Here is a 288,358-nt window from a genome sequence, read left to right as displayed (position 1 = left end):
ATTATTTATTTATTAGTCACAAGTAGGCTTACATTAACACTACAATGAAGTTACAGTGAAAATCTCCTAGTCGTCACACTCTGGCGCTTGTACTGGCTCAGTACACACTGAGGGAGAATTTAGCATGGCCAATGCACCTAACCAGCACAATTTTCGGACTGTGGGAGGAAACTGGAGCATCTGGAGGAAACCCACACAGACACGGGGAGAATGTGCAAATTCCACACAGACAGTGACCCAAGCCGGGAATCAAACCCAGATCCCTGGCATTGTGAGGCAGCAGTGCCAACCACTGGGCTACCATGCCACCCTGTTGAAGTTCCTCATCCCTGGAACCATTCTCATGAATCTTACCCGCACTCTAGTGCCTTCACATCCTTCTTAAAGTGTGGCACCTAGAACTAAATGCAATACTTGGTGGCACAGTGGTTAGCACTGCTGCCTCACAGCACCAGGGACCCGGGTTCAATTCCCGGCTTTGGTCACTGTCTGTGCAGAGTTTGCATGTTCTCCCTGTGTCTGTGTGGGTTTCCTTTGGGTGCTCCAGTTTCCTCCCACAGTCCAAAGGACGTGCTGCTCAGATGCATTAGCTATGCTAAATTCTCTGTCAGTGTACCTTAACAGGTGTCGGAGCGTGGCGACTAGGGGATTTGCACAATAACTTCATTGCAGTGTTAATGTAAACCTACTTGTGACACAAATAAATAAACTTTAAACTTTACTTCATTTGAATCAAAATAGTGTTCCATTCAAGTTTAATATAACTTCCTTGCTTTTCTACTCTATGCCACTATGAATAAAGCCTAGGATGCTATATGTTTTATTAACCACTTTCAACCCGACACTGAAAATTAGCTATTAAGAGTGTGAAGTCTACTTCCTTCAGCTCTTAATTGTTTTGAAATTTTAAAAATCTAAAATGTTATTTTTTGAAAACTTTTCCTATCTTTTTCTCTTAATCGCCCCTCCTCCCTTGATGTACCTGATTTGACATTGAATTTCCCATTAACTTACACTTGCTTCTTATTCATGCACTCCTTGATTTGTCTATCCAAATGGTTAAGGAAATACTATTTTCCCTCTCAGATCCCAAGTTGCCCTACTTGCCTTGCTATCAAAATGTACTTTAGGAAACGTGCTGCACAAAAAAAATGTAAAAATCTAGATTTGCAAGCGCAAGTCTAATTAACAACACGGTGGCACAGTGGCTAGCACTGCTGCCTCACAGCTCCAGGGACCCGGTTCAATTCTGGCCTCGGGTCACTGTCTGTGTGAAGCTTGCACATTCTTCCTGTGTCTGCATGGGTTTCCTCGGAGTGCTCCGGTTTCCTCCCACAGTCCGAAGACGTGCGGGTTAGGTTGATTGGCCATGTTAAATTGACCCTTAGTGTCAGGGGGATTAGCAGGGTAAATATGTGAGGTTACAGGAACAGGGTCTGGGTGGGATTGCGGTCGGTGCAGACTAGATGGGCCGAATGGCTTGCTTCTGCACTGAAGGGATTCTATGATTAGCACGCAAGAAACAATATTTTGACTGTGTGACAATAATAAATCAAATCAAATGATTCTATGAACTGTGGATACTATTATATCTCCTACAACCTAATCTGTTGCAACATTTCTAAATTGTTTGTTTATCTCTAAGCAAATTCAAACCAAGTTTGGTTAAAGAACAAGTTACTTTACATGGTTGCTTTATACAGATCATTTAAGCAAACATGATTTTTGAACGTTCTTTTAAGTGACTGCTAATTAATCCAAGAGAAATCTATCTCCAACAGCTAGCAATCGTGGAAAATAAACCAATCTGCTGTCTCTCGGTGACATTGTTACACATCTGTCGTTTGACAGATTTTTCTGACAGCCTTTGTTCAATTTTAATACAACTGCAGTCTAATCATAGATGCACGTTAAGGTCCAAATTCTACTTGAATTGATAGCTTTATTGAATCTTCCAAATGTCACAAATTAGAATATTGTGGAATATGGGCAGCATCCCCAGTCAAATGTATGGGATATTGAATGGACAATAATTGCATTCTAATGGAACTGGACCTTTACTTTGCCATTTTCTTACTAATCCTGACATTGCAAAGTTAATTTTCATTAATTGTCTTCACCTGTAATTTCACAACCTGGAGGTGGCCTTAATAAGGTCACAGGGATCATCCGAACAAAGCAACTGGCATACTTCATAAATCAGTAGGTGAGGAAGATTCTTGAACATTATTATTCCTCTTTATTCACACTACCTCCCTACCTCATCGCAAAGTTCATGGACACTGCTACTTCCTTGTGTGTCATCTGCAATGATGTGAAATTCTCCAGAATGCGACCAGCAATAGTAGATAAGACCCCGAGATTTGTTTTTGCTGCCTTTATTTGTTACAGCATGCAAGAAAAAAAGAGTTTCAGCTCTTTCATGAACCTCAGAAACCTGAATAAGCAAGAAACTACAAAAGGTCGTTAATGTAGCCCAATCCAGCATGCAAACCAACCTCCCATCCATTGACTCTGTCTACACTTCCCGCTGCCTCGGTAAAGCAGCCAGCGTAATCATGCACCCTAGAAGAAGGTGGAAGAGAGAATGTCTATCAGGAAAAAGATACAAAAGTCTGAGGTCATGTATCAACCGACTCAAGAACAGCTTCTTCCCTGCTGCTGGCAGACTTTTGAATGGACGTACCTTGTGTAGATCTTTCTCTACACCCTAGCTATGACTGTAACATTACATTCTGCACTCGCTCTTTTCCTTCTCTATGAACAGTATGCTCTGTGTAGCACGCAAGAGCATGCTGTAAGCTAATACGTGTGACAATAATAAATCAAATCAAAGTTAAGAAGAAAGTTTAAGTTAGTTGTAACAGCTGTGATCGTATGGCAAACCTACCCAAGGAAAGTGCCCAGAAGACTACCTATTTCCATAATTATTTCAGGTTTTGGTGATACCTGTTATAGATATAGGAACACTGAAATCTTTCTTCAACTTCCTTGTATCATCCAAATGAGGTTATTGGCATGATCCACTTGAAGGGCTGATTCCTCTTGCTATTACATAATTCTGGCAAGTAGGCTCAGTCCCCAGGTACTGACACTTCAGATATAGAATCATAGAATCCCTACAGTGTAGAAAGAGGCCATCTGGCCCATCGAGTCTGCACCGACCACAATCCCACCCAGGCCCTACCCCCATATCCCTACACATTTACCCAGCTAATCCCTCTAACCCACGCATCTCAGGACACTAAGGGGCAATTTTAGCATGGCCAATCAACCTAACCCGCACATCTTTGGACATATATGTTGCTCAATCACTACAGCTTTTTTTTTAGAAGGATCAGAGACCTCATTCCCATCTGTACATGCATTGAAAGACTAGAGTTGCTTGGAGCACAATGACCTTGGATAAGGGCAGCTTTTCAGCCATTTTAATGTAAATACATTGGTTTACCTTTATGTTTTACACCCATGGCCAATTACGTAGGAAGAAACCCTATCTATTTGTCCAGAGAGGTGAGTGGAAAAGAAAGAGTATGGACATACTTCAGAAGAAATCACAATGGGTTCACATGTGGACCATTCAGAACTCAGTTGCCATAATGGGCCAGAATTCACATCAAGTGGAATTAGATCTGGAAGAGTTACGAGCTTAAAAAGGACAGACTTTAACCCAGGTGTGAAGCTCTGGATAGAGAGAAAATCAATTTGAATTATTATATTCTGTTGTCTATATCTAGAGAAAGGGAGCATAAAACAGGCCCAGCTTGAAAGTTAGGCATGGCTCTCATTTTCCCAGCTGCATCATCTCTTGTCTAGATCACAGAGTATAATTAAATAAAGGGAATGTAACTGATAGAACTTGGTCTCCTGGACAGCACTCCACATCCGAGGATAGTATAGCCAGAAGTAATCAAACATTCAAAAATATATATATTCCTGGGGCAGTATAGCATTCAAAGTAAAGTTAAAGTTTATTATTGTCACAAGTAAGGCTTACATTAACACTGCAATGAAGTTGCTGTGAAATTGCCCAGTGAAACTGTGAAACACTCCAGCACTCGTTCGGGTCAATGTACCTAACCAGCGCGTCTTTCGGAATGCGGGAGGAAACCAGAGCACCCGGAGGAAACCCACGCCGACACAGAAAGAATGTGCAAACTCCACACAGACAGTGACCCAAGCCGGGAATTGAACCTAGGTCCCTGGTGCTGTGAAGTAGCAGTGTTAACCACTGTGCTACCGTGCCGCCCATCACTAATTGCATAAATTGTCCTTTTTGAACAGTTGCAGTCCACATGATGAATGTATTCTCATAACACTGTAATGTTCAGAATGCAAGGAGTGATGAAGGGAAAGTAATAATCTTTTCCAGTCAAGATGGCATGTGACTTTGAAAGAAACCTGGATGGGATGGTCATCCCAGGACCTTGCCCTTCAAAGTGGTTGGATACAGCACAGAACCAAATTCAAAATGGTAAAAGTAATTCAAAAATAAAAGAACAAAGAAGAAAGAACAGTACAGCACAGGAAACAGGCCCTTCGGCCCTCCAAGCCTGTGCCGCTCCTTGGTCCAACTAGACCATTCGTTTGGATCCCTCCATTCCCAGACTGCTCATGTGACCATCCAGGTAAGTCTTAAACGATGCCAGCGTGTCTGCCTCCACCACCCTACTTGGCAGCGCATTCCAGGCCCCCATCACTCTGTGTAAAAAACGTCCCTCTGATATCTGAGTTATACCTCGCCCCTCTCACCTTGAGCCCGTGACCTCTCGTGATCGTCACCTCCAACCTGGGAAAAAGCTTCCCACTGTTCACCCTATCTATACCCTTCATAATTTTGTACACATCTATTAGGTCTCCCCTCATTCTCCGTCTTTCCAGGGAGAACAAGTCCAGTTTACCCAATCTCTCCTCATAGCTAAGACCATAAGACCATAAGACCATAAGACATAGGAGCGGAAGTAAGGCCATTCGGCCCATCGAGTCCACTCCACCATTCAATCATGGTTGATTTCAACTCCATTTACCCGCTCTCTCCCCATAGCCCTTAATTCCTCGAGAAATCAAGAATTTATCAATTTCTGTCTTGAAGACGCTCAACGTCTCGGCCTCCACAGCCCTCTGTGGCAATGAATTCCACAGACCCACCACTCTCTGGCTGAAGAAATTTCTCCTCATCTCTGTTCTAAAGTGACTCCCTTTTATTCTAAGGCTGTGCCCCCGCGTCCTAGTCTCCCCTGTTAATGGAAACAACTTCCCTACGTCCATCCTATCTAAGCCGTTCATTATCTTGTAAGACCCTCCATACCAGGCAACATCCTGGTAAACCTTCTCTGCACTCTCTCTAAAGCCTCCACGTCCTTCTGGTACTACGGCGACCAGAACTCGACGCAGTACTCCAAATGTGGCCTAACCAGCGTTCTATACAGCTGCAACATCAGACTCCAGCTTTTATACTCTATACCCCATCCAATAAAGGCAAGCATACCATATGCCTTCTTCACCACCTTCTCCACCTGTGCTGCCACCTTCAAGGATTTGTGGACTTGCACACCTAGGTCCCTCTGTGTTTCTATACTCTTGATGGCTCTGCCATTTATTGTACAACTCCCCTCTACATTAGTTCTTCCAAAATGCATTACTTCGCATTTATCTGGATTAAATTCCATCTGCCATTTCTTCGCCCAATTTTCCAGCCTATCTATATCCTGCTGTATTGTCCGACAATGTTCATCGCTATCCGCAAGTCCAGCTATCTTCGTGTCATTCGCAAACTTGCTGATAACGCCAGTTACATCTTCTTCCAAATCATTTATATATATCACAAATAGCAGAGGTCCCAGTACAGAGCCCTGCGGAACACCACTGGTCACAGACCTCCAGCCGGAAAAAGACCCTTCGACTGTTACCCTCTGTCTCCTGTGGCCAAGCCAGTTTTCTACCCATCTAGCCACCTCTCCTTGTATCCCATGAGCCTTAACCTTCTTAACCAACCTGCCATGAGGGACTTTGTCAAATGCCTTACTGAAATCCATATCGACGACATCCACGGCCCTTCCTTTGTCAACCGTTTTTGTCACTTCCTCAAAAAACTCCACCAAATTTGTAAGGCACGACCTCCCTCTTATAAAACCATGCTGTCTGTCACTAATGAGATTGTTCCGTTCTAAATGCGCATACATCCTGTCTCTAAGAATCCTCTCCAACAACTTCCCTACCACGGACGTCAAGCTCACTGACCTATAATTATCCGAGTTATCCCTGCTACCCTTCTTAAATAACGGTACCACATTCACTATCCTCCAATCCTCAGGGACCTCACCTGTATCTAATGAAGAGACAAAGATTTCCGTCAGAGGCCCAGCAATTGCATCTCTTGTCTCCCTGAGCAGTTTAGGATAGATGCCATCAAGCCCTGGGGGTTTGTCAGTTTTAATGTTACCGAAAAAACCTAACACTTCCTCCCTTGTAATGGAGATTCTCTCTAACGGGTCAACACCTCCCTCTGTGATCACTCCCAGTCAACAAGTCCCTCTCCTTTGTGAATACTGATGCAAAGTATTCATTTAGGATCTCCCCTATTCCCTTGGGTTCTAAGCATAATTCCCCTCCTTTGTCCCCGAGAGGTCCGACTTTTTCTCTGACAACTCTGTTGTTCCTAATATATGAATAAAATGCCTTAGGATTCTCCTTAATCCTATCTGCCAAGAACATTTCGTGACCTCTTTTTGCCCTTCTAACTCCCCGTTTGAGTTCTTTCCTACTCTCTCTGTATTCCTCCAGAGCTCCATCTGTTTTCAGTTGCCTGGACCTAACGTACGCCTCTCTTTTCTTTTTGATCAGATCCTCAATTTCCCTGGTTATCCACGGCTCTCGAATCCTACCTTTTCTATCCTTCCTTTTTACAGGCATGTGCTTGTTCTGCAGCCTTATCAACTGCTCCTTAAAAGACTCCCACATGCCAGACGTGGACTTACCCCCGAACAGCCTCTCCCAATCAACGGCCACCAATTCCTGCCTAATCCTCCTATAGTTAGCCTTCCCCCAATTTAGCACCCTACTCTTCGGACAACACTCATCCTTGTCCATTACTATCCTAAAGTTAACAGGGTTGTGGTCACTATTTGCCACATGTTCCCCTACCGAAACTTTGACGACCTGACCGGGCTCATTTCCCAGAACTAGATCCAGTATAGCCCCCTCTCTAGTTGGGCTATCTACATACTGTTCCAAAGAACCTTCCAGTACGCATTTTACAAATTCCTCCCCGTCCAGACCCCCAGCCCTAAGCACTTTCCAGTCTATACCAGGGAAATTGAAGTCTCCCACTACAACAACCCTATTTTTTCTGCACATATCCAGAATCTCCTGACATATCCGTTCCTCCACTTCCCGTGGGCTTTTGGTGGCCTGTAGTACACCTCCAGCTTAGTGATGGCACCTTTCATGTTTCTGAGCTCCACCCACAGCGATTCATTACATGACCCCTGTAAATTGTCCACCTTCTGCACCGCTGTAATATGCTCCCTAACTAATACTGCTACTCCCCCACCTTTTTTAGCCCCTCCTCTGTCTCGCCTAAAACACTTATACCCCGGAATATTCAGCTGCCAGTCCTGTCCTTCTTTTAACCATGTCTCCGTCACCGCAACCACATCCAAATTCCGCGTAAGCATGAAGGCCCTAAGTTCGTCTGTCTCACCCGTTACGCTCCTCGCATTGAAGTAGATGCACTCCAGACCCACTCAGGTCATCCTGCTCCAGAATGCTCTTCTTCTTAGCTAGCCTTGCCCTGGCCCCCAGCTCGACCCCAGCCTCAGTACTTACTGACCTACTGTTTTGATCCCCACCCCCCTGCCACACTAGTTTAAACCGTGCCGAAACACTCTAGCAAAACACCCAGCCAGGATATTTGTGCCCTTCCAGTTAAGGTGTAACCCATCCTCTCATGAAGACTTCCCAATGATCTGTGAATTTGAAACTCTCCCTCTTGCACCAGTCCTTTAGCCACGTGTTCAATTGTAGAATCTCCCTGTTCCTGGCCTCACTAGCACTAGGCACTGGGAGCAGTCCAGAGATTGCTACCCTAGAAGCCTTATTTTTTAGCCTAGCACCCATCTCCCTGAATTGCTCTCGTATGACCCCCCTGCTCTTTCTACCTATGTCATTTTCACCAATGTGTACAATTACATCTGTTTGATTACCTTCCCTTTTTAATATGCTTCCTACCCTCTCGGAGACATCCAGTACCCCGGCACCAGGGAGGCAGACTACTATCCTGGAGTCTCGTTTGCGCCCGCAGAACCGCCTGTCTGTGCCTCTAACCATCGCACCCCCCACCACTATTTCTCTCCTAATCCCCTTCTTTCCCTTCTGGGCCTCTGAGCCTGTCTCTGTGCAGGCGATCTGGTCTTCGTGGCTTACCCCTGGAGGGTCATCCCCCTCCACAGAATCCAAAACAATATACCTATTTTGGAGGGCAACCACAGGGGATCCCTCCACTGACTGCTCACTCCCTTCCCCTCTCCCATCTGTTGCCCAGCCCTTACTATTATGGGAGACTGCCACTGGGGTACTTTCTGGTACATCACCCTTATGACATTTACCCTTCCTACCTTGTAAATTGTGTACGTGTCTTCCTTCTGAGGCCCCGGTGTGACTACCTGCTTATAACTTCTATCTATTATTTTCTCATTTTCCCAGACTAAACTGAGGTCATCGAGCCGCAGCTCCAGCTCCCTTACACGGTCCCTCAGGAGTTGCAGTTGCATGCATCTGGCACAGATATGGACCTCTGGGAGGCAAGTCGTCTCCGGGAACTCCCACATCCCACACCGAATGCAGCAAACTGGCCTCTCACTCATACCTTCCATTTCCTTTATAGTTTTGGGAAAAAAAACAACCTTCCTTGCCTCCGCTTGTTTTCGCCGAAGCCCTGTGAGCCAAAGCCCTTATAGCTCTCACTCTGCTCCCTGCTTACTCCGCTGCCCACTACAACGCTGCCCACTCAAAAGTGCGGCCTGCTTTTAAACCCACCAAAAAACCTTCCCAGGCCTCTCCTGGGCCTACTTTCGGTTTCAGAAAAAACCTCCGATTTTAAACCCAAAAATCACTGAAAAATAAATAAATAAATCAAGTCTAGAAACAAACTCTCGTGTCAAAAACTTGACACAGGAAATAGACACAACACTATTGCTCTGTGCATGTTTATTTTAATCTTGGAAGTAGATTGGCAAGGCAGATAAGCCTGGTCACCCTTCACTTCTTCAAGTGGCCTATGCAATAGCAACCAGATTGGAGATGTATCGGCTTAGAAAGCGAATTAAGTGCAGATAAAATGATAGGTATTTCAATGTGGATATGGATTGCCAACTGCTTGAAAGACGTTTCTGTTTAAATAGTGATGTTGTGATGAATGGGGGAAGTGTACAGAACAGAGTGTTAGAGGAATCAATACACGAATATCCCTAATTAAGAGCAACAACTTCAATTCTGAAATCCAATAAATTAAATTGCTAAAGAACACCAGTTGGGATTGGGATGCAATTGAACTGGACAGCAGTAAGTTTTACAAGTGTTCAGAATAAATAGGCAGAAGAGTGGTAGATGAAATTCAAGATCAATAGTCACAAGGTGCATAGAAAGCAAAACTGAGCGCCACAAGTTTCATTTGAATGGAATGGAAATAACAAATGAAGCGAGAAATGGTAGTAGATTAGCTATTATGTCAATCACTGTGCATGAACAATGTACTTAAAATATGATTAAGGGAAGCATGGTGGCACAGTTAGCGCTGCTGCCTTGCAGCGTCAAGGACCCGGGTTCAATTCCTGGCTTGGGTCACTGGCTATGTGGAGTCTGCACATTCTCCCCGTGTCTGCTTGGGTTTCCTCTGGGTGCTCCGGTTTCCTCCCACAGTCCAAAAGACAAGCTGTTTAGATGCATTGGCTATGCTAAATTCTCTGTGTACCCAAACAGGTGCCGAAGTGTGGCGACTAAGGGATTTTCACAGTAACTTCATTGAAGGTTAATGTAAGCCTACTTGTAACAACAACAAATAAACTAAACTAAAAAAACTAAAGCAGGAAATGGGATAATACTGACATGGGGAGACGATGGCTTGTAGTATTATTGCTAGACTATTAATTCAGAAACTCAGCTAATGTTCCTGAGGCCAGGCTTCAAATTCCACCTCAGCAGCTGGCGGAATTTGAATTCAATAAAAATCTGGAATTTAGAATCTGATGACCATGAAACCATTGTCGATTGTCGGGAAAACCCATTTGGTTCACTTATGTCATTTAGGGAAGGAAATCTGCCATCCTTACCTGGTCTGACATACATGCCACTCCTGAGCCGCAGCAATGTCACAACTGCCCTCTGAAATGGCTTAGCAAGCCACTCAGTTGTTCAAGAAGGCATCTCACCATCATCTTCTCAAGGGCAACTAGGGATGAACAATAAATGCTGGCCATCCAATGACGCTCATGTCGCACAAATTAATAAAAAAACTAACATTGTGTCGTACAGTGTCCAAACAGCACCTTGGAATATTGTGCTCACTTTTGGTCAAAGTCAACATTGATGTTGCTATCAATAACTTACTTTATATGTTGCTTTCAATGCTTTGAAAGTAATTTTTATGCAGAGGTCAGCATCAAACAAAATTAGGAAGGAAATCAAGGTAAGTTGGCATTAGAGGGGCTTCTGCAGAAGGGTTGAGATATCGAAAAAGAGGGGTTCAGCGAGATTTCAGATGTAGGGAGGGAAGTAGGGTTTGAGGAGACTGCAGAGGTAGGAAGTAGGGCTGGAGGAGATTGCAGAGGAAGGAAGGGAAGTCGAACAGAAGTTTATGGGCAAGGACAAGGCTTTTGAAATCAATGAACAGAGATGGAGAGAAATTGAAGTTATTCCCTGGAACCATGTGGCACCCACACCTTACAAAATGGAGAAAATTATTCCCAAGAATTTTTGTCAATACAGCACAAGTTCAAATCAGTGAACAATATTAAATGCAACACTGGCATTATGCTACCCTGGACGTATGCGAAGGTATTAGGTGTCAGGACTTTCTAGAGTAGTATTTCTGTCTGTACCTTGAAGCCATGAGTAAAACTTCTGGTCTTAACAAGAAACATTCTGCCTTCTTCTGATTGACCAAACTACTCTGCTGTTGTGGTCGTGATTAGAATTGTTGTGCAGAATTGATTATGATCCACAAAACTCTTCAGCATTAGAGCTTGTTCCTGAGAGATTACCTGAAACTCCACAAACAAGTTCCGAAACCAAGTGTAACTAAAGAGTAAACTACCCTGATATTCAATTCTTTCCTCAGCTGACAGGACATACCAAATCATGCAGCCTGAGTGAGCAAAACTCCCTATACGTATGCGCCATATATCCTCCATTGCCATGAGAATGGTGGATAATTGATTAAGACTGTTGCTTTTCCAAATAACTCTCACTGTCGCAATTGAAGAGTGGAAGTGGTTATAGTGCAGGGGAAGGAAAGAGATTGCAGCATCGCAAGCTGTGGAACGGAATCTAATAAATCTGGTCATTTACGAACTAGTACCAGAAATAACCCCAATGTCCTTCAAGTTTCTACCTAATTATCTAATCCCTTGCCATGTGGTTAATACTCAATAGGCTTAGCACAACTGGGAATGTGCAATGCTATCATTACAATTGTTGTTCAGATCCAAGGAATTAATTTTTCAAAACTACAGAATGAAAGAAAAAGCAGGGAAAAGACAGCAGTGAAGATGTCTGGTTCACACTATAGACACCCTATAGTGGAGGGAGAACATGCAGGGACATAAACTTTGTGGTCATAAATGCATTCTAATCAAAATGTAGCAATGCTCTACTCAAGGAATTGGAGGATTATACATCGGCTGAATCTCACATCTGATCAGTTTTCAGCAACACAATACATGGGTGGCATGATGGCACAGTGGTTAGCACTACTGCCTCACAGCGCCAGAGACCCGGGTTCAATTCCAGCCTTGGGTCTGTGTGGAGTTTGCACATTCTCCCCGTGTCTGCCTGGGTTTCCTCCCACAGTAAGAAGTCTCACAACACCAGATTAAAGTCCAACAGGTTTATTTGGTAGCACAAGCTTTCGGAGCACTGCCCCTTCATTAGTTGAGTGGTTATATATAGACACAAATTCAGTTTACAAGATAATGGTTGGAATGCGAGTTTTTACAGGTAACAAGTCTTAAAGGTACAGACAATGAGTGGAGAGAGGGTTAAGCACAGGTTAAAGAGATGTGTATTGTCTCCAGCCAGGACAGTTAGTGAGATTTTGCAAGCCCAGGCAAGTCGTGGGGGTTATAGATAGTGACATGAACCCAAGAACATCTCGCCAAGGCCATCCCCACACCCCCACTTCTTGCCTTCAAACAACCGCACAACCTCAAACAGACCATTGTTAGCAGCAAACTACCCAGCCTTCAGGAGAACAGTAACGACACCACACAACCCTGCCACAGCAATCTCTGCAAGACGTGCCAGCTCATTGACACGGATGCCATCGTCTCACATGAGAACACCATCCACCAGGTACACGGTACATACTCTTGCAACTCGGCCAACGTTGTCTACCTGATACGCTGCAGGAAAGGATGTCCCAAGGCATGGTACATTGGGGAGACCATGCAGACGCTACGACAAAAGATGAATGAACACTGCTCGACAATCACCAGGCAGGAGTGTTCTCTTGCTGTTGGGGAGCACTTCAGCAGTCACGGGCATTCGGCCTCTGATCTTCGGGTAAGAGTTCTCCAAGGCGGCTTTCACGACACATGACAACACAGAATCGCTGAGCAGAAACTGATGGCCAAGTTCTGCACATGAGGACGGCCTCAACCGGGATCTTGGGTTCATGTCACACTATCTGTAACCCCCACAACTTGCCTGGGCTTGCAAAATCTCACTAACTGTCCTGGCTGGAGACAATACACATCTCTTTCACCTGTGCTTAACCCTCTCTCCACTCACATTGTCTGTACCTTTAAGACTTGTTACCTGTAAAAACTTGCATTCCAACCATTATCTTGTAAATTGTGTATGTGTCTATATATGCCCTGTTTGAGAACACAACTCCCACTCACCTGATGAGGGGGCAGTGCTCCGAAAGCTTGTGGCTTGTGCTACCAAATGAACCTGTTGGACTTTAACCTGGTGTTGAGAGACTCCTTACTGTGCTTACCCCAGTCCAATGCCGGCATCTCCACATCATTCCTCCCACAGTCCAAGGATGTGCGGGTTAGGTTGATTAACTATGCTAAATTGACCTTCGTGTCAGAGGATTAGTAGGGTAAATATGTGGAGTTACGGAATAGGGCCTGGTTGGGATTTTGGTCAGTGCACTTGATGGGTCGAATGGCCTCCTTCTGCACTGTAGAGATTCCATTCCATGGAATCGCATAATGGTTATGCGACTCGTAATCCAGAGGTTGGATTAATGAGTCACACTTGTTCAAATCCTGCCCTCTTTTTAGGTCAAACCAAATACAAATCCTGCCATGGCAGCAAGAATTTGTATTTAGCTCATCTGGAATTCACAAGTTAGTTTCGGTAACAGTGACATGGATGGCCATACAAACCCATGTGGTTAACTAATGTCCCTTAATGGAATGAAATCTGCTGCCCTTACCCGGTCTGGTGAATATTCTGACTCATAACTGCCTTCACAATGGTTTGTATTCATGTAGGTAATTCAACTTCACCTCTTATCAAAGGCAGTTAGGTATGGACAAGAAATGCTGACCTTGGTAGTGACCCCACATCCCAGTGAACGAATAAAGCAGCTATGGACAAAATCACCAACTTGTGCCATAAAGATGTACTGACTAAAGCAAGTGTTACATAGGTAACCTACATCTACAAATCTAGAAACTCAAGCTGCCCCCATCCTACAACATTTATGCAAAGCCCTTCTGCCCACTGCAATGAAGGCAAATTGATGTATAGGAGGATTTCACCCTTCATAAACAGTCTTGACACTCAATGAATGCTAATTAAGCTTGGGAAATACCTGCAATTTCAAGTTTTTGCTCACTAATTCCAAGGCTTCAATCATTTTCATACACATCCAGTGAAATCAGATGTGATGTGGCAACCTCATGGGTCGGGTTTTGGAAAAAAAATGAAGAGATTCAGTGTGCTGCCGAGAAAAATATTTCAGACGCCAGCAGTGGTAAGGTTTTGGGGGTCAGAGGAGATTGCAAAAACATATGCCAAGCTTTGCGCACTAATTTACGATAGTTGGCAGCACAGTGGCATTATGGTAATCACTGCTGCCTCCAGCACCCAGGTTCGATTCTGACCTTGGGTGACTGTTTGTGTGGAATCTGCACATTCTCCCCGTGTCTGCATGGGTTTCCTCCGCATGCTCTGGCTTCCTCCCAAGTCGTGCGGGTCAGGTTAATTGGCCATCCTAATTCCAACTCCCCCCCCCCCCCTTAGTGTCAGGGGATTAGCAGGGTAAATATATGAGGTTATGGGGATAGAGCCTGGGTGAGATTGTCGTCGGTGGGCTGAAAGGCCTCTTTCCGCACTGTAGAGATTCTACATTGACTCCAATGGCAAAAAGTAGTCCAACAGACATATTGAATAATTTAAAATCACGAGGAAATTCCAGCACACAAACAGGATCTGCAATCTAGCAACCCATTGGGTGCAACACCATGCAGAACAAGGCTTTGCTCACAAAGAAAACCATATTTTCACAACTGCAAAACAGCAAATAGGAGTTGTACTTTATTGTATGGCACAAGTCTTTTCACAAATTATTTACTGGTATTTGGGACGAAGGAATAAATCTGTTGACAAGTGTATAAAATATTTAGCCCAGGAATAATGTGCAAGTCAATAAATTACCATTTTTAAATGGGCATAGAAAATTATCAGGGTAATTTTGACTTCAATGGAAATAAACTCAATAGAGTTGTAGAACAGGCTGCCAATTCCTTATTGGCGGTTATAATATAGCAGTCAAAATTACTGCCACTCTTTAAACAGGCAGTTTTGATATCCATCCAAAGATTATGCCCAAAATGAAGCCACTTATCTATGTTTATCAAAAATCTAATTCAAACAGCATTTGTACAAGAGACAATTTGCTTAAGTTACAGATATTTCCCATCCCTCAGTGGTCCCACATCCTAGGGAGAGAGATGTGCAAGGTGACCGGCTCCCACACAGCAACCAGACTTCCCATATCTTTGAGGGAAGGCACCTGGTTTCCATGTGGTATCACCTATGGAATTCGTCCAAAAGCTGGTGGCCTAATGTTACACCATCTCCCACACTGACAGTATTCCTGAAAGCCAAGATCAGCACAATACGTAAATGTTTATTCCTCATTAAAATCATTAAACGCGATCAATTAAAAAAACTCAATGTTGTTTTCTGCATGTGGTGATGTCCTCATCCATGTTTTCAGGCCAAAATCCTGACAGTGCCTGATGACTTGATCCAGAATTTACTCCAGAAAACACTGGAGTAAATTTTAACTTTCATTGCCCATCACCCATCATCCAATTGCTGCATACATGATGGACGGGTCCATTCACTTTGCAAGTTTTCCACCTGTGACAAAGTTTAAAATCCACCCCATCAACAAATTTTCTTCTAGCCAAGGCATGTGGTTCAATGGCTCATTCATTGGCAGCACAGTGGTTAGCACTGCTTCCTCTCAGCGCCAGGGCCCCGGGTTCAACTCTCACCTTGGGTCGCTGTCTGTGTGGCGTCTGCACGTTCTCCCCGTGTCTGCGTGGGTTTCCTCCAGGTGCTGTGGTTTCCTCCCACAGTCCAAAAGACGTGCTGGTTAAGTGCATTGGCCATGCTAAATTCTCCCTCCGTGTACCCAAACAGGCGCCAGTGTGGCGCGACTAGGGGATTTCTGATTTCATTTATTGTCATGTATATTAGCATACAGTGAAAAGCATCGTTTCTTGCGCACTATGCAGACAGAGCATATCATTCATAGAGAGACTACAGAATGTAGTGTTACAGTCATAGCTAGGGTGTAGAGAAATATCAACTTAATGCAAGATAGAAAGAGTTTGAATGAAGTTTGAGAAGCATAGAACGAGAGTAAAAGATAGAATTAGAAGGTAGCTGGGCACAGTTTGCAAGAAATCGCCTTGCTCCGGCGCCACCTTGGAAGAGTTTTTCCACAGTAACTTCATTGCAGTGTTAATGTAAGCCTACTTGTGACACTAATAAAAAACTTTTAAACTCATCTACTTCAGCCCACCCCAAGAATTCACAGGTGTACTTAAAAAGAAAAGGTAAATTGCACAATTGCAACTGAACAATTTGATGGTACTTCTGCACTAAAAACAGACGTGGTGTAGTGACAGATTCCCAATCAGATGTTCATCAGTATGAAGGTCATAAAGCATGCCCCTGCAGTTGTGCATAGTGTGACAGCTTTCAAAGGTCAGCACTGATGTGCAAAGATTGTTTCAAAAATGGAAAAAATCCCCCCTCCTACATTTGAAACATTTTAATTATATAAAGTTTTGCTTGAGAAGACAATGGACAAATGCGATATCACAGCAGATCCAAACTTTTAAGAAAACTCAAAAAGAAATAATGAAACAGGAGTAGAGTAGTAAACCAAAGATTTTAAAGCATTTACTAAAGATCACTTTTGATGTACAGTGTACAGGCATAAAAACTTAATTTCACTAACCAGCTTTGAGATTTCCCAACTCATTATGATGTTAACAACTAAACCTGGCTGTATGCATTCTGCATTATATTTAACATACCCCCATCTTGACAGCTTTAAAAAATGGAAACTGCAGAATCCATTTTACTGCAAACGAAACATCGAGCACAAAAATACGTACAAACACGTTAAAAACTAGGTCAGCACTCTTGACATAATGATTAAAATTTAGCTTGGATGTATGTTCATCAATTAACTGGACCCTGTAAGGCACAGCTTGTGTTGCAGAGCCAGGCGAGGTTTCAATTCCAGCTGTATCTTCCAGAATCGGGCGGCAATGGGTAACGCCTGTCAGGGTACCCCTGAAAAATGAAATGTTGTCAAACATTAAAAGAAAATGACTGAATAGGCAAAGACAAAATAAATTAAAGCACTATCATGTAATTGAATTTGATAGATGCAAGTCTAACACAAGATTGTGCAATGTTGTCATGCATTGTGGAATTTTCACCAGTTTCCCACAGAAAGGATTTGGAAACAAGTGACATTTAAGTGTTGTAAATTAAAGCTGTTCAGAATTCTTCTGAAAGACGTATGCTGCAGCACTTAATGTCAAAACAGCGTGTTAACGAGTCAATTATCTAAATGACTGGATACAACAAGGAATTTGTTACCTCAATTCAGACTACCAGTAGGCTACTCGAGCCAGTATTCTAGGGTGTATGCACCCTGGAGCAGGATGTATGCTGAGGCTATGAGCTTGGGAAGTGGTCAGTTTGGTTGACAGGCTTACTGGAGAATGGAGAAGAATCACAGGAAAGGAAGAGAACACAACCTTTCCATTTCAAATGACCACTGAGAAAAAAGGACGGGGGATCCAGCAATATATTAGTGTGGACCACAAGAGAAAACCCTCACATCTTAAAGCCAAGGGCAGTCACAACTAAGAGGGGACTTAGAAAAAGTTCAATTAGCCCAACATGGGCAAGTGAGATGCCTTTTAGAAAAAACAACAGGTGTTTGAATGTGTGTGAAACAAGTTATTAGAATTGTCACGTTGTACATTCAAACAAATGGAAAGTAAAGTAGTTCAATGATTCATATCTGATCTCACCACCTGATTCATTTCAGTCCACCTACTGAAAGGTTAGAGGAGAACTTGTGTTTTGATATCCAGTTCACATTCCAAAAGTATGGAGTGAGGGGGGTCTAGAGAGTGTGAGGGAGGCTGTTCAAAAAACTACCTGTTTTTCAGTATGCCTAAATCTTTCCTTTTAATTTAATAAACAAGACACCATTCACATTTTAATACGGAAGCATTTAGAATCTCAATTCCTAGTATATTCATTTAAAATTGTGCACATCTTTGAAATGAAAGTGTTAAATATACTTTTAAATAAATGGACAAATGGAATGGGATCTCCTTACCTATGCAACCTCATCGCTTTTTAATTTCTTCACCTCTCATCTCCACTTCCAAAAAAACACACAATATAGCTATTTACTTTTATGTTAATTCCTAAAAAGCTATTAACAGACACTATGGCAAAGGACAGAATTTATACAGCATTCAATTGCTGAACCGTATAGCAATGAGAACGAGTATTAAAAGTTAGCTTGCTAGTCAGCTTTGCAGATAGGAAATGGGAGACATTGCAATGTAAACCTGTGGACAGACGAGCCTTTTCTAGCATAATGTGTGTTGCTGGCAAAGGCGTAAAGCAACAAGACTTGGGTGGACAGGGCACAACTTCAAAACTTGCAGATGACAAAACTTGGAAGCATTGGGACATTTGAAGAGATGGCGATAGCCTTTAAGAGGACATAGACAAGTGGCCAATTGGGCAGACAAGTGAGTGAAAGAAATTTCATGCAAAGAAGCATGAAGTGATAAAATTGATACTAAGAACTAGGAAATGTGTACAAAAGGCACATTTCTAAAGAGGGTTCAGGAGCAGAGAGACCTGGAGGTACATGCGCATAAAACATTGAAGGCGGCAAGGCAGGTTGAGTAAGTGGTAAATAAAGCATATAGGAGCTGACTCTCTAAATAGAAGCATAGAGTACAAAAACAAGGAAGTTATGATACACCTTGCTAAAACACTAGTTTAGTGTCAATAGGAGTATTGTGCCTGGTTCTGCCCATCACATTTCAGGGTGTGACAACATTAGACAGGATGCAGAAAATATTCATCAGAATAAAGTTCCTCGTCCCTTGAACCAGTTATGCAGATAGACTGGAGAAGCAGGAAAGGAGATTTCACGCAGGTATTCTAAATCATGAGGGGTCAGGGCAAAAGATATAAGGAAAAACTGTCCCCATTGGCAGAATGATCAAGAAACAGAGGACACTGATTAAAACTGACTGACAAGAGAAGCAATGGCAAAGAGGAAATCTATTTTTAAAAACGCAGTGTGGTTCGGATGCGGGAAGCACTAGCCCTGTGTGTGGTGGATGCAGATTCAATTAAGGTCTTCAAAAGAGAATTAGAATCATTTAAAGAGAAAATGTTTGAAGAGCTACAGGAAAGGCAAGGGAGTGGGACTAGGTGAGTTGCTCTTGCAGACAACCAGCATAGGCATGAGGGGCTGAACAGCCTCTGCCTGTGCTCTAAACATTCTATGAACAATTTACACAACTATTTAGATAAACTGGAAGCATTGCCTCATGGGTCTTCTATGTTGCTAGGACATTGCAACAATATTTTTTGCCCATTCTCTCATCCAGGTAGCGTGCTGTCTGTGCGAAGGGCAGAGGATGTCAGCTAAGTTGAGGAACCAATTATCCAATTTCCAATACGGATTTAAAAATAATCTATATTTGGTACATTTATCAAAGTCCTTTAGATCAGCTACTGCATGGATCAGATTTAATGTCAAGTCCAATTACTCTGTCAATCTCTTCACTTCTAAAGATGTGCTGCACAAGATGTTGCAAGTCTAGCTTGTAACAATAAATTTATGGTGCTGATGAGAATTAGTGCCTTTAAGGCCCTCCAGTGTTTTCCCTGAATGAACTAGTACCAAAATTAAGGGCAATTTTCTTCTTTTAACTTGGTTTCTAAACTGGATTAAGGAGGAACGAAAATAAATTGGGAGAATTTGAGAGAACTGAATTGAATATTAGCAAAACAATGGATGATAAATTAAAGGCAACAGAGATGTATGCGGCTGCTGAGACACACCAGGATGATTGCTTGAGCAACACGTACAACAAATGAAGTTTTGAGGAAAAGTTGGCACACGAGAAGAACTTTTGCAGATGATCAACAAGAGACAACTGCATTTCTTTAGGCACATACATGGAAGAGAAACCAGATAATCTGGCAGCGACTGGTAAAATTGAGGACATAGCAAGAGGCTGATAAAGGAGCATATATACCAACTGTTTAAGAAACAGAACAGGTATAATATTTGAGAATAATGGATACTATATCAAGGACCGTGGAAGCTGGACAGCCTTGACAATCTTAAAGAATGGCACCTGAAGAATCACACACACAAGTGTGCAGGATTTGGAAGCTGGATCTTGGACACCTCAGGTACTTTAAGTTACTCAAGTTATCCAAAATGATCAAATAGTCTTTTCAGTTACTAATACAACATTAAACAACGCAGTTAACTCAAACACAATTTGTTAATATTATCATCCATTTTTGTTACCTGACGCCCTCTACGGTCGTCTTGCCGTTGGTAATGGCTTGGCAATCCTGACCCAAGCCTGTGATGATTCTGCTGGAATATACCACTTTGAGACTGCATGATACGATTCCATGCCAACTGCTGCTCAATCCCCTGGTTTCTATGAAGTAAAAAGTCAGCTGGCTGTTATACTTCAGAATGGGCTGTATTTAATTGTCAAATACAAACTTTATGCTCTAATTAAAAAAAAAACACATTTTGTGGGTTATATAGGAATCAACTGAGAAAGTTTCATTTAGAGATCCACTGACAACTGATTAGGAACAAGTGGCAAAATATGGGAAATGCCCAAATATCCGTTATGAAAGGTAGACAAAAGGATCATATAAAAGCAAAATACTGCAGATGCTGGAAATCCAACATAAAAACAAAATGCTGGAAATGCTCAGCAGGTCAGGCAGCATCTGCGGAGAGAAAGAGTCAACATTTCAGGTCAACGACCTTTCAGACTACTGAATATTGCCAGTATTTTCTGTTTTTATTGTATAAAAAGAGTATTCTGAGACACCAACTCACTGCAATAGTCTGTTCCAGGATCTCTACCAATAAAATTCTAGCCAGCTGTTTGAAGGTTCAGAAAGTAATGGAGGGAAATCTGATAAATCTACATTCTTATCCTTCAAAGTGGGGACAGGCAAACCTGAATCTAACACTGCCACCACACACCCCACAGTGACACTGTGGCACAGTGGTTAGTACTGCTGTCTCAGTGCCAGGGACCCGGGTTTGATCCCCAGCTTGGGTCACTGTCCGTGCTGAGTCTGCACGTTCTCCCCATGTCTGCGTGGGTTTCCTCCGGGTGCTCCGGTTTCCTCTCAGTCCGAAAGACATGCTGGCTAGGTGCATTGGCCATGCTAAATTCTCCCTCTGTGTACCCGAACAGTGTCGGAGTGTGGCGATGAGGGGATTTTCACTAACTTCATTGCAGTGTTAATGTAAGCCTGTTTGTGACACTAATAAATAAACTTTCAACACAACAAGCCTATAATTCGAGTAAGCAACTTCCACCATAATCTAATTTGCTTTAGAATGTTTTTCCTGAATATCTGCAATGTACTTTGTGTCATACCATGCAGAAAAACTCTTCAACAATTTATAAGTCAAGTAGACACTACAATATGTTTCAGATTTTGCTTCTCTAAATCCTTAGTTCCAGATTTACTGACCTAGAACATCCTGGTTGAACCAGGCTTTGTAACGTCATTTTAATTAGCTATCCTTCCTGACATCGCAGATCAACAATCAACATCATGATTCATGCATACATCAATCGCGGTTCAAGAATATTCAAATATACCACACTAGAAAGCTTACAACCGTGAAAAATTAATTTTAACTCCAATGATGGAATAAGTGCAAAACATTATTGTTACAAAATCTAAATTGATGTCAAAATTCTTGTTTTTATTCAGTTTTCATAATTGTATGACAGCAGCGACTTATTCTTAAAGAAGTTTGACTTGTGGTTAAACTTTCATTTTGCCTAATAATTTGGCATCAAACCCTTGTATATTGGCATGTTAATACATTATTTATAACTGATGAACTCAAGCCCTTTGCTGATAGTTCCAAGATGGGGACAACCTGTTTTGGCCAAAAACCAAAAAAACCCGACAATCCACACGAGTAGTAAACAATCCACCAGGAGAACGCTGCTTTATTTTCTAAATAGTCAGACACTTTCATGAAGTCTATTCTTTCCAGTTAATTGCAGGTTGTAAATGGATTCTTACTGCCGAGTATTTTGAATCTAGGGTAGGGCTGTGGCTGTATTTTCCCATCCATTATGCTACTCAATATGTCAGAAGGTCTGATCGGGAAGAAACCTTTTCAAGTCCCATTGATGCAGTTTCAATTGACCGTGGTGACCTAGCAACACAAGCACTAATTGGCACAGGCTGACTGACATTTGGTGTACAGTTTATATGGGAACAAGAATCCACTTCAATTATTACTCAGCTTGTCAGCCTAGATTCCCAACAGGAAGAAACATTTAATTGTCACTATCATCCTGAAGATGTAAAAAGAGGAACAGGTATGAAAGTACTGGAAAAGTACCAAGTGCTAAACAATTAAATTGTACCAATCTACAAGGTTTAAATCAAGCATTCAATTATGTCTGCAAATGTTGCATTGCAAGTTCAAAGCTTCTGGTTTTTTAAAATACAAGCAAGCGGTTAAAACAGAATTTCCATATCCTAATTTAAGGTTATTTCAGCTTCCTTCACTCGGTTCGGAATATAAAAGTACATAAGCACAACCACTATGCACAAGTTTAATGCTTCATAAGGGGTCAGAGTTGCACCCTTCTTGACAAAGATTCCCTCGTTCAGAATAAACAGTTTCCCAGATTTCAAAAAGGTGGTGCCTCCCCCCCACCCCCCAACTTTACAGAGCTCATGCCAAGGAACCTCCCTTGTTCTCACTTCACGTACGATGATTATAATAGACGAGCACTTCCTTTGAGAGAACTTAAAAGGGTGGATAAGAACTACTTTGGATCTGCAAATATCAAAAGTTTATGGAAAAACCACCATATTGCACTGCAATAGTTAAACTGCCCACTTTTGAAAGGTGGCATGCAAAATGAAACAGCACTCATTCCGGTTCTGTAAATTCAAGTTGGCCATGTACAAAATGTTTTCAGCTCACCAGCTATTGTGGAAGCTTAAGTAGCTCCACAGAACATCACAAAAAAAGATCAATATGTGATTTGTGCATCACTCAAAAATAAATACTATTACACATGCAATACTAATAACCTTGGATTACTACAGGTAGAGTTAAGAGATATCGATTATCATCACTTTCTTTGACTCGGTCAGGACATGTCATCTATCTCTAATTTACAGAAAATTCAACGAGACAACATACAAGGTTTACTGGATCTATCTTTTCATTGAAGAAATGACAATGGAGCACAGGTTGGATCTATTTTTCAAATTACAGCACGAGGAAGAAAAGCTTGCAACCTACAATGGAACTTGGCTATTCTGCGTAGAAATATAATACTGCAGAAACATCTTGAAGCTGTTAACCTTGGTGTTATTTATATGGGCTTTTCAAAGTAGAAATATTAACATGCTGAAACTGAAGCTACAGAAGGTGCAACAACAGTCTGGAAACATTTTTGCTTAAACTTACAAAGTTGAAACAATTTCTTGTACAAAAATTTCACATTCATGCCTTACATGTACACATACACATCCCTTACAAAATCCCTTATTACAAAACCATGTCACATTCATTCTACAGCACAGTACTATTGAACTTTACAAACTCAGTAATCCTCCTTCAGGTTTCTTCTGTATTTAATTCAGTTCAATCTTAAGTAGTTAAAGAAACTGTTTTCGGTTGCCACTAATAACTACTGACCTACAGTGACACTGCTCCACAATAGGCTTGTCAGGCCTGAAAAGTTGTACCAAAGAAGCTGATTAGTACTTGAAGAGGTTTGTAGCAAGAATCAATGGTTCGTCTGTACTAATACTGTGGTTCCAGCACAAAATGATAATAGTGGAACACATTAGTTATGCCTCATTAATCTTCATGATTCTCAAAAGAAATTTGCTTAGCCTATCCAAAAATTTAATGCAGCTTTAAGCTTCCAATACTGAATTTTATAATTGTAGACACAGCATTCAATCAAGTCATAGTCACCAAACCTTAAAATAAATAGCTTTCAAAGAAAAATCAACAAATTTTGCCAAGATTAATTTAATATCATAATAGATGCATTATGTATGTAGCTTAATGAAGTAAACTAAATTGGTTAATCTTTTCTCACCAGGACACTGAATATTGGGATGGTTAAAGCAAATTCAATTTTTATTATGGAGTAGGAATTGGTTAAAAACACAAGATGCTTCTGAGCAGGAAGAATGTTCGGCAGAGGCGGTTAGCTAAGAACACCTGTGTAAAACTACATAATCACTAGAAAAATGTTTACCAGGCATTTGGGATAATTTCTTCCTTATTTTTAAAGAATAAGTTGTCTCAAATCTGTGTACTTTTTATATTTAAATTCACTTACTCATTGCTGCTTTGCATTAATAAATCCACCACAGTCACTAAAACGGATGCAAGAATGAAGATGTTTACAGCAGAGGATATTTTATTAAACTAATTTTGCACCAATGTAGTTTGCAAATGGCTAAATAGAAAAAAGATCAAAGAGAGAACAAGTCATTGTTAATTGAAGGGCCAAATTTAAATGTTAAATGATTACTGAATGCAGATTTGATCCATCTTAACCTTTAAACAACAACCATAACTATATGAACAGAATCCAGAGACAAGACATAAGAAAATATAAATTCTCTTATGCAGAATTACTTGTCTTTAAAACATAGAAACTCAGGACTTTTTGGTTCAAATAGTCAACGTATTAGAAGTAGAACTAGGCATTTTCTAATTAGGGCAAGAATTATTTTCCACATCAATAATGGCAAAAGTTAGCTGATACAAGTATTAATGGAATCCCAAAAGCTCCTGCAGAAAGGAAGGGAATAGCCTCCTTGATCCAGCCATCCAATGAGTGATTCATAATCATTCACCTGCTATCCAAGGAAGCCAGTCACGAACGCATCATTAGAGCACAAAGCTGTCAGCACCATCACATGTTGCTCTCTTTGAGCTCTCAGTTGCCCTTTGGCAAGACCTCAAAATCTGGATGCAAAGCCTAGTCTGGCACAAACACATGTCCAATTGCATGTAAAGCTCACTGGGATATTTTTGGGCTTTCCTGGTGTTTCTTTTTTTGGTATAAAGTACGTTTACAACACTGTTCACTGTGTCATAAAAGAGAATGTTTCCTTTCAGGGCAATGGATATCCCCAGTAAGGGGCAGCACGGTAGCACAGTGGTTAGCACTGCTATAGCGCCAGGGACCCGGGTTTGAATCCTGGCTTGGGTCACTGCCTGTGTGGAGTTTGCATGTTTTCCTCGGGTGCTCCGGTTTCCTCCCACATTCTGAAAGATGTGCTGGTTAGGTGCATTGACCTGAACAGGTGCCAGACTGTGACTACTAGGCAAATTTCACAGCAACTTTTAATATAAGCCTTACTTGTGACTAAATTAACTTTAATCTATTGGGCAATGGTCTTATTGCGCCTTGGGTCTAAACCCTATAATTAAAGGAGTTAAATGTTGACAGCAAATAAAGATAAGCAATCTGTTTAGTTTAGAGAGCATCTTTGAGACAGGGAGAAACTTGACTTACAGTAATTTAGCCCGAGTGGGAAACTAATGCATCCCAAAGAATGCCAACCTCATTTGGAGTTTGCCTTGAGCAAATAAATATTTCATCTAGTGTTAGCTTCTCTTCCTTATTTAGAGGGACTCAAAGGTACTGTACTTCAGCAGCTATCTGCATTTGTTAATCCCACCACATGTAAAAGCAAGGCACCCAAGGAGTTGAGTTATGAATCAAAGCTCTTTTCAAAACTACAGACAGTAGATTATCCCTACATTAATACTGATTTCAGCTACAACAAACTATTCAGTCTTGGCTCCACTAAAGTGTTTAGGACCATGGGTGATACCATCACCAAGGCAGTTTATCAAGAGCTGTTGTGGAATAAGTCAGCCTTGCTGGTTTAGAAGTCTGGAGGAGAATTAAATAATTCAAGTAATGGATCATTGTGCTCTTCACTACCAGTAGAAAGATCTTTTCTGATAATGCACAACTGTTTCAATTATCTAGAGAAGGATAGAATGATGCAAACACATTGTGGCATGAAGGGAAACAAAACAAAGGGCTCTACAAAATCCTAAAACTTACTAAGGAATGCACTTGTAAACAACTTCTAGTGTTACAACCACACTAAACGCATGGTTCATCTCATGGTTCACTGAGTCCAGCATGGGCCTTGTACAAAGCCCAAGACATACAAAAGTGATGTCCTTTTATGCACCATCTTATCTATGAAGGTTATGCACAACCCAAATGGTCAAATGGTTGAGTGCATTGCTACACCAGTTCTGAGCAAGTTTTCTGTATACACTGAAGGATTCCTTGACCTTTGCAAAGACCACACTGGACTTGAATATCGATAGCAATATTGCGGTTATGCGCTTGTTTGACATTGCTCGCTTATTCACTAGTGTGCTGCTCAAGGAAGCCATAGACACATGCACCACATCACTACACCACGGTGATCTACACGCAACCCCATTGTTTGAATCAAACTTATGAACTCAGCAACTTGTGCTGTTGAGTTCAGTTTTAATGACACCATGTATTCCTCAATAGATACGCTTGCCATGGGATCCCCTCTAGAACCTTTTATTACTCACATCTTTGTCTGTTTCCAAGTGAAATGTGTCTTCAATGGAATGACCCCATACCTCCTACCCCTTGCATATTTCCAATACATTGATTATATGTTTGCTGTATTTGAATCTGCAGCTGCATGCAAGACTTTCCTTATAGAATTTTTGCTATCTGTTTTATATTGAGCTAGTTTACTCTCATAATCCATCCTACTATTCTTTATAGATTTTTTTGAGACTTTTTGTTGACCTTTAAAGATTTCCCAATCCTCTAGTTTCCCACTAATCTTTGCCACTTTGTATGCATTTTCTTTCAATTTGATAGCCTCCTTTATTTCCTTAGATATCCATAGCTGATTCTCTCTTTTTCTACAGTCCTTCCTTATAACTGGTATATACTTGTGCTGAGCACTGTGAAAGATCGCTTTGAAAGTCCTCCACTGTTCCTCAATTGTCCCACCATAAAGTTTTTGCTCCCAGTCTACCTTGACCAACTCCTCCCTCATCCCATTGTAGGCTCCTTTGTTTAAGCACAAGACACTGGTATTGGATTTTACCTTCTCACACATCATCTGTATTTTAAATTCAACCATACTGTGATCGCTTCTTCCGAGAGGATCCCTAACTGCAAGATCATTAATTATTCCTGTCTCATTACACAGGACCAGATCTAGGATAGCTTGCTCCCTCATAGTTCCATTGCATACTGTTCAAGGGAGCGATCGCGGATACATTTTATGAACTTCTCCTGAAGACTGCTTTGACCGACCTGGTTTGACCAATTGACATGTAGATTAAAATCCCCCATGATAATTGCTGTCCCAGTTTTACTTGCATCAGTTATTTCTTTGTTTATTTCTCGCTCCACCATGATGTTATTATTTGGTGGCCTATAGACTACGCCCATCAGTGACTTCTTCTTCTTACTATTTCTAATTTCCACCCAAATGGATTCAATCTTTTTTTCCATAGAACCTATATCATCTCTCACTACTGCCCTGATGTTAAAGAACAAAGAAAATTACAGCACAGGAACAGGCCCTTAGGCCCTCCAAGCCTGCACCAACCATGCTGCCCAACTTAACTCAAAACCCCCTACCCTTCCAGAAAGAACAAAGAAAATTAGAGCACAGGAACAGGCCCTTCTTAAATATCAGAGCGACACCACCTCCCTTACCTTCCTGTCTGTCCCTCTGAACAGTCTGATACCCTGGATATTTAACTCCCAGTCGTGACCATCCTGCAACTGTGTCTCTGTAACGGCCACCAAATCATACTCATTCGCGATGATCTGTGCCGTCAATTCATTTACCTTGTTTCAAATACTACAAGCATTCAGATAGTATCCTTACGCTAGTTTTGGTACTTTCTTTTTGTATTTTAACACCCCCATTAATAACATCTCCTGAGTTCTCCTTCCTTAACTTTTTTCCTGGATTTTGATGTAGTTGGAACCTTCTCCCCACATGCTAACCTGCTGCTTTGCTTTCTATTAACCGTTATATTTCCCGTAGTTTTACTCTTTCCTTCCCCCCAACTTGCTAGTTTAAAGTCCTTGTGACCACCCCATTTATCCTTTTCGCTAGAACACTGGTCCCAGATCGTTTCAGGTGAAGACCGTCTCAATGGTACAGATCCCTCCTGTTCCAATACTGATGCCAATGCCCCATGAAATGGAACCCCTCTTTCCTACATCATTCCTTTAGCCACGTGTTAACTTTCCTAATTTGCTCAACCCTATGCCAATTTGCATGTGACTCAGGGAGTAATCCAGAGAATATAACCCTTGAGGACCTGTTCTTTAATTTAGTTCCTAGTGCTTGATAATCCCCAAACAGGTCCTCTTTCCTAGTCTTGCCTATGTTGTTTGTCCCAACGTGGACTTCAACAACTGGATCCTTCCCCCTCCCACTCCAATATCCTTTCAAGCCAGTCAGAGATGTCCCTCACCCTGGCACAAGGCAAGCAACATACCATGTGGGACTCATGATCTGGCTTAGAAAGGATGCCATCAATCCCCCTAATTATAGAATCCCCGACAACTATCACTTGTCTTTTTGCTCCCTCCTCTTGAATGGACTCTTGTACCATGGTGTAATGGTCGGCTAGCTCATCCTCCCCATAGCCCTTTTCCTCATCCACACGGTGCAAGTACACCATACCTGTTGGACACGGTCAAGAACTGAGGCTGCTCAGTTCTTGATTTCAGGATCCCTCGACCTGCCTCACTAAGAGTCACACCCTGCTGTCCATGACCACTGACCGAATTAGAGGTACTTAATCTACCGGGTGTAATCGCCTTCTGAAACAAAGTGTTCAGATAACTCTGCCCCTCCCGGATGAACCACAGCTTCTGAAGCTCTGACTCCAGCTCATCAATTCTGAAGTTCTTCGAGCAACCAACACTTGCTGCAAATGTGGTAATTGAAGCTCGCAATGGGATCTGCCAGCTCCCACATCATGCAACTACAGCACATCACTTGCCCAGGCATCTCTACTTAGTTAATTAATTAGTTTTTTAAAAAAGTTTGCAGTGTTCTTTTTCAAATTTAGCACAGATTTCCTAATAGCCAAACAGGTCACAGCGTCCTTTTTCAGGTTTGTTTTCCAGGAGTTAGATTTATACTCAGTGCTGCTGCTCCGCCCTTTCCCTGGAGGCCAGGTCACGGATCCCTGAGACCAGTTTGATTTATACTCAGTGCTGCTGCTGCTCTGCCTGGTCCCTGATGACTTTCCCTTGCTTGTGCTCCTCACCGTGACTTTTTTATTTGTTTATATCCAATTCAATTCAATCAAAGTCTCAGCAAGTGAGACATTCCAGATCCAAGCTGAATGGACAGGCTCACCACTTCCTGTCTTGGACTTGATCTACATGATCCAAGCTGATTGGAGCAGGCATTGCACCTCCTCCAAGGCTTGATCTCATTTGCATCTTAGCCAAAAGGCCGAGCTGCTACTTTAAAAAATTGCTTCAAATGAAGCCTCAGTGTAACCTCATGACTTTGGCCATGACTTTTTTTTGGTTGGGGGGGGGGGGGGGAAAGAGGGAAATACTTTAGTGTTTGGGGTTTAACTGTCCTTTACAAACAGCTCCTCCACGAACCACTTTCTGGAAGCAGTGACTGCACCTATGCAAATTTTCCCCACAACAGCCAATCAGCGTCACCGCTCCGCCATCCTTGCTGGATGCTTGCCTTCACATTAACACGTGGGGTGTCTTCTGAAGGATGTGATTGGAAGTGAGAGTCATGCTCGCAGTATGGGTCACTTGTGTGTGCTAGAAGAGTTATATATTCACACACAGGGCACCCTGTTCTTTGAAAACAGAAAATTTAATTTCTATGCATTGCACTTTTTAAAAACTAAACAACGCTTGGGGACAACAACTCTTTGGTTTGATGCTCATGGCAATGCTTTGGCCAATCAGAATCAACTTGCCCAGTTTGAATTTAAACAAAAGTCTGGAAGTTAACTTTTTTTAGTACAGTTCCCCATGGCACCACCTCTACAAATCAGTACCCACTTGCCAACTCTTCTCATGTAGTATAAATTGTTGCTCCCTTTGAGATTTGGCATTCTTGCAATTTCATCCTGATGAGCACAAGGCAAAAAGCCCCAACAGCATGTCTCTTTTGTCACGGATCTGGAATGTTACAGGACAATTTGATCAATATGTTCAATGGGAACAGAAAGGTAGGTAGGTAAGAGAGGGCAAAAAGAGTATTTCCACCAACTGGGGAATTTCAGATTGGGGCAAAGTCTAAAAACGAGAGCCAGACCTTTTAAAGCATGTAACTAGGAAATATTTACATAGTGGTAGAAGTTGACAACTCCCTTCTGCAAATGACAATTATTGCTTGATCAATTATTAATTTTAAATCATAAATGTGTTATCTACAGGGGTGGAGGTATATTAAACAAAGGCAGGATATGGAGTTAGGTCGCAGATCAATCATGACCTCACTGAATGGCGGAACAGGCTTAAGGGGCTAAATCGCAGTCCTTGACTCAATGTTCCTAATTAGGTTTGAGGTTGAATACATGTAGTTGTGTTCCAATTTTCATAATTTATGAAATTAACTGAAAACTCAGGAGATTCTGGAAATTTACATGACTTCTGTGCACACTGTTTCTTCATAGCAAAACAATAAAGTGGGATCCAGCAGGTTCTATATGTATGGTCTCATTTTCACCCCTATTCGTCAGTCAGTTCTTTGCCATAAAAATCAAACGTAACGTACATTTGTTCAGGTTATCAATATTTGATACATAAAAATCAGGAAAGCTGTATTACGCTACCCAATGTTTGGAACTAACCGATGGACTATGGAAGGTTACGAACAGTGGCAATGTAAAAACTAAAATCTGAAATCAGCAATCCTGCTGCCCAAGTTTGACAAGCATAAGCTAATAAAGTTGTTCAAATTCCTGATTAACAATGTAGAGCACATTAATATTGAAAGCTTTTTTCAATGCACAGGATCTTTAACAGCATGCTTTTGGAAACAAGCGCTTCATTCTCATTATTGTAGGCAGCTGACGAATAAATAGATAACCTGTTAGTGACTTCACTGCTTTTACGTACGCATCTATGTGGTACATCTTAAATCCGAATAACAGCTATTTTTGGCTTATATTAAGGTATCAATAAAGAAGCATTCCCATGCATTAAAGATTCCCTTTATTTTGCTTTGTGGACAGTTTTCTCATGCTTTTTTTCCCCATCCACTTGAAGATCTTTCCATGACAATGCACTTACCTGGCAGGTGAATAAAGACTGTGTACATCATCTGATACTTTCAATAAACTTCAACTAATGCCTAGTTGAAAATTAATATAAATTGTTTGGGGATTTAATTGGTTGATAGTAAACCATTTCTCTTATCATCATATGTTGCCCTCAGTGCAAGCTTAGATGAGTACCAAATTTGTTTATTCCCTCCTAACCAGCGTGTAGCGGTACATACATCCACTGCTCTCCAGCATTTCACAAAAGTGATCACTACTCACCCATGGGCCCAGAATATATCAGATTGGAGGATCAGCATCCACACAACCACATGACATGGGGTCTCAGATATCTACTGGAAGCAAGAGTTCTCCCAGTATTTTTCTCATTTCATTGTGAGAAATGCCAATGCCAATTTTAGCACTCCAATGGCCGAAATCATGAACAACATACTGATTTCATTAGGTATGCTCAAATGCCCCACTTTAATGTAAATGATTTGATAAGACCATAAAAGGAAGCATACAGCTAGCTTTCCGTGGTTAAATTTCATAACACAGCAAGCCAAACATCAGTTCTTGCAGCTACACTGCAATTTGGGAACCAACAATTCAGGATACCCTTAACAGGATCTGACTTTTCACCTGCTAAATATATCAGCAAAATAGATATGCTCTTTGAAAAAAACACGTATGCTCATTTTAATGAGACACCACATTAAAGAAAGCCCTGCTTGAACAGGTATGGTACAATTTACATACCGCAACAATTGAAAATTACAACAACAAAAAGAAAATCCCAGCTCAAGTACAAGTTTTTCCACCAGATAGACAACGCTGAACAGAATAATTTCAAATGTGGCAGATAACACGACTATCCGTACACACTCGTAATTAACTACCATAATGTATTTATCACAGGTTTACACATGCCCCATCTAAACAAGATCAAAAATTAAATAAAGACAATGCAAGATATTAGAAAACAATAAATCGAAGAAAATAAACCTGCGTTTATAAAATGACTTTCACATCTTCAGCATTTGCACTTATTGAAGTACTTAAGTACTTCAGGCCAGCACAGTAGCAAATTATACTCATCAGGATTCCATAAACAGCAATAAGAAAAATGATCAGTAATTCTCTGCTGGTGGTGTTCGTCGAGGGATGTTAGCCAAGGATATTACACAAATACATGCAAACTACATTCATTATGTTGGTCTTCCAGACAGACAAAATGAACAGCCTTAAAGTTACGTAGTTCTTACCTCTGAGGTATAAGCTGCTGAAAAAGTGGTTGTGGACCACGCCATGCATCTTGGGGTCTCAAACCTGTGGATAATACAACTGTATCAGTAGGATTACAATAAAAAATTTCTTCACAATCTTTGCATTAGAATACTTCAATATTGGGACTTGGTGAAAACAAAAAAAACCATAAATCTGTTACGTCTTTTTATATGGAGCATTACAACCAAACTTCATGTTTTCCAAAAGGTCAGTCAATGGTAAACTAAGTTTTCATGAAATCCCACAGACTGAATAGAAAATTCATGCTTGTGTACTGACTGCAATTACCTTTCCATCACCTGCAAAAACTTGTTTAAAGTGGTGTTTCTTTGATAAACTTCTAGATGTGCAAGGGCTTTAAAACATGCTGCCTTTGCTATGTGTGGTCTGATATGAAATGTTTTGGGGTAGTCTCAGTCTACTGCCCAGTGCCTAATTCAGCAACGAATGACAGTCAATCAGCCTGAAAGATATTAGAAATGCTACTCCAAACCATTTAAGTAAAAATGAAAAACATCATACTGATACGCAAGTGGATTTTAAAAGTTTTATGGGATGTGAGCATCTGAAGCTAGCCCAGCACTTGTTGTCCATCCCAAAGTGTCCTTGAAAAAGTGGTGAACTCACTTCTTGAACCGCTGCAGTTAATCAGGTGCAGACACACGCACTGTTGTTGAGGAAGTCGTCCCAGGATTTTGACCCAGCAACAGTGACTGAACGGCAATATATTTCCAAGTCAAGATAATATGTGGCTTGAAGGGGAACTTGTAGGTAGTGGTGTTCCCATGTGTCTGCTGTCCTTGTACTTCTAGGTGGCAGAGATTGTAGACTTGGAAGATGCTGTTGAAGAAGTCTTGGTAAGTTGCTGTAGTGCATCTTGTAGATAGTATGCACTGCTGCCACTGTGCATTGGTGGTGGAACAAGTGATTAAGTTGGTGGGTAGGGTGACAATTAAGTGGGCTGCAATGTCCTGGATGGTGTCAAGTTTCAAATGTTGTTAGAGCTGCACTTATCCAGGAAAGTGTGTGTGTGTGTGTGTGTGTGTGTGTGTGGTGGGGGGGGGCGGGGGGGGGGGGGGCGGGGAGGGGAGAGAGGAGAGGAGAGAGAGAGGGAATGGCGAGGCTAAGATTATTGGTCTCCAACAGCCACAAGCATCTTCCTTTGTGCTAGGTATGGTTCCAATCAGTGGAGATTTGTCCCAGCAATTCTCATTGACTTCAGTTTTCCAAGGATCCTTGAAGTCACACTCGGTCAAAAACTCGCGGTGTCAAGGTCAGTCACTCTCACCTCCCTTTTTGATTTTGGCTCTTCTTGCCCATGTTTGGACCAAGGCTATAATGAGGATGCTCTTGAAATTGGGGATGAATTATATTGTTGAAGCTCTCTTTCTCTGTTCTGCACCTATCTATGCTATCTGGCAAGTGCTTGGCATTGTCCATGGGTTTCCAAATGGCACACGTTAAACTTCTACCTTAATCTCACCTTGAGCAGAACTTTTGATGAGTTGCTTCAGTGCATCTTGCAGATGGTACACACTGCTGCCACTATACATTGGTGGTGGAGGGAGTCAAAGTTGAAGGTGGTTTATCCGAGTTTACTGTACTTTGGATTAGTTTGTGATCTTTATGGATTAGGCATGTCGAGCAGATCATTCCATTTTGTTTGACTTTGCTGACAATGAAAAGCAGTAAAAGGTTTAACTGAGTGGGATTACACCTAGTACAATTGTCTGACGTTTGTTCCGAGGTTAAGCAGTCTTGTCACTTACAAAATGCATTTACAGGAAGAAATGAGTTTATAGGGTAAACCTATATTAATTCTAAAGTAGACTAGATCATAACTATAAGTACTTTATTGAACAGCCATTAATCAGATTCTGGTTTATATCTAGCAACACCGAAGCCACCTCAGATGTACTCTTAGATACAAATGTGCTACAAAGCTTTCTTCGCCTTCACCCATTCTCTCCTGTTATCTGATCTGACATCTAATCTCGACATCAATCGTCCACTAGAAAGTATATTATGATGCTGACTAACAACTCTTCCTACCATTGTGAGATCTGCATTAGCATATCTTATTGACTTAGCATTCATCACTGTAATACTGCAGAAAGAACTCAGCAAAAAGGTATAGGGAGTGCCCACCATCCACTCTGTGCCACTGCACACTGGTACGCCAATGGCTCATCGTGTTACAAGGCATCTTTTACACAAAAGACAATCAATGCAATTAAAGGCGATGTGTTGGAGCCTTGACTATTCACTATATTTATTAATGATTTAGATGATGGAATAGAAATAAACACACCCAAATTTGATGATACAAAATCACAGCACTGTAAGTAGTGTAGCTGGAAGCAGACAACTACAAATATTAAGTGAATGGGTAAAATGGTGGCAAATGGGTTTCAATGGAGGCGTATATGAGCTTGTCCACTTTAGACCTAAGAAACGGTGGAGGCCCAGAGACTTGTATATAGATTAAAATGTTCACAAACTGGGACATAATATAACAAAAAGGTTACTGGATTACTGGCCTTTATATCTTAAAGAATAGAATATAAGGAGATAATAATAGGTGTGCTTCATTTTTACAAAGCCCTGGTTAGACCACACTTAGGATTGCTCTGTGCAATCTTGGGCACTACATCTTAGGAAATGAAACACACATTAGTTACGATTTGAAAGCTCAATTAATAGGTGTTTACTAGAATGCTCATAATGTATTTTAGTTTTGAGTTGGAAGAGAGGAGCGAGAGAGAAAAAAGGAAAGGAGGGAGGGAGACTGGTTAAGGATATGGGTGTCTTTGGCCTGCTGCAACTTACCCCTGAATGGATTGAATTGGAACAGATAGAATATTAAGGATGAAGTAATTGATACCAGAACTGGGAAAAATAAAGTGACTGTGCTGCTGGTTCAAAGGTAATGTTGATGCTGCAGGATTGGGTAGTGGAAAGCAGTAGGTGGAATTAAGAGATGAGGGATGAATAATCGAGTGAAGGGAGAGGATCTCCCCCACAACCACCACTCCAAATGCAGTCTACAGCTGCTGGCAATTCCTTTCCCTACTAGACTATCCCACAGCTGAAAGGATAAAAGAAAAAGACTGAGACATGTGGATCATGATAGAGGAAGGAACAAAACAAGGGGCAAGAAGCTCAACTGCAGGTAAAAAAAAAGTCTCTTAATGACATTATACAATAATCATATTCTCCGACTTGCCATTTGGCAAAACCGTGGGAGACCAACTAATATACAAATAAATGCGTCACAGCTGCATCTCCAGCTGGTTTTTTAATTCACTGAATTATATAAAATCATAACTAAAGAGGGGATGCATTAATGAAGAGGTGACAAATAGGAAAGAATTTTCTCAAGTTCAGAAACAGCCAACAACAGCCTCATTGAAGTAGAAGGATGAGCCTGTCGCGACCTTGGCTCCCCATTAACCCTCTGCACCTGCTCTTGGAAAAATAGTTTGCACCGGACCCAAATAGTAAAATGAAAAGAATCACCAAAGAAAGAATAGATTTACCTATTTTGGAAAGACCTGGAACCATGATATTCATGGCACACCTGCAAAATGCCTGGACCCCGGGTCGCCTACAAGCTCCCAGAGCCTCTTCTGTGAGTTGATACTAACCCTGGCAGTTGCCTACATGGCATATATCAGTTACAACTTTTATAACTTTTAACTGACAAGAACGAGCATCCATGACACAGGTGAGGAATTTAATTTCTAAACCCGCTGATCCAATGGAAAGCTGAAAGTATAGACTCTGGGGGAACAATTGACAAGTAACTGAAAGCTCTCTTTAGTTTTGCAGAAAGGCAGTACTAACTCTCAATTCTGTCCCCCTCCCGGAGATGTTTGCATTCTCGAAAAGAATTTACTTGATCACATTCAATAGGTTATTTCTAACATGTCACATGTAGGAAATTAAACTTTAAACCACGTCAAATTTCAAAGTGGAATCTTAGAAAAAAATAGTCCCAACCATATGAAGTGGATTCATTTGTGCTAAGGTAATCTTCCTGTGATAAGAGGCAGAAACTGCCTAAAGTCTTCACTTTCTAAATGTTTTCCAGTTGTTAACAGTAGTAACATCTGACCGAAGTCTCCATCTGCTATATGAACAATTAGGACAGCTAGTAATTTACAGTACAAATAACTGACTTAATCTGCTTGAAATCAGTGGAGCTTTTAACCAGACAAGTGCTATGCTGAACAAGATAACTGGCTCACTTGCTAAGTTTTAAACAGTGTCTTTGTAACTGACTCTTATGGTGATGACAAATGTTTGATAAAGATGACTGTTCGTAACAAATATGAAAGTAAGTAGTGGGGACTGTACTCTAAACTAATGCAACAACTACCTTTCTTTTGTGCTGGGAATTCAAACAATTGTGTATTTACATGGGTATTGTATATTATCCATTAAGTTTTGGGGGGAGTATTCTGATGCTTCCTATCTAGCACCATGCTTCACATGCAACCACCGATTTGTTGAGTGAAGTTACTGTCAATCTGTAATTACCTTCAGAAAGACATAAATCCATATTTAATATACAGATACACTGCACAGGAATGAGCTTGTCTCAAGCTCATAAGAACCAAGCAAATATCACTCCAGGGAAGACCATACATTGGGATCTTGTAATACAACATTACATTTCCCCCCAATACTGCAAAATGTTTCCCAGTGACTTAGTTGATATTGCATTATATTGTACTATGGCAAATGAAGGAACCCAACTACATCTGCTCCTAGTTCAAAGGCATAAAATTTTTTTTTCTGGAAAGGCATTATAACAACTGCATGGTTTAAGTATCAAGTACAGTATTTAAGTAAACATAAATGGCTTTTTGACATGTTTATACAATTTTCATACATTTTAGAAATCAAAATTTCCAAATTGAAAAGGCAGGCAATATTAGGAAATAAGTTTTGAACAGCAATTACTATCTACAGAAGCTTGCTACATGATGTTAATCATTCTGCTCATGTGCAAACTTCACTCACTTTCAAATGAGGATTTGAACTCAAATGTTTTTTCCATAACTTACGATGGAGACTGAATAGGTTTTGAGCTTGTGAAAAATCACTTTAGAAAATTCTTGGAACAATTATCCACATTTTGAGGGGATGGGGTAGAGAAATCAAGATACCAATTTGTAAAATGAAAATGCTGATTTAACTTGAGCAGCATAGGGTACATTACAGGAAAATACACTGATTCACTGAGAAGCACTATCAAGTTTTTTTAAAAAAATAGCTTTATTTTATACAATTGAGCACTAAATTGCAGAGAGAAAAGCTCATCACTTTTCAATGCTATTAGGCCATATTTTTAGACGTTTGTTAAACTTTCCACTGTGAACTGAAGTGAGAACTCTCCTAATCAGTGTGACAATCAGGAAAAGCCTTGGTGTTTACTGATTGCACTAATCAAAACCAATTTTCAAAATGTAGTTAATTGGCGAGCTTACATTGAAATGAAAGCATGTCATAAATCAGATTCAATTTTGGATTGCAAAAACCAAATATTCTATTCGCATTGAGTGCTTGCAGACTGCACTTGACTCCCACAAGTTATCAGCACTCAGACAATTCATCAGCAGCGCATAGACTGAAATATCCGAGTGAAATCAACGATTGCTGATGGAAACACCCACAACATATATTCCAGGGTGGAGGGGGAAAGAAAATAACACTGATTGACCGCACTGTCCTTCCAGTATCTATAACCAATTCTCAGCATCACTAACCCATCATATGATTTTCCAGAAGCAGTAAGTGGGGGGTGGGGGCACAGATGACAGTAGAAGAATCACTATGATTTTATTGCAGTAACTATTCCAAATTAAATGTAGAAAGCAAATGGAAATGATCTGGTTGTAATGAATATGCACTGGCAATGGGAAAAGCACATCAGTTCTGAGAACCGAACAAAACAAGTACAACAAAGGCAACAAACTTTTTTAAAAAGGGCAATGGCCACCATAGTAATGGCAGGATGTGGGTTCATGTTGTATTTACGCTACTTAACATCCTGCAAGTGCAAGCAAGATTTTCACACTAATTTCATTACAGTGTTAATGTAAGCCTACTTGTGACACTAATAAATAAATTTTAAACTTCAAGTGCTAAAATCAGTAAAACCATTCCGAGCACAGGCAAACAACCCTCCAGGTGGAAGAAAAGTATTTGAATGCCACTTTACCTGTATCACAATGTACTGTTGCTACAATATTCTATGCCGTACACAAAACCAGCACATGTAGGTTTATAAACGCAGACTATAATGTTCTTGAAAATATAGCTATCAAATTCAGAATTCAATTACTTCCTTCAATTCAAAATCAATCCACCTACTTTAAATTGACAAATAGGACTGTCGCCATGAAGAATACAAAAAACAAATCAATATCCTGTTATCTTCAAGTGGTATTGTTTTACAGGTTCAATTTTAAATACAACAGCACAACGTGGTAAATAAACTTTACTAAAAGCATGGAATAACTGGATTCTTAACTGTAGCAGTTTCAAGTAACTGTGTACACGAATCTTACCAAAAAAGGTACTTCTGACCACAAGTGGGAGAAATGCAATACAAAGTCTAGAAGTGAACAAATTTTTCTAAATTAAAAATGCTTTACTTAAATACAAGCATTTCCTTTTAAAAACAAAGAAACACTTGGTTCTTTCCATTCCTCATCCTCTTTTTAATTTTCAGCTCTCATGTCCATTTAGGCTGCACACAATTACCCCTCCCTTGTTTTTCAGCGTAGCAATTCCAAGTAGAGAAATAAACTGCAAGGTGGGGAGGACAGAAATCGTCTTGGGCAGTGAATTCCAGCCGCTTATGGTCAGTGGAGGTTTTCAAAGAACATCTTAAAAGGAGTGACCGAGGTAGAGGGGTGGCGAGACTTAGGAAGGGAACTTCTAGAGCTTAGAGCCTAGGTAACTGAAGACACTGGCACAAGTGGTATAAGTGATTAAAATTGGTGATGTTCAGGAAACTAGAACTGGAGGAGCACCAAGACCGCGGAGGGTTGCAGAGATCTAAAGAACTGAAAATGCGGGTCTCACTACTGCATAGCACCGTTAACACAGAAAAGCACCCAAAGTTACCTGTGTGGTGTTCATACAAATATACAAATGAGTAGTAGGCCACTCAGTCCTTCGCGCCTGCTCCACCATTCAATCAGGTCATGGCAGATCCAATTGTAACCTCACCTCCATATTCCCACTTACCCCCAATAACCTTTCACCCACTTGCTTATCAAGAATCTATCCAGCTCTGCTTTAAAAATATTCAAAGTCTCTGCCTTCACTGTCTTTTGAGAATATGACTACAGTGGATGCCAAGACAAAAGTGGCGGCTTTGGTCAAAGTGGCAGATTTTAACAAAGATCATGAATGAGAAGGGATTTCCAGAACTATGATTTTGACATAGTATGCTATGATTGCAAACAGTGTGGTTCAACCCAAGACAGTGGCCAGGGAGGGGGATGGAGTTAGTGAAAAGGGTGCAAAATTTGAGGTAGAGCTGGATACAATGGCTTTATTCTTCCTAAGGCTTAGCTAGAATCGATTGCTGCTCATTCAAGACTGTATGCAATCTGACAACAAAGCAGTGGTGGAAGCCAAGTGTTGGCACAAAGGGAGAGCTGGATGTCACAAGCAAATAAATGAAAGGTAATTTTATGTTTTCAAATATTGCTTCCAAGAGATTTCATGTAATGAGGAAATAGGAGACAGCTATGGACAGACCCTCAGAGGATTCAAGGTCCCATGTTGGGAACCTCAGAGGACTGTTGGGGTGGGAAGAGGAACCATTGCTCTGGCTGGAGATTGAGGGGCAGCATGCCAACAAGCAAGACCAGTTCCACTGAGCTGGATAAGGCAGGAGACTCTGTCAAAGGCTGCAAAAAGAGGAATAGTGCATCATGGTCACCACCTGAGGGGATATTATTTTCACTTTTGGTTATGACTGTGTCCAGCTAGCTCAGCTGGTAGAGCGCACGAGACTCAATCTCAGGGTCATGGGTTTGAGCCCCACGTTGGGTGACATTGTTTTGGGGCAGCAGAATTGGCATAGTGGTTAGCACCGCTGCCTCACAGCGCCAAGGACCCGGGTCCAATTCCCAGTTTGGGTCATTGTCTGTGTGGAGTCTGCGTGGGTTTCTGCCGGGTGTTCCGGTTTCCTCCCACAGTCCTAAAGACATGCTGCTTAGATGCATTGGCCATGCTAAATTCGCCCTCAGTGTACCCAAACAGGCTCTGAAGTGTGGCGACTGGGGGACTTTCACAGTAACTTCATTGCAGTGCTAATGCAAGCCTACTTGTGAAACTAACAAATAAACTTAAACTTTTAAAACTTTGACTTTAAACTTTTCCAATGCTGTTGCAGAAGTGGAAGTTTCAGGACATTGTTGTGGGGAAAATACACACAGATCTGGAAGCCAGTAACATGTACAAGTATTTTTGGGGGGGTGGGAAATTGGAAGTTAATATGCAAGGACAGCATGAACTTGAGAGGAACCATTTGCTATGTCAATTATCATGAAGGTCAGGAAGGACAGTTTAATTGGATTTTTGCAACGAATTTTCAAAATGGCCATTAATTAAATGCGCCAATAGGCCAGAGGTTTACTGTCGCTGCCAAGAGTTTTTTTTAAAACTACTCTCACAAATTTTATCTTTCATTTATAAAATAGAACCTAACTCTTGTCAGTTTTAGGCTTTGATAAGTTTACTACTTAATCTGTAAATCACAGGTTCATCAATTAACTTACTTGCCAGTGGGACAGCAAGAGATGGTGGTGCTCTCATCAGTGGGGGCCGAGAATTTTTCCCTTGTTGATAAAGAGGCGGAGGGGTGTAACTGTAAACACCACTTCCTCCTTGAGAGCGATCTTTTGACATAACATGGCTAAAATAAAATTAAAGAAACAATATGTATACTTGTGCATTTAATACAAACTAGGTTATTCTTTTTATGTTAAAACAATTTAATATAAAAATGCTATTTTCTCTGGGTGATGGGAACTGAAGCCAATAGCTTTTTCAATGATCCATATCCTGCAGCTATGCACAACGTGAAACATTGCACCCAAAACCAGATATCAACATTGGAGAGTCCAGGTTCAACATCCAACACAACACTTAATTTCACAGCAATACTTCACAATGAAATTCATCGCCATTCTTCTACTGATTTACATACAGTTGAGAACTGAACCAAAGGGTTAAAAGCCTATCAGGTAAAATCGAGAATTTGAGGATTTTTCTTCTAGGTGAAAGACTTGAAGGGTGACCTAATAGAGATCTTTCAAGATTATGAAAGAATTTGATAGGGTAGACTTGGTGAAAATATTTCCAATGACAAGGGAGATCAGAACTAGGGCCATGAACGTATGAGAGCCACTAAATCCAAGAGAACTATAGTCCAGAAGTATCAACAGTCACCAACAAGTCTAATAGAAAAATTCAGGAGAAACTTCTCTACTCAGACTAGGACTTGCTATCACAAGGGGTGGTTGAGGCAAAAATGCCTTTAATGGGAAACCACAAGGGAAAAAGGAAAAGAAGGAATTGTCAACATGTTAGAAGGGCAAAAAGAGGCTCATGTAGAGCACGACCACTGGCATGGACTGACTGAGCTACATGGTCTGTTTCTATGCTGTAAATACTGTGTAATCCAACACTATAGAACTTTTCGGTCTTGCTGTTCCCATAAAAGGTACTGGCACATAGCTTGCACGTCACAAAATGTTAAAGTTGCACAGGAGCCTGCAAGTTGCATGTGCAAAGAAAAAAAATGACTTGCATCCCAAACAGCAGGAGCTCTGTCTCAGGATCGACTAAAATCTGTATCAGTACCTGGCTGACTGTAAAGATTTTATACGCTCTGCTCCCTTGTCCAATATCGCAATAAGGCTGATTTGTATCCAATGCTGGAGAAGATTATTTGGGAATAGCTTCACCCTAAAGTCTTTGCAGGTTCAATTTTGCACAAGATCCTACTCGTGTGTTGGGAGCATCAAATCCCAGATCCCCATGCACTGGTACAAAATCATTAAAAACACAAACTGAAACCATTGTTTTCACTCAACAATTCAGCTTAATCACATCAAGCTCTGCGACAGGTTTCAACGCTTGAAATGTTGTGATATGGAAGTGATGGCATCAACAGTGATCGGATTGATGTTGATTGGAGTAGGTTGTGATATGAATAGGCTACAGAGCACTCCACTCTACAGGGAATATTTTTTTTCAAATAACTTTCTAATTGTGGAATTAGATCAATTCTTAACTACGTGCAAGTTAAACAAATAGTGGGGGGTTGGCAGGGGAGTAGTCATTAGTACATGCAATGACAGCATTGAGACATGTAATTCCTGCTTTTAGTTTCTATCCCAAGTTAACCAGGGGGCAAACTCAAAGCTGGAGAGTGTGTGTGACATATGCTGAAATATTCTTGCTGATCATAGCCTAATTAATTGAACTTTTCCATTTGATGGCTTGGAATGTCACTTACCCCAGTGTTCTAAATGCTGACTGGTCCAAGTGTACCTGTTGTCGATTTGGGTTGAAGCCAAGTCGAGGCCTCCATGGCTGCTTTGAGTTAGACTGTTCCCAATCACCTGGTTTCAATACTTTAGGAGGCTTCCTGAAAAGGTAAAGATGAAACCAAACAATTTAATGGTCATAATCATTGTATCTTACAGCACAACACTGAAGGCGTTACTCAGCCAGTCGTGCTTTTGCTGGTCCTTTGAAGCAGCTCTCCAAATTTAGTTCCGCCTTCCCTCTTAGCCTTGCAAATTACTTCTCTTAAAATACATGTCCAATTGACTTTTAATGTTTCTTATGAAATCTAATTCCACCACCCTTTCAAGCAGTACATTCCAGAATTTAACAACCTGCATGAAGAAATTTCTCATGTCTCAGTGATACCTTTGCCAATTATTTCAAATCTATGATCTTTGCTTATCAACACACTTGTAGGGAGAAATAATTTCCTCCAGCATGTTGCAATAAAACTGCTCATGATCTTGCAAATTCTCGAGTAGGGGAGCTCCCCTTAACCAAATAGCGCTCATCATCTCGGGAAACCTCCGTACCCTTCCGAGGCCTTGACATCCTATCTAAAATGTGGTTCCGAAAATTGCACACAATACTCCAGCTGAGGCCTAACCTGAGATTGGTCAAGTTGGCAAAGTACTAAGTCAGTATTGTCCTCTGCCTCCAGAGAATTTCCCTAACCAGTCCCATTTATTTAGCTAACCCATTGTATGATAAGAGATTTCATGGATCCTCTATGTTACCCCACTAATCTTTTGTCATATCCTCTTTTCTCTTCTACATCATTTTCTTTTTTCCCTTGCACATTCTGTATTCTGCTGTTAATGAATCATTTACAACCAAGGTGGTGGTTAAATTTTTAAGCATCTACCTTGCAGATACATACCACATATTAACTTCTACTCATACTCCTTCCCACAAAACTACTCATGCTCCTTTCTTAGATTACGCAGTTAATATTGGAGTATTGCTGCAGAGGCTCTGATGAAAGGTCATCTAGGATTGAAACGTTGGCTCTACTCTCTCTCTACAGATGCTGTCAGACCTGCTGAGATTTTCCAGCATTTTTCTGTTTTTGTTTCAGATTCCAGCATCTGCCGTGTTTTGCGAATATCTTTCTAAGCCGAGCCAGGACAACATTGCCTGGTTACGTGACTGTGGGAACTGTGGCATCCATGTGTGTCCCACACAATATTTCAATGTTCAAACAGCTATGCTTTTAGCAAGCATCGGTGGGCACTGACCAAAGAAAGAACCCGATTTTCTCCTCGCTAGCCAAGTCGACAGGAGAACTCAAATTCGCTAACTTAATGTAGACCTGACAAACAAACCAATTTCTGAATGATTTTGTGATTTCTCACAAGCAAACAAGTCTTGAGATGTTAAGTTTTCTTAACATCAAAGAAATAAGCATTGTTGGTGAGGTTGTGTTCATGATTCAAAGTTGTTACCTTGAATGTTAAGCCTTTACAACAAAGTTCAAACCGTAAGAAAGACTGTTTAAAGAAATGTAACTTACACTGCTGAAGGTAAGAAGCAAGCTTTGAATATGTAGTTATCTTCAAACTGAGGATCCTTGAAAAGTATACTGCAATGAAGGAGGAAAAATTGTGTATTCAGCAGATTGCTTTTATTATACACAAGTAATAAACAAAAACAGACTAATTCTGTGACCTGAAACAAGTGCAAGTAGAGTTAATAAATTTTGCACTCACCTGCATGCATTATTCTGAACAATATCTTCCAATGCTGGTATAGGAGAAGGGACAACTCTAAAAATAAATAAATTAAAAAATTCATACAAATGCCAAAGGAGTGCCTTGCTATGTCAGTCTGTCTTTTTAAAATTGATTTCTTCTCCTTGCACTCACATTCAGGAAAAACTGGAGCTGGTGACCTGTCAATAAGCAGAAGGTAGGTGCACAAGTGGATACATTCTTTCTCCTTACCTCCAGAAACACTTTCCTCCCAATAAGACATTGAGCCAAACACACACCCAAGAGCAGATATAAAGTTGTTCAAGCAATTGCTAATACTGGACCCCAATATTCTAGTCCAAAATGAAACACTGTAAATACTCAGGATGCTTTTAAAATTGAAAAGGCTTTTCATTTTTTGAATCAGATAGATCCTTCTACAAGCTATCTTGCAGCAAATTAGTCTTTTATGTATTAAGTGAACCTTAAAAAAATCTGAAGACAAATTTCTTTTCACCATTTTAAACTCACATTTAAGTCAATACGTGCGTCCCAGTAATTGTTGAAGTATGCAGTAAAACCTTGTGTATAAATTCACTTCATTACACAAAAACTATGATTGACAAAAATGTGCACTTACTTTCCTGGTTTTATTACATCACTCTGCAACGTTAGAAGACCTTTTATACCATGGCAAAGCTCAGGAGTCATCTCTACACCCTATAACCACAAGTTTCATTTTCTAAGTACACTTATTTTTCAAAAGCCAGCAAGTAGCAATGAAATTACACAACTGCATACTTACCTCAGCATCACTATTTTGCAACTCGACAATGAAGTCAAACAACTTGTGATCTTTTCCAACAAACAGCACATCGCTTCCAAGACTATTCCTTCGCTCTACAATTAAGATGTTAAGTTCAGTTTTATCCAACTATTTCCAGCATCTTTTGTTCAGGATTCAATCATATCATGTACGCTTGATTATAGATATGGTAACTGGAGGTAAGATTCTCAAATAAAGAGGCTTAAAAGCAACACCAAATTTTTTTCATAAAAGCTGCAGCAATTTTCAAAAAAGATTATCTTACACCTTATACAAAGTACCATACATCAAATCAAACATGGGTACAGTGAATGTGCTGAATCAAAAATTGATCTATTATTGGCATTTTGAGACTTAGTAATGCAAGTACAAATAATAAACCTAGTGATTACCCGGTCAACTCAATGCAGTTAGCGTAATGCTTACTTTCATCAGGAGAGAGATCAGGATAAACCGCTTCCAGAGCTGCTCTAAGCCGTCGCTCATCAACAAATGGCAGAAGTGCAACACCTAAAGACAGATAAGCAGTCAATTAATGCTGGAAATAACTAGACCTCAGTCATTGACTGCGCTTGCATAAGCAGTTGAATTTCTAGTCTACCTTTCAATCTATAAATGCAGATTCAATCAAAGCTGGATACAAGTGCTGCCAAAATTTTGCCCCTTAGCACCAGGGCTTTTCATGCTGTAGGTACCATTTTGCTTCCAAAATGGCATCTGTATATGTGCAGAAGGGCATCTGCCAGAAGCATGTAGAATAGGCAGATTGGAACATGATTATACTGCTGATTTGGCGTCAGCACTGTAACTTTGGAGCTCAATATTCAAGGCAATGCTGTCTATTAAACAACTAAACACGTTCAACAGCAGAATGAACAACCCACCAGTGGTATATAGAGGGACCATTTAGTTGCTGAATGATTTATATGCTGCAATCACAGAAGTGTGTGGTGGTTTCTAGAGTTGATTAAAGTTGAAGTCTACAGGGAAGTGGTCTGACACATTCTGAAGGCCTCGGTCCTGACTTCAAGGATTTTGCAAATGACTCTTACACTCAAACATGCAAGCAGTAGTTTGCATTCTCATTGGCCTACAGCATGACAAGGAAAATTAGCAGAGGTGACACTGACATGTCCATATTACTGGGGAGGTCATCACTGAAATCTGCCAAATTGCAGCCACAGAGTAGGACAAGAATGCCATTGCCAGTGGCTGCGCAGGCAACCACTTCCACAAACCATCAACTTCTCAGCCACAGCTGGGGATATTTGCAACATCTGTCTGTAAGCTGTTCACCGATTCATAAAAAGGAGATCACTGAGGCTGTATTCCCAGAAAGCTGAATACTGTTCATTCTCTCTTGCTATAAGTAAACATGCAACTCGAGGACCCTGTGATGGAGGGTGACATTTATTGCACACATATTGCTTTGGTCATGTCAGTTCTTAAGATATACCATTTCGTCCAGCTCCTGTGCCATTAGAACAGAGCCCATCATGTTGGTATCCTTGCAGCAGTCATGGTGCCTCCACCGTTGCATTTAAGCCATCTCAATAAATAAGGAACTGGCTACTTGGCAAAAAAGGACATTCCTTGATAGCGTAGCCTAAAACTCTAGGGTGCAACACTTACACGTGTGGGCAGAATGCAGAAAACAAAAGCCATACTGCCACAGGAAATGTGACAGGGCAGATCATTAGAACACAAAAACAGTACATCTGTCCAGATTGTTTTGCAGGAACACTGGAATATTTGGCAGTCGGTGTCAAGATTTATGGTAGCAGGCTAGAACCTCAACATCATGAGGGCACAACCTCAGCCACCAGCTATGGCGAAAGCATCTGCAGAAGGGAGGAAGAAACCAACGCAATCCTTTTCTGGCCAAGTTGTCTGTGAACCACTGATCCAACTGCAATACTTATATATGTAATCCCATTGCCCATTACTAACAGTTTGCACACCTTTACCGTTCCTCTATTACTGACCATCGCAGCATCTGCTTGGTCAAAAATAAAAAAATATTCCAAATCAAACTTGTAAACCAAACAATGCCAGGTTGTATACAAACTACTCACCACTGTGCACTCCTTTAAATGCCCACCTTTTGCGGCCTTATTCTGGCCTAGTGCTCCACTTAGTGCTATCCCAATGTTTGCAAGATCTCTGGTGGGAGAGACTGCAGATGACCTTACAGAACGACCGAGTAGCTCTGGGTCTATAAGTCCTAGCTTCAGACTGCACCACCAGCTCAGCATGGGTGGCAGCGGTCAGGGTTGGCAGGCAAAAACAAGTGCATTGGTGGAATGGCAGAGGACAAATCTGTAACTTTGAGAGAGGACAGCAGGTTCATGCTCCACAGTGCCACACTTTCGGCAACAGCTCAGCAATCCTAACAATGAGCTGGAGGACAGATTGCTTTGACACCCTGCATGTGTGTTTGAACACTGGCGTATACAGCTATGGTGGCATAGGAACAGGAGTGCGCCATTCAGCCCACCGAGCCCATTCCATCATTCAATAAGATCATGGCTGATCTGTGGCCTAACTCTATATACCTGCCTTAGGCCCATATCCAATACCTTTGCTTAACAAGAAATCTCAGATTTAATGATAGCAACTGATCTAGCATCAATTGTTGTTTGTGGAAGAGTGTTCCAAACCTCTACCAATCTAAGACAGCATGGCAGCATTTTGGGCTTGCATGAATTTAGGGTGAACTTCTACCACCATTCGGACACTAAGGTGGCATATGAAATACTCGTGTTTATTAGCTGAGGCAAAGAATTCAAGAGCAGGGAGGTAATGATGGAGCTGAATAAAACAGCTGGAGTACTATGTGCAGTTCTGGTGCACTCACATCCTTCCTACAGTGTGGCAACTAGAAAGGGTGATGATGTGGAGATGCCGGCGTTGGACTGGGGTAAACACAGTAAGAAGTTTAACAACACCAGGTTAAAATCCAACAGGTTAACTAGAAAGGGTGCACAGGAGATTCACCAAGATGCTCCCTGGACTGGAGCAACTCAGTTATGAAAGAAAGGAAGGAAAACTTTTCCCCTTTATAGGTGAGTCAATAATAAGGGTGCATAAGATTTAAGGGGGCAACAGATTTAGAGGGGATTTGAGGAAAATTTTGTTTAAACAGAGGGTGGTTGGAATCTGGAACTCTATGCCTGAACGGGTGGTAGAGGCGGGAAGCCACACAATATTTAAGAAGAATTTAGGTGAGCACTTAAAATGCCATAGCATGCAAGACTACGGACCAAATGCTGGAAAATGGGATTAGAATGGATAGGTGAACAGCTGGCGCAAACACAATGGGCCTCTTTTTGTGCTGTAAAACTCTGACTCTACGTAGCTGCTGTTTGCACTGAACTGAAGTTGAGACATCAGCCACCACATTTGGCACCATGGGTAGATCCACAAGTCTTAAGAAGTTGGCCACCACTTTCATACTAGAGATGATGGGCTCTAAGCTTGTGTAAAGCCCTGAACATGGATGTAAAATGATCCCTGACTACCCATATGAGTCTAACCTCATGGATACTAGATCTGTGGACTGGGAATCAATAGACATTGCTGAGATAGGAAGAGAGCACTGAACAAAAAAAAAGTTAATTTTTAGAATTGTTTTCGGATTACTAGATGTTTAGGCAATGCCAAGTCGTGGGCAAAATCTTAACAGCTTGTATAGTCCTGTTTAAGCTTTCTTACTGGAAACTGCAAATACTGAAGTGCAGTGATAACTAAATTAAACTTGCTTGGCCTGTTTCAGTTTGCATGAGATCTGCAGAACTAAGTAGGGCAAGTATTTCAAGCATCCTTAAGAAATCAGAGCAGCATAAAAACACAGACATATGAGAGGAAGCTTCCAAAGCAAAAGCTGAGCACAGGCTGTCACCCCAGACAATAGGGCAAGATTTTCAATTAACTATCATAATGGTAGCTCATTCCAACATACCATGGAGAAGAAATACTGCTGTCCAAACTGGCAGTGGTTTCCAACTGGAAATTAACTAAAGACAACTAGATTTTGAGAAACCATTTTAATTTTTCAAAACGTGTCTATTGCACAAATTTCTTTTGATATGCTTAAATTGAATGCACTTATTGCAAAGTCCATACAGCGCAGAAACAGGACTCAGTTCAACAGGTCCGTGCCAATGTTTATGTTCACATGAGCCTTCTTCCATTCTCTGAACTAACCCCATCATATATCCTTCGAGTCCACTCTTCCTTATCTAGCTTATTTATTAGTGTCACAAGTAGACTTACAGTAACACTGCAATGGAGTTACTGTGAAAATCCCTTAATCGCCACTCCAGCGCCTATTCAGATACACTGAGGGAGAATTGAACATGACCAATGCACCTAACCAGCATGTCTTTCAGACTGTGGAAGGAAACCTGCGCAGACACAGGGAGAACACGCAGACTCCACAGACAGTCACACAAGCCGGGAACCGAACCTGGGTCCCTGGTGCTGCGAGGCAGCAGTGCTAACCACTGTACTACTTCTTGAATGGATCTAAGCTATTCACCTTAACTATTCCTTGTCGTAGTGAGCTACACATGCACACAGACTGGATAAATTGGTTCTCTTGGACTCCTTGTTAGATTCATCGGTGACTATCTTTATTTATGGCCCCTCTTTCTGGCCTCGCCCACAAGTGGAAACATCTTCCCTATCTACATATCATAACCTTGAAGACCTCAATCAGGTCACCCCCCTCAGTCTTGACTTTTCTGGAGATGAGAACTCCAGCCTGGTTAACCTTTCTTCTTGGGTACAAGGTCTCACTTCTACTATTATTCTGGCAATTCCTTTTTGCATCTTCTTCCAGTTATTTGACATCCTTTCTTATAATATGGAAACCAGAACTATTCCCTGTACGTCTCCATACTGCAAAATTCTGTCAAGTCTAAAGATTATAAATAAATAAATCTGCACCTAGGAGTTTAATATTTATTTCTGAACTTGTGGCTGAATATCTAGACGGAGAAGATAAAAGTATTTTAAAATCCAATTATGATATCACTGCCAAGTAAGGAACAGAAACAGAATTAATCCATTTCATTCTTATTCATCTGTCAATAATGACAGCCAAAATCACCCACTCATTGTTGATCCTGGTTCAGCTCCTGAATCAGAACAGCCAAATTACGTCCAGTAGTAGACACCTTTTCTCAAAGCTATTTCTGCTTTTAATTTGATCACTGGGTCTTGCATATCTTACTGCTTTCCCTATAAACACCTGCAAAACACAGCTGTCTTCAATCCACATTAAAACCACAATATTCAGGGAAGTACATTAAGATAATAGACCATATACTGAAATCCAAAATCCTACCTTGCCACGCATATTTCTTTCCATTTAAATCGAGAGCAAAATCATCAGGATAGAAATCAATGATTGAAGAGTCCTGTTTTAAAAAAAAATAAATGCTTCATCTGCTGCCTGCCCAATCTCAAATTATACAAACATACTCATCTACTTCGTCCTCCAAGAAAAGTCATTTCAAGCTGGATCAGTATTTTATGCAGCTTATTACAATCAAATTCACAGCATATACATATTGTTTGTGATGAATCGTACAATATATTCTTGTCAATTTTCAGTCCAGTTGTCAAGCAATTAACAGCAATGTGCATTTAAAATGGCTATTTATACCAATCTTTGTTCTCATTAAGAGGCATTAGCATTTGCTCCAGAAGATGTTTTAATTTCCTATGAAAATCAAATGACCAAAAATTGCAAATGATCATTAAAATTAAAACCAAGTTCCATGTTTTATCAGCAGTTCAATCCAATGGTAGCTAGAATGGGAAAAATCTTAGTTCCAAATACATTACAGATTGCACTCACAGAAGTGTCCTTGAGGCTTGTCAAACAAGACTCTCTATTAATTGTCCTAGTTAGGTAATTTTGAGATTAAGGATGGAATACGACAAGTCATACAGCTAAGGAAGCTAAAACAAATGATACACAATTTTTATTCAGTGCATGGTCTGGGTTTTCTTACAGTTGCTTTCATTATTGTCCATTTTAAATTTTACTTTAATTAAGTTCAATTCAACAGCATTTTATGTTTGATGAAACGCATGTTAGTGAAAACCAAGTCACATAACCCATCTTAGAAAAGTACAATAAATGTATCAAAATTTGTATTCTCTAAACCTCTCGCCTTACAATTCACTGCAGACTGTTAATTAAATTAACAGATTAATAGAACATTTACTACACAAAAAGCAGCCACTCGGCCCATCCTGTTTATGCGTGCCAAAAAACTTGCCACCCAGCCTTGTATCACACTTCCCAGCATTCTGTCTGTAACCCTGCCAGGTTACTTCAGGTGCCTATCTTACTTAGTCAACCTTTTAAATGAATTGAAAGTTTGCTATGCTATGCTATTTCTATTTGATTGAGCGCATCGTATACTTAACCTAAATGTGGAAGGGGAATGAAAATCTTCATTTGGATGGAAAGATCAAGTAATGAGAACAGATGCATTTTAAAGTGTTTGCTGTAAGATCACCAAGTTCCATTTTTTCATTACCAATTGTTCAATTTTTAAATCTAGTTGAAAATTTGAAGTATTAATTTCCATCAACGTCTTAGAATCCCTACAGTACAGAAGGAGGCCATTTGACCCATTCAGTCTCTACTGACCACAATCCCACCCAGGCCCTATTCCCGTAACCCCACACATTTACTCTGCGAATGCCCCTGACAGTAGGGTCAATTTAGCATGGCCAATCAACCTAACCCGCACATCTTTGGACTGTGGGGAAAAAACAGGAGCACCTGGAGGAAATCCACGCAGACACAGGGAGAAAGTGCAAACTCAGACAGTGACAGAGGCCGAAATTGAACCTGGGTCACTGGCGCTGTGAGGCAGCAGTGCTAACCACCGTGCACCATACATGTATGCATTTACATAGGCAGATCATGCAGAATACTCATTTTGAATAGCAATCATGCCAAATTTTAAGAACAAAACCCACCGGATTCACCATCAGTTCTCGCCAAGTCTGAGGGAGGAAGTTGCCGCTTGCTGCAGGAAACACCCCCATCAACTGTTCCAGTGGTTTGAACTGCAAACAGAGATTCAAATATGTTTACATGTAAGCATTCAGAAACAACACATTTCACACCCACATGACAAAATGTTCTGCTTAACCAGAACATTCAACATTTTGTAAAGGAAGAGAACGACCAGGGACAAAAGACAGGCAAACAATGGGTAAAAGGAGTAGAGAACAGTGTGAGAGAAGGCAAGTAAGTGCTTAAATCTGGCTCAGTTGTGGGGGTTGGAGATGCAAGGAGTGTGAAAATGGTGGTCCAGGAAGTTAATGAAGAAAGGAAAAGCTTAAATTAGGACCAAAGATTTTGTGACGGTTAACTGCAAATGTCTGTATCAAAACCAAACACCCCAAAGAAGCTTATTCAGCAAACAATGTGAAAATGGGCAATTCATTTGCAGTGTAGTTAAATATCATCAGCCTCGTCTTATCATTATTAACCTGACAGTTTGAACATAAAGGATAGTTCCAGAGCATCCCTCCTTAGATCAGGGCGCTGAAAGTCAAGCTAGCCTGTTGAAGGTGCCCAAGGAGAAGGCGGCACTCAGGGCAGAGATTAGGGGGAGGCCAAGGCGTGGTCAAAAGGACAGTGGGGCGGGGTTCAATTTTTTAGTGCTATATTAGCATTTAAAAATTCATACTTGTAGGATCCTCAACAATTTCACAGGTACCACCTGGAAGGGGGGCTATGATGAAAGCAAAGACCAGAGTTTAAGAGATGAAAGGAAAATGGCATTTCATTTTAAATTTTGCAAAGAGTGGGGAAGGGAGAGAGAGAGATGAGGGTTCAGGTCTCTACAAAAGCAGGTGTTAACATTTAAAATAGAGTGCAGAAAAAAATGAAAAATTAATCTAACATGAAAGGAAGGCAAGATGGCCCCTTTATTCAGAAAGGAAAGGTTCAAGCTATCCAGTGGTGGGATTGTTGTGCTGTAATCGCACAAAGTTGCAGGGAGAAAATCCACCATCCCAGTATTTGCTGGAGCGGGTATCTCAAAACTAGCCCCATTAACAAGACAGATTTTTTTCTTCCAGGTCGGTCCCCAATGTTTTTGTGCGGAAATGGTATGGGAGCAACAAGCGATCTGAAATGTTGGAGAACAAAGGGACTAAGTACATTTCCTTAATCAATGAGATTTAAGGATTGAGAAATAAACAAAGGGATGACAAAGAAGGTGAATTAGAGTCAAATCAGGCACATGGAGAAATAAAGTGAAGGAAAGAAAGATAGAAAAAAAACAAAGGAAAACAATTACTGATTATAGGAACGCCATACCAGTTTAAATTGTTTTCTTTCTGTGCCAGAGAGGTTGAGTGGAATTACAGGAACATAAATCTCAATTACAGCCATAACTTTCTGGGACAACTTCAACTGGAAATTAATGTAATCTTTTGCAACTTGCCATTTTTGTGAGACCAACAGCAGGATGGTGCAAAGCACCAACAACATGAGTCAATTTTACATTCACATGGTATTTCTTCTGCATCCCAAGTTGCATGTTAATAACAGCACATGCATTAAACAAACTTTGACAGCAAATTCTGGTCAATAATAAGTGACAGTGCAGGAACTTATAATGGGAAAAGTTATCAGCAACACAGGAATTTAACTGTGTAGTCAGGAAACCTGTACAGAGCCATGATGTAGCCACATATATGGAATATATCCACATATGTGTAAGCACACCCAAATACACCCAAGCAAGCTCCAATCAGAGAATTGCATTCCGATTAATGTCTTTAAAACATAATACCAACCATTATAACTCAGCAACATATGCAAGTTTGCATATCAACACCATAGCCAACAAGTGCTCAACATACAACATAGGAGACACAAGAACGTGAAACCTGCACTGAGTTATACATCAGGTGTAATGTGACCTAAAAATCACCATGATACATGCCAATACTAAGAATTCCTTCAAATCAGACATGGTGACCTACATAAATCTCATAGATGTTACCCATGGTGATTGCAGTTTGCTAATTTGCAACTCAAGGCTACAAGCTTCTAGGAATCATTTTACCATTTTAGAATACTTTCAACAGAAAGCATGCACTTATTGCTGAGGTCCGAAAAAATCCAGTCAAAAGCTTACCGGTTTTGTTCCCGTTTCAAATGTGGAAGGCATATCTTTAATGTCTGTGAAGTCGGAAGCGAATGGTGCATAGTGAAATGGGTAGAACCACTTCCATGAAGCACACCCCTGTGAACAGAATTTAGTTTTTAAAAACAAAACTTGTCAAAGTAGAGAGAACATAGCACTTCATTTCTAACACCTACTGCCGAGGCCCTCAAAACGATCACTCTCCATCTTTGACTGTTCCAAGGATTGCTCCAAGAGCATATATTCCAGAGCATTCATTGGATAAGCTCCTTTGCAAATGCAAACCGCAGCTGCCACAAATTCCAAATATTCCAAGGGGAGAGGGAGAGAGAGAAAGGGGAGCAAAAGGGGGGGGGGGGGGGGCAGAGAGAAAGGGAGGGGGGGAGAGAGAAAGGGAGGGGGGGGGAGAGAAAGGGAGGGGGGGGGAGAAAGGGAGGGGGGGAGAGAAAGGGAGGGGGGGAGAGAAAGGGAGGGGGGGAGAGAAAGGGAGGGGGGGAGAGAAAGGGAGGGGGGGAGAGAAAGGGAGGGGGGGAGAGAAAGGGAGGGGGGGAGAGAAAGGGTGGGGGGGAGAGAAAGGGAGGGGGGGAGAGAAAGGGAGGGGGGGAGAGAAAGGGAGGGGGGGAGAGAAAGGGAGGGGGGGAGAGAAAGGGAGGGGGGGAGAGAAAGGGAGGGGGGGAGAGAAAGGGAGGGGGGGAGAGAAAGGGAGGGGGGGAGAGAAAGGGAGGGGGGGAGAGAAAGGGAGGGGGGGAGAGAAAGGGAGGGGGGGAGAGAAAGGGAGGGGGGGAGAGAAAGGGAGGGGGGGAGAGAAAGGGAGGGGGGAGAGAAAGGGAGGGGGGGAGAGAAAGGGAGGGGGGGAGAGAAAGGGAGGGGGGGGAGAGAAAGGGAGGGGGGGGAGAGAAAGGGAGGGGGGGAGAGAAAGGGAGGGGGGGAGAGAAAGGGAGGGGGGGAGAGAAAGGGAGGGGGGGAGAGAAAGGGAGGGGGGGAGAGAAAGGGAGGGGGGGAGAGGAAGGGGAGGGAGGGGGGAGAGGAAGGGGAGGGAGGGGGGAGAGGAAGGGGAGGGAGGGGGGAGAGGAAGGGGGGGGGGGGGAGAGGAAGGGGGGGGGGGGAGAGAGGGGAGGAGAGAGCAGTTGACAGTGCCTGACTTTACCTCGATTTTTTTTAAAAATTGCTTCTGGTGGGAGTTATTTTGTTCCATAAAAAGCGAAAAACTCAAATATATTCCTGCCCACAATTCCTTTCCTTTAAATCTTTCTAAGAGCTCTCAATTTGGAATGCACTATGCACTCCAATACAACTCCAACAAAAGAAGTGAAGAACAAAAAGCTTACGTACCTGGTAATAGTACTGAAGGACCCAACACAAACCTTCAACATATGATTCGACAACTTTTCTGCGGAACCTTTCATCAGAAGCATCAACATCAAACTTGTTTTTATAATAACGTTGTTTCCAGCCGTCTTCCCAAAGCCTGTATCATAAAAACAAAATGTATTACTGTGAAGAAAAATAAAATAAAATCACACCAACCTTGCAGCACAGCAACTCAGGTCAAATGCTTCAAGAACCTATCTGGTTGTGATTCAGTTTCCCTTATTCTTTTAATGCAGTTTATCCTCAGTGAGAGTTAAGGCAGTAGGTGTCGAACCTGCATCCTTTGGCAATCGAGCCTCTGAACCCGAGGCAACTTGATCCTCCAGTATTTTCACTCATTTCTTATTCGCTGACCTGTCTTGAGACAATTGCTGGGTGTGGAGTTAAAAGCACCCCAATTAACGCAATCACCTCACCGGTAAATAAGTCATAAGCAGAACACGAATTGCTAGCATCAACAAGTCTATATACCTGAAAACGTCCAACTCTTGTAGCCACCGAGGGGAATGAACTTTACAATAAGACCATAAGCTATAGCAGCAGAATTAGGCCATTTGGCCTCTCAGGTCTGCTCCGCCATTTAATCATGGTTGATATGATTCTCACCCCCACTCTCCTGCCTTCTCCCCGTAACCCTTGATCCCCTTATTGATCAAGAACCTATCTATCCCGGTCTTAAAGACACTCAATGACCTGGCCTCTCATTTCAGTTTTAAAGGAGTATCCCGTCAGTGAAGCCAATCTCTCCAGAACGACTGAATTTTAAGCCACATTTTAGAGATTATTTCAAAATGCCACAGCATCACAATATGCACAGGCAGGCACATATTCCACACACCTTGTAATATGCAAAAGCTCTCGAATGTTGGATGCAGCCAGAGCATTAAAGCATTAAAACCGGTCAAGGTTTTAGAGGTGAAATTCATGAACACCAGAGTATCGGCAGCATCAGAAACCCTCCCCGTCAGGTCAGAGACCATGTAGTGTTGCTAATAAAGTGGGTGTCCACACATACAATGTAAATATACTTAAAACCAGTCAAGATTTTAAGAGGTAAAATTCATGAATGGCCTTTGAGCATTGGCAACATCAGCCCTGTTTCAGGAGATAGGCTTCTCACTTGAATCACAAGATTGTGGGTTAAAATCTCACTCCAGAACACAAAAATCACGGCTGACACTCCAGCATAGTACTGGGGGAGTGCTGCACTGTAAAAAAGGTGCACTTCTATTTTCAGAAGTGACGTTAACTTTGGCCTCCTCTGCTCACAGGCAAGTGTAAAAGATCCCAAGGCAGTATTTCAAACAGCACCAGGGGAGTTCCTGCTGGTACCATGGCCAGGTGCCACATAAATGCAAGTCCCTTTTCTGTACTCTCCTTATATGACTGAACATTTGCAGCTGTCTTAAAGTTGAAAGTTTATTTATTAGTCACAAGTAAGTCTTACATTAACACTGCAATGAAGTTACTGTGAAAATCCCTTAGTCTTGATATTGTCTTGTGGCATCAAATTATGCCCAGAATTGTCTGGAATACAGAACCTATGAAAGGTCACCCCTTGACTGGTATTGGTAGGAATTTCCATCAATTTAGAGAAACCCCAGACAGTTCGGCTCCTTCAAGAGATGCAATTTGAGCATTGTAGCACTGGGGGGGCCAGATATTAGGGTGGAATCACGTGTCAGGTCCCCTGTTCTTGGTCATTGCTTCATTAAGTTGCAAAGACAGGGGTTGCAGGGGAAGCAGAAGTACCTACCCTGCCTGCCCGCCTCCCTCTATCCAGCAAGTCTCACCAGTTGTGCCAACAAGAAGCAGGCCTTCTGTAGACCATATTAAGAAAGTTCCGATCTGCAATCAGGGTCAAAGTGCCATGAGAAAAAGCATATGAAAGAGAAACACCCAAAGTGGAGAATCCACAATCACACTCGCCCTGCCGTACCTCTGGCAGAACAGCAAGAAGCATCTCAGAAACCCTTCCCGTCAGGTAGGAGGCCATACAGTGCTGCTAATAAAGTGGGTGTCTACACCTATTATGCAAATATAATTAATCCCAGGATTTGTGCCAGTTCTGGCAGCTCAAAAGCTCTCGAAGGATATTATAGCAATTCTCAGAAAACACTCTGAGGAGCCAATCACTGATCTAAACACTGGCATGAAAGAAAGCCAGTCACTAGAAACAGCACTTTATACACACTCCAAACACTTACTTCAGGTTGAACTGGTGATCTTTGCGTTGACAATGTACTCAGTGGTTCGATTTGGTTTCGTGTTCCCCCCCCACCCCGTGCTAAAATAAACATGCTCAAAGTCTGCAACTGCTACTGTGGCAGAATATCATTGACTTGAACATTTTCTTCAGGAGAGAGGGAGAACACACAACAATAACAGAACACAGGTCAGTCAACGTGAGAAGAGAATGTGAGAAATAGAAAAATTAATAAAGGAGACAGAGAAAGAGCATGGACTTGCAATTATTTGCATCTTTCACACCCCCCGGAAGTCCCGAGAGTTGACATTAATCATATAGGAAAATGCATTAGCCAATATGCACGATAATCAAACAGATGGCCATATAACCTATTTTTGATGGTGCTGATTGAGGGATATTTGCAGAGCTAGACAAAAGCAAAACACAGCTATTCGAATTGCACCATGGCGTATTTTTCAAACCAACTTAAACAGGTGCTGATTTAATGACTCATCTGACAGAGTGCATACTCTACTGCACTGAACTGTCAGCCCAGATTACGTGCCCCAGTCTACAGTGAGGCTTGAGCTCACAACCTTCTGACTCAGAGACAAGTTAGATACTGGTGAACCAATCTGACATACAAGTAGTAACTTGCTTCGGCCTATAAGCTTCAGAGTGGCTGGAACCCATTCTTCGTTTTAGAACAAAGCCATTTTCTAGGTTGAAATTAATTTATCTCTATGCCCCAAATCTGTACTTCAAGAGCCAAAACATTCAACACATTTTGGTTGTCTAAGGATAAAACAAATGGATAAAAGAATCACTTTGAACTGGACAATCTTCTTTGACCTATTATTAGTAACTGTCTCCATGTGCCCACCCCCCACTCAATATGTTGATTTGTTAGGACAAGGGAGACAGTGCCACTCAGGGGCAATATCCCTCCAGCCTCACCCCACTCAGTTTCTCCATTTACACAAGGGAAGCCCTTAAGGTTCTTCAACTGTTCTCATTTTTTTTAAATCATCCTCACGTGTGGGCATTACTAGGAAGGCCCAAGTTACCTCAAGAAGGTGGTAGTAGGTCTTCTTCCTGAATCAATCTCAATAGCTTACTAGGTCACTTCAGAGATAGTTAACCACATTGGCGTGGGATGGGAGTCACATTTGATTCAAACCATTAGGGAAAGCAGGCTTTCTAGTCATTTTTACAACAATTTGAAAGCTTCTTGATCAGCACTGCATATGGTTCTATTTAAAGTTTCTTTCATAAATAAATTGAATTCAATTTTAAACTGCCATGGAGTTTAAACATGCGTTTGATAAAAAAGTATTTGGCCTCTCAAGCCTGTTCTGCTATTCAGTAAGATACCGGCAGAGCTTCTACATCAAGTCCATCCCCCCCCCCCTCCGCCGCCACCTCGGACTCCACAAGCGTCCAGGCATGTGTTATCTGAGTTTTGAATGCATTCATTGACTGAACATTCACACCCTTCTAGGGTACAGAATTCCAAAAAGTGCAAGTATATATTTATTGGGAGTCTGTAACTTGAGGTAAGCAAATGGTTTATGGTCACAAGCGTATGCAAATTGTTTCCAGCTCACCCAATATTGAAAAATGATCAGAGGCAAAATTACTTTGTGTACAAATATCAAAAATAAATGTACAAAACGAATTGCAACATTTACAAGACATCTGGACAGGCACATGGACAGGAAAGGTTTAGAAGGATATGGGTCAAACGCAGGCAAATGGAACTAGTTCAGTTTAGGAAATCTGCTAAACATGGACGAGTTGGGCCGAAGGGCCTGTTTCAGTGCTGTATATCTCTATGACAGAGGCAATGGTTAATGGATTTACCTCCCCTTACTCTCAATTTCAAAGAAGAATTATAGAAAAATAAAACTCCGCTACTTAAACCAATATGTAAATGATGCAACAGCATGTTGTAGAAAGCAGAGCATGAAAAATATCTGGACACACTCATTCAATAGCAGAGTGCCATTTATTTTGAGAGATTATCAGGATCATCGGGAGCTATACCGAGATTGGAATTGTCAGCTCATCAAGAGTCTGTGCATGTCACTGGATTACAACCACAGTACTGATGTTAAAATGGCAAAGTACAAAATAAGGCTTCGGTATAAATTATCACTTTTTTTTTTAGCCATTACTGCTGTCAGACAATTATTTTAATCGAAAACCAGTGCTGCTTCCCAAGGGTCAACCTCAATTCATAATATTTAGTCTTAAAGTATTCTCCCCCAACCTCCCCCCACTGTATGCATTTTATAGGCCCCAGTGATAACTACACAGTGGAAATGGACAGAACTGGTTAGTGCCTATACAGGCACTCAGACTGAATATTCACATGTGCATAAAATGTCTAATTTACAGTTTGATCTCAGATGGAGAAGGGACTTTTAATAGAACAACCTACTTGCATAGTAATTTCACTACTCAATCAACAGCTCCAATGTCTCAAAATGCTTTGCTCAGCATTCCTGTACCTTCTACGTTAATTACTACTCGATAAATGGTAAAGCAGTTATGGGAGAGATGATGACATTTGTTACTTCAAATTAAGTGGTATTAATTGGAGCACCTATTTTAGGAATTTGCTGAACAGCTAAACAAGGCAATCAGCCAATCGCTGTACCTGATGTTATCTGGTGGTTCATCATCATCATCATTATCCCCATTCTTCCGCTTCATTCCTAGAGGCACTGGGCTTCCATCTGAATTCGAACTATTGTTGTGAGCTGATGTCTAGGAAATTAAAAAGGGAAAATAAAAAATAAACTTTTAGCATTGCTTTGTAAATAACACAACTGGCTCAAAAAGGAACAAAGAACAAAGAACAGTACAGCACAGGAAACAGGCCCTTCGGCCCTCCAAGCCTGTGCCGCTCCTTGGTCCAACTAGACCAATCGTTTGTATCCCTCCATTCCCAGGCTGCTCATGTGACTATCCAGGTAAGTCTTAAACGATGTCAGCGTGCCTGCCTCCACCACCCTACTTGGCAGCGCATTCCAGGCCCCCACCACCCTCTGTGTAAAAAACGTCCCTCTGATGTCTGAGTTATACTTCGCCCCTCTCAGCTTGAGCCCGTGACCCCTCGTGATCGTCACCTCCGACCTGGGAAAAAGCTTCCCACTGTTCACCCTATCTATACCCTTCATAATCTTGTACACCTCTATTAGATCTCCCCTCATTCTCCGTCTTTCCAAGGAGAACAACCCCAGTCTACCCAATCTCTCCTCATAGCTAAGACCCTCCATACCAGGCAACATCCTGGTAAACCTTCTCTGCACTCTCTCCAATGCCTCCACGTCCTTCTGGTAGTGCGGCGACCAGAACTGGACGCAGTACTCCAAATGTGGTCTAACCAGCGTTCTATACAGCTGCATCATCAGACTCCAGCTTTTATACTCTATACCCCGTCCTATAAAGGCAAGCATACCATATGCCTTCTTCACCACCTTCTCCACCTGTGTTGCCACCTTCAAGGATTTGTGGACTTGCACACCTAGGTCCCTCTGTGTTTCTATACTCCTGATGACTCTGCCATTTATTGTATAACTCCTCCCTACATTATTTCTTCCAAAATGCATCACTTCGCATTTATCCGGATTAAATTCCATCTGCCACCTCTCCGCCCAATTTTTCAGCCTATCTATATCCTGCTGTATTGCCCGACAATGCTCTTCGCTATCCGCAATTCCAGCCATCTTCGTGTCATCCGCAAACTTGCTGATTACACCAGTTACACCTTCTTCCAAATCATTTATATATATCACAAATAGCAGAGGTCCCAGTACAGAGCCCTGCGGAACACCACTGGTCACAGACCTCCAGCCGGAAAAAGACCCTTCGACCACTACCCTCTGTCTCCTATGGCCAAGCCAGTTCTCCACCCATCTCGCCACTTCTCCTTGTATCCCATGAGCCTTAACCTTCTTAACCAACCTGCCATGTGGGACTTTGTCAAATGCCTTACTGAAATCCGTATAGACGACATCCACGGCCCTTCCTTCGTCAACCGTTTTTGTCACTTCCTCAAAAAACTCCACCAAATTTGTAAGGCACGACCTCCCTCTTACAAAATTGGAAATTTTCAAAAATTACAAAATTTTCCCTCTTAGGAAATTGCAATTTAAGGTGAAACTTTGCCCGCAACCATGTTGGCATTTGATGTGCTTCGTTACAGAGCTACGATCTAGCAAGTCACAGAAATTCACATCAGCATGAAGTGTCACGGAGTTCAAAAGAAAAGCAACACAACAGACCAATAATCTCACAATCAAACAGTGCCAACAAATGATACAAACATCACTTCAGTCAGCAGGGCATAGTGCTGCCTTCTTGAAGTAATAAACACTAGCTTGACTTTATGCAAAGACCTATCATCAATTCTGGAACATTTCCTTTCATACAATATTCTATAACAATAATCATCATATTAAGAATGCCATATTGCATCAATTTTATACATCTCAGTTACTGCTTTTTAAATACGTTATTTCTGATTTCATATCAGTGGAAGGGAACAAATTTTGTCTCCACCCAAAGTCAGCAGTACATGTTTGCTGTTTAGGTATATTAAAAGTTGGATGAAAGGTACACCAGCAATTGCTTCAAGTACATCGCTATTACTGAAGTGCCACAGTTGAATCCTTTTCACTAGTCAAATGTAGTCCAACTCAGTAAATAATTTAAAACAACTGTGCTATATTTGCATTCTGACAATCTGAGTTGCTTTGTGTGTGTACGCTGCATAATAATGGCTTAGCAACATTGCTGGTTTCCAGGATAAAAACAGGTGAAACCTATTCTCAATGACAGAGTTGGTTAATTAACAATGAACAGTCAAAGGACAAAGAAAATTACAGCACAGGAACAGGCCCTTCGGCCCTCCAAGCCTGCACCGACCATGCTGCCCGACTTAACTAAAACCTCCTACCCTTCCGGGGACCGTATCCCTCTATTCCCATCTCATTCATGTACTTGTCCAGACGCCCCTTAAAAGTCACTACTGTATCCGCTTCCACTACCACCCCCGGCAACGAGTTCCAGGCACCCACCACTCTAAAAAATCTGCCTCGTACATCTCTTTTAAACCTTGCCCCTCGCACGTTAAACCTATGCCCCCTAGTAATTGACTCTTCCACCCTGGGAAAAAGCTTCTGACTATCCACTCTGTCCATGCCTCTCAATCTTGTAGACTTCTATCAGGTCTCCCCTCAACCTCCGTGGCTCCAGAGAGAACAAACAAAGTTTCTCCAATCTCTCCTCATAGCTAATGCCCTCCATACCAGCAACATCCTGGTAAATCTTTTCTGTACCCTCTCCAAAGCCTCCGCATCCTTCTGGTAGAGTGGCGACCAGAATTGAACACTATATTCCAAGTGTGGCCTAACTAAGGTTCTATAAAGCTGCAGCATGACTTGCCAATTTTTAAACTCAATGCCCCGGCCGATGAAGGCAAGCATGCCATATGCCTTCTTGACTACCTTCTCCACCTGCATTGCCACTTTCAGTTACCTGTGTACCTGTACACACAGATCCCTTTGCCTATCAATACTCCTAAGGGTTCTGCCATTTACTGTGTATTTCCTCAGTGAGAACGAGGAGCAGATTGGGAGTTGCGGGTTTGTGGATTAGTTTAGCTGATCTCATGTGCGGCAGCACAGTTAACCTTAGCACCGAGTGGGGAGGAGCAGAAGAACACAAATATTTCCAGAGCCTGGGATCCCGTTACTGGTTATCATCGCTTAACCAGTGCTGGGAATGTGTCTGTATAGACATGGAAATGTAGCCTAACAAAACGTTTAAGCTCACGCGAAGAATATTCACTGGCAGAAAGTGCCAGAGGCTATGTCTTGCCTATGGGAATGCAACCCAGCAAGGAACAACATTTGCAGGAGTAAGGAGATGACAAAAACTAATGGAAAGAATAATGAAATTTAAAACTGAAAATATATAAGTGATGTCCCAAAGAAATAGTCTATTCACAAAGTTGTTCCCCTACCCCCATTTACATGAAACTATTCTAATTTCACATCAAAGATAAAAATCAGGTTATGCTATAATGCTAGAACACAAAGGCATTTGCGTGAAATTCCTGTCAGATACTTTAAAGAAAGCATTGGTGTATTTTAAATGGGATAATACTCCATGAAAATGAGTTTCCTACAAAAGATTAGTGCATGTATATGTTTATATAGCACAGCTTGTGTTTCTTTCAGCAGGTCCAGATACCTTTCGTCATGCAAGTTCATGGAATGGGCCTTTCCCTTTTTTTCCCCATTTCCTTCCAGTTTCTGCTGGAGAATGGGAACCAGTGACTACACACCAGGCACTTGCAACTGCTGCTCAAAATGAGTCAAAAGCAGCACTGGAACGACAGAGCCTGATTTCCAACATCACAATCAAAATTCGGACTAGTGGATATGAACATATCTCTACCACATATAGCACAACATAGCTTCTGAATTTTAATTAATTTACCACTCCAATTCCATACAACCTCTCTTGCCATCCATTTAAATAGGTCAAAGCTAAAACGCCACTGCAGCTTCAGATATCACCATAAAATGGCTTGGCAGCACAGTGGTTAGCACTGCTGCCTCACAGCGCCAGGGATCCGGGTTCGATTCCCGGCTTGGGTCACGGTCTGTGTGGAGTTTGCATGTTCTCCCCGTGTCTGCGCAGGTTTCCTCCGGGTGCTCCGGTTTCCTCCCACAATCTGAAAGGCGTACTGGTTAGGTGCATTGACACAAGCAGGTGCCGGAGTGTGGCAACTAGGGGAATTTCACAGTAGCTTCATTGCAGTGTTAATGTAAGCCTTGCCTGTGATTAATAAATAAACTTTAAAACATATCTTACTATATTCTAAGCTCATTTAGCGAGAAAATTTAATTCACCACACAGGAATGCTTATGGCGGCAACAGGAAAAAAATTAGGGTTGTACTATTTGTCTGAGAAAACGTGAAACTAAAGCAATATCTTATTAACTTGAAGGCAATTGCTTATTTAACAAAAATAATACAGTAGCCAAGGAATTTAAGAGGAAATTTTCCAAAACAACACAGCAATAATCTTGGTTCCAAATAAGGGATTAGATCGCATCATCATGACAAGGCATGCATTACTCTTTACAAGAATACAGGAATTGGGAGTACCCCATATACCCTGTCGAGCCTACTGCATCAGTTATTACAACCATAGCTTATCTTGGGCTTCAACTCAACTTCCCTGTCTGTTCCCCATATCACCTCGATTCCCCAAGGCCAAAACTCTGAATACATTTAAGGCTGGGATAGACAACAATGGAGCATACAAAACCCTTTGGGGCAGAGAATTCCAAAGATTCACAATCTTTTAAGTAATTTCCCCTCACCTTAGTCCGAAACAATCAGCCTCTTATCCTGACACTGTGCCCCCAGTGTTTTAGATTCCCCGACAAGCAGAAACAATCTTTCAGTGCTTACTTTATCAAGCCCCTTCAGAATTCTGTACATTTCAATGAAATCGGCATTCATTCTTCAAAATTCCACAGAAAATATACTACCCTCTTTCGCCACCCTTCCCCTTTAAAAATAGTAACAATCCTTTGTTGTCCTTGCTATCCCTTGCAAGCCTTTTTCTACATATTTAAGTCTTCCATTATAACTATTTGTTTTGCAACAAGTTTCTCATCTCCACTTTCATGGATCCTGCTACTTTATCGCTGCTAACTGAAGGTCTATAAATAACTCTGACCCAGTCTTGCATCCTTTTCTATTTCAAAACTATCTACAGTGTTACTTATAAACCTGCTTCCCAATGAAACAATCCCTTGTTCAATATTGCTATTCTTCTTTTTCTAATTTTGTTGGTTTTCACAAAGTGCTTATAATCCAAATATTTATTGCCCAGTCATGCCGAGTTTGCAACAGGTCTTAAGTGATCATAATTGCGTCATATCCTAAGACAAATTCGCATTTTTAATTTATTGATTTAATTTCTTCTACTACTTGCTTAAGGATACATTTAAGTTGATAGTGGACCCTAACCTGACTTTATGAATTCTTGCCTGTAAACACATTTTAACTTAACCCACAGAAAGAAAATCACTTCTGTTCTTTTTTGTTAAATCAGTTATTTCTTCTTGACTATATATTTTTTTCTGAACCTGCAGTATGATGATCTTTAACACTACTCATCATCTGGACATCAATCATTTTTTATTTTTAGGATATTTTTATTCCTACCAGAACCAATATTAATTAATAGACAAATCATATTGATAGGCACCTTCAGGGATTATAAACACCTAATGGTGTAATCGGGAGGTTTTCAGAGGACAATAATAAATATAAGCCAAGCAATAATTTTTTATTTGAAACACTTTCAGAACATTATACGATTATTAACACTAACTTGACGTCAATCTTGCAGCCTCTATTCTCTCAGCAGCAGTCATACCAGTCATATACCAGTCAGTATTCACTTATCATGTGGCTCAAGTTCCACCCAAGTTTAAATGCAGAATAATGTTCTAAAGCAGAAATCATTACTTGCATCATGTGCTTTTAGGATGTGCTGCATATATGGGTTGGAATGACTCACTGTTCAAAACAACACCCAAAACCATGAATTAATTTCAAGTTCAATCATTAAACCACATCCCTGCTAGTTTCAGTCATGTCATAAATCAATTTTTTCAGCATAAAAAAGATCAAAACGAATGACACAGCAGTTCATGGTCAGCAATATTCTCTCCAAGGTGTGCCTGTGCATGCATGGCATGGCCATGCAATCTGGAACATACACATGTTAAAATAGACAGGCCACTCACTGCAGGGAGCTCGAGCAGGAGGCTGAACATCAAATCCCAACGCGAAAAGCACAAGCAGTTGAAGGGTGTAGGAAGAAGTGCAACCGTGATTGGAGGAGTGGGGAGCACAAGCCAGGGGCAATTGTCCAAAGTGAGAATATGAGTGAGAAGGGCAGGGCTACTTTGAGTGATTGAGCTTCAAATTGACAACGCTCTGAATCCATTAAGGGTTGTGGGAGGGGGACAATAAGAGTTGGAAAAATTTCCTGGAAGATGATTACCATAAGGGGAGGACTCAATCGGCCTGGAGCAGGTTTGGTTGCCGGTGCTGAAATAGAGCAAGACTCAAGTACTCCCAATTCCACAGCTCTCAACCGCTCAGGACTCAGCCTAGAGCTGAACGGTGCAAAGAGTCTCACAGCAACTAAGGGGGAACATCTCATCATGGCCAGATGAGTTTAAACTTTTTTTTAAAGTTTATTTATTAGTGCTACAAGTAGATTTACATTAACATTGCAATGAAGTTACTGTGAAAATCCCCAAGTCGCCACACTACAGCGCCTGTTTGGGTACACAGAGAATTTAACATGGCCAATGAACCTAACCAGCACCTCTTTTGGACTGTGGGAGGAAACCGGAGCACCCGGAGGAAACCCACGCAGACACGGGGAGAATGTGCAAACTCCACACAGCAAAGACCCAAGCTGGGAATCGAACCCAGGTCCTTGGTGCTGTGAGGCAGCAGTGCCAACCACAGTGCCACCGTGCAGCCCAATGAACACACAATGAGGTAAAGCTGATCATAGGACTTAATCTCAATGAACACAATGCTCTCTGATGAGCAGTTTTATGATGCAGACTAGGTTTTTGATCATATATATAGTACATGACCATTAAAGACTTAAGTTTCACTTTGGCTGACCCACATACATTAGCCTAGAAGCCACAAGTTCGTTCAAGTTGTTTAGGTTCACAGATAATGAATGAGAAATCTAATGATGAGAGTTTCATTTCACTGTTTGGTAAGGTGAATGAATTTTCAAAATTGTTTTTATGATCTAAACCCAGACTTCCAAGCTGTCTAAAAGCTCACCTGTCCTTTTGCAAATACATCTACTCTCCTGGAAGCATGAGCCCTTGTGCCAGAAAAGGGTAGCTAACAAACTAGGTGTGCGATGAGAGAATAGGAATGTGCCCATGGAAGGAAATGAATGTTTCCTCCAGGGTGTGTAGGTATTCATATGCCCATGGAATGTACCATGAATTGAATTAAACAGGTATCTCAAACTGCATGCAAGATCAGTAACTTCCATAATCTAAGTTGAAATTTATATATTAGTGTCAAAAGTAGGCTTATGTTAACACTGCAATGAAGTAACTGTGAAAATTCCCTAGTCACTACACTCCGGTGCCTGCTCAGGTACACTGAGGGGGAATTTAGCATGGCCAATGCACCTAACTAGAACGCCTTTCGGACCGTGGGAGGAAACTGGAGCACCCGGAGGAAATGCACACAGTCACCCAAGCCAGAAATCAAACCCGGGTCCCTGGCATTGTGAGGCAGCGTGCCAACCACCTACCGTGCAAGTTGCATAGAGATTTTTTTTAAATGTGGCGCTCAGATGAGCCTGTAGCCCATCCAATACAAATTAAATTTAGATGCAACATACCAGTAACTTCACAAAAACAAAGTCTGAATATTTAGACAAAAAATGTCATTTGTTCCATAATTATCGGACTCCGATTTCAATCGGGTTGTTGAGATAACTTCACTCTATAGATGGTTGCGGATTATTGAATAATAATTTTCAGTGGAAAGCAGAGCAACTTCCATGATCTGAAATTGTGCTTCTCTCATCTTAGTCACTCTCTCACCAAGTACTGCAAGGTCAGTTACTATACTGTAAGGTGCAAAGCAAAGCTCCCTCCACTCTGCTCCTTTTCTCATTGATTGGGCATTTTTTCCCCACTTTGGATTGTTAGTCCAGTCCATTCCACTGTATTGCTCATGAATGAATTCTGAAATCACACTGCTTAACCATCCACAGTTTAATGAAAGGCCGTGGTAAAACTTCCCTACTTTTATATTCCATTCCCCATGCAATAAATGCCAACATTCCATTTGCCCTCCTAGTTACTTGCTGCACCTGCACAAAAAAGTGATTCATGTACCAGAGCACCCAGATCCCTCTGCACCATTAAATTTATTATGCATCTTCAAGGGGTAGACAGGAAAATGCAGTTGAGAACACAGTCAGATCAGGTCGTCATCCAGATGGCTCCCAAAACATATCGCAGTCTCACCTTATTTTGTTGATCTCTACCCTGTACTCTCATTTCATAAGCTGTCTGTCTTGCATTCTGCATGGGCTGTGGCCTACCACCCCGTTGACCCAGAGGTTGTGGGGCAAGTTGTCCACCAAGAACAAAAGAGGTTGCCTCGGTCTGATGAAAGAGCAAAGGTGACAGGTATAGAAATGGTTAAAAAAATTAAACAGCTGCAGCTAGCAAAGAACATAACTCCAAATTACATCAACAGGATAGAACAGTAGGAAAAAGCACATCAAATCTGCAATAACAAACCGGGAGGTGGATGGCTGAGAGTTTCACCAAACTATATCACAAACATTTATGTTATATATTAACCATTTAAGAATCTTAATAGAGACGGGTTAAATCAAATTGGTAAAGGTTGTCATCACAATAGTTTCTTGGAACAATATACCGTGAAACCAACTAGGAAGGAATAAAGCTATTTTAGACCTAGTATTGTGCAATGATGCAGGTCTAATTAGAAATCCCGTAGTAAACAACATCTGCAGGGTGGGGGTGGAAAGAATGCATCATAATAAAGCTACATACTCCAGTCCCAAATATAAATATTAAACTTAAACAAAGGAATTACGCATGTACAATAAACTGTGTGTAGTCTGGAACTCAACCCAAAAATATTCTCTACAAACTGGAATTTCTGAGGTTCCCCAATACGAATCAATACTTCAACTGGAAAAAATAATGAAACTATCCACAATCTATACCCGTACACTGTAATGTTTAAATGTACTGTTGAAGACTAGAAGTAGAAAGTATACTTTTCATTACTTCTGAGTGTTTGCATATTATTTTATGCCACAAGTATTGCGCTGTATTTCACTGGTAAATGGAACTCTCCATTAACTGGCATTTTTGACAACTGGCACTACCAATTCCCGACATACGCCAGGTAATAAGATTTTACTGTACAAGCGGAAAGCTGGCCAAGATCATAGAAACCCTACAGTGCAGAAGGAGGCCATTCGGCCCATCGAGTCTGCACCGACCATAATCCCACCCAGGCCCTACCCCCACATATTTACCCGCTAATCCCTCTAACCTACGCATCTCAGGACTCTAAGGGGCAATTTTTTTTAACCTGGCCAATCAACCTAACCCGCACATCTTTTGGACTGTGGGAGGAAACCGGAGCACCCGGAGGAAACCCACGCAGACACGAGGAGAATGTGCAAACTCCACACAGACAGTGACCCGAGCCGGGAATCGAACCCGGGACCCTGGAGCTGTGAAGCAGCAGTGCTAACCACTGTGCTACCGTGCCGCCCCCAAAAGATTGATTGGGCAAATAAACTAAAAATGTATGGTGGTAAATAAACGGTGGGCAATTTAAAGAAACAATTACAAGTGTTCAACTAAGCTATATTCCATTAAATAAACAAAATCTCAAGCAGAAAAAATAGATCTGTGATTTAGCAGGGAAGTTAACGGATAGAATCCAAATAAAATAATATCGCAATGCATGGTAAGCTCAAGGTTCGGGAATGTTTTAGAAACTGGCAAGAGCGACCAAATATTGATAAAAAGAGAAAAAAGAGAATAAAAGACTAAACTGACAAGAAATGAAAACGAATTGCAAGAGCTTTTACAATAATATAAAAAGGAAGAGAGTAGCTAAAGTAAATGTTATCCCTTAGCGAGAGAAGCAAGAGAAATTATGGGAAAGGAGCAAATAGCTGAGAAGTTGAACAAATCTTGTCTGCCTTCAGTGGAGGAAACAAATGACATATCAGAAATTAAGGGCAATCAAAAGGCTAACAAGAGTGAGGAACTTGAGGTAATTGATATCAACAGGGTAATGGTTTGGAGAAACTCAAGGGATTAAATGGCAATAAATCTCCAGGACCTGATGGCCTGTAGCCTTGGGTTCTAAAGGAGGTAGCTGCAGAACTAGTGGATGCACGTTATTATTTTTCAAAACTGCCCAGATTCTAGAACAGTCCTACAAATGGAAAATAAGAACAAAGAAAATTACAGCACAGGAACAGGCCCTTCGGCCCTCCAAGCCTGCACCGACCATGCAGCCCGACTTAACTAAAACCCCCTACCCTTCCGGGGACCATATCCCTCTATTCCCACCCTATTCATGTATTTGTCCAGACGCCCCTTAAAACTCACCATCGTATCTGCTTCCACTACCTCCCCCGGCAGCGCGTTCCAGGCACCCACCACCTTCTGTGTAAAAAAACTTGCCTCGTACATCTCCTTTAAACCTTGCCCCTCGCACCTTAAACCTATGCCCCCTAGTAAATGACTCTTCCACCCTGGGAAAATGCTTCTGTCTATCCACTCTGTCCATGCCCCTCATAATCTTGTAGACTTCTATCAGGTTGCCCCTCAACCTCCGTCGTTCCAGTGAGAACAAACCAAGTTTCTCCAATCTCTCCTCATAGCTAATGCCCTCCATGCCAGGCAATATCCTGATCAATCTTTTCTGTACCCTCTCCAAAGCCTCCACATCCTCCTGGTAATGTGGCGACCGGAATCGAACACGATATTCCAAATGCGGCCTAACTAAAGTTCCATAAAGTTGCAACATGACTTGCCAATTTTTAAAGTCAATGCCCCAAGCTGATGAAGGCAAGCCTTCTTGACTACCTTCTCCACCTCCGTTGCCATTTTCAGTGACCTGTGTACCTATACACCCAGGTCCCTCTGCCTATTAAGGGTTCTGCCATTTACTGTATATATCCTATCTTTATTAGACCTTTCAAAATGCATTACCTCACATCGTATGAAGTCTCACAACACCAGATTAAAGTCCAACAGGTTTATTTGGTAGCAAAAGCCACAAGCTTTCGGAGCGCTGCCCCTTTGTCAGATGAGTGGGAATTCTATTCACAAACAGGGCATATAAAGACACAAACTCAATTTACAGAATAATGGTTGGAATACGAGTCGCTACAAGTAATCAAGTCTTAAAGGTACAGACCAATGTGAGTGGAGAGAGCGTTAAGCACAGGTTAAAGAGATGTGTATTGTCTCCAGACAGGACAGTTAGTGAGATTTTGCAAGCCCAGGCAAGTCATTATGGGGGTTACAGATAGTGTGACATGAACCCAAGATCCCGGTTGAGGCTATCCTCATGGAACTTGGCTATCAGTCTCTGCTCAGCGACTCTGCACTGTTGTGTGTCGTGAATGCCCGTGACCGCTGAAGTGTTCCCCAACAGGAAGAGAACATTCTTGCCTGGTGATTGTCAAGCGGTGTTCATTCATCCGTTGTCGTAGCGTCTGCATGGTCTCCCCAATGTACCATGCCTCGGGACATCCTTTCCTGCAGCATATCAGGTAGACGTTGGCCGAGTTGCAAGAGTATGTACCGTGTACCTGGTGGATGGTGTTCTCACGTGAGATGATGGCATCTGTGTCGATGATCCAGCACGTCTTGCAGAGGTCGCTGTGGCAGAGTTGTGTGGTGTCGTGGTCACTGTTCTCCTGAAGACTGGGTAGCTTGCTGCGGACAATGATCTATTTGAGTTTGTGCGGGTGTTTGAAGGCAAGAAGTGGGGGCGTGGGGTTGGCCTTGGCGAGATGTTCGTCTTCATCAATGACATGTTGAAGGCTCCGGAGAAGATGTCGTAGCTTCTCCGCTCCGGGGAAGTACTGGACGACGAAGGGTACACTGTCTACCGTGTCCCGTGTTTGTCTTCTGAGGTGGTCGGTGTAGTTTTACGCTGTGGCGCGTCGGAACTGTCGATTGATGAGTCGAGTGCCATACCCTGTTCTTATGAGGGCATCTTTCAGCGTCTGGAGGTGTCTGTTGCGATCCTCCTCAGCTGAACAGATCCTGTGTATACAGAGGGCTTGTCCGTAGGGGACACGGTGGATGGAGTACCCTTCGTCGTCCAGTACTTCCCCGGAGCAGAGAAGTTACGACATCTTCTCCGGAGCCTTCAACATGTCATTGATGAAGATGAACATCTCGCCAAGGCCATCCCCACTTCTTGCTTTCAAACAACCGCACAACCTCAAACAGACCATTGTCTGCAGCAAACTACCCAACCTTCAGGAGAACAGTGACCACGACACCACACAACCCTTCCACAGCAACCTCTGCAAGATGTGCCGGATCATCGACACGGATGCCATCGTCTCACATGAGAACACCATCCACCAGGTACACGGTACATACTCTTGCAACTCGGCCAACGTTGTCTACCTGATCCGCTGCAGGAAAGGATGTCCCGAGGCATGGTACATTGGGGAGACCATGCAGACGCTATGACAACGGATGAATGAACACTACTCGACAATCACCAGGCAAGAGTGTTCTCTTCCTGTTGGGGAACACTTCAGCGGTCACGGGCATTCGGCCTCTGATCTTCGGGTAAGCGTTCTCCAAGGTAGCCTTCACGACACACAACAGTGCAGAGTCACTGAGCAGAGACTGATAGCCAAGTTCCGCACACGAGGACAGCCTCAACCGGGATCTTGGGTTCATGTCACACTATCTGTAACCCCCATAACGACTTGCCTGGACTTGCAAAATCTCACTCGCTGTCCTGTCTGGAGATAATACACATCTCTTTAACCTGTGCTTAACGCTCTCTCCACTCACATTGTCTGTACCTTTAAGACTTGATTACCTGTAAAGACTCGCATTCCAAACATTATTTTGTAAATTGAGTTTGTGTCTTTATATGCCCTGTTTGTGAATAGAACTCCCACTCACCTGACGAAGGGGCAGCGCTCTGAAAACTAGTGGCTTTTGCTACCAAATAAACCTGTTGGACTTCAACCTGGTGTTGAGACTTCTTACTGTGTTTACCCCAGTCCAACGCCAGCATCTCCACATCATGATTACCTCACATCTGCAGACATGTAGTTATTCAAGAGAGCGAGTGAGAAAACAGGCAACTACAGGACTGTTAGCCTGACTTCAGTTGTTGGGATAATGTTGGAATCTATTATTCAACAAGTCTTAAAAATGAACACAATCAGTCACATGGGTCTTACAAAGGGAAGGTGTTTGACAAATCTATTGAGTTTTTTTTCCTCCAAGGTTGCAGCTGGTAGGGTAGATCAAGGGGAATAAGATGTAGTATACATGGATTTCCAAAAGGCATTCAATAAGGTGTCACTTAAAACATCAACAACTAAGGGCTCATGGAGTTGGGGATAATAAATTAGCATGGATGGAGGATTGGTCAATGGATAGGAAACAAAGAGTAGTGACAAATGGGGCATTTTCAAGTTACAACAAACAGAAAATGCTGGAAAATCTCTGCAGGTCTGACAGCATCTGTGGAGAGAGAATAGAACAGAGCTCTGATGAATGGTCATTTAGACTCAAAAACATTGACTCTATTTTCTCTCCACAGAGGCTGTCAGCCCTGTTGAGATTTTCCAGCATTTTCTGTTTTTGTTTCAGATTCCAGCATCCACAGTATTTTGCCTTTATCATTTTCAAGTTGGCTGTGATTCATGGAGTACCATAAGGATCAGTACAATAAAAGCAAAATACCGCAGATGCTAGAGATCTGAAATAAAACTGAAAGTGTTGAAAAACATTAACAAGGCTGGCAGTATCTGTGGAGAGTTACCATATTGAGTCCAATGTGATTTCAGATTCAAAACATGAATTCTGTTTTTAGCTCCACAGATGCTGAGAGACTTGCTGAGTCTTTCCAGCATTTTCTGTTTTTACATCAAAAGGGCCAGAGTTATTTGCCTTCTATATTAATGACTTAGAGGAAGAGAATGAGAATAATCTGTCCAAGTTCGCTGGGAATGCAAGCTGCGAGAACGATACAACGAGGCTGTAAGAAGATATAAACAGATTAGGAGAGTGAGCAACAAGGTGGTATATGAAATATAAAGTGGGAAAGTGAGAGGTCATTCACTTTAGCAGCAAGAATAGAAAAGTTGAATATTTTTAAAAGGCATGAAACAATTAAACGTTGAATTTAGGATATACTCATACAAGGAACAAAATTAGAATGAAGTATAGCAAACAATTAGGAAAGCAATAGCATTCTGGCTTTATCGCAATGTGACTGGAGTAGAAGAAAAAGGAACACTTGGAACAATTGCATTGGGCTCTGGTGATACCACATCTGGAGTCCAGTGAGCAGTTTTGATCTCCATATTTAAGATACACTTGCCTTAGGTGCATTGAGTACAAGAGCGAGAGATAATGTTGAACTTGTATAATACACTAGTTCAGCCTCAGCTGTACTATTGTGTCCAATTTAGGGCACCACACTTTAGGAAAGATGTTATGGCATTGGAGAGAGCACAGAAAGGATTCATAAGAATGGTTCCAGGAATAAGGAACTCAAGTTTACGAAGACAGATTGGAGAAGCTGGAACTATTTTCCTCAGAGAAGACAAGGCTGAGAGAAGTTTTGATAGACACATTCAACATCATGACGAATCTGGACAGATAGGGAGAAACTCTTCCCATGCGTGAGAGGATTGAGAACCAGAGATTTCAAGCAAATGGCAAAAGAGACAAAAGTGGCTTGCAAAAATCATTTCACATAGCAAGTGGTTAAGTTTGGAATATACAGCCTGAGTGTTTAAGGCAAGTTCAATCAAGGAATTTAAAAGGGAATTAGATTATCTGAAAAGGAAGAATGTGCAGGTTTACTGGGAGAAGGCAGGGAAATGGTACTAGGTTAACTGCTCATTCGGAGAGTTGGTGCAGACATGATGGCTCAATGGCTTCCTTCTGCACTCAAGTTATTTTGTACATCTGTGGAGATTGTGCCATGATGGGTCATCAAATTAGTTTCTGGGATAAGAGGGCTTGCTAAGATGAGAGGCCAATACTTTCTGGAGTTAAGAAGAATGACAGGTGAATTCATTGAAACGCACAAGATTTTGAAGGTGCTTCACAGGATATACAGATTGTTTCTGCCGGTTTGAGAACCTAGAACATGGGGGCAAAATCTTAGAATAAGGGGTCAATTATTGAAGACTGAAATTAAGAGAAATATTTAGGGGGTTGGGAATCGTTGGACTTGTCCACTCCAAAGTGTTATGGAAGATCTATTGTTAAGCATATTTAAAATTGAGACTTAAATAAGACCAGTCTCTCAGGGAATCATGGGGTGCAGGAGGTAAAGTGGAATTGAGACAAATCAGTCATGATCACTTTGAATGGAAAAGCAGGCTTGATGGGGTTCCTGGTCTGCTCCTGCTCCTCCCTGTCACGGTTGTAGATGGGCAGGCCAACCGGACTGAATATTGGGTCAGTCAACTTTCAGGATGCAGAACTGTCCCAGGGCCTCCTCCACTTAAGTAAAACTGAAATCTGCTGAAAATTTCCAGATGTTCCAGATTTACATAGCAAACCTATACAAATACTAAAATATGGACAAATAAATTAAGTGACATCACTAGAGAAATTTATTTTCAAGATATTTGGAGCAAAGATTTATGAGATAATGGTAATGTTGGGATCTTGCATGGAGTCAATTTCAGGATCACGCAAAATTCCAGCCCTAGAGCCATGATTTAACATCTCACCATGTTTTCCCCTTGTACTGACAAAGAAATGCATGATTTTCTTTTTAAAAATTGAAACAGCTGGGATGTCAAAACTTCTTAGAAACAGACAACGGACCTGCTCGATAGATGTGTATTTAGCAATGACCTTCTGATATGTGCACTCTTTTGTAGATCAATTCAAATACCAACATTTGACAAAAATGAGAGACTTGTTCTGGATACCAGCATTACAAAAGGCAGAAATAGAAAATGACTCAACATTATAAAGTGCAAATATGGCTCTGGTAAGTGCTGCTCACATTTTCCCTCCTGTACAAAATATCTGTCAAAAGAAATTCTACAGATTCAACTGTATGGTTCAGAAGCTAAGGTGATGGATTTTCACTCATTTGATCAAACAAAAACAAAGCAATTTTCGCACCATCAGTTAGATTGATTTGATTGGAAGTTACACTTCTTTAAATGCTCACTTTCAAACTGGATACTGGAGGCGACTGGACACTCCTACAACTGTTAAAATTCATCTCAAATACAATTAGGAAATTACTTACTTTCATCCTTTTGTTTTTTTCCTTTTGTCTTTTTCTGAACGACACCTATAAAAGAAGTAGATGCCAGTTGTCTTGTTTGTTTGTTTAACAGATCAATTAAAAAACAGTTACTTATTGTAGCTTCATGGAATACTACTCCTTAAGGGCTCATTCACACTATGACTTTTACAATATAGTGCATAGCATTGCTTGCAGCTTGACTCCAATATTGTAGTTATAGCATAAACACAAGCCTGAATCGAGAGTCGAAAGCAAGAGACTCCTTGGAGATAGCAGTCACAACTAAACTTCGGAGTCAGTTTCAAGTCATGACAAGTTTTTTTTACACTCCACAAGGTTAGTAATATGAAACTAAGCAGAAAGTAAATTTGTACTGTGAAAGCAACAATAAAATAATCTCCCCTTATTAAACGATCTGATCGACAGCCTTTAAGTGTGTTTTTATTTTTGAATTGTAACTATTGAAAAATGGATGCTTATTTGGCAATTTTATACAAAAATGGCAATACCAGAATAACATGTCTGAAATAGATGATCATATGCAACTTTGTATTTTATCATAAACAGATGCAGCTATTAAGTTGCATTTCTTTAAAATATACTGCAAGTTTCAAAACCAGAGACAACCTACATCATCATCTCTTCTCTTCTTAAAGATGTTATCCTCAGCTTCTCCAACTGCAACCATAATCATTTGTACTCGCTCTAAGTTGACAAAACCATTCTCCGTAAGGTAACCCTAAAAGAAACAAAAAAGTTGCAATCTTCCAAATTTTACTTTTGCAATGAAATGAAACACATAGGCTGTCAATATCATTCACTTTACTTACCCCCGTCTTGTGCACGACATTCTTGTAGATCCCAACCAGTCGATCAATTGCACCCTCCCTGAGAAACAGACATAGTACCCAATTCAGCTTCAAGAACAAAATGCTAAAGATCAATATTTAATTCAAATGGAACACTTTTGTAGAACAGCTTGCATTGCACAATACTGTCAAATCATTTGTAAGACAACTTGGCCCACAAAATACTGAACTGTACATAGTGAGTGGAAACAATGTCCATTCCTTTGATTTACTGTCACATGTATTAGCATAGTGAAAAGTATTGTTTCTTGTGCACTATACAGACAAAGCATACCGTAGATAGAGAAAGGAGAATGCAGTGTTTTTTTAGTCATAGCTAGGGTGTAGAGAAAGATCAACTTAATGCGAGGTAGGTACATTCAAAATTCTGATGGCAGCAAGGAAGGAGCTTTTCTTGAGTCGGTTGGTACATGTCCTCAGACTTTTGTATCTTTTTTACCCGATGGAAGAAGGTGGAAGAGAGTATGTCTGGGGTGCGTGGGGTCCTTAATTTTGCTGACTGCTTTTGAGGCAGTGGGAATTGTTAACAGTGTCAATTGGTGGGAGGCTGGCTTGTGTGATGGATTGGACTTCGTTCACAAGCCTTTGTAGTTCCTAGTGGTCTTGGACAGAGCAGGAGCCATACCAACCTGTGATACAACCAGAAAGAATGCTTTCTATGATACATCTGTAAAAGTTGGTGAGAGCCATAGTGGACATGCCAAATTTCCTTAGTCTTGAGAAAGTAAAGGCGTTGGTGGGCTTTCTTAACTATAGTGTCAGCATGGGGGGGAACCAAGACACGTTGTTGGTGACCTGTACGCCTAAAAACTTCAAACTCTGGACCATTTCTACTTCGTCCCCATTAATGTAGACAGGGGCATGTCTTCCACTATGCTTCCTGAAGTTGATGATTATCTACTTCGTTTTATTGACCTTCTTCGTTTTGTTGTCATTGAGGGAGATTTTTGACATCGCATCAGTTCACCAAATTCTCTCTTTCCTGTACTCTGACTCGTCATTGTTTGAGATCTAACCCACTACAGTGGTATCATCAACAAACTTGAAAATCGAGTTGGAGGGGAATTTGGCCAGACAGTCATGGGTGCATAAAGAGTATAGTAAGGGACTGAGCCTTGTGGGGCACCAGTGTTGAGGATGATCGTGGAGCTGGTATTGTTACCTATCCCTACTGATCGCGGTCTGTGGGTTAGGAAGTTCAGGATCCAGTCACAGAGGGAGGAGCTGAGCCCAGGCCACAGAGTTTCAAGATGAGTTTCGTGGAAATAATGGTGTTGAAGGCTGTGCTGTAGTTGATAAATAGGAGTCGGACACAGGTGTCTTTGTTATCTAGGTGTTCCAGGGTTGTGTGCAGGGCCAGGGAGATGGCGTCTGCTGTGGACCTGTTGCGGCGGTAGGTGAACTGTAGGCAATCTGGGAGGCCAGAAATGATTCGTGCCATGTCTAATCTTTCGAAGCACTTCATAATGATGGATGTCAGAGCCACTGGACGATAGTCATGCTGCCTGACTTTGCTTTGGTACGGGGATGGTCATCTTCTTGAAGCAGAAGATTGTTGTAAAGAGAGGTTGAAGATGTTTATGAATACCCCTGCCAACTGGTCTGCGCAAGATCTGAGCGTTCGTTTGAGTACCCATCCAGACCAGTCGCTTCCTGTGGGTTGACCTTTGAGAAGGCTGCTCTGACATCTGGAATGGTGACATCGGATACAGGTTCATTGAGGCTTCCGGGCTGGAGAGCTCTCACTGGCCTCTTGCTCAAAAGGGGCATTGAATGCATTGAGCTCATTGGGGAAGGGTGCTATGGTGCTGGCGATTTTGCATACAATCATCTTATAGCATGTTACGTCTTGCAGACCTTGCCATAGTCGGTGCAGGTCCGTGTGGCTAGCCTGGAACCCTAGCTTGGTCCGGTACTGTCTTCTGGTATCTTTGATGGATCTCTTTAGACTGTATCTGAAGAGGTCAGTGTCACCTGACTTTAACGCCTCAGACCTGGACTTCAGCAAGCAGTGGCTATCCCTGTTCATTCATGGTTTCCTGTTGGGAAACACGAAGATTTGCTTCTTTGGCACACTTACTAATGAAGTCAGTTACCTTAGCAGTGCACTCGTTCAGGCTGGTCACCAAGTTTTAAAATACTGACCAATCTACTGACTCTAAGCAGTCCCGTAGATCATCTGACTCAGACCAGCATTGCGCGACTTCCTTTGACGGATTCTCCAGTTCTTGCTCGTAAGCCGGGAGCAGGAGTAGAGCCTTGTGGTCTGATTTTCCAAAGTGTGGGCGGGCGATAGAGCGGTAGGCATGTTTGATATTTGGGTAGCAGCAGTCTAGGGTGTTTGGGCCTCTGATGGGACAGGAGGCGTGTTGGTGGTATCTTGGTAGGACACTCCTGAGCATGGCCTGATTGAAGTCCCCAGCCACGATGAACAAAGCCACGGGATGTTTCATCTCAATGTTATTTGCAGCGGTGTATATTTTGTCCAGCGCAATCTTCACATCCGCGTGGGATGGGATGTAAACTGCTGTCAGTTCTTCACATGGAATTTAATTATGTAAAAAGTCCAATCTTGTGATTTATGTATTATCCACAAATTGCACATCACAATTTTTTTAAAAATCACTGAAATTATTTCATTATTTAATGCTGACAGCACAATAGAAGGATTTCTTCAAATTAAATTTTTAACAATATTGTTCATGACCCTTCGCTATTAACTTAATCCAACCATGTCACCACATCCGCTCGACCACATCGCCAAAGATGGATCTGGGTTGAGTTAAAAATAAGCTCAGAAATATATTCCCAACTTGGCGGATATGCTTCTAAGGCAATTCTTACAGCTGCACATTGTGAAGGGGGCTGACTTTACATCTTCAAAAGAGGACATTTTGTTAATGGGGCTATTTAAATCAGGTTCCTGAAATGTGATTAATAGCATGTTTAAATTTTACACTGCCGAACAAATCTTGAGGCTCTTTGAAACCCAGAAGAGAAATGGAGTGGACTGCAGCCAACTCCTGCAGGTTTGTGTTTTTCAAAGCAATTCTTATGGGACAAGAGAAGCAAAAGTCCTGCTCCCAGTCCGGTGAAGCCTTTGGCCTCCTTTCTGTCAACTGCTCTCTCTCCTTGCTGTTGTGGTTAGCAACCAGTCAGCAAACCAGCCTCCTTTTTAATTGACTCTGTCCAACTGTCTCGGCAAAGCAGCCAGCATAATTAAAGACCCCAGGCATCCCGGACATTCTCTCTTCCACCTTCTTTCATCGGGAAAAAGATACAAAAGTCTGAAGTCACATACCAACCAACTCAAGAACAGCTTCTTCCCTGCTATCAGACTTTTGAACAGACCTACCTTGCGTTAAGTTGATCTTTCTCTACACCCTAGCAATGACTAACACTATATTCTGCACTCTCTCCTTTATGAATGGTATGCTTTGTCTGTATAGCGTGCAAGAAACAATACTTTTCACTATGTACAAATATGGGACAATAATAAATCAAATCAATCCACCGAGCAATGGTGAGATTCGACAAGAATCCCTGGGCTTTACACACCCTACAACAAACCCACCCAAAATCTGAATAAAATAGACCAAGGTTCTTCCACAATTGTTTCATTTTTAAGTAAATAATGAAATTCCAAATTCAAATTAAAAGCCATACAGCCTTCAAAGATACATTGGCAATATTGACAACATATCTTCAAACTCAACAGGGAAAAGAGTCGAGGGACTGTAATAACTGAATTGGCATACCTAATTTCCAGCGATGGCAGATGAGGCAGGAAATCATTTCCAACAAAAAAGCACATAAAAACCCAGTCATCAATGCTCCTCTCAAAATCAAACGTGAAGGGCAGACTTGCCATTGTCAATTCTCTTTCCAGGTACTAGTTAAGATGCAACAACAACAAAAAAAATCTTTAGTTGAACTTTCCAGTGAACAAACATTTTAATCAGGGGATAAATACTTAAAGATCAGCCTACCTCACGCAAGACAGCCAATCGGATAAATATGAATTCCACTTCTGAGCCAATTGGAGCATTACTTGCCATTTGGTCAAACTGAAGAAAAGAAAAATTAGTTTGATTCCCACCAATCTTGTGAAATAGAAATAGAATCCTACAGTGCAGGAGGAGACCATCTGGCCCATCAAATCTGCACCGACCACAATCCCACCCAGGCCCTATCCCTATAACCCCATGCATTTACCCTAGCTAGTCCATCTGACACTAGGATCAATTTAGCACGGGCAATCCACCTAACACGCACATCTCTGGACCCTGTGGGAGGAAACCGGAGCACCCAGAAGAAACGCACATGGACACGGGGAGAACATGCAGACTCCACACAGTCACCCAAGCCAGGAATCGAACCGGGTCTCTGGCACTGAGGCAGCAGTGCTCACCAACTATTTTTTAACTAAGACCTTACTTCTGGCTGTGGTTAAATTTATAAAGATTGATAAATGTAACCAAATGTTTCCTCTTGTGGAGCCATCTAGATCAAGAAGTCACAGGTATAGGTTGAGAAGCAGTAGATTTAAAACTGAGATGAGAAGGAACTACTACTCGCTGAGGGTGGGGAATTTGTGGAACTCACTGCCCCATAGTGCGGTGGAGTCTGAATCGTTGAATGGTTTCAAGGAGATAGATATATTTCTAAAGGATAAAGGGACATGGGCAACAGGTGGGGAGGTGGATTTGAGACCAGGGAGAGATCAGCCATGATCTGATCGAGCCTGCTCTGCCAATCAAGGACAGATTTTCCTACTTCCGCCCCTAATTTCTGTGTTCCGATTGTATTCGATGGAACACCTCCATTGCATAGCAGTAAAATGCTATCATCACATTCACACCCTCTTGCACATTCAAGATTTTTCTTCCCTCCACCATGGTTTCTGTGTTTTCAGCTGCTGAGGCCCTAAGTTCTGGAATATCTCCCTAAACCTCTCCATTTGAGGCGAATCTTCAAGTTTAGCTATTTGGCCCCAGCTTTTGGTTACCAGTCCTAATCTCCCCTTGTAAATATGCTAAGCATTGCAAGATACTTTGATAACAAAGTTATGTAAAAAAAAACATAAATGCATTGTCGTTGATTTGTATTTCTGTGGACTGCAGCAGGAAGTTAACGACGAAAACAACATGCCAACTCCCTTTGGAGTAACAGCAACAGTGCAGTGTTACTATAACCACTGCAGGATTAACAGTTTCGGGAAATGAAACTTAACTGAAGACAAACACTGCAGAACTATCCCATTTTCATTAGCACAACAGTAGCAAACAAAAAGGCCAAATGCAGCATTTCTTTTCCGTAAATGCCACTGGATAACGGCAGTTAAAACAGTACTAATGTGCCGTGTGCGCAAAACATTTTTGATAGCACTCGATTTACAAATAGGGTTTGTACTGAGTCAGCATTTTCTGTAGGGTCAAAAGCAAACAAAGTGCAATGAGTAGGAGCTGATACCCACAGAGCAGCAGCAGTTTAAGTGGTAAAATCTGGCATGCTGCAATGAATAATGGTTGACTGTGCTCTGCTTCAAAAATATGGGGATTCAGGCTTAATAACACTGATATATTGAACAACTTCTTTTTGTCAAGTGCCTCTTAACTGGGTTATTTTTGGGGAATGGACGGGTCATGTGGAAGCTGTCTTTAAATTGATAACATTCAAAAATGAAGCCTTTTCAAGGTATAAGTTATTGCTTTTTTTCAGCAGTCATGCAAGTGGGTTATTTTGGGAAGAGATGTAGGAGGAGGAGAAATTGCACAAGGTGTACCACACGAGTGTTTTAATGTTAAACATTGAAGTCCGTTCTTTATGAAGTCCAAAACTCAGAGATTAAGATCAAATATCTTAGTTCCAGACTGAGTCTTAGGAGACCTGTGGCAGGCGAGAACAATCGAGGCCACTGCCACTGCCTTATTTTCCAGATACGAACAGACCTATAAGTAACAAAACCTTTGTTCTAAAGGAAGCTTTGGGTGGCCCAGCAGTTAGCACTGCTGCCTCAACACCGGGAACCCAGGTTCAATTGTGCATTCGGGTGACTATGTGGAGTTTGCACATTCTCCCCGTGTCTGTGTGGGTTTCCTCCGGGTGCTCCGGTTTCCTCCTTCGGTCCAAAGATGTGCAGGTTAGGCTGATTGGCCATGCTCAATTGTCGCTTCGTGTCGGGGAGATGCAGGGTAAATATGTGGGGATACAGAAATTGGGCCTGGGTGGGAGTGTTGTCTGTGCAGGCTCGATGGGCTGAATGGCCTCCTTCTGCACTGTAGGGATTCTATGAACAATCCTTCAACATGCAAAGTATGAAGTGGCAAGCTGTTCTAATTCTTATTGCAGAGTTGCTCACGACTCAAATCTTCAACTAAAGAAATCCCATACTTAAATTTTCTGCAGTGATATTAACTTTCAGTTATTTTCATATTGGTGAATGTAATTGACAATGACATTGACAGCAATGCTACAGACTTTTGTTAACTGTACCTCTCCTTGTTTTTCTCTCGGCAAACCCTGGCATTCTTTGATTTCATGGCCAACCTGATTGCAAAGAGCACATGGCCTAGGCTGGTTGGGCTTGAACTCCTCCCTGATTATAGTGAAGTTTGGTTCATGGGTTGCCAATCCCAACATGATAAGATCAGCTGTTGGAAGAAAACCGGTTTAGTATCAGAAAATAGGCATTTACATGCAATCATAATTGCAGTTGAGATTCTGAAAATACAAACGTGATCCTTAACACGAAACATGATGACAGCTACTTTTCATTAGAGCGGCACAGTTAACAGCATGAAGACAATTAAGATAACTACTCACCATCAGCCCCGCACAAACAATGATGAGTGTTTGGATCGTGGTTTGGCTGAGCTGCAAAATGAAAATTAACATTTAATAAAAGACTGCCGCCAATGCGCCCCTCAGTCCCCCCAAAATGTAGTACACGCACCTCGTTGTCGTCTTATGTAATCCATGATCTTATGTTCACCCTCACCAGGAACACTTGCATCCGACAAAATAACCTGGCAGATTTTGAAGAAGAAATTCAATTATGATGCCCCGATAGAAACTAATTTCCATATTGATGGCAGGATAAAGATTACCAATCCACACACGGTTTTTTTACTTAGCAGATGCAAATTATTTATCTGCAATTCCCTTGTGATATAATATCTAGCCTGTGGCACAATTTTCATTCTGACACCGCACAGGTCAAACGAGTAGCTGCAAAAATGGTTTTAAGTGTGTTTTGAAACTTACAAATTATGTCTGCAAAAAAAACTCCTGGTGCCATTATTTTCAAAAAAAGCAACTGGGTCTCAAACTTTAGTACCAGCCGACTTTAAAATAATTCCAATTGTATAAAAATGTGTAGGTCAGTAAAGGGACAGTATAAATGTGATTAACTGCTGGAATCATGATTCTGATTCAGGGTCATAACTTTTAGGTGGGATGTGGCAATTGTGCAATCTAGTTAGCCTAATGAGAACAATACTCCGACTAAAATGTGAAACTGGTTTCATTAGCAATCACTTGCTATTGGAGAATCTGTGTTCTAAAAACGTACTGTTTCAGAAAATAAATTGTGCTGGTATATTTCAGGTATTTGATTTGGGCAGTATGCAGGAGGGTTAACCTGGGTGCTGGGAGCACAAGGTTGAGTTGCCTTGATTGAGGTGGGGAGCTGGGGCCTCAAAGTGGAATAAGATGAGTTCCAATAAAAACCACAGTACCAACTGATCTGAAACTCGCTAATACTTCTACCAAATACTTTAAATTTACACCCTCTGATTATTGACTGCTCTGGTAATAGAAATAAGTCCTTTCTATTCAATCTACACGGTCAGCTGAATTTTATACACCCTAATTAAATCCCGTTTCCCCCACCGTCTCTTCTGTTCCAAAGAAAACAATCCCAGCCTATTCATCATCTCTGGAAATATCCTTGTAAATCTCACCTGTACCCTCTCGAGTGCAATCACGTCTTTCCTGTAATATGGTGACCATAATTGTACTCTCACTGTAGTCCAACTAGTGTTCTCTAAAGTTCTAGCACAATCTCCTGTTCTTATATTTCATTCCTCGGCAAAGTACCTATATGCCTTCTTAACCACGTTATCCGTCTCTGCAGATATCTTCAGGGGTATGCGGGGAGTCCATGCTGAAGACTCTGTTCCTGTACACGTCTCAGGGCCCTACCCTTTCCATATTCTGTTCCTTGTTTCTCTGCCAAATTGCATTGCCTCACCTCAATTCCCTGAATCAAATTCCATTTGCCACTTGTCTGCCCACCTGGCCAATCCATCGATATTTACCTGCAGTCCAAAACATTCTTCCTATCAATTTTTGTATCATCTCCAAATATATTTATCATGCACCCTACATTTAGACTTAAATAATTGATACATATTTAACATCGAGGATAATGTGACCAAAAGCAGACCTGAATTTTATCTATCAATATTCAAAAATCCTTTAAGCCACTGGAAACTAACAGGTTACCCCTGATGTTTACAAAGTGCACTAGCTGTGACTGTTATGGGTTATAGAAAGGTCAGCACAAATTACAGCACTCACATACCACTGAGGGTTAAATACATGCTGCAAAATTACAATCTCTCTTGCTACTCCCCCGTATCACCGACCTTCCCTGTTGTTCTCTGGTTCACTAATGTCCTTTAGGGAAGGAAATCTGCCATCCTTAACTGGTCTGGCCTACAGGTGACTCCAGACCCATAACAATTTGGTTGGCTCTCAATAGCCTTGGGTAACTAGGGATGGGCAATAAATGCTGGCCTGCCAGTGACACCCAAGTACAACAATGCAAAATGCAACAGGAATATCACAAAATACAACCAGCATGACAAAACAAACAAAACAAATGGGTTTCCCCTCACGCGTACATCACTGTAATGGTATTAAAATTTTAAAATGAGTCGACACTTACAGTTAAGTTCTTCCATCCGGAGTCACTGTTTAGCCGATCAGCAACATAGTACCTAAGACACTGTGCTAGGTTATCCATGAATTCTGTTCCCTTTAATAAATCAAAAGGAGCAACTCAATACTGAAATCATGCAAACGTATGAAACACAACATAAACTGGAATTTTGCAAGCCCATTCTGAAATCGTTAACGCTTACTGGAGTAATGCAGTTACTGTCAAACCGCTCTTTTGCTTCTTCAGGGGGCAGATATCCACCTGCAGAACAGGAAAGTCGGTTTCACTTAGAGTGGAGAATAAGTGTAGAAACTGATCAAAGAGAACCTGCGGTTCATTCCTTTAAATGCTACTGAACTCATTAAACTTAGTTTATATTATTTTATGTTCAGTTAGACATTTGTCATGTAAGTTACCAAGCTTGCAGGCTGATCAATTGTTGCTTCCAATATGATGAATCAGGAAAAAAAAGGGAAATAAATGCCATGACACAAAAATGCTGTACCTTTGGAAAGCACTTCTTCTCTCACTTGTTTCTTCTCCTCAACCAACTCCACTCCTTCTTTGGACGCACGAAACCGTCTAGATCGTTGCTGGTTCATTTTGGCACGAGGAGCCTAGAATAACCAGCATACACGTCACTTATATGCACATGAATTAAACTCACTTCAACCGTACCATTCTCACTATGCAGCAGTGGAGGAATATTAGAATATTTATAGTAATAGTCAATTGGTAGCAAACAACTTGAATATTGCTGAAAAGAGAGGCATGTTGACGAAGCGTTTTGTCTTCCACTCATCAGGACAAATGCAGGAATGTCAAATTTTAAATAACCACAATCAATATGACAGGTGAAAAGGATGCTGACTGGTTGGCAAGTAGACTCCAATTCATTAAGTGTTGCCATGGAGAATATGGGGAACCATAGGGTCCCAAACTCCCAGTTATTGAAAGACAGCAAAAGGCTCGAATATACTCCTTTTGTTTGCAGGGAACTGTGCACAAACAAACGTTGCTTCGCCCAGTCATAAATGAGCTAAATTAGGAGCTGCAACTGATCAACTTAAATGGTTGTGATCGTTAACGATTGGTGCACTCGTGATTGTTCCGCGAGTGCTGCCCAAGTGCAGCATCACATCTGACAGTAGATACGTTGTTTCGGGCATTGCAAGTGCCGGCTGGTTGAGTGCAGTCGGTACTCTGCTTATGATGATCAAAGCAATATGCTGTTTGGGGAGGGGGGGGGGGGGCATCTGTAGCTCCCCACTGATTTCCCCAGGACAAAGTTTTGGCCAAAGTCAACTTGCCAAACAACCAGCACTCTTATCTCCTGTAGTATAAATTGTGATTTTTTTGAAATCTGGGATTTTTGCATTTGTCCTTGTGTGTGCAAGGCAAAATGCTTTGGCAGCGTGTCTCTCCTTTGTGCAATATTCAGACTGTTGTTCTGAATTATCTTTACTTAATTACTGGCCTGCATTTTTTGGACATTAAGAATATTAATGATTCTAAAAATAAACTATGATCGCTTAAACTTTCCTTTGCAGATTATTTAATGCATATTATAAATTTAATTTCCAGACGTAGTCAACAGCTCAAAACGGAATAGAGCTACCAAAAGAGGTAACAGTAAAAATATTTTGTTTGATTGCTGCACTGTGTGCTAAAAGCATTCAGCAATAGATCAGAAAACACCAATGCCCCAACGAACACAACCCTCTACTATCACTGCCTGTGATGGGAGATTACTAACATACAAAATAAAACTTACACTCAAGAGCTTACTATGCGGTAAAATTGGTATTCCATGCTCAAATTTCTTAAATTTATAGCATCGGAGTATTTTTTTTTATATGACTGAACATGAAGCCCAGGGAATATTTGCATTTAAAAATTTAATTAACTGATAAATCCAATGAAGTTCTCAAAAGCTACAACACCATTTAAAACTTGTGAAAATGTGAGGATTGTTTGATATTTATTAGTTTTTCTTACAATTGATACATATCCATAGTGGTACATGGTCCACTAAAATATATGAATTAAATGCTCTCTTGTTTTGTATTCCTATTTGATATTGGTGTGCCGCTCTGAACCAAAATCTGAAATTCAGTTGGTCATTTTCCATACAAGTATACTGATCTGTAATTTAACAGAAGCTGCAAATCTACAATACTTCTGTTAAATTACTAAGTACACATTTTAGTTTACAGGGCAATTAAGCTACTGGAATTCGAAGCAATAAGCATTTCACTGGAGTAGGAAATGAGTGCTTGTGCAATTTAAAATTCTGTCTAAATCACTTCCACCCCACAATTTAATAATTATATTTTTGCGACCTATCTCCGTAAAAATATATTTACTACCAGTTCTACAGGAGATTTTGATATATTTCTTGCAACAGAAAAAGATAGATTCTTGGTAATGCTAAAGTAAAGGTATCAAATAAACATTGGGTTGATATGCTACAATGATCCTTTTAAACACTGTAATCACTCATCTAGTAACTTTTAATGTGTATAAAAATATTACACATTAAAAGCAGTCAACACAATATACAAAACATCCATTGCAGTAGTTAACAAATAGCAATTTACCATGCTAAAGCTGTTATAAAATGCAAGCCTATCTCAATTCCAAGTTTGATTTTTTTGGTTATTCGTTCATGGGATGTGGGCGTCGCTGGTCAGCCAACATTTATTGCCCATCCCCAAGGGCATTTAAGAGTCAACCATATTGCTGTGGATCTGGAATCACATGGAGGTCAGACCAGGTAAGGACAGCAGATTTCCTTCCCTAAAGGACATTAGTGAGCCTGATGGATTTTTGCAGCAATTGACAATGGTTTCATGGTCATCAGCAGACTTTTTTTGTGTCCAGATTTTTTTTAAAATTGAATTCAAATTTCACTATCTGCCGAGGTGGGATTTGAACTCTGGTCCCCAGAGCAGTACCCTGGATCACTGGATTACTCATCCAGTGACAATACCACTACGCCACAACCTCCCCCTTAATCGTGTCACTAGCTTTAAACAGAGCCTGTTACATATTGCAGAAGGAAAAGAACATGGAAATTGTTGCATTAATTAACATTGCAGCATGTGGGATTTATAAATCTGCACTTAACGGACACAGATTCATTGAAATAGGCTGGGTTAGCTAACAAACGTGCAGGAGAGGGATCATTCTGGTGTGACAAATTAAAAAGCACACCAATATTCCAGACACTGCTACATGACCCTGAAAACTCATGCATTTAGTTTTTTGAACCAGGAAAAATAGATACTTACAACTCCATCTATTGCCATATAAAGTAGGCGCCTGGGTCTAACAATGTTAAACAATCGATCAATATATTCAAATATGGCCACCATCATTTCATCCTCATTCTTGGGAGCTGGTCTGCAAGGTACATTCAAAACATGAATCAGAATTTTGTCCCAATCGACACAGGCACAGTAAAGTTATTCTCAAAGGCATATTACTTGTTTTCAGGATGTGTGCATGGATGAATAATGCCGTTCATGTCCAAATACAGATTATCAAACTCCACTTCATTTGGATTAGGCTTGCTGCCGTCCACAGGAGCAGTAACTCCATTGACTTCTTTAGCCTACACAGGATTGAACACAAAAAAAGTCACAATGCATAAATAAAGTTCTGCCAATGAATCTCAGACATCCCTTAAAATTTAACACAAAAAAGTAACTGCTGAAAGTTAAGTTTCAATGGCATATGAACACGAGGTAGCATAGCTTTGGTGAAAAGACAACTGAAGTGCAACACAGCAAAAGATGACAGACTATCTCCAAGTATTTAAACACCACTTTGAGCTTAGCAGGTGGAATTTCAGGAAGAATAATGCGGCCTTGGTGGTGGGGGATGGCGGGGGGTGCCAGAATACCACCAACAACAGAATTGAACTATGAGGACAAGAATTATGTAGCACAGAAGACTTGTATTCCCTTGAGCCCATCAGTTTAAAAACAGTTTAAAGTTTATTTATTAGTCACAAGTAAGGCTTACATTAACACTGCAAGAAGTCACTGTGGAATTCCCCTCGTCGCCACAATCCTCCGCCTGTTCGGGTCAATGCACCTAAGCAGCATGTCTTTCAGAATGTGGGAGGAAATCGGAGCACCCGGAGGAAACCCACACAGACACGGGGAAAACTCCACACAGACAGTGACCCAAGCCGGGAATCGAACCCGAGTCCCTGGCGCTGTGAAGCAGCAGTGCTAACCACTGTGCTACCCAATGGGTGATAGAATAGAAGTGCGCTGAATGATTTGATAGGATGGATAGATGGAAACTATTTCTAAGAGTGAGGGAGTCCAGAATGAGGGAGTGTAACTTTAAAATTCGATCTGGACTATTCAGGAGCGATACCACAAAGCATTTTTGCACACAAGGGCGGTTAAAATCTGGACCATTTTCCCTCAAAGGGTTGCTGCAGCTAAATCAGTTAAACATTTCAAAACTGGAATTGGCAGATTCTGTTATGCAAAGCTACTCAAGGATCAGATTGGTGCAGTTAAGATAGATCAGTCATGATCTAATTGAATGGCAGACTATTCCGAGAGGGTGAATGGCTAACAAAGCGAAATAAATTCTGAGCCATCGAAATAGGAACAGAGTGGGCCAGTCAGCCCCTCAAGCCTAATCCTTATATCAAGGCTGTGACTGATCTTGTAGCTCAGTTACAGCTTCAAGTGCTCTCCCCATATCCCGTGATTTCCTTAGGATCTAAACATTTTATATCTAACTTGAATATATTCAATAGCTGAGCATCCCAAGTTTTCTGAAGTATAGAATTCCAAAGGTTTACAACCCGGTTGAGTGAAAAAATGCCTAAATGGCCATCCCTTGTTCTGAAACTGTGACCTTTAGTTCTTGACTCCCCAACCAGAGGAAACAGTCTCCCAACATCTTTGTTAAGCCCGTTAATAATTTTATATGTTTCAAAAGAGATCATCTCTCATTCTTTTGAACTCTAGAACGGGTTAGTACATCTCCCACACAGATGTTCACAAGGCGCAGGATCTATGTTTCTGTGAAATAAAATGTGTCCCTGGTGTCCAGCCCAATATTTATTTCTTAAATCAACATCGCTAAAACAGATGATTTGGTCATGTTTTTGGGACTGTTGTACAGTATCTTTCTGCCACGTTTCCTGCAATGCAGAGGTACAAGAAAACTTCAAAAGCCCCTTTGAGACATCCTGAGGTTGTTAAAGGCACTATATAAATGCAAGATCTTTGAGTCCACCTCGCATTTTATGAATGCAGAGCGATTAACACGGTTTAGGTTTAAAAGGACTCCCACATTTTATGAAAGGTGCATTCCCTGCTCCAATTGTTTGCCCATAAGGAAATCTCTCTTAAATTCTCTTCTGTTAATAATCAGGTCTCATCTGCATTAGTAATCAGGTCAATAGATGCAAAGTTCCAAGTCTAGTTAACTCCACCCAAGTTATACTGAAGTCTGCGATTTACTGCCTATCTGCTGTGCAGATGCCAATTTCCCTGATGCTGGAATACTTGAATATTTTTAATAAGATTAAATCTTCCATGATTCTGTGAACCCACAGATCTCGGCAAAAGAACTAAAGAACAGGAAGAGCACAAATGAGATGGGAGGCAGTGAACTTGCAGCACTGCTATTGTCATTAAGACCTGGTGACAAAGTTGGTGTTGCTGTTTGGTGAACTTCGCAGAGGCTGAATATCAGCTCTCTACCTTCCTCCAGACCGTGACTAAACACAGCCACCATTTCCAAGACTGTCACTATCTATTGGCAGATTATCTATCTCATCTGCCAATCACAAGCTTCTGGAGTGCAGCTCCATCAGGTGAGTCCAAATAAACCTGTTGGACATTAACCTCGTGTGATCAGACTTTTGAATGGACCTACCATACATTAATTTGATCTTTCTCTATACCCTAAAAATGAATGTAACACTACATTCTGCACTCTCACCTTTCCTTCTCCCCTACGTACAGGTGGCATAGTAACTAGCCCTGCTGCCGTACAGCACCTGGGACCAAGGCACATTTCCCAGCATATGGCAGGAATGTGGAGTCTGCACATTCTCCCCGTGTCTGCGTGGGTTTCCTCCCACAATCCAAACTTCACACTGGTTAGGTGCATTGGCTATGCTAAATTCTCCCTCAGTGTACCTGAGCAGGCAGTGTGGCAACAAGAGGATTTTCAGTGACTTAATTTCAGTGTTGACGTCAGCCTACTACATAGAATCCCTACACTACAGAAGGTGACCATTCCCACCCAGGGCCCACATTTACCTGAGTTAGTGCCCCTGACACTAAAGGGTCAATTTAGCATGGCCAATCAACCTAGACCACACATCTTTGGATTGTGGGAAGAAACCAAGCACCCAGAGGAAACCCACACAGACACAGGGAGAATGTGACAGACTCCACCAGTGACCCGAGGCTGGAATTGAACTCAGGTCCCTGACACTGAGGCAGCAGTGCTAACCACTGTGCCACCCATATGAGACATATTAATAAACTGAAAAATGCATTCTATGAACAGTATGGTTTGTCTGTTTAGTGCACGAGAAACAATACTTTTTCACTGTATGCTAGCACATGCGACCATAATAAATCAAATCAACCACAGCGTTGCAAATTGTCTCTTTGCCAAATAAACTCAGCCCCATTTTAACTACAGACTTCAACTTCAGGATACAAAAATGTCGAATTGGTTCCGATATCTCAGCTTTGCAAAATGAAGGTTCAATCCAAAAAAAAACACAATTAAATAACATCAGTGAAGTGGCAGTGATTCCCGCGGCTCTTTATTGAAGAGAGAAAAAGAAACAATCCAAGTGTAAAGTTTGGGATTTATCCTCCTCCGCACACTCGGAAGCGGCCTGGCCCCGGGGCTCAGCAGCAGCGGTGTGGGCAGGAGTTGGCTGGCTGGCTTCAGGCCTAGTCACACAACACTAGGCCTCAGCCTGCACGCACCTTCTCCTCCACGCAGTGCACCACGATGGACGGGTACTTGCGGCTCAGCCAGCGGAAGAAGGCCGGAACTCCCATTGCTTGCGCTGCGCCGGGTTCCGAGTCTCCTCAGGCGGACAGAGGGGAGGCTTTTATTTCTCTTCCTTCCCCGGGCCTTCTGCTCGCGCTCTCCCCAACTTCTCCTCAGGCCCTCGCACCGCCTCTCGCCCTTCCGGTGCGCCGCTCCTCCCCCTCCTGGAGTCAAACGACCAAAGCGCGCGCTAGGAACTCTGGGCCACCCCTTCCTCTCCACCAATGGGAGAGCGAGGCCCCTCTCCACCAATGGGAGGGCGAAGCCTCGCCTCTCCACCAATGAGGAGCGAGGCAACTGTCCGCCAATGAAAGGGCGAGCAACCTGTTCACCAATAGGATTGCGGGGTTCTTCCCCCTGCACCAATGGGAGGGCGAACGTCCTCTCCACCAATGGGAGGGCGAGGTTTCCTGGTCTCGCTCCCGGGCGGAAAGCAGGCTTTCTGGCATCGTCACTGGGCCCGAAGATGGAGGCTGAGGCCTGGAAATGAGGAGCGCTACATGTCGGCAATCCATCCTCCCTACACAGCCCGCCCGTTGTGTGTCTTAGGCTGCTCTCCCTTTATGTTTTCCTAAAGAACCTTTTGTTGATGTTTTGTCTGCACTTCAGTCCCACGCTCCTGATCTACGGACACCCGGTGCGGAGAGGGGAGGGTCGGGATGGCGACGTCCTCGTGAACCTGCTCCTGGGCCTGGCGAAACGCGCCATTTACCGGTCCAGGCTGCGGGCGATCAAGGGGGCCGTCCATCCTGACTGTCTTCCCCTCTACCGCGGCTACGTTCGCGGTCAGGTGTCCCTGGAGAGGGAGCATGCGGTGTCCATGGGCGAGGTTGACGCTTTCCGCGCCCGCTGGGCACCGCAGGGGTTGGGGTGCATTATTGACCCTAATAATCACATTATAATTTGATGTTTTTAAGTTTCCTTTGTACTTTGATTTCTGTTCGGGCTGTTCCCCCTCCTTTTTGGGGAGCTGCCCCTTTTACTTTGTCCTGATTTAATCTGAGTTTGTTTACTTGGTTTGGTTTGACCTAAAAAGAGGACATGTCGGCAATCCATCCTCCCTACACAGCCCGCCCGCCCCTTGTTCCCCAATTTCCGTTTCGTCGACCCCTATCCCTCTACTGTCGAAATAAGGAGCGCCGTGAACATACTCACTAATGAAGAAACCTGTTGGACTTTAACCTGGTGTTGTGAGACTTCTTACGAAGAAAACAAGGGCAGCACAGTGGTTAGCACTGCTACCTCACTGTAAGAAGTTTAACAACACCAACAGGTTTATTTGGTAGCAAATGCCATTAGCTTTCGGAGCGCTGCTCCTTCGTCAGGTGGAGTGGAGAAGTGCTCACAAACAGGGCATACAGAGACACAAACTCAATTACTGACCTCACTGTGCCAGGGGCACGGGTTCAATTCCCAGGTCACTGTCTGTGTGGAGTTTGCACATTCTCCCCGTGTCTGAGTGGGTTTCCTCCGGGTGCTCTGGTTTCTTCCCACAGTCCAAAGATGTGCGGGTTAGGTAGATTGGCCGTGGGTAATATATGGGGATAGGGCCTGGGTGGGATTGTGGTGGGTGCAGACTTAATGGGTGGAATGGCCTCCTTCTGCACTGTAGGGATCCTATGTGTAGGTTAGGGGTATTGGCCATGGGAAATATTATGGAGATAGGGCGGTGAAGAGGTAAGATTCTCTGTTAGAGAGTCAGCGCAGCTTGGGTCCAGTTGCTGCAGATGGGCTAAATGGCTTCCTGTGGAGATTCTGAGATTTGAAGAACATCCCTTCGCCAAGGGGAATGAGATCCCCAAATTGCTACATCTAGCCATCATTGCCATATGGACACGACAGTTTGATTTGCTTTATTATTGTCACATGTATTAGTGTACAGTGAAAAGTATTGTTTCTTGCATGCTATACAGACAAAATATACTGTTCATGGAGAAGTAAAGGAGAGACGTGCAGAATATAGTGTTGCAGTCATAGCTAGGACTAGAGAAAGATCAACTTAATGTAAGATAGGTCCGTTCAAAAAGTCTGATGGCAGCAGGAAAGAAGCTGTTCTTGAGTCAGTTGATACGTAACCTCAGACTTTTGTATCTTTTTCCCGATGAAAGAGAGTGTGTCCGGCATATGTGGGGTCCTTGATTATGCTGGCAGCCTTTCTGAGGCAGTAGGAAGTGTAGACAGAGTCAATGGATGGGAGGTGGTTTATGTGATGGACTGGGCTGCGTTCACAACCCTTTGTAGTTTCTTGTGGTCCTGGTCAGAGCAGGAACCATACCAAGCTGATACAACCAGAAAGGTACATTTGTAAACATTGGTGAGAGTTTTAGTGGACGTGCCGAATTTCCTTAGCATCCCGAGAAAGTAGAGGTGTTGGTGGGCTTTCTTAACTACAGCGCGGGCATGGAGGGACCAAGACAGGTTGTTTGGTGATCTGGACACCTAGAAACTTGAAGCTCTCAACCATTTCCACTTCATCCCCGTTGACGTGCACAGGGGCATGTCCTCCGCTGCACTTCCTTGAAGTCGAAGACTATCTCCTTCATTTTACTGACGTTGAGAGAGAGATTATTGTCGTCTCACCAGTTCACCAGATTCTCTATCTCTTTCCTGTACTCCATCTCATCACTACGGTGGTGTCATCAGCAAACTTGAAAATAGAGTTGGAGGAGAATTTGGCCACACAGTCATAGGTATATAAGGAGTATTTATGGGGCACCGGTTTTGAGGATAATCATGGAGGCCGTGTTGTTGTCTATCCTTACTGATTGCAGTTTATGGGTTAGGAAGTCTAGGATCCAGTCGCGGAGGAAGGAGCTGAGCCCTAGGCCACGAAGTTTGGAAATGAGTTTTGTAGGAATAATGGTGTTGAAGGCTCAGCTGTAGTCAATAAATAGGAGTCTGACATAAGCGCTTTTGTTATCCAGTGTTCCAGGGTTGAGTGTAGGAGGTGACGTCTGCTGTGGACCTGTTGCAGCGATAGGAGAACTGTAGAGGATCCAGGCAATCTGGGAGGCCGGAATTGATTCATGCCATGACTAACCTTTCAAAGCACCTCACAATGATGGACGTCAGAGCTACCGGGCGATAGTCAATTAGGCACGCTGCCAGGCTGGAACATAAGCAAGACAATGGAAGATAAACGAAGCAGAAGCACTATCTGTGTGGAGTTTGCATGTTCCTCCCATGTCTGCGTGAGTTTCCCCCAGGTGCTCCGTTTTCCTTCCACATGCCAAAGATGTGCTGGTTAGGTGGATTGGCCATGATAAATTGCCCCTTAGTGTCAGTGGTCTAGCAGGGTAAATATGTGGGGGTTATGGGGAGGAGATCTGGTGGGATTATTGTTGGTGCAGGCTCGATGGGCCGAATGGCCTCCTGCACTGTAGGGATTCTAAGCTATAGTATTCCTGAGACACATGGTGAACATTAGTCAGACAACACACGTACGCATTGTATGAGGAAGTTGTGAGGATTACAGGCACGCATGAGAAGAACTTTTGTGGATGATCACCAAGAGACGACTACAATTTTTTGGGCATGTACTTAGGAGAAAATCAGATAGTGACTCAGAATTGAGTATAGCTGAGCAGGAGGAAGACAAAGACCACCAGTTTGAGAAGGAGAACATGTATAAGAATCAAGAACAACGTCAAAATAAATGTTGGTATCGAGGATTGAAATTTGGAGAGCCATGATCACCCATGTTGCAAAACATGGCATTTGAAGAAGAAGAAATTCAGCGCAAAAGCAAGGAAGTAAGCAAAACCTTTATAAAACAGTGGACAATCCCTTGTTTCTGGACAATTCTGGTGATCATACCCAGAAACCAACAGCGAGGACATGGAAGATTTCAAAGGCTCATTTAAAGAAGAAATATTTGAAAGGGAGAAGAGAGTTGTGGCATTTGATAGATTCAATGCAATGATCTAAAAAAACACAGATTCGTACAAGCAGGCAAGGTCATCTCACCAGTTCACCAGATTCTCTATCTCTTTCCTGTACTCCATCTCATCACTACGGTGGTGTCATCAGCAAACTTGAAAATAGAGTTGGAGGGGAATTTGGCCACGCAGTCATAGGTATATAAGGAGTATTTATGGGGCAAGCAGACAAATGACGTCAACACATGGTGGAATATTGATGTTCAATAAGCTATGAGACAATTCCAGATGATTATGGTTGAGAGAGCAGTGAATAAAGCAGACAGTATCCTAGACTTAATTAATAGGGGCATTGAGTACAAGGAGATTCTGTTAAACGTGTAAAAGACACTCGTTATGCCTCAGCTGGGGAATTACGTTCAGTTGTGGCTGCTGCATTTTAGGTGAAATGTGAAGCCATTGGAGAGAGTGCCAAAAAGATTCATGGGAATGGTTCCAGACTGCAGAACTTCAGTTGTAAAGTAAAACTGAATTCCTTGGAAAAGAGAAGGCTGAGAGCGGATTTTATAGAGGTATTCAAAATCATGAGGGGTCTGGACAAAGTAGATGGGGAGGAACTGTTTCCAATTTTGAAAGAATTGAGAACAAGTGGGCTCAGATTTAATCTAATTCGGTGATGAAGTGGAAATGGTCAAGAGCTTCAAGGTTCTAGGTGTCCAGATCACCAAAAACCTTATCCTGGTTCCTTCTTTGCTGACGCTATAGTTAAGAAAGTTCACCAATGCCTCTACTTTCTCATGAAGTTAAGGAAAGTCGGCATGTCCGCTACAACTTTCATCAATCTATAAAGATGCACCGTAGAAAGCATCCTTTCCGGATGTATCGCAGCTTGGAATGGCTCCTGCTCCGACCAAGACCACAAGAAACTACAAAGGATTGTGAATGCAGCCCAGTCCATCGCGCAAACCAGCCTCCCATCCATTGATTCCGTCTATATTTCCTGCTTGGAAAAACAGCCAGTATAATTAAGGACCCCACGTACCCCGGACATACTCTCTTCCGCTTTCTTCCATCAGGAAAAAGATACAAAAGTCTGAGATCACATGCCAACTGACTCAAGAACAGCTTCTTCCCTACTGCCATCGGACTTTTGAATGGACTTACCTTACATTAAGTTGATCTTTCTCCACACCCTCGCTATGACTGTAACTCTATATTCTGCACCCTCTCCTTTCCATTTCCCCTCTGTACTCTATGAATGTTATGTCTTGTCTGTATAGTGCACAAGAAACAATACTTTTCACTGTATCCCAATACATGTGACAATAGTAAATCAAATCAAATCAAAAATTGGCAGAAGAAGCAAAAGCAACGAGGAAAATCTTTTCCACACAGCGAGTGGTAGGATCTGGAATGCACTGACTGAAAATGTATTGGAGGTAGGTTCAATTGAAGCATAATTCGATTCTTTGAAAATAAGCAATCTGCAGGGTTATTGGATGAAGAGCATGGCACTAAGTTTTTAAAAATTCATTTGTGGAACATGGGCGTCGCTGGCTGGCCAGCGTTATTGCTCATTCCTTGTTGCCCTTGGAGGGCAGTTGAGAGCCAACCACATTGCTCTGGCTCGAGTCACATGTAGGCCAGACTGGGTAAGGACAGCAGATTTCCTCCCCTAAAGGACATTAGTGAACCAGTTGGGTTTTTCCGACAATCGGCAATGGTTGCATGGTCATCAATAGATTCTTAATTCCAGATTTTTTTATTGAATTCAAATTCCACCATCTGCGGTGGCCGGATTCGATCCCAGGTCCCCAGAACATTAGCTGAGTTTCTGGATTAATAGTCTAGCGATAATACCAAGAGGCCATCACTTTCCCTAAAGTGAAATACTCATTCAGGGAGCTGGTGCAGACAAAATGGGCTGTTTGGCCTCCTGCATTATAACAATTCTGTGAAATATTAGCCAGCGTACCCAACCCAAAATATTGGCAAGCTGAAGAACATAGTGATGATGACACTGCTGAAATTGAACCACTTCCATCATCTCATGCTAAGATCAATCATAGAATCCCTACAGTTCAGAAGGAGGCCATTCGTCCCATCGAGTTGACACCAACAACAATCCCACCCAGGCCCTATCCCCGTCACCCCACATATTTACCCCGCTAATCTCTAACCTACGCATCCCGGGACACGAAGGAACAATTTAGCATGGCCAATCAACCTATCCCGTACATCTTTGGACTGTGGGAGGAAACCAGAGCACCCAGGGGAAACCCACGCAGACACGGGGAGAACATGCAAACTCCACACAGACAGTGACCCAAGCCAGGAATTTAACCCAGGTCCCTGGAGCTGTGAGGCAGCAGTGCTAACCACTGTGCTGCCCAGAATCATTTGGCAGAATGGTAGATGCACAAAGTTAAGAAAAATCAACAGCTGCAAGGGTGTGACACAAATTCAAAGCATCTTACATCTAGCAAATGCAGAGACAAGGAACAGTGGCACAGTGGTTAGCACTGCTGCTGCACAGCACCTGCACCCGGGTTCAATTCCGGCCTTGTTTGTGTGGAGTTTGAATGTTCTCCCCATGTCTGCGTGGGTTTCTTCCGGGTGCTCCAGTTTCCTCCCAGTCCAAAAATGTGCAGGTTAGGTTGATGAGCCATGCTAAATTGCCCTTAATGTCCCAAGATATATAATAATAAGTCTCACAACACCAGATTAAAGTGCAACAGGTTTATTTGGAATCACGAGCTTTCGGAGCGCTGCTCCTTCATCAGGTGAGTGGAGGTTTGTGAACTAACCTCCACTCACTTGATGAAGGAGCAGCACTCCGAAAGCTCATAATCCCAAATAAACCTGTTGGACTTTAACCTGGTGTTGTGAGACTTCTTACTGTGCCCACCCTAATCCAATGCCAGCATCTGCACCCCAAGATATATAGGTTAGGGGGATTAGTGGGGTAAATACGTGGGGTTATGTGGTGAGGCTAGGTAAGAGTTGGTGCAGACTGAATGGGCTGATTGGCCCCCTTCTGCTCTAAGGATTATATGGTATGAGATAAAAACTACTGATTTTTTAAAATATGTGTCCATCCAATCAATAATGACCAATTGTACTTATATATTCACATTTCTGTGACTAGCAGAAATAAAATGTAATTTATTTGAATTTCCAGGATGCAACTCCTCAAGCGGAAATGCATTTTTACATCAAAGATTGTGGCTCAGCTTGGTTAAAAGATTGAAGAGAAGGATGATCCACTTCCAACCTTCATTTTGAGCTAGTCTTTTCTGAACAGGGGCAGCATGGAACCATTGGAGCAGTATCTCAATAACTGTTTCATGTGGGAAATGGCACAAAATTTGCCTGAGGTGGAGTTTTAGCTCGAACGGTGACTACACCAAAAGGAATACTGCTAGAATTATAGAATGCCTACAGTGCGGAAGGAGGCCATTTGGCCCATCGAGTCTGTATCGACTGTCCAACAGAGCATCTTACCCAGGCCTTATCCCTGCAACCCCCACATATTTACCCCGCTAATCTTGGGACATTTAGAGGTAATTTATCATGGCCAATCCATCTAATCTGCACATCTTTGGACTATGGGAGGGAACCGGAGCACCCAGAGAAAACCCATGCAGACACGGGGAGAATGTGCAGACTCCACACAGACAGTGACCCGAGGCTGGAATTGAACCCGGCTCCCTGGTGCTGTGAGGCAGCAGTGCTAACCACTGTGCCACCAATGACATTCATAGAAGCATAGAAAATAGATGCGGAGGAAGGCCATTTGGCCCTTTGAGCCTGCTCCACCATTCATTTTGATCATAGAATAGAATCATAGAATCCCACAGTGCAGAAGGAGGCCATTCGGCCCATCGAGTCTGCACTGACCACAACCCCACCAAGACCCTATTCCCATAACCCCACATATTTACCCCATTAATCCCTCTAACCTACGCACCCCGGGACATTAAGGGGCAATTTAGCACGGCCAATTAACCTAACCTGCACATCTTTGGACTGTGGTAGGAAACCGGAGCACCTGGAGGAAACCCACGCAGACACAGGGAGAACGTGCAAACTGCACACAGACAGTCACCCGGGGCCGGAATCAAACCCAGGTCCCTGGAGCTGTGAGGCTGCAGTGCTAACCGCTGTGTCGCCCCGCTGCTTATTGAGCTGAATGCTGGAAGAAAGGCTAACATCATAGCAATATTACTCAACTAGTAATCCAGAGCCCAGCATAATGCCCCAAAAGCATGAATTCAAATCCCACCGTGGCAGCTGGGGATTTTAAATTCAATTAATTAAATAAATCTAGAATGAAATGCGGACAGGAAAGGTCAGAAACAGGAAATCTGTTCAGAAGCCCCATCCACCTCTTATATCACAAGCTGCTATATTCTGGTAAGTTAAAAGTTCAAATGTCCCAAAGCTTTTTTTGAAAATCTACCAGGAGAAGGTAACTGGGAAAGGGGATACGGGTGGGTGAGATATATAAGTGAAGGGTTAGGATGGAAGGTGGATACAGTGGTAGCTGGGTAGGGCGAGAGATGGGTAGGCTGGTGGGTGGATAGGGTGGAAATCTGGCAAGTGGGTAGGGTGGCAGAGTGACATCAGGGTTGGGGGTGGCAATTAGGGGAGGTGGTAGGGTGGCAGGTGAGCAGGGTGATACGTGGGTAAGGTAGCAGGGTGACACGTGGGTAAGGCGGTAGGTAATTAGGGTAAACACAGTAAGAAGTCTAACAACACCAGGTTAAAGTCCAACAGGTTTATTTGGTAGCAAACGCCACTAGCTTTCGGAGCGTGCTGCTCCTTCGTCAGGTGGAGTGGAAGGACCTCCCACTCCATCTGACGAAGGAGCAGCACGCTCCGAAAGCTAGTGGTGTTTGCTACCAAATAGACCTGTTGGACTTTAACCTGGTGTTGTTAGACTTCCTACTGTGTTTACCCCAGTCCAACGCCGGTATCTCCACATCAGGTAATTAGGGTGGCAGGTGCGTAGGGTGACAGGATGATGTGTGGGTAGGTGATAAGTTGGTAGGGTCTGGGACTTCAAAAAAAAGACGTCAAGGGATGGGTCCCACAATATATCGCTGGCGGAGTGGCCTATGATTCACCAGCCCCGCCAATAGCACAGAAACCCGAGGATCCGAGGCACCATTTTTCAAGACTGCCCCAGCACACAGTGAGTAAAGCAGTTAACCCTAGCCACCCTTCCCCTCCATACACACCTTGTTACCTTGCCAGGGGGCGGCAGGGTAGTACCAGGACATGAGCCTCTCCCCCCTCAGCACTGCACTCACCTGCACTCCCATGGGATGTCCGCTTGCTCGGTGCATGCCTTTGAAGACCAGTCAGGCTTCACACCGTTCTGCCATCAAGGTGCTGTGGATGGATTTTTTGGCGGTGGTGGGGGTGTTTCCAGTCTTCGGGCCATTTAATGACATGTTAAAGTATTCAAATCAGGTTCCTGACATGGGATGCCTGGAAACATACCCCATCACTGACGAGGGAAAGGGTCAATCGTGTTGTGCATTCACGGCAATGTAAAATGCAACTTTGCACTTCTTGCAATGTTCTCCACTCCCGCACAATCCCCTGATGCGAACAAGAGTGGAAAATCCCGGCTTTTGTCACTTTCCTGCCTTTGGATTTCTACTTCAAGTGTTTTTATTTCCCTTCTTTGTCAAGTTCCTGCCCGATTCCAACTTCAGTTGTTCCATTTGCCATTGAATTGTCATTAATTCAATTGGCATTTTACTGGATCATCTTTTCCTTCCTCAAGGTTCAAATACTCAATCAATACCTCATAGATAGGATGCAAAGCTGGGCTGAAAAATGGCAAATGGCGTTTAACCCTGATAAATGTGAGGTGATTCATTTTGGTAGGACTAATTTAAATGTGGATTACAGGGTCAAAGGTAGGGTTCTGAAGACTGTGGAGGAACAGAGAGATCTTGGGGTCCATATCCACAGATCTCTAAAGGTTGCCACTCAAGTGGATAGAGCTGTGAGTTGATAGCTGAAAGGTTGACCTGGCAAGATTTCACATTGTAAGACTTTTATGGTAACAAACAGACTAAAAGTACCATTGACTAAACAGCATTGTAGGCAACAGTAACTTTCCTCTATTTACACAACTGAAAAACCCACTTCCGAGGTATACTTTACACTTGAGTGGTCTTCAATTCCTGGTCCAAAGTGATTATTAGAGTCAGAGGCGTTATTTCTATTTCTTTACTTTCCCAGCCTGGCACCATTTAAGCCTAGAATGGTCTTTCGTGGTGCTGGATTTCCCAAAGATTCTTCTTCATGCACAAGCCAGGTGAATCTTCCAACTTTGTTTCATATCCTCATGAATTTGGTCCTTTCGACCCAAATGTAAATAAGGATAGGCAACAATACCTCCTCTATGTTCATCCTCAACACCGGTGCCCCACAAGGCTGTGTTCTCAGCCCCATACTATACTCCTTATACCCCTATGACTGTGCAGCCAAATCCCCTCCATTTGATTTTCAAGTTTGCTGACGACACCACCGTAGCGGGTCAGAAATCAAACAATGATGAGACAGAGTACAGGAATGAGATAGAGAATCTGGTGAACTGGTGCGGCAACAATAATCTCTCCCTCAATGTCAACAAAACGAAGGAGATTGTCATCGACTTCAGAAAGCGTAAAGGAGAATATACCCCTGTCTACATCAATGGGAACGAAGTAGAAAGGGTCGAGAGCTTCAAGTTTTTAGGTGTCCAGATCACCAACAACCTGTCCTGGTCCCCCCATGCCGACACTATCGTTAAGAAAGCCCACCAACGCCTCTACTTTCTCAGAAGACTAAGGAAATTTGGCATGTCAGCTACGACTCTCACCAACTTTTACAGATGTACCATAGAAAGCATTCTTTCTGGTTGTATCACAGCTTGGTATGGCTCCTGCTCTGCTCAAGACTGCAAGGAATTACAAAAGGTCGTGAATGTAGCCCAATCCATCACGCAAACCAGCTTCCCATCCATTGACTCTGTCTACACTTACCGCTGCCTCAGCAAAGCAGCCAGCATAATTAAGGACCGCACGCACCCTGGACATTCTCCCACCTTCTTCAGGAAAAAGATACAAAAGTCTGAGGTCACGTACCAACCGACTCAAGAACAGCTTCTTCCCTGCTGCTGTCAGACTTTTGAATGGACTTACCTTGCATTAAGTTGATCTTACTCTCCACCCGAGCTATGACTGTAACACTACAGTCTGCACTCTCTCGTTTCCTTCTCTATGACGGTATGTTTTGTCTGTATAGCGCGCAAGCAACAATACTTTTCACTGTATGTTAATACATGTGACAATAATAAATCAAATCAAATCAGAGTGTAAGATTTCACCTGGTTTCTTTGCATGGTCAACCATAGAGGTTCTTGGACTGCTCTCTCACTCCTGGATCCTGGCAGACTGCCTGTGTCTGTGAGTTTTCAAGGATGTCTTAGAAACCCTTCCCTTCTCAAAAGTCCCCATCTCCATGGCAACTTGAATCTCTTGGGCCTTGTATCCCGGAGACCACCCATTTTCTGCTCAAATATTCCACCCTGCTCAATCAATTCAGCTGAGCAGTTTAGCTTTGGCATATCTCTGCATCTAATCCCTCTACAGTGTCCAAAGTCAAGTCTCGTTCAACTGATGTAATAACTTAGGCAGAAAACCATGCCGATGTGTTTCCTAGGGTCCGAATGGATTGGTAAGAAACGCAATACCGACATCGTCCTGCTGGCACTTCCAGCTAAGAATTGAAAGAAAAATTCTATCGACTGGGCATGTTCAATAGGGGTAATGAGGAGATCACTCTGGGAAAATAAAAGTTAAATGAAAAACAAAGAACAATGCAGCACAGGAACAGGCCCTTCGGCCCACCAAGTCTGTGCCGACACAAATGCCTCTCTAATCTAATATTTTCTTGTCTCTACGTGGTCCATATCCCACTATTCCCCGCCTCTTCATGGATCTATCCAGATGCTTCATAGAAACCCTACAGCACAGAAAGAGGCCATTCGGCCCATCGAGTCTGCACCGACCACAATCCCACCCAGGCCCTACCCCATATCCCTACATATTTACCCACTAATCCCTCTAACCTACGCATCTCAAGACACTAAGGGCGATTTTAGCATCGCCAATCAACCTAACCCGCACATCTTTGGACTGTGGGAGGAAACCGGAGCACCCGGAAGAAACCCACGCAGACGCGAGGAGAATGTGCAAACTCCACATAGACAGTGACGCAAGCCGGGAATCGAACCCAGGTCCCTGGAGCTGTGAAGCAGCAGTGCTAACCACTGTGCCACCATGCTGCCCTAGATGCTTCTTGAACGTTGTTATAGAATCTGCTTTTACCACCTCTTCTGGCAGTGCAGGAGCAAAGCAGCTAAAGGAATCTTATTCATAACTCATTGAAAATAGCAATGCAAGCGAACAAGGCCATTCAAAATGAATAGGTTTGAAAATTGTAAAGGGAAGTCATGTTAACCTTGTACGGAACCTTGATGAGACCACACTGTATTGTGCGCGCTTCCAGCCTCCACAAAAAGTTGTAGAGGTACTGGAGAATGTTGAAAAAAGTTTACAAAGATGATATCAGATTGGAGAGGTTATAACTATCAGGAACGGTTGAATAGACGAGGGCTCTTTGTTCTATAAAATAAACACCTGAGCGGTGATCTAAAAGGGGTTTGAAGGGGCGTTAAAAAAATTACCATGGGACCACATGGAGAGACAACTCCCCTCTTTGTCCACTATGTTAAACATGGTGTAACCTTTTAACGAAGGGGTTTGAAAGCGCGGAAATAAAGACGACGGTTCCATTTGTGGAGTCAGAACTAAGGATTGTCAATGTACGATAATCTCTAATAGGGCGGCATGGTAGCACAGTGGTTAGCACTGCTGCCTCAGGGCGCCAGGGACGCGGGTTCAATTCCGCATTCGGGCCACTGTCTGTGTGGAGTTTGCACGTTCCCCGTGTCTGCATGGGTTTCTTCCAGGTGCTCCGGTTTCCTCCCACAGTAAAGATGTGTGGGTTAGGTGGATTGCCCGTGCTAAATTGCTCCTTAGTGTCAGGGGGATTAGCAGGGTAAATAAGTAGGGTTACGGGGATAGGGCCCGGGTGGGACTGTGGTCAGTGCAGACTCAATGGGCCAAATGGCCTCCTTCTGCACTAGGGATTCTACGATTCTATGAAATCCAGGAAAAACCACTTCACCCAGTTATGGTAAGAATGTGGAATTTGCTAGCTTATGGGTAGTTGAAATGAATAGAGATATACATTTAAGGGGCAGCAAGGTGGGGGAAAGGAATTGAAGGTTATCCAGATAAGGTGAGATGAAGTAGGGTGGGAGGAGACTTGAGTGGAGCATAAACACTGCATAGGTTCGTTGAGCCAAATGGCCTGTTTCTGTGCTATAAATTGTATGAGCTGGCGACAGGATATTCTGGTCCCGTCAATGTGTGGGTTTATCATGCCTTTCAACCTCCACCACTGGGGAATGCCTCACAGGGAGGGGTCACCATCTGTAGCAGTGAATGACGAAAAACTAGATTAAGGTTTTTGTTTTTCTTTAATAACTCCTGAATTGTCCAAACATGCTCTCCCAAATAATGGTGGAAAATTACCATAGACTACATGGAGAGACAACTCCCCTCTTTGTCAACGCACCCCAGACATTCTCTCTTCCACCTTCTTCCATCGGGAAAAAGATACAAAAGTCTGAGGTCACGTACCAACCGACTCAAGAACAGCTTCTTCCCTGCTGCTGTCAGACTTTTGAATGGACCTATCTCGCATTAAGTTGATCTTTCTCTCCACTCTAGCTATGACTAACACTACATTCTGCACCCTCTCCTTTCCTTCTCTATGAACGATATGCAAGAAACAATACTTTTCACTGTATGTTAATACATGTGACAATAATAAATCAAATCAAATCAAAATCAACTATATTGACCATGATGTAACATTCTAACGGCAGAATCTTTTCCGTGCATGTCCTTAAAATCGCATCAGCTGGTTTTAAAGAAAGATGCTACAGCTTTTGTTGGTATGTAGTCACAGGAATTAAAGATACAGCAGTATCAATCTCCATCCTAATTGACTGTCCATTTCATCTTATTTCTGGACATTCCCTTCTTCACAGATGTAATTTTTTTCTTCTATGTTGTCAATTATTTTTGTCGAATGCGACTTCTTCTTCTTGAAGATACCCAGATTCTTCTTCTGAATACTCTTCTCAGTTGAAGCTTGCCTAGCCCAACACGATTTTTCAAAGTGACCCATTTTGCCACAATTCTTGCACTGACTATCCTTGCTCCAGTATTCACTCGCCATTTTGGCACATCTGTGACATGCCTCTTGCTGTTTTGACTTCTTATGAGCAGTTCTCAACTTGTGGATCTTCATTCCTGCACAAAATTGTGAAGCCTCCTTTGCAGCCAGTTCCACTGACACTGCAATATCTACAGCTGTCTTTGAAGTCAAAGCGTGTCCAGTAAGCAATATCCCGATTTTGGAGACCACAAAATGGACAAGTTTGAAGAGTATCTTCTAATGGCTCACCAAACTCACAATGATGTGCCAGCCTTTTTGAGGTTGCCACAAACTGAGTGATTCTTTTGCCTTTCACTTGATTCCTCCGGTGGAACCTGAACCATCCCACGATATTCAGTGGCTCTGGAGAGCAATGCTGTTCATGGACCTTTGTCAAGTTATTGTAAGTTTTGGTTCCTGGTTTTGCTGGATTAACCAAACTCCAGAGCAAATTGAAGGTTTTACTTCCTATTGTACTAAGAAAAGCTGCCAAGAGGAACTAATTTTCAATTTTATTCTTAACACTCTACATATGAACTTCCTGATTCATTTTCTTCATAGAAAGGGCCCATGGATCCTAATCGCTCACCATTTCTCTTGCAGGCACTAATGACTCGAGACTGCTCAGTACTCTCCTTTTTACCCTGGAGACCATTTTAACTTGATTTTTTCCCAATCAACTCCAGCCATCCAGTCGAGCATCGCTTCTTTTTAAATATGCCAGATCATAGAATCCGTGCAGTACAGAAGGAGGTCATTCGGCCCATCGAGTCTGCACGGACTACAATTCCACCCAGGCCCTTTTCCCATAACCCCATGTATTTACCCTGCTAATCCCCTTGATACTAGGGTCAATTTAGCATGGCTAATCAATCTAACCTGCACATCTGTGGACTTTGGGAGGAAACCCATGCAGACAGGGGGAGAATGTGCAAAATCCACACAGACAGTGACCCTAGGCTGGAATTGAACCCGGATCCCCGGTGCTGTGAGGCAGCAGTGCTAACCCACTGTGCCACATATTTCCTGAAATCTCACCCTTCTCTGATCGGAACCCCCCCCCCTCACCCTCCCACTTTTAAAACTTGAGAGAGAGCCTCCACCCTTGTACTATTGCGTAGTGAGTCTCCCACTCTGCCACTACACACTGCAGCATGTGCATGGACCTTGGAGCTTAGAGGATTCTACCCGATTTATTTTACGATAAGAAATGCTTTTGTTTCCTTTTTTTACTTATTAGTTCTTCCTACACTGGCATCTCAATCTTTAATCCTGTTGTTGATTTTCCTCAGCCTACGAATATTCACAGTGCGAGGACCTATGGTGTTGCTTTTTTGACTTCAAACCTTTTCTCGATATTTTAGACAGAACAAAATCCCTACTCAATCCAACATTCCTTTTATAATGCCCTAACTGTGTTAGGGGTTGTGGGTTTTTAAAAAAAGAAAAAAGATGTGGTCTGCCCGCGTAGATTCAAAATAACAACAAGGTTTATTGTAAGAGGTGTTGCCTGCACAGAACCAAAAATGAAATTAAACAGAAGCCTGTGAAACACCCCAATGACATCACCATCAAGTCATGTGACCAGCTCTTAAAGCAATCACGCAACCACTTAAATATATAACACTTGCCAACTTGGTTCACATTCCTAGGAATCTTTGAAGTTCTGGATTGCTGAAACTCCGGTCAATGATGAGTTACCTCCTGCCATAGTGAAACATGCAGTGAATTGCACAGTAAATCCTGCCCGATTTTTAAAAATGTTTTCCTGAAGCAGTTTTGTACCATTCAACCCTTTTTCGCCAGTTGTTGCATTCTGGGCCTTCCTCACTCTGAGATGGTTCTGGGAGTGGTAGGCTGGATTCAATGTTTCTGTTGCACCCTGAAATTCTCCTGCATTCAATCCTGCTTCTCCGCTGCTTACTGTTCAAGCCTATGCTGACTGGTCTCTAGCTCTGTGTTACAGCTTGCCTCTGCTGTTCCCGTGATGTTGTGACGCCTTGGTGAGTCTTGGAATTCTTTATTTTGTTCTTCCTTCGAGGTTCTCTTTTCTTGCCAGCCCTGCAGCTTCTTTCAGTCTTTGCTTGACCTCTCACTCGCTCCCACTATGTTTTGCTGTGTGGTAGGGGCTGAGATGGGATTTGGAAATCTTTGGGGGCGATCTTACCAAAATAAATTCTAAGTCCAGAACGGGCATGGAAAACATTTCAGCTCTGTCTTTTGGGCGAGTTCAAATCTGCGATCTTATGCACTCAGTGCATGAAAAAAACAGCAGAAACAGTTTCTCACCTGTAGGGGAGGGGGCGGGACTTAAGTCGCCTGAAAGCTGGCTGAGAGCAGCAGAAGGTGCAATTGTGCATGTGCAGGTCTCTAACAGCAAAGACCTGTCATTCAGCCTCTGCTGTTCTCAACCAGCCTCTAACACAGCACCCACCCAGCTACTGCGGGGGCCCGCGGCCTATTGCGACCCCCCCCCCCCACCCACCCGGACCAATTCCCCCCTCCCCGGTGATTGGCCACCCAACATGCCCCCCCCCCCAAAATGGGCCACCCAAATCCCCCGTGATCACCGGCCTGACCCCCCCCTCAGCGATCACCGGCCCGACCCTACCACCATGGCCATTCCTGATGGTCCCCCACCGATCCCAATGCAGCAGCTCCCCCACCCTCACCCCACCACCGACCAGCCACTGATCTGGCCCCGACCCCAGTAAGCCCTGTCCCCTTCTGGAGTCATGATGTGGAGATGCCGGCGTTGGACTGGGGTAAGCACAGTAAGAAGTCTCACAACACCAGGTTAAAGTTCAACAGGTTTATTTGGTAGCAAATACCATAAGCTTTCGGAGCACAGCTCCTTCGTCAGATGGAGTGGATATCTGTTCTCTAACAGTGCACAGACACAGAAATCAAGTTACAGAATACTAATTAGAATGCAAATCTCTACAGCCAGCCAGGTCTTAAAGGTACAGACAATGTGGGTGAAGGGAACATTCAACACAGGTTAAAGAGATGTGTATTGTCTTCTGGAGTGCCAGGATGCTAGGCTGACATTGCCAGGCTGGCACTACTTAATGGGCACCCCCACCTTGCCCCCGACCTCCCAGGGGGGCCTCAATGGCCTCCAGTTCTACCGGTAAAGCCAACACAACCAGTTCCTGTTGCTGGGAACCAGCTGTGATTCTCGCCGGAGCGAACCTCTCCCGGCAAGGTAACACAGGCAAGTGAGCCCGGACGATAGCATCCCAGGCTAATTAATTCAATGCAAAATTATTTAAATATTAAATATCGGTGCCGGTAAGATCATGAGAGGCAGGAAATCAGGCATGAACCTGATCTCTCGGCTCTCTCGTGATCTTACCAGCTCACCCCGCCCATCGGCCGACGGGGCACAATGGTAAAATCCCCCCTTCAGTCTCCCAAACTTATGTTGCTCAAGTCCAAATTCTTTTTAGTGGTATTACCGCTAGACTATTAATCCAGGAATTCAGCTAATATTCTGGGGACGCGGGTTCGAATCCCGTCACGGCAAATGGTGGAATTTGAATTCAGTAAAAAATATCTGGAATTAAGAATCTACCGATGACCCATTGTTGATTGTTGGAAAAATCCATCTGGTTCACTAACCTCCTTTAGGGAAGGAAATCTGCCGTCCTTACCCTGATCTGGCCTGCATGTGACTCCAGATCCACAGCAAGTTGACTCTCAACCACTCTCCAAGGGGCAATTAGGGATGGCCAGCCAGTGAAGCCCATGTATCACAAATGAATTTTAAAAAGGCCATAAGGAAGCAGCATTGTCCCAACTTCTCTACCCAAGAGAAACATTACAGTTTTAAAAATATATTTGTAGAGTATTATTCTTTCTCTTTCTGCAACAACGTGCTTGGACTAAATTTAACAACTGATTTGATCTGATTTATTATTGTCACATTTATTGGGATACAGCGAAAATTATTGGTTTCTTGTGCACTACACAGACAAAACATACTGTTCATAGAGAAAAAGTTTAAAGTTTATTTTACTAGTGTCAAAAGTAGGATTATATTCACACTGCAATGAAATTCCTGTGAAAATCCCCTAGTCTCCGCGCTCCGGTGCCTGTTCAGGTACACTGAGGGAGAAGGAAAGGAGAGGGTGCAGAATACCAATGGTAGCATGGCCCTGTTTGAGAGCACATTTCCACTCCATCTGACGAAGGAGCAGCGCTCTGAAAGCTAATGGTATTTGCTACCAAATAAACCTGTTGGACTTTAACCTGGTGTTGTTAAAACTCTTACAGCATAAATAAAAGCAGGAATTCAGTGCTTTTGGAACTGTAGGAAAGAAATCTTATCACGACATAGAACCACATGTTACAGCATTGCTGAAAATGGCCTTCAAACAAGACACTGGTTCAGATTATGACCTTAATCAAAAAAGATAGGAACACTCTTAGAAGTCTCATAACACCAGGTTAAAATCCAACAGGTTTATTTGGAATCACGAGCTTTCGGAGCGCTGCTCCTTAAGCAGGCTTCCAAAAGCTCGTGATAGCAAATAAACCTGGTGTTGTGAGACTTCGTCCTGTGCCTATCCGAGTCCAACGCCGGCATCTCCACATCACAGGAATAGATATATTCTGACTTGTTGCATCTCTTCAATAACCTATCCCCCTTCCTAAATTATCCTAAAGATATATCTTAATCCTTTTATTTGCATTTATTTCAATTGGTTAAGTTTTAATACATTTTCCAGTTCTGCCTCCTATTAATTTTGAACTCTTCAACAAACTTGTGTCAAAAGAAGATAAAAAGAATAAGATGAGGCCAGTTTGTAGATAGTTAACAGAGACACAGCAAAACTTGCTTTAGAAATCTTTCTGATGTTGAATAGATTCCGTTTCTTCTCTTGTCTCTGACAATGTGCCCTTGAAAATTGTTCTGTACATAGAAAGTCAAGAGCAGTGTCTTCAGGCATTGTACTTCAAACAAAGCATTGCCTTGACAACATGAATCTGGATCAGTTCTTTTCAAATAATCCATTATCCTTTTTATGCTTAGAATTTACTGAATAGATATTGCGGCACAGTTTACTATTTCATAACTAGTGCAGCACTTGAAAAATAAAATAAAAAGTATTTGTTAATTAACTTGTTAAGGAACTGACATTGATATTGCGCAAAAACACAGCATAACTTACTAAGCAAGGGTTAGATACCGAGTGCTAACGTTCATAGCCATTTTGTCGGCAATTTTACCTTTGGTTACCATGGACAGAGTTTAATTTAGCACTTCGGTCACAATCTCATATTTTCTAATGAATTGAGCACACTGCGAACCTATTACCAGACAATAGAAATCATAGAAATCATAGAATAGGGCAGGAGTTAAAGCATTCCTTAAAGGTGGAACAGGTTAGATGAATCATTTATGCTATATTTGATTTCTATTTCTTTAAATTATTTATTTTAACCTTCAAACAGCACTCAGGCCTTGACTGAAAATTGAAATCTTTTAACTCCCTGGTGGTGTTGCTTACTGGAATGGGAGTTTCCACGTTTGCATGGATCCTGGGTAGGTAAGGAACTGTGCACATTATCAGCTCAGCAATGCTTCAAATTCACCCATAAGGCCATAAAACATAGGAGCAGAATTAGGCCACTCGGCCCATCGAGTCTGCTCCACTATTCAATCATGGCTGATTTTTTTTCTCATCCCCATTCTCCTGCCTTTTCCCCATAACCTGTGATCCCCTTATTAATCAAGATTCTATCTATCACTGTCTTAAAGACACTCAATGACCCGGCCTCCACAGCCTTCTGCGGCAAAGAGTTCCACAGATTCACCACCCTCTGGCTGAAGAAATTCCTCCTCATCTCTGTTTTAAAAGATCGTCCCTTCAGCCTGAGGTGGTGCCCACTGGTTCTAGTTTTTCCGACTAGTGGAAACATCGTCTCCACGTCCACTCTATCCAGGCCTTGCAGTATCCTGTATGTTTCAATAAAATCCCCCCTCATCCTTCTAAACTCCAACAAGTAGAGACCCAGAGTCCTCAATCATTCCTCAGACGACAAGCTCTTCATTCCAGGGATCATTCTTGTGAACCTTCTCTGGACCTTTTCCACGGCCAGCACATCCTTCCTAAGATATTGGGCCCAAAGCCGCTCACAATACTCCAAATGGGGTCTGACCAGATCTAAGGTGCCAGATTCCAGCCTGTTCTTCGGTTTATACAGTCTCAGAAGTACATCCCTGCTCTTGCATTCTAGCCCTCGAACATAAGGAATAATTTCCTTATCCATTGCAGTAAGAAATGTGTTCTCCTCACTCACACGCCACAGTTCATTCAATAAATAATTCTCGCAAGAAGGAAATAGCTCCTTAACTAGGATATCAAAGTCAATCCCACGTGCTCAGGTTGTAATCGTGGCATTCAAGAAATACGAGAATTACATGAAAAAAGTAAACACATTTGGCATTTTTCTTTCTGTACCAAATATCACTCCATTGTAACCCTTGTGAACTTTTGGAGAGTTTACTCAGGTACCTCCTCCAAGCCAAATTAACGACATACCCTGTTAATCAGATCTTTCACCTTGGTAAGAGATTAACCAATATCTTTTTCTAAGAGATTTGCCAATCTAATTCGAATTGCGCATGAGAAACATGACTGCAGTAGATGAGCAACTGACCTGGTGCAGCTCAGCAGCTCTTCAGTGTCAAGGCTAAGTCAGAAAAATGTCTTAGCTTCAGGATTTTGCTACCTTTTTAAAAATTCACCAGTTAATTAAGTCTTATATGTTTGATCTAGGTTTAACTATTAACTTTATTGCAACATTTCATGATGATCAAACATAACAAAAATAACACATTACAGAATTAGGTATATCACAATTCAACTTTCGGGGTGGCACAGTGGTTAGCATTGCTGCTTCACAGCACCAGGGACCCGGGTTCGATTCCCGGCTTGGAATCTATGTGGAGTTTACATGTTCTTCCCGTGTCTGCGTGGGTTTCCTCAGGGTGCTCTGGTTTCCTCCCACATTCTGAAAGACATCCTGGTTAGGTGAATTGACCCGAACAGATGCCGGCGACCAAGGGAATTTCACAGTAACTTCATTGCAGTGTTAATGTAAGCCTTACTTGTGACTAATAAATAAACTTTAAGATTATCCTTCAAGATCAACTGCAAAGGGAGCAATTAACCCTTCAGCAGCATGAAGAAATGAAAACTGTCTTGCATAGCAGAATGGAAGAACAGCAGAAAACTGTTGGAGATTCTGTTGAACCATAAGAAAACTCAAGACGAACGAGTGAGCTTCGTGAAGAAAAGGAAAACCTGGTGAAGGACCTTCACATGCTACAGGGATTCCTCAGGTCAAAGTTTATTCCTCTGGAAAATTGCGAAGAGAACAAAAATTAACTCTGAAAGAACTGGAGAACCAGTTGTCAAAGCAAACTTAGCAATGTTCTATATTCCAGGAGGAAGCCAAGGAAAAGACTGAAGAGCTGAAGGAAGGAAGAGGAACTGAAATAAAGCTGTTTCCTCCCTCAGTCCAAAGATGTGTGGGTCAGGTGATTGGCTGTGCTAAATTGACCCTAGTGTCAGGGGGATTAGAAGGATAAATATGTGGGGTGCGGGAATAGGGCCTGGATGGGATTGTGGTCAGTGCAGACTCGATGGGCGGAGTGGCCTCCTTCTGTATTGCAGGAATGATTCTAAGCTCCTAGAGAATAACAAAACCAAGAGTAGCATGATTACAGAACTGAAACAAGTTAAGGTTTGGCTGGAGACAGAACTAGCCAACTGTGAAACCAAATGAAGGACAAGGACAAAGCTCTGCTTAAGACAGAAGTCACAAATATGATGGAAAAATATAATCTGATGCTGAAGCTCAAGGAACTTGAAGAAAAAGCACCGGATGCCCCTAGCGTACTGAAAACCATTGACTTGTTAAAAAATGAAATGGCTGAAATGAAAATCAAGAACCTAGAATGTCAAGGAAAAGTTGGACAGCTGCAAGAGAGAGTAGAGGTTCTGACAAAGCAGCATGAAGAGTCTCAAAAACAAACAACAGAAGTAAAACTGAAGAATGTGAACTTGAAAGTTGGCACACAGAAATTAGAGTCTGCTAAGGAATAACTGTTCAGTGCAGAGAACCAACTTTCACGGACAAGACCTGAGTTTGCTGTTGAAAAATGAGAACAGAGGAGAACACTGGGGTATTGGTCACAGGAAGTGGAACGCTTGAAGAAGAATGTGAAGGAGAGCAGGGGGGAACCCTCCGGCCTCCCAGTCTTGTGTTTCTCGCTGGTGGGAGGAGGCGCGCTGTTTCGCTGGCTGTGGGATTCTCTGCTCCCTCCACTATCAAAGGGATTTCCCACTGATATCACCCCAAGCCACCGCGAAACCCGTGGAAGGGGCTGCGCTTCCAGTAGGAACAGAGAATCCTGCTAGCTTGAACGGCCGGAGGATTCCCTACCCCCAGGATGCACAGTATGGAAGAACAAACCTAGGCTCTAAAAGCAGAAAAGAAACATTTTAGGAAACAGATTGCGGATCTAACGAGTGAATTGGATTAATTAGTGACCGTGAGGAAAGACTCCAAAAGGAACTGAATACCCAGGTGATGTTGTTAAGTTTGTATAAGGGTTTTGCAGATAACTGGAAGGAATGACAACTGAATTCACCAGAGCAGTTGCTGAGCTGAATGAAAATATTCATAAGCTTGAACAAGGATTGTAAAGTTAGAGAGTAAACACATAGTTGGCTGTAATAGTGCAACAAGTGGGAATGAAGGCTCCATTTTTGAAACATCAACATCCAGGAAGAACATGGTGGACCCCACAGAAAAATCTGAGTCTAGTCTATGAATGAACAGAGGGAATATTCCCTTCCGAACGAATGGGATTGTGGAAGTTAAAATGTTCAGATTGAAGTTTCATAGTTTGGAAGTTAAATTGTGCGGAAGTTGAAGTGTTCAAATTAAAGTTGCATGCTTTCTCTGTACAGTAGTGGAAAATGTTTATCAGCTTACTGACCTTCAAAAGGAGTCAGTCTCTGCTATTTTGCGTAGGCTCCTTAACATTTTGCTTTGTCGGCCTTCACCAGAGGGTGAGCAAGACCAGATTTTTTTCCATTACAAATACCAAAGGCGAGATATGGGGATATGCTGTGCAAATGAAGGATTTGCAGAAGTCAATTTTTCATTGAATGAGAAACGGCGAAAAGCCAGGATTTAATTGGCAAATATGAATGTCAATGGAGGATGTGAAAAATCTCTTGTTCCTGATTTGCTGTAATTGATTATAACTGCTGAGCTGTTCCTCTGCACCTCAGAACTGCTCCGGCCATCCCAATGGATGGAGGGAGTTCTCCTTGTGCACAAATAATTAAAGACCGTGCAGTGGATGTATGGTGTCCAATGCTGTTTGTGTTAAGGGTCGACTCAGAGTGCCTTTAGATCTGACAGGATAAGCCCATGGTACCTGAACAAAGTAGACGGGTTGTCAATGGAGAGGAACGCAACTTGAAGGAGCGCAAAAAGTGAATCAAATGGAGACAACCAAGTGCTGGAAACACAGAGTACTGCAATTTCAACGCCAAAGCCACAAAGTCCACACAAAGCAACTGAGACCACCATTCCTCCAAACATGACAAAACGAGATCTGGAGGAATTGTCAAGCCTCCAGTCGTCTGAATTTATAAAGTCAGCGAGTTGAAGGGGGAGAAGCGGTAACAAGGAAAGATGGTGTTGTGATTTGGGTAAAGACTTGGGGGGGAGATGTGGTATCAGGGTGTGCGGGCAGAGCAAAAGTTAAGGTGAGACTGGAGAACAGTCCCACCAACTGTATGATGTAGAGAGTCGCATGATGGCAGACTGAGAGTGTGTCTCGAGTCTGGACGGAGTCAGCATGCAGATAGCAACCATGCCTTGAATATAGAGCTAGCTATGGGTTACCAATGAATGATTTAGGTTTAACTAGACAAGACTTCAGACCTCTTAGAGAGACACCAAATTGCATAGACCCCTGCACTGGAACTCACTCTGCTCCATTATCTTCCTTACTTCCCGAAGACCCTGCTTTTTTGACCAATCCTTTAGTTACTCTTTCAAATATGTATTTTTATAGCTTGGCATCATTTTTTTATTAGGACACCACTACAAAGTGACATGAGATGCTTCTCTGCATTAAAGGTGCTATATAAATGCAAATTTCTGTATCCTCGTAATCATCATTAAATCCAGATAGTTAATTCTCTATTTGAGGCCAAACATTGGCATCCTCTTATGTGAACAATAGAGTCAATCAGTGACAGAGCATGAATTAGCTGTGAGCCTGGCCTATTGGAAATCTTCCCAACTGCTGTTCTGTCTGTGAGTTTTCAATCCAAGTCAGCTGAATCACCTAATTTAAGGCAATACCAGTACAAAATTAATGTTTGTATTTGCTAATACTGGTCAGAAGAACTTTAGCACTCTTAAGGTGGCAGGAATTATTTCAAACCATTTGAGCGACATGGTGGCACAGTGGTTAGCACTGCTGCCTCACAGCGCCAGGGACCTGGGTTCAATTCCCGGCTTGGGTCACTGTCCGTGTGGAGTTTGCACGTTCTCCCCTCTGCGTGGGTTTCCTCCAGGTTCCTCCCACAGTCCAAAGATGTGCGGGTTAGGTGGATTGGCTATGCTAAATTGCCCCTTAGTGTCAGGGGGACTAGCTAGGGTAAATGCATGGGGTTATGGGGTTAGGGCCTGGGTGGGATTGTGGTCGGTGCAGACTTGATGGGCCGAATGGCCTTCTTCTGCACTGTAGGATTGTATGATTCTATGATGTTTAGGTAGAATGGTACATGGGGAAAAATTAAGACTAGAGGGAAAGAAACATTAAACGGTAAGGAAGAGCAGCAAAGAAAACCAGCAAGTGGTGGAGCAGGAACACAAACATATTCGGTTAACTAATTAATGAATAGATCAGAATTGGAAAACGATGGAACTCTTCTCTCAGCCACAATTTTGACCATTCAGAAATATTGGTTTGAAATCCAAAGTTGCTACAATTGTAAATATTCTTTCCAGGTTCCTCCAACAGTCCTCCAAATCTTCCCAACTGCTGACAATTCACAATCTCTTATAACCTTGGCCTTGGCAGACTAGTTACTGGCTTCCTTTTGATCGACCAGTTACATTCATTCCTCCAATCCAGGCTCTATCACTGACTGACTCTGTTAATTAAAGTATTAAAGAGAACAATTAATGTTTTGAGACTCAATTGCAGGATAGGCCATTAATCCAAAGGCTAGAAGTTTGTGATGAAACTGGAGAGAGGGATAAGGGTCACAAGCATTCACTTTTAGGGGTAGCACGGTGGCTTAGGGGTAGCATGGTAGTTAGCACTTCTGCCTCACAGTGCCAAGGATCGGGTTCAATTCTGGCCTTGGGTGACTGTGTGGAATTTGCACATTCTCCCCCCTGTCTGCTTGGGTTTCCTCTGGGTGCTCCGGTTTCCTCCAAAGATGTGTGGGTTGGGTTGATTGGCTATGCAAAATTGCCTGTCAGGGGTCTAGCAGGGTAAATATGTGGGATTACGGGGATAGGGCCTGGGTGGGATTGTTGTCAGTGCAGGCTTGATGGACCCAATGGCCTCCTTCTGCACTGTAGGGATACTATGATTTGTGCCTATACATATTATCGTAAGATGGAGGCAGAATGGCAAAAAACATGATTGGATGAATTCTGCTGCAAGTTCCTGTCTGTTCCAGGGGCTTGGCAACGTACAAGATTCAACACTGAGAGGATGGATGAGGACAAACTAAAAGGAACGAGGGACAGGAAGTCATAACTTAACACTGCTGCCTCACAGCGCCAGGGACCCAGGTTCGATTCCCGGCTTGGGTCACTGTCTGTGTGGAGTTTGCACGTTCTCCCCGTGTCTGCATGGGTTTCCTCCAAGTGCTCTGGCTTCCTCCAAAGATGTGCGAGTTAGGTTGATTGGCTATGCTAAATTGCCACTTCCTGTCAGGGAAACAAGCTAAAGTTAATACATCCGGTTGCAGGGATGGGGCTGAGTGGGATTGTGGTCGGTGCAAACTCGATGGGCCGAATGGCCTCCTTCTGCACTGTAGGGATTCTATGATAAACAAAGTAAAAGAATATACCTTGTAAACTGCTGCTCAAATGTTGTAATATTTAAGTCTTACTTAGATCAAATAGAAACCACCAATATGGTGTCAGTTTTCAACAATTGGAAAGAGTCCAAAAAAGCTATGTACCACTAATTAAAGCCGGGCACTGCATACAAGGAGCAGCTTGTACATTAATAGACAGAAAAGGGATACCAAAGGCTTTATTCTAATATTTTGTAAGGTATGACGATGTGGACTTGCAGCATAATAAATATGTGGCTGCAAATACCAGGACAGAAGCTAATGGAACATTTTCTGTTACTTCCAAATAACATTAATAGTTCATGACTAGAATCTAACCATTGTAACTGCTCACATTGTCAGGAGAGATTGGGCACACTGTTTTATATGTATGTCCTGATCTATTTATGATTAAAAAGGCAACTACTGTGGCAGAAATAACTAATTAATACATTCCATTCTTTTAAACTTCCTATTACTGGAATCTAAACTCCATTTAGATATTCTTGTAACAAAACAAAATCATTCATTAGAATCAACACTTGACATTCAGAGAATCATCTTGACATTTGAAGATTACAACAAAAAAACCTTTGAGCAGAGCAGGGCAAGTGCAAATGCTTTGGCTTTAATTTGCATCAGCAATGGTAATATATATTACTGACACACGGTGCAAAGAACAAAATTGCTCTTTATCTGTAATGTATTCTAAGAACTTCCTGTTCGACACACAATTGTGTTCAAATTTCAGTAAATTCCCTTTTTCTCAACAAGCGACAGTGACCCTTTTGTTTCTTTTTTTTAAATTAATGTATTTTATGCATTGTGCAAACACTTTGTAGGGTCATTTTATTATAACACAGCCCACACATATTGGCCAATGTGAGAAGGAAGTAGAAAATATATCTTTGCCCTGCATCGGGATGAGTTTTCCATGTTCATATATGCCCTGTTATCATCAATGGAGGAGTAAAGCAGAAATGTGCACATTCTCACCGTGTCTGCATGGGTTTCCTCCAGGCGCTCCGGTTTCCTCCCACAGTCCAAGGATGTGCGGGTTAGGTGGATTGGCTATGCTAAATTGTCCCTTGGTGTAAGAGGACTAGCTCGGGTAAATGCATGGGGTTAAGGGGATAGGGCCTGGGAGGGATTGTAGTCGGTGCAGACTTGATGGGCCAAATGGTCTCCTCCTGCACTGTAGGATTCTATGATTCAATGATCCTGCCCGGACCAATACATATCCCTCAATTAATGGGTTAACTGGTTATGCTATCCTGAGCGGTAGGACCGTGCTGTGTGCAAATTGGCTGCTGCACTTCCGGCATTCAACAATGATAGCCATTAATTTGCTCTAAAGTTCCCTGGACATCCGGAGATCAGTTGGAATGGAGTAGAAAATAAAATACTGAACCACTCAATGACGGAAAAACTCTCTCCACCCCAAGTACAAGCTTCTTATTTTTCAAAATACTACAGAATCCTCCTGGGTGGTACGGTGGCACAGTGGTTAGCACTGCTGCCTCACAGTGCCAGGGACCTGGGTTCAATTCCCGGCTTGGGTCACTGTGTGTGTGGAGTTTGCTCCTTCTCCGAGTCAGCGTCAGTTTCCTCCGGGTGCTCCGGTTTCCTCCCACAGTCCAAAGATGTGTAGGTTAGGTGGATTGGCTATGCTAAATTGCCCCGTAGTGTCAGGGGGACTAGCAGGTTGAATACGTGGGGTTACGGGGATAGGGCCTGGATGGGATGTGGTCGGTGCAGACTCGATGGGCCAAATGGCCTCCTTCTGCACTGTATGATTCTTTGAATGCTTGTCTTGCTTGGCTTATCCGTACGCGGGTTGGGTTGATTGGCAATGCTAAATTGCCCATAGTGTCCCGGGATGTGAAGGTTAGAAAGATTAGCGGGTGGGGTTGTGGGGATGGGGCCTGGGGTGGGATTATTGTCGGTGCAGACTCGATGGGCCAAATGGCCTCCTCCTGCACTGTAGGGTTTCTATGATTCTATCATACAGAGCTTTTTCTCTAAAGATAGTTAGGCACATTGAGGATGGCTGTACGTACATTTGAGAGGGTATTGCACATGGAGGCAAACATGTAGCTATTGCTGCTTATGAAGAAGAGTTGGCTTTCTGAATATTTGATAGTCGTTTCATGCAACATACTAGATGAAAAATAATTTGTGCGCTGTAATTGTGCTTTTAAAACATAAATGATGCATTTAATCAAAGCATTTATAATCCGGAGAATGATGACATGCCTATCAGAGAAGAAAGCGTGATTTAGTAAGTGTTAAAGTGCTTTGAATACCTGCTTTCTTTGTGTTTAATATGTATAATTGTGTTTGTAAGGGATATATATGAACTGAGTGCAAATATCCATCACAATCTATAGGCTGTTAGGAATGGCCTCATCCTGAAAGATCTCAGCCCCTGAGAAAAAGACCTAAAGAGTCCTTCTGATTTCTGTTTTCTTTATTTTTGCCAACAATTATTGAATATAAGAAACAAATGGACCGGTAATTGGGGTGAATTTCTATTACAACATGTGAAGTTTATTCCTTCCAACTGAGTATCTCGGCATTCAAATCCTGGTTACATTATAATGCCCTTTCTGAATGGTCAGGATTTGCAGTTTTCAAAAAAAATCGTCAAAATCATCTTTGTCTTCAAGTGTTTCTGCCGTCTTAGGGTGAAGCATTGCTTCAATATCGGACGTGCTGTCATCAGATTCACCCCAAAACGCTGTAAGAAAAAGAGAGACATCATTATTCACCCAAGGGTCAGCTTGCCCTCTCATTTTATCCACTTGGGAAAATAATATTTGGCAAAATAAAACATGCAATGTTTATCTTTGATCTTTGCTCATCTTTCTTTCCTGGGGCTACAGGATAATAAATTAAAACAGCTTCAATTTTTTCAGTGCAAAAACAAAAGATTTGGCGCCCACAAAGGCAAGTTCTTAGAGCTTGTTGCTTCCGCATTGTTATTCTTGATGGGTTTCAAATGTTGTATCAAATTTAAAAACTCGAATGTTAAATTTTAATGTACGGTTTAGCAACTAAAATGTACAAAACAAAAGTCAACATTAACATGCCAATGACTCCAATGACATCAGCAGTTGCAAATTTGCAATTCATTATCCATTATTCAGAAAATGCTGGTTCGACAATGAAAGAGGATTATAACAATACTTCCATCAGTTTGGATTCTCATTCAATCCAGCATCTTTCGAGTATTCTCAGGTTGAAAATTCAATTTCAAAATGCATATTAATGTGCTGCATTTCATTAAAAATTCATGGCCAATTTTCATCAAGAAAAGCTGAAAACTTTAATTAAGACATGGAAAAAATATTTTATTCCAGTTCTCCCTGAATGAGATTAGGGTGTCTAAAATTGCGTGTCAATATTCTGCAGAAACTTGGCTAAACGGCTTGTATTGTGTATTGTAACATTACCTCCCCAAAGTTAGTCCAGTGGGTATGTGTGTTCTAGTATCTGTATTGGGTCACACGGATGTTCATATTGGCAGAGGACCCCCTATACTGGGGCAGCACGGTGGCACAGTGGTTAGCACTGCTGCCTCAGAGCGCCAGGGACCCAGGTTTAATTCCAGCTTCGGGTCACAGTCTGTGTGGAGTTGCACATTCTCCCCGTATCTGTGTGGGTTTCCTCCAGGTGTTCTGGTTTCTTCCTACAGTCCAAAGATGTGCGGGGTAGGTTGATTGGCCATACTAAATTGCCCTTTAGTGTCAGGGGGATTAGCAGGGTAAATGTGTGGGGTTATGGGAATAGGGTCTGGCTGGGATTGTGGTCGGTACAGACTTGATGGGCCAAATGGCCTCCTTCTGTACTGTAGGGATTCTATGACACTAAAAAGTTTGCATAAGGCACCCTCTGCCAGTACTAACGCCATTCAATTTATTTATTTAGGATTGCGAAGTGTTGCCTTCTTCACGCGATTCAAAACTCAAGTTATGGCTTTGTGTTTTAATGATCAAGTATCAAATTAATTTTTGCATTAAATCTTAAATTCAAATGCAGATTTCATTTTCATAGGTTAGAATAGGTGGTCTCACAAACGTGCAACTAAAAATTTATGGCAGAAAAAAACTCAAACACAATACAGGGCCCAGGTAGCGAGGATAGGATATATCAGAATATATGCAGAATTAAACCAAAAACATACATAAATATCAGTAGAAGCAATTTCTCCTAATTGCTAAAAAAAGTGTATTAATAATCATCAGCCTGATGCATCTTTTCACAATTTTAAACATTATATTATCTTTTGGTCTACACTATTCTGATAAGTCCCAATTTTCCAAGTCATCTTATTTGTATTTGCTTGCACTAGTTGGCATCTTAGTGAGGTCGCATTGCATATTTTCTAAAGCATCAATATTTTTCCTATAGTGTGAAACCCTATCTTGCCAACAATGATATACCATTTTAGAATCATAGAATCCTACAGTGCAGAAGGAGGCCATTTGGCCAATCGAGTCTCCCACCTATCCCCTATGCATTTACCCTAGCTAGTCCCCCTGAAACAAAGGGGCAATTTTTTTTTAGCATGGTCAATCAACCTAACCCACACATCTTTGGAGAGTGGGAGGAAACCGGAGCACCCGGAGGAAACCCACACAGACACAAGGAGAATGTACAAATTCCACACAGACAGTGACCCAAACCGAGCATTGAACCCGGGTCCCTGGCGCTGTGAGGCAGCAATGCTAACCACTGTGCCACCCATTTTATAAACTAATATTTTTTTTAAATTGAGCAAGAGGTTCAGGAGCGAATTGCAGGCTGGAGTCTCATCACAAGGTTCAGATTTATATAATATTTATACAATAATTTATTGGGCAAAGGGTCACAATTGGAATTCAATCAATGGGCTTGAGTATTGATATGTAGGCTAACATGAGGAAGTTACAAGCTCAAATACATTTGATGCATTTGAGCAGTTTGCATGTAGAATAACAGAAGCCTGGGTGTGAGTTACAGGCTGGTAGATAATCAAAGCATTCAGGTAGTGTTTTAGTTCATTAGTTTATTTAGTTTATTTCTTTATTAGTCACAAGGAGTCTTACATTAACATTGGAATGAAGTTACTGTGAAAATCCCCTAGTGGATATATAAATTGACAGATACCTGAGAGTGAGTTACTCATCTCTGTACTGTCAGCAATATATAGCTTCACAATACAGGAAAAATATTGATGGTATAATGCAAATTCACGAAGGTGCTGACTGGTACAAGCAAATCCAAATAGGAAGATTCAGAAAATGGGTTTTTTTTCTTGTCAGAATAGTGCAGATTAAAGGAGAATATAATAAATATGAAAAGATGGAATTGGCTGAATAGAAACTAACTGCTCCCAGTAGTTGAGCAGTCAAGAACAAGGGGACATTGATACAAAATTAAATGTTTGAGATATAAAATAAAAGGCAGGAGAAACTTATTCACATGAAGAGATGTGAATTCACTTTCAAGGTTCGTGACTGAAAGATAAACTGGTGCAAAGCCTGCATTGGATAGGTGAGTTAAAGGAATTGAAGAGATATGGGAACAGAACAGGTAAATGTGATTAGAACTTTTGTTCATGTGGCAGGTAAACACCTACACATATTGATTGTTGTAACTTCTGTGTACAACTCACCCATGCTTTTGTTCTTCAGTATCACAATGGGCGGCACTGTAGCACAGTGGTTAGCACTGCTGCCTCACAGCACCAGAGACCCGGGTTCAATTCCCGCCTTGGGTCGCTGTCTGTGTGGAGTTTGCACATTCTCTTCGTGTCTGCGTGGGTTTCCTCTGGGTGCTCCGGTTTCCTCCCATAGTCCGAAAGACATGCTGATTAGGTGCATTGGCCATGCTAGATTCTCCCTCAGTGTACCCGTACAGGCGCCGGAATGTGGTGACTGTGGGATTTTCGCAGTAACTTCATTGCACTGTTAATGTAAGCCAACACTAACAACTAAACTTGAAACTATCTGGTTCCCTGGTCAGGCACGATGGTACTCGCATGCAAGTTAGGCTAGCCTCTAGATGGCGCCAACAACGTGCATAAACCCTACTGCACCACCTAAGACACCAGCACTCCCCGTGTCAGTCCTTCCAAGTAAAACTGACTGATTACTGCTAAATTGTGGATTTGCATCCAATGGGAACTCATTTTAGACCAACCAAACTCATTTCACTAGCAATTGTTGGAAGGATTTTTTTCTCTTTCTTTTTATCCCATCCGTCTGTGTTGGAGTCAAACCCAAGACCCAAAGATGGAAATGGAGAATGCTAATCCGCTGTGGTGTCCTGACAACCACCACCGTTCCCCTCGTCCCATCACACTCCCCACAACCCATCCACAGAACTCTCTACCACTCCTTGTAGATTTCAATTAATGTATTAAACAAAAAGAGAGCAAAGAACAGTACAGTACAGGAACAGGCCCTTCGGCCCTCCAAACCTGCGCCGATCAAGTTTACCTATCTGGACCAACTGCCTTTATCCCTCTAATCCCCGTTTGTTCATATGTCTATCAAGATAAGTCTTAAATGTGGCTAATGTAACTGCCTCAACCACCTCACTTGGCAGTGCATTCCAGGCCCCCACCACCCTCTATGTAAAAAGATTTCCCCCACACATCTTTCCCTGCTTTTCTTGAACTTGTGCCCCCTTATAATTATCATTTCTGCCCTGGGAAAAAGCTTCCAACTGTTCACCCTATCTATACTCCTCATAATTTTATAAACTTCTACCAGGTCGCCCCTCAGCCCCCATCTTTCCAGGGAGAACAATCCCAGTTTGTTCAATCTCTCCTCATAGCTAATACCAGGTAACATCCTGGTAAACCTTTTCTGCACTCTCTCCAAAGACTCCATGTCCTTCTGGTAGTGTGGTGATAAGAATTGGACACAGTATTCCAAATGTGGCCTAACCAACGTTTTATACAATTGTAACATAATTTGCCAACTTTTATACTCAATGCCCCGTCCGATGAAGGCAAGCATGCCAAATGCTTTCTTCACCACCTTTTGTACAAATGTTTTTCAAAAGAAGATGCAACAAAGACAAAGTGAGGGGAAACAACCAGAAATAAAACAGAAACCATTGAGGAAAATAATTAGACTATGGAAATATCTGTAATTGGCAATATCTTAAAAGAAAACTAGAACTATTTTTAAAAAATAGTTAATCATTTAAGAGTGGAAGTCAATTCATAGATGACAAATCCAGAGAAACTGCTGAATTGCTTTGAAATATTAGTGAGATCATTGAAGGATCCATTGGCAATGGCTTCAGAGAAAGTCCCAAAGCCCACCATGATGTTAAACTCACTGGCCTCGAGTCACTAGGAATATCCTTATAAGCTTTTTTTTGCCACTCTCCAATGCTCTGATACCTCACTTAGATTACTTTTAAATATTTCCACTTTTTCTTGTATTGGCCACTACAAATATACCCATGAGCCTTAGATTATTGAGTTACGAAGAGAAGCTCTAGGAAGTAAATCTATATATTTTTAAGTTGCTCCACTGATGGCTTATTTGCTGAACACAGTACACGACCCTGCGTAGAACTAACCAGGAGTCAGAATCAATCTCTGCTCTCTGAGCAGCAGGAGGGGCAATATGATTGGCCTTAGAAACACTGGCACCGACAGACAAAAACGAAAGCAACTATTTACCTTCACTCTTGATTGTTATCTAATAGATAATATAGTTGGATTTTCCATTAGGTTAGGGGTGGATTTGATTGTAACGACCCCAGTGGTTGAATAACTCGCTATCACTCAGTCACCAAGTTCGCACAAGAAGAACTGCCACTTCAGCAAGAAACTCGGGGGCAGCCAGTGTCACTGAAACCAACCCATTAAGCAGTGTCAGGAAAGAAGAAAGCTAGGAAAAAACTGATTGTAATCTGAGGCCAGAATTCTACCACCCCGCCCGCCATGGGAATCGGAGCGGGTGCGGGGCGGACCATGGAAAGGTCCATTGACCTCGGGTGGGATATTACCATTTTGGGATGAGTGAGGCCGTAAAATCCCACCCTAAGTCTTTTAAGTAATCATTACCATTGATATGGAGAAATAGAAAATAAACAGGAACTTGAGAATTCTTTCCAAGATGAAAAAGCTACAAGTTAAACTCAGCCCGAGGAATAACATCTTTGGGTTGATAGTTGATTAGCAGAATAAAATGCAATGTTATGCAGCAGATAGTGTGTGCAGGGAAAGGAGCAGACAACTAATCTGACTGGGTTCTGGTGCAACTCTATTACAGTAAGAAGTCTCACAACACCAGGTTAAAGTCCAACAGGTTTATTTGGTAGCACAAATAAACCAAATAAACCTGTTGGACTTTAACCTGGTGTTGTGAGACTTCTTACTGTGTTTACCCCAGTCCAACGCCGGCATCTCCACATCATGGCAACTCAGAGGATGAGCAGAAAGTGGTTGACGGCCCTTTCTGATTTTCCTGGCTTCTGTCTTCATTCTCAGGCTTACCTTTTGACTTTATGGGATTAATCCTCTCTTTCTTGTTTCTGTGCCTGTTAAAATTAAATAAGGCAGAATTTAATGTTAAAAGCAAAGATCGCTTATTCACCAACACTCTCTATGCCTGCAAGCCACAAACTGACTTACGACCAATGATGATTTTTCAGGTGCATCCCACCTAAGAAACCAGGATGGCAGGAGGAAAAAGCAAATTTGAGTGCCAAAGGAGCCACTGGCTGTAAATTCTGAGCTGGAGTTTTGTGAAAACGAGTTTAACACCAAAATAAGCATTTTTAATAATGGTGAGTATCAATCTTCCCGATTTCAAGAACACTTAAAAAATATATATACACAATCATTTAATATTTTATTCGGTGTACAGTCAGTTTCTTTGCAAATTAAGCTTAAGAAAACAGTCACAATTTGAAGAGCATTCCCTAACTGGTGCAATCTATGCCTGGAGACTTATCCAATTGTGTTTAGAGCCTGATTCAAGTGAATTGAAACTTGAACCAGTGTTTTTAAAACACAGACATACATGTTTTAGGACACAACTTGTTCCGCAATCTTTTTAACTAATGTGGTCAAATCCTGCATTGTTAATGATTGGTGCTGCTTATTTTTTTAAAGTAAAGTCAACAGCAATTTATAAATATAAATAAATGTATCATGATAAAATGAAAACGTGTTTCAAAATGATTTTTGATATGAAGCTGTAGTTCAAATTTTGAATATACACATCCACAATCGACTGAGGGCGGATATAAATTTGTGCTGTTCATTTCTCAGTAACTCTCTCATTCACAAAACACAAATCATCATTGACCTATGGTGTATGTTTCAACGATGGTTTCTTGTGTCTTACAGTTCAATAAGGCCAATTAATTCTTTATGTACCAAAGCAGCAAAACTACATCATCACAAATATTTTCTGAATAAACTTCTCCCTCAGTGTTACCCGAACAGGTATCGGAGTGTGGCGACTAGGGGATTTTCACAGTAACTTCATTGCAGTGTGAATATAAACCTAATTGTGACTAATAAATAAACTTTTAAACTTTAACTTTAAAAGACAGGCTTTGTAAAGCTTCTTAAAAAAACTTAATTAATTTTTAAAAATGTTATTGAGGCGGCAAACTCACGTTTATATTGCCTTGTATATAAAGTGCACAGTTGTGCTGACTTTTATAGTGATTTATGAAATTAAAATTGCTTTGAAGCATTTTGAATTTCCTCAGCAGCCAGACAATGAAATACAATGACATAATCCTCCCAAATCTTGGGTTTACATGTGGGTGGGAGATTAAAAACATTTTCTGAAATGTGTTATTTTCCTCGATTAGAAAGTAGAATTTGTTTTCAAGAACCTTTGCACACAGACAAAAAGCCATGAAGCACAACTGACTTCTAATAATTCTCAAGGATTTTCAAAGGCCTCCCATTTACAGAAGTGTTTCTCAGAGTTAGGCTGCTGGGTTCCCATAGTATCAGCGATATAACTATGTAAATGCCTGCCCCCGAAGAAGCTTTGATCTGGCTTGATGCATATGCAGGCTTCATTCAGCACGACTGACAAATGACCAATTGTCTGTCTACAGCATCACTAGCCTTCTGAAATTGTCAAACAGATAGAAAATGTTTTGATCTTTTGTGGGCTGCAGATGCAATGTTTAGCTGCTGAAGTGTCAACTGTATTAGACCAACATTTATTTAGATCATATACCTGGTTCAGGTACCAGAAAGGCAGAGAGCGGTAACGACTAACTGATTATTTTCAACAAAAAGTTGTGACATGGAGAAACTATTACCCTCTCATTTTATTTAAAATCATTTGCAGACCAGCGCCGTAATCTTGCTGCCGTTCACATTGTTGGGATCTTACGGTCCTGCTGACAGCGCACCCCCACCGCAGTTTTCGTGGCAGCAAGGGATGCGTTCAATGAAAATCCCCATTGACAATGGCGGGACCATAAGATCTGGCCACCGGTGAGCACCGTCTCCCGCCACCGGTGAGCACCGTATCCTGCCGCCGTGAAACACGCCATGGAAGGGGAGAAAAATCCCACCCCAGGACTTTGATGGATGCTTTCAGGATAATAACTTTCTTTTACAAAGTGCCTTTGATGTAGTAAAATGTCCAAGGTGCTTCACAGGAACATTATCAAACAAAATTTTGACGCCAAGCTACAACAGGGAAAATTAGGACAGATGGCCAAAGGTTGCGGTCAAAGAAGTGGGCTTAAAAAAAAGGGGGCGAATGGAGTAGAGGATGAGCACTCTGGCAAAGAAATTCCAGAACTTAGGGCTGAGCCAGCTGAAGGCACACTCACTAATAGAGGAGTGGTCAAACTTGGTGATGCACGAGGCCAAGATTGGAGGAATGCAGAGATCCACATTACAGAGAGTGGTCCTGGTTGCATTTCTTTTTGTGCCAACCAAATAAACTAATCAAACAAACTCAGAGACAAAATAAGAAGGGCAGCCCCCAAAACGAAGGGAACCGCCTGAGCCAAAAAACAAAGCGGAAAGGAAACTTAAAACATCAAACCAAAATGTGATTAAAGGGGTAAATAATACACCCCAGCCCCTGCGGGGTCCAATGGGCATGGAAGGCCTCAATGGCACTCATGGAGTCCACATGCTCCCACTCCAGAGATACCCGGCTGCGAATGTAGCCACGGTAGAGGGGCAAATAGTCAGGTCGGACGACCCCCTCAGTCCCCTGCTGCCTGGACCTGTCTATGGCAAGCTTGGCCAGGTCCAAGAGCAAGCTGACAAGAAGGTCCTCCTCCTTCCCCATGCCTCCAGCCCACCAGGTGTCCCTAAATCTTGAGCGTGGGACTGAAAACAGAACATTGCATTTGACATGAAATCATTCTGCTGGCCGTTAATGCCTTGTAAAAAATAAATACCGTGGCCCAGCATTTGTAGTCAGCAGCAAAGGCACAACACTTTCCATTCACAACATTGATAACTGCCCATAGAGCTTGTGTGGGCCTTTGAGCAGAAACTTGTTGTCACCAGGCATCTTGATCAGGTATGTCATCTTCTACAGGGAATCTGTGACATGTGTGAGCAGGACAAGCAGCAGCAAGGTTCTTCACCCAATCATACGAAAGAATTCTCAAACTCAGAGACTAAATCAGGAAGTATAAATTAGACTTAAGTCATGTAGAGAAAGCGAAATAAAGATAGGGATAGCTTCAACTCCAACCAGAGAGAACCGAACCATCTCCACTTGACATTTATCAGCATTGCTATCACTGAATTTCCTGGAGATTACCAAACTTCACCAGGCCAGCAATTTAAAAACTGGGCTATAAGAGCAGTTCTGAGGCTAGGAATTGTGTGGTTACCCATTTCCTGACTCCCCTGACACCTGACAAGGTGCAAGTCAGAGTGTGGTAGAAAACTTTCCACTTGCCTGGATGAGTGCAACTCCAATAACACTCAAAAATCTCCACACCACCTGGGGCAAAGCCGTTCGCTTTATCAGCACTCTACCCAGCATCTTCAACATTCACTCCCTCCACCATTAGTACACAGTGGTAGCAGTGTGTACAAGGTGCACTTACACTCACCAACCATCTCACCATTCTTCAATGGTCATTGGGTCAAAGACCTGGATTGATTAATGGATCACACAACAAGGTTAAGTTTGAAAACTTTTACTGAACAAACAACAACATTGGCTTACCACAATTTACTCAGCAATTTATACTTTAAGCTACAAAGAAAATCATCCATGCAAGTTTTTGCACAATCAGAAATTCGCCACCATGATCCGCCACTTTTAAAAATTTTGTTTCTTGAGTGGCTACTTTATTCTTCCGGAACCAGTTCAAAGCTTATTTCGGTTCCCAAGGCCTGTCCCCTTTTTCCATTCCTTGTCGGATATTTTTCTAATCCCTGAACTGACTTTCAGTATGAGGATTAAATTGGATTTTCTTCTCACTAGTCCAAGCTAGGTGAACCTTCCAATCTCATTTAAATCCTCGAAATCTCAATCTCAGCATGAGCTTCTACCTGCGTTCTACATGTTGAACAATAGGATCAACATTTTCCCTGCAGACCTCTACTTACTACTCTTCCTCTCTCAGATTCTTACCGACTCATTGGATTGTGAGGTTGAGTGATACCATACAGAACCTGTAACCCAATATGATGGCTCGCTATGGACTCTTCCCTTCCCAAAGCCCATTTCCACGGCAAGGTGAATGACATGGTCTTGGATCCAGGTAGAAATGACCTATCCTCTGGACTCCCAACTCCATTCTAGCTTGGAATTAACTAGACAGCTTAGAGTATAACTGTTCATAAAACTTGACGTTCCTATCACCTCCTTGTGAGACTTGGAGACTAACTGTCTAACCACAGGCAGCACCGATATACTTGCCATTGTCAACAAGTGTGAACACCTTGCACTTTCTGAGCAATCCCTTGGTTTGGGTCCCCCTTGTCCCCATAGCAACCAAGCCACCTAGGCTTGTCGTCAGGCAGAATGCCAAGCAGGTCACATGACTCCATTCACCGCTCAATTTTTCCTGAGAGAGACAGTCCCCCCAAAAAACCATAAATTTTATATTTGTAACACATTGCACAGATGATGCTTCTTGATGTTCAGTGCAAGTGATATTATGAATATCAAAATAAATTTGTCTCAATCCTTAAAAACAATTGCCCTCAGAAAAAGGGCAATCAGGCCCGTGCACCCAATGTATTTGTACGCAAGTAGCTGTAACATAACTGTACAATTTTTCTAAAAAATATATCCAATTTTAAGATGAAAACAAATATTTTGACATACACAACTGCTGTAGATATTCGCAGAATGATTAGAGATGCAAGAAAACCATTTGTTTTTATGTATATGGTAATCACTACTTAGCAATCTTAGTAATCAGTGCTTAAAGTACGAGGATTTTTATAGTGTGTTAATTACCCCATACAATTTAAACTAATTGATTATATTAAACAGGTAATCCAAAATTCATTATGTTCCTTGAACATTTTTCAAGCTTTAATGCTTGAACATGAGAAACTGTGATGATTAATTGGGATTATGAAGGTTTACAGTTTTCCAAACTACCCTTTAATATTTAAAAAAAGCTACAAAAATCATTTAACATTTTCAGAATTTAATTTGTTCTGCAGTCACCAGTCAGTCCCTTAAACCGAAAAAAAATTACCCCTTTGCACAATATGCACTTCAATTCCAATAAATACACTTTCGACTGAATTCTGAATTGAATCTCCCATTCTATTATTTCAATTGAATTGTAGAGAATTCTACATTGAGAAGTATTCATGCATAGTTGTCTTCACTAATTTAAGAATAAAATTGCATTTGACAAAGACAAACACTGAAGCGTTAACAATATTGTTGTTTCATATTTAACAAGTAGCTCTTGAATTTGGAAATTACAACAAAAATCCTTTGCCAACATTTAAAATTAGTCACATACCGAATCTGTCAAGTACAAAGTTTCATAAAAGGATGCAAGAATATAAGAAGCAGGAGGGCTATTCTGCCCCTCAAGCCTGCTTCGCTAATCAATAAGATCCAATTTGGCCTTAACTCCACTTTCCTCCCCGACTATCCTCGACTACCTTGTCAATCAAAAATCTGTCTAATTTAGCCTTGAATACTTTCAATGACCCAGCCTTCATTGAATGCTGTCAAAGAGAATTCCAAACACTAACTAGCCTCCTTATCTCTGTCTTAAATGGGAGACCTCTTATTTTGAAATTGTCCCCCTCAGTTCTAGATTTTCCCATGAATAGAAACGCCCTTTCAGCATCTACTCTGTCAAGTCCTCTCAGAATCTTACATGTTTCAATAAGATTACCTCTCATTCTAAACTCCAATGAGTGTAGGCGTATGCAACGCAAACAACAGTATTTACAAAATTGTGCCAAAAAGGAAAATGAAAACCTATCAACATTCAACCTGGCAATCCATCAATAGATAGCAGGACCCAAATTAATCTTTTGTACATCTATGATATTATGTGCAACATTAATTTCGACCCTCCTCACAATCGCTCTACAAGTCATTCCATACCAGTCTCTATCCTGAGATCGCGACTTGTGATTTTCGCCACCCCTCGCTGACATTGACTGTGTTGGGGTTGGGGGGAGAGGTGACGACTCCGATGGGGTAGGGGGGGATAGTGTTGTTGAATACCAACTCCAATTGGGGGTGGCGGGGAGAAGGGAGTGCCACTCTAGCGCATTTGGATTTGCTCCTCTAAATCTATACACTTCTGGGAAGTGGCCTTTCCCACTTCAAAAGCATTCTGTGTTACTCCTAGGCTGCTTAAATCTTTGGTCTTTAGTGATTCTTCCTGCTTCTGTATTCAAATTTATTTAATTTTGTTTGAACAAAATTTACCAGTACTCAGCTGAGTGTAGTCCTATGCAAAAACAACTGGCGGAATCTTCCCAAAACAATTATAAATGTCGTAAAAGTCTGAAAACGGGAGTGTTCCATACCGGTCTTTCAGCACTGCAATCTTCCAGCACCCTCAGTTTTTCTAACAGTTGGGAGCTTTGCTCTGGCAGTGGGAGGGGGGAGCATAAGTACACCGTGGAAGCTGGCTACAGAATGCTCGGGGGCCACTGTGCAGGATGGCCCGATCCCCTAGTGCACTGGGAGACCTCCTCCCACCCCTCACCCCATGGACATCAGACCATCCACCTCATCATCAGCAGCATTGCTACCCCTCATAACAACATGGGTCACCAGTATCAGAGCTTTCGGATCTTCCTGATGAGTCCCCTGGCAGACCCCCCCCCCCACATTGTCCCTCCAGTCATGATCCCCACACTCTGCATGACTGCCCACCACACCCCACCCACTCCCCCCACCCCTCCAGTATGTGGAATGGTTGGAGTATTTTTTCAGGGCTAATGGAATAGACGGGAGGATAAGAAGAAAACTTACTGCATATGGGACCCAGACGTATAACTTGATCCAAAGTGTAACGTCTCCAGATGCTCCCAATACAAAGGTATTGGCAGAGCTCATTGAGCTAGCAAAGGGGCATTACCATCCTGAAGCCTCGGTAACACTGCAAAGATGTAAGAGGGCCTTAGGTGAGACCACTGCAGCCTTTGTTGCAAGGCTAAAGTAGATTGCAGAACATTGCGACTTTGGGTCAGCTTTAAATGACATGTTAAGAGATCGATTGGTATGTGGTGTAAATAATGCAGCTATACAAAGGAAACAATTGGCTGAGTTGACTTTTAAGGTGATAGAAATGGAGACAGTGATAGAGACAGGGAGCACTGAGAAGAGCGCTGAGGAGTTACAAACCGAGCAAAGCATCAAGGTCTGCCAGTTAGGGCAAGAAACCACGAGTAGTAATAGTGCCAGAAGTGAGGGTGCAGGATCAAGCTCCAAGATGAGAGTTGAATGCAGAAGCGGGAAGAATCACTAAATACCGAAGATTTAAGCAACATAGGAGTAACAGGGTATTTTTAATGTGGGAAAAGCCACTTCCCAGAAGTGCATAGATTTTGAGAAGCAGAGTACGACAGGTATGGAAAAATAAATCATTTAAGGCCCAAATATAAAAGCAAGCAGGGCCAGCCCAGTACAAGCAGAATAAATAATCCAGCCACAATGCCTAGTAGGGAGAATTGTCCAGGAGGGGATCGAAAGATTATGTCATTAAACAATGTGGAAGTGGGCAAGGTAGCCCCCATCACAGTAATGTTGATAGTGAATGGTTGACCACAGAAGATGGAGGTAGACACTGGGTATCTGCTACTGTTGTGAGCGTGCAAACCTATCGGTATGACCCCTTGTGAATTACAGACAGCAGTCTGCACAGCTCTTGTTGATGGTGGTGTTGGGTCGAGGATCGAGTTTCATGGGTCCAGGAGATTAAGTTGAACTGGCTGGCGATCATTAAGATAAAAGAAGGGGCCCTGCCAAAAGTCATTAATAAATACTGAGAGGTGCTCCAGGAGGAACTGGGAAAGATCAAAGGATTGCAAACAAACAATCCATGTGGATCCAGAAGCCGAGATTTTTTAGGGCAAGATCTGTGCCCTACGTGTTAGTAGAGAAGGTAGAGACAGGGCTAAAATGACCAGAAGACTTGGGCATCATCAGGCCTGTACAATTTGCAGAGTGGCCAGCATCCATTGTGCCAGTTGTAAACCCCACAACACCATCCGTATCTGCGGGGATCATAAGCTGATGGTAAAACAGGCTGCAAATATGGATAGATACTCCCATCCCCAAAATAGAGGATCTATATGCGAAGTTGGTTGGGGGTCTGACATACACCAAATTGGACATGAGCCATGCTTATCTATAGTTGGAACTAGACAACGCACCAAGAGTCACCATAAATACACATAAAGGGCTTTATCAATATACATGTCTACCATTTGGGGTTTCATTGGCTTGCACCATCTTTTAGAGATCTATGGAGAGTCTGCTGCAGGGTTTGCCCAGAATTGTCACTTATTTGGATGACGTTCCACGAACAGGGTCCACTGAGGAGGAACATTTGGCAAATTTGGATGAAGTTTTAAGGAGATTCTAGATAGCAGGAGTGCGCCTAAAAAGAGAAAAGTGCACCTTCCAAGCAAATGAGGTGGGTTATCTTGGTTTTCAGGTCGGTGCTTAGTGGACCTTGCAGGTGGAAGTCTCTTCTGGAGTACTCAGCTCAAGTGGAGCAATTTTTGAAGGACATCAGAAGATTTGACATGATGTGCCAGGGAGAAGTTAGCCTGCTGGAAGCTGGGAGTGCCATGAGATTTAATCTTGTATGGCTACCCACCCAGCAGATGTATGGGGTAAAGTAAAAAAATGTGTTGAATGGCATATTTCAATTACGTTAATTAGTAAATGCAGAAATACCTTTTCTTTAAGTTGGTGTGTTAGTTGCTTGTTCAGTGGTGTTTGATTTTAGTTTGTTTATTACAGTGAAAGTCGTAACACATGAATTTTTGTCTCTTGGTTATTCTGTTACTGAGAAAGTCATCCCCTCTTGAAAAAGTTTTCAATCTCTACGTGGATTAGAAACATTCGGCCCATCGATCCTGCTCCATCACTCAACATGACCTTGGCTGATCCTCCTACTCCAGCACTCTCCCCATCACTGGCTGGCCAGCATTTATTGCCCATCCCTAGTTGCCCTTGGAGGGCAGTTGAGAGTCAACCACATTGCTGTGGCTCTGGAGTCACATGTAGACCAGACAGGGTAAGGACAGCAGATTTCCTTCCCTAAAGGACATTTTTCCGACAATCAACAATTTTTTCATTGTCATCAGTAGATCTTTTCTTCATTGAATTCAAATTCCACCATCGGATTCGAACATGGGTCCCCAGAACATTAGCTGGGTTTCTGGATTAATAGTCTAGCCATAATACCACAAGGCCATTGTCTCACGATTGTAACAATGGTGAAATTTGTTTGGCTGTTTTATGATGGAAGTTTCTGTAATTAAAAGTATGCTGATACGGATGAAAAAAAGCTAGACTCCAATAATAAGACTGTTATAGAATGAGAAATTGGTTGAACAATGAAGCAGTACAAAAACAACAATAATACAGGCAGTGTAATCCTTTTATAGCGTACATGTCGTAAATATATTTCTGTTTTATATTTTGCAGGACTATTCCTAAATTTTCACTAACCTTTCCCAGAATCTTGCACTGTTTACATCCCACACCCACAATACTTTTCCATAAGGTTTGAATTTATATATTTTCTTTGTTCAATATCTCTTTTTTTTAAAGTAAAGTTTATTTATTTGTTACAAGTAAGGCTTATATTAACACTACAATGAAGTTACTGTGAAATTCCCCTAGTGGCCACAGTCCGGCGCCTGTTCGGGTCAGTGCACCTAACCAGCACGTCTTTCATGATGTGGGAGGAAACCGGAACACCCAGAGGAAACCCATGCAGACACGGGGAGAACGTGCAGACTCCACACAGACCGTGACCCAAGGCAGGAATCGAACCCAGGTCCCTGGCGCTGTGAGGCAGCAGTGCTAACCACTATGCCACCGTGTTGCCCCCATCTTCGACATTTCCAACTCACACTTTATCACACTTATTTATGTAAGAATTATCATTGCACACATTTCACACTTATTATTGTTTAGTTATTAATTATTTGTTTCTTCACTGCAGAAACAGGAAGACCAAGATTTCTAGTGGGATATGACGCTATTCCAGCCTTCCCCTCAAGTATGAAACTGGCTCATAGTTAGTATATAAGAAACTAATGTGTCTCAATTTGTAGGGGAGGCTGGGCCTGTCACACCTATCAGTAGCATTAACTGAATAAGCATAAATAGATAAAGGGGAACCAGTAGATGTTATATACTTGGATTTCCAAAAAGGATTTGATATAGTACTGCACAAAAGGCTACTTTACGGAAGAATCATAGAAACCCTACAGTGCAGAAGGAGGCCATTCAGGACATTGAGTCTGCACTGACAACATTCCTACCTAGGCCCTATCCCCATAACCCCACATATTTACTCTGCTAATCTAGGATTAAAGGCAAAGTAAATAGGAATAAGGAACCTTGGTTCTCAAGGGAGATTGCAACTCTGATTAAGAGGAAGAGAGAGTTGTATGAAATGTACAGGCAGCAAGGAACACATCAGATGCTCGAGGAGTATAAAAAGTGCAAGAAGCTACTTAAGAGGGAAATCAGGAGGGCTAAAAGAAGACATGAGGTTGCTTTGGCAGACAGAGTGAAGGAAAATCCAAAGAACTTCTATAGGTATGTTAGGAGCAAAAGGATAGTGAGGGATAAAATTGGTCCTCTTGAAGACCAGAGTGGTAGACTGTGTATGGAACCAAAAGAGATGGGGGAGATACTAAATGGTTTTTTTGCATCTGTATTTACTGAGGAAACGGGCATGGAGTCTACGGAAATAGGGCAAACAGGTAGTGAGGTCATGGAACCTTTACAGATTAAAGGGGAGGAGGTGCTTGCTGTCTTGAGGCAAATCAGAGTGGATAAATCCCCAGGATCAGACAAGGTATTCCCACGGACCTTGAGGGAAGCTAGTGTTGAACTTGCAGGGGCCCTGGCAGACATATTTAAAATGTCAGTATTCATGGGGGAGGTGCCGGATGATTGGAGGGTGGCTCATGTTGTTCCGTTGTTTAAAAAAGGTTCCAAAAGAAATCCGGGAAATTATAGGCCAGTAAGTTTGACGTCGGTGGTGGGCAAGTTATTGGAAGGTGTGATAAGGGAGCTGCCGGATAAAGTGGTAAATGCGGGGTCACTTTTAACATTTAAGAAAAACTTGGACGGGTTCATGGATGAGAAGGGTGTGGAGGGATATGGTCCAAGTGCAGGTCAGTGGGACGAGGCAAAAAATGGTTCGGCACAGACAAGAAGGGCCAAAAGGCCTGTTTCTGAGCTGTAATTTTCTATGGTTCTATGGGATAGGATCCACAAATATTTGGATAGACAGGGACTTATTAGGGAGAGTCAACTTTGTGCGTGGTAGGTCATGTTTGACCAATCTATTAGAGTTTCTGTTCACCATTCTGTTCACAAACAGGGCAGTGTCTTTGTGTCTGTGTGTCTTTGTGAGTTTGTGTCTTTATATGCCCTGTTTGTGAACAGAATTCCCACTCACCTGAAGAAGGGGCTTGGAGCTCCGAAAGCTTGTGTGGCTTTTGCTACCAAATAAACCTGTTGGACTTTAACCTGGTGTTGTTAAACTTCTTACTGTGTTTACCCCAGTCCAACGCCGGCATCTCCACATCAAGGTTATATAAGGCATTGGTGATGCCGAATTTGGAGTATTGTGTACAGTTTTGGTCACCTAGTTACAGGAAGGATGTAAATAAGGTTGAAAGAGTGCAGAGAAGGTTCACAAGGATGTTGCCGGGACTTGAGAAGCTGAGTTACAGAGAGAGATTGAATAGGTTGGGACTTTATTTCCTGCAGCGTAGAAGATTGAGGGGAGATTTGATAGAGGTGTATAAGATTTTGATGAGTATAGATAGAGTGAATGCAAGCAGGCTTTTTCCGCTGAGGCTAGGGGAGAAAAAAACCAGAGGGCATGGGTTAAGGGTGAAAGGAGAAAAGTTTAAAGGGAATATTAGGGGGGGCTTCTTCATGCAGAGAGTGGTGGGAGTGTGGAATGAGCTGCCAGATAAAGTGGTAAATGCTTTTAACATTTAACATTTAAGAAAAACTTGGACGGGTTCATGGATGAGAGGGGTGTGGAGGGATATGGTCCAAGTGCAGGTCAGTGGGACTAGGCAAAAAATGGGTGGGCACAGACAAGAAGGGCCAAAAGGTCTGTTTCTGAGCTATAATTTTCTATAGTTCTATGGTTCTAATCCCTCTAACGTACGCATCCTGGGACACTAAACGGCAACTTAGCATGGCCAATGCACCTAACTCGCACATCTTTGGACTGTGGGTGGAAACCGGAGCACCCGGAGGAAACCTACGCAGACACGGGGAGAACATGCAAACTCCACACAGACTTAATAAGATGAGCCCAAGGTGTTGGGAGTGATATATTGGCATGGATAGGAGTTTGGCTAACTGATTGAAGATAGAGAGTTGGGATTTTCAACCTGTAACTAGTGCAGTGCCAAAGGTGTCCGTACTGGGGCCACAATTTTTTACAAAATATCTTGATGACTGGGATGAGGGAAGTGAATGTACTATTGCCAAGTTTGCAAATGACACAAAAATAGGTGGGAAGGCAAATGTTGAGGATGACGCAAAGAGTCTACAGAGGGATATGGACAGGTTAGGTGCAGGGGCAAAAACGTGGATGTAATGTAGGAAGGTGTGAAGTTCTGCACTTTGATAAGACATTGGTAGATTATTAATCCAGTAACATGACTCACTAGATGCATAAAAAATACAGGCTTTCCACATCTGATCATCCATGTCTTAACTACCTTCTGTCTCCAGAGTTTTAGCTGGAAGTTAAGAGGGATAGGGGTGAAATATTTTTAAACAGCAGCTAACAAAAAAACTAAAATATAATATACGGTTCATGAGATTAATACTAAATGCTACATATTCTTGAAATGCATTTGATTTATTGTCACATGTAGTATACAGTGAAAAGTATTGTTTCTTATGCGCTATACAGACTAAGCACACCGTTCATAGAGAAGGAAAGGAGAGGGTGCAGAGGGTGTTACAGCTAGGGTGTAGATAAAGATTAACTTAGTGCGAGGTAGGTCCATTCAAAAGTCTGATGGCAGCAGGGAAGAAGCTGTTCTTCAGTCAGTTGGTATGTGACCTCAGACTTTTGTATCTTTTTCCCGATGGAAGAAGGTAGGAGTAATAGGAAAGCATAAGATAATGCTGGGAATAATTTTATTTTAATCCATGGGGAAAAAGGTACAATCATATTTCTATGATTTTGCACTTTGTTTGAATGTATTCTAAAACAAGTATGCCTGCAATCTAGCCGAGTACAGAAGCAGCAGTATTTAGAATAAGAGTGACCTCCACTGGCTGCAAGTTCTTACTGCTACACTGTACTCCAATACTACACACCTGCTCCATCCAGTCACATGGAGTTTACTTTCTGCTTATGCATAGCTTTGTTTTGCCCAGATCAATGCAGAGTCTTACAGGGCCCCTTTGTGAAATAAAAATGCCTTAACTCTTAAGGTTTTATAAAGTCAAGGATAGATGTCAAACAATTTGGAAAATATTCACATTAATATAAATCAGCAAAAAAAAAGCCTGTTTTAGATGCCTTTGGTAAAATGGAACAATGACTCTCAATAAAGAGGAAGCAGTGGCATGCACCTCTGAACAAAAGGGAGTAAGTGGTCTTTACATGGAGTGCAGCTGGTTATTAAGACTCACTCCTTCGTACATTATGTCTTTCATCCCCACTCAACCACAAAATGATTTTGCTTTAGAAACTACGATAGCTGCAAAAGATTTACAATGAATGAATCCTTAATAATAAAGTGTTGCGATCTATCTCCTTCCCCATGATTTATAATACAATAAACATCAAATTCTATTAACACTTAGGCAGTAAGATGCTTTGGTTAAGAAACTGGAGTATGAAAGAACTCAATTTTCCCCCTAGTTTCAGTATCATAATAATGAAATGAGCACATATAAATGTGCTAAGAGTATCTATTTACCTCTTTTCGAGGTTGCATTTATTAATCTGTAAAGTTTATTAAGAAGGGTCATTGCTATGCAAAGCAGAGCCTAGTGTCTTACTTTCTCTTTTCAACCAAGTGCTGTGTCTAGCCAATAGAACAGGCTCCCTAGTTCTCATTATGCATTCATAACATGCTACATTTGCACAATGTATCACTCAAAGGCTTCTGAATAGAAGGCCTTAATACTCATGTAAACAACTGCAAACCAATTACTTAATGAATCAGGCCCACACATAATGAGGTGCCACACAAAGAGCTATAAATGCATTTTTGCACCAAAGCCTCTGCTTTAAACCAAAATCCCTCAGCTGTACTTTGGGCTTAACTGACATTTCATTATTGTTTCCCGAGCTTCAGAAGATACTCTTTTCTGGGAGGGGTCTGAGTGGAACGGGAATCTGGCTGGGTCAGCCCATTGATTCACAAATAAGCTCACTAACAAGAGTAAGGCACATTGGCGGGGGGAGGGCCAGTGTATCACTGGCGGACACCACCCTTATGTTTACGTTCAAGTGCTAAGCTTCAAGACTACTTGTGGAACCACTAAAGCACAAGAAGTGACTGCATTAAGTGGAATCTTCATCTGCTAGTACCCGGGATATGTCCCCATTTGCCAATCATGAAAAGGAAGTAAGCACCTGCCCTTTCGCCGAATCCTGATTGTTAATCTCCTCCCTTGAAGATGAGCGTCAAGTGCTCAGCACCATGTACTGCTACTCCATCTGTTAAAAGGTCTGCTACTCTTCCAAAATCACTAAGGGGTGACCACAGCCAGCTGACTTTAAACTTAAAGACACTAAGGAAATATGGTTTCGGAAACCATTTGGAGAATCTGACTTAAAGAACTGAAAATTGCATCCTTACCCAAAATAATGGACAGGCCTTGTAATAATCTTGCCTGTTATTCTGTCATCAGGGCGGTACGGTGGCACAGTGGTTAGCACTGCTGCCTCACAGTGCCAGGGTCCCAGGTTCAATTCCGGCCTCGGGTCACTGTCTGTGTGGAGTTTGTACATTTTCCCCATGTTTGAGTGGGTTTCCTCCAGGTGCTCTGGTTTCTTCCCACAGTTCAAAGACGTGCGGGTTAGGTTGATTGACCATGCTGAATTAACACCAGTGTCAGGAGGATTAGCATGGGGTTACAGGAATAGGGTCTGGATGGGATTGTGGTTGGTGCAGACTCGATGGGCCGAATGGCCTCTTTCTGAACTGTAGCAATTCTATGATTCAATCACTTGTTTATTTACAGCGGTAGTCGAGTGCCAGTCAACAGCTACAGCGTGTCGATAAGATCCGTGTTTATCGACTGCCAGCCTATGTGGTGCCAGCTGGTTTTAAACACCTGCTGCTCCTTCCCTACTGGGCATGCCTTCACTGGCACAGGTTCCCTACTTCAGAGATAGTCCAGATTTCTTTTTGATGATCTTGTCCAGTTTTTGGATCTTGTACAACATGGGTCCTGTTTTCCCTGTTATAATCCTGAAGGCTGAGGCTGTCCCCACAGTTCCTCACATGGACTGGGTCGCTGGTTTTAAATGTCCTGACTCTTTTCGCAGAATCGTGGTTTTTCTTCTGGGTCCCCTGTTGGGATTCCACCCTCCCCATTTGGGGAAAGTGAGTTTAATCTTGTCTGAAGCCTTCACCCCATTAATGATTCCACTGAGGCAAGGGATCAACCTACACTCAAATAAAAATTACGCCAGTTTGGTCTCTATGGACGCTGAGGGTTGCTTCTTCATGCTGAGCTTAAATGTCTACGTCATTCATTCAGCCAACCTATTCGATGACAGGTGATAGGGTGCTGTCCTAATGTGTTTGACTCCATTGGAGCGTATGAAGATCTGAAACTTGGTGCTAGTAAAAGCAGTGCCATTGCCAGAGACCAGGACTTCAGGTGTCCCGTGCGTGCAGAAACTTAGTTGTAGTTTCTTGATGGTAGCATGGGAAGTGGTGAAGCTCATCCAATGTATTTCCAAATGGTAGAATGCACGTCGACCATAATCAGGAACACATAGCCCAAAAAAGCCACAGCAGAAAATCTACATGCATTCAAGGGCCTACACCAGACCACTCCCATGGGTGTAGGAAGGCTAAGTGACGGAGTTTTTGATTTTCCTGGCACGACCCACGCTGTCGAACCAAGTCAGTAATGTCTGCGTCAAGGTTGGGCCACCTTGATCTGTGTCAAGGTTGGGCCACCTTAGCTGCTGACGATGCCTCCCCTTATGGGTTTGGGTGGTACTGGCACATCGCTGGAGGGATGGGACACTGAAGCCTATTGCGTATGCAATAGGATTTGATTTGAGATCCCAGGGTGGCTGTGGTGTAATTCCTTAAGTATCGGATGTCACCCCGGGCGAGGGACAACTGTATGGGAACCCCAGAGGATTATGCCATCCTCAACACCAAGTTCATCTTTCTTTGATTAATAGTGTTTCAATTCATCAGAGGGCTGTCCTCTGAATCCCGCACACAAAATTATGTTTTTAAATTTTGACAGGATTGGGTCCTTTTGTGTCCAGTCTTTGATTTGCTTCACAGACACCCGCAAGGTGTCCAGAAAATTGAGGATTATCACAATCTCTTCCTCAGCAGGTGGTGCGACCGGACTTCCAGGCAATGGTAGATAGCTCAGTGCATTGGCATTAGCTATCTGAGTCCTGGAACATGCTCTAGGAAGTATTCAGAAACATCCATAGCAAGGTCCAATGCTGTATCTGGGTGAAGGCAATAGGGGGATTGCCTTGTCTTCTTTATAGAGTAGCAGTAGTGCTTTGTGATCCGTTACTATGAAAAACTATCACAGAAGTATTGATGGAACTTTTAAACACCGAAGACCACTGCCAGTCTCTCTTTCTTGGTCTGGGAATACTTTCGTTCAGTGTCTGAGATAGTCCAAGAAGCATACGCAATAGGCTTCAGTGTCCCAAGTCTCCAGTGATGTGCCAGTACCACCCAAACCCATAAGGGGAGGCATCGCATGTCAAAATAAGATCCTTTTTTGGAGTCAAAATGAGTCAATAAATTAGAGGACAAAAGTTGCTGTTTAACACTGTTGAGAGCCCCCAGCTGCTGCTCCCCCCAAGACCACCTTTGATATTTCTGCAGTAGAGCATGGAGGGAGGGGCCAGCAGAGAAGCTAAATTGGGGATAAACTTGCTGTAGTAATTCACCAACCCCAGCAAGGATTTGGGTTCCGTGCAATTCCTTGGAGTAGGTGCCTCCTTGATGGTCCTCACCTTGTCTTCCACCGAATGACCATCCTTGCCATCTGCCCAGATATCCCCAATAGGTCACGGCCCTTACTTGGAAAAACATTTTTCCCTTTTCAGGCGTACCCTGATCTCCGAAACCACCATAAGGCCTCTTCCAGATTCTCTAGGTATTCAAGTTCTGAAGTTCCAGGAACCAATACGTTGTCCAGGTACACCAAAGCCTGAGGTAACCCTTGTAGTCTGTTCTCCATGACCCGTTGAAAAATGGCACATGCAGACGAGACCCCAGAAGGCAGGCGTATGTATTTGTATAGGCCTTTGTGCATATTAATCGCTATGTACTTTATGGAAGGCTCGTCCTATTCAAATTTAAGGCTCATGTCAAACTTTGAAAATGTTTGGCCCCCAGTTAACTAGGTGTACTGGTCTTCAATTCAGGGCATTGGGTACCAGTCAAGCTTAGAAACCCTGTGAGCTTATAGTCTCCACAAAGTCGTATCAACTTATTTGGCTTAAGGACAGGAACAACAAGTGCTCTGCGAACTGTATGGGTCTGATGGTGCCCAGCTTTTCCAGGTGTTCTAGTTTTGACTCTACCTTTTCCAATAGGGAGTATGGAACTGGTTTCGCTCTAATGTACTTGGGCGTAGCATCGGGGACGATGTAAATCTTAGTTTTGACTCCCTTTATTTTCCCAAGCCCTTCTTGGAAGACTTCAGGGTAGTTATTGATGACTTCATATAGTCCCCCTGTGCCTAGCCTAAAGATTTCCAGCTAGTTCAATCTGATGCGTTGGAGCTAGTCTCTCCCATAAGGCTAGGTCCTTGTCACCATACAATGATGAGTGGAAGTCGAGCCGACTGCTGCCTGTAAGTCACTAGGGTAGCCTGCAATGGTTTCCCTGTGTAGGTGGCCAGCCTGGCATTTGTATTTTCCAGGTTCAGGAGTTGAATATCAGCCCAGATGCGATTAAAAGTCTGCTCGCCAATAACGGACACCACAGCCCTAATATCCTCTTCCATTTTTAACTGGTGGCCATTTACTAACAACTCCACCATTATGGGGGCAACCTTTGTCACGGAGATGTGATTTAATTGCATTGTTTCTGGTGATGGGCCTGTCTGCAAGTCACGGTTCGGCACTGGCCTTGGCCTTTTCTCAAAATAGCATTTTGACTATCCCTTTATTTTATCACCTCAATTTTGATCGTCTGCAGCACTTGCAATAATCTGCCATCTGGTATCCGCAAACTGCAGGAATAGGCTTCCTAAGAGTCCCTGACTTTCCTGGACTGCCTGGTGATGCGACTCTGGCTCCGCTGCTGCCAGGGAAGCTGGGATATTTTGCTGATACCATCATGGCATGAACCCCACCCGCCCCCCCCCCCCCCCCCGGCCCACACAATTGAAGGACACTGCAATCTGACATTCCCTTTGTTCCTGAGCTCCTTTCTCTGCATTCTCCAATGATAGGGCTATCTGAATGGCCTTCTTTAGATCCAAATTGAGTTCTGCCAAAAGTTTTTTTTGGACTGTCGCCTCATTAATTCCACAGACTAGCCTATCTCGCAGCATGTTGTTCAGGGGTGATGCGAATTCACAATGCTCTGCCAGCGTTTGCAGCCTGGTCCAAAGATGTGCGGGTTAGATGGATTGGCCATGCTAAATTGCCTCTTAGTGTCAGGGGGACTAGCTAGGGGAAATGCATGGGGTTATGGGGATAGGGCCTGGGTGGGATTGTGGTCGGTGCAGACTCGATGGACTGAATGGCCTCCTTCTGCACTGTAGGGATTCTATGATTCCCCAGGGGTTTGCCCTGCCATGTTAAAGCAGTTGGAGTATTATGGAAGGTTTTGGGTCATATTAGCTTTTAACCAAGTACACCAATTCATTATAGGCTTTAGAGTCAGGAGCTCCCGGATAAGTCAGAGTTTGGGTTACACTGCAGGTTGAGGTCCCACATGCCGTCACTAGGATCACTTTTTGCTTCTCGTCCCCCTCAATACTGTTCGCCCGAAAAAAGTAACACATGAGCTCTGCATACGGGGCCCAATCTTTATTACACACATTGTAGGCTTCAGGTTTCCTGAAAAGAGGGACATTTCTTATTGGAGGATTACTTGTCTCTATATTAAAGATGGTCCAAAGGGAAGAAAAAACTCGCCTTTATTCCTCGATGCCAATGTAATAATCTCACCAAGGCATGTTTTTCCCATACCAATCACCCGTTTATTTACAGTGGTCGTCGAGTGCCACTCAACAGCTACAGCGTGTAGTTAAGACCTGAGTCTATTGACTGCCGGCCTAAGTGGAGTCAGCTGGTTTTAAACCCCCGCTGGCTTTAAACCCCTACAGGATTCCCTGTAGGGCAGGCCTCCACTCGCCTAATAGGAGAGCTCATACTCAATGGGGTCCACAGGGAGATCTATTGATGATTCCCCCAGGGCCATCATAACACACCTCAAACTGCTACCATTAGAAATCTGGTTTTACAAACTAATGAGTATGCTGTTTATTTCTTTGTCCAATTTACAACCACTTTGATTTGTTTTTAACATTGAGGCCTTGCTAGATCACATTTAATATCTTAGCTTTGATAGGTCACAGTTACATTCATTCCTCTTACTAAATTAGTAAAGAGGACCCTGCTTGATTGCTGTCAGTAAGGCCATTAGCTTTTGACAAGCGCGGGATAGACCATTAACCCAGAGATAACAGAAGCCTGTGATGAGATTTAAGACAGAGGTAACAGGCACTAAACATTGTCTGTAAGTATCACAAATGTTATTGGAGGGACTACAGGAGGAAACATGATTGGACGAATTCTGAAAATTCCTATTTGTGGGGTATACCCAGTGGGCTTGGGACCACTCACAGTGCATAAGATTTAACTGGAGGATGAAAAGGAAGGAATGTAGAACAAGAGTTCTATGAAAAGAACACTGGGATAATATAATTCTCAGTTGTAACTTTTAAATTAATGCTCAAGTATTCAAATGCATTAAGTCCTATTTATACCACACGAAAACCACCACTGTTACCAGTACTGTTATCAGTTTTGTATATTTGGAAAGAGTCGAAAAAAGGCTATGACATACACAGATCAAAAAGTTTAAGAGGGGTTGTAATCACCAAGCAGGCAAGGTGCACTTTCCTCCAATAGTTCAGTTTGCCCATCAAAATAGAGCTTCATAACTAGTAATCAAATTATGGCCATCCATGCCGTTATAACATTACCCGAAGGAGAATCAAAAGATTAAAAAATGTTTTGGACCTTTAGAGGCACATCAGAGTCCATTTACTTACAGCACATCTGTTAAAATAAATGCAAAGCATATTAAGTAAGGAGGAGGCCTCTGTTATATATTAATAGGTTAAATTGAATGAGATTACAATTCTGTAAGAGAGTGCAATCACTATGAACAAATCGGGTAAGGTGACCTCCAGAAGCTACACGCCGGATGCACAATTGTATCAAATTTACCCTTGTATCTAAATATCAGTATTTTAGCAAAACATGTCTACACAACCCAGTCGCCTCAGCACATTTATCAACTAAATAGTTGAGATATCCATACAAAAAGAAATGTCCCAGGTTTAATCTCCAGTTTGTTAAGTTGCAAGTTAAACTCAGCTAGGGCAGCAGCAGTAAAACAATTTATCTCCATGCCGGGGTTAAGGGAAGAAAATTATTCAGGATTCCTCCTCTTCATTGCTATTCGGTGAACCGCAATGTAATAATAAGTGCATGCGGGCATTTGGTAATGGCAGGTAGTGGAAGCTCCCACAGTTGAAAAGCCTGTTAACATTCAGTGCTAGCACTCACACATGAATAATAGACAGTTGGGCAAGGTACCTAAAGGAGAGAAACGGAACCATGACCCCACAAGGGAGTCAAGGCCTCCCATAAAAAGGGAAGGGAAAGAAAATAAAAATTATGTGCACTTGAGGGGTTTCTGTTTCATAGAGACAGGGTTTCCATGCTCCTGCTGTAGACTAAGTCAAAATATTATACAAATCAAGCTGGAGGTTACACTCTATGTAGCTTTTCAGTTATTGTAGAAGACTACAATTAAAGTGTTACCGTGGTTACCTGCCATCTTTAATTCCATGCTTCAAAGAAATGCCAATCAGAAAGTAGTCATTATTAATAATTAGCTGAATGTTGAGAAAATGTTGCTACCAATGTTAAACACCATTTATGACTTTGAATAAAATCTTTGTTGATCAACAACAAATGGATTCTGGTCCTATGACAACCTGTTACAATGGGCAAAAGGAATTTTAATGTACTCAAGATAGGGGCTCTGATCAATATTTAAGCTTTCTTTTACATCCATAAAGACACACAACAAAATATTAGATACCCTTTGCAGGAAAAAAAATCAAGTTATGTCATCAATAGTAAAATGTAACTTAACCAAGTCACGTATTGCTATCCAAGTAATAGTGTACATTTGTAAATATACTTCTCACTGCAAAATAAATGTAAATACCATTCGAATATTTGTACCTTGTTCTCTGTTACTTTCTGGGTGACAGAGAATGGGGGCCTACACCTCCATTGCTGATAGCCATCTTTGTGACCTGTAACATGTAGCCCTCTTTTATAATTGCACTGGTCTGAAAAACTATCATGAGGGGGTTTGAAAACATAAAGGATCATGAGGGTAGAATGAGTAAGTGAGACACGGCTGAGAAGCAAAACACAGTGCCGTGGGGCTGGGAAGGGATGCAGAATTGCAGAATGCCGGGCTTTGAAAGAAGACAATGCATATTGTTTAATAGAAACATGGATCGCTGTGATGGTAGTAATTGTGAGACAAACTTTGCCATGGATCTGAATTCCAATTAAAAGGCTTTCACTTGGACAAATGTTTAGTTCAATAAAAGAATTAGAATGCATCTTTCAAAGCAGCATTTTTTAACTATATGATTTACAGCAAGATTTCTGTTCACCACTTCCATCAATAATTTGGATTTAGGATTACTGTCAGTGTTAGAATACAGGGCAAGGCATCTCATCTGAAGGGACAGCCCAGCAGTCTCTGCCACCTCATTTGTATGTGGAGATCTTTAGGCCCGGTATGTGTTCAGCAGAAAGCCCAAGATACAAATGAAATTTGTCATCACACTCTTCCATGTCATTTTGCACGTGATTGAAATGTTTCCTAGCCTATTTCACTGGGAGCTTCCAACCCCAACTGGGAAGACTCCCAGAAATACACATCAAATGCAGATAGAGCAAAATCTCAGCCATATCACCACCTATTTCTCCTCATCAATAAAAACAAACCATATTCCCATAGTGCTGCATAAAGCACAATTTGACCCCAGGAATAAATTGGTTGTTGATGCATTAAACAATAAGTGCCTAGTTCTCTCAAGGTCCAGCACTTTTAATTATAGTTCTTCACCCAATTCCCAGCCCTACTGTGCTATACTCCACAGAGAGGGTGTTAGACTTCAGAAAATTGGCCCCATAAAGTGACCTTGCGCTTCGAAGAAATAATCCTTCTTCCAGAATTATTTAATTCTTATGTGTTTGTATAAATATTAATCAATCAGTTGAATCATAAATCATTGGAGGCAGTTGAAAATCAGTTTGTGCACTTTGATAAAGTTGCTCTGGCACTAGCTGGCTGCTGATTGGTGGCTACTTCCAGTGACAATTGGTTGGTTTTGAAGCTGGTAATTGGTTTGATTTTTGGTTACTGCTTCTTAATTGGAGCTTTCCTACTTGCTTGGCACATGATAAATAACTAACACTTTGAATGTGTGACGTGCATTTTCCCATGCATATTCTACACACAAGACATGCACTATATAAATTAAGGAAATGTGTCAATTGTACACTGACGGTATTGCTATAGTAGGGCCTCTTCCCAAATAATTTTAACTTTTGTTATGCACTTACCAGAAGCTGGCCAAGTCCCCAGTTATCATAGATATCATAGAATCCTACAGTGCAGGAGGTGGTCATTAGGCCCATCGAGTCTGCATGGACCACAATCCCCCCAGGCCCTTTCCCATAACCCCATGCATTTACCTTAGCTAGTCCTCCTGACACTAATGGGCAATTTAGCATGGCCAATCTACCTAACCAGCACATCTTTGGACTGTGGGAGGAAACCGGAGCACCCGGAGGAAACCCACGCAGACATGGGGAGAATGTGCAAACTCCACACAGACAGTGACCTAAGATGGGAATTGAACCCGGGTCCCTGGCACTGTGAGGCAGCAGTGCTAACCACTGTGCCATCGTGCCGCCTCGTGCCTATCCCTTATGTGTGTCTTGAGTAGAATAGCAGGTCATGGATCAAACAACTATCTCTTAACTATTGTCCAATTCTTCCTTGGCAGTTCCTCAGGGTTGAGGATAACTTGCTTCCAATCCGGGGGGCGGGGGGGGGGGGGGGGGGGGGGCGGGGGGGTTCTGTGATAGCTGAGTAGTCCAATCCTGAAACCACAGACTCTGTCAAAGGTGGGGCAGGTGGGGCGCTGTAGATTCTGCATGCTCTTTCTGCTGTTTATGCTTCACTTCCAAATGCTCCATTTGGTGACGCTCAAGGTGGATGGCACCTTCGGAAATGCATTTTCTCCAGCCTGTGCAGCCAAATTTGAGGAAGATGTTTCACAATCTCTCACAACTGACAGAGTCGAAGGCGTTTGCAAGATCGAAGATGGTCATGTACAGAGGTTGATGCCGTTCCCTGCACTTTTCTTGGATTTGTCATGCGCTGGAGGTCCTGTCCATTGTGCCTCATGACAGGCACAAACCACACTGAGACTCAGGGAGGAGTTCTTCAGCTACTGGAAGGTGGTGTTTGAGGAGGATTCCTTGATCTTGGACATTCACCAATAAGGATTCATCCATTCAATGAAGATGTGAGGGTTGAATGCGCCTCCGTGTTGGAGGCAGCTGATACTGTCACTTGCATTATCTTTTCTCATTTACAGATGCCTCCAGAATGGGACCAAGACCCGAGGAAGTGGAGTAAAGGAGGAGAAGGGCTCCCTTTCCAATCCCAACCCCAGCCCCAGCTGCAGCCGCAGTTCAGAATGGAGTTAAGAGGGAATGGAAGAGGAGAGCTCCACACCAGTTGAGGCATCACAGCCTCACCCTCCACCAGCTCAGGTACACATACCTTGGTGAGTTTTATTTATTTTAGCGTATTTTCGCACCCACACTTTTTTTATCCTTTGGGGAATACTGGAGAAATGGTGGAAGGATTCCCGAGCTGATTATCAGCCCTTTGAACCACATTATGAATGCTCCTTCCATGACCAATATTCCTGGCATTGGACTCAAACCCTCCAGCTTCTGGTTCAGCTGTCGGGGCACTACCACTGTGTCACAAAGCCTCTGATGGGCATTGGTGGTATTTTAGGAAGGGTCGCACAATCTGGTGGTCACCGCACAGACACGTGTCCACAGCAGACAGGGGAAAGTCCAGCTGAGTTTCCCGGCTCTTTGAGGACTGCTGGGGAAGAGGCATCTCTGTGGTCCAAGTCCGATGACGAGGCTTTGAAATCGGCCTTCCAACTCATAGTGGAGAGTCAGCCAGAGGCTAAGCAAAATGCAAATTCCTTTTCAAGCTGCCCTCGGCACTTCAACCACTCGCTACTGTAGTGTTGAGCCTTGCAGTCTAATTCTCTTTAGTTTCATTAGATCAGTCACATCTATATCATACGCACAAACCTGTTTCACAGTAAATGACAAAGTTATTGCAAAAATATTGAGAAATCTAACTTTTCCTCACACTTCCAATATGCCTGATGGCAGGTGGCAAAGAGCAGAGAGTTTCCTGATCAGCCACACTGCAGGAGTGACACTGCAATGTCAAACTGCGGCAGTACTTTGGCAAGCATAATCATGGACCAATCCAATGGAAGTCCATGGTCACCAATGTCCTCTTGGGGCATGGTATCTGAAGGAGGAGGAGGGTATTCTGAAAACGCCACTGGCATTTGCTGGTTCTAACTACATGACAATGACCATATTTTTGAAGAAACTGTAAACTCGTGACCTTAGTTATTATTGTATGCTAGTTCAGCTAAATTTTCAATTCTATCTTTTACTTTTTAAAAAATCAGAACAAACTGGAATATGGTAGAGAAGATTTCCAGATTGTTGATACAGGTAGGAAGATGAGCAAGTTTTGTGATTTGATGGTATTGAGGGGCATTCCCGGAGTCTGCAAGCACATGCCCTCTTAAAGAGATGTTAAAAATCCCACAACAGTATAGTGTAGGGGTGCTCTCCTAGCCAATTTTTATCCCTCAATCAATTGGGGAGATGGTGGTAATGTCTATTGGAGTGCTAATCCAAATGTTTAGGCTAGTGCTCTGGAAAACGGGTTCAAATCCTACTATGTCAGCTGGTAGAATTTAAATTCAACTCATAAATCTTGAATAGAAAGCTAGTCTCAGTAATGATGAGCATGACAACAATCATCAATTGTGGAAATCCCTTTGGTTCACTAAAGTTCTTTAGGGAAGGAAGTTGTCCCTTTAGGATAGGAAATCTGCCATGTTTACCTGGTCTGGCCTACATATGAATCCAGTCCCAAAGCAATATAGTTGATTCTTAATTGCCCTCTAAATGGCCTATCAAGTCACCCAGTTCAAGGACAATCATGGAATGGACATTAAATGCAGGTCTTGTAGGTGACGCCCACACTGAATGAAAGAATAAAGATAGAAAACATTAAAAACAGATTATGTGATAATTAGATTCGTTCATAGAATGTGGGTGTTGCCAGCATGATTAGCAAGTAAGTATCACACTGCTGTCTGCAGGAGATTGCTGTGCGCAAATTGGTTGCTATGTTTTCTCTATTACAACTGTAATGACTACACTTCAACACTATTTCATTGGCTGTAAAGCACTTTGGGATGTCCTCGGGTGGGAAAAGGTGCCATATAAATATAAGTCTTTCTTTTCAGCATCTAATAGTAATTTTCACCAATGTTAACCTTGGGAAGTGAAGTGTTTTCTTGCACAGACACAATCAGCGAATAAAATACAATCAGAAAAGAGACTATTATTTATGAGTGATCCAAAAGGCAAGGGCGTAGCAAAGTAATTAAAGCTTCTAGAAAAGTTCTCAAACAGTCAAGATCTTTTAAAATGTTAAAATTCAGCTGTTATGTTCCTCCTTGCATTTAACTTTTAAGATCTTTCTGTCAAACCCTTCCATTGTCCGGTTACCCAGTAACCCTACTGGGAGCAGCTGTATACACTCATTTGCGGTTTACCAGGAAGTCAATGGAGTCTGGACATAAAATGCCCTAGCTGCACAATACCTGGTTTCACTACAAACTTTTGCTAAAGTGTGAAAGTTGCCAGCTGCCTTTTACCCCAACAATCTAATCAACAAAAGTCTTCAGAAATAGAAACAGTATTTTCATGAATGGGACTGGTTGTCAGACATGTACTCTTCAATTGTCAACAGAACACAAAAAGAGAGAATGAATTCTTTCAGAGACCTTGGAAGGCCATTATTGACTTGCAAAGAGGTGCCAGGTTTAATGATGCTGTATTAAAGTTTACATGTAAATAAAGTGTACTAAATGGAAAGCTATAAGAAGCGTAAGTGAATTGAGCTAATAATTCAAAAGGAATGAAGGCAAGAATGACACATATAGATTAGGCTTATGAAGTTAAAATAAACCTTGGTTAACAGTTTATACCATGGCCAGCATTTTACGTTGACTGAGTGGGCGTCCGACCCAGAAGTACGTGAAATCACATGGGAAGATGTGGGGTATGCATCCTGACATCATGGTGCTCACACACAACATTACAGTCAGTGGGACTGTGTGGGAGTCTGAGGCTTGCCTGTCGATAATTAAGCAGGCAATTAAGCCCATTAAGGAAGCAATTGGTGACAATCTTATGGGGCTCGTCCACTTTTACAATTGGATGGGCCAATCGGCCAGGCGACCTTCACATTTTCACAACTAACATCTTCGAGGCGATAAAAACTGTAATAAGACCTTTGCGGGCTCAGGTCCTCTGAGGTCTGCTGTCAGGTGCTTGAATTTGCTGTGTAGATGCAGGTTGCAGCATTTCACTGAGCTTATTTCATTTATACAGTACTGCAGCTCCCCTTGGCAGCCCCCCAACAGCTGTGAGCTTGCTGAAATCTTCTACACCCACCTTGCTCCATGCCCCCCCCCAATCCTGTAACCACCACCCCCCCCCCCCCTCCAATCCTGTAACCCCCCTCCACGCCACCAGCCCCACAGCACCGAGCTTTCCTTAGCATCATTTCACCAGTGAATTTGCCAGCTAGCATGAAATCACAGTTGGGACCCAATCGCACCTGGAAGCGCACATGTTTCCGATCGTGCGTGCCCAACAAGCGCAAGATTCAGACCAAAGTATTCTATTTAGATGCATTCTTCACAAATCACAATTTTAAAAAAAACTTTTCCAAGCACAAATGTGCTCAATGAATAACAAGATATAGTTAGTGTGCCGAGCCCATCTCATCTGCTGCACAGAGATTAGGTCGACAAACTGCTGCTTTCTGCAGAGAGGACTTGGTTGCTGCTGTATTCTGTTTCAATGGCCATTCCCTACCTCCAATGAGTTTACTGCTCCATATAAAATGAGGCTGGTTGCTTTCCCTGTCAGGTCAGACAGTTGCTTTCAGCAATGGCACAACTAGTGCCTGAAGACTGTTTACCTCATGGATGCAAGATCTTGTTAAGATGAACAGGATCAATTTAGATTATGATAAGGAAACTGAAATTTTATGATTTATCAATCTCTTTTTCAGCCTGAAAATACTGGCATGTATATTGCAGGTAAGACTTGTTGAAATGAATCATAGAATCCGTTCAGTCCAGAAGAAGGCCATTCGGCTCATCGAGTCTATACCGACCACAATCCCACCTAGGCCCTATTCCCATAACCCCCCACATTTACCCTGCCAATCTCCCTGATTAGGGTCAATTTAGCATGGCCAATCAACCTAACCTGCACATCTTTGGACCGTGGGAGGAAACCAGAGCACCCGGGGCAAACCCACCCAAACATGGGGAGAACGTGCAAACTCCGCACAGAGGTTGACCCGAGGCCGGAATTGAACCTGGCACTGTGAGGCATGAAAATTTTGAATCATAGAATCCCTACAGTATAGGAGGCCATTCAGCCCATCGAGTCTGTACCGACCACAATCACACCTCGGTCCTATTCCCGTAACCCCACACATTTACCCTGCTAATCCTCGATTAGGGTCAATTTAGCATGGCCAATCAATCTAACCCGCACATCTTTGGAATGTGGGAGGAAACTGGAGCACCCGGAGAAAACCCACACAGACAGGAGGAGAACGTGCAAACGCCACACAGACAGTGACCCGAGGCTGGAATTGAACCAGGATCCCTGGCGCTGCGAGGAATGAAAGTTTTAGTGGAGTTATTTTTTATGATTCCCCTATTAATTGCAGACTTAGTATTTCCATGACTTGCTAAGTGAATTGCAATAGATTTTGTCTTGCGTGTCATCACTGTAACAGACATTTCCAGTTTTATAGAGCAAAGTGTTAAAAACTGATAGTTTACATAGAAACGTGATTTGAGAATAGGGTTGAAAAATTGATGACTGGTTCCCAAGATGGTGCATGAAAGATAACAAGGTAAATTCACTCATGTCATGTTCTCATAAGGAAGCCATACTCAAAGGCAGCGTGGGTGGCTATCAGACCTGTCCTGACACAGCTACAATGCTGTAGCCTCAGTTTTCCGACTCACACATCGTCTGAGTGCAGTTCCCTGCTGGAAGCGCTTACCAGGACGTTTTGAAGTATTCAACTCAGACTGTAGTTGGTACAGAGCCTATTCAGAATCTAATAAATGGTTTACCAGTATAACAAGAGTTAAATGTGAAACTTGAGCACTGGAGATGGTAACAATATAGTAGCAGTCACAAGTTTGAAATATAATTCTACAAACATATGATTGAGAATAAATGAACCAGATTCAGCAACAAAAGTATAACCCTGAAGCCAGCTAAAGATTTTTTCTGATTTGTCTTTACTGACTGTAGGCGAGATTGGCTCTTAATCATGTAAGGTTGCATTTTAGAAGAGTACAAGATTTTAAAAATAGAAACACATTTGAGCAGTGCCAACTTTTCCCACTAGATGTCACAGGTACATTTGTTAATGCTGCAGACAGAGCACAGAATTCACTGGAAATTAACAACAGTGAAAAATAACTCCACAGCATATCGGTAAAACAACAAAACTGGATGAGGCTTAACTAAAGACAAACTTCAGTCCATAAAATTGCCTCTCAGTTTAAAAAGTTGTAAAGGAAGAAAATATCTCTTTAAAAAGTGACAGTTCTATATGCTTTACCATATCCCTATGCCATTCCTTGTATTATTTTATGCTCTGCAATTGCATACCAGATTTGGAGCAGACATTTTGTGTAAAAATCACTTCCAGTGACACCATGAAATAGGACAGTAGATTCAGAGCAGTGCTTCTCATTCATGCTATCACTAGAACTCAACCGTACAATGTCACTGCAGGGTACAATATACAATGTCTGCTTAACGTATTGGTAAATGCAGAGATATCATCTTTCATAACATTAAGTACAGTTGCAATTCAGTAAGGTTTGCTTACCATTTAAAGCTGGATGGCAGTGTGATGTCACATGCTCGCAGTGTGACATAAACACCACGGAAAGGGGGCGGCACGGTGGCTAGCACTGCTGCCTCACAGTGCCAGGGACCGAGGTTCGATTCCTGGCTTGGGTCACTGTCTGTGTGGAGTCTGCATGTTCTCCCCGTGTTTGTGTGGATTTCCTCCGGGTGCTCCAGTTTCCTCCCAACAGTCCAAAAGACGTGCTGGTTAGGTGCATTGGCAATGCTAAATTCTCCCTCAGTGTACCCGAACAGGCGCCAGAGTGTGGCGACTAGGGGATTTTCACTGCAACTTTGTTGCATTGTTAATGTAAGCCTACTTGTGACACTAATAAAATAAACTAAATTAAATGATGAGTTAGCCAAATACACATGGTACCACGTCACGCCAAAAACATAAATATAGTTAAAAGTGGAAAACCACGTCTGGTGCAAGGTAGGTTGTCTGTATAATCTCGGGCAATTCTTTGATTTGCCAGTGAAAGTATAGCATGTGCCATTATTACCAAACTGTTTTCTCACTTCTACTTTGTAAACTTCTCCTGAGAGAGATATATACCTGTGTACTTTTACCTGTGTCATACTGAGGCATACAATGAAAGTCCTTCCTTCCCCAAATAAAATGTCACTCCTTTTTAATGTACCGATAAAATTGAAGCTTCAATGTTATTTTTGCACAATTTAACTGAGTGAAGGAGATGTGGAGAGGATGGCACAGAACTTATCCTTAATTACCATGGACAACTAATGACCGATTAGGGTAAATAGAAATTTGACTCAATATTTTATCTTGGAATGTGGAGTAATCCAACATCAACAATCTATTCAATTAACAGCATTTGTGTGTCACTGGTAATAGTGAGATATGCTGCTCTTTTGCAAATGATAAAGTCATGCCTACAATCAGTCGAGTAAGAGTCTTTCAAAGGAAGATTAATTCTAATTGTCACCATTGTAAAAATCAGTCTATTATAAACATGATTTTTAATGAATTATGATTGCTACAAATGAAGAAGTGTCACTTCATGTGTGTGAGCTGCCAAGTTTAATCTTCAAAAAGATGGTTTTATGGGCGATGACATTGTGAGTCCCACCCACAGATTAAACATGGACAGCTAATCACTGACAACCAGTTACAGTGTAGAAGAACAACAACCTATGGATAGCACAAGTACACAAAGGTTAGGAATAATGACGACTTTGTGCACTCGTTTAATTAGTTTAATTTAGAACATTGCTCCCATAGAGATGTGAGGTTTGTGACTGAAGGCTTGTGATTGTTCAGAATTACCAACTTTTGATCTATTGGAGTGGTAAATGTTGTGAATAATAAAATCAATTATAATTTACAAAGAACGAACCCCAGGGTTTACATTTCTCCTGAAATGTCCAGGAAATTAGACAATACATTTCAGCAGTTTTGTGGAAGTGTATAACACTTCTTTTACTAATAAAAGCAATCAACAATGTAGTATTTGCTGATTAATTGAGCTTTGTGGGACTGTATAACACTTCTTTTCCTAATAAAAGTGATCAACAATGTGGTATTAATTGTGCTTAGTGAAAATTACATTTAATTGCCACTGTCTTACCTTAACTGTGGACTTCCTTCACTGGAGCCAGTTTCACATTTATCCTTATCTTTAACCTTATTTTTCAGCTTCTTGGTGTGCTTCTTTTTGATTCTATCTAGAACAAAACATGAATGAGGCCGAAACAATTATGCGCTATACTATAATAGTGCATATTCAGTTCAGAATACTGAACAGGATTATTCATCATGTGTTTATACTGTTCCTGAGATCTGAGGACTGATGATTCATTTCCATCATGTTACTTTTCATTTTGGGCTATTGTAGTGCAAGCTGTTCACTGCTACAGTATTTGTATATTATTTGTATATTATTTATGTGTTATGATATACAATGTCAAATTTTTTAAAAAGGAGCAGCAGTACTGCCCCTTGGTGCTGTTCCTTCACTGCAGACTGCAAAGTCCAGATTTGCGTTACAATAAAAGGCGTAAACAAGTGGGTTGGACAAAAAAGAAAGTGAAGTTTGCTTTGTCACTGAACCATGAACAAATCTTTCTAATTGTTTTATAGGATAGATTGCTTATTAAAAAAACATTCTTACTCGCTTATGTAAACCTCAGAATGCAATCATTTGTTTAATGACAAAACTTATCTATGACAATTGTAGTGTTTTATTGAATTTCAGAGAAACGATCATTCTAGACCTGTCACGGTTTAATAATATTAATGAAACTCTCAAGAATAACTACAGCATACTCTAGTTAAGTGTGTGGCTGATTTCCCACCATTTGTATATACTTATCAGAAGTATACACTTAAGAGGAGTAGCAATAAAGTATGCCATGACAAAAAAAACAGCTTGTTTGGAAAACCCTTTATGGATTCATAGAAATTTAGGACAGTTTAAAGAGCTTAGAGCATTTATCCTGACAAGATTTGAGTACATAGTAAGGACTCCCTTCATACTAAGTGGCAAAACAGAACTTGAATGAAAATAAACAGTATATATACAACATTTAATATGCCAGAAAAAAATGCTATTATGCAACAAGAAAACCACATAGGAAATGAAAGGACAGTGTTTTTATTCGCAAGTAAAAGGGATTTACTCTCAAATCCAGGCTATACATTGTTTCTTTGTATATGCTGATATCCTTTGAATATAGGAGCGACGTACACGTATTGGTATAATTCAAAGATAATTGTAAAAATGTAAACTGTATAATGGGAGTAGTTTATATACTGTTATTATTTATCTGCAGACATCAAGTTAGCCTTGGACCCAGAATAAAAACAAAATCAACTACTTTGCTATTCTTGGTAAGCACACTTGATTGATTTGAACGATTGGGTGAAAATCTAGCACGCTATTTTATTGAAATACACTCTACTGGCTATTACCTGATGAATGTAAACCTGAGGCAGCCTTCTCATTCTGCTGCATTGCTGATTGCTTCAACAGTTGATATGCTCTTGTTTCTGTTAGATTTAAAAATAAGAAACATCATGAGTGTTTTAATATATCAAAAAAAGACAGGCAAGTTGGTATGAGGATGAAACAAGTAAATATCTACCACTTTAATTCTTTCTCAACGTTCAGCAGTATTGTTGCAGAATAAAAAAATGATCCAATGCAAAGGACGCCTTTCATGCCCCCCAAGCCCCCTCCCCCACACCATCCCCCTAGGTACATATCAGGATGAGTGCCCCATTTTCACATTTGCTGGTTTAGGTTATTAACCCTCAAAGACCGGTAACCTCGGTAGGCCGTAGACCTAAAAGTAGGCATTCCCACTTTAGGGAGCCTCCCCAACATCCCAAGGCAGAGGAGAGGAAGCAGACTTGCTTGTGGATTCAATGCCACTCAACAGTTAGGGGAAGGAAAGGACCACACTATTATAAAATGTTACACAAGTATTTGTTTAATAAATAATGAGTTGAGGTATATTAGAAATTAAGGATTTTTTGGCTGAAAGTCAGGGGTTGACTTTTACACAAGATCGACTATTATATACTCGAGTACACATGGTAAGCCCTAGAAAAGGGGAATTTTTATTTATTTTGGCTTCTGTGGCCATGCTGCTCTTTCTCAGATCCTTCTATTTGATCTGGGATGACCAGAGGACCCACTACAGCTCTTCTGGGTGCCCAACCGAGGCAGAGTGAGGAAAATAAAGCAGGTGGTGCGATCACAACATCTCAGTTCAGTTGCACAGAATTAAATTAGTTGTACTTGTTTCAGGCACAAGCATTCTATCCGATCAGGGAGAAAAACATGGAAATCCCAGTAATTCTAGAATAAGATACCAATGTTAAGTTAATGTTAAATTACTGAGCAGAGGTGTTATTTTCTCAATTTCTATCAAGTAGTTCTATTTCCACAAACATTAGCAGACTTTGCTTAGCCAGCCTACAATTAACTTTTTGGTGTTCTTATTAGCCCAGACTGAAGTTTAAGAAATCTTCCTTTACGCTGTAGATTCTCTCAGAGGGTATTGTTGGATGAAAATTGGGGTGAACTAAGAGGGAGGCTTCAGAAATGTTGCACTACATTATAGAATCTGACCACAAGATGGCAATTACATTGTCACGGGTAACCGTTTACAAACAAGCTTTGAACTTTAAGGCTGACATAGGCAGATTAACCGTTAACATGAAAATGTGACAGTTAATGATGACAATGAAGTAAGTACAGTGGAACCCCGATTTTACGCGCCCCGATTTAGCGCCAAATCGGATATAACGCAATGAATCATTGGACCCTTTTTTCCCCCGCTCATGATTGGCAAATCTCGCTCGCCCCGCTGTTTCCACCGTGCTCCACCAGTGAGCTCGTCATGTGTAGAGAAATGCTGGGAAAAGGGTCTGGGGCCAGCCTTTTCATCACGCCAATCCACCATGGAAGATGATGACGAGCCAGATTTATACGGCTTCACAGAGGAAGATGTGCGTGAGGCAGAGAAGCTGTCTGAATGCAGCAAAGAAGAGCTACACCAGTGGCACTCTGCCGACGACGAATGCCCAACATATGAGCATCTGACGGACGCAGAGATCGTCCGTAACATAACTATAGCACCGGCGGAGGCAAGTGTACCGGTTCTGGAGACACAGGAGGTGGACCACATAAAAATCCTCCAACTCAGAAGCATTCTAGATTTCGCTCGCAGCCAGCGAAATGCTACGTTCAAGCAAGGAACACTCGATCACTTTTTTAAGAAATAAACTTGTTGTTTTGTTTATTAAAAAGCTTTACTAAAAATTAATTTGTGTTTTAATTTCTACTGTAACAACAACGATTTATTCACGGAATTCTTTAATTAAAAGGTAATTTACTTGCCAGATGGTAAACGTGCAAAAAATGGGTCAAATAGGGCGATAATAGATGTTTTAGGATGTTAGGTCAACATTGGGTAAGTTTGAACGCTGATTTTCTTGAACCCCGATATAGCGTGACCCAGCTTTTTGCGCGATAACATTTCATGGACCCCAACCATCGCGTTATAACGGGGCCACACTGTATTATAGGGGATTCGAGAAAACCTGTGTGAGATAATCCATAACACACACTGGAAAAAAAATCAGAGGCATATTTTCTCTTTAAGCCAACAATTCCTTGTTATTGAGAGACCAGAAATTCAGAAGAAGCATTCGATCTCTGAATGCAAATTAATTACTACAATATGTTCATATATAGAACATTAATTTAACTTTCTTTTTCAGATGCAATAAACTTGCTTTGCATTTCTAACATTCAATTCTTCTTTTTCTTTTCACAGAGTTCTAAAGAACTGGTTCAAATTTACAATCAGAGGAGGAGATTCCAATGCCAAGCAGCTGCAGTGCACAATTAGCACGGTACTTAAAAGAGCTATTAACAGTCACTTTCTGTGTTACTAATGTGTGTTGTAAAAATTTCATAGCGATATTTTGTTTATTTATTATCTATTAGAAGATTTGTTCATTGCACATCCTTCTGCTCTCCAAACTTAATGAGAACAAATTAAGGAGTCTTCACAAACCAGATAGTCTATATAATTAACACTACAAATTAAAATATACAAAAACTGCTGCACCATTATATCTGGCATTAATCTAATGAACCAAGTCCTATAATTATCATAAAAGGAGATGAAATCAAAAACATCTGCAATATAACTGGTAAAAGGACTCTTCATTTGGATGTTTCACCTTAAGAATATGTATATGGCAAGATTAATCTAATGGGCAGCACGGTGGCACAGTGGTTAGCACTGCTGCCTCACAGCGCCAGGGACCTGGGTTTGATTCCCGGCTTGGGTCACTGTCCGTGTGGAGTTTGCACATTCGCCCTGTGTCTGCGTGGGTTTCCTCCGGGTGCTCCTCTTTCCTCCCACAGTCCAAAGATGTGCGATGTAGGTGGATTGGCCATGTTAAATTGACCCTTAGTGTCAGGGGCCTAGCTATGGTAAATGCATGGGGTTATGGGGATGGGGCATGGGTGGGATTGTGGTCAGTGCAGACTTGATGGGCCGAATGGCCTCCTTCTGCACTGTAGGATTCTATGATTCTCGGCCTTGCCTGCAGCATGAAAACAAATCCAAAGAGCAGAAGCACAATATGAACTTTTTAAAAGTTATATGCTTCAGCTGATCAAAAGTGCTTAAATTTGCCAATATAGCATGGCTAAAGAATTAACATGTTGGACATTCTTTTGGTGTTTCCTAAACAGGAGTTGCTCTATTAAGCAGACTATAAATTACATTTTATTTTGTGAAGACATGGCGTTTATGAATTCTTTCTTTTAAAATGCTTTCGGTTGGAAGTGGTTGGAATCAACAGTAGGGTTGCAGATCTTGGAGAAACCTGGTCGGCATGGGCAAGTCAGGCCGAAGGGCCTGTTTCCCTGATGTATAGTTAAAACTGCTCCACCCTCTTTCAGTTATAGACTGGTCCACATTGTTACATCCATCCCCAATTATCCTGAATACGTTAGCACATATTTTCCATAAGTGAAAGTTTATACAAGACACATTAATAAATGTAATTATATTCAAGTGTGATCCAAACTTCATTAAATGCTGTTACTGCATTGTACTCACAGCTCTCAAATGCTATAAAATCTGTCAAGTTCAGGTGTTTTATGACAGCATTCTAAATTTAGGCCAGGCTGTAAGAAACTAAAATTGATTAAACAGCCTTTCTTCATGTGGCATCCAACAATGAATACTGCAATCTATTTTAATATTTTTGCTCATCTTTATAAAACTTTATGAAAATCACCAATAAAACTGAATTAAAAAACATTTATTTATTTAGGTGCTTGTGAGTATAGCACTTGAGTACTGCTGAAGAGAGAGACATGCAGTCAAAGCTTTTCATCTTGCACTCATCTTGACACAAAAAGCCAAATTGCAAAGGAAACAACAATTTATACTGCATGAGGAAAGGGGTACTGATAGGTCGGCAAGTCAGCTGTGAATGGTTGAGACATTGCCATGGTGAATGCGCCAGGAAGTAATTGCTCCAGTACTTTTGTTTATTCAAAGAAAGTGCAATGAATGGATATATAGGGCAGGATTTTACGACCTCGCTCGGGCAAGACCGGAAATTCCCGTCCGAGGTCAACGGAAATCTCCGTTGTTGGACCCTCACCCGCTCCGATTCTGTGGCGGTCGACGTGGTAGAGTTCCGGCTATTGAGTTAAACTCAGCTAGGGCAGCAGTAGTAAAACAATTTATCTCCATGCCCGGGTTAAGGAAGAAAATTATTCAGGATTCCTCCTCGTCATTGCTATCTGGTGAACCGCAATGTAATAATAAGTGCATGCGGGCATTTGATAATGGCAGGGAGTGAAAGCTTTCACAGTTGAAAAGCTTGTTAACATTCAGTGCTAGCATTCACACATGAATAAAAGGCAATTGGGCAAGGTACTTATTTTTATTTTTAAAATTTTATTAGTGTCACAACTAGGCTTACATTAACACTGCGATTAAGTTACTATGAAAATCCCCACAGTGAAAGTCACCACAGTCCGGCGCCTGTTCGAGTACACTGAGGGAGAATTTAGCATGGCCAATGCATCGAACCAGCACATGGACCAGACTGTGGGAGGAAACCGGAGCACCCGGAGGAAATCTGCGCAGACACGGGGAGAACGTGGCAGGGTCCGCACAGACAGTGACGCAAGTCAGGGATCGAATCCGGGTCCCTGGTGCTGTAAAGCAGCAATTCCAACCACTGTGCCACATTGGTGGAGGGGTTGAATGTTTATAGATAGGGTGCCAACTAAGTGGGCAGCTTTGTCCCAGATGATGTGAGGCAAGTGTTCCATTACGCTCCTAACTTGTGCCTTGTAGATGGCTTTGGGGAATCAGGAGGTGAGCTACTCTCCGCAGGATTGCTAGTCTCTGATATGTGCTTGTGGCCCCAATATTTATATAGCTTGTCCAGTTCAGTTTCTGGTCAATGGTAACTGCCAGGATGTTGATAATGGGGGATTCAGCGATGGTAATTGCCACTGAATTTCAAGGAGCAATGGTTGGATTCTCTCTTCTTGGAGATGGTCATTGCCTGGTACTTGTGCAGCATGAACTTACTTGCCACTTGACAGTTCAAGTATTTTTTAAAAATGAAACTGGCAAACATATCATTTCTTTAACTGCACAACAGTTATCTGAAATGTTTACACTTGTCATGTTATTCTTCAAAACAGTGCACTAAGTAATCATTTTTAGCACTGTACTTACTCAGCTAATAACCTTTACAGAGCACCTACCTTGCTGCTTTGTATTAGTCAGGCCAAAACATGGCACAGGCATTTCTGGTTTAATTTCTGCATCATCATTGAAAATGGATGGCAAGCTGCAAGATGAATCTTCGTTTGGAGAAGTCTGATTTTCAACTGCCTTTGGAAGGATTTTCTTCAATAATACTGTTGCCTGAATAGCAATTAAAATTAATAAGAAAACCTTGAAAATGCTTCATACTCATAGAGCAGTGAGTAAAACATTGCTATTTTGAAAGCAATTAATGAACCACATTTATCTATCTATAATACATGAATTACAGATTTCTACTGGTCTCAATTTTAAGAGAGCTCTTTGGAAAACATAGGCCTTGATTCTGCAGTCAGCAGAATGGTGTCTACCGCTTACCTTAAAGAAAGCTGCCTACAAAGATTTATGGTGCAGATTTCATCTTTCTCAAATTTAATTTGAATGTGGCACAATGAAGGGGATCTTCAGTGATGCCATCAAGCAGAGTAAGTAGCCAATCACATTGAAGAACTCTCACAGACAGTAAACCACAAACAAAAATGCACCAATTCTCTATCACCTATTATAAATTTTACAGAAAGTGAAAGAAAGTTTGGAGCATACATATTCAAAGCTGAAATATCATAAATTAACTTTAAAATAATTATATTTAAAAAACTATGAAATGGTCAGAATGGAAACATTCATAAATTACACAAATAGAAGTTTATCTTCCAGGACAGCTAGATTCTTCTGCAGTAGTTATAACTTAGTATATCATTAAACATCAAGTTACACCTCAGTAACACAAGGTAACTTTGTAAACAGCAACATTACAATAAATTACAATAAGTTCAGTGATTTCTAAAGATTTCAGTCTGTGGGCACTTCTGTAGCATACCCTATCTAAGAGTAAAGAATTGCCAGCAGCAAACAAAGATTTCTGTGTTTAATTCTGCATTTGGGGACGCCAGAAGTTACTGACAGTTTCACAGAACATGATGGTGATGATGACAGTTTCGCTGTCATCACGGCCACAAAATCTGGGCAATTTACTATCCTGCCATCTCTCTCAGACTATGGGAGTGTTCTTACTGCCTTGTTACGCCAGTCGATCAATGTGGTGAGTCAGTAGGATCACATGTGAAGTGAAAAACTGAGCTTGCGCCTGCTCTCTCACCCTTCATGATATCACTGGCCCTGTTCTGCCAGCGTAATCAGCCTCGCACCCTGGAAGGTGGGAGGGGGGGGAAAATTGGGGTCAGCGATCAGTGTGGGGGGCACGGGTATCGTGATCGTGGTGGGTGGGAGTGCGCGACCAGTGGGAGTAAGGGTGCAATGTCTGGGGGTGGGGTGGGGGAGTGACATATTCCCAGTGCACCATGCACTCTTGTACACCGTGCATAGTGAGATCGAGGCACATGCGCAATAGCGGCCTTTAGCAGTTTGCAGCCAGCTTCCTGGCGTGAATAAACTCCATCCACTCCCCCTACTAGCGGGAATCACATTTGGAACCTTTTTTTCTAAGTACCATAAGCGTATGGGAGCTCACCCAAAAAGTAGGTGAGATTTTCTTCCGTTTTCACACTTGTTCGGCACTTAAATTATTTTTGGTAAATAGTTTTTAGAATAAAAATTAATTTTAAATGGTTAGACAATTTGCATTGGAACCTCACTTTTAACTCTGTTGATTAAAATATGATGGTAAAACTGTGGTGTCTTTCCCCTAAAGAGTGCAGGTTAGAAAATGGGATCAACCTGAAAATATTGGTTGATAGACTGACATAGTTCAGCTCATCCACGAGCATACATAATGCAGGCAATTAGATTGCTTCTTTATCTGACTAACTACGAAAGCGTATAAATACTTATTTTGATTGGCAAATTAAGAAATATAGCCACGTTATTTTTTAAAGCAGAAAAATAATCTGCATTGGTACATAATTCTATTAGCTGTAATTGATTGATTAATTTTTCTAATCATCTGGATGTGCTAGTCATTATCAGTTTTGTCAAGTTATGGAATATAAAACTAAGAATTGCTTAAACAAGACTGCAATGACTGTCCATAGTTCTGCTTATTGCATAAGCAAATCAAGCAGTGATTTTTGTTAATCACTGATACAGTGTGCAGTTCTTATAATTCTAGCATCAGCAACAAATTCTATTCATTGATTTAGGTTGGTGTGAAATATCCATGTTGAGCAAAAAGTATAAAAATAAAAGTATTCACAGAATTTAACTCATTGTTATACTTTTTTTTTTACACAGCATATTTTTGAGAATTCAATACAATGTGATTTGTACCTTTTTGGAGTTATTACTGTTTTCTGCAATCAATAAAGGTCCAAACACTTCTGCGGCCTCATCTGTGGTCATCACCTGATGCTCCAACATAGAAAGAACATGCAAGTACCAACGGTCCCACATTGTGGCAGAATCAGCAGGCAATTCTAGCAATCTGCAGTAATAGAGAAAAGGCCAAGTACTGAAATGATAAAAAGCTAAGAAAGGAAATATATCACACTAGGAATGGGAAGGGTGGGTAGGGAGAGGTGGCAGGAGTTTCAGAGAGAATCAGAGAAACCCTATAGTGCAGAAGGAGGCCACACTGCCCATCAAGCCTGCACCAACAATAATCCCACCTGGGCCCTATCCCGGCTTAGTTACCCTTACATTAGTTAGAATCCCTCTAACCTATCACATCCCGAGACACGAAGGATTAATATAGCATGTCCAATCAACCTAACCCGCACATCTTTGGACTGTGGGAGGAAACCGGAGTACCCGGAGGAAACCCACGCAAGCACAGGGAGAACGTGCAAACTCAACATAGACAGTGACCCGAGGCTGGAATTGAACCCGGGTCCCTGGAGCTGTGAGGCAGCAGTGCCAACCACTGCCGTGGGAAAGAAGAAACGGGTTCCAGGATTAGGTTGCTGCATACAGAATAGTTAACAGATGGTTATCACCACAGACATTCAGGGACAATCAGACACTGGAGGACATGGAGGGACGCCAATGCATAATAAGAAATATATACATGAAATTCAGAAATACTAAGATAAAGACAGCGAAAGGTGAGAAGGGAAGTGGTTCACTGGGATAAATACAGGAATTAGAATATGCAAAAATTGTTTAAAATATATGGAGAGAACAAAAGAAATCCTTGGAGTGAAGTATAGCAGCAGAGGCAAAGCAGAAGAGCAAAATATTATTTCAATAATGTAATAACAAAAGAGCATTCAGAGATTAAATCACCTTTATTAAATGTGAACAGGCTTGAAGCTGAGGATGAGCAAAAAATAATAAATATTCTGAATCGCTACTTCTTTTAAATATTTACAAATGTAAACATAAGCAACATGTCCCCCCTAAAGATCGGTGGAAAAATCCACGACCTCAAGATAAATAATATGGAAGTCCTGGACATGATAAAAGTGCTGAAAGCATCGAAATCACCAGGTATAGATTGCGTTCAACACAGCGTACTGGGAAAGACCAGGGAGAAACTTTTGAGAGGCATTGACTCTCATTACCAGGGAGTTACTAAAACCTAGAAAGCTACCAGTGGATTGGAAAGAGACTAATATACAAAAAGGGTGACAAAATGGAGAGAGGCATCTTCAAATTCATGTAAAATAACATAATAATGGAATTAACTATTGAGAGCAAACTAGATTATTAGCACATTATAACTGCTATTACACAGCAGTCAACAAATTCAGAAAGGAAATATCTTGCCTCACCAATCTCCTCAACTTTTGAGGAAAAAGGGAATTATAAAAAGAACAAAACCAAGGTGTTGCTACACTTCCAAAGAGCATTTGAAAAGTTTCACACAAAAGGAAACTCAAAACTGTTGAGTATTCATGGTAAATCCTGCAAGTGGATTAAGAAATTGACTGAGGGATGGGAGATAATGAGTAATTGTTAAAGAAGTTATGTATGAATAAGGATGAAGTATTGAGTGCAACCTGTGTTGGAACCATGCACCAGCATGAGTGGTTAAGGTTGCAGAATTACAATTGTGGTTTCCCACAAGGAGAGTTTACAATGTCAGCTGTGACATTGAAGTCAACCTGCTCAAGCAATCAGGAATATTCGCTTATATAAATGCAAAGTTGATTAAAAATAAACAATAAAATTGTTTTGCCTTATATCACCATATAGCCTAAGAGCTTTTTAAAAGTTTGGCTGTCTGAAGGAATTTACCTATGATTACTTCCATCGACTGCATCCCAATCTTTGTTTAAAATTTCTTCGGCCAACAGACAACCATTTGAGGTACTCTGTGACAATCCCTTGAGCTCATGAAGAACAACTGCACCACAGTCCTCAAGGCTTTCTCCACTCACGCTGCCTTTCATGTTACAGGTACTACAAAAGGAACTTAGAATTAAACTCGACACTGAAAAATCAGAAATTTAACCAGCCAAACAACAAAACATTATTGCACCAAATTTTGGTAACTAAATAATGCTGAGGCAAAAATTGAGTGTTACTGTTTTTCCAATATTAAACACTTAGATGAAAAAATCTAGATATTTGATTTGATTTATTATTGTCACATGTATTAGCAAACAGTGAAAAGTATTGTTTCTTGCACTCTGTACAGACAAAGCATACCGTTCATAGAGAAGGATAATGCAAGTTGGATGCAAAATGCCAATGTAATTCAATTTAACTGCTGAAATACCATTGACATGAGTGAATGAGTAAAGTGCAGAGAACTTGAGATCAAGATATATTTCCTAACAATAACTAACTCCTGACTGTACTTAATGTACTTATGAGTTAATTAGTTAAATTGCTTTAAAATTTGAAAAGAAATGTACATGTTGGAAATCTCGATTCATCCAGGCTTGAAGAGGGAGACTTTAAAACTCTCCACCAAAACTCTCCAGTTGAAATGGAGTGGCAGGCGTATCTGTTGGCTTTCTGCCCCAAACCTGCCAACCTCGATTTTAACATGTAAATACCAAAGACATCAGCATGAAGCCAACAAGGTCTTTGGATAAATATGCAGATGGGATCATTGATTATATTGTCAACCTGGAATCTGTCCTGGAGAATGACAATGAAGATCATACATTAAAATTGGCTGGTCCTCCTCCCTACACACACTGATGGACAGCCACATTCCTGTATGGCAGTTAACAACAATTCCGCTATCTTTGGTGGCAACGCCCAAAACGGACCAAATTGAATTCTGACAAGTAGTCCCAAAGTTATGCTTATAAAGCTTGCCCATGAGGCTTTATGGCCACTGTAAAGTTTAAAACTTATTTATTATTGTCACAAGTAGGCTTAGTGTGAAGTTAGTGTGAAAATCCCCTAGTCGCCACACTCCGGCACCTGTCCGGGTACACTGAGGGAGAATTTAGCATGGCCAATGCACCTAACCAGCACGTCTTTCAGACTGTGGGAGGAAACCAGAGCAGTTGGAAGAAACCCACACAGACACAGGGAGAACGTGCAGACTCCGCACGGGCAGTGATCCAAGTTGGGAATTGAACATGGATCCCTGGCACTGTTGGGCAGCAGTGCCAACCACAATGCCACTATGCCGCTGTAGTGTGCTCTTCAGTGTGAGACTGCCAGAATGGTTGCAAACTTGAACAGGTAACACATAACAGATTTCTGCCCTGTGGAGCTTTCCGGGATTGCCTCATGCAGCCTCCCCATACTTCCACACCTGATAGGTCAATAGCCAAAGTGAATGAAGCAGGAAGAGGGTACCCCTAAGTTGAGTTGCCAACTCTGTCCTCAAGGCTTCATCACACAACCTTTGACTTCCAACTCCCACCACTGATCACTCAGCATATTCATTCTCACAGCACACCACCTTCATACTCCAGCTGGAAAGTCAAAAGACTCCTCATTACCCAATTAGATGGCTCTTGGCTTATCAGAGAAACAGCCTTCCACCTCCAGTAATTTTAGAAGTAATAAACAGCAGCTTTCAAAGAAACTGATAAAAGTTCATAATTTTTTTAATGCCTATTCATTTTTCACCAGGATTCCCCACCGCAGTTTTGTGGATATTAATCTCTAATTCCCAGAAACTCCTGACCAATCATGGAGGGTTAGCAGTCTTATCACCAAGTTGGATTTTCCATATCCTTGCTTAGTTCCATCCAAGAGTTAGCAACATCAGCCATGTCTCACTTGTAGGGGCGGTTGTGTGACCCAGCTAGGATCCCAGGGCTCAATTGCGGATTTTACAGAATCATACAGTGCAGAAGGAGGCCATTCAACCCATCGAGTCTGCACTGGCCACAATCCCACCCAGGCTCTATCCCCATAACCACATGCATTTACCCTAGCCAGTCCCCCTGATGCTATGGGGCAATTTAGCATGGCCAATCCACCCAACCCGCACATCTTTGGACTGTGGGAGGAAACCGGAGCACCCGGAGGAAACCCACGCAGATGCGGGGAGAACGTGCAAACTCCACACAGACAGCGACCCAAGCCAGGAATTGAACTCAGGTCCCTGGCGCTGAGAGGCAGCAGCGTTAACCACTGTGCCACCGTGCTACCCTGCGGGGCCAAATTTAAAAAAAAGAAAAGCAGGCTTGACACGGATCTAGTAAGGACAGCTTCGGGCAGTGCTGCAGTGGCAGGCTTCATTCCATGTTTCCAACTTCTTTGGCAAAGTTGGGTTAAGGAATTATCCAGCTCTGTTCCTCAATCACTATACTTTACACTTACTTCAGACCTTTCCCCTTGATCCAACAAACTTTACAGAGGTTGGCAGCAGAAGCTGCATGCTGGATGCATGCCTCCAATCACCAGTCTTCAGGGCCTTTATCTTTTACTGGTATAAATTTCGATGTGAAATTGAATGCAATGTTTTAAAGACCATAAACCTTTTTCGCACAATGCAATTAATAACATTTTGTGTGGCATCTTCATATTAGCTCTTAACATGCACTGTTACTGTAATGCTAACTTTTAATCAGCAGGATACATATTATAAAACCAGGGCTAGGGAAACAGTCACTGCATTAAAAAGGTATAAAGGTTAAGATGGTTCTAATCAATAAAGATCGATGCTAATATTAAAAAAAGTGTTCTATTTTGATCACTTATTTCTATATGTTTTTCTGTATTACTGAAAAAGCTTCACAAAAACGTTTAGAAAATGCATTCAAATAATGCACAGGCATGCCTTTAACATTCTCCTAATGAAAAGTAGAAGCCACTGTAAAAATTCTCTATTCTGCAAGCACGAAGGATTGTGAATATAGAATGCAATTTTTAGTTTTGCCAAAAAAAGAAGTCTGTTTAATTTCTCTGTTTGCAACTATTTTTTAATCATTATCGCTCTATAACTGCCAACAGAACTTGCTGAATTACTGGTGAAATGTTTTCAATATAAGAATTTCTATAAGCTTGACATTAAAAATATTCCCAGCTCCAGTTAATACACATAAAACTTATAAAAGACAACAAGCATTTACACTACCAGGCACGGTACTTTGTAAGCACCAGAAAGAAGATTGGAACTAAAGAACTATTTGAGTAGATCTGTAATAACCTTGAGATTTTGTGCAGCTTCTCATTACTTATTGTAGTATGCTGATACAGTTCCGAACAATTAGCCATTGTTTCTCCAACACCATCTTCTATTGTCTGAAGTAAGTGAAAAAATCCTTCAAGTGAAAGGCAGCTCCTGCGGAGAATAATGGAAAAATCATGTTCATGATTATAATTATTCATGGCATTTAAACATTAATACATGGTGGTGAAAAGGTAAACTGGCATCCTAAAAAAAAAATAAGCACTTAACCTTAAACCTATTTCAAATGAGGAGAATTGCATTTTTGTTAAAGTGCACAACAGGGCACCACTTATGCTTTTGTATTTCTGAGAGGTAGGTGCATTGTCTGAGAAATCAGTCATCTCTTTATTTACAACCGGTTATGAATCATAAAGTTTGCGACTGCGAGTCTGAAATATAAAATGTCAATTGAAGCTTTCAGTTTTTAATATTTCTATTTTGATTCTCTCCCAAAACAGTGAGACAAATGATCTATTCCAATATTTCTGCAACTGCCATTCGGATACTGACTGCCGAGATTTTGATTTGATTTATTATCGTCACATGTATTGAGATAGAATGAAAAGTATTGTTTCTTGCGTACTATCCAGACAAAGCATACCGTTCATACAGAAGGAAAGGAGAGAGTGCAGAATGTAGTGTTACAGTCATAGCTAGGGTGTAGAGAAAGATCAGCTTAATATGATAAGCACTCCATTTCCCCTTTCAATTTCTGGGTGAACACCTGTCCTACATCTCTCTTCAACTTAGAACTGCAGAATTTTATGAGACAGCTGAAAGCCCATCATACCAGTGCAAGATCCATCTCCATGCCCATTTTCTGTACTCCTTAAAAAACATTTCAAACATTCAACTACTTTCTTTTTGAAAGTATTATAGATTCTGCTTTCACCATTATTTTGGTAGGATATTTCATGTGCCAGAAACTTTCCAGTTAAAAAAAAAGTCCTCGCCTTTTGGGTACTCAATTAAAGATAGACAAGTTCAAATGTCCTTTGGCTTTCTAAAGCTTAAATTTTATCACTCGCTGACTTGCAATATTCATACAGTTTACTAACAGGTATTGAAAAAAAACAGGACAAAAATTTCCCTCTTCAAACCCTAAGGGTTGAATTTTCTGGGCATCCGTGTCATTGGGCTCTTCTGGTCTCGCCAATGGCAGCACCCGCAGCGCGGCTGGTGAACAGCGCACTGGAAGATCCCACTGCCAGCCGCGCCCCCGCCACTGGAAAACAAACTGTTAGGAAAGGGATCCTGCCCTAAATATTTCATTTAAGAATCATATCACTTTTGCAACAGAAGGAAAGTACAACGTTGAGAAAGACCCTAGGCGCTGAGCAATGTTTTTCACACATTTTAATAGTTATGTTAGGTCATTCAGCAGCAGAAATGGTGTTTTTTCTCAAAATACAAACTGACAGTGAATAACATAAATACATATTGAATCCTGTAAAGTACATTTAGTACTCAAAATGTGCACTTATCCAACTTCGGCAATAATGAATTAATGAAAGCTGAGTATAAGCAACTGTGGGGTATTTTTTCTGGGTGGGGTGCATAGGTCATCTACAAAAATTATTTTAAGCGACATTGAAACTAATATCTCTGCACTCTTATGAAATACCAGACACATTTTATACCCTGTACGGTGCTAGAAAAATGAGCATATCAACTGCCTTTCCTCATTCATGAGGTCACAGTCACTCAGCTGCAGTACTAGAACTGCTTTCCTGTAACTAAAGTATACTCTTCTCACTCAAGTGTCCAGCCAGCAATAACAAATTGACAAATGTAGCCTCAAATAAAGCTTAATGCAGCAGTAAATAATTAAGGTATTACTGCCAGGGATTAATGTAACAGTGTTCCACCGTACTATTCAGAATTGTATGGAGACAAACTATACTTACTGCCTTGCTGTACACAACTAGAGAGGTAGGCATGTGCCCTTAAAATAGGTGCATTTTGCACTCCATTCCTATTAAGTCTGAAGTTAAACATGGCATAACTAGAGTGTTAACAGGCACCATTGTAATCAATATTTTACATTTTAAAAGTATAAGTTCTAAAATATTTCAATGCATAATGTCTAACTGATTGATTGTGACAATATAACAATATAATTGACAATCGCTTGCAGTTCTATCATTTGTGACTTGGTTGCTTTCCGGCTAATCAATGATCTCAGAAACACTTTTCATATCAAATGAGCAATCTTTTGTCCAAGTAAACTGTCTACAATAAGAAAAAAAAATCATTTATAGCCCCAGATTATAAATGCAATAATGCATTTGGCATACTAGATACTTAGCATTTGAAAAATAATAAATCAATCAAAGTACACTGGAACATTATAGATGGTCATTTTTATCCATAACGGACCTTTTACTGCAATATATTTAAAAATAAACGGCACTACTTAATGTATTAAAATAGCAATGATCATCGATTATTTTCCGTAATAAAATATATTTTCCGTAACAAAATATATTTTCCGTATACATCTTGGAGCCTTCCTTTCATAAAAGATCCACCTTACGGTCTTGCCTAGGGTCTTTCTCAACATTGTACTTTCCTTCTGTTGCAAAAGTGATATAATTCTTAAATGAAATATTTAGGTAGGTAGGCAGGCTACCCACCCCCCCACCACCCCCCCCCCCCCCCCCCAAGTCTGTTTTCCCTTGTGTAACAGGTACATAAGATGGATCTTTTGTGAAAGGAAGGCTCCAAAATACATACGGAAAATATACTTTATTACAGAAAATAAATCGCTGATCATAGCTATTTTAATACATTAGGTAGCGCTGTTTATTTTTAAATATGTTGCAGTAAAAGGTCCGTTTATGGATAAAAATGACCATCCATAATGTTCCACTGTACTTTGATTTATTATTTTTCAAATGCTAAATATCTAGCATGCCAAATCATCCTAATAGATCACAGTCCTCTTTGCTCATTCATGTTTAAAAGCATATCCTTCCCCCCCAGTGGTAAAATCTGGGTGGTCCACACTGGAGGCAATTGTGTGTAACAAATGAAACAGCAGCATGAAAACTGAATGGCAACAACAGCAAGAAAAAAGAGAAACCAATATAAAGAAAAAACAGAATTTATGACAATCTGTAATGGGCTGAGGGTTAGAGGTCAGGAAACAAGGGATCCCTCTCTTCATCAGGTTGCTTCCTGGTAACATCCTGATTAAGCTGACAGCTTGAATTATATCTGTTACATTCTGCAGTAGACAATCCATCGGTGCTAAGTCCTCTTCAATGCTGCTGAAGAAGCTTGGGCAAAAGCTTGTTCTTTCTTCCTCTGCCATGGGCCTCAAAACAGTCATCTCTTTTCTATACTCTTTATTTGTCAGTGCTCTTCAAAGAGACCTTTAACAAACTGAATGTGCTGTGTGCATCAAGCCTGCAGTATTGTTAGTCTCTCAAATGGAGCTAGGACTACACCCCTGGTCTGTCTCTATCTCTCAGATTTAGTTTAATTGTTGGATTGTCATCAAATTATTTCTGGTCCTTGGCATCAAGCCTAACTCTGGCTCCCTTACACAAAAAACATGCTGGAGATTGAACCTTTCAAGTGATATATTTAGATTCTGTTGCCATGGTGCACTAGGGTCTGAAGCCTTACAGAACCATTTGACAGGCTACAATGAAACAGCTTGAAGCAAGTAATTGTGAGGAAAATGAGAACATTAGGGCTGCTTTAACTTTGCTTTTACAATCATCGATGCCTAACGAAAGATATATAGCATATCATTCACACAAGACTGGAAGTGACATCATTAACTGACAAACATTTTGGCTTTAACTCTCCACACCTTTTACAAAACGGACTGACTTGCAACATTGCTCAGGATAATATATTACAATGAATTGCACCGTTTCATTGGATTAAAGTGGAATCCTTTTATAAGTATAAATACAGTAAAACGGTTAAATTATTATCAATACAACTTAAACGATGCAAGAACGGTTAGACGAGTAAATGAGGAAAATTTCGACTTGTGAACCATTTGTTTAAACGAGATTTGCAAGTTGCTGGAATAAAAATGCAACGTGCTGGAGAAACCCAGCATGTCTGGCAGCATCTGTGGAGAAAGAAACAATCACAAGTTACTCTTCTTCGATCCGACTTTTCTTTCCACTACGGCCAAACCTGCTGAGTTTTTACCAGCACTTTGTGTTCTTATTTCAGGGCTGTCATTGTATACAGTGTTGTAGATACAGTATTTTGCTTTTATTGCAAGTCATTTAAGTTATCTGCAATGCCACATTAGTGTGCATAGTTTTTAATCATTTAAGTAACTAATATTTGAACCACAAATAGAAGTTTTAAAGTTTATTTATTAGTGTCACAAGTAGGCTTACATTAACACTGCAATGAAGTTACTGTGAAAATCCTCTAGTCGCCGCACTCCGACGCCGGTTTGGGTACACTGAGGGAGAATTTAGCACGGCCAATGCGCCAAATAACTTGAGATACAAGTTAGTAGACCTGTTTTAAGCTGTCATAGTAAATTAACATTAGCTTGTCTGAGCTCAAAGTGGAATGAACAGGATGGGAAGTCAGAGGAAGCAACACAAGGGAATAAGAGTGGATGCTTCACAGAAAATTTCAAACATTTTGTTTTCTGAAAGTTTTCCTCCCAAGGTGCGGCACGGTGGCACAGTGGTTGGCACAGTGGTTAGCACAGTGGTTAGCACTGCTGTCTCACAGCGCCAGGGACCTGGCTCAATTCCAGCCTTGGGTGTCTGTGTGGAGTTTGCACAATCTCACCGTGTCTGTGTGGGTTTCCTCTGGGTGCTCTGGTTTCCTCCCACAGTCCAAAGGTGTGCAGGTTAGGCGGATTGGCCATGCTAAATTGCCCCTTCTTGTACCAGGTTAGGGGGATTCGCGAGGTAAATATGTGGGGTTACAGGGTTGGGATCTGGGTGGGATGCTCTGTTGGAGAGTTGGTGCAGACTTGATGGACCGAATGACCTGCTTCTGAACTGTAAGGATTCTGTGATTCTATGTAACATGAAGCTCACCTTTCTGTTACTGTACAACTTAGGGGAAAGCACTCTACAGTCCTGCAAGTATGAATGCATCAGGTTGAAGTCAATGGGTGGGATTTTTTGGCCCCGACAACAGAAGGCATTGTTGCGGGCAGGATGGCAAAATTAGGAGAGCCGTTGACTTTTAATGGCTCACCAAATTTTCCCATCCTGCCTGCAACGATGGTCACCAGTGCCAGTGATGGAAAATCCCAACCAATGTCTTCAAACCTGGACTGCATTGTGTATACAATGACAACCATCATTTGTGGTGACCTGCAAATGTGGATTATCTTACAAGGAAAAGTATAAGAAAGAATCAAATTGCAATGTTCAAATGCATGCAACTCCGCTCAAACCCATGTTCAGTTCTCTTTGAGAAGGATAAGATCAATCACAACTGCAAAGAACGACAGAAGTCGGAAGGCAGCGCCAGCATCTGAGATTCCTTACCGAGTTCAAGGAGAGGACATCTGAACTCGCAGGAGAGTAGCAGGATTGTGCCACTGGCAATAGGGTGCTTGGACATGGGCGTTATCCTACTAAAACCCTATCCATTCTATCAAAACTTGACGGTGAACTGTGCCTCCATATTGGGGCAGCCGATGTCGTTACTTGCACTCTCCTCTCTCACTTACAAGTGTCTCCAGGAAGAGGCCAAGCACGAGACTCCTTCTCAAGCCTCAGCGCCACCCCCCCTTCCCAGAGAGGAGCCATGAAAGCGAAGACAAGTGCTGCACATTTGTACAGTTACACCGCAGTTTTCTTTCAGTTGTCCAGTTGAAATGACCTGCATCTCATCCCACCCATTGAACCAACTCCTATGCAGCACCTGCACCCGTCCAATATGAGGCTCTGTTCATGTTTGATTTGACCATGATGGCAGTTGTCACGTGCTTAATGAGTTCCCCCACCATTTTGCCTCCCCCAGTCACCCATGTCCTTTCGCCCATTAGCATTGGTCCCCGGCATCACCTTTGACCTCCCCACTGTCACCCTTCAGCCCGAATCTTTTACTTTCCAGAGTGTCAGGGTGAACGTGCATGTTCCTTCCCGAGTATCCCACCCCCGTTCACATTGATCTCTCCAACCAGCTCCTGTCCACCCCCAAGTCTTTGTATATCTCCATGTCCCCACTAACAATCCTCGCAGCCCCTTTACCCGACACTATACACGGTCAAACTCTCACCCTCCCACCCTACCAGCTGCCTTTGCCCACTGTAACCATAACCATACACTCCTATCACATCCACACAGAGTTCATTCCTTAGGAGTCAAATATTGATTCCCTCTGGGCACATTCACCATTCACCTGGACATTCCCACCACCCCCTTCAGACCTGGACATTTCCACTACCCTCTTTAGACCTGGACATTCCCACGACCCTCTTTAGACCTGGACATTCCCACCACCCTCTTCAGACCTGGACATTCCCACCACCCCCGTCAGACCAGGGCACTCCCACCACCCTCTTTGGACCTGGACATTTCCCCTCACTGCTTCAGACTTGGACATTCTCTCTTCCCTGCCTGTCAGTACCTCATGTAAATGTCTATTTTGTTTTTTCTTCAACTTTTACATTGAATTTAAAAATATTATAGCAAAAGGAAAGACTAGTCAATCCACCAGGTCAGCATCGGTGTTTTTCCACAAGTTTTTGCACTACTCCAATTTTCTTACTCAGATAACTATATCAAAGATTTCTTAAAGAGTGCAAACAGGTTATTGTTTTAAAATCAAATCACTTATAAATATATAGTAACTTATTTATATCAAAGACCAATAATACATACTGAAGCTGCTTATCTTGTGTTGTGATCTCATGTGGCTCTTCACGAAGTTCATCTTCCTCAGAACCACCGGGATCTTTTTGGTCTGGCTGATTTAAGAAAGGCACAATGGGTTCTTCTTTGGAAACAGCAGGGCTTTTATCTTCGGTAAAGACTGACTCACTGGTCCTTGCAGGGTCATCGTTTATAGCTGGTTTACGATTTGGAATGCGATTATGTGGGTCTTCAGAAGTTTTCTTCAACTGCAATTCTTCACCGTTACCAGAAATACTAAGGTCACTCTCTGAATCACACAGTTCATCTGCCAGCCTCTGCACATCTTGAATTGGCCTCAGAGCCGCCTCCTCCTCATCTTTTTTCCAATTCTGGGAGCTCACTATCAAAGAAAATATATTGTCATTTCCCCAGTAACCAATCACTTTCTGTGATTTACTGTCACACTTCAACTGGACTACTGATTCTTTCTAGTTATCATTTTGCATCTCCAAGGACACAGGCTATGTACCCAGCTGAAGCCTGGGTATCAGGCAACTTTTTAAAAATTCACTCATGGGATGTGGGCAAATCTGGCCCACTCAATGGGCTCAAGGCACCAGCTACCCTTCCAAGCGAATGAGTGCCTGTCCCTCCTTGCCACTCTCTGATCTCTGCTTACTGACTACTTACATAGAGGCAAGATTACCACACCCCAGCCAAGATTTGGGCACTGGTTGTAAGTTATTTCAGGTATTTTCCAGCTTCCTACTAAGATATTCAAAAAACTTCAATCTGGTTCCCAGGACACAGTTGGGAATACAATGATACAGTCTCTGGGAAACTGGGATAATGAACCACATGTGGCTTTCTTAACCCTAAACTGGGAGTCTTGCAGTTCTTGATTAAATGCATACAGTGGATAAATACAAGACTTTGAAGTCCACTTCAAATAAGAAACTCAAAGCTCGGAAATCAGAATAGAAAGATTAGGGATGGAGGAAAAATGAATTAAGATTACATTCTTTAATTACTCTACTCTCCTCCTCTCAAAAATCTAGCAGTCCAAGTACCCCACCCTTCAATACTGTCACATCCCCAATAATTCTAGCTCCATGTTGCACAACATTCCCATACCTGATAATCCTGATCCTCAAAGGACCGCAATCTCCTCTCAACAGAGCTCTCGTACTCTGCAGCACCACTTGCCCAAGTCCTGGATTTCCCCACAGAAAAATTCCAACACCTCTTATCGTAGTCCAACAGGAAGGCATTCCAATTTCAATGCTTTCAAACATCAGTACATCCTCGTCAACTCCCAGATCCCACTATAAACTGCCTTGAATATATTGACCATACTTTGACTATACAGTGATTTCACAAAGCTCATTTCAGCATAACCCTTTTCCCAATTTTCCTGAACACAGCTAAGTACTTTCTAGCGCTCTCACAACTTGGATAACCACTGCCACATTCTTGCACCATCCTCTTATCAAAACTAGATTGCCAATATTACTTCAAATATATTCAGACTGCAGCCTCTGCTTCCAAGACCCACTGATCCCGCTCACTGATATGTCACTCTCTTGCACTCTTCTCACTAGCTCTTCCCATTTGCAGATGCTAGGTTTACACTCTCAATATTACATAATTTCCCCAATCCCCAATCCTGCTGCATACCTACCCACATCCTCCCTACCACCCTCTTAAATATGATTGGATTGGGGGAAAAAACATAAAATCTAGTATATAGATAAACAGAGGCATATCAATAACCAAAGACATGGATTCACAATTTGCTTTAAAATAAGGATATAATCATATATACTGTGTACGAAAAATGCAACTTCAGGAATCGCAGAACATTTGATTTGGAGGCATATCAATTTAGGAGACAATAAGCTGCCTTTGGTTCTTTATGCTCCATACCAGTCCTCCTGTCTCTGTCATTTACTTATCTTTCACCACTACCACCACATTTTCAAGGCAACATACCAAATGCTCTCATGGTCAGGAAATATTCCTACTCCAATATTGTTGTATTTGATTTGATTTGATTTATTATTGTCACATGTATTAACATACAATGAAAAGTATTGTTTCTTGCGCGCTATACAGACAAAGCATACCGTTCATAGAGAAGGAAAGGGGAGAGTGCAGACTGTAGTGTTAGTCATAGCTAGGGTGGAGAGAAAGATCAACTTAATGCAAGGGAAGTCCATTCAAAAGTCTGACAGCAGCAGGGAAGAAGCTGTTCTTGAGTCGGTTGGTACGTGACTTCAGACTTTTGTATCTTCTTCCTAACGGAAGAAGGTGGAAGAGAGAATATTCGGGGTGCGTGGGATCCTTAATTATGCTGGCTGCTTTGCCGAGGCAGCGGGAATTGTAGACAGAGTCAATGGATGGGAAGCTGGTTTGCGTGATGGATTGGGCTACATTCATGACCTTTTGTAGTTCTGTGTGGTCTTGGACAGAGCAGGAGCCATACCAAACTGTGATACAACCAGAAAGAATGCTTTCTGTAAAAGTTGGTGAGAGTCGTATCTGACATGCCAAATTTCCTTAGTCTTCTGAGAAAGTAGAGGCATTAATGGGCTTTCTTAACTATAGTGTCGGCATTGGGGGGACCAGGACAGGTTGGTGATCTGGACACCTAAAAACTTGAAGCTCTCGACCCTTTCTACTTCGTCCACTCCATCTATCCTGCCACTCCATCCTTTAGTGGTACAATAACACTCCCTTTTGTCTTATGTCCATGATAAAGTTGTCAATATTTCCTTTTCCCCCAGCTATCCCTCTTGTTCTATTCTGTCCACCTCCTCCACCCTCTCTCCAGCCACGGCCAGGATTCTCAAGTCAGCGGGATTCTCCGGTCCCGCCAGCAGCGCACCCCCTCCCACGGGTTTTGCGGCGACATGGGGTAACATCAATGGAAAATCCCATTGACAGTGACAAGACCAGAGAATCTCGCTGCTGGCAAACTGCACGCTGCCTTCTGCCACCAGGAAACACACGTCTGGGAGGCCGAAAAATCTCGTCCCACTTTCTTTACATTTCTACCTTCCTTCAGTTCTGTAGGAGAGTCATTTAGACCCAAAATATTTACTTGATTTCCCTCCACAGATGCTGCCAGACCTGGATTTATCCAGCATTTTCTCTTTTTATTTCAGATTTCCAGCATCCACAGTGTTTTGCTTTTATAAGCCTCATTCACATAATGTTGCTGCCATATTGAACAGCAGCATTGCTATTAAATGCAACGTGATTGTCAGCAGAGCTACTTTAACCATGAAACTATTTTCATTACCTCATCCACCTTGTTAGATACCAAGATAGCTGACAAAAGATAGACCATTAATTATATTCAGAACTGTCGAGGGCCTATATTTACAATTTGCCTCATATTGCTCCATCTCTCTCTCTCTCTTCCTCTCTCTCTCTATCCCTCTCATCCACCATGTTGTTTATCATTAAGGGGTCTAATCACGGAGAAACATAAGAACATAAGAAACAATAAGGAATGTTTCAGAACGTGGGCAGCATGGTGGCACAGTGGTTAGCACTGCTGTCTTACAGCACCAGTCCTGGGAACCAGCTTGAAGTTTTTTGAATATCTTAGTAGAAGCTGGAAAATATCTGCAACAACTTACAGCCAGTGCCCAAATCTTGGTTGGGATGGGTTCAATTCTGGCCTCGGGTCACTGTCTGTGTTTGCATTTCTCCTCATGTCTGCGTGGGTTTCCTCCAGGTGCTCCAGCTTTCCTCCACAGTCTAAAGATGTGCGGGTTAGGTTGATTGACCGTGCTAAATTGCCCCATAGTGTCAGGGGGAATAGCAGGGTAAATACGTGGAGTTAAGAGGATAGGGCCTGGGTTCCATTGTGGTCGGTGCAGACTTGATGGATTGAATAGCCTCCTACCGCGCTGTAGAGATTCTATGAACATAAAATCTGCATTGTGGATTAAGCCCTTTTAATCTTTGTATAAAGCTTTAAGAAATATCTAGAATTATAGAATATCTTCTGTCTAAGAACTGCAAAAGTCTTACATGTGACAAAGTATTTCTTGTTATGAGGATGTGTTCACATCAAAAAAGAAAATCTGAACATAGTTTGGCACAGATGGTAAACACACACAAAAAGATATATAAAATTAAAATAGAAATATCAACCCTGGTTTGCGTAGGGGCTGCTTTTATGAGCTGGACTTGGAGCAAAGGAGCAGAAGTTACAACTCTATAGATGCTTGTCCTATCACTAACCTATGCCATACTTGATCTGACTGACACTGGGAGCCTGAAACAGAAAATATCTGTTCCACAGCTTTGATATCGCTTGCCTTCACCAGAACAAAAAGATTTTATCTTGTAAACATATCCAGTGAGGCCAATTTTCAGTGTGAACTAAACAATATCTGCCCACTGATAAGATAAATTACAACGCAGATGGTCAGCTCAATCCCATTCATGAGTAGCTGCCATTTGTATAGACACAGCAAACAACACTGAAACAGGGGTAGCTTGTCAGATGGCCACCAGATCAGTGGCAATTTAGCATTTGTTCTTTGTACTTTTCAATCGATTCCCGGCTTGGGTCACTGTCTGTGCGGAATCTGCACATTCCCCTTGTGTTTGTGTGGGTTTCCTCTGGGTGCTCCGGTTTCCCCACAGTCTGAAAGATGTGCTGGTTAGATGGATTGGCCATGCTAAATTCTCCCTCAGTGTACCCGAACAGGCGCCGGAGTGTGGTGACTAGTGTATTTTCACAGTAACTTCATTGCAGTGTTAATGTAAGCCTACTTGTGACACTAATAAATAAACTTTGAAATAAAGATATCAGCAGAAAAAGAGGTTCATCATGTCTTTGCCTGTCCAGTTCCACACCAGAGGTATCTAATCATATTTTTTTTTTGCTCTTTCTCTATATCCATCAATATTTTTCTTCATCAAATGTTCATCTAATTTCTGATTAAATGTCATGATTGACTCAGCTTCAATGGCCACTTGTGGTAATGCACTCCATATCCTAATAACCCCTTGCATGAAAACATTGCTTCTAACCTCCCCTTTTATGCTTCTAAATTTATGACCCCATTTTACCAATTCACTGACCAATATAAATAATCCTTCGATTTTTTAAAAATTTAATTAATATTTCAACACTTCTATTGGACCCCCCCTTAACCTCCCGTGCTCCACTGAATATATCTCTACTTCATCAGATCTCTCATCGGAACAACATCCTTTCATCCTGGTATCATTTCGGTTGCACTTTTCCCTCGACTCCAATACTCTTTCCATAAGGAGGGGTTGTCCAAACTGTATACAGTATTCCAACTGCAGCCTTCCCAATGCTTTGTATGGACAGTTCTTTAGGAATATAGAATTAACAGTGTATAGGGGGGGCAGCAGGAAAGTGGAGCTGAGTCCACAATCAGATCAGCCATGATACTGAAGGGCAGAGGGGCCAAATAGCCTAACCCTTGCTCTTAATTCATATGTTTATTTGTGAGAGTTCCAGATTTCCACTATCCTGTGCATTAAACAAATATTTTCTTACTCAATCCAAAATGGCCTACACCTAATTTTTAGACTATGGTGGGATTTTCCCTGCGCTCACCCTGAAACTGGAAAATCCCACCCGAGGTCAACGGACTTTTCCATGGTCCACTCCTCGCCCACTACGATTCCCGTGGCAGGTGGAATGGGAAATTTGGCCCCTTGTTCTGGATTCTTCCATCAGGGGTAATCATATTATGTTTAAACACCACTATTAGATCACCCCTCAATTGTTTAATCTTAGAAGAATTGAAATTAAGTTTATGCAACCTGTCCTCATAATTTAACCCCACAAGCCCTAGTAGCATTCTGGTGAATCTTCCAAGGTCAAAATCACTTTCCTATTTGGGGTGTCAAAAACAGAAAATAGGACACAGATCGGGTTTGACCAAATGAAACAGAACTTATTCAACTATATATTCAAACCTTTCAGAAAGAAATTTTTATTCCTTCGCTCTAGTACCTGTGCACTAAATTTAAGTGACTATGTACATGAATAGATATCTAAATTCTCTTGCCCCACCTCAGCAGCTAGTCACTACTTAGAAAATTTTCCAATTTGTCTTTCTCAATTCCAAAGTGGATGACCTCATATTTCATAGAATCATAGATTAAATTCCAATCTGCCATAGTTGTGCCCACTTTATCATCAATGTCCATATGAAACTTCCTGTTCCCATCCATACAACTTGTCATGCCTCCAATTGTCATGTTATTGGAAACACGTACCACCTCTGGCTCTTCATCCAAGTCATTGGTTATTTATGGCAAAAAGCTGTGGCATGGATCACTGGTGCTGCTGTCTCCTACCCCACCGAAGAACAGGCTGGAATCTGGCACCTTAGATCTGGTCAGACCCCGTTTGGAGTATTGTGAGCAGTTTTGGGCCCCATATCTAAGGCAGGATGTGCTGACCTTGGAAAAGGTCCAGAGGAGGTTCACAAGAATGATCCCTGGAATGAAGAGCTTGTCGTATGAGGAATGGCTGAGGATTCTGGGTCTGTACGCGTTGGAGTTTAGAAGGATGAGGGGGGATCTTATTGAAACTTACAGGATACTGCGAGGCCTGGATAGAGTGGACGTGCAGAGGATATTTCCACGAGTAGGAAAAACTAGAACCAGAGGGCACAACCTCAGGCTAAAGGGACAATCCTTTAAACAGAGATGAGGAGGAATTTCTTCAGCCAGAGAGCGGTGAATCTGTGGAACTCTTTGCCGCAGAAGGCTGTGGAGGCCAGGTCATTGAGTGTCTTTAAGACAGAGATAGATAGGTTCTTGATTAATAAGGGGGTCAGGGGTTATGGGGAAAAGGCAGGAGAATGGGGATGAGAAAAATATCAGCCATGATTGAATGGCGGAGCAGACTCGATGGGCCAAGTGACCTAATTCTGCTCCTATGTATTATGGCCTAGATCCACGTTTCAATTATAAGCTCCCAAAGCAATCAGCTCACTGCGTTTCCATGCTATTAAGCTGCCGCTTCGGGCCAAGGGCAATATTCAGCCCAAGCGGAATTAGAGGGTAAGGATAGCTAAACCTAAGAAGGCGGGGAAAGGGTCGAAGGCAGCTGGCAGTTGGGAGACAGTAAGAATGATAAATATGAGGGAAGAGAAAGAAGAGGAGGATAGAAGAGAACAAGGAGAGGAGAGTAACGAGGTGGAGGAGGAGGTTAAAGGGGAAGAGACAGAAAAACAAACATAGAGTAACTCCCTTAGCAAAATGGAGGCAGGATAGAAAATCTGTATTTAGGATTGTAACAGATCAATTTAAAGGATGCACTTAACATGAATAGGGAGGACATGTTTAAGTGGCTGACTGCAATAACTACAATCTTTCAATGGCAGGGGGGTGACTTAGCTGGTGACATAGGAGATAAAAGAGTGGCATTCACATTGAAGCTCACTGCAAGATTACTACATCAGGAAATCCTAAGTGGTATTTAAAAGCAAGAAGTTTGGGATTCAACAGTGACTGCTTTCAAATACGGACATTCATTTCCTATGGTCATTGAGCAAATTGAGTGGTTTTCAATACAATATAGGGCTTATAGCTTTCTGATCCAATTTAAAACTGGCACACCTTGCACAATAAATAACTCTCAGAGTTTCGGCTCAGATTCCCGCATTTTCCTATATTTCATCCAATTCCAGTACAAATTTTCCTGCAGTGCCACCTGATGGAAAGAACATGCAATTGCTCAGACAGTGGAAAAGTCAGGCGAGATGTGAGGATTTACTTTGGCAGGGCATGCTATCTGCTTATCACTGCAATTGCAATCAAGTGTCATTTACATTCATAACCATGACTGCAAAGGATGCTGTGAATCGTAGAAACAGAAATTAAAAATCAGGCTACGTAAATTCACCCACGGGTTGTTCTGTACCAGGGGTTCTCAGAATGGAGCCCATGGACATCTGGGCATCAGGGGAGACTTTCCAGAGGCTCAGAAAAACAGTCTCCCTAGCAGGTGAAAGAGAGAGAGATAGGGAGGGAGAGAAACAGAAGACAGAAAAGGGAAGAAAGAAAATAACACACTTTCAATACATTAGCGGTCGTTAGTGTTAGGTCCTGATGAGTTGCTGGCAAGATGTCCGCTCCCGAAATTCCAAAAGTGTCAATTGTTTGGTCACAATTTTACCACCACACCCACCCTGGAATCTGGGCTACCGCGGCTCGCAGAACGGAATTTTTCTCCAGTATTTTGTAAGTACTGCTGTTAATCTGATTTAACCAGTAGCTGTTACATTGTATGTGACCTATGAATTGTTTGGATATGTATGCCATTAACTGGTAATCTTTAACCACATTAAACACAGTACAGTTGGCAGGCACTAGAATGTTAGTGGAAGCCACACCGATCAGGAGTTTACTGCCTTGCTCAGGCGAGACCGGAAATTCCTGCCCGAGGTCAACGGAAATTTCCGCTGTCGGACCCTCGCTCGCTCCGTTGGCCTCGGGTGCGATTTTACGAACCTCGCCCGAGTGAGGTCGTAAAGTACCGGTCAACGTTCTTCATGGTGATGGGCACCTTGACTGCCATGGCTGTCAGTGGTGAATCACGTGTTTATTCTCAGTGGGAGGCGAGGGAAGGTGGAAGGCCAGCTGTTACTCTGATTCTTTGAATCATGCAGCGAGCAAGGGCTGTTACAATGCTGCCTGGCCTCCTAAACATTTCCAGTATGTTCTGGTTACATTATTAATCTCTTGCTGGTTTGATTCTTGTAATCATGGAAAAGCTACCAGTTTGATGCACTTAAATAACCCACTCTGCTGCAACAATTTTGTGAATGATTAACTGACACTCAGAATCTGGCCTGGGTTTGCATAGGTCTGTAAAATATTCCCGAGAATGTCACTTTCACATGAGTACTCTGAAATAGAATTGGATGGAAGGAAACTCAACTGGGAAGGTTTTTCTGAAAGAAATCTGCTTTGTGCCTGTAAAGCACCCAAATACTGCTGTTCATCTGATTTAACCAATAGCTGTTACATTGGATGTGACCTGTGAATTGATTGGATATGTATGCCATTAAACTGGCAATCTTTAACCACATTAAACACATTGCAGTTGACACCGACTAGAATGTTAGTGGAAGCCATACTGATCCTTTTAGCAGGATTTTACGGGCTCATTCGGGCGAGACTGGAAATTCCCACCCAAGGTCAACGGAAATTTCCGCTCTCAGACCCTCGCTCGCTCCGATTCCATGGCAGGCAAGGTGATAGAGTTCCAGCCAGAAATTTATTTCTTGTTTGTCTAGTCTGACTCATTGTCGTCTACAGTAAAGAAATAAGCTGGAATTTAACCGCCACGCCCGCCCGAGAAATTGAGGCGGACATGGCTCGCAGAACGGAATTCTCCGTTGGCCTTGGGTGGGATTTTACGAGCCTCGCCCAAGCGAGGTTGTAAAATACCAGCTATAATCTTCAAATTGCTACTTAGTCTTGCTGTCTTAAAATCATTATTAAAACACTCTAAACATGCATTTTCTATTATGAGTATTATATAGCATTATAATTTAAATTGTGTGTCTATGATTACTAATTCATTTGAAAAGGGGTCCTTCAAACAAAAAAGTTTGAGAACCAGTTCTTTATCACATGGCTGTGAAACTGACTCTCAAACAATTCACAGCCTCAGATTGTAAACAGTCAGCTAAACTTCAAGTGCCTATGCCTATAAATCATACATACCATTTTTCATTTGCCAACAATTTGCTTCCCTTATTTATAGAGATATTAACATCTTGCTGGTATGCAATTTTATAGTTGGCTATCGGTATGTCACCAAAATAGTCATAATGAGTCAATTATTTGCAAGCTATTCAAGTGTATCTGAATGAGACTGTTTGCATCTTCAGCATCCTAGTTAACTCTGAGCTAAGCTTCTGATCACATATCCTCTCAATCAGGAATCTATGCTTGGCACCCTGCAATTACGACATGTTGTCCTTGGCGTCATCATCCGACATCATGCAGTCAAGTTCCGTACATTTACTGGTTGCACCTTGCTCTACACAACCACTTCTCTCAACTTGTCCACTGACTTTGTTGCTAGTCATCCAATCCTGGATGGGCTACAATTTCTTCCAATTAAGATAAAAGCAAATTACTGCAGGTGCTGCTCTGACAAAGAATAATCCAGACTCGAGACCGAAGGGTGGCACGGTGGCACAGTGGTTAACACTACTGCCTCAGAATGCCAGGGATCCAGGTTCAATTTCAGCCTCGGATCACTGTCTGTGTGGAGTTTGCGCATTCTCCTCGTGTCTGCTTGGGTTTCCTCCGGGTGCTCCGGTTTCCTCCCACAGTCCAAAGATGTGCGGGTTAGGTTGATTGGCTTTGCTAAATTGACCCTAGTATCAGGGGGGTTAGCAGTGTAAATGTGTGGGATTGCGGGAATAGGGCCTGGGTGGGATTGTGGTTGGAACAGACTCGATGGGCCGAATGGACTCCTTCTGTACTGTAGGGATTCTATGAATCGTTAGCTCTGTTCTCAGACCTGTTGAGACTTTTCAGCATTTTCTGTTTTTGTTTTCTCCAATCAAGCCTTGGGAACACCGAAGCCATTGTCTTCTTTGGTCCCTCATCATTAAACTTTGAATCTTCATCATCAATCCCAAACCCGACCGGGCCTCTGCCTCAGACTGAACCAGACTGCCTGCAACCATGTGTCCTATTTGTTCCTGAGCTAACATTCTGACCCCATATCCTCTTCATCCCAAAGACCACCTCCTTCTACCTCCCGAACATCACCCCTACCCCAGTCTATCTGATGTGAGAGCCTCATTCTGCTTTGTTATTTCCATGGCTGGCTTCCCATATTCCATCCCACCATAAACTTCAGTTCACCCAAAACTCTGTCGCCTGTGACTGAACCAACAAGTCCTGTTTACCCATCACACCTCTGCGCACTGATCTAACCCGGCTCTGGAAACACCTATGCCTCAATTTGAAAATTCTCATCCTTATTGTTTAAATCGCTCCACGGTCCCCACCTCAGCTCCTCCATCCCTACAACGTTTCAAAAACTCTGCACACATCCAACTCTGGCCCCTTGTGTTCTTCCTCCTCATTTAAACCTCTCCTCTAAATAACAGAGCAGAGGGGGATTAAACCTGGATCCTTAAGTCACTGGATAAACTTGCTGTAATCTCAGGGGAGCTGTGCATTTAAATGGAATTAAGAGTAGTGGTTTCTGGAAAATAATCCTATTTACACATTGAGAAATACAATCCTTTCCTTCAGTTTTATGTAAAAGTTAGAAATGTTGATCCTGAAGGGTCTTTACAGGGTGGATGTGGAGAGGATGTTTCCTCTTGTGGAATCAGGGGTCACTGTTTAAAACAATGAAGAAGGAGCGACACTCCGAAAGCTTGTGCTACCAAATAAACCTGCTGGACTTTAACCTGGTGTTGTGAGACTTCTTACTGTAAAACAATTTAAGACAGAGGTATGGGGAATGTTTTCTCTTAGGGGGCCCTGAGTCGTTGGAACTCTCTTCCTCAAAAGGCAGTGTAAGTGGGGTCTCCGAATATCTTTAAGGCTGAGGTAGGAAGATTCTTGATAAGCAAAGGGGGATGAAAGGTTATTGGGGGGGGTAGGCTGGAGGTTACAATCAGATCAGCCATGATCTTATTGAATAACAGAGTAGGCTTGAGGGGCCGAGTGGCCTACTCCTGTCCCTAATTCATGTAGGTCATTTGTTGGAATTAATTTCCAAACAAGGTTAATCTGTGTCATAACAGATGTCCTTTAAGGGTTAAACTAGGGCAGAGGCCTTTTAGATCATAGTAATGAAAATTGGAATACCTATTCTAACCTTTGGCAAACAAGTTCTACATTCAAGATACAAGGGGCATAATTTTCCCATCCTGCCCACTACAGGAATCGTAGCACGCGCAACATGGACCACGCAAAGGTCGGGCAGGATTTTCCGGTCTTGGGGCGAGCGCGGCCGGAAAATCCTGCCGAAGATGACTAATTTAGCATTAATTATTACATTAAAATAATTAAAATGTGCACTAGTTCAAATAAGATAAAACTAGAATTTCTGTGATATTCTAAAGAAACTTCATTGCACGCAAGAGAGAAATTCTCACAGCAACAGTGCACTTTGACCAAAAATAACAATGTGTTACCCCATTGATAAACGTTGTTTTCTGTTATGTTCATGTCAAAACCTCCTGAACACACACGATCTTGGAATACGTCCATGGACAGTCTCTGAAACCGCTCAGGTGCATGTTCACTCACAATGATGTTTTTGTGACTATTCACTTTATCTGTCAGGCGATTCTTACAATCATTCAGCAGAGTGCCTTGTGTCAGCTCTTCCTTAATGGGCTCTAACTGAGTCGCAGGTTCGGGTAATTCTTGACTGCAAGCTGAACTATTTGCTCTAATGCGCCTATTACTTTCTATCCCTTCATAGCAACGTCTTTCACTTTTTGAAGAGATTATGGGAGTGAATGGCATTACTTCACTGGTTTGGAGTCCTGTCTTCCTTTCTATTATGTCAGAAACCCTGTCGAGGTCTTGCCTTCCTTTGCTTGACATGGGCGACTTCAAGTTGTCTATCACAGAATTACTGTGCAGTGCAGTCACTGATGCTGCCTGCCGGTTTGGCTGAGAAGATGTAAAGCTCTCCATGTGCTGTTGATATTTTTGTTGTGACATATTTGAGGTCCATGATTCTTGTTGGTCCAGAACACAAGTGGCAGTATTGCATAATTCCTTTGACAGATCTTGACCAGCATCTGAACCCCTTTGTCTTGATGAATTCCATGTCTGAAAAAGAATACACCAAACATTACCTTGCAAGGAATGTAATTTGGTTTCACCTGTATGCTCGGAAAATTCAACAAACAAATGTATAAAATTATTCTTCAATTGATAGCAGCAAAATGTGGTAAAATCAAATGCAAAACATCCATTTAAACATATTTTAGCATCACAATCAATGGATCACAATCAATAGATCACGATCAATAGACAGTGGTTAGCACTGCTGCCTCACAGCGCCAGGGACCCGGGTTCAATTCTGGCCTCGGGTCACTGTCTGTGTTGAGTTTGCACGTTCTCCCCGTGTCTGTGTGGGCTTCCTACGGGTGCTCTGGTTTCCTCCCACACTCCAAAGATGTGCAGGTTAGGTTGATTGGCCAAGCTAAATTGACCCTTAGTGTCAGGGGGACTAGCAGGGTAAATATGTGGGGTTACGGAAATAGGGCCTGGGTGGGATTGTGGTTGGTGCAGACTCAATGGGCCAAATGGCCTCCTTCTGCACTGCAGGGATTCTATGATTCTATCTTTAAATGTCATTCTGGAATGGTCTCCAAATATAAACATGAACAGAAAATATTTCATTTTCAATCAGATTTTCATATTTTATAACACAGAACAATAAATGATTTACAGTTACATATGTGAACAATAGGCTTCACTCATATTGTGCAATAAATGTTATGGTCAATGACCTGCTGCTGAGTGTTTCTTGCGTGCTAAACAGACAAAGCATACCATTCATAGAGTACATAGGGGAGAAGGAAAGGAGTGGGTGCAGAATATAATGTTACAATCATAGCTAGGGTGTAGAGAAAGATCAGCTTGACATATGGTAGGTCCATTCAAAAGTCTGATGGCAGCAGGGAAGAAGCTGTTCTTGAGTCAGTTGGTACGTGACCTCAGATTTTTGTATCTTTATCCTGATGGAAGAAGGTGGAAGAGAGAATGTCCGGGGGGAGGGGGGTCCTTGATTATGCTGGCTGCTTTTCCGACTTTAAAGTCATAGGATACTTTAATAATTATATGTCTATCTGTCAGCAGATTCCACTTTTTTGAGCCATTTGTGATCTTATAAGATCAATTAGTACGGAGTAAAATTGGAAATCATGGGTTGGGCCTATAACTAACTAGCCACAGATATGTTAATATGGAAGTACATTTACCTCATTTGCACTCACACCAATCTCTCGTTATCCGCAAAGAGAAGAAAGTATACAATAACATAATGGCTGCTATTAGTGATCATATTGGGAACATGATGACACGTTTCCAAACTGTCGACTATAAAATCATTAATATTTATCATCACATTAAACCACAAGTATAAAATCTCAGATCAGCAGTGCCAATTTATTGCAACATACTCTTCTCAGAGCATTAATTGAGGAGGCAGTTCTGTAGAGTGAATGTAAAAGGGAAAATTAGCCCTACTCCACACAATACGTTTTGCAAATAAAATATTCTTAAATTAAAAAACAATGAAATGATCTATACTCCCAACAAGTGGAATGAATGGACACTGAAGTATGGAAAGGTAGACCACTGAGTGGCACTGTGACTGGACTGATGCAACGTAACTAAAATAAAGTTTATTTATTAGTCACAAGTAAGGCTTGCATTAACAGTACAGTGAAGTAACTATGAAATTCCCCTAGTCGCCACACTCCGGCGCCTTTTCGGGTCAATGTCCCCAACCAGCACATCTTTCAGACTGTGGGAGGAAACCCACGCAGACATGGGGAGAACGTGCAGACTCCACACAGACAGCAACCCAAGCGGGGAATCAAACCTGGGTCCCTGGCGCTATGAGGCAGCAGTGCTAACCACCGTGCCACCCATTTACCCATTTTACTTTGCATCTTTAAATAATTAACTTAGTCACATTAATTTTAAAACTGATACTGAAACTTCCATGGCACGGCTCAGTCAGAGCATGTGATATTTTTTTAATAATGTGGGCCAGCACAGCCCAAACAGAAACTTTCAGCTGAGTCAGAGAAATCCACATCCCACTTGTGGCACTGTTGCACTCCACTGCTTTTCAACTTTATATTCTCGTCCCCTGCTCAACCATGCCTTTCACTCTCTTTCTCCTATTCACTCACCCTGAATAAAGTCCCTTGCTCCCAACCGGCTGACTCTCTCTCTATCTCTCCCGTTGCCCTGCCTCCAGGTGTATTCTCTGCACCACAGCATACTGAAGGTCCAACAAGAAGACAAACGGCATTTTGGCCTTTACTGCAAAGGGGTTGCCATTTAAAATAGGGAGGTTTTGTTGCAATTGTTTAGGGTGTTGGTGAGGTCTCACCTGGAATACTGCGTACAGTTTTGAGATGTGAGGGAAAGTGCGGCTACAAAATGCTTCAGTCTCTCTTCTATTTTAATCCCCTTTTCATCACCCTCTCCCTTCCTGCATTTTTACACACTTACTGTTTCTGCAACTTCTTTCACTTTTACCTTGTCTCCCTACAGTTACACTTCTATGTTACCTCCCTCAGCTTATTCTACAACTTTATACCCTCCCATTTACTGGAAATAGGAAGACAGCAATGAAGGGCAAGAACAGCCAGACAAAGAAGGTCAGAGGTCAGAAGGAATTCAGTACAGTAAAAGCAGGGCAGAGAAATCAGCTTTGTGAAAGCTTTTGGAGAACTAGTTTTGTTGTGGTCTATGGTTCAGTTGGGAACTTTCTGAATATGGAGAACCAGTTGGATCTACAGGAACTGGGCAGCTTTTTTGAGGGAGGGGGGGGGGGGCCGGGGGGGGAGCAGAGATTGAGAGAGTGGGCAGGGCGTTTGTGATTTTCAAAAATCACTTTTACATCGTGGAAAGATGTTCAAAATCAGGTCATTGCCAATTTAAAACTCTGGGCAGTTTTATCAGGTTTTGTTTTTAGCATCAAAAACAACAGAGAAATAATGGAGTAAAAGCAAAAAACAATTTTATTTTGAATATCACAAATCCTCAAAAAAGTAATGAGACTAAAAAAATTGTTAAGCTGTGTGGTGGACTTCAGTTGCACCTTTGTCCTGCCTGGACCACCATTGTGTGTTTGTCATGCCTGGACACATCCCCTGCCGAGTATAACTGTCACCTAGTATAAAGGTGGCTGTTTCCTCCCCCTTGTTCAGTTCGGGTCGGTTATCTGTTGGGATGTGCTCATAGTTCTGTAATGAATAAAAGCCTACAGTTGTATTGGCACACAAGTAGTCTTTTGCCTAATTGATTGCGCATCAAGCTGAAGACATCATTTTTATTGCTTCAATGGCACTTCCAATGGCAGCTCTATCAAACGTATACTTGAAACAAGAACAGAGGATGCTGGAAAAACTCAGCAGGTCTGCCAACATCCATCAGGAGAGATAGGTGTTCTTGATTCAGATTCCAGCAGCCACAGTACTTTGCTTATATACTTAAAGCAGTTGCATTAAACTTGGCTGGTTGTCCTGAAGTCTAATATGCAGCTAAGTCTTGAAAACAGTCTCTCAGCGTATGCTGACCTAGAGACTTAAAAGTTGCAAAAAGGAAGGCAACCTTTTGTGGGCGGCACAGTGATTAACACTGCTGCCTCACAGCGCCAGGGGCCTAGGTTCAATTCCCAGCTTGGGTGACTGTCTATGCAGAGTCTCCCCATGTCTGCGTGGGTTTCCTTCGGGTGCTCTGGTTTCCTCCCACAGTTTGAAAGACATGCTGGTTAGGTGCATTCGCCATGCTAAATTCTCCCTCAGTGTACCCGAAAAGGTACTGGAGTGTGGCGACTCAGGGATTTTCACAGTAACTTCATTGTAGTGTTAATGTAAGCCTATTTGTGACACTCTAAACTTGTTCTCATATCTCAAGCTGTTTCCATTCCAGAAGTTGGCGCTGAATCTCTGGTCCTGGGATGCACCCATCATACCAGCGATGAGATCGGCCACATTATCATAATCATTTCACCAACACAACTTACGTTCAGTTAGGAGTAGGCAGAATCACTTTTTACAGAGGCAAATCAGGTAGAAATTGTTTTTTTTAAAAACCAATTTACTAATCCCTGAATCAGTCAGTGGATATGTCAATTGAAAATTAATTTTGAAGATTTTCACATATTTGTTATGTGATGAATTTTAGTTTGAGACCTTTTATTGTGATATGGATAAGAAACTGGAGTTGTAACATAAGAGTTCCTTTTCTGTACGTGATTGAGGCAAAAATAAATTAGGAAGCTTTCCCATAATAAGTTCAATGAAACCAAAAGTATAAAGACAATGGAATATCATAGGGGCTTAAATCATAAAATCCTTACAGTGCAGAAGGAGGCCATTTGGCCCATTGGGTCTGCACTGACCCTCTGACAGAGCATCTAGCCCAAGACCACCACCCACCCTATCCAAACACTTGCACAGCACAGAAATAAACTGACCCATAGCATAAATAACAGACTTAATACACATGGCAAACCCAAAGAGGTTACGGCTGATAGCATGAAAATTGTAAAAATCTGTATATTAATTAAGATTTAAATTCCAACATTGCCCATAAATCTTTACTTAAAACATTCAGAATACTTCCGCATCTTTGCATTATCTTCAAATCAATTTAAAAATTTAATAATTCATGGAGCTGCAATGTTGCTAGCTTCATTAAATATACAAATTAATTTACCTAACCGTACAAAGTACAATCTGCTTCATGGAATTTTATAATTGTGCAATAAAGATTATCCTTTTTTTTAATCAAGAACAACACAGTCCTTTTCCATAAACCATGTTTAACAATTAGTGTGGTGACAGTAAAGAACTGGAATTTAAAAAAAGTTCTCATCTCCCTCCTGAAGGCGTTCCTTTGCTCACTGGAGTATTTTTCCGTGGACTTTCATTGCCCTCAAATATCTCACCCAAGTGGTCATTATTCATGTATCAGTCTTAGCAGTGAGTGCCAGCAGGCTATCCAATTACAGAGCACATCGCAGCCAAGATTGAGCCTGATCGCTTTCTCACCTTGCACCGACACACGCGCATGTTCAGAAGAGGTAAGCCCGTAGCAATCAGCAGCAGGGAAACTGGATGACTTGCCCTCCCCAAGCACAACTGAGGAAGCAATTTTCACAACCCCTATCCTAAACAAAAGGTAAAGCTGCATCAATGGCATGCTCCACCCTCATTATCGCAAGCCTTGGGAGCCAAGAATTTTGCATGCTATAATGAGTTGTGAGCAAACCATAAGCATAACTCGCCATGAAATGCAGCATAAAAGAAACATGACTCAAGGTCAGATAGTCTTACAACACAATTCCAGAACTTAGAGGATTATAATGAGGATATATATTTTAAGAGGAATAAATTACAGTTTGTACCGATTCTTTTGTTAAACATGTATACGGGAGAATTAGGTTTTGTCAGTGAACAATGACTAATGAGTTATTTAGTTCATAATGGCTATTTTCAATACCGACAGATGTTTGGCTTCTCCAAATTTATTTCACTAAGTTATAAAATAGTCTTCAATATTTACTCTTGGAAATTGGATGTTTACTTTTTCAAAGGAAGATGACTTTGCAACTAATAAGCAATGAAGCCACTCTCAATCTTGCAGTCAAACTCAGACTTTGATTCAAGTATTGATCAAACGTACAGGAGCTGATTTTGCAACCAACCAGAAAAGGGTGGCTGCATTTACAGTGGAGTATTTTACTGCTACGCTAATAATGCGATCTCATCCACTACCATCTTTACTCAACTTCTTAACTCATCAAAATATAATTACATAAGGGAAATTAATATGAAAGATGGCCACTCGGAAAAAAGACCAAGTAGTCTCCAATCACAGAAACAGAATTGTGCAACTTGCACAAGATACCCACAGCAGCCATCATGATGGATTCATCCTGCAACAGTCCCGCCATCCCCTTAATACTTAATATTTGCAGGATGGCAGCTGGTGTACAAGGGATATTCCCTACACATGTAACTCATGCCACCTCCATAGTTTAGCAACACAGTTAACAATCAAAACCAGTGGCACATCATGAGGATTCCTGCATTTGGAGGAGGTACAACGGCAAACTCCATCAAATGAAACCAAGGCGAAAGTGTTAGAGCAGCAGAAAGAAGACAACCACCTGAGCACCTTGCAGCAAGAGATGTAAGGGATGAGTGAATTGCTCTGCAACAGCGCTGATCAGTTCACCTTCCCAACCCCCACCCCAAAAGCTCACACAAAGGCTTCCTATATTAATAGTCCTCTTTCAACACCCTCTTAATCCTGCATTAACAGAACTATTCAGCCAACTTCTACGTCAATGAACATTAGAACAAAGCTCCTATAAAACTACACTGAAGACAAAAGAATTAAATGCGATAACGGTGATGAATAAGTCCCAACACAATAATTCCCTTTGATTCATTTTTCAACCAAGCGAGCACCCAGGGTACCTTTCTTATAAGTAGATTTCCTAACCCTACTGCTCCTATGGGGAGCTTCCCTAGTGACCTCAGTAAAACAGATGGACAGCTCACATATTGCTCCTGTGGGGAAAGTCGCTGGTTGCCCATTCCCCAAAGCATCCAGGTGGGTAGGCATTCAATCATATCAAAATGAGACATGGGAATTAAAATCACCCTAGGTCTCTTGCTGACAACACCACAGATACTTCTTGTTCACCTCTTCCATGCCGGCCACATTCACGGCTCTGAATTAAAATCAGCCCTTCAGTGTCTCATGAAGAGAATCAATGCAGATATTTACATTATTTCAGCAGAAATAACTAGCTTGTATAAAGAACAGATTATTGTATGATAACATAAAGAGGCTATACAGCTCATATCAAGGAGATGCAAGAATAGTCATCATGAACAATGTGTTTCTTTCATAACGGAATATAAAGTTCAAATTAATTCCTTTCAAGATCTCAACAGTGAGCAAATACTATTATGGTGTGAATATCTTGTACATGGTCTACAGAAAACAAAGTTTACTGCACGGTAATGGAACTCTACCCAGCAAAGCAAATATCTCACTTCCCTTGAATTATTTTGTAGGATTTCACCAAGGAGGCATCATCACATTCAATTATTAGAAATTCTTTTTAAAATTGAAGATAACATGAATAAATGTGAATATTTTAGATAAGATCTAAAATATTCCAAATAGTCCAATAGTCCAAAGATGTGCGGGTTAGGTTGATTGGCCATGCTAAAATTGCCCCTTAGTGTCCTGGGATGCGTAGATTAGAGGGATTAGTGGGTAAAATATGTAGGGATATGGGGGTAGGGCCTGGGTGGGATTGTGGTCGGTGCAGACTTGATGGGCCGAATGGCCTCTTTCTGTACTGTAGGGTTTCTATGATTTCTATCTAATTCCTGAATCTATGGAGAATACTCAAATTTAAAACACCTTGTACACTTTTTCCCAATTTTAATATTAGGTGAACTAAAAGTGACCGTAGCAGAGTAAATTAAGCAAAGCTATGCAAAATAGGTGAAATGGGTGTAAAACGTGCACTCTGTAGTTTGGTTTCAGAGCAGCTGTAAGCAGTGCACTTGTTGTACTGTATCTTGTGCAATGCCTATTCAGAACCTTTAAGCAGTAATCATTCTCTCCAAAAGGAAATGGTTCCTGTGATTTACTGCAAAGCTGTCGAGTCCATGAGATGTGAAAAAATATCAGTGGAAGTACATCACATCTGGTATAATTCGCTTTAACATGTAAACGCTTGTAACTGAAGAACAATCAATAAATTTTATTTTCTGGAGAGGATTTCCACTGTACAAGTGGAGCATTGGGATTTTTCTTTCTAACAATATTACCTTTGTGAATTTTTGATCAAGTGAGAAAGAATGACTGCAAAGACAATACCAGGTTTACATATCAAAACTTTTTTCCCTCACAGAATAACGCACTTTAAAATATTAAAATGTACCAGAGTAATAGAAATAATTGTGCATGGGTGCATGTCTTATACAAGTCTCTAGTATAGGTTACTGATGTTCACATATCAAGAATCAATCACAATAAACTATGATTATTTTAGTGACCACACAAAGATCTGACCATTAGTGTGAGGTTACAGAACTTATTGATCATGCATAACAAATTAGTGTCTGTCTTAGTATTTGGGATTTTTAAAGACAGAATTGCACGATAAAAAATTTTATTCCTTAGTTTACATGTTCATATTTTGGGTATAAATTTCATTAACTATTAAAACATTTACAAAATCAAAGCTTCTCTGGTAACTAAATGCAAGTTTAAGCACTAGAATTATTAGAAAGATCTTTTCAGACACTATCAGCTATTTTTGGCACAGAAATTGTACATTTTATCCTCAGCAATTAGTAATTAATCCAAATCTATCGCAATGGAAATGATTTCTTTGACAATGTTACTTTCTGCAGTCACGCAAGAGTGTTTATAGAATAATGATATAGAGCTGGATTTTCTCCCCCCGGTGCTTTCTGACGGCGGAGCCAGCTCGCCATTGACCGGTGACGGGGTCTTCCGGTCCCGTCGATGTCTACGCTATTCTGCATTACCTTCTGCCACCAGGGAACCCACGCAGGGGGCGGTCGTCAGCAGGACTGGAAGATCCTGCCAAGCGGGGGGGGGCAGAAAATTCCGCCCACCATTTATTTATAGAACTACAAATAACGTTGAATTTTAAGGGATCTTGGGGCATGCCTGGCCCATAAAGGTTTGTTATTTTGACAACTTGTTTGATGAATTTTCAAGCATTATGAAATCGATTGTGCAATTTACCCAAATTCTTTGGGATATTTATGGTATTATATGACTTGCAAGCACAATGCAGTGAAACCCAAACACATGACATGCCTCACAGCCACACATAACAGGAGGACTAGCCAAAATACCAGACCACAATCACCACCAGCAGCAGCTAGCCTTTGAAGCCACTCATTCAAAACCATCAACAGCAGCCAATTATCTTGTTGCAACCAGTATCAGTCAGGGATAGTAGTGCTAAGGGGCTTGCCAGGCTATGGCTCCACATGTTATCAAGATATAGCAGTGGCAATCTCAGAGAAGCCAGTAGAGGAAGAGAGGAATTGGCCACAAAAGAACTGGCAGCAGAAGCAAGAAAGTTAGTAAGAGCAGAAGATTGCAGTAACAGAAACGCCAGTTACGAGACAGCAGAAACGAGAGAGCCAGCAGCAAGAGAAAGACAGCAGACCAGGAATAAAAGACAGCCACTAACTCAGCATTGACTAAGAGGGGATAGTCAAGAAGCAAGAAAGACAACAGTAGCGAGAGGTAGAAATCAGGAAGCAAAAAACAATGCTCTTCCCAGAATCTGATGTGGAGATGCCGGCGTTGGACTGAGGTAAAAACCGTGAGAAGTCTCACAACACCAGGTTGAAGTCCAACAGGTTTATTTGGTAGCAAAATCCACTAGCTTTCGGAGCGCTGCCCCTTCGTCAGGTGAGTGGGAGTTCTATTCACAAACAGGGCACATAAAGACACTAACTCAATTTACAAAATAATGATTGGAATGCGAGTCTTTACAGATAATCAAGTCTTAAAGGTACAGACAATGTGAGTGGAGAGAGCATTAAGCACAGGTTAAAGAGATGTGTATTGTCTCCAGACAGGACAGTTAGTGAGATTTTGCAAGTCCAGGCAAGTCGTGGGGGTTACAGATAGTGTGACATGAACCCAAGATCCCGGTTGAGGCCGTCCTCATTTGTGCGGAACTTGGCTATCAGTCTCTGCTCAGCGACTCTGCGCTGTCACATTGACTCCACTGTCGCACTGACTCCACTCACATTGTCTGTACCTTTAAGACTTGATTACCTGTAAAGACTCGCATTCCAACCATTATTTTGTAAATTGAGTTTGTGTCTTTATATGCTCTGTTTGTGAACAGAACTCCCACTCACCTGACGAAGGGGCAGCGCTCCGAAAGCTAGTGGATTTTGCTACCAAATAAACCTGTTGGACTTTAACCTGGTGTTGTGAGACTTCTTACTGTGTTCTTCCCAGAATCTGACATGCTGTCAATTGTGACTGGGATATTTTCCCCCAACTCTAGGCATCAGCACTGAAGAATTAGGTAGGATTCTGCATTGTCGGGATGTGACCTGTCTAGACAGAATTCTATCAGCGTGAGAGATACAAGTGAGGACGAAGCAAGGTTATTCTGAAATCAATAATGAAAAATCATGACTGCTACTTTGCTGCTCCACCCAGAACAGCTTTTAACATTCGGGTTCTTCTTGGTAACTATTGAAATCCATCAGAGTTATGGCACAGTAAGAAAAGTAAATTAAAAACTCATCTAGCAACCAGCTGGATCAGCGTGTAAAGAGGTGTAGTTAATAAAGGGACACTGAGCCAAAGACGACATTAGGAGTTGCAACCAAACATGGTTTTTAAGTTGGATCTTAAAGGAGTGGTAGGTGGAGACAGCTGGTAAAATGCCCTTTAAGCAATTGTTTTGCTGGCAATGGACAGGCTTCTTTGGGTACCATTTTCTCCCTCCTGCTGTTATCTCTGCTTTATGGGCATATTTACCAGCAGGAGTCAGAACTACGAATATATGGTGGCACTTTCAAATTTGGCCATGTACTATCGACACAGTATAGTGATGTCCATCTCACCCACTTGAATCTTACTGCTCAGCAAATCAATCAGACAGCAGTGCTAGCAGCAGCTTTGGAGGAGATATATCCTACCCTATGACAAGGAGGGTACATGGCGGTGAGTACAATGCCTGCTGTTTGTTTTTTGCAGAGAGTTGATGGAGGAAGAGTTCACAGGATTTTTTTTTAAAGATTACAATCCGAACATCATAAAAGGGGAAAGGACAAAACATAAGGAACATTTATAAGTACTCCTTGGAGAAGAGCTCCAAGTATATAAAAAAATACTCTGTGTAAACAAATTCTATCATGCATCTTTGGACAAATTCTGCTTTAATGTTTCTATGCATAAATTGAATGAGAATGGCTTTATTCTGTGGACTAATTTTAATAGTATAGTTTTTTTTTAAATGCTTAATTAAAGCTATTACTTGTGTAACATGAATCCTCTGCAAATGAGTTTACCTTAAACTTCATAGTTTTATTTTCAGGATCACAGTACAAAGATGACCTCAGAGTCAACATTAGTCCCTAAAATTGCTGGATAGCTTTCAGGATGTACTTTTAAAAAAAAGCCCTTCTCAGATCTATGTTTAACTTTTTAATCTTAAAAATAAACCCAAGCAAATTCCGATTAATCCCTCCTGATGCACTGAAGTAAAAAAAATAACCATCTTCCCAACAACAAATAGCACAGGTTCTGTTTCTTTTCTGATAAGAGTCTTAAATACAAAACAGTTAAATGTATAATAGTGTTGACTGGCTGCTACAAACCAGCCCAGTTGATATATAAGGCAGGTAAAAGACGAAAAGTTAATTTCTTGGCTGAGTGATTCCATCTTTAGCTGTGGGGCACAGTAGAAAGTCTTTCACGAAAAGTAGCAGTTGATTCTTCTATCAATCTGCAGCACACACACTCTTCCAAGGAATGTATTAAATATGAAAATCATAACATGTTATCATCTCTTTCCAGCTTCAGCCAAGTCAGCTTTTCCTAATGAATGCTGCAGCCTAAGGGACAAGTGTGCTGCCAGCAATGCAACTTCTCTGAATAATACAGAGTTGGTGCCATTTTACTTATAACATTATCCACTAACTGAGGGTTTGTGCACACATTCACAAGTGATTACTCTTGGCAATGTGCTCCAAGTTATTACAAGACATTACAGCCATTTAATTCAAAAGAGCTTTACTGCCTTTATTGATGGAATAATCTGCTGTGGATTTCAACTGCATCATTTATTTGATTATACTACAAAAGATCAGAAGCCAGCAGTTATTGTAAAAGGCTGATTTTATTGTTCATTATTTTGAACTGAGTTACAAAAAATCTTTTGCAACACTAATCATAGATAATTTCATAATAAAGTATCAAAATTTCGGTATCAAAACTTTAAATACCTTCTTAGACTTGGCCTAGGTTTACTTAAAACGGTTACTTCATCATGAAGCTCTCTCTATTGCAATTTACTTTGATTATTTTTATTTTTCAGACTATTCTTCTCATTGAAGTGTGCCATTTTTACATGGTAGTTGATGTGTCACAGATGTTGAGTTTAAGTAAATAAAAGTGAAAAAATACATTATCCAGGAGACACCACTCTTAGTGTGTTTTCTCTGACGGCCAACAACATAGAAGTTGAGCGTTCAAATTCCACCATGAAACATTGTAAAACTGAATCCACATATCTGCTAATTCGTGGACCAGCATCAGAAAAATCCCCATGAAAGCTGTCGCGTTGGTTTCAAAGACTAACCGATATCCTTCAAGGAAGCATGCCTTCTGCCCTTCACAGGGCTCTAGTCCCTTATCATGCAGCTGACTCTTAATGCCTTTCAAGACATCAAGTTATATACAAATGTTGCTACAAAGCAAAGGACCCAACAGCAACTTCTCATTCAAAGAGTAATAAATGCAACCATGACAAGGTCATTTCAAGAAAAAATGTAAAATCAAAATCAGGTGCAAATTTGAAACCAATATATAGGTCAAGAGTAACTGAGATTGAAAAGGAAATTGTAAAAAAAATATAAACTGTGAGGAAAAATTACATGAAAAAATTACATAGAAGACACAGAACAAAAACAGAGCATTTGGCTTAACTGATCAAAGCCAGCAGTTATGCTCCATACAAGCCTCCTCTGACCTTCCTACTTCCAACCCTATCAAGATTATCTCCTATTTCTTTCTCTCTCGTGCATAGCTTCCCTGAAATGCATCCATACTATTTGCCTCGGCAAATTCCACATTCCAGCCTGAGTAAATAGGTTTCTCCTGAGTTCCTCATTAGATTCATTAGTCACTATCTTAGATTTATGGACTTTAGTTCTGGTCTCCCCCGCAAGAGTAAACAGCTTCTTTAGCTTTACCTTATTTTGAAGACCTCCATAAGGTCACTCCACTGTTTTTGCTTTTCTAGAGAAAAGAACTCCAAATGGCCTTTCTAATCTTCCTTGATAGTAACCATTCATTTTGGCTATTAACCTTATAAAGCTTTTCTGGACGTTCTCCAATGCTGCTACATCCTTTATATAATATGGAGTTCAGAATTCTTGCAAAGGCATTCAACAAAATGGCACATCTATTTTCTTTTGCAAATAATATAATGGGTGGAATTTTCCTAAAATTGCAGAGTGCTGGAGCAGGCCATAAAGCTGTGTGAAACTCGCTGGTTTCTCAGCCTGATCAAACAGCACTCTGTGCAATTTCAAAGTGCTGTTGAGGATTACACAGCCAGCTGGAGAGGCAGGCCTAAACCCACTGGCATAGCTGGGATTCAGAAATCAGGGCGCCACTTTTAAAGGGCACACTGATCTCGACGTAAAGTCAAAGGCCTTCCTCCCCAACTCCTCACAAACCGACCATACCTCACTCCACCGGCATTGGGGCAACCCCCCTCACAGTCTCCGGCCCTCCATCATCCATTGCCCCATCCCCTACACACATAAGGGAACCCTCCCAATGGGGCAACACAGAGGGCCCACCCCTGGCAGTGCTGGGGCAGCGCCAGAGCACTGGACTGCCCTGTCTCTCATCAGCAAGGACTATACTTAGCTCCGCATCCTCGGCATGGTCATCACAATTGCTTTTCAGTTTTTGAAAAAGCTGTAAAGCTGCTCCAGTACAGCTGTATGTGGGAATGTGCCCAGGTATGTCCTGTACACAAGAAACAGGACAAATTCAACCTGGCCAATTACTACCCCATCAATCTACTCTTGATCATCAGTAAAGGCATGGAAGGGGTCAACAACAGTGCTCTCAAGGGGCACTTACTCAGCAATAACCTGCTCACGGACACTCAGTTTGGGTTCTGCCAGGGTCACTCAGCTCCTGACATCATCACAACACTGGTTCAAACTCGGACAAAAGAGCTGAAGGCCAAAGGTGAGGTGCGAGTGACTGATCTTGACGTTCAGGCAACATTTGACCGAGTATAGCATCAAAGAGCTCCAGCAAATCTGGAGTCACTGGGAATCAGGGGGAAAACTGGTTGAAGGCATATCTAGCACAAAGGATGATGATGGTGATGGTTGGAGGTCAATCATTTCAGCTCCAGGGCATCACTGCAGGAGTTCCTCACGGAGTGTCCTGGGCCCAACCATCTTCAGCTGCTTCCTCAATGACCGTCCTTCCATTATAAGATCAGAAGTGGGGATGCTCGTAGATGATTGCACAATGTTCAGCACCATTTGCGATTCCTCAGATACTGAAGTAATTCCTCTCCAAATGCAGCAACACCTGGACAATATCCAGGCTTGGTCTGACAAGTGGCAAATAACATTTGCACCACACAAGTGCCAGGCAATGACCATCTCTAACAAGAGAGAATCTAACCATCACCCCTTGGAATTCAGTAGCATTACCAACACTCAATCCCAACTACAAGATGCACTGCAGGAACTCACCAAGTTTCCTTAGGCAGCACCTTCCAAATCCACGATCACTACCATCTAGAAGGACAAGAGCAGCAGATATCTGGGAACACCGCCACCTGAAAGTTCCTCTCCAAGTCACTCATCATCCTGGTAATATATCGCCATTCCTTCACTGTTACTGGGTCAAAAGCCTGGAATTCCCTCCCTAACAGCACTGTGGCTGTACCTACACCTCGCAGACTGCAGTAGTTCAAGAAGACAGCTCACCACCACCTTCTGAAGGGCAACTAGGGGTGGGAAATTAATGCTGGCCCAGCCAGCGATGCCCAAATTCATTAAATACAATTTTTAACAATCTCATTTTCTGTCTTCAGCTAATGTGCTCTGAAACGAAAGTATATTGTAGAAAATTAAAATCCATCCAAATAATGAAATCGGAGATCTAGCCAAGAGAAACCAAAAGCAGGATGCTTCCTTCAATAAACAACAATGTTAATTAAATCAATAACAGCATGAACCGCCTTAACAGACTATTGACTAACAAACTGTTCACTCAAACCTGCCTTTCTCATTTTTTCCCATTAACACATTCCGAGCACTAACTCATTTACTACAAGGTTGTTCTAGCTTCGCGGATTAAAATTTACCGCAGACAAGCAATATGAGACTCCAATCTGCATCTGATTTAACCATCGCAGTTTAAAATGCACTGAGTGATTTACAAAGTTATGACGTGATTTATTTTCACCCTTTTGAGAATTGAGGGTGGAATGAATATGCTCAAAGTGCAGCATTTTAATGCCATGATGAGGCGCGTGCAATGGAAAATGTCCTCTGACTGCATAAGCAAAATCCAGTCTCAGGAGATAACATTTAGTAGCGATCTTACAAATGTAATATTGTGTCTAAGAGTGCTATAACTCTGCTAGATTAGTTTTAGTATTCATATTATTAACATTGATGGAATTAGTTCATTGTGATCCACACTATGTGTGGTTCTGAAATCATATTAATTACAGATCTCTGTGTAATTGCCAATTCTTCAAACTTTTGTTTCTCATATCATGAAACAACAATAAGAAGTTGTATTTGTTTTGCAGCTTTTAAGATAGTAAAACCTCCCAAGCTGATTCAGAGGCCAGGAAGAGTGACACAATCTGTAGCTAAGGAAGACAGACAGAATCTGTAGCTAGGGAAGAGAGCTTGCGGTGGGACTGAAGGTGGTCTTCCTGCTGTGGGGCAGCACAGTGGTTAGCACTGCTGCCTCACAGCACCGGGGACCTGGGTTCGATTCCAGCCTCAGGTGACTGTGAGTTTGCACGTTCTCACCGTGTCTGCGTGGGTTTCCTTCGGGTGCTCCAGTTTCCTCCCACAGTCCAAAGATGTGCAGGTTAGGTGGATTGGCCGTGCTAAATTGCCCCTTAATGTCCAAAGATGTGCAGGTTAGGTGGATTGGCCGTGCTAAATTGCCCCTTAATGTCCAAAGATGTGCTGGTTAGGTGGATTAACCATGGTAAATGCACGGGGTTACAGCAGGGATAGGGCAGGGGTGTGGGCCTGGGTGAGATGCTCTTTCGGAGAGTCGGTGCAGACTCGCTGGGCTGAATGATCTCCTTCTGCAATGTAGGGATTCTATGATACAAAGTTCACTTGGAGAAAATGTTTAGGAGTGAATTGCAGCCAAACAGTCTGACAACAAATGCAATGCAGGAGTCAAGTGAGATGGCAATACTGTAGAACTGGGTGCTATGAGCGTACATGTACAACCTGGCATTGTGTTCTTGGATGCTATTGCTGAGGTACAGCATGTAGGTGAAAAAAAGGGGCGAAGGACAGACCTTCAAAGGAAGTAATAATATTGCTCCTACAGTGCCACTGGGACCACTGCTACTTAGGTGTTGTATGTGTCTGCATCAAAATGAGCTGGCATCACACATTTAATTATTTTAATGGCACTCCTATCACTAAGGGCATGATGTGCAGGCAGTCCCATGAGGTTTAGGGACTGGAATACAGAGCATTAGCAGCAATGGAAGGGTCCTGACTGCCTATATTTTGCTGCTGTTGTTTCCCATGATAAGTGGGGTCAGTGCACGATGACTCTTTCATTAAATGGGTATTGGAGACCAAAGTAGATAAAATACAGAGATGCGGGTGGTCCTATTGAAAGGAAAGGGCCAATCTGCAGGCAAAAACAAAAATGTTTTTGGCGCAATCTGCCCTGAAATGTCCACTCCAAACTGCATTATTGGAAGAATACCTTATTTGCATAAAAGTCAGGGCCAGAATGTGCCAAGTGCAGTGGGAGGAGGCGGGAATGCTGGCTCTGAGTGCTTCTGGGGACATTATACTGCACACATGAGTTGACACTAAGCATGCCTCGGCTGCAAGGATCCAGAATCAGATGAGTCGGCACACAGGTGTCAAGTATTGCATTACTGACCTCAACATAAAAATTCAAAATCCTTCCATTCCTTTTAACTGATTCCTCCACTGCTGGACTCGACTGAAATATATTTCTACAATCTTTCAACACAAGTATAAAGCACACACATTATATCATTCAAAAATAAGACAAACATGACACTAAAGGAGGAATTTAACCAGTAAGGTCAGTTCCTGCATTACTCATAATTCAATCCAGTTTTGTTTTGTGATGGTCCTTTGTCATTTTCTGTTTCCTCTAGAGAGCAGTCTGCGATCATCTATTTAAGATGAATATCTTCCTGTGCAAAACCCAGTGTCAGCAGCCTTCAAATAGGCATAATATTGAAACGCAATCGTAGTTATATTTACACATACTATATCAAATTAAATGCACACAGCAGGGCGGCACAGTGGTTAGCGCTGCTGCCTCACAGCGCCAGGGACCTGAGTTCAATTCTGGCCTGGGTCACTGTCTGTGTGGAGGTTTCACATTCTGGGTACTCCGGTTTCCTCCCACACTCCAAAGATGTGCAGGTTAGGTTGATTGGCCTTGCTAAATTGACCCTAGTGTCAGGAGATTAACGGTAAATAAAGTTTATTTATTAGTCACAAGTAAGGCTTACATTAACACTGCAATGAAGTTACTGTGAAATTCCCCTATTTGCCACATTCCAGCACCTGTTCGGGTCAATGCAGCGAACCAGCACGTCTTTCAGATTGTGGAAGAAACCGGAGCACCCGGAGGAAACCCACGCAGACACAGGGAGAACATGCAAACTCCATACAGATAGTGACCCAAGGCAGGAATCAAACCCGGGTCCCTGGCACTGTGAGGCAGCAGTGCTAACCACTGTGCCACCGTGCAAAATGTGAGGTTATGTGAATAGGGGCCTGGGTGGGATTGTGGTCGGTGCAGACTTGATGGGTCAAATGGCCTCCTTCTGAACTGTAGGGATTCTATGATTCTATTCTATGATTCAATATTTAAGCAGGAACAGGATAATGAATTATTACTTATTTTCTATTTTGATCGGTACTCAGAGCTGTCAAAATTAGGAAAATTCTAGTTCTGAGATTTCTGCAAATTCCATGTATCTGAAATATAAACAATCAAAAACGGCAAGGGCATGGATTGCTTGGAATAGTCTTACTTTATATCCAAGTCTGCATTCCTGTGACAGTTATTGCACCTGCTTTAAGCCAATATATATTTCAAGTACACTGACTCATCCACAGAAAGAGCTGCACAACCAGTTGGAGGTAGGTGAGCTGCAACTACATTCAGATGTTTCAGTAAATATGCAGAGCGTTGCTTTACCCAGCTTTGCAGTAATGCAAACAAACAACCAAAAAGTAGCTTCTATTTACACAATTGTAGAAATAGCCCAATATTTCATCCATAAATTCAGCATAAATATTGCCATAACTCTTCGTTCCTCTCATCAATTCTTTTTTTTCCTTTTTCACTTTGGAAGTTTATTTTTTCTGTTCTTTCGCCATTTTGTACCAATTCTTCGCTCCATAAAGTTCAGGTCAACTCATCCAGCAGGTAGAGGAGAAAGCTGCCTCAGCAATTGTTTTACAAGATGTGGTAGCATTGCCACGTTTCATGTCAAGGAAAAGTGCTTTTGGTTTAACAATGTGGAATTGGCAACATGACTCAAGAGTCAGGGTGGTGATCTGGATCCTCACAAGGAGACAATGAGACAATAACTCAACAGGGAGCCTTACCCTGCTTGGAGTTCATATCTGGCATTGTATAACTCCATCTCTGTACAAGGCTGGATTTCGAATGTGGTCCACTGGTTCTCTCTGGATTTTACAATCTTATTTTTCAAGGTGTCGAACATTAGGAGAAACTGGAAGTTCCCACTGCCTTCAAACATGCAACTAATTCACCCAAGAAAGACCTGCAGTTGTACATTCAAACACACAACTTATTTGTCAGATGAATGCAGTATAACTTGGCTCTGTGGATTCAAAATAGCACTCTACGGATAAAATCCTCAAATTAGTAGCTGTAGCATAATAGTATTCTTTCTTCTGCTTGTATACTGCTTGCAATAAACAAGCAGATGCTGTAGATTATAAAACTTGCTCCATAAGTTCTCACCTTACATTTCCTGTGAATACAGTTAAGCACTGTACATCTCTATACAGTTGTTTAGAAAAGAGCTAAATAAGAGGCTCCAACACATGAACAGGTTGGGTTGCACTGCTGCAACCACACCTAAATTAGTCAGGTTAGTCTCAATCAACACTTAGCAGGACATAACATGTCCATTTTCTGCTGTTTCTAGCACCTCAGAGTCTGTTGCTCCATCCTCTTTGGAAAGTTTCACTCCCCTTACACTTTGCAAATTCTTTTCTAAAAATCCTAAGATTCTCTGTTGAAAGAGTGATCCTCTATTCTTTACTAAAATTCTCATTCTTGGCCTGATTGGGAGACTCAGTCAGCTGGTTCATCTTCCTCGTGTCATGCAAAATAAAGTAAAATGGTGGATGTTGAAGAGGGAGCAAAGCGAAAGGAAAGGGGAAAGAGAAGAAAAATGTAGGAGTAAAGGAGGAAAAGGAGAGGAAAGTGAAGAACAGAAAGGCAGAGGGTAAAATGAGAGAGACATACAGCATTAAGGTAGCAGCAAAGACAAATAGACGAAAAACACAAGGAAAGCAAGAAATGGAGAGACAGCAGGAAAAAGAAGAAAAGTAAACACTAAATTGAAGGACATGTGACCCCATGACAAGCCCATGACCACATCACTAAGACTGCCTTCCATCTCCATAACATTGCGAGACTTCTCCTCTCCCTCTGTTCATCTCCTGCTGAAACTCTCATTCATACCTTTGCTGCCTTCAGACCCGACTATTCAAATGTACTCTTAGACAGACACCCTTCACAAATTTGAGCTCATCCTACATTCTGCTGCTGATGTAACTAACTCACATCCCTATGTTTATCAGCTCCCAGGCTGGCAGTAATTCAATTAAAAAACTCATCCTTGATTTCAAATCCCTCCAATGCTTCATCCCTCCATATCTTTATTATCTCCTCTAGGTCTTCAAACTGCCAAGATCTCCGCACTCCTTTCATTCTGACTTCTTGCACGTACCAAATTTTAATCATTCCATTTTCAGCTGCCTCAACCAATCCCTCCATAAATCTTTCTATTCCCCACTCTCTCCTCCTTTAAGACACTCTCTAAAGTCTTTCTGTTCAGCCAAGCTTTTGGCCAACTGTCCTTTTGATCCCTAATATGATTCAATGGCAAATTCTGTTCGATAATGCTCATGTGAAGCACTTTAGGACTTTTACCATGTTAAAGGTACAATATAAATGTAAACTATTTTTAAGTCTTTCATGAGTACAAGGTAGCAATTCTTAGTCAGCAGAACATGAGATTGTGAACTCATGAAGCAGCAGTTGATAGATCTGATGGTAGCCTGAGACAGTGGATATGCAACTTAGGTGTTGCAGTATTCTAAGTATCAGCTCTCCTCAATGTCTATTTATTCAAGTATTATTTCAATATTGAACAGAGGATGAAGGTATAGGATGGATAGAACAAAGAACAAAGAAAAGTACAGCATAGGAACAAGCCCTTTGGCCCTCCAAGCCTGTGCTGATCATGATGCCCTAACTAAACTAAAAGAAAACCTTACCCTTGCTTGGTCCGTATCCTTCTATTCTCTCCCTATTCATAATACCCATCCAGATGTCTCTTAACTGTTGCTAATGTGCTTGTTTCCACCACCATGTTCCAGGCACCCACCACTCACTGTGTGATAAACTTCCCCTGCACATCTCCCTTAAACTTTCCCCCTCTCACCTTGAATCTGTGCCCCCTTGTAATTGACACTTTCACCCGAGGAAAAAGCCTCTGACAATCCACCCTATCTATGCCTCTCATAATTTTGTAGACCTCTATCAGGTCTCCCTCAGCCTCCGACTTTCCAGTGAAGTACAATAGTACAATAAATACAATAGTACAATAAACAGGCAAATGCCTCAGCATCAGCATACCTTCCAAATAATGATTGGTGGATGTATGAAATATCAACACCTTGTTGATACTTGAGTTAAATCAGTGACAAGCATCTTAATTATATTGCGAACCAAACTTGAAAATCTGTCTCTGTCCAGTAAGTAAACAACAAAGTTCAACAACTTGCTGTTGGCATTCACCAGTGTTAGCATAATTTGTAAGATTCATACTGCCTGTTTTGTACGAGGGTATTGGTCCTTGCCAAATTTACTCCAGGCCAAATTTGCAGCACAAAAGCATGGACAAACATGAAAGAATATAGAAATACTTAGGCAGAGTGGGGTAAAGGCCTTAAGTACAAAGCCATCCAAAGTGTCAGGATTTGATAATCCAAAGAGCTGACAAAATAAAGAAGCAAAGCTAACAAATTGTTAATTGTAACCTGCTATGTTGCTGTGTGCCATTTTTTGGCACACTAAGCATTCCACAACAAATCCAGTATGATTAGATGCAGAATAAAGCTCCCTACTATACAACGTTATGTTTTATTTCCAACCTCTAAGTAGAATGCCCTATTAAGCTAATGTGTCATGTTTCTCTTTCCCACACCAGCTAACCTGCGGCTTTTCCAAGAAAGATTGCCAATTTAGTGGCAATTAAATTAGTTATGTGTTGTGTGCCCATGTCCACTAAAAACTGGATGGAAAGCTCCCAAATTGATTTCACTTGCAGAGAAAACGTTCATATAATCAGTTTGTGCAGGATTTGAAACCAGGTCATAGAGGCAGATTGACAGTGTCTGGGAAAAAAAAATAAAGATTGGAAATATTCTATGGTTCAAAACATTTCTTTGCAATTCAGAACATGAAATATCATAAAGAATATTTAACAAAAGAAGCCTAAGGGAACTAGTGGGAGAATCAAGGACAACTTCAGCGTTCGAGGAAGGTGCCTCTTTTATTGATGTATCAGCTGGCAACTATTGATTACCATGCTTCACTGGTTAAGCACATACTCTGGAAGTCAACCAGACACATGCTGACTTATTGTGTGGGAGTGAAGAGAATGACAAAAGATTGCTAAACAGGTACATAAATCAAATTCCAAAGAGAAAGAGTGGAAGATGCAAGTTCACGTACTATTTAATGCAGATGTCTTTTGGATCAGATATCAAACAAACGTTCAGGCAGATGCTGAACAGTTTTTAGTGTTATTTGAAGAAGACCATGAGATTTCCTAGTGTCCAAACTAGCATTTCTCTCACAGTCAACACTACCAAAAAGCAGATCATCAGTCATTAATTTGCTGTCTGTGGGATTTAACCCAACTACTGCATTTGTCTGCATAATAATTATGACTACACTCCAAAACAAATCCATTCATTGTAAAGTGCTTTGGAAAGTTCGGTAAATGTGATAAGGCACTGTATAAATGCAGGTTCTTACTTCTTTCTCATGTGTAGGACAATAAATGTATGGCATTGTTTAGGAACATATCTAAACTGTTAAATTGCCTCTTGTTAGAAATTGGGAGTGGGGGCCTAAGGGAAATGGGGAGAGTTAAATATCACAGTTTTAAATGGGTAGAACAACAACTGACTTAAGCAGCTGAAAGGAAAGTGCCCTGTTTCAACAGCAGCAAGATATTTAAATGATTTTCCAAGACTGTCATAAGCCTTCTGTAATTGGAATAGTTTTTGTCCACTTTCGTCTGCTTGTTAGCATAAAGATAGCAAGTTTGGTTCACAGAAATGCAATGTTGTCTTTCATCTTAATGGAGATTCAAACATTTTTGGAGAGGAACACAGGCAATTCATCTTGCTTGTGGGTCACCTTATACATGTAAGTGTGGTAAACAGCCCACATCAGCACGAAAGGAGTAGCAGCAGAGTACAGCGCTTTTCCTAAGATTGACAGAAGTGCATTGTCAGAGCAATGTTGAGAAGCTTAATGCTGAAAGTAACTGATGGCACCTGATCCATGAAGGCTTAGCACTGTCACCAGGTGCAAGTGAATAGTATTCCAATCTCCAGCAATGCCACCTTTTCCACTGATGAGCACATAAAAGCTACATTCAACCTTGGACTGTACTGATGGTTCTGCCTTTTAAATGGATTTACTTTACACTTGAGTTAAAAAGGCAACTTACAATTTCAAGTTCAAATGTGAAAAGTATCAATAATAGAATTCCATTGATTCCATTACAACGTATGGCATGGTAATAAATTACTGGCATTCAAACACTTCCCTCAGATAGCTTCATGCCCCTCCTACTGGCTGGCTGAATGAAGCACAAATGAATGCACAGGAACAAGAAGTCTGTGTTTTCCATCATATCCTATGCATAATCTTTACAAAAATGTTTTTAAAAATTCACAGTACACCCCGGAAACTACATGAAGTGAAATGCAACGGCACCAACTAAAATCTAACATTCGTGAATTCTACAGGCTTCCCTTTCAAATGGTTCTTGAAGAGGATGGGACTAAACTGGCATGCTCTGACATCCTCTGGTCCTACATCAAAACCAATCATTCTAATAGATGATCTGGCACATAATTATGTCCACAATAAGCAATGAGCTCCTCCAGATCCATCCGCCTTGTTGTGAGACATTTGCATGGGAATTTGTGGGCCATGTGTGATGTGCAGTTGAGTGTACATCTCACTGTTTACAGCATAAAGGGACGGCACAGTAGCACAGTGGTTAGCACTGCTGCTTCACAGCGCCAGGGACCCGGGTTCGATTCCCGGCTTGGGTCACTGTCTGTGTGGAGTTTGCACATTCTCCCCGTGTCTGCGTGGGTTTCCTCCGGGTGCTCCGGTTTCCTCTCGCATCCTGAAAGACGTGCTGGTTAGGTGCATTGACCCGAACAGGCGCCGGAGTGTGGCGACTAGGGGAATTTCACAGTAACTTCACTGCACTGCTAATGTAAGCCTTACTTGTGACTAATAAATAAACTTTACTTTTTTTAAAAGGTGGGCAAATTGTACATGGTTGAGGATAGCATATAAGCTGTGAAATTTTAAATGAGCTAAAGTTTATGGAAAGTAAATGATAAGAGGAAAGCATTAGAATAACAAATGACGGAGGTGGAAGCAGGCGTGTTTTACAATAAGGACTATATAGAGACAGAATTCAACATGAGCTGAACATTCCGGTTCAGCCTGACACAGCTGTAACAAAGTCTCTTGTGGATCAAGCATTTTTGAAACATATACCAATGTGACTTCACTCTTTTTCGACTTAGACCTTCATGAAGTAGTCACAGTACATGCTGTATGGTCGGGATTTTACAGCCTCACTCGGGCGAGCCCGGAAATTCCCACCAGAGGTCAACGGAGAGTTCCGTTGTCGGACCCTTGCCCACGCCGATTCCGTGGCGGGCGAGGTGAGAGAGTTCCGGCTGTCTCCACATGGAGAGACAGAAGAGTAAAGATAGAATTTCAAGAATGGTGAATCAACCAATAATACCTCCAGAAAAGTTATAAGAACTTTTGACTGAACATTCCTTGCCATCACCTGAAATAATATTGAAACATGCAAATCTCCTAAATTGCACGAAGATATCGAGAGCCATTATATGACAAAACATTCCTCTGAGTGTCACATTAAAAATAAATCATTAGATACGTTATATAAGCTTGTACGTGATTTTTCTTTGGCAAAAATAAATAAAATACATAAATAAAAAAACTTTTCCAATCTTACTTGTTCCATACTTGTTTCCTTCTTCCCTTGTGGTTTCAAGTTCTTACTCCAAACTGGAAGTAACCTTTCGATCTGTTTTTCATATTCAACCTATGATACACAAAAATATGTAGGTGTTACTTTAACCTTTCTCTTTTTTAATCTCAGTTCTGCTTTTGTAAGAAAAGCTGCACACATTGGGATCAGCCTCAGATCAATATCATGGCTCAGCTCCAGGCAGTGGAAACACATTGGATTGTGTGCTGGTCCATGTGGAGCAGGTAATACCATGCTGTTAAGAGTGGTGCACATGCTGGAAGTGGTCACAGGTTTGCTCAATGCATGAGGTATAATTATTAGAGCTTCTCTTGTAAACTGAAACCTCTACCTGTATACTCAGACAGGGGAGTATTGGTGCTGGGTGCATTGTGTAACTTGTGCAGTCTCACCAATCTGGTCTCCCGCTATTGCTCCTCCTCTTCCCCCAAGAAGCAAAGATACAGACTAATGGAAAACCCATTGGGGCAGGACGGTGGGGGCAACACGGTGACACAGTGGTTAGCACTGCTGCCTCACAGCGCCAGGGACACGGGTTCGATTCCCGGCTTGGGCCATGGTCCGTGTGGAGTCTGCACGTTTTCCCCGTGTCTGCATGGGTTTCCTCCGGATGCTCCAGTTTCCTCCCACTGTGCTGGTTTGGTGCATTGGCTATGCTAAATTCTCCCTCAGTGTACCCGAACAGGTGTTGGAGTGTGGCGACTAGGGGATTTTCACAGTAACTGCATTGCAGTGTTAATGTTAGACTACTTGTGACGCTAATAAATAAACTTAAAAAACTTAAAACCCCGTGTGAAAAGGAGGTTGGAGATATGTTATCAACATAGAATCATAGATCCCTACAGCGCAGAAGAAGGCCATTCGGCCCATCGAGTCTGCACCGACCACAATCCCACCCAGGCCCTACCCCCACATATTTACCCACTAATCCCTCTAACCTACGCATCTCAGGACTCTAAGGGGCAATTTTTAACCTGGCCAATCAACCTAACCCGCACATCTTTGGACTGTGGGAGGAAACCGGAGCACCCGGAGGAAACCCACGCAGACACGAGGAGAATGTGCAAACTCCACACAGACAGTGACCCGAGCCGGGAATCGAACCCAGGACCCTGGAGCTGTGAAGCAGCAGTGCTAACCACTGTGCTACCGTGCCGCCCCCCCATACATCAAGATACATCAAGATACAGACCGATGGCAAAGTAGATGGCAAGGAAATCAAACCAAAGCAATAATACCTTTAACAGCATCAGTAACCTAATAAACTTGTCATTTTGAACTTACTTTTGCCTTCACAATAATGCCTACTAAATTACATGCCAGTTTTATATCACCATGATTAAAACTTAGATTTGATTCTATGGAAAATGAGGCATATTATCATATTATTACAGCCTCATTTACTTGTATTCATGCAGAAATTGGAGGTGAGGGCACTTCCTCTCTCTGTTAAATATGATGGCTGAAAATTGGTAACACACTTAAGTGGGTATAGATTTGGCACAATGAATATTTGTCCTATTTTCCACATCTGTTCATCTAATTATCATCAATAAAGCAGGCATGGCAAAAAATCTAGCTCAGTACTGTTGGTAGGTTTAAAATCAAAAATTTTAATGTGAACTGACAATTTTGTAATTTGATTCAACATTTTGGGCAGGATTTTCCGGCCACGCTCACCCTAAAGCCGGAGAGTCCCGCCCGAGGTCAAAGGACCTTTGCATGGTCCGCCCCGCCTGTTACGATTCCCATGGTGGGCGGGATGGAAAAATTTCACCCATTATTTAGCAGAGTGAACTAACATGGGCAGAAGCCATTTTGTACTAATCTAGAAGACATTTTAAAAAATAAACCAGTTACTGCACTATTGGAAATTAGCCAGGACAAGCAGTATGTCTCACTGTGAGACAGTTGATGAATAAATAAATAATCATTAAATATATTGGTAGGGCTGGTTGTTTTATGTTTTATAATTGGACATAATTAACACTTGATTTTAAATACATTAATTGAAACTTAGTAAAAGTCTCTAAATTGTCAGACTTGTCTCTCAAACCAGGCTGCAAAGATAAGGTGTGCTGAACCTAAGCCTTCATGACGTTGGCAAGTTACATTAAGATGGGTTGTAAATGGGGCATTATTCAAGTATGAAGCATTTTGTATAGCCCATTCATTGTATTACTGCATCAAGGGATGCTCACAGGTGTCAGGAGCCAATTATAAGTTGGCAGACAGTTAAGTTAACCAATTATTGTTCAACAGTTAGGTTAATTTGAGATAAGAAAGTATAAATTGAGGGTTTAATTTTTTATATAGCATGTCCAGGTACTGAGTGGCCAGGAGGTTATCATCATTTCATGTCTTTGGCCTGATCAACAAAAGGAAGGTGAGAAATCTGATTAGTTGTCAAGTTAAGCTTTCACCTTTTACTGTTAATTGAAACTTTATCTTCTATCTTTTTAACATGTAACTTTTCTACCTTCTTAATTGTCAATAAATCTTTTAAATTTACCAATGGAAGCATTCAGTCTTGCCTGATGGTTGAATCTAGTATGGAACCAAATGATTTATTAGATAATTCACAATTGGGGGATTCATTGCAAACAACTTGTACCCCATAAATTGAATTTACAAATGTAAATAATGACATTTCAAAACCAAGAGTGTAATGAACTATACTAAATATTGTAAAATAATGAAGATCTGCAAGAGATAAATAAATGTGCATAGATTAAACTCCCAAATTAATTTTATTATTGGGCAAGGTTAAGTGGATATCTAAACTTTAGTATCTTTGATAATTAAATTTCAGAATGTTTTCATTATTTTACCTTGTATATGTACTCCATTCTGTCTACATTCTATGTAAAAAAAAACCCTGTACTTTACAGATATGCAATTTCCATTTCTCATAGTAAGCTCATTTCCAAAGTATATTCTAAATGGTCCTGACTATAGGAAAATGTGAAATTATGCATTTTCATAAGAAGAATAAAGCAGCTAAATATTACATAAATGGAGAAAAATTGCAGAAAGCTGCAGCACAGAGGGATTTGGAGGTCCTTAAGCTTAAGTCACAAAAAGCTAGCATGCAAGTTCAGCAGGTAATAGGGAAGGCAAATGGAATTTTGGCTTTTATTTCAGAGGGAATGGAGTATAAAAATAGAGTAAGGAGTCTAACAACACCAGGTTAAAGTCCAACAGGTTTATTTGGTAGCAAACGCCACTAGCTTTCGGAGCGCTGCTCCTTTTTCAGGTGAGTGGGAGTTCTGTTCACAAACAGGGCATATAAAGACACAAACTCAATTTACAAAATAATAGTTGGAATGGCCAATCTTGTGAACAGAACTCCCACTCACCTGACGAAGGAGCAGCGCTCCTTGTACCTTGTAAACCAAACCTGGTTTACTGTGAATAGTTTTGGTCTCCTTGTCAAAGGAAAGATATACTGGCATCGGAGGCAGTTCAGAGAAGTCTCACTAGGTTGATCCTGGGTATGCAGGGATTTTCTTATGAGGAGATGTTACGTACTCTTTGGAATTTAGAAGAATGAGAGGCAACCTGAGAAAGGCATATAGGATTCATAAGGACATGATTAAGGTAGTTGCTGAGAGGTTGTATCCCCTTGTGGGAGAGTCTAGGACCAGCGGGCACAATGTCAGAATTAAGGGATCACCCATTTACGACAGAGGTGAGGAGGAATTTCTTCTCTCAAGAGGGTAGTGAATATGTGGAATTCTTTACATTGAGGGTTGTAGAGGCTGGGTCATTAAGCATGTTCAAGGCTGAGATAGACAGATTCGTATTCAGTAAGGGAATCAAGGGTTATAGGGATAAGGCAGGAAAGTGGAGTTGAGGATTATCATGTCGGATCAGTCATGATTTCATCGAATGGTGCAGTAGACTCGATGGGCCGAATGGCCTACTTCTACTCCTTTGTCTTATGGACTCTTCCTAAAATAACCCCACCAACTTCTATCAGCTCTATGATTGGCATGCGCCTTACCGGTTTCTGTCGAAAGCAGCTGCTTTACAACTACCCAACCAGCTGCTTCAGTCTGCTTTGGTTTAATTAATTGCTCCCCTCAAAGCTTTGAAGACTTTAAACATTATAAAGGTGCAAAATAGGGCAACAGTTGCAGAGCCATAAAACATATTTGATTATAATTAAGTAGACAGCTAAAACACAAATCTAAGGACAGAGTTTCAGATACTTTATAAAGCATTAGTAATGTCAGAGGTAGACATGTTGTTGCCATGCATAAGAGATCTAGATGCAGGGGAGAAGATTCAAAGGAAGGCAATAAGATGAATCCACATTTTGAAGCTAAATCTCTTCTCATTTAAAATAAATGGGGAGAGAAATTATCCAAGTTCTCTTAGAAGTCATGAAGTGATTAAATAAAAAAATGTCTGATCAGTTCCATTCATTTTGATTCAATTCTAACAGCAAAAACTGAGCTTCTTTTTAAAATTACTGTTAATCTAAGCATAAGATATCACTTTTTCACACTTTGTATTAAAATAAAATCATAATGTTACAGCAGAGAAATAGGACATTTACCAATCAAGTGTGCACTATTATCTTGCTCTACACAAGGGTGGCACGGTAGCACAGTGGTTAACAGTGCTGCCTCACAGCGCCAAGTACCCAGGTTCAATTCCTGCTTTGGTTCACTGTCTGTGTGGAGTTTGCACTTTCTCCCCATGTCTGCGTGGGTTTCCTCCAGGTGCTCCGGTTTCCTCCCATAGTTTGAAAGATGTGCTGGTTAGGTGCATTGGCCATGCTAAATTCTCCCTCAGTGTAACCAAGCAGGCGCCGAAGTGTGGCGACTAGGGGAATTTCGCAGTACCTTCACTGCAGTGTTAATGTAAGCCTTACGTGTGACTAATAAATAAAACTAAAAATAAAATTTATTGCTTAATCAACAGCATCCCATCCTTCTGCACTTTATTATTACTCAAGCAACCATCTCATTTGCTTCAACCATAGACTGTGAGAAAGAATTGTACATTCTAACCACCATTAGCTGAAGATTTTTTTGTAACCTTTCTAGATAACACATTCCATACCTATGCAATAAACTGCCATCTAGCGCAGGAAACATTAAGCTCAATGAAACATTCAAGAGGGAAGTAAATCAGTTCGCGATTTAGCAAAACTTGCAAGAATACACACCAGTTTTATGTAGGGAAATTCTCGGAAGAATAAACTGTCGGACAAATTGTCCCTTGGGAGTCCTACGTTGCTTTTTTTGATAAACAATCAGTGGACAAAACTACTCTGCATGAAAATGGCCAACATGCCTGTTTTTCTCTATAGTTAACCAAGTAACAAAACTCCATTCTCAGAAATCATATGTTTAAAACTACACGATTGCACAATTTCACTAACATATACTGCCATTTTTGTTTAAACATTAATTCCTTTTCCACCCCCCAAGTAATAGTTTGGTTTTAGCTATGGGGGGAAAAAAACTATGAAATATTTAAGGTCTTTAAAATAAAGAGTGAAAATGAATAAAAATACAATTAATGGGGAAGAAAGCAAAATTCAAATGCTAAGCAATCAATGGGAGACAAAGTTGCCCTTTGACTGCATTAACACTGTAACAAACAACAAGAAATGTTTGATAATTGAGTTTGGTGTATATGATAAAGCGGCATAAATTGCGCGAAGCACTGATACAGGAGAGTATTATATTTGGCTCAGACCTCTGAAAATTGAGTATTTATTTTCTGGGACGTGAAAGGCCAAAGTCCACAGTGTTGGACACTGCAGTGTAGTGCAAGATAACTGACCAGGACTTGGAACTTTCATATAGAAAAGATACTGAGTTAGATGAAGTGCTTTATATGGCTTCAAATGATATTTTAGCCTTAATTAGCGGCTATGGATAATTGAAGAGCAATTATCAGTTGATAGACTTTGGTCAGTTATTTTGATTTTTCAGACATTACGTTATGGATTTTTAATTCGTAAGGGAGTCAAGGGTTATGGGGATAAGGCAGGAAAGTGAAGCTGAGGATTAAATCAGATCAGTCATCATCTCACTGAATGGCGGAGCAGATGGGCCAAATTGCCTAAGTCTGATCCAACATCTTATGTTACAAAAATTTGTTCCCAAAGCCCTTTTTAAGCCCTATGTAAGAGTTTTGTCCAAAATTTACTTTTTCAGATATAACCATTAACCAGAATCCATTTCCAATTCACACAGTTGAACATGGCGAATTTAAGACTGCCAAATATTATATCCATGTATCTTGTATCCAGAATTAAAGACTCCCACATACACCTCAACATTATACCTAAAAGCTTTGCAGTGGCAATTAGCGAGACTTCTAGTTCATATCTTAAAGGGTTCATTAATTTTAAAAATCCCAATTTAATTTATTAAATTTCACATATTCCAAATTAAATAAAACTTTCAACAGCAAGAATGGCTGAATAATTTCCAATTGAATTACTGCCAGATATTTCAAGGCTTCAATTAGATCTTAAAGGGCCAACATTCATTCCAAACTAAAAATATTGGTGTAGCTCATCTTCCACGTTTTAACTTTAGCTAACACAGCAATCATATTCATACTGTTTCCAGGAAGACATATGCGTACATAGGTACCTAGATAGAACTAATAATGAGTAGTAATGCTTTTAACTTCTTTTCCTCTGGTCCTGTTGCAAGGTTAAGAGTCACGAGGTCATATGCACCAGTATATATTATCCAAAAATGTAACGGATCCATTTACAAATGACACAAACTCTTGAAAGTCCTTTTCAAACATTTTTAAATTCAATTACAAATCCCCCTAACATTTTGAAGTAAATATAAATGTAAACCCGCCCCACCTAGACTTTAGATTTTATTTAGTATGATTTAGTGTGCTTGCTTTACTTGCCCATTTTATACCAACGTGTGAACATGAAAATAAGCTATGTTGAATTTGCTAACTGAATATAACAAGCTAACTTAATATAGAGATATGAAGTAATCACTGACTAGCAACAGATAGTTTTATTAGTAGGAAGTAACTCAATTATCCTGTAATTGAAGGATAAGTAATTATTAATCAAATATGTCAAATCTTTGTATTTTTCCATCAACTCCCCTGTGAAAAAATTAAAAGTGCTGTCACAGAGACTGGAAAAAAAGAGCCTCAACTATCCATGGGACCCTCTCGTATCAAGAACACACTGGCCTTGTCTGGCTCAGTCTCAGTTGGATCAATGTGTTGCCTGTAAGCCTTAAGATAAGGGACGCCGCTTTAAGCAAGCCATTGTCTTACATTTAAGGCAATTTGTGCAATTAGCTAGAACCAATTAAATTAATCCTTACAACATTATTGGCCAATTAGCCAATTCCAGTGACATGGACTAAGGTGGGTGATGTTATGTATTTATATTAATTCTTAGTAGCTTACTGAAGTTCTGTTGTGTTAATGTATTAAGATATTCACTGGAAGTGAAGTCACAAGTCCCTAGTGTGAGGAAAGACAGAAGATGCAGCCATGGAAGAGAGCACACACCTGTAAATAAAGCTCTGTTGTTTTCAACCCTCTGTGCTCCCTAGTGCCATTCTCCAATATACAATATAAAAACTAATGATGAGAACAATGAGCAGCACTGTTAGCGACCCAGGATGAAGATATTTGCCAAGAAAAGTCTGGAACAGAAAGGTTAGAAATGAAGCTTTTCACATGTGCTCCAGACCCAACGGGCTCAGTGGGTGTGAGCAACGGCAATCTGATGCAGAGCACTTATAGATTGGGTGTGTTAAATAAGAGGCTGAAGCTCAGGTTGTTGTCTTACATGAAAGAAAAATCAAGGTATCTGCGAAGTGCACATACGGGAAACCTCCATTAGTAGAGTAATGGCGGGAATTTTTGGCATCTTGGCACCACATGTTGAAAATGTGAAGCGATGGAGCTCCAATAGTGAGCTTTTTGGCTAGTTTGCGTAGGCAAATAAAATAGCTAATGATATCAGGGTGCCCACTTTCTTGAGCGTGATGGGAGGAAAAATTCTAAAGGAACACAATGTTGTGTTTGATGGAGAATTAGGGAGCATAAAGGATATTACAGATGAACTGAAAATAAAAGAAGGAAGCCAAACAAAATGCTTGAAGGCAAGGTCTGTACCATACAATACACATCTCTTTGACCTGTGTTTGATGCTCCCTCCACCCACATTGTCTGTACCTTTAAGACCTGGCTGGCTGTAGGGATTCGCATTCTAATTAGTATTCTGTAACTTGATTTCTGTGTCTGTGCACTGTTTGAGAGCACATTTCCACTCCATCTGACGAAGGAGCAGCGCTCCGAACGCTTATGGTATTTGCTACCAAATAAACCTGTTGGACTTTAACCTGGTGTTGTGAGACTTCTTACTGTGTTCACCCCAGTCCACACCATATGCTATTGGCCAAAGGTATAAGTTTAAGTGCAACCTGAGAAGCCAGGCACTAAAACTATGAACAGCTCATAGATATTTCCCAAGCACATTTTTCGCCAAGCCTTTGGTGATTGCAAAGTGCTTCAGATTCCAAAATAGAAACCAAGGGGGAGTCAATTGGCACAAGGAGTTGAGGTTATTGTCCCTTCTTCTGGGTTGGCCATCCATTTGAAAGTGTGAAATCTATAGGGTTTTGCTGAGAAGTATATTTTAACTTCATTTCCTCTTATTAGTTAGCTAATTAATAGTTCTTTGATTGATTAGCCTTTAGTTAATTGATAAGTGTAGTGTTGTTTTATTTTGCTTATAATCAATAAATGTTGGTATTATTTGCTCATTCAGTGTCTGAGTCTTTGCCTGGTGGGTATATCTCTGGTGTTGTTAAACTTCTTACTGGGTATATCTCTGTCAGGCAAAGGTCAAAGGAATAATTTGGGTTTCACTAATTGGGCTGCATGCAATCAAATCAAATCTATATTTATTAAATAGCATTTTCTGCAACTTATACAGCTTTTTTCCTGTTACTACATCAGGGTCAAAGGCCCTGTAATACCAGGAACGGAGAATTTTAGCTATGTGAAACAGTTGGATATACTGGCGTTAATTTCTTTGGACCAGGTACCACAAAAACGCCTCTATTTTTGAAATAATTTTTTTTTAAACTTTCAACTGATGGAAATTTGGTACTTAAAAAAAATGAGACAGCAACCTTCTTTAAATATGAGATCAACACCATCTGACGAAGGTGACAAGCAGACAAGAATATTCTCTGAAAGGAAGCATGAAGGGAGAGACATTTCAAATGACATCAAAAATCGTCACTCTCAGGAAAACATTTAAAATGCAAAATGCTGAACTTTAATCAACTGCAAATCCAATGGAAACTGCTCAGCAGCCAGATACACCCAACACACACTTTTTCACTCAATCCACATGAGTGACTGATGTCTGCCAGACAGATCACAGGCTTTTTCAATCGGTAGTAAACATCCATCTGGCACCAAGGCCCAGAAGATGATCAATATCTCAGCCCTAAAGCAGCCTGACCGAAGAGAGGAATTCCCTCTGCAGCTCACAAATAATATGGAAAATCATCACATATTCAATTCAATTCCAAAACATTGAGATCAAATAAAGTCAGCTGTACTAAATGCCTCTGTCCAGACCATTGGTTTCAAGCATCAATATAACTGACTAGTTTGATGAAGTGGAGATGCCGGCGTTGGACTGGGGTGAACACAGTAAGAGTTTTAACAACACCAGGTTAAAGTCCAACAGGTTTATTTGGTAGCAAATACCATTAGCTTTCGGAGCGCTGCTCCTTCGTCAGATGGAGTGGAAATCTGCTCTCAAACAGGGCACAGAGACACATAATCAAGTTACAGAATACTGATTAGAATGCGAATCCCTACAGCCAACCAGATCTTAAAGATACAGACAATGTGGGTGGAGGGAGCATTAAGCACAGGTTAAAGAGATGTGTATTGTCTCCAGACAGGATAGCCCGCAAGTCCAGGAGGCAAGCTGTGGGGGGATAATGTGACATAAATCCAACATCCCGGTTTAGGCCATCCTCGTGTATGCGGAACTTGGCTATCAGTTTCTGCTCAGCGACTCTGCGCTGTCGTGTGACGTGAAGGCCGCCTTGGAGAACGCTTACCTGAAGATCAGAGGCTGAATGCCCGTGACTGCTGAAGTGCTCCCCACAGGAAGAGAACAGTCTTGCCTGGTGATTGTCGAGCGGTGTTCATTCATCCGTTGTCGTAGCGTCTGCATGGTTTCCCCAATGTACCATGCCTCGGGATATCCTTCCCTGCAGCGTATCAGGTAGACAACATTGGCCGAGTTGCAAGAGTATGTACCGTGTACCTGGTAAATGGTGTTCTCACGTGAGATGATGGCATCCGTGTCGATGATCCGGCACGTCTTGCAGAGGTTGCTGTGGCAGGGTTGTGTGGTGTCGCGGTAACTGTTCTCCTGAAGACTGGGTAGTTTGCTGCGGACGATGGTCTGTTTGAGGTTGCGCGGTTGTTTGAAGGCAAGAAGTGGGGGTGTGGGGATGGCCTTGGCGAGATGTTCGTCTTCATCAATGACATGTTGAAGGCTCCGGAGGAGATGCCGTAGCTTCTCCGCTCCGGGGAAGTACTGGACGATGAAGGGTACTCTGTCCACCGTGTCCCGTGTTTGTCTTCTGAGGAGGTCGGTGCGGTTTTTCGCTGTGGCGCATCGGAACGTTTGATCGATGAGTCGCTGAAAGATGCCCTCATAAGAACAGGATATGGCGCTCAACTCATCGACTCAGGTGGCCTTCACGACACACGACAGCGCAGAGTCGCTGGGCAGAAACTGATAGCCAAGTTCCGCACACATGAGGACGGCCTAAACCGGGATGTTGGATTTATGTCACATTATCAGTAACCCCCACAGCTTGCCTCCTGGACTTGCAGGCTATCCTGTCAGGAGGCAATACACATCTCTTTAACCTGTGCTTAATGCTCCCTCCACCCACATTGTCTGTATCTTTAAGATCTGGTTGGCTGTAGGGATTCGCATTCTAATCAGTATTCTGTAACTTGATTATGTGTCTCTGTGCCCTGTTTGAGAGCACATTTCCACTCCATCTGATGAAGGAGCAGCGCTCCGAAAGCTAATGGTATTTGCTACCAAATAAACCTGTTGGACTTTAACCTGGTGTTGTTAAAACTCTTACTGTGTTCACCCCAGTCCAACGCCGCATCTCCACATAGTTTGATGAAAACAGTGTTGAAATATGTAACATCCTAGAACAAAAACAAGAAGCCTTCAATAATTCTCAGAACAACCCAAGATTCCATGTCAAGCAGGCAGCTTTCCAGCAGCTTAAGGCTGATTCCCAAAGATAAATCTGGAAGATAAACAGCATGTGCCGGGAAGAGAAAGCCTGAGAGGTGCAACAATATGCAGACCATCATGATACAAAAAGCAGTTATGAAGCCACCAGGACCATCTATAGATCAAGCTCAAATGGACAAAACCCCTTTGCTCACAGAAAGGTATTTCTCTTCTTAAGGATGACAATGTCATCTGTCAGTACTGGAAAGGACATTTTGAATAGCATCTCAACCATGAATTCACAATACAGCCGATACTCTCCAGGCTGCCTTCCAATACTCTGTGGTAGAATCCATGGATAAACTAGCCTTCGATGGGAGAACAGCAACAAGCTGAGGAAATCCTCCCGGAGATACAGTGTGGCTTTAGACCTTCCAGAGGAAATTTAGACATGCCTTCATTACCAGATAAATCCAAGAAAAATGTTGAGAACAACACCAGAACTCTCCATTGCATTTATTGACTTGACAAAAGCATCTGACTCAATAAAACATGAGGCTCTGTGGATTGTGCTCCAATTGGATGTCCAAGAAACTTCGTCACATTGCTGAATTACTTCATCATTAGATTAATTTGACCTGCCTTGAGTGGGAGATCTGAAAATAATGTCTTCAAAACCTTGATCAGGGTCAGGCAAGGCTGTGTGATAGTCTCCAAATTACTTACAATCTACCTGACAGTGGCTATTCATCTCAAAGGTTAACTGCTCTCTGGTAACAGTATTAAATCACTTGGAAGAAAACTCTAACCTCAGTTGCCTCTAATCCAAAACTAAACTGACCATCATAGATGTGCACAAGCTACAGTTTGCAGATGACTACAATGTTGTGGCCATTCTGCACGAAATTTGCAAGCTACTCTCAATCCCTTGTATTCTGCATACAAGTGATTTGGCCCATTCCTGAATATTGCCAAAACAAAACTCATATCTGGCCAGTCAAATATTCCACCTTCCCCCCCACAATAGAAATTGAATGGGACACTTTGGAACATGTTAAGCACTTCCCATACCTTGGAAACCATCTCTCTCAAAAGGCCACCATTGATAGGGAGTTCCAACACTGGATCAGGTGCATCAGCTCAGCCTTCTGCAAACTGCAGCAGCAAGTATTTAACAACAAATACCTCCTCAAATCAACAAAGGTCCTAGTGTACAAAGCAGTTATCGTCTTCACACTCCTGAAATGCAGTCAGCACAGGGCTGTGTATCAGTGACACATAAGGGTGCTAAATAAATTGTTTCAGCATCACTTCTACGCATCCTCCAGATTTAATAGGAGAACTGTCAAACAAATGCTGGTGTCCTTCTTGAGTAAGAAGTTTCACAACACTAGGTTAAAGTCCAACAGGTTTATTTGGTCGCAAAAGCCACAAGCTTTCGGAGCCTTAAGCTCCTTCTTCAGGTGAGTGGGAATTCTGTTCACAAACAGGGCATATAAAGACACAAACTCAATTTACAGAATAATGGTTGGAATGCGAATACACACACACACACACACTTAGCTAATCAAGTCTTAAAGGTACAAACAATGTGTGTGGAGAGAGCATTAAGACAGGTTAAAGAGATGTGTATTGTCTCCAGACAGGACAGCCAGTGAGACTCTGTAGGTCCAGGCAAACTGTGGGGATTACAGATAGTGTGACATGAACCCAATATCCCGGTTGAGGCCGTCCTCATGTGAGCGGAACTTGGCTAACAGTTTCTGCTCAGCGACTCTGCGCCATCGTGTGTCGTGAAGGCCGCCTTGGAGAATGCTTACCCGAATATCAGAGGCTGAATGCCTGTGACCGCTGAAGTGCTCCCCAACAGTCCTTCTTGAGGCCAGCTCAGCCTTGCATTCAGGCAAAACTCCTGCAAAATCAACTTAAATGGATTGGACACTGAGTCCAGATAGCCAAAAATGAGCTCCCTCAGGAATAACCTTTTCTTTATTCCACTTACTATCATATATTCTCCTATAAAGAAATTGTCATTAGTTTTCTTTGTCTGAAAAGTCCTTTTTTCATAACTCAGTCATGACACAATGAATCAGCTTCAATGATGATGGAACTTCTCTGCATTAATTTTAGGGCTTGTACTTGCATGAAATTTCATTTTCCATAATTTGTTTGCAAATTTTATCTTCCATAGCTCCTTGGCTGCTTCATTGGTCTTGACACTATTTGAGAGTTCGATGCAGCCATTTTTAAATGTATGTAAAATGCTCTGCACTCCTGCCATTGCTAGTGAAAGTTCGAATGATGAAAAAGAGCTGATGGATTAGTCAGTTCTTTTCTATCAAAACCCAAAGACAGAATAGGGAAGATCCTGACTTATTTCTAAACATCAAACCACACAGCGCCAGCAATGAAAGATCATCTTGTCAGGGTTGTGCAAGATGTGGTGCAAGAACGATTTTGCCACCCCAATGCCAACATGCAGTACAACTGAGACATTTATCCCTCTCCCCAGTAACATCTGACTGAAACTTGCTTCTGGACACTGGCACTGCTGTTCAGATACATTTTTTAAAAAATGCAAAAAGCATACTCGTGTTTAAAAATAATGCATATAAGTAACTAATCATCCAATTATATTAGTTATTTCAGCTGAGTGTCAAAAAGGGTGACAAAATGAACAGCAATTTCATTATCAGTACAGTTGTCAACAGCGTAATTGGCCTCTTTTATGTAAACATCCAACAGCTGCTACAGAATCTACTGAAAAGTGGAGACTTGGATAGGATTTAATTTCCATTCTCCCAAGACACAGCAGTTTTACATGAATCACACTTTACAGTAGTGCGTCTCCTAAATTACCTTTCAGATATTCCTTCAAAATGAGACATACATCATCTACTGAACGAGAAAGAAAATGAAGTTTAAATACTTTAAGGCACCTCCATTGTGTAATATTTCCTGCACTGTATGAGGAATTAGGGAAGAACAGTTCTAATAGGTTTTTACCGTTATGATGCCATTAGTGGTGGAATATCAATGGAATATCATATTCCATTTGATATTCAAACCCGCAGTCAACAAAATTTCCTAAAGAAACAATTTTTTGCTGCATTGTTGCCAGGAACTTATTTTTTCCAGTTACAAAATACAACACACCCACAAACATTCCATTCTAAATAACTACATTAGGCACACACAAATCCACAGCTGTACGAGAACATTGTCCAGAAGAAGAAACCCGGCCTGCTTTAAATGCTGCTCATCATTTGTTTCCTGATCATTCCCATTATTACTTTTTGCTTGCTGCTTATTCCAGCTGATTAGAGCACGGTACATAATCAATAGGCAGATGCTGCACCATTAATTCTAGAAGGGCTGAGATTAGAAAAATTAGCAAGTTAAGGAATCAGTTGATGTTCAGTTACAAGAATGAGGTTCCATAGAATCTGGCTTCTTTCGCATAATTGAAATATAGAACCTGATCATGGACAGTGTAGGGGAGAACACGACATACAGCTGGCAAACTTGGTTAAACACCAACTTAAGACACTGAATGCACAAAGTGGAAAGGAATAGATTGGTTATAGGGGTCTCCTCAAGGTTAACCTTTCTGGAGCCCCCTCTCCCTAAATCCAAAGTTAACTTTGTACCTACCACTCCTCAAAGAGAAGACAAAATACCTGCTTAATGGTACACACACGTAATCAGAATTATGTGGTCACATCGGCCTCTCCCCACTGCAAGAAAGCACCTTGTCCTGCTATTTCTCTACAGTAAGGAGGCAGAAGTTGGAAACTCAACTTGTCAATTCTAGAGGTGACCCCACATCCTATCACTGCACGTGCATTAGCATGGAATGCCAGCCTGCTGACATACTCAGCTACTTACACCCATGATCATTGCTCTTCCACATAATATTGTGCTTATTTAAACTTTTATAATCTTATCACTGTCCTTTTACTTCACTCAAATGCTCATAGAATAGCATTGCTTTGTTTATTGTGGTTATGTTTTAATATTGCATCTGTCTGATATATATTGATTCCCTATGTTTTATTAATTTTCTTCTTTAATTATCTATTTTGTTCAAAAAATGCTGCATAGTTACAATATTGTGTTACAGAAGTGAGAATATGTAAACTGAACTCTGAGTAAATATCAACTGAAGAGTAGTTTGTCCAAACTGAAAAACAGGTTTGTACCAATCAGGATGTCTGTTCCCTTTTCACCCTCCCTGGGTGGAAAGCAACTTACGTCTTGTGGCTAGCTGGCTGTCCTCCAGGGTTACAGTCTATTGTTTTTCTTAAATCCAGCCAGGAAAAGAATTAGAATTATTTTGTTACTGAACAAATACTCCTGAACTTCTGAATGAAAATATGCAACATTCAAGCCTTCCCATAAAATGCACTATCATTCACTCATTGTTGAAAATATTACCTTTTCATTTCACAAGTATGAACAAAAGCAAATAACTTGCCTGACCTTGACTTAAAGAGAGATTATTACTTTTTAAAATATGCACAATCCAAACTATATAAAAAATTAGAATGAGTGCAAACCTTTGTGATTGAATAGGTAAATAATGAGTAATGAGCAAAAATGACCAACCTGCCAGTTGCATCTTTTACTGATGGTTGGTCCAAGACCACTATTGCATTGGTCTTACATCCATTAATAAGAGTGAGGGCTAAATTCAGTACCTAACCACTTGTCTCCCCCACCAAGCCACACGCCACTCACTTTCCTGATATGCAGCAGTTCTACCTTCCTTCTATTCCACAGAAATCTGGATTATCATTATTCATCCAAAATGAATCCAATTTTTTCACCTTATGAGTGACAAAAGTGTCATGAAATTATATCATGTCAAATATGAAACAAAGACCTTTCTTAACATAACCCCAGTAAGGGACTTGGGTTTCACATACCAAGAAAACTGTTAGAGTGACAGAATAAGGTTGTTCAGTTTTTCATACAACTGGTGAAAACTTCTGTTCTGCAGTTAAATTGTGCAATGAAAATATCTAATCTCTGTTTCTGATATCCAGAATGGATAGATCATAAATACTGGTTTTGAGGATGTGTCCATGTTGCCTCAAGTTTCCACCAGCCCTGTGACAAATCATCGAATATTGTTGTCACAGAGCTGCTGAATACAAAGAGTAGATGTGGTCACAATTGTATTTCATTGTTCTGCATGCTTTGTAAAAGAAATAGTTCCGTTTGCAAAAGATTACACAAATTTTATCCTCCCCTGAAGGTGCAGATACTTGCTGGAGTCGTATCACAGTCATTATCCTGTGTGATCCTTGATAATGAGCGTTAGAAGGTATTTAACCACAGTGTTGAAAAGTGAAAAACAGTGTTTACACACATGCACTTTTCAGAATGGGTCACTGAATAATAGTCAAGAGCAGGAGCTCTGTCAGCTTTATTCCACTTCCTGACACATGAATAAAGAGGTATTATAGCGTTTTATGGACACTCCAGCAGTGATCACCTAATTCAGCTTCAACCAGGAAAAAAACCTGGAACCTTCTTGGTCCAATTATCTTTGTTCCATGCTGTGTGTTGCTTTTACCCACTATATTGATTGAGTTACAAACATTTATGGTAATCCCAATATATATATATATTTTTTAAAATCTCACTTTAGAAAGCAGAATGTTCAGAAGCAAATAAAGCTAATCGAAGTGATGTAAATGTCCAGCTTATAATATCCAACATAACATTTTATTTGAGAAAAAAATCCTCCTCTGCGGACATCCACATTGAAAAATCATTCAAATCTGAATCCTTTGTTCACCAATTCTAAATTTAATACTGAAGAATATTGCCAGGACAATCACCAATAACCAACTCACCAAAATAATCTTTCCGTTGGTAACTGGAAGACCAGTTACCAAAGATTGAATTTGGTTTAGAATAAAACCACCCAAACCAAAGTCTATTTGAGAAAGTGAGAGGGCATGGGATCCAAGGGGCTGTTGCCTTGTGGATCCAGAACTGGCTTGCCTGCAGAAGGCAGAGAGTGGCTGTGGAGGGGTCTTTCTCTGCATGGAGGTCAGTGACCAGTGGAGTGCCCCAGGGATCTGTTCTGGGACCCTTGCTGTTTGTCATTTTCATAAATGACCTGGATGAGGAAGTGGAGGGATGGGTTGGTAAGTTTGCTGACGACACCAAGGTAGGTGGTGTTGTGGATAGTTTGGAGGGATGTCAGAAGTTGCAGCGAGACATAGATAGAATGCAAGACTGGGCGGAGAAGTGGCAGATGGACTTCAACCCGGATAAGTGTGTGGTGATCCATTTTGGCAGATCCAATGGGATGAAGCAGCAGTATAATATGAAGGGTACCATTCTTAGCAGTGTAGAGGATCAGAAGGACCTTGGGGTCCGGGTCCATAGGACTCTTAAATCGGCCTCGCAGGTGGAGGATGCGGTCAAGAAGGCGTACGGCGTACTGGCCTTCATTAATCGAGGGATTGAGTTTAGGAGTCGGGAGATAATGCTGCAGCTTTATAGGACCCTGGTTAGACCCCACTTGGAGTACTGCGCGCAGTTCTGGTCACCTCATTACAGGAAAGATGTTGAAGCCATTGAAAGGGTGCAGAGGAGATTTACAAGGATGTTGCCTGGATTGGGGGGCATGCCTTATGAGGATAGGTTGAGGGAGCTTGGTCTCTTCTCCCTGGAGAGACGAAGGATGAGAGGTGACCTGATAGAGGTTTACAAGATGTTGAGAGGTCTGGATAGGGTAGACTCTCAGAGGCTATTTCCAAGGGCTGAAATGGTTGCTACGAGAGGACACAGGTTTAAGGTGCTGGGGGGTAGGTACAGAGGAGATGTCAGGGGTAAGTTTTTCACTCAGAGGGTGGTGGGTGAGTGGAATCGGCTGACGTCGGTGGTGGTGGAGGCAAACTCGTTGGGGTCTTTTAAGAGACTTCTGGATGAGTACATGGGATTTAATGGGATTGAGGGCTATAGATAGGCCTAGAGGTGGGGATGTGATCGGCGCAACTTGTGGGCCGAAGGGCCTGTTTGTGCTGTGGCTTTCTATGTTCTATGTTCTATGTTCTATTTCAAATGTGCTGTATTTGAAAAATGCACAGTGAAAGGAAAAAGGTTGCACATCCATTATTTTATACAATTGGTGGCATCTGTAACAGAACATAGCCTTCATAACTTGATGCATCTCCCAAATTATCAATTTACAATATATACTGATTAATTTTCTGGATATAGAAACATAGAAAACTACAGCACAAAACAGGCCCTTCGGCCCCACAAGTTGTGCCGAACATATCCCTACCTTTTAGGCCTACCTATAACCCTCCATCCTATTAAGTCCCATGTACTCATCCAGGAGTCTCTTAAAAGACCCTATTGAGTTTGCCTCCACCACCACTGACGGCAGCCGATTCCACTCGCCCACCATCTGTGTGAAAAACTTCCCCCTAACATTTCCCCTGTACCTACCCCCCAGCACCTTAAACCTGTGTCCTCTCGTAGCAGCCATTTCCACCCTGGGAAAAAGCCTCTGAGAGTCCACCCGATCTATGCCTCTCAACATCTTATATACCTCTATTAGGTCTCCTCTCATCCGACGACTCTCCAAGGATAAAAGACCGAGCTCCCTCGGTCATAAGGCATGCCACTCAATCCAGGCAACATCCTTGTAAATCTCCTCTGCACCCTTTCAATCTTTTCCACATCCTTCCTGTAATGAGGCGACCAGAACTGAGCACAGTACTCCAAGCGGGGTCTGACGAGGGTCTTATCTAGCTGCATCATTATCCCCGGACTCCTAAACTCAATCCCTCGATTGATAAAGGCCAGCACACCATACGCCTTCTTAACCACCTCCTCCACCTGCGGGGCCGATTTTAGAGTCCTATGGACCCGGACCCCAAGGTCCTTCTGATCCTCTACAGTACTAAGAGTCTTTCCCTTTATATTGTACTCCTTCATCCCATTCGACCTGCCAAAATGGACCACTACGCATTTATCTGGGTTGAAGTCCATCTGCCACTTGTCCGCCCAGTCTTGCATCCTATCTATGTCCCTCTGTAACTTCTGACATCCCTCCAGACTATCCACAACCCCACCAACCTTTGTGTCGTCAGCAAACTTACCAACCCATCCCTCCACCAACAATAATCATAGAGTCCCGACAGTGCAGAAGGAGGCCATTCGGCCCATCGAGCCTGCACCGATAACAATCCCACCAAGGCCCTATCCCCGTGATCACACAACTTAGAGACCCGAGTTCGATTCCTGACTTGGATCACTGTCTGTGTGGATTTTGTACATTCTCCCCGTGTCTGTGTGAGTTTCCTCCGGGTGCTTCGGTTCCCTCCCACACTCCAAAGATGTGCGGGTTAGGCTGATTGGCCATGCTAAATTGCCCCTTAGTGTCAGGGGGACTAGCTAGAGTAAATGCATAGGGTAATGGGGATATGGTTTGGGTGGGATTGTGGTTGGTGCAGACTCAATAGGCCAAATGGCCTCCTTCTGCACTGTAGAATTCTACGATTCTCAACTCTATATATCTGAACTACATGAGAATCTGGAAAAAAACAAAATTACACCAGCCTACAGAATTGTCCAAAATTAATGAATGGAAGTGGTCTGAAAGCTACAGTCTTGTGCAAGTCACACAAAGATTATAAACTACTTTTCTGTTTTGTAACTTCCGCTGAAATCTTGATACCATTCAATTTATTAAATAGTAACCACTTGGATTAGCAGTTAATAATCCTCTACCTTCATTTGCTTCAGTGTGTCTGAGCCTGACGTTAGTGCTGTGACCTGGGCTTCAATACTCTCAAAATCCTTGAGCAATTGATGGTTACGAAGTTGGGCTTTTTTCTCCCGTTCACATAATTCTTTCAGACAACTTTTCAATCTGGCACTTCTTAGTCTGGAATTCAGAAAAAGAAACAGAGTGTCAGCAAAACACCTCTTTGGATAGAAAGAGCATCAGGCAAAATATTAGCCATATGCAAAATTGGACATTTTAGTATCTTAAAATGGCAACTCAAATCTGTTCAATTTTAAAATGATAATTCAAGTGTCAGCATATGCAAAGAAAGGTGATACCACCATTATGGGGAGGCAGTGACATAGTGGTACTGTCACTGTACTAGCAATCCAGAGACCCAGGGTAAAGCTCTGGGGATCCAAGTTCAAATCCCATCATGGCAAATGATGAAATTTAAATTGAATAAAAATCTGGAATGAAAAGTCTAATGATGATCATGAAACCATTGTTGATTTTCATAAAAACCCATCTGGTCCTTTAGGGAAGGAAATCTGCCATCCTTACCTGGTCTGACCTACATGTGACTCCAGAGCCACAGCAACGTGGTTGACTCTTAAATGCCCCCTGAAGGGTAATTAGGGATAGGCAATAAACGCTGACCAAGCCAGCAACACCCACATTCCAAAAATAATTTTTAAAATTAATACAGGTAAGTATGTCAGCCAGAATTAATGAGGCACAGATAGTACCATTGAAAGTTGATAGGGCAGACATTCGAATGAGTCGTCACCGTCACAAGGACGTGCGATCGGCCCGACTTTACCTAGAGTCACCAAAGCTGCCGGGCGAGCCATTTTGATATTAGTCCACCTATGCATGGAACACCCTGTGATCTCGGTTTCACTGATAGATGCTTTTCTTTCTACCTTCCCTGAAGGTGCCAATCTTCCAGAGATGCAGTTTCACATGGTCTTTTAATGGTAGAACTGTGCAATAGTGAGCAAAAGCTGTGCTGGACCAGGCCAGGATTTCCTGAGAATTTCCTCATCAGATATTTGTGGGATTTTTTTAATTCTTCCATGAGATGTGAACATTGATTCCTGATGCTTGTTTCTAGTCATTATCACCCTTTACTTGTTAGTTTTCCTTCCCCTAATTATACACACAAATCAATCCACCATGTCACACACAATTTGTTATATAAATCTGTTACTTAAAATTCCGAGGGGGTCAACTGATTTGCATCACTTCTGGCAGATTTGAGTACAAGTTGGGGCAAGCATAAAGAACATAAGAGATATGTGCAAGTAAATTTTTAAAAACTGGGGAAATAAACTAATGTAGCAATGAGGAGACAAGATTTTCAGATAGGCTCAGAAGACCTCTCAATTCATTGGCCACCATTGTCAAGCTTGAAGGAAAAGGGGATTGAGAAATAATACATATATGAGGGAAACAGCCCCATGTGCAGCTTTGAAGCAGCTCTCGACCAATTCTATCACCGGATGTGCCACATCTGTGGCATATACCATGAGTATTCTCGCAGCAGATGGAACAGTTCTGCATTTTGACTCTCTGCTTATCCAGATCATTGCTAGGAAATAGTAAAGAAAATTTAGTGTTTATCAACTCTATATTAGACCAGACATTGAAATAATATTGCTGATACCTGGTGTAGAACATTTAAACAGGTTCAATGAAAAAGCTCCAAATTTGATTAAGCCTACTGTAGTAGTCACAATAAAAGTTAAGAAACTCCTGCCCTGCAAGTGCTTGCACAGTGGCACAGTGGTTAGCACTGCTGCCTCACAGCTCCAGGGACCTGGGTTCAATTCCCGGCTTGGGTCACTGTCTGTGTGGAGTCTGCACGTTCTCCCCATGTCTGTGTGGGCTTTCTCCGGGTGCTCCAGTTTCCTGCCACAGTCCGAAAGATGTGCTGTTAGGTGCACTGGCCATGCTAAATTCTCCCTCAGTGTACCCGAACAGGCGCCAGAGCGTGGCGACTAGTGGATTTTCACAGTAACTTCATTGCAGTTTTAATGTAAGCCTACCTGTGACACTAATAAATAAACTTTAAACTTTAATACCCATACAACATAATGCTCTACTTACATCAACTGACTTGACTTGCTACATGTCAAAAGATTTTTTTCCAGCTCCAGTCTTTTTTGTTCACTAAAAAAACAAAAAAAAAACTTCTGAAAGAATTCACAAATAGCTTAAGCATTTTGCAGATATTTGAAAACAAGATCACAAGAGACATCTCATCTACTTTCAAAACAGATGCAAAAAAAATGTAAAAAGAAACATTTAATTTGTTGATAACTGAATGGTTTTAAAGTTATTACAGTCAGTACAACCTCAGGTAATTGTACATATTTTATTTGTTTGCGGAATGTGGGCATCACTGGCAAGGCCAGCATTTTTTATCCATTCCTAATTGCTCTTGAGAAGGTGTTGGTGAGCCATCAAATTATGTGCAATTACACAATTTATGAAACAACGTGACTTGTTAATAATGCAAATTCATATATAAAATATATTAACCGTTAGCTTCATGCTTTTGATGTTATTGCACTTGGAATCAAGTACTATAAACATGTGAATGCCACCATATTAAAATCAAAATCAAGAATGACAGACAGCATTAAAGAATAGATGTATTTTTCTGATTTGGTAGATTTACTATTCAAAATCACGTATACTGAAATGTTTCAACAAAGTTATGGCTTTTAGATAATCCATTTTCATTTTAAATAGACGCAGCGCAAATTACAATTAACTGAAATTGCTCTTTCACAATTACAAAGTTAGCACAACAATTTTCTGTTCCTCTATGCAGAACACGCAATGTATTCATTCAGGGTCATGAACTATTATTGTGTAGATTAAACCTCGGCTGTTGAACTTACATTGTCACAATATCAGGAATTTGTAACAAATATCCAACATTAATGGACCCTATGATTGTTGGATTTACTTTTGAAAACACAAATGCAGACAAGACACAAAGTAATTAGTTTCTACTTAATTAAGACTATTTAGAGCACACGCTAAAATCTTATTACACTGGATGGTCTCAGTTTTAATAAATGAAGTGCGGTGAAAGCAAACTTTTCACATTTAACCCACCAATGTATACATTACTGTGACCTCTATAGCAAGCGTGATACTAATGTTTTACAATCCAACCTTTGAGATCCGCCACTTGACCAGATTTGATACAATTTGTAATCATTCTCCTCCATTAATTAGTTTTTAATATGAGCATCTCAAAACAGGAACACTTTAATATTCTCACAGTACGTGCTAGCTCACAGTGCCAGGGACCCGGGTTCAGTTCTGGCCTTGGGTTGCTGTCTGTGTGGAGTTTGCATTCTCCCCATGTCTGCGTGGGTTTCCTCCGGTGCTCCGGTTTCCTCCCACAGTCCAGAGACGTGCAGGTTAGGTGGATTGGCCATGCTAAATTGTCCCTAGTGTCAGGGAGATTTGCAGGGTAAATATGTAGGGTTACGGGAATAGGGCCTGGGTGGGATTGCGGTCGGTGCAGACTCGATGGGCCAAATGGCCTCCTTCTGCACTGTAGGAACTCTGTGATTGACACTACAAGCTTCTCATCAGCGCAATGATTTTTGGTGTCAAGGCCTGAAATAACTCAGACATGAAACAGTGGGACTATTTCTTCCCCACTGGTCTGACACCTATTCGCCCTAAAACAACCACAGCATCAAAACTTTAACAAGCTTGTGTTGTACAATCCAACGTAAGTGCTCAGGTAAATTATAGTTCATGATTCTACTGGGATTGCACAATTCGTTTTTGAGTTCATGATTCCCAATAAGAACTCAGGTACATCACATACCACAATCCCATGTTACGGCAACATAAACACAAAACTTCAATTTTATCTTTGTCAGGCAAATGTTTCAGGCATTCTGCCACTAAATCACAATCCATAAAAAGCCACACAAAATGACATTGACTATATCAACAAGGAGCCAGGAAAATGGACTTACCCCACCTCAACCTCTTCTGGTCATTGTTGTGCAATGATTGTATCATCCACTTAAGCTCTTCAATCACATAACTGCTATAAAAATGGTGACCAGTCGTATTTCTCTCTCACCAGCAAGACATGCATGAAAGATCTTCACGCATTCCTTCAATCCTTCAACCATACCTTAGGCCTCTTCATAAAGCATCTTTGTTCAGCAGAATGTTGTTTGATTTATCGTGTGCTGATCCCAATAACAAGGTACATGGGTAACATGAACACATATTCACGCACATTGCTAACTGGCTATTCGCTTAATATTTATGTTGGAAGTGCAGTTTCAATGCAATGGGCTTAGGTTGTATTTTTGTTGGAAGTCAATTGCTCTGACAGCCAGTTTTCAATTTTCCTGCAAGTGGTGTCTGTATATTTTTTTGAAACAAAGATGATGGTGCATTCACTGCTTAATATTCTATATTGTTCATTTACTTGTTTTATAAAATATTTACAAGTTTAGAGTCCATGTGGCAGATCAAGTTTATATTCAATCTACATATCAAAGAATGGCGAATCAATATGCTGCATGCAATAGGTTACAGTCGACTACAGTTCCTTGAAGAGTTTTTCTCCCGGTTTATGTGAAAATCTTGACGTTTGGACTACAGTCCAAAGACGCACGGGTTAAATTGATTGGCCATGCTAAATTGACCCTAGTGTCAGGGGATTAGCAGGGTAAATGTGTGAGTTGCAGGAATAGGGCCTGGTAAATACTTGGGGTTACAGTGATAGGGCCTAGGTGGGATTGTGGTCGGTGTAGACACGATGGGCCAAATGGCCTCCTTCTCCACTGTAGGGATTCTACGATTCCATGAATAGCAGTACTGAGTAAGGCTTGCTGTCACGATCTCTGAGTCATTCTTTATTTGTCTGGACATTGGGCATGTTATATATGCTTCACGGTTTTAGGGGGTGCATGTTTCACTTTGAGAATAACTAACTAATGATAATGTCCCCGGGAAAATAAAATGTGAAACCTCAAAAATGTTACAACTACCGATAAAATGACAGACCCTTTTTTTCGTACCTTATTAAGACAATTTTGAAATAAAACGTATCACTTAGCGCAATACAGTGTTAATTAGAATTGATACAACCACATCATTTAACATACAAACTTTCAGCAGGATCCATTAGATATCAAGCAGGAACCTTGCTTGATTGTTTTATCCTCCCTAGTCTTCAGGTATCAAAATCATTTGAAGTACCACTTAAATTAAATGGAGACCGGAACTGCATACTGTTCCAGATGCCATGTGTGGCCTTACCAATGTTCTATAAAAATTAAGAATACCTCTCTGTTCTATTCTAGAAATGAATCCCGTACTTTGCACTTCCTATGGTTTTATCAATTGGCATTGCCAGGTTTTGATAGATTCTGCATTTTTACTTCTCTGCTACATTTAACTTTTTACCCTCCAATGTATAAATAGCCTCATAATTCCTCCTACCGAAATGAACCACCTCACATTTCGCTATAGGCATTGAATTTCATTTTTCATTTTTATGTCCATTCTACAATTCTGTTCATATATTCCTTTATTTTGTGCACTCTTACACATTTTTAGCCATACACCCCAATTTGTTATTAACTGAGAACTTCACCGTCATACTTCAATTTCTGAATATGGTGAACAACATTGCCAGTACTGATCCTTGCAGGTCACCACGTTCCACTTTCTGTCAGTCTGAATTGTAATGATACCGTTCAGTACTTGGTCACAGAACTCTGCAAAAGCTTAATAGTCATCACCTGATAGGCAAGTCAAGGTGAGACAGCTGCAACCCCCGAGAAAGCATAGTATTTGGTTTTAATAATTTATTTAAAAATATGCATGCTCATGAGGTAACACTGATCTTTACAATCCAAGTCTTCAACATACAAAAAGCTTCAACTGCTTGTTGCATTCTACTGTTCTCATGCCCATTACGATTTGCATGCTGACACCTGGATTTACTGCATGTTGTGATAACCAAAGGTAATTATCCCTTTTTACAATCTTTCTTCAATGGGGATACAGTCCATAATAGCCAGTGATGGACACCCAGCCCTCTGACCCATGAGGCAGAAACAACTACAGCGTGAAAAGTTTTTCAGTAAGGTTAATCGGGCAGCAGACCCACTAGTGGTTAAGTTAAAGGAACAGCAAAGGATATAAGACCAGTCAGAGTTGTCTACAGAACTTCTGATTGTAATGACATTGTTGTGAGATCAGAGAAGCTTTGTAGCAAAAACAATATGTTATAATGACAGATTATTATTTTCACATAAACTGGGAGAAGAACACTCCAAGCAGTAAAAACAACAAATTTATTGATTATGTTCAAGACAGTTTTCTAGAACAAGGCTGATAACAGAAAAGGGAACTAGCCATATTAGATTTAATGCTAAATAACAATTTGTCAATTAATTGACTATAAGGAAAAATCTTGCAAACAGTAGCAAATTTGGTATCAGGCTTGAGAAAGAGCAACAAGAGTCACAAATCAAGGTTTTAAACTTTAAACAAGTCAAACTTTGATGGAATAAGAAATGAATTGATTACGAAAAACTGAGCTGAAATCCATGCCTGGATTTCATGCCAGTGAAATCAGGCATTCACTGATGTGACTAGCAATGCTGGTCATCTGTTGTACATGGAAATAATTAAGAGAGCACAACTGACAATAAAATATAACATGACTATATGTTTACCAATTCACTTAATTATATCTGTCCACTTTACAGCTGGTGCTTCCACTAACTTGAAAAAATGTTGGTCAAAATGTTGACCAGCACAAATACAGAGGGCTTCAGCATAAGGAAACTTGCCCTCTTTATTAACTCAATCATTTTATTCACATTACAAACGAGGCACAACTTAAAACAAGATGTCTAAATGGCTACAGATTTATTCCATTTCCAAACATTTCCTTTGGACATTTTAAATTGCACGGTCACTTTTTGCTTTCTGATTTTCTCTAATTTCAGATAATTTAACTACTCAGCTGACCAAAATCTGGCTAAAGAGGGAGGTGTAAAATGAGGAGAAGGAGATGGAAGGTTGGTTTAAAAAGAAAATTCTCAAGCTTAAAACCTAGACTGCTGAAGATCCAGCTATTCCATTTTCACACTATAGAACAATCAAGAGAACAAAGATCTCATTTTATTGATTGCTTCCTTTCTTTCAGATTGCCGGTCTAGAACCAGGGGACACAGAATAAGGAGCAGGCCGTTTAGGGCTGAGATGAGAAGGAATAACTTCACTTGGAGGGTGGCGAATCTTTCAAATTCTCTGCCTTAGAAGGCACAGTTGCTGAGTATGTTCAAGATCTAGATGGATAGATTTCTACATATTAAACACATCAAGTGATAGAGGGATAATTTGGAAGTAGAAGATCACGCAGGATTGATGGTGGAGTGAGCAAAAATGCTGAATGACCTACCCCTGCTCCTATTTCTTAAGTTGTGTTCCTTCTCATTTATATATATCTCAAATATTAGATTAAATGGCACTTGCAATTCTGGTTGTGACAAATAGTTGACAGCAGTTAAAGCAACTATAATATATTTTGAGCAGCACTTCTCCCACTGTCAACTTATAGACTATGCCATGAAGTAATCATACATCTACTCCAATAGATAGCTTGAGCTGTTACAATGATTTCTGGGGTACAGCTGACTTCTTCTGGTCTGGAGAGCCCACGTGTAATTTGTATTTCAAATATTCTTTGCTCAAAGTAAAGGTCAGTTTTATCTCTACAGATACAATTTGTATCTATATAATTAAATATTTTGGATCTTCTGAATATATATGAAACCTGAACTGTATATTAAATGGATAATATAAAAAAAGTTATGCTTTTTTTCATTGGCCCAAATAAGCAACATGGGCACAATGATGCATTGAAATATTGATCACTGAAGATCTCAAAAAGTAGACACTTCAAATGCTGCAATTAATTGTACCATTGATTTTTTTTTTGCAAAATAATTCTGGCCACCATTTCTGGCCCATTAGTATTGATAGGGATATATACAAAATATAATTCCCACTAAAAGCAATAAAAAATGTCAAAGTTGGTTACCATATCCCTAAACATTTTCTCTCCAGAGACCAAATTGTATCTTGAGGGCTCAATATTCACTTTACATCCTCGCCTGAAACTTAATTGCTTTCCTAGGTCCAGACTATTATCCAGAAAGTAACTAAAGAGGCTACACAGCAATCTGAGGTCCCTATCTGCTCCAAGATGATGACCATCATCCCAGTACCAAAGAAAAGCCAGGCAGCATGCCTTAATGACTATCGTCCAGTGGCTGACATCCATCATCATGAAGTGCTTCGAAAGGTTAGTCATGGCACGAATCAATTCCGGCCTCCTAAATTGCCTGGATCCACTACAGTTCACCTACTGCCGCAACAGGTTCATAGCAGACACCATCTCCCTGGCCCTGCATTCAACCCTGGAACACCTAGATAACAAAGACACCTATGTCAGATTCCTATTTATCGACTACAGCTGAGCCTTCAACACCATTATTCCTGCGAAACTCATCTCCAAACTCTGTGGCCTGGGGCTCGGCTCCTCCCTCTGTGACTGGATCCTAAACTCCCTAACCCACAGAGCACAATCAGTAAGAATCAGCAGCAACACCTCCTCCACAATCATCCTCAACACCGGTGCCCCACAAGGCTGTGTCTTCAGCCCCTTACTATATTCGTTATACACCTATGACTGTGTGGCCAAATTCCCCTCCAACTCGATTTTCGAGTTTGCTGACGACACCACCGTAGTGAGTCAGATCTCAAACAATGACGAGACAGAGTACAGGAATGAGTTAGAGAATCTGGTGAACTGGTGTGACGACAATAATCTCTCCCTCAATGTCAACAAAATAAAGGAGATAGTCATCAACTTCAGGAAGCGTAATGGAGGGCATGCCCCTGTCTACATCAATGAGGACGAAGTAGAAATGGTCAACAGCTTCAAGTTTTTAGGTGTCCAGATGACCAACAATCTGTCCTGGTCCCCCCATGCAGACGCTATAGTTAAGAAAGCCCACCAATGCCTGTACTTTCTTAGAAGACTAAGGAAATTTGGCATGTCCACTATGACTCTCTCCAACTTTTACAGATGCACCAATGAAAGCATTCTTTCTGGTTGTATCACAGCTTGGTATGGCCCCTGCTCTGTCCAAGACCGCAAGAAACTACAATGGGTCGTGAACGGAGCCCAGTCCATCACTCAAACCAGCCTCCCACCCATCGACACTGGCTATACTTTCTGCTGCCTCAGAAAAGCAGCCAGCATAATTGAAGACCCCACGCACTCCGGACAGACTCTCTTCCATGTTCTTCCGTCGAGAAAAAGATACGAAGGTCTGAGGACACGCACCAACTGACTCAAGAACAGCTTCTTCCCTCCTGCCATCAGACTTTTGAATGGACCTATCACGCATTAAGTTGATCTTTCTCTGCACCCTAGCTATGACTGTAACACTACATTCTGCACTCTCTCCTTTCCTTCTCTATGAATGGTACGCTTTGTCTGTATCTTGCACAAGAAATAATACTTCTCACTGTGACAATAATAAATCAAATCAAATCAAATCCAAGTAGCATTTTGTTCAGCCTGCACAAAGAATCTTCATTAACAATAACCTGATTGTCTACTGTTGACATGCATACACCGCAGCAAATTAAATGGTTTTTTGTCTTATGGCACACTTTTGCCAATTATATATGCAATGCAAATTGCTTTGTACAAATACACGACATACCCTCAAGCAGACAGTTGCAAGTGTCAAAACAGTATGCTCATGAAACCCTCACTAATTTGTGCCTCCAAGGCAATGTTGGTGCCTTCATTCATTATGTCTAGGAGTCAGTTTAATATCTAAAAAGGGAGGAGGCTCAATATTATTTTCAAATTCAGTCACAACTCCAGCAGAATTAGACATTTATCACTTGCTCTGATGAAAATTTCGAGGGTATTGATAAGTGGTGGAGTTGATTCCAGTCTTAATTGGAAAACATGTGAATAAACATTTAGATCTAAATTTTGAACTATTTTCAAACATTTGAATTCTAAATGGCTTGTCTTTAAAAAAGATACATTACCCACAGTATTGCTCACAATGCTGATTGACTCTTAAATGTGGCCAACTCCTAAATGCCCTGTGAAATGGTATAGCAATCTAGGCAGCTGTATTCAACCGTTACAAATTGAACAAAAAGAAATGAAACCTGACAGACCACCCGGCATCGACCTTGGCACCAGAAACCACAACGGCAAACCCAACCCTGTCAAGTCTGCAAAGTTCTCCTTACTAACATCTGGGGGTTGTGCCAAAATTGGGAGAGCTGTCTCACAGACTAGTCAAGCAACAGCCTGATGTAGTCATACTCACAGAATTTTACCTTGCAGATAATGTCCAAGACACCACCATCACCATTCCTGGGTCTGTATGTCCTGTGCCACTGGCAGGACAAACTCAGCAGAGGTGAAAGCACAATGGTATACAGTAGAGGGGGGGAGCTGCCCTGGGAGTCCTGAACATCAACTCTGGATCCCATGAAGTCTCATAGCACCAGGTCAAACATGGGCAAGGAAACCTCCTGCTGATTACCATGCACCGTCCCTGCTCGGCTGATGTATTCGTATTTCTCCATGTTGAAAACCACTTGGAGGAAGCACTGAGGGTGGCAAGGGAGCAGAGTGTACTCTGGGTGGGGAACTTCAATGTCCATCACCAAGAGTGGCCTGGTAATACCACCACAGACTGAACTGGCCAGGTCCTAAAGGACATAGCTCCTTCACTGAGACTGCAGCAGATGGTGAAGGAACCAACAAGAGGGAAAAACATAGTTGAACTTATCCTCACCAGCCTGCCTGCCGCAGATGCATCTGTCCATGGCAATATTGGTAGGAGTGACTTCGGAAATAGTCCTTGTGAAGATGGAGTCCCATCTTCACATTGAGGCTACCCGCCATTGTGTTGTGTGGCACTACGACCGTGCTAAATGGGATAAACTTTGAACCGATCTAGCAGCTCAATACTGGACATCCATGAGTTGCTGTGGACCATCGGAAGCAGCAGAATTGTACTCAACCACAATCTGTAACCTCATAGCACAGCATATCCTACACACTACCATCATCACCAAGCTAGAGGATCAACCCTGATTCAATGTAGTGGGCAGGAGGGCATACCAGGAGCAACAGCAGGCTTACCTAAAAATAAATGAGGTGTCAACCTGAAGCCACAAAACAGGACTACTTGCATGCCATGTAGCATGAGCAGCAAGTAATAAACAGAGCTAAGCAATCTGACAACCAATGGATCACATCTAAACTAATAAATAAACTTTAAATTTTAAACTTAAACTCTATAGTCTATCACATCCAGTCGTGAATGGTGGTGGACAATTAGACAATTCACTGGAGGAGAAGGTTCCACAAATATCCCTTCCTCAATAATAGAGGAGCACAACAGTGCAAAAGATAAGGCATTTGCAACAATCTTCAGCCAGACGCACCGAGTGGATAATCCATCTCGGCCTCCTTCAGAGGTCCTCAGCATCACAGATGTCAGTTTTCAGCCAATTCAATTCACCCCACATGATATCAAGAAATGGCTCAAGGCACTGGATACTGCAAAGACCATGGGCTTTGACAATATTCCGGCAATAGTACTTAAAACATGTGCTCCAGAACTTGCCACACCCCTAGCCAAGCTGTTCCAGTACAGCTACAACATGGGAATTTACCTGGCAATGTGGAAAATTGCCCAGGTATGTCCTATACACCAAAATCAGGACAAATCCAACCCAGCCAAATACCACCCAGTCTACTCTCAATCATCAGTAAATGATGGAAGGGGTCATCAACAGTGCTATCAAGTAGCACCTGCTCAGCAATAACCTGCTCACAGATGCTCAGTTTGGGTTCCACCAGGGTCACTCAGCTCTTGACCTCACTACAGCCTTGGTTCAAGCATGGACAAAAGTGCTGAATGCCAGGGGCGAGGTAAGAGTGACTGCCCTTGACATCAAGGCAGCATTTCATCAAGGAGCCCTAACAAAACTGTAGTTAATCTGGGAAAACCGATAATCCTATTTGTTCTGTCAAATTTTCAACTTTCTTGCTGGTCAAGGTTTATGTGCTAAGTAATGATGGAAACAATATTTGAGCACATTTAAGTTATTGTGCAGGAGGTGAAACAAAGCTTGGGACACAGACTCAAGGGAAACACATAGAAGGACAAAACAAAAAAGCTATTTTAAATAATATTTTATAAAGATCTGCAACAGTAATTTTCTTACGATGGAATTGCATTGCACACTTGCAAAATTCATTTATCAGGGCAAGAAGGGTTCTTCAGCAGTAATTATTGTTTTCTGCACCATTGAAACCTGTTACACTGAATAAGTTCTAACTTTGCTGTTTATCTTATTAGAATTAGAATAAGTTCACACCATCATTATCTCTGCATTGATTCCATTGACAAAGACCACAACAGCACAGCCTGTGGAGAAGCAGGATATCGCTGACAAAATCTTCCACTTTGCTGCATTTAACTGCACATGTACGAACATGAGAAATTTCTATCAGTTTTGCCGTTGAAAGCTTCACTATTATGCGTACAGCAAAATCTGCACCATTGTCTTTTGACAAAGTCTGTCTATTAAGGTGGAGTTAAATGATTCAATTTAAAGAGGAGAGAGTTCCCCTGGTCTCCAGGTCCAACATTACTCCCTCCAGGGTTTCAGAGTAGGATTTTGAATAGTTTGACTGATAGAGTCATGTGTTTAAGGGGAGAAGCTTAGCTTACAGACAGTTATTGCCGGGTTCTGAAACATGCAAGAGGTGTCTTGGTCTCTCTCTCTCTCTGGAGGCTGCAAGGGAAAAAAGGTCTCTCTCTCTCCAGAGGTATTCTGGAGGCTCTAAGCCTAGCAGATCAAGTACCAGCGTGTAAGCCTATGTGTTGCTAACTGGTTTTGAAGAGGAGTTTAAGTCTATAAGAGGAATATTGCTTCAATTGGAACCAACAGAGATAGGTTAGCGGTTAAGAATTGTCTCTTGTCATGTTTAAGTATAGTTCAATTGGTAAATGTTAAACTAATTCATTTGTTACAGTTAAAGTTTGTTTTGATAAAAGCTTCCTAGTGTGTCAATAGAACCAGACCTGGAGCGAAGCATCACATGCTCACACTAATGTCAAAATAGAAAAACCTTTGGGGTCTAGTTGGGCTTCATAACATACTTTGGGCTTTCTGATCTGATCACAAAAGGCAATGCAATTTTCCTTAAATGCTTAAGCAAATCTTGGCAGCAATTCCAAGAATTAAGGAATAAATGGGAAATGACCAACTTTCTTCTAAGTTACTTTTTTCTCTGAAATGTGACAGAATTTAGTGTGACAAACTGATAAACACAACTCAATACTAGATAGACACGATGATCTGCATATACAAAACTGTATTTTTTTAAATTTAAAGTGAAAATTTTCTTTCACTTTAATGATATTCTGACAGCAATAACAGCTATTTAACAAAAAGCTCAGGATAAAATATAATCCTATTCGTTCTGTCAAATTTTCAACTTTCTTGCTGGTCAAGGTTTATGGGCTAAGTAATGATGGAAAAAATATTTGAGCACACTGCTGATCTTCCATGGGAGTGGCATGTAGTTGATATCCCTGTAAGTCTATTTGATCACAAGTATGCATCTGAATCCTGCTGGAAACTAGAAGGCTTTCAACACTCTAGTCCAGACTTTAGGGTGAGATATTTGCATTTTAGTTGGTGGATTTCCAAAGCCTAAGTGAATCTGAATGCTCTTCCACAACAATAATTACTATTCTGTTTCCAACTGATTATTTTTAAGTTGAACTGAAGGTCACTACACAATGAAGCTATAAACTGATTGGCATATTAGTCTGTGACTCCACAATTGCTAAAACGACACAATTATGTTTGGGTAGCAGGAATGGACAGTATCTTAATAACTTGTACAAGTGTGCTCCGTGACTGTAGTCAATAGCTTTAGGAACAACAGTGGATCAGAGACTATTCACAGTACTCATCAAAAAAAGAGACCTGATATTCATGCCTTACTGTTTTGATACATGTGCATTTTGCATCAGTGTGCCAAGAGAAGACTTTAACACTAATCAGTGAGTTAAATCATCTCTCATTATTGTACATTGTATGCTCTTAAGTAATCAGCGCAAGGAATTCCAATGTGTAATAACAACGATATTTTAAATAATCAGCCAAGACAATATTTCTAAAACATATGTACATTTTAAAGTAGATTTGTGACAATTTGCTAATTCAAAGTCTAAGTTGCAGACTCTCTAGTAAGATGATTTTTTTTTGACAGACCTCTCCTTGCAGTGAAGCAAAACTCAACATGGCTGCACTTGCAACTCAATAGTGCTTCATTTTCAAAGTCATGATCGTGTGAACTTGGTCATCCACCAAGACACCTACCACTAACAAAAAGGTGCACCATTCACCAAAGACTCACTCTACAAATTAATGTCTAGGTCAAAGAACAGCTCCTGCTACATCACAGCACTCCATAAGTATCACACTGAAATGTCCACCTTAGTTATCTGCACATGTCCTTGAATAGAGCTTTCAGCCCTTTTAATCTTCAGACCCGAAGACAAGAGTTCTACCAGGTTGGAGAAATGATGTGGAGATGCCGGCGTTGGACCTGGGTAGGCACAGTAAGAAGTCTCACAACACCAGGTTAAAGTCCAACAGGTTTATTTGGTAGCACGAGCTTTCGGAGCGCTGCTCCTTCCTCAGGTGAGTGTTGGAGAAAATGGTGTAAACCATGTTTATTCACCAAGAATCATCACAAAATAACCATGACATGTATTTAGCTAGCTTAACTGCTACAGGTTTAATTCCCTGCTATCATACCAACATATTTGTATACTTGAGCTTACCTTCAAAATATTGAACATGTTTAAAATTTGAATTGAAGACTTTTTTTTATATGCTTTCACTTGTTTCGCCAAATGCTGGAGTTGAAAAAACTGCAACTTGCATGTCTCCATTTAAACTTGAAAGGACATGGATTATCAGGGTAGGAACATTCCATGTGAACAAACAATAAGAGAATGCAGAGAGGCAAATGTTACATTAAAACTTTATGTAATTAGAGCCTGAATAGTAGTTAACTCTCTCTTCCTGAAGATGGCAAATCCATTGTAGAATCCAACTCCATCAACAGCAGCAAAACACCGATACCTGGTTCAAGATGCCACTGTTCATGTGTGGATCTTGACAGTGAATATCAGCCATCTCATCCATACCCAATGCTATACTCAACTAATGTCCACCGTGGGCACCAGAATGTGGTCAAGAGTCAGAAACTGGTTAACACTTCCTTAATCCTGGAACAAGCAGGCCATTTGCAATGTCCTTGCTATCATTTGAACTGAAATTCTCTAATTTAGCATTGACCAAGAATCAAAACGACATTACCCTACCCTGCAGAGCTCACCACTGCAACATGCCATGCATTTGTCCAACGAATCAGCAAAGAATTTCTTTCAGAATTAAAGTGCTTTGTGCTTTCGTTCTCATGGAGGTAATTTATTTTTAAACAATATGAAGTAAACCACACCTCCTGGAGTGAAATTGGCAAAAGTAATTCATTCATTAAATCATATTTAATATTGCTATTTTTACTATGTAGTTTACAATATTGGAAAAGGGCAGCAACTCTACCTGTTAAACATGTACTATCTGATGGCAATGCTCACTCCTGAGGACTCCAAAAAAGAAAAAGAAAATCAGTGGCCCATTTCAAGAAATTTTTTTTTGATTCCTGAAAGCAACCATGTAAGCCACACAAAACTATGATTACATGTGACCATAGAATCCTACAGTGCAGAAGGAGGCCATTTGGCCCATTGAGTCTGCACTGACCACAATCCCACCCAGACCTTATCCCCATAACCCATGCAGTTACCCTAGCTAGTCCCCCCTGACACTTAGGGGCAATTTTAGCATAGCCAATCCACCCGACCCACACATCTTTGGCCTGTTGGAGGAAACCGGAGCACCTGGAGGAAACCCACGCAGACACGGGGAGAATGTGCAAACTCCACACAGACAGTGACCTACTCCGGGAATCGAACCCGGGTCCCAAGCGCTGTGAGGCAGCAGTGCTTGCCACCATGCTGCCCATGTATCACCATACTATACTGATGGATATGCTTCTTTTCCCCTATTTGTCCCAATGTGCTTAAGAACAGGCTGTGAAGACCCAATTTTGCTGCAGCTCAAACATTGCTCTTTTGCTGTCCAATCTGATTTGAACAGTAGTATGTCTCTCAGGGATGGTAACCACGATACTCACATTAAAACCTTGGGAAGCAGCAAGTGCCATTTCTTATAGAAGCTACAGTTTTTAAGGGAGTGGCATCAACATTCAACCAGAAGGGGTCTCAGCGACCAATGGACTCAAGGCAGGAAGGAGTGTCAAAAAGGGAGGATCAGCACTTTCCCAGGACTGAAGTTCTGACCTAAAAAGGTCTGCAGCACTTGTAGAAGGGATTAAGCATTGGGGTGGGATTTTCCGGCAGCGCTCGCCCCACAACTGGAAAATCCCGCCCAAGATCAACAGACCTTTCCCATGATCCATCCTTCGCCCGCTATGATTCTCACGGTGGGCAGAATTTCTCTTAATTAGATAAAACATCTTTCTTTTTAGCTTTAAAAGACGGATATTGATATACTAGTGGACATTTGCACTGATGAATCCAAGTGATCTAGTGCAGCATGAATATTGGCAACATAGTTAAAAATTTTATTCAGGGGTGACACATTTAAAATACTCTTCATTTAATAATCCTCATGTTTCTACTGAATCCAGCATTCTGTGTTCAAACATCTCCTTATAGCAACATGCGAGACTCCTTCAAAATCATCTTCCAAACCACAACCTCCAACACCTTGAAGGACAAGGGCAATAGGCGGTGTGAATTTCACCACCAGCAAATTCCTCTCCAAGTTACACGCCATCCTGACTTGGAAATATATTGCTTCACTGTTGCTGGGTCAAATTCCTGGGACTTCCTCTGTAACAGCACCATGGAGTATGTGCGCCACAGTCACTGCAACAGTTCATGGAGACTCACCATCATTATCTGACGGGCAATTTCAGATGAGCAAATAATGTCAACCTCAAAGGCAATTCCACACTCTGTGAATTAATAAAAATATCAATTTTGCAGCAACTTACAATTAAAAAGCTTCTTTTCCATCAGAAAACATTCCCCCTCACTTCACGGGAAAATAACAAAATAATATCTAACACCATGCCAAAGGAGGAAATAGAAGGGCAGATGACTAAACAGTGAACCAAAGATGTAGGAACTTCTTAAAGAGGACATGAAAGTTAAAGAGGTTTAGGGAGGTAATTTCAGAGTTTAGAGCCTACACAACTGAACACATGACCAGCATTGGTTGGGCAAAGGGATTGCAGAGTTCTCAGAGGGTTGTCGGGCTTAGAAAATTCTTAATATTATGGTTGAAAAAGGTGTTTAATAATCAGACCAGTCAGGTTTTATTCATTTTGAGTGAAATCTAAGGTCCCATCTATAGCACTGGGACGTAAAAGTTCCCACAGCACTTCTTGAAGTAGTGCAAGGGACTTCTCAATTAAAATTTGAAAAGCCTGATTGATAGATTTTTGTTACATCAGGGTATTAAGAGAAACAAGGCATGGAAAATAGAGCTATACAGGCCAGTTATGACCTAACCATGGAAAGGGTTCAAGGGACTGAATGGCCTTCTCTTATGTTTCCTGGGTGTCCTGGTTAATGTTTATTCCTCATCCAACATCACTAAAACAGATCTGGTCATTATTATTGTGGTGATTGTCCCTTTAAGAATCAATCTGTACAGTAAGGGTCGCTTGACCCAGGGAACCCATCAGGGAGCAGATTGGGTGATCACCATGGTAAGCGTGGGCTTCTGTACTCAGAGTCATCTCGGGAGCTGATTGCAGCCATGACGCTGCAAGCCTCTGTACACTTTTAACCTGGAAATAAACAACTTGTGTTTTCCCTGAACTGGTGAACGAGCATCTTTACATATGGGGACAAACAGAACAAAAAAATCCTCGGACTGTTCGACAAGGTCCCCCATGCAAGGCTTCTAGAAAAAGTGAGAGGGCATGGGATCCAAGGGGCTGCTGCCCTGTGGATCCAGAACTGGCTTGCCCAAAGGAGGCAGAGAGTGGGTATAGATGGGTCTTTTGCTAATTGGAGGTCGGTCACCAGTGGTGTGTCCCAGGGATCTGTTCTGGGACCCTTGCTGTTTGTCATTTTCATAAATGACCTGCATGAGGAAGTGGAGGGATGGGTTGGTAAGTTTGCCGACGACACAAAGGTTGGTGGGGTTGTGGATAGTCTGGAGGGATGTCAAAAGTTACAGAGGGACATAGATAGGATGCAAGAGTGGGCGGAGAAGTGGCAGATGGACTTCAACCCAGATAAATGCGCAGTGGTCCATTTTGGCAGGTCAAATGGGATGAAGGAGTACAATATAAAGGGAAAGACTCTTAGTACTGTAGAGGATCAGAAGGACCTTGGGGTCTGGGTCCATAGGACTCTAAAATCGGCCCCGCAGGTGGAGGTGGTGGTTAAGAAGGAGTATGGTGTGCTGGCCTTTATCAATCGAGGGATTGAGTTTAGGAGTCCGGGGATAATGATGCAGCTATATAAGACCCTCGTCAGACCCCACTTGGAGTACTGTGCTCAGTTCTGGTCGCCTCATTACAGGAAGGATGTGGAAAAGATTGAAAGGGTGCAGAGGAGATTTACAAGAGGCTCTCCCGGTAGCATCCGGTCAGTGGTGGTGGCGGCACGGTAGCACAGTGGTTAGCACTGCTGCTTCACAGCTCCAGGGTCCCGGGTTCGATTCCCGGCTCGGGTCACTGTCTGGGTGGAGTTTGCACATTCTCCTCGTGTCTGCGTGGGTTTCCTCCGGGTGCTCCGGTTTCCTCCCACAGTCCAAAGATGTGCGGGTTAGGTTGATTGGCCAGGTTAAAAATTGCCCCTTAGAGTCCTGGGATGCGTAGGTTAGAGGGATTAGCAGGTAAATTAGCGGGTAAAAAAAAAAAGGGATTAGCGGGTAGGGCCTGGGTGGGATTGTGGTCGGTGCAGACTCGATGGGCCGAATGGCCTCCTTCTGCACTGTAGGGTTTCTATGATTCTATGACAAGGATGTTGCCTGTATTGATTGGCATGCCTTATGAGGATAGGCTGAGGGAGCTCGGTCATTTCTCCTTGGAGAGACGTAGGATGAGAGGAGACCTAATAGAGGTATATAAGATGTTGAGAGGCATAGATCGGGTGGACTCTCAGAGGCTTTTTCCCAGGGTGCAAATGGCTGCTACGAGAGGACACAGGTTTAAGGTGTTGGGGGGTAGGTACAGGGGAAATGTTAGGGGGAAAATTTTCACACAGAGGGTGGTGGGCGAGTGGAATCGGCTGCCGTCAGTGGTGGTGGAGGCAAACTCAATAGGGTCTTTTAAGAGACTCCTGGATGAGTACATGGGACTTAATAGGATGGAGGTTATAGGTAGGCCTAAAAGGTAGGGATATGTTCGGCACAACTTGTGGGGCCGAAGGGCCTGTTTTGTGCTGTAGGTTCTCTATGTTTCTATGTAAGTATCCAGTTTACATTGAAGTTGAGAAAAGGAAAGAGTATCTACCAAGAGGCCCCTCTTTGCATGGATAGATCAATTTGACTCCTCCGCAGAGGACTCGACACAATACATAGAGTGCCTTGGGTATTTCTTCCAAACAAACAGGGGAAGCGGCGAAGTGCAAGACAATTATCCTGAGTACGTGTGGAACCCAAATTTATAATCTGATTTGCAGTCTTCCAGCCCCTAGCACGCCCCCAACTCCAAATCATTCAGTGAGCTTGTGGAATTGGTGAAGTCACAGTTCCAGCCTAAACTATCAATATTACTCCAGCGATTCATGTTTAATTCAAGGGGGAGAGCCTCAGGTGAAACAATCACTAAATTGAAACAGATATCGGAGTATTGCAATTTTGGACCCACATTGAATGATATGTTACAGGACAGATTAGTCTGCAGGGGGAACAACCAGCTGATTCGACAAAGATTACTTGCAGAGGTCGATACAAATTTCAAACAAGCAATGGAGATCGCGCTATCAATGGAAAGCGCTGAAAAAAGTGCTTAAGAGTTAGAGAGCATGCAACATGGTGCCGCTCACCACTTAAGGCATGAACCTGCAGTCAGCAGTGGTACCAAAACTGAAGAAGTCGCCGCAAGGTGGGAACTGAGCTCAGCAAGAAGATTTAGAAGAGGCAATCAATCAGCAAAGTGGAATGTTACTGATGTGGAGGTAACCACTCCCTTGAATCCTGCAGGAATAAGGAGGCTAAATGTTTTTTCTGTCATAGGAGACGCCACTTACAGCATAGATGCAGAGCTAAGTCAAGTCTACTGAGTAGCCGATTAAATAATGCATCAATGCAGAAGAGTCTAGCACCATTGATTTAAATATTCACTCACTGTATAATATAAAAGCAGGCAAGATAGCTCCTATTACTGTAATGCTCCAGGTATATGGGAAGCCTCTTAAGATAGAAGTTAATACAGTGACATCAGTTACTGTGATAGGTGAGCGTATATATATCGGTACTTGAGAGGAAGAGTTTAACCATTGAATTTGAAGAGTACTGCAGCCAAGTGAACAACTTATATTGGAGAAGCAATAAAAATAGTGGACACTGCAATGGTACCTGTAAGCTATGGAAAACAGTCTGCCCCAACTCCCAGTTATCATAAAGACAGGCAAGGACCAAACCTTTGTGGCCATGACTGGCTTAAGGAAATCATTTAAATTGAACCGAGATTTTCCAAGTGCGGGAAGGAGGACTGCTTGAACTGATGAAGAAATATGAGTGCGTCTTCAAGGATAAATTCAGCAAAATAAAAGGCCTGCAAGCGAAGATCTAAGTGGACCCAGAGGTGACCCCTCGACTCTTTAGGGTGAGATCAGTGCCATTTGCTTTACGAGAGGAAGTAAATACTGAATTAAAGCAATTGGAAGAACTGCATTATCCAGCCAGTTCAGCTCTCAGAATGGACAGCACTCATACTTCCTGTACTGAAATCGGGTTGTTCCAATACATGCGCCTGCCTTTTGGCATGTCTCCAGCATGTGCAATTTTCCAGAAGACAATGGAGAGTCCGCTGCAGGGACTGCCACAAATTGCGGTATAACTTGATGATGTTCTCATAGCTGAGTCAACAGAAGCCACGCATCTAGCAAATTTAGAGGAGGTGGTGAGGTGATTTCAAGAGGCTGAAGTTCACCTCAAGAAGGAGAAATGTGCTTTACAAGCCGCTGAGGTAACCTACTGTGTGGATGCACAAGGATTACACCCCATGGAAGACAAGGTCAAGGCCATAAAGTTGATACCAGCCCTCAAAAACACATCTGAGCTCAAATCATTTTTGGGAGTGGTAAATTACTATGAGCGTTTTTTTTTACCAAACTTGTCAACGTTATTGACTCCCTTGCATATTCTGCTAAAGAAACACGAAAGTTGACCTTGGAAGACTCCCCAGATAGAAGCTTTCAACAAAGTAACACAAGTGCTGCACCCTTCAAACTTGTTAGTACATTTCAACCCTTCTAAGAGACTGGTATTGACCTGTGACGCCTCGCCATATGGCATGATGTAGTGTTGTTCTATGAGATGGACAACACATCTGAAATAGGTTATGTCTCAAGAATTCTCTCAGAGGCCAAAAAAGAAGGGTTATCAATAGCTTTGGTGCTAAGAAATTTCACCAGTACTTGTATGGGGAGCACTTTACCTTTGTTTCAGACCACAAACTGCTCGAGTCTTTTTTAAAGAAGACAAGGCTATTCCACCAATCGCATTGGCAAGAATTCAACGTTGGGCATTAAATCTGTCCACCTATGAATATACAATCAAGCACCGACATGGAACATTCAGCGAATGCAAATGCACTTAGCTGCCTACTTTTACAAGAATGTGTTACAGTTGCTTCAGTATCACAGGATATTGTCATGGCGTTGAATTTTTGGGACACGTTACCAGTCTCGGCAGGCACAACTGCCATCACCATGGAAACACATAGAACTGAACTGCCTGTGCCGGAAGAGGCACCTGTCACTGTGGTTTTGGCTGACAGCACCCTGTGGAAGCGCCCCAGACAAAGGAGTTACACCGCTCCACAAGGATTCAGAAATCCCTGAAAGATTTAATTTATAATTGACTAAATTCATGTACTAAATGTTTAATTATCTTGGACTGTATAAATTGAGTATTTGTATAAAAGGACTTAGAGGGGGAGAAATGTGGTGATTGTCCCTTTAAGGGTCAATCTGCAGAGTAAGGGATCACCATGGTAAGCGCAGGCTTCTGTACTCAGTCATCTCAGGAGCTGAGTGCAGTAACGAGGTTGCAAGCCTCTATTTAGTTTTAACCTGTAAACAAATGAATTGTGTTTTCCCTAAACTGGTGAATGAGCAATTACATTGCTGTTTGTGGGAGCTTACTGTGTGCAAATTACACCATTCCCTTTCCCATGCAAATACAGGTGTAACACCTGTCCCTTTAATTCCTCATGTTCAAGGCCTCAAACACTTCTTCCAGGTGAGGCAATGATTTACTTGTACTCCTTTCAACTTGGTCTGTTTGCTGCTCACAACGTAGTCTCCTCTACATTGGGGAGGCTGAACGCAGACTTGATGAAAACTTTGCAGAACACCTCATTGCGTTTACAAACATGACCCCAACATTCTGGTCACTTGCCATTTCAATTCACCATCTTACTCTCCCGCTCACATTTCTGTTCTCAACGTGCTGCAGTGTGCAGTGAAGTAAGCTCAAAGAACAACTCTTCATCTTCCAATTTATTTATTTTTTATTAGTGTCACAAGTAGGCTTACATTCAACACTGCAATGAAGTTAGTGAAAATCTCCTAGTCGCCATACTCCGGCACCTGTTCGGGTACACTGAGGAGAATTTAGCATGGCCAATGCACCTAACCAGCAAGTCCTTTGGACTGTGGAAGGAAACCGCAGCACCCGGAGGAAACCCACACAGGCACAGGGAGAACGTGCAGACACAGTGACCTAAGCCGGGAATTGATCCCAGGTCATCAAGTCTGGTCATCGATGGTGCTAACCACTGTGACATTGTGCTGCCCCAATTGGGCACTTTGCAGTCTTTGGGACTCAACATTTGAGTTCAATAATTTCAGATGTGAACTCTGTCCTCCGTTTTGTATTTTCCCTTAGTATCAGTCTGTATCTTGTTCTCGTGTTTTGCTTTCAGACAGCACTGACCTTACTTCTGGTATTAACATCTACTCTGGACCAATGCTTTGTTCCTTTACTATTTCCCTGCTACCATCAGACTTTTGAATGGACCTACCTCGTATTAAGTTGATCTTTCTCTACGCCCTAGTTATGACTGTGACACTACATTCTGCACTCTCTCCTTTCCTTCTCTATGAACGGTATGCTTTGTCTGTGTAGCGCACAAGAAACAATACTTTTCACTGTATACTAATACATGTGACAATAAGATATCAAATCAAAATTCCTACTTTCTTTACCATTTGTTCCATGACATTTTTAATTTAATCTCCCCCCCACCTGACAATTTTGCTGCAACTGACTGTCCCATCTTTTTCAACAAACTTGCTGAAAATGTAAAACCCATCACATTTCTGCCTCCCTTCAGTTTTAAAGGATTCATGAGGATTCAAAGGGCAGGATTTGCGGCCGCGCTCGGCCCAAGACTGGAAAATCCTGCCGGAGGTCAACGGACCTTTGCATGGTCTCTGTCCCGCCCGTTACGATTCCCGTCCAAAGTGTCAACTATTTCTCTCTCCACTGATGCTGCCAGATCTGCTGAGTTTCTGATGTTACTACTGCTTTTTCTTCTTTACTTCAGTAACAGCACTGAAAAGGGCACGATAAAGAAAAGCAGCCAGCATAGCTAAGGACCCCACGCACCTGGGACATACTCTCTTCCACTTCTTCCGTCGGGAAAAATTAACAAAAGTCTGTCACGTACCAACTGACTCAAGAACAACTTCATCCCTGCTGCCATCAAACTTTTGAATGGGCCTACCTCGCATTAAATTGATCTTTCTCCACACCCTAGCTATGACTGTAACACTGCATTCTGCACCCTCTCCTTTCCTTTTTTATGAATCATAGAAACCCTACAGTGCAGGACGCCATTCGGCCCACCGAGTCTGCACCAACAACAATCCCACCCAGGCCCTATCCCCGCTTAGTTACCCTGCTAATCCCTCTAACCTATCCATTTCCCTGGACACTAAGGGTTAATTTAACATGCCCAAGCAACCTAACCCACACATCCTTGGACTGTGGGAGGAAGCCGGAGCACCAGGAGGAAACCAACACAGATGCAGGGAGAACGTGCAAACTCTACACAGTGACCCAAGTCGGGAATTGAACCCAGGTCCCTGGCGCTGTGAGGCAGCAGCGCTAACCACTGTGCCACCCCTCAAACGATATGTACGGTATGCTTTGTCTGTATAGCGCGCAAGAAACAATACTTTTCACTCTATGCTAATAAATGTGACAATAATAAATCAAATTCAAATCAAAATAAAGTCGTAAGGTAGGGAAAGTTGCTAGAGAAGTGCAAGTTTTCTCTCTATAAGTGATCCGCATTTGATTGCAATTAATTTTGAAGGATAAACATAAGTTCCCACTGTGTCGATAGGTTTCTGACCTCTGCTGACAGCTCGGAACAAACGGTGTAAGTGGCTCCAAAGCCTTAGACGGGTGTCAAAGAGAGCCGGGGCAGTGAAGGCGGGACTAACGCCCCACTCGAGTCCGAGGCTTCACGCGAGGCCTACTGATCGGGCAGAGTCAGGCCTTCCGCACGGCTGAGGCGACTCGGTGACGATCCGAGAGGGAGGGAGAAGGCGTGAAGCTCTTACCTGCAGTGCAGCTGCCGCTGCAGGTCACCCACTTTCTCCAGGAAGGCCGACTCGCTCGCCGCCATGTCCGCCGCCACCGCCGGCGGCTTGCACCGTTACCATGGCAACCAGAGCCTAGGCCCGGCCCCCCCGCCTGAGAACAGCAGGAGCCATCACGGCAAGGCTGCCTTACCCCATTCTCACCATCCTCTTCCCCACTTACACAACATTTAATCACCATCAGGAGAAATATCCTGAAATTAAAATGGTTAACTAGTAGATCAGTCCAAAGATGTGCGGCTTAAGTGGATAGGCCATGCTAAATTGTCCCTTAGTGTCAGGGGGACTAGCTAGGATAAAAATACATGGGTTATGGGGATAGGGCCTGGGTGAGATTGTGGTCGGTGCAGATTTGATGGGCCAAATGGCCTCCTTCTGCACTGTAATGATTCGATGATCATTTCAGCAATCGCTGCCACAGGCGATGGCCTAGTGTTTTTAAAGTTTATTTATTAGTGTCACCAAGTCGGCTAACATTAACACTGCAATGAGGTTACTGTGAAAATCCCCAAGTCGCCACACTCCGGTGCCTGTTCAGGTACACTGAGGAAGAATTTAGCACCTAACCAGCATGTCTTTCAGACTGTAGGAGGCAACCTGAGCACCCGAAGGAAACCCACGCAGACACGGGGATAACGTGCAGACTCCACACAGACAGTGACCCAAGCCAGGAATCGAACACGGGTCCCTGGCACTGCGAGGCAGCAGTGTTAATCACTGTGCCACCGTTAATCAACTCATGTTCCGGGGATCTGGGTTCGAATCCCACCATGGGTGGAACTTGAATTCAATAAAAAATATCTGGAATTAAGAATCTACTGATGAACCATTGTCAATTGTCGGAGAAACTCATCTGGTTCACTAATGTCCTTTAGGGAAGGAAATCTGCTGCCTTACCTGGTACATATGACTCCAGAGCCACAGCAATGTGGTTGATTCTCAACTGCCCTCTGAACAAGGGAGACTAGGGATGGGCAATAAATGCTGGCCAGCCAGCAACACCCATGTCCCAAAATATGATTTTTTTAAAAATTCATGTACGTTTTAAGTTTTTTTTATTAGTGTCTCAAGTAAGCTTACATTAAGATAAAGGCAAAATGCAGATGCTGGAAACTGAAACAAAAGCAGAAAATGCTGGAAAATCTCAGCAGGTCTGACAGCATCTGATGAGAGAGAATAGAGCCAATGTTTTGAGTCTGTCATCCAACTGCGAATCGAACCTGGGTTCCTGGCACTGAGAGGCAGCAGTGCTAACCGCTATGCCAGCAGAAAAATGAGATGTGACCCTGAAGAGTGAGAAACCCTTTGCACACTTGGAATCATAGCATCCTAACATCCCTACAGTGCAGAAAGAGGCCATTCAGCCCATCGAACTGCTAACCCCCTGACACTGCCAATCAATCTAACCCACACATCTGTTGACTTGAACTGTGTTTATTTGCCTTTAAAGAACAAAATAGATTAAAACAGGGACATAACTTTGAACCAAACTTAGTAAGGGATGCTATAGAAGAATCAAGACAAATTTCAGTTTTAAGCGAAGTTTAATTGCCAATGTGTGCCTTGGCTATTCCATCTAGAATAATGGAGTCAACACTATTGATCCCAGTGTCCATGGACTGGGGAACAGGAAGGGACTTGGCCACAGCTTCTGATCCTCACTTCTGCTGGAAAATGTATGTATATGAATGGTAGGCAAGGAGAGGATCAGACCAGCCTTAGTGATCCAATAGCCAGTGCATGCTCAGTGACTGGAATTATACAATAAAAAATTGCTACTTGAGAGATATACGAGAGAACTTTTAACATCTGTGAAATCGTAATCCATCATGAGTTGAAACTTTAAGTTGAGATGGGGAGTAAACTTAAAATATCTAAATTTCATAGAATAGAATCCCTACAATGCAGATGGTGGCCTTCAGCCCATTGTATCTGCACCAATTATCTGACAGAGTATCTTACCCTCTCCCCGCCCTGTCTCCATAACCCATTTACCATTGCTAATCCATCTAAGGAGCAATTTAGCATGGCCAGTCCACCATATCTGCACATCTTCGGACTGTGGGAGGAAACCGGAGCTCCCGGAGGAAACCCACGCAGACACGGGGAGAATGTGCAAAATCCGCACAGACAGTCACCCAAGGCTGGAATTGAAACTGGGTCCCTGGCGCTGTGAGGCAGCAATGCTAACCACCGTGCCACCCTCAAAAAGCATTTTGTAACCCTGTCACTGTGTGACTGACAGACTGTCCCCTTGATAGAGCATTGTAAAGGCCAAATATGCTAAGATTGCTCTATCCTTTAAATGGAGGTCATGGTATAGTACTTCACCAGGAGTTCAATTACCTCTCCTCAGTATAATAATCTTGAAATATAATGAAATGTTTCAGTGGAAGAAGTATTTTTCAAAAATAATCCATACACCGGAATGACAATGTGATTTTCAATTGAAAAAGTGGTCACTGAGGCATTGGGCTTGGCATTGGTCTCTCACTTTGGGGAAATAGGTTCAAATCCAATCCAGAGTGATGGAATGAAAGTCTCCTCTGGCTGTAAGAATTCTTTGTGAAATATGCTGTCTCAATTCAGTTCCCAGTTGGAATGGCTGCAATAAAGCACTATCCTTAATCTGGTTCTAATTGACAGCTGGTATGGGAAATGGTAGAAATGCCACAATGGTGCAATAGACTAGAGGATGCTCTTCAGTGGCTAAGGCAAAGCACATTACTGGGGGCAGAGTAGCAGGACCCTTATTCCATATCTGTCAGTGCTCAATGTAACCCGAGAATTCGTAATAGGGATACTGAAATGCAAATTTTATCTCCGGGTCTGAAAACAACTGCGTAGAAACAACTGGTCAGCAGTCAGTGGGAGGTGCAGACGAACTCAGCTCAGAGGGGTCAGGCATTTGCACTGTGTGGGGAAACAATCATTTAATGTGATCTTCCCTGGAGAGACCAGTAATATGATGTGGAGATGCCAGTGTTAGACTGGGGTAAACACAGTAAGAAGTCTCACAAAACCAGGTTAAAGTCCAACAGGTTTATTTGGTAGCACAAGCCACTAACTTTCAGAGTGCTGCCCCTTACCTGATGACTTAAGGGGCAGCACTCTGAAAGCTAGTGGCTTGTGCTACCAAATAAACCTGTTGGACTTTAATCTGGTGTTGTGAGACTTCTTACCGTGAGACCAGTAATAGCCAGAGGGCCAGCATGCCATCCAATTAAGAATGGCCGGTAGGTTCTCAAAGCTTTTTAGTTTAGTTTATTAGTGTCACAAGTTGGCTTACATTAGCACTGCAATGAAGCTACTGTGAAAATCCCCAGCCTGGTGGCCTTCCAGCTTGAAAGCAGTAATAGGATGCCATGGCAGGTAAGTGAAAGAGCTTCAAAACAGACTCTCAATCTTTTAATGGATTTTGCAATCACAGAGGGAGGGGTAGGATGGGGTGAAACCCTCCACAGGAAGGCTTGCAGCTGCATCTGCCAGAAGGAAGACAGGGCGGCAGCACTGCTGCCTCACAGTGCCACGGACCCGAGTTCGATTCCGGCCTTGGGTGGAGTTTGCATGTCCTCCCCGTGTCTGTGTGGTTTTCCTCTGGGTGCTTCGGTTTCCTCGCACAGTCCAAAGATGTGCGGGTTAGGTTGACTGACCATGCTAAATTGCCCCTTAGTGTTGGGGGATTTGCAGAGTAAATAGTGGGATGACAGGGCCTGGGTGGAATTGTGGTCGGGCAGACTCAATGGGCCGAATGGCTTCCTTCTGCACTGTAGGGATTCTATAACCAATAGACCACTGGAAGGCTGCATTCAGGCTGCTAAACAACCCCCCAGACCGACCGGCCTCCTTCTCTTTAACTGACCTTAAGTGGTAACTAATTAGTTTAATCGACTACCTGCTACATTTGGCTGGATGGGAAATGTCAATCAGAAAACCAAGCCTTTCTCAGAGCTGGGATCCACTAAAAGGAATCATTGCATTTCACACAATGATGGTAGAGGCAGGGGCTTAGAATCCAATCCCAGATCTGATTGCAAAGCTGCTGGCTGACTTCTAGGCCAAACCAGGGGAGCTGGGTGGCCCAGAGACTGCTCGTTGAGGTCTTGATGTAGGACAAGTTGGGGCGGGAGTGAGGGGGATTGTTACTGGAAATGCTTCTTTGACCGACCATCCAGATTAGTCCTTTCAACGGAGCCACTGTGGGCACACCGCTAACTTATTGGTTAGCATGATGACAGGCCCCTGTTGAAATAAAAGTACCCTGGTGTGTTCACCCACTCTATTTTAATTGCCCGCCCGCTCAGTTTGCCAAGCGGAGCAGTTAAAATTTCCACCTGGCCGTCTGAATGAGAATGGTTCTGCACCTTCGGTTGCATATGTGTCACCACAGTCCATTCCCTGAACGACCATCTTTGAGTGATATTGCCAAATATGACAGTCATCCCTGACGCAGAAGTTAGTACAGTAAGAAGTCTCACAAAACCAGGTTAAAGTCCAACAGGTTTATTTGGTAGCAAAAGCCACGAGCTTTCGGAGTGCTGCTCCTTCATCAGGTAAATGGGAGTTCTGTTCACAAACAGGGCATATAAAGACACAAACTCAACTTACAAAATAATGGTTGGAAGGTGAGTCTTTACAGGTTATGAAGTCTTAAAGGTACAGACAATATGAGTGGAGAGAGCGTTAAGCACAGGTTAAAGAGATGCCTATTGTCTCCAGCCAGGACAGTTAGTGAGATTTTGCAAGCCCAGGCAAGTCGCGGGGGTTACAGATAGTGTGACATGAACCCAAGATCCCGGTTGAGGCTGTCCTCATGTGTGTGGAACTTGGCTATCAGTTTCTGCTCAGCGACTCTGCGTTGTCGTGTGTCGTGAAGGCCGCCTTGGAGAACGTTAACCCGAAGATCAGAGACCGAATGCCCGTGACCGCTGAAGTGTTCCCCAGCAGGAAGAGAACACTCTTGCCTGGTGATTGTCGAGTGGTGTTCATTCATCTGTTGTCGTAGCGTCTGCATGATCTCCCCAATGTACCATGCCTTGGGACATCCTTTCCTGCAGCTTTTCAGGTAGACAACGTTGGCCGAGTTGCAAGAGTATGTACCGTGTACCTGGTGGATGGTGTTCTCAGGTGAGATGATGGCATCCGTGTCGATGATCCCGCACGATGAAGGAGCAGCGCTCCAAAAGCTAGTGGCTTTTGCTACCAAATAAACTTGTTGGACTTTAACCTGGTGTTGCAAGACTTCTTACTGTGTTTGCCCCAATCCAACGCTGGCGTCTCCACAACAGTAGTATCCAGTGTGATAGTCTTCTTAGTTTCTATATGAAATAACCATCAAAGGTTTAATTTCGTATGAAGTGCCGTTATTACATGTTTTAATATGTGATGACCTTGATGTATCGGTTCATTGTAGAAATAGCATTTTGAGCATTTTGTATTTTGTTCGCATCCTCGATTTACTTTACGAGTCTTGAGCATTGGAAACAAAACTATATATAAACGCATTCAAGATAGACTTTGTATGTCGTCAGTGCAACATTTTCGAAGGGTTTAAATAATTTCGTGGTACTCTCTGAATGTCGCCAGCGCCTGAGTTATTTGAAATTTCTTTCCAATCCCTGTGATCACAAATCTTAGATATATATTGGGAATGTCGAGCATCCAATCAGAAATATCACAAAAAATGCAAGCACAGACGAAAATACATAAAATGATAATACGATGTTTTAATTCTAATAGTGGAGCATTCATTTCACACCCTGCTAATCCAATTCCCTCCTTGCGTCGGGACAGTGTCAAGTCACTGTTTAATTCTTGTTTCAGCCGAACACGGGGAATCTATTCCCTGCTGTAAAAGAGATAATTGCCAAAATGGTTAAATTGCAATATACTGGTGTAGCTGGTGGATTTATGTCACTGCAGTAATTGTGAATAATTGGAAAATTGTGCTTGAAAGTAGGATACTCGCTGTCACTGGGAACTACAGCTCCAAAACAAAGAGGCGTGCTTTTAAACTACTAAAGATATCTCACATTACTCACGGCTTGTGGGGGGAGAAAAAGGTGACTGGATGATATTGATATAACTTTATTTGTTGTAAAATATTTTCAATTGGGAAAAGATGGTATGTGTTCGAAGTGTTATAACAGATTGTCGGATCGTTAAGGTAATCTGACAAGTATCTGAATATTCACATTTACACTCCACGCTGCAGAATATCTTCATTATATTGCGCAGTACTGTATAACTCATGTCAGTATATAGAGGTTAGGGAAGTCGTGTCATGTGCTGTTTTGTTTTGTATTCTGCTTAATATATATTATGTACATTTCGGGCTGAATGCCAATAATAATATTTGGATATTACTCACTAGAGTTACATCATTTTACTTATGATGAAGCCGATTAGACATTTTTGCCTAGCTTTCGTCTCATGAAAAGCACTACCATACCTGATATCTAAACCATGAAAATATTCGAACACGTGTATGGGAAATGGGACAATAGAACTTGTTTGACAACTGTTCAGTGAGTGCAAAACCGAAAGACTTGTATTTTAACCCTCCTGTATCATCGTGCATGTGATATGTTGCATTTTATTAAATTCCTTGAATTGAAAAAAATTGTCTCCGAACTGCTTCCTATCAAAGATTAAACGGCGAGAAACCAAAACATTCCTAGGAACACCTAGGTGTGTTAACGCCGTTGGGACTCCCTACAAAGCTTTGTTTCTCTCTCTCTACTTGATAACTTTTGCAGTGTCTATCACATAATCTTTATGGTGACAATGCGATTGGGCGCACTTTAGGGACTGAGTGTATTTAAAAATCAATCTTTGCATAAACCGAAAATAAGCAATCTTGTTCATGAAATTGTGCATTGTGTCACGATTAGGTAGCGTATTAGATAACCGAACGCGTGTAACTAAATATTTGGTTTGATTTATTATTGTCACATGTATTAGTATATGTGCAAAAGTATTGTTTCTTGCGCGCTGTACAGATAAAGCATACCGTTCATAGAGAAGAAAAGGGACGGTATATAAATAAACTCATCTGACTAAAGAAAACAATGTCTTATAGTTCAGTTCTACTGGAATAATGAGCCCTTTTGAAGTGCATATTGTATATGTGCTGAATATAGATAGAAACAAAAAAATCAATGAATAAATAACTATGTTAATGAGTGTGGAGATCTTTTGATTTTATATCACACAGCTACTTCTATACCTTTTTTGCCCATCTCTCTTGTATAAATCTGGAGCCAGTCTGAGGCATTCTGCCTTTTTTTACTTAATTGCTTCGTTGCCCGGTCCTTCTCTGCCTCCTACTTTGACCTTTCACAAACAGTAACAGCTGACAAACACAGTAGCAGAACAGGAGCATCTGTTTCACTTTACACCAAGCAGATCTCCGCCACAAATAAAAGATCGCGATCAACAACCTCACAAAGACCAATCGACAATAAATGTAACTATAATTAGTTGGACAAAACATTTAATGCGGGTCTTTAAAATTGTTGACACACGATATACAACTACAATCACGATACATATCAACAGTTGTTCATAACGCAGTAAAGAAATATATGGTGTCCACATCGTGTATCCCAATTCTGCTTTGTTAATTTTGCATTACACACCAACATTTTAAAAAATGTCACATGTATTGGTATATGGTAAAAAGTATTGTTTCTTGCGCGCTATACAGACAAAGCGTGTACAGTTCATAGAGAAGGAAAGGAATGGTATATAAAAAAACTCATCTGACTAAAGAATAGAATGTCTTATGGTTAAAAACTATTGATTGTTCAGAAAAAAAGTAGCGAACATCTGTCCCTTGAAATAAAATGGAACTGTCGCTTGGTAGTGCAGAACTTGAATTTGATTTGACTTTCTGTTGTCACAGTGCAAAGTATTGTTTCTTGCGCGCTACACAGGCAAAGCATACCGTTCATAGAGAAGGAAAGGAGAAAGTGCAGAATGTAGTGTTACAGTCATAGCTCGGGTGTAGAGAAAGATATTGGGATCTGTCATGTAATATCGTTCTCAATTTTAACTGTATTAACTCGTTTCCCATTAAAAATATCTTTCTCTCATGCAAGCCTGAGGCGGCGTTTCCTCAAAAGTACTGTTGTTGAATGATGTTAAAAATCCACCTGGTAAAATATTACTGTAGTTAAATATTGTGTAGTTATCCAGAGTGTTAGATTTCCGAATGCTTAGCACCATGTTACCTTAGACGTGAAATACAGATAAGTAGCAATATTATTTCGAAATGGGAAAATGTTGCTTTCGACCATTTGCTACTTATTAATTGTTTTCGTTGGTGAAGGGGTGCGAAACTGAGGAATGGGTGTTTCACTAGAACTCTTGGAGTGTCCTGAATCTCCCCGCGCATAAAAGTGAAAGCATTGTTCATAATGACAGATTGGTAGTCAAACATATGTAACACGCAGATAATTAGTCTATTCAAGCTGTATGGCTGATAAACTATAAACAAAGCTCCTTATGTAGATCGGTTCAGTCAGTTAACCCCCGGTCCTCTCTTTTCCATTCGTTTGCGTTTGCACTCCAGGACAGCGACAGCAAGACGGGTCAAATGGTGCGGAACAGCCGAGAGGACGCTTAATTAGTCCTGGTTGCCACTGTTCTGGCTATTAGCAGCCTCTATAAATAATGTCAGAACCAGAAACCGCGCTTACACGGCATCATCCGCTGCCACCGTCTTTTAAGAGTTATAACCTAAGTTAATAGGATACAGTGTATGGTGCAGCTACTGACTGAGTGCCCCCAGCCTTTCCCGCAATAGATGCCTTTTTTTAAAAAAAAGCACCTCATAAATAAGCATTTCTGAAAATAGAAGGAACGACGTCGTTATTCTGCTTTCTATATCCTTCCCTCGTCCCATTGCATTATTTTTTGGCTGGATGTTCGATTAATATGTTGCCTCAGTACCACGTCGCTTCGTCTTGCCTACGTACAATTAGATAGCCCACACAAGCCATTACAACTATTTTTTTAAAGATGCTAATTGGTTATTTCAAAAGCATTTCTCTCCGCGTGTATAATGATGCATACATCGGAACTATGTCGCCAACTCAGGACAACATACGATAATCTGCATCGCCTCTCGATAAGGATTTGTCCCCGATCAATCGGTGTAACTAACACGCCAGCGATTAGCAGCGCTGAAACAAGTTCTGTTCCCCCCCGTGTGGGGTGGGTGGTGGATGATACTCCCCGGGTTGACTCACTGTCATGGGCAATCGATCTGCAGCAAGTCAACATAATTAGGAGACTTAATGTGCTTTGAACCTGTTTCTGATGTTCCAGACTCCCTCCCTCTCTCCATCTTTGTGCAAATGCGCTAGTATCTTAAAACTATGGGGCCCCATTTTGGCATTTCACATCATGGTACACTATTATTAACTTTCATGGAAATGTAAAAGAAACAGGAACAACGTCGAAAAAGATTTTTTTTAAATCGCATACACTTTTGAGTTACAATTTTAAGCCCTCTTAAACCAGTAATTTCAATGCCCCCGCGTACCGCATCCAACTATTTCGCCCTGATTGTAATTGTTGTTAAGGGAAAAAAATAAACTGATCTAATATGAGGTGATATAGCCTTTGAAATTTCAGAATTCAATGACTGGAACCAGAAGGCTGACTCGATTGAGCGCAGCACGCAGCCATTGGCCCACGCACAAACTTACTGTGGTGCTTAAGGTGCATAGACCGATTTTGCCCTTCATTTTCACGGTGCATTGAATGATTTTAGGCCACGATCGGTTGTAATGGATCTATCATCAGGAAACAATTACCTTTTCAGTGTAGTTCAACTGATGACAGACACTGTTATTTCGGAAATGGGATCGTTTTATTTCTTATTACACTAAATAACATCCAGCAGGTTTGAAATTGCCATGTTCTTCAAAACTGCCCATTGGAGAAAATTGCTGCATTTATCGCGTTGTGCATCTCTGGAGAACGAAATCCAGCGTGCATCAGACTTCCTTAAGTGCAACAGAAAACACACCTTCCAATCTGCCTGGAAATGCACTTGCCGGCTCACAATATGAATAAAACTGAAAAACAAAACGCACAGACCTCATATTAATTTAAATAACTCGCCATGACATTCCCCACCAGTTGGCGGGGGTGGGGGGGGGGGGGGGGGGATATGATTCTGACTTACTTTATAAACTGATTCGCTGTAAGGTCGTTTTATGTTATAACTTACAAGATTAAATGAACCGGTTAAAATAATCACCGACCGAGAATTAATTTGTGCTACCCTCTAACCTGTAAAGTGGCAATATTATATCTACCGATCACACTCTCCTCGTAACAGGTTCAGGTTAGTCAGGGAGAAGTGGAAACTCATTCGGTTTGCAACAGAATGAGTTCTATGGATTTCTAATACAGATTTCTTTCCCTTTTAAAGACACGATCGAATTTGTTTCCTATCCCTATAATAAGATTGTATGTATACAATGCTTCGGAAAGCACATGATTTGTTAACCGTGAACTCTGCATACGAAAGGCTTCATTTCCCCGCAGCTGCGGTTCGTCCGATGCCTTCGAAACTGGCAGTGGTTCCCTGCGCCATCTGACCGCATTTCTAGCGATGGCATTATGCTATAAAATGTACATATGTCCATCCCGGCTTTATCTGTGTTGAGCTCTGATTCTCAGACTTACTATCGCCATGAGAAGTGGAGCTGCCTTAGTTATCTGAAGGATCAGGTTGCTGTGTAAGAAACCGCGGTGGTGAGTTACAAGGGTCTCTCGTAAAACTAGAAGTACAGTAATTGGTAACAGGCTACGTTGTGAGTAGTGCAGCCAAGTGGGTTTCGCCAACACGACACAATATCTAATAAATGTGAGCCCAGGGCATATGAGGGGATATTTCCATCAGCAAAACGCGAGGACCAAGTTCGATTACTTGATACACCAATAATTTACAGCGCATAATATCACTGAATCCTAAAATCGAGATTTTGCCCTTTCGCTCTACTTATTTTATCGCACTTTCTCCCTAAATTGAACAGCATGATCGCTATTTTATTTTTCAGTAATTATGTACTGAAATATTGAGTATTGTACAGTGATTAATGTAAATTCTATATGCACAGCTGCAATGATCAAATCAGATCAATGAAGAAACTGATCCTCCGGTTAAATTTTAAGAATAAATCCTTGGCCAAGTGTAGATGATTTGTGTTAATTTTTTTTTTAAAAGTATATTAAATCTGAAAAGAGATTTCGCCAGGCCAGACATATTTACAGAGTGGCATGTTTGCGTTTAAAGCACGAATCAAAATAATACAGTGGAAAACATCCAGGTTTTCTTAAAACACCCTTAGTCCTTTGTAAGTATACACAAGTAGTAAATAAACAATTACGGTGTTGACTTTGGAATGACATCTCCATCAAGCCCACTGAGCGTTCACGCATTCAATCATTAAAATGGTAATAATTAATATTATATTGCCATAATATTTCAGAACATGTTTCTGAAAACAACAAGCTACAGTCGAAATCACAAGGCGGATAAATCAAAATCAAGATATTATTTTGCCATAATTATCACCGCATTGGCTATGACTTTGTAATGTCGTGTGAGTTCCTTTTAATTATAAATTACGCATAATGCGTTATGAGGTGCGAATTGCAATATTGAATTCCACCCAGTGTGTGTTCTTGTGTTTGGAATAATGCTCACGATATTGAAATGACAAGGTTCACTTCTGAAATGTATACTCTCTTGTTTTGACTGGGTGCACTGGCTGTTTCCCGACCGTGTTTCACAGCTGAGGTGCCTAATTGTTAGCTCCTTCAACAGACACTAATCAAGCAATTTCCCCATCCCAGCCCCATCAAATTGCTCTTTAGCTGTTGAACTGTAGAGTTTTGCTCCTCTTTTCTCATGCTAATCACGGCCATTCATGCGCTCACTGTGAGGCTATTTGTAGTGGGAATAAATACCCTTGTTTGCCTGCCGCATGATTAATTGATATTGTTATGTGGCTTTTGTTTGTGCTACCGGGAGCTGAAAGGCAGCACATATTGTATGTGACGAAGGGAGACTGAAACATCATTTCACCGCTGGGGTCTCCGAAAGGTCGAGGAAGGTTCTAACTGCATTATTCATCGTATTCATTTTTCCTCATTAAAAATATGATGAAAGCTTAAAATAGGGGGCTCGAGGTTTTATTGACCAGTCCCTTCAGCCACATAGAAACAGCCTGATCACACACATTTAGACAGCTGCAGCTTTCTACCAGCCTCTTGTTTAGATTTTTTTTTGTCTTTGTTGCCAACACTAAAGCTATCTAAAGCTGCATACGTCTGAAGAACTGTATTTCTCATCTGTTGTAAATTAATATGGTAATACCATCGACTGGTATTGCTGTCTGATGCCTTTCAATGTTTTTTTCTTCCCGAATTACAAAAAAAAGAGAGAATTTTCCTTTTCCTGTGCAGAGAGGTAATTGATATGCTGCATCAGGGGTCAGGATTTGCATAAGAATTAAGTGCAGTAAATTAATTTAATATTCCATGCACATCTACAATTATTCCTGCAGACCTTTGTTTCACTGTCTTAGAGATAGAGGTTCAGCTGTTCTTCAACCAAGCAACATCTGTGCTGTTAATAATTTGATAAACAGCTCATACAAATAGTTTCTGAATTATCTGGCAGCCCAGGGACTAGTCTGCGGGACTTGCAACATTTGGCATAGTGTTTTATGTGGGGCAGGTTTTATCTGCCGATTGACGAAATTCATTCGCCGCAACCTCGGATTCAATTATTCGTTTGACTCAGATAAGGCAAAGAAATCAGCCACGAGAGCCATTTGTATATGATGGTTTCACTCACACACCTTTTTAAAAAAAATAAAAATCATTAACGTGCACCCATTGAGTGATCAACGTGTAACATTAATCACTTGCACTCGTCTTTTATTCACACTCTTTAACTGAGGTTGGCCTGGGAACATTTGTTACACATTTTAGTAAGATGGCCTTTTAAAAAATGCATTTTATACGTTTCTTTTATATAGTGACCGCATTGTTTGGGGGGGTTACCAAATAAATACGGTGTAAATGATAGTAATACTTTGTGTAATTTTCTTGAACTACAGCTCTAAGCCGACATGTTATAATGCACATTTTTTTCTATAATATCACAAGTTTAGAAATCTAAATGAATAGCAACGTGTGCCAAGACCCACACAGAGTACCTGAAAGGAGCAATTTCCGGTATTGTCTCGGTGCTGTAACAATTGTTCAGGCGCTGGACAAGTTCAGCTGGCCACTTACTCCTTCCAGCCAACTAACTTCATATTTCTAGCGCCTGGTTAAAAAAAAGGACAAATCTCATATAATTCATGCCGTAGCGAAAAAAAACATTTGAGATAAAAGTTTTGTATTATGTTTCTCATGGCAATAAATTATTTCCGGATTTAAAATAAACTCAAGACTTTGCCTGTTTCTTCCCCTTAGGTAGACAAATGTAGCAAGTACCATCATCCTGTGCCACGCAGTCTTGTAACTAGAAGTTTCTTGAGCTTGGCATGGGAATATGACATTCACCTTTTGTGTTCATTGGGGCGGAGGGAGATTTTTCTGCCATGGGCAAAACACAACATCTTAGAAATTACTTTGACAAAGGGTCATCTGGACTCGAAACGTCAGCCCTTTTCTCTCCTTACAGATGCTGCCAGACCTGCTGAGATTTTCCAGCATTTTCTCTTTTGGTTTCACAACATCTTAGCGATGTTTGACGGAAAACAGTTTCTCAGATAAATCAGAAAAGTACATTTGGCTTATGTTCTTCGAAACAGCCCTTTCTGTCCCCCTTGCCAGCGTAATAGTTTGCATTTATATAGAGAATGCGAATACAACTTCGATATAACATTTTAGGGTTTGAAACCTTGTCTACTTGTCTTTGCATTTTAATATACACGGATATAAACCATTAAATGGAAAAGAAGATATAATTCCCCTTTAAGGAATTTCCCCGACACTAACTGTAATGGCCTACTTTTCCTACGTCCCTCAGGCTGTGACAAGCAGGGTTAACACACAAGGTAAACCTATGGGTTAAAGTGACATTTCAGCCATCTGCTGCTTCACTCATACCTTGTGCAGTGATCATTAACAACATGCGACAGGGATTGTTTCTTTCCCACTTAAGATAAAACAACTTCATTACAACAGAGAAACGTACAGATGGGGAAATGCATCGGACAGATTTAAAAAGGAAATTAGAGAAACATGCCCACTTCACTATTTAAACCACACCGTTTGATTTCATGGCTTTTTACATGCAAGTATTTCAGTTAAGTGCAAGTACTTGAGAGCTGAATGGCATATACAATTTAGAAGGTACGTTTGGACATATTCACCAGAGCGTGCTTTCAGGTCATCTTTTAAACTTCAGTGCATTCAACAGTCCAAGTTGTGGCGAGATAATATAGATATCCACTTTGAAAATAGGAATTTATACAGCGGATCCGCAGCATTTCACACACTAGGCGCCGCGCACATGAATTCTCTTCAAATCGACATCTTCCAATGCTAAGATCATGTTCCATTGAGACGATTTATACAAAGAAAAGGTGGCGGAAAATATGAGAATTTTTCCATTTGAGAGTTCTTTTTAAAAAAACTACCTCAAAAAAACTACTTCGTTTTGACAACCGATTGCTCTGTGCCTATCGTTCCTTCTTAGGGAAGATTGGGGTTATTTATTTTGATGGGAAATCTCAAATTTGGCATTCAAAAACATTAACGTTAGGTATATCTTTGGTGTAAATTAATAATTTCTCACCTGTGCAGGCCTGTATCCGTGATCTCTTCCTGGCGCCACGATTTGTATTCATATTTACCTAGCAACCAAATCCATGGTGCGAGGCATCTGGTGCTCTGCCCCATCTATATATGTTACAGAAATAAAGAGAATGTTACAGCTTCGAGTTGAGAAAACCGCTCCCGCACCACCCGCCGTGGCTCTAATAATTTACCTATTCATGTCATTATGTGGCAAACGCCGAGATCACCAACTAAAGCATTTCTGACAATGTATTGTCGAGGTGACGGAACCAAAACAGTTTTGTCTTTATTTTTGTTTGGTCCCATCCCTTGGGTCCTTCTTGCAATGTATTGACATATATATATACACACACACATACACACACAAAGTAAGGGGACATTTTCTAACAATGAGACTTAAAGGTCTGTGGTAGCACTGGGTGGCAAGTACAGCATTATCCGCCTCCCTCGGGAAAGGGGAGCTCCCACCTTATTTAAGTCGTTTTCGAATCCAAGCGACCTTCAGCTAAGATGAGCATTCCAGGACCGCGTGGAAATGACAGGAATGTGTGCACTGTACGAAATATTCGTACTAACCTCCACTCCGAAAGCGTGAAAGACATAGCAAGCTAACATTCAAACCTGGCTGGGATAGCAGTCGTGGGCTCCGAACCTGCAAGAATGTTTTACAAATGACCTTTTACAGTTAGCCAACTTTAATCTGGTCTGAGAGCATCGTTAGGAAGCAACAGTTGACAGCATTTTTCACTGGCTATTAACTGTTATTATTAGCTTACACTAGGTAGATAGTTTATGATGTATAGAGGCAGCACAGGGACGATCAAGGTCTGTAGGAGGACATTTTTGGACTTTTAAAACTCCGAACTGTTGTCCATCCCCCGGCGCCGTTGCTCTGGATCGAGGAGGCATTCAGTGAGTGTTATCTGGCAAGGGAGAAAGATGACCCAGCCAGGTGGAGAATGGCGGCTGCTTCCAAAACTGAGGCTGAGGGTGCATGAGATGTTCGGAGTTAGAGAGGGTGTAATTTACAAAAAAAAAGGAGGGGGGCATTTAAGTAGGGAAGTTTCGCTCTAAGTGGGCTGGCGTGAAGGTAGATGTGGAACACCTTGTGAACCCTGTAAATCCATGGTGATATTTGGATATCAGTGGAGGTTGTAGGTTAGTCTCTATTATTGTAATCCCAGGCGCCCCTGACAATCTACCAACCCTAAAATTTATACAACGCAAAATATCATCAGAAAATATCTCGTCATCAGGAACTTGGTTGAGAAATTGCAATGACAATTTTAACACCGATTTTTTTTCCACCTGGATTTTTTTTTGATGAAATGTGGGTGGAAGGAAAGTTTACAATAGGTTTTGAACTCTGTGGGGGATACATTCCTCATTGCTTAATCGGAAAGTAAGAATTTATATTTGCACCGTGCTTTATTACACTCCCAGGACATGCCAAAGTGTCTCACAACTCAATGGTTCTACTTGTGAAGTGCAGTCACTCACATGTAAGCAAATAAAAACCAACGAGCAAAATGTAACTGAACACTCAATGTTCACAATGCATATGAGAGACAGACTCGATAAATGTCGATTCACTAATAAAAGGGTTTTCTCTTATTTAATATGGACGTTCTGTATTGTGCAATTTTAGAACGATATCTATGTTTTTCTGTTTGATTGATGATGGCTTCTCCCGTCGCCTCGACAGATGAGAATGAGTTTTGCTACTTAAAAGATTATCTTCACATCTGAAACCCAGTTTTAATGCTTCCATCTTAATTATGTAAATCGCTGGCGTTGCAAAATGTCATTGTCCATCACATTCACCCTGCCTGCTTTCTGCTTTCCATCTTACCTTTCCCTGAAAAGATGAGAATCTCCGCTTCAGAAGACATCATTTTCTGTTTTAATTTATTGGACACCGGTGTCATCCTGGACATTGCGAATAATCATTTGCGAACCGGTAGTATAAATTAGTGTTAATTTAAAGCGACTTAACAAAGAAATTAGAGTGGAAGATAATATGAGAAGAATGAGACCAGAACCCAACAGAACAGACGCAAAACACTGCGGATGCTGGATAACTGAAATAAAAACAGAACGTTTTTAAAAATTCATTTGTAGGACATGGATATCGCTGGCTGGCCAGTATTTATTGTCCATCCCTAGTTGCCCCAGGGTAGTTGAGAGTCAACCACATTGCTGTGGCTCTGGAGTCACGTGTAGGCCAGACCAGGTAAGGACGGCAGATTTCCTTCACTAAAGGACATTAGTGAATCAGATGAGGTTTTCCGACAATCAACAATGGTTTCATGGTCTTAAGTGGATTCTTAATTCCAGATTTTTTAATTGAATTCCAATTCCACCATCTGCTATGGTGGGATTCAAACCTGGGTCTCCAGAACATTAGCTGACTTTCTGGATTAATAATCTTGCAATAATACCACTAGACCATCACCTTTCCATGCTGGTAATGTTCAGCAGGTCTGGCAGTACCTGTGGTTACAGAAACAGTTAATATTTTAGTTAGGTGGCCTTCCATCAGAACACAACAGCAATGTTTGAATGGCGCTTTTACACTGCTCATTGTTTTAGAAACTTGTTTAAATTGCAAAAAATATACCTCATGTCTAGCGTTTGTATTTTTTGTTCATATTATTTTTAATCTCCAGTAACACAGAATAGAATTTTATTAATCTTCATTCCTGGGTCTTGTAATCTGTTCATTTACCTTTCAGCTAAATCAATCCTTGGTGACCAAAATACCCAAGCATCAGACACAACACTGTCTGCTTCAGTTTCAAATTAATTTTGATGGGAATGTTTTATCAATTTTTAAAAACAGGCACAAATAGCACATACGAGGGGGAAAATAATTTTGGAGGGTTTTAAAAATCAAACAGAAAATAAAAGAAAATTATCTGGAGTCAGTTCAAATCCTAAAATATTGAAGACCTGTGATGAAAAAGCACAATGTTTTAAGTTGCATTTTTGTTTATGTTTGGATCAGAATGCTATTTCATAGTTTCAGTTTAAGATTATTTGTTGATGTCACAAGTAGGCTTACATTAACACTGCAATGAAGTTACTGTGAAAATCCCCTAGTTGTCACACTCCTTCAATGTTCGAGTACATTGAGGGAGAATTTAGCATGGCCAATGCAACTAACCAGCATGTATTTTGGACTGTGGGAGGGAACCAGAGCACCCGGAGGAAACCCACACAGACATGGGGAGAATGTGCAGACTCCGCACAGACAGTGACCCAAGCCGGGAACCGAACCCTGGTCCCTGGTGCTGTGAGGCAGCAGTGCTAACCACTGTAACTCAGCAAGAGTGCGTTAATGCTATTTGCTCTTTTGGAGGCAGATGCCCCAGTGAGAAACAGCAGCGAGATGAATATCATCCCCAGCTTGCAAAACAATATTATAATTTGTGACTCCTTAAAAAATTTCTGCTTATGAACTATTTGAGAAATGAATAATGTATGAAACCCACACCTGGCACCTGCTTGGGATCTCTGAGTCGTGTTGTGTGCTGAGTACGTTATCACAGCATCACCAAGCTATATGTGTTTATTTATATAGCTCAATAATTCATTCAGTTAATATCATCAGTACTAATCCTTGCATTATTCATGCACAATGCAGACAAGGCCACATACACTTCAGGAAGCAGTATTGGAGAACATGCCCCTTCAGGAAGCAGTATTGGAGAACATCCCATGGGGACAAAGTAGAAAGAGCTTCAAGACTTTAGGTGTCCAGATCAACAATAACAACAACAACCTATCCTGGTCACCTCCCCTCCCAATGTTGACACAATATTTAAGAAAGCCCTTTAACGCCTCTACTCTCTCAGAAGATTAAGGAAACTTGGCATGTCCACTACTACCCTCACCAACTTTTACAGATGCACCATAGAAAGCATTCTTTCTCGTTGTATCACAGTTTGGTATGGCTCCTGCTCTGCCCAAGACCGCAAGAAACTACAAAAAGTCATAAATGTAGCCCAATTCATCACGCAAACCAGCCTCCCATCCATTTACTCTGTCTACACTTCCAGCTGCCTTGTAAAAGCAGCCAGCATAATTAAGGGCGCCACGTATCCCGGACATAGTCTCTTCCACCTTCTTCTGTCAGGAAAAAGATACAAAAGTCTGACGTCACGTACCAACCAACTCAAGAACAGATTCTTCTTTGCTGCCATCAGACTTTTGAATGGACCTACCTCGCACTAAGTTGATTTTTCTTTACACTTTAGCTATGACTGTAACACTACATTCTGCACTCTCTCCTATCCTTCTCTATGAACAGTATGCTTTTCTGTACAGCACGCAAGAAATACTTTTCATTGTATACTAATACATGTGACAATAATAAAGCAAATCAAATCAAATATATTGCCCATTGCTGTTAGCCTTGAGACAGTGATGGTGCTTCTTCACCTTGTCTTGCTGTAGTCCTTGTGGTGGTGGTTCTAAAGTGGAGATAGGCAGAAAATTTTAAGATACTGAGCCACTGAAAATGAAGGAATGTCAATATATACCATGGATCATCGTGAACGCAACAATAAAAGTTGACACTCCAGGGCAGCACTGTGAGAATGCTGCATTGTTAGAAGTGTCATTTTTTGAATTACATTTAAAATGAAGGCCCTGAGGCCCTCTCTGGTGGTGTATACACTGACCCTATTATTTTGGGCCCAATGTCAAGTTTTTGTATGTACTCAGCATATAAGTTGACCCCCACCTTTCAGTCGCCACATGTTATATTCGCATTAGTAGTCAGGTTCCATTCAATTTATAATAACTTATGATGAAATAAAAATATGTAACTATGACAAAAATACTGCAATATACTCCATGTGTAATTGTGTATTTGTCAACTTTACAATTGCATTTAGGTTCTGAAATCAAAAATCTAGTGCAAAGTCTGCAAGCATTTGAAAAGTATACCAAACAAATTAATTTTGGAGGTAATCTTGAAGGAGGTCTTATGATTTAGTGGACAGTAGCCCTGCCTATGCACCAGATGCTCCAGGTTGAAGTCCCACCTCAGGACTTGACGGCCAAGGAAGGTACCCATTCATAATGGGCCAAGAAGGCATCAACTTGTAAGTCTTTCTAACATATGCCAATGGTAGATGGGAGTGGGACAGATTTCTGATCAACTATGTGATGAAAATCAACTGGAGTTTCTACCATCACTACTCAGCTCCAGGCAACAACATGCATGTAAAAGTGTACGTTGCCACAGCAACTTGGACCCCTTAGACAGCCAGTTGACTTTGTTGGCTGGATGGCTAGTGTGGATCAGATAAGTACCAACAGCACAGGCTTTAAGCTAGGCTGTATTTGGAACCTGCCTCCTTGCTCTACATGTGGTGAAGTGTGTGGTGCTGTGGGTTGGACTTTGGACAGAGAACTGACGAAGAAATGTTACACTAATAAACTGGTGAAATGTAGCAAATTAATAATATGTGGGAATCCACCATGCTTGAAAGCAACATTCCGAAGTATTACGTTTTGATTGCAAGCTACAAGAACAGTAGCTCACTTGGTAGCGTTCTTGTCCCTAAGTCAAAAGGCTGTCAGTTCAAGTCACATTCCAGGACATGAGCACAACAATAAAAGCTGATACTCCAGAGCAGCACTGTGGGAATGCTGCATTGTTGGAAGTGTCACTTTTTGAATTACATATCCAACTGAAGGCCCCTATGGTCTCTTAGATGGATGTAAAAGATTAAATGGTGCCATTTTGAAGATGAGTCGGGGAGTTATCCCCACCGTCAGGCAAATATTTATTCCTTAATAAACATCATAACAGCAGATTATCTGGTCATTATCACATTCCATTTGCAGGAGCTGGCTCTGTGCATATGGGCTGGAGTGTTTCATACAACGCAACTCCAAAAATAATTTATAAATAACAGCAAAATGCTGCAGATGCTAAAAGTCTGAAATAAAAAAGAAAATACTGGATAAAGTCAGCAGGTCCAGCAGTATCTGTGGAGAGAGAAACAGAGTTAACATTTCGAGTCCATATGACTCTTCTACAGAACTTTGCTGGTTTCAAAGCACTTTGGATTATTCTGTGATTGGGAAACATGCCATTTAAATGCAAGTCTTCCTTTTTTGGTTAGATATCAGCCCCCAAAAGTTGATTACAGCTCTGAACAGTCCTTAATTGTTTAATTTCTTTTTAATTATTTTGAAATATTTCAGCCAAAAAGCAGTCTTTCCGTGTCCATTGAAATCACTCGTTATTTTAAGTTTATTTAGTAGTGTCACAAGTAGGCTTACATTAGCAATGCAATGAAATTACCGTAAAAATCCCCTAGTTGCCACACTCCGCTGCCTGTTCGGGTACACTGAGGGAGAATTTAACATGGCCAATGCACTGAACCAGCACATCATTTAGACTGTGGGAGGAAACCGGAGCACCCGGAGGAAACGCTTGCAGACATGGGGAGAACATACAGACTCCACACAGACAGTGGCCTAAGCTGGGAATTGAAGCCAGGTCCCTGGCGCTGTGCTAACTATTTCTGTGTTTGCTACAATTATACAATTGAGTTATTGTCATGTAGTTCATGAAGATCATAGAATCAGTATGGACTTTTGCGTGATTATGAGCTATAACAGGGACATGGGTCTCTACTGTCTCAGAAAACTAAGGAAATCTGGTATATCCACACTATGACTCTCACCAACTTTTACAGATGCACCATAGAAAGCATTCTTTCTGGATGTATCACAGCTTGGTATGGCTTCTGCTCTATCTAAGATCACAAGAAACTACAAAGAATCATGAACGAAGCCCAGTCCATCACTCAAACCAGCCTCCCTCCCATTGACACTGTCTACACTTCCCGCTGCCTCGGGAAAGCAGCCAGCATAATTAAGGACCCCACGCACCCTGAACATATTCTCTTCCACCTATGTCTGTTAAGAAAAATGTACAAAAGTCTGAGGACACGTACCAATCAACTCAAGAACAGCTTCTTTCCTGCTGCCATCAGAGTATTGAATGGATCTACCTTGCATTAAGTTGATCTTTCTCTGCACCCTAGCTATGACTGTAATACTACACTCTGCACTTTCGCTTTTCCTTCTCTATGAATGGTATGCTTTGTCTGTATAGTGCGCAAGAAACAACACTTTTCACTGTATACTAATACGTGTGACAATAATAAATCAAACCAAAATCAAATCAATATCCAAATATGGTTGTACATAAAAAAAACTAATTCTCATGAGTGCATTATGAAGTGCTATTATTTGACAGCATCTTTTTCAATACCTTAGACCTCCTCAACTGTAATATTTTGCAAGTTACCAAGATCACTTGCACCACTAGATAAATCTGATGCAAAATGATAAAGAGTTATTTTATAGAAGTAGCAAACTTCTCCATTTGTAGTTATAGGAAAATCTGATCATGATAAATAGATCTCTCATTTAATAATAAAATAAAGGATCATCACTCAAATGTATTTTTATCATGGTCTTATTAGACTACAGAAATTTTAAGGAACAGGATATCATATAAGTAGAATAGTGAAAAAATAGTAATTCAACGTGACAAACAGTTTGACCTTTTTTTGCTCAAGGTTTGGAATGCAATATAATTATTATTTTTACAAAGTCTTCAATTTTTACCTTTTTTTCTTCTAAAGGCATTGATTTCTGCTGAGATATGGATTAAATTGCACCAGTAACCTTCAGCAGGGCGCCGAATAGATATTCACGCATGAGGTTATCAAACCAACTGGAATGTTCATCCACGCATTCATTCTCATAGTAACCAGAAAAGATGTTTGGGTTAAGATGATTGGCTGTGCTAAATTTCCCCTTGGTGCCAGGGGACTAGTCGGATAAATATCTGGGGTTATGGGGATAGGGCCTGGGTGGGATAGTTGATGGTGCAGGCTTGGTGGGCCGAATGGTCTTCTTCTGCATTGTAGGGATTCTATGATTCTATAATGATAAGAGGAGAAGTGAGGAGGGGCAGGTGGTTGGGATGGAGGGGCGGGACACACAACCCCAGCACTCAATTATATTCCCTTATTATGATTCCCTCATTTGATGCTAATTGTAATGAGACAATGGCTACCTCAATTGACATCAGCTAACTGGATCATGGATTGACCTTGTCTGCTGGACTGCACCACAGAACAACATGCAAAGCATTCACCCAATTCAGGTCTCGGGGTTCAAAATCACTATTTGCAACAGGGTTCTGTATATTTTGGAATGTTATGCTGTTGAATAAGCTTACTGGAGTCACATCTGAATTATACCTGCAGTGAAGTCACAGGTAGATAAATTCATTCTGTACCAGATCCTTACAAACAAAGAGGTATCTTAGCGACTAGAACTTCTGTTACAAAATCAAACTGAATGTTTGAAGGCAAGTCCCAGCTAATCATCAGTAACTGGTGCCTTTAAGGGTTAAGGATTTTGCTTTAAACCATTAATCTCTTCTGTACATAGATTGCTTCTCCAAACAAACAACAATTTAAAACATTACCTTTTTTTAAATAATGCATTTGCCCAGCTGGTCCACAGATTGCATACCACTTGTGGCTGAAAGGCTGGGTTAACCTATTGCTTGGACAATGGAGCTGTTAGCCACTTGTTAGGATTTGCTTGGAGGCTTTGTGATTTCATTCCCCCATTCCACCATGGGAAGATGTTCAGTGTGCACACGATGCTTCATTGCAACAGTATAGCAAAGGCCAGAAACTTCCTGTAGGACAAAAAAGCCCACTGATGCTCTGAAACACTCTTGTTATC

At 41.7% G+C, this 288,358-nt stretch overlaps 2 protein-coding genes across 3 annotated transcripts; both read right to left on the bottom strand.

Moving 5' to 3' along the window:
• Positions 1 to 16,631: 16,631 nt before the first annotated feature.
• xrn2 (5'-3' exoribonuclease 2) lies at positions 16,632 to 94,814 on the bottom strand. 2 transcript variants are annotated; one of them, XM_078230321.1, is made up of 31 exons: positions 94,531 to 94,814; positions 91,027 to 91,154; positions 90,832 to 90,943; positions 88,044 to 88,155; positions 87,741 to 87,799; positions 87,545 to 87,634; positions 85,547 to 85,619; positions 85,417 to 85,467; positions 85,087 to 85,244; positions 82,581 to 82,658; positions 82,350 to 82,483; positions 78,553 to 78,610; positions 78,354 to 78,461; positions 77,723 to 77,767; positions 69,688 to 69,828; positions 61,221 to 61,330; positions 56,332 to 56,467; positions 54,991 to 55,098; positions 52,811 to 52,900; positions 51,156 to 51,228; positions 46,232 to 46,315; positions 45,785 to 45,879; positions 45,620 to 45,699; positions 44,998 to 45,054; positions 44,802 to 44,870; positions 43,236 to 43,367; positions 41,491 to 41,627; positions 32,662 to 32,725; positions 20,354 to 20,492; positions 18,119 to 18,163; positions 16,632 to 17,052 (listed from the first exon to the last, which is right to left on the bottom strand). In XM_078230321.1, the coding sequence occupies exons 1-30, from the start codon at positions 94,603 to 94,605 to the stop codon at positions 18,155 to 18,157; spliced, it is 2,805 nt and encodes a 934-aa protein (XP_078086447.1). In that variant the 5' UTR covers positions 94,606 to 94,814; the 3' UTR covers positions 16,632 to 17,052; positions 18,119 to 18,154. The 2 variants fall into 2 exon arrangements, with proteins under 2 accessions (XP_078086447.1, XP_078086446.1); XM_078230320.1 differs by lacking the exon at positions 18,119 to 18,163 and having other exon boundaries at positions 94,531 to 94,797.
• Positions 94,815 to 123,426: 28,612 nt separating this feature from the next.
• Positions 123,427 to 264,878, bottom strand: kiz (kizuna centrosomal protein). The gene is made up of 14 exons (XM_078230606.1): positions 264,683 to 264,878; positions 241,722 to 241,784; positions 239,612 to 239,768; positions 219,550 to 219,639; positions 194,333 to 194,981; positions 182,166 to 182,538; positions 175,306 to 175,440; positions 171,975 to 172,139; positions 170,067 to 170,220; positions 167,780 to 167,942; positions 162,427 to 162,504; positions 161,084 to 161,180; positions 129,460 to 129,503; positions 123,427 to 123,693 (listed from the first exon to the last, which is right to left on the bottom strand). Exons 1-14 carry the CDS (start codon positions 264,745 to 264,747, stop codon positions 123,587 to 123,589), a joined length of 2,340 nt encoding a protein of 779 aa, XP_078086732.1. The 5' UTR covers positions 264,748 to 264,878; the 3' UTR covers positions 123,427 to 123,586.
• Between the last annotated feature and the right edge of the window lie 23,480 nt (positions 264,879 to 288,358).

The sequence above is a fragment of the Mustelus asterias genome, chromosome 15 (genome assembly GCF_964213995.1).
Source record: "Mustelus asterias chromosome 15, sMusAst1.hap1.1, whole genome shotgun sequence".
Classification (NCBI taxonomy): Eukaryota; Metazoa; Chordata; class Chondrichthyes; order Carcharhiniformes; family Triakidae; genus Mustelus; species Mustelus asterias.
The sequence above is the reverse complement of the archived record's forward strand: the minus strand, read 5'-3'. Positions and strand labels throughout refer to the sequence as shown.

What these genes read in the sequence shown, in the direction of transcription:
- xrn2 (XM_078230320.1), bottom strand. Translation starts at nt 94,605, where the DNA reads ATGGGAGTTCCGGCCTTCTTCCGCTGGCTGAGCCGCAAGTACCCGTCC. An exon ending in ACAGTAACTGCATTACTCCA is followed by an intron (nt 87,635 to 87,740) that starts GTAAGCGTTAAC and finishes GATTTATTAAAG; the next exon opens with GGAACAGAATTCATGGATAA. An exon ending in CCGGATGGAAGAACTTAACT is followed by an intron (nt 85,620 to 87,544) that starts GTAAGTGTCGAC and finishes AAAATCTGCCAG; the next exon opens with GTTATTTTGTCGGATGCAAG.
- kiz (XM_078230606.1), bottom strand. Translation starts at nt 264,747, where the DNA reads ATGGCGGCGAGCGAGTCGGCCTTCCTGGAGAAAGTGGGTGACCTGCAG. An exon ending in ACACACTGAAGCAAATGAAG is followed by an intron (nt 219,640 to 239,611) that starts GTAGAGGATTAT and finishes TGTGTATCATAG; the next exon opens with GTTGAATATGAAAAACAGAT. An exon ending in ACAGTAATAACTCCAAAAAG is followed by an intron (nt 167,943 to 170,066) that starts GTACAAATCACA and finishes ATTGCTATTCAG; the next exon opens with GCAACAGTATTATTGAAGAA.